The sequence below is a fragment of the Furipterus horrens genome, unplaced genomic scaffold, assembly GCF_987537825.1.
Source record: "Furipterus horrens unplaced genomic scaffold, mFurHor1.1.pri manual_scaffold_5, whole genome shotgun sequence".
Lineage (NCBI taxonomy): Eukaryota > Metazoa > Chordata > Mammalia > Chiroptera > Furipteridae > Furipterus > Furipterus horrens.
The window spans coordinates 37,285,511-37,573,868 of NW_028327175.1; the positions used below are offsets into that span (position 1 = coordinate 37,285,511).

General features: G+C 40.1%; 1 protein-coding gene across 1 annotated transcript; it reads left to right on the forward strand.

Annotated features, from left to right (window-relative positions):
- The first annotated feature begins 30,729 nt into the window (after positions 1-30,729).
- Positions 30,730-227,157, forward strand: ZSWIM6 (zinc finger SWIM-type containing 6). The gene is made up of 14 exons (XM_090278935.1): positions 30,730-31,480; positions 160,368-160,724; positions 177,252-177,400; positions 180,190-180,340; positions 203,101-203,280; positions 207,621-207,797; positions 208,072-208,218; positions 211,754-211,900; positions 212,896-213,156; positions 218,578-218,713; positions 221,637-221,794; positions 222,419-222,582; positions 224,562-224,643; positions 226,281-227,157. Exons 1-14 carry the CDS (start codon positions 30,730-30,732, stop codon positions 227,141-227,143), a joined length of 3,723 nt encoding a protein of 1,240 aa, XP_090135061.1. The 3' UTR covers positions 227,144-227,157.
- The last annotated feature ends 61,201 nt before the right edge of the window (positions 227,158-288,358 follow it).

The window sequence follows — 288,358 nt, forward strand, 5'->3', positions numbered from 1 at the left end:
TCTGACTGAAAAAAAAACAACTGCCCTTACCTACAAGTGCTAACGTGTTGGCTGAGTTGAAGCGAGTGCACAATTACATAAGAAATAAAAATACCTGGGAGCAAGCAGTTTACCACCTTGCATGGGACGGGCAGAATCCTGGGAGGAGAAGTGCCAGGCGAGTCCTTTGCCAGCTGTGAGAATAGCTGCGGTTGGCCTTGGTGTTTTGTTTTGTGTTTACCCCAGGGTTTGGCGCGGAGTCCTGAACACTGAGTGGGGCCCCTGAACCCTGCCTGACACCACATTGCATTCTCTAATGTCATTCCTGTTTGACTTTGAAAAGGACTGGGTAACAATAAAGGAGAGAGGGAAAGAGTAATTAAAATCTGTTTTATGTGAAAACTTTATGTGCTAAGAATAGAATATAATGTTTAAAAGAAGGGCCTCTTGGACTAAACATAGATAGGCTCAAGCCTTGGCTCCATGATGTCTTAACTGTGGGACTTTGACAAGTTACTCAATGTCTCTAAACCTTCATGTTTTTCATTTGTATAATGTGCATGAAAATAGGACCAACCTCAGAGAGGCCATGTGAGAACTGTGTGAGGTTATGCAGACAAATAGCTTAGCTTAGAGCCTGGCACCTAAGTCCCTAGCAAATGTTAGCTGGTATTACCATCTGTAAAATGGGACAGATAACCTCTTTAGTTCCCTCAAGAGATGCTAAGGTGGAAAAAAAGGGTTAGCAAGATGAGAGCTCTTTGAAAAGTACCTATTAATTTTATACTATTCAATGTGATATTCTAAAACCAATATTGGACATGGAGTTAGAAGACTAGAAGGTGTGTGGACCTTCATCTGTTCATCACTTAAAGGATGGGTTAATTAAATCCGCTTAACGTCTTTTTTTTAGCTCTGATATTCTGGGGCTCTGGGGCCTGTTCATTCTCCTGCATACCTACAGCAAGAGGGGTGGGCTTGTGGCTGTAACTACCATTCCCTGTTGGCCTGCCAGGGCCCTGGTTGATCAACTTAAAAAGGAAAAGAAAAAAGCACTCATGCATCTAGTGAAGATATCTCAGATACTTTAAGTGAAAAAAGGCAAATGGACGAACTATATGTAATTCTATTGTATAAACAAGTCTCAAATAATTTTAAAAATATAGATCTGTATATTGCAGGGATTATCTCTTGGACAGGATTAAGAAAAATTTCACTTTAGACTTTACACACTTCTATATTATTTGAACCTTATACTGTGAGCATGTTTTATTTGATAATGATAATAATAGTAGTAAAGATGTAAATGAACTTCAAACATGTTTGTTGTAGAGAGTTTGAAAAAAAAAAAAAAGAAAATCACTCATTACCTAGCCCAACTTAGAAATATTGCTGTTAAAACTTTAATTTACATTCTTTCAGTCTTTTTTCTTTATGTGTATATCACAGGGAAATAGACATACTTATTTACAAAATGTAATGTCTATGCTGTCTTATAATTAGCCTCATTTAACGGCATATTGTTTATATGTTTCCATGCCATTAAAGTTTCTTCTACAATCTATAGCATGATTTTAACGACTGCTTATTTTTCCATGTGGTATGTGGCTAGTCTTCTCCTGCTGCATGTTTTGGCTGTTCTTGGTTTTTCCTCATTGACAGGCTTCTGGAGAATAATCAAATGCTTGAATGTTTGGCTTGGTTTCTCTCTTTGGGTAAAGCCGGCTGCTCTGTCTTTTCTTCCTCCTCTTTGTATCCTTTAGCTTTTGGGTGGAGGCCCAAAGGGTGGTGTGTATTTAAGAAACTCAGCTAAAGAAACAAACTGATCACAAAGAACTCTAAACCTAGAGTGTTGGGAAAATGCTGAGCATTGTAATTGGCCTAGTGTTGCTCCCGTGAGAGAGGCCATCTCCCCAGGCCTCCAACGTTCTGGCAGGGAATTTAACTTTTCTCATCCAGCTGATGACAGATAAATATTCCTCACTTCTACAGTTATGTGCTGCCCCCCAAATGTTTTCCCCAGTCTGTCAAACACTCACTGGAACTGCCTACCAGCTCATCTTTGAAGATGGAAAAGCATGCTTGCTGACATAAGCAACCCAGACTGCGGGCTTTAGGTTTCACCCAAAGCTAGCCTTTTGGACCACGCTGGCCCCTGCTCCTTGAGCCAGGCTGTTGGTCCAGTGGTGACTCGGGAAGGAATGCCACTGAGGAGTGACGGGCATGCCAGGGAATTACTCAGCACATGCCAGCAAGTAACCTCATACGGTAATCAAACGCGGGCCAATCTGAAAACGTTTTGCGTAACAGCATATTTGGATTTGGGGCTTAGCTTTTAGAGCTTGAGTTTCATGTTTGCCTGAGCCCAGTCCCAGCTTCCCAGAGCCCCTCCTACATGCCCTGTCTCTGCTTGCAAGTGGAGAGAGCAATTCTTCCAAGAGCCAGAGCTTGGCTCTCCCCTCGAGGTAATACAGAACTCTGCCAGGATCAGCTGTCTCATCTATGTGCACTCCTCGCTCGGGCCAGCACCACCTCTCCGTGTGCCCTGCTTCTTACCAGTAGGCCAGAAACATGGGTGATGAATGCCTCCTTTGCTGCTGGGGCACTTCATACTGGTTTTTGGTATTGTCATGATTTTTGATGCACCCTACCAACAACAAAGAGAGAGGTTTCTTGACTGACAACTGCTGACATAAAATTCTATCAGTCCTGGCTGTATAATTGACAAAGTATTCCTGCATCAACAGGTATTTGGGCTGGCTAGGAACCTCAGAAAGGACAGAGAGCTTTATAAATTTTAAGGTCCCTTACTTCTGGATCTGTCCTTCTCCTGCAGATATTGTGAGAACTGAGAGTTTGATGGATTTAATTTAGGATCCACGTGATGTGGATCACACAAATTTGCTACAGGATAGCAAAGCAAACGGTCGCTGGTTTGATTCCCGGTCAGGGCACATGCCTGGGTTGTGGGTTTGGTCCCCCGTCTGAGTGTATGCAAAATGCAACCATCTCACATCAATGTCTCTCTCTTTCTCCCTCCTCTCCCCTCTCTATAAAAAAAATAACTAAATTGCACCCTGAGGGTGTGGCTGCAAACACAGAGTGCCCAGGTTAGAGACCAAGAGCTGCAGAGACACTCAGCAATAGCTGTACTAGAGACCTAAGCCTTCCCCAGGAATAAGTTGATAAGGACTCAGTATATAAAACAGTACTTAAAAAAAAAAGAAATTAATCATTAATTAAAGATCCTGAAGAAAGAAGCTGACATTCCAACACAGACCCAATAATAAAACTTCATGGCTTGTTCAACAGTTCTCTAGAGTAGGTGTGAACACTTAGATTTTTCTTGCCCCATCAGTTAAGGGTTACCAACAGCTCTTTTTTCCCTTTTATTTATTTATTTGTTTTTCTAATTTATGCTGTTTTTATTTTTTATTACTTTTTAACTTTTCAGTTACAGTTGACAATATTATAGTTTCAGGTGTACAATACAGTGATTAGCATTTATATAACTTATAAAGTGATCACCATGGTAAGTCTAGTACCCACCCTTCTGACACATGTACAAAAGTATTACAATATTATTGACTATATTCCCTGTGCTGTACTAGACTTCCCAAGGTTGCTATCTGAACCCATTATAAAATATGCTTATTACCAAGTGTGAGTTCTGTCATTTTCAGAACAAAAACAAAACAAAAAAACTTTTTCCTTCCAGAATGAAAGAGAATCCCTTTAACTTTTGTTAACTGTTGGTTTCTTTGAACTGGGTAAAATCCTTAATGTGTCTCTAATTTTAACCATGGATGACAAAGCAGGAGATGCCCAACTCAAGCAGCTATTAATACATTTTATAACACTGTATGTGTGTGTTTGTGTGTGTATACCTGTAAACCAAGGTCAATATGAAAGTAGAATTTCTTTCAAAGTAAAAAATGTACTACTTGTCTTTTACAATGCAAGAGTAAAGCACAGTAATTATTAATGCTTTATTGATAGTTATAAGTCCCTCAAAATCTCAACAAGCTGAACTTATACTACTTCTGGCCAAGAGCATAAAGTGTAGCCTCCAGTGATAATAATAAAAGTAAAGAATAAGTTTGAGAAATTCTCTGCACACTTCATCATAGAAATTAATTAACCGAAAGCCTTCAAATTATAAAGACAATTTTTTGAAGGTTTAAGAGGTGTTCTTCAAAGAGCTATTTCTTTAATATGAACTATGTGAAGATCATTTAAAAGTTTTAAAGTCACACAGTATGTAAGAACACCCTAGGCTCCAGAGAAAGGTTGTAGAAAGGTTACAGAGTGAAAACCCAGATGTTTGCCTCTGCTGCTGATTTCTGAGGCTGGCGGGTTAGGAGGCATTCCCAGGAAGGACCCAGCAGAACTGCAGAGCAGTGGTGCCCTTGTGGACCTGTAAGGATAGAGCAATACCTGTCTGAAGTGCTGGCTTTCCCCTGCAGGCAGGGTTGTTCCTGGAGTTCCTCTTCTGAGGTAGGCAGGGACATGGGTGCCCAAGGTCACCTCCCAGTCACGTTGCCCTGTGAGTAGCACTGTGAGGGTTTCCTCAAAGCAATTCAATTTCTAATCCCATACCCTTCCATTTAATGATACCCTGCAAACCATAAGCACCTACTGGGAACAAAGCATGATGACCACTCTATTATTTATCTGCTTTTCTCCTTCACTTGGTCTTCTTCAAATTATTGGGAAATCACTTCCAGTTCCAGAAGCCAATGCTAATTTTATTTTTCCAATCTGAATATTATTAAGAAGTCTATTTTCTCTAGTCTAGTGCACAAGACGAGGTTTCTCAACTCACCCTCAAGGAAAAGAAGTTGTTGGGTGAGTTCCATTTGTAAGTTTATACACCTCTTACAAACAGCATATACACGAGTGCAATGTCCCCTCTCTCAGTAATGCTATGGTCCACGGATGTGTTTCAAGTGATGTAAAGGTTGCCATGGTTATCATCTCTGTTTCATCGATAGTATGGGAGAAAATAACACCCCAAATGGGCATATTGCAATTTAGAGGAATCCCTGGGTACTTTTAAAGCATTGGGTCACAATGTATATTTTTTAAAGTTTCATTAATGACGGCATATTGGTTGTCATTTTTTTTAAAGTCATGTGTGCCTAGAACATTGTTTCTGCTTTCTTAGATGCCTAGGATTCATTAGTATCACCTAAGGTAAGTCATTTCACAGGAGTGAGAGGAGGGTGAAAATCGAGGGGTGAATGTGGGAAAGGGAGAAGGAAGGCAGGCTTAATTGTTTAAGTGTCAATACTTCATTCTCTTTTCCTGGTTCTGCCACCTTCTGCTGTGCACCTTTTGGACCCTTTGTGCCTCAGTTTCTCCAACTGTAAGAGTGGGATAATAACAAGAGTCAAACTCCGCAAGTCGTGAGGTATTGTAGAATGGGTTGCTATTTGGTAAGTGTTTAGAGCACTGTCTGGCATGTAAGTGCTTTCTAAATATCCCCCATCCTTATTAATATTCTAATCTATATGTAAGGACTCTGGGCTGGGCCTTTGGAAGGAGAATTATGAACACCACTACCATACATTCTTGGAAAGAGTGTGTTGTGAATTGGGCCAATTAACACACAAGCTTCCCCTCCCACGTTTCCCATGATATCTCCTCCTTTCCCTGGCTCAGTATTTTTCCTTCATTTACTCTAGACCACAGATAACTTACTGATCCCAGGGTAAATATATTTTAACAAGGATGAAAACCATAAGAGAAAGGTGTGACTTGGTGGAACTGCAGAAGGTGAGGGTGAAAGGACGTTTCTAAAACCCTCAAATCACACTCCAGATGTGGTTGCTTCACCCGTCTATCAGTGAAGCTGACCCTGGGAAGGAACTCAATTGTGCTTTTCACTAATTGAGGTACTGCCCTCCCAAATCTTGCAGTCTAAAAGAGAGAACTTTGATCCAGAGTGATAATAAAACCGGTTAAGTAATTCAAGACCAGCAATGTGGACTAACAACACCCAGTCTCAGGTATTGGCATAGGGGTGCAGGGCACACGCAGGTAGAACAGGACCTGTTGTTTGGCTTCAAGAACTTCACAGTTTATTAGAAGGGACAAAACATAGCAGATGGTGAAAGTGTTTGTGGGTAAAAGGGAAAGAGGCGTTTTGACAAAAGACAGCCCGAGGAGTTTAGAGAACAGAAACTTGAAAGCACTGAGGTCTTTCCAAAGGGTATGTTGTACCCTGCCTGGAGGCTAACGTGTGAACTGGAGAATGACTTAGCCTCGCCCTTTCTGGCTAGATAGTGAACTCAGCCCTGCAACCCAGGGACGGATCTTCACTGGAGAGAAGTGGGCATCTGAGTATCAATGACTTGTTCTCATCCATTTGACATCACCTTCAGATTTTCATTGAAATTTTCCCTTCCACATCAGACGCCCCTAATTCTTGGGTGGTCTGCCAGTTCACCTCCTGTCAAGTCCCTGCTACTCCTCTAGGTGGAGGGCTAGGGGTACTGGATCTTATTTCAAAAGGAGAGGGTAAATTGAAACCAGAAAGGCTTTGTGATGAACTTAGAGATTCTTTATTTTTTTAATCTTGGTTTCCCAACGCTGGTATCTCTAGTTTACAGCTTGTCTTTTTTTTTTTTTTAATTTTTGGTGCGAGTTAACCATTCAAAATGGAAGTCCTTTTCTAATTCCATCCAGTTACACTCACATAGCTCATTGATGCTAACAAAGAAGGACAAGACACACAAAAAAAACCCACTCAAGCATAACTGGAATTACTAGCAGGAGCTCAAACAAATTGTCTCTCTGCCTACCACCCTATTACCTCATAAGAATTCCTTCTGTTTGGAAATGGGCAAGAGGAAAAGGAAAAAAAGGGACTATTAAGATGTTTCAAATGGTCTTAAAATGACAGCAGTACTAGTAGAGTTGCTGGGATCACGCAAAATTGCCATGTAAACAACTGAAGTATAATAAGTTTGATGGCATCTGGAATTAAGCATGCATCCCTAAGAAAGGTTAGGCACCTTCATTTCATGAAGGATAAATCAATTACAACAGGAAGGCAGGTTCCACATGGAGGTCACTGAGTCAGTGAGTCACAGCCAGGAGCTCACAAGAAGACTTAGCTCTCTGCAACTCATTGAACAGGGTGTCACTGAACATGGTGAAATTGTATGACATTCCCTGGGGCACTGGGTGTTTTAACTCTTCTGGATAGAGAGCCAAGCAGTTGTTGGGTGAGGCCTAAGACAGGGAATTCTAGAGTGATGATGGTGCTGTCATTCTCTGTACAAAAGAAAGTTTCAGTCGAGGAAAACAAGGTGGGTAATATAAACAAGCTCACAGCAAGTCCCTAGACCTCAGAGCTGACTACCACTGCTGCCCGATTTTCCCGGAGTGCCATTGCTTTGTAGTACTTGTTTTATCAGTAGTCCAAAGTCTTAACTAGTGTAGTGGGTCAGATTTTAGAAAAATTCTTAAGTTTTACAGACTTTTGGTGGGGGAGGGGAGCAGGTTCTAGGACTGCTGTGGGTCCTGTAAACCTTCATAGGTAGCTGAGAAAAAGATGAAAGTTGGAAGAGAGAGAGACAGAGAGAGAGAATACTAAGTTAGGAAAACCGGAGTCCAGCTCTGGGACAGAATTGGACACAAACCAAGAAATTCCCAGAAGGTGCTCAGTAAATGTTGGCAGAACGAATGTTGACTGAAACCTTGAGGCTCCTGTGAGATTTTCCTTCGCATCAGTGTTAGCCACAGGAAGTCCTTCCCTCAGTCAACCGCAAATCCCTTCTCCAGGACCTTTGGCTCATTCTCTCTCTTCCTGCTTTGAGGAGAAACAGGAAAGATGCTTGCATTGCTGTTCTTACATCTCTATTAAATTCGTACATATTAAACTTGCCCTCAATCTTCCATTTTGTGGACTACATGCTATTTTAGTAAGCTTTTCCTTCAAAAAGGTAATTTCACAAACATTTCCATGTGCTAAACTTAAGACTCACAAATGTTTAGAAATAACTTACATATGACCATGTAAACACAGCCACACTGAGATAAATAGTGTGCTTAGTTCATAAAGGTGCAGCTTCCTGTTGAGATCCCTGCATCCTGGGCAGCTGGTGGCAGCGCTAGAGGTTTCTGTCTTCTCTCTGGAGCCTGGAAAGAGGTGATAGCTGATGAGCTAGTCTAATAAGCTGCAGCCTTGCACTGATTAAATGCCCATTTTGGGGGGGAAATGGCTGCGAGGAGCAGGATAAAGCTGTGAAGAAGCTTGTAGCAATATCCCCAATCTGCAACTACCAGTGAGCTTTTGTGTGCTTAGAGCTGTTATTAGCAAAACAATGGCTGCAAAATGTACCAGGGAGAAAATTAAGAAATGACAGGCTTATTTTTTAAAAGTAAGAGAAAGACTTCTTTTGTTAAGTTTTTCCAAGTAGAAAGTTTGACTTCGGAAAGATACATCAACCCTAGGGCCTGGGTCAGGAAAGTGACTAGGTGGTGTCAGTCCTGGTTCTTTGAGCAAGCTGTGATCTCAGGGCCTGCTGCCCAGGTGGGAACATGGGTGCAGGGCTCTCTCCAAGGGAAGAGAAGCATAGTACTTGCCTTACAATCCTAAAGCCACCTGTGAACAGGGAGTAGGTGCTGATGGGGTAAAGAGGACGTGCAGGTGTGTGGTACACAGAGAGAGCTGTTGTTTTTACAGAGTAACACAGAGGACTCCGGCTAGGGCTGTGCTGCCCAACACAAAGGCCACTAGCTGCATGAGGCTAGTGAGCCCTTGCAATGTGGCTGGTTCGACTGAAAGGTGCTCTAAGTGTAAAATACACACCAAAGGTCACAATTAGTATAAAAAAGTGCAAAAAAACCCCTCCAAACAAACAAAACCCAAAACCCATTATTAATCATTATTAGGATCAACTACATGTTAAAATGATAATATCTTGGATGGATTGAGCTAAATAAAATATATTATTAAAATGAATGTTACAGCATAGAAGAACCTTGAAAACACTGTGCTAAGGGAAAGAAGCCAGACACAAAAGGCTACATATTGTATGATTCCACTGATGTGAAATAGCCAGGAGGCAAAGCCATAGAGACAGAAGGTAGGTGAGTAGTTGCTTTGGGCTAGGAGGTCTAGGGGGGAAACGAGAAGTGAGTGCTCATGGGTGTGGGGTTTCTTTGTGGGATGATGAAAATGTCCCAAAATTGATTGTGGTGCTGGTTGCAAACTCTGTGAATATACTCAACTGGACACTTTAAATGGGTAAATTGTATGGTATGTGAATTTTATTTTTTTAAAAGCTAATTAAAACAAATACAAAAATAATTTAATCTGTTTATTTTAAACTTTTAAAAATGTGGCTACTAGGAAATTTCAACTTACACAAGTGGCTGTCATTATATTCTGCTGAACCCACTGGCCTAAGGGGACTGAGGGTAAAGAAGCTGGCGAAACCCAGGGCTAGTGGTGCCCAAAGCGAACGTCATAAAGTCAGAGCAGAAGAGCAGCTTTGGTGCAAGGCAAGAAGAAATGAAGGGTGAGGGAGAGCCTGAACTGGAAGGTTGGGGGGTGTGGAGGGTTAGGGTTAGACTTGGGGCAGGCCTCTGCACCGAGTTCTGGCACATGGGACTGATGGCGGACCAGAATTTCTGGTTTCTAGACAGAGGGCACTGTCTTTGGTTCTTTCTTCAGAAGACTCTTATCAGCCCAGCCACAGGCAAAGCTGACCTGCCTTTCACAGTGGCTGCCCCAACTCTGGCCTGCTACCTCTGGGGCAGAGAGAATGCACATCTTGACCCACCCATACACTTTTGCATACCTGGAACCCGGCCTTGGTGAGCTGCAGCAAGCAGACTGGGGAGGTCTTGCCTTTCCTGAGGAATGGAAGCTTCTGGCCAAGGGAGCTTGTCTGGTCAGTTTATGAAATAACATAAACAAACCCTAGTGTTAGTTAGGGGTTTTGTGGGATGCAGTTCAAAGGAAGTCCTGGATGCTTTCTTGACATCTTCTCCCCAACCCAGGTTTCTTTCCAATTAAATTTCCTTCCCACTTCCCCACCGCCCCCAAAACACAACAGTATGTCAAAGGACTCAGCTCAATGGATGTTGGAAAAGGCAGCTCTTCGTAGGACCTCCCAAAAGATGAGATCCTATGTCTTATCTCTGGAAACCAGAGAAATGATTGGACTGAAGGGTGGATTGGGGTGAACTAGCCAGATAAACTGTAACCCCAAAAGCCTAATTCTAGAGGAGGGATCAGTAACCTAGAGAAAGCAGAGAAAATTCAAGACACTGTGCTTGGCAGTGGCTCTTTGAATTTCAGATATGCAGAGTGAGTATTTGACACCCTTCTGTGTCTTGTCCAAGCTGAGTCCTGATATTTGCTCCCACTGCAGTAAACATTTGTTTTTCTCATGATTGTGTATCAGGTTTCAATGGACAAGGGTGGGTGGCAAGTAAAGAAATGGAGCAAGGCAAAGTTCATGAACCTAGAGGTATTGTCTAGGCAAAGTAAGCACTCCTACTTTCTTGCCTTGATGAAGCAACAACAGAAAGTTAACTGTATTTAATGAAGGCATAGGAGACATAGATGAACATTTCTCTTGTATGACTGGTAGCTCCTGAAGTGCAAGGATTATAAAAATTACTCATGTCTGTATCTCCATATTAGGGCCTGGCACATGGTAAGTACTCAATGAATATTAGTAGGATGGATGGATGATGAATGGATGGAGGAATAGGACACAGTAGATAATTAGTATTTGTGTTATGTAATGACTTAATATTTTGGGTGGCAGAAGATGAGGAGGAAGAACATGAAAGATTTCATTCATGTAGTAACAGGGAAATAAATTCTGAAACTGTTAAACCAAAACAAATATGATAGCATTTTTGGTTTTGTCATCTATCTAGCTTTTTCCAAACTGTGCTTAAATATGTTGAGTAAGAGTGAGGGTGGAAAGGGAAAAATATGCCCAGAATTACAGTTCATGGGCCTCTCTCTGTGGATCTTGTAAAACGCAAACCACTTAGGAGTGGGCGAATGACTTAATGATGATGTTGTCAGGGCCCTCAGAATAAATATTGCCATTTCCATTCCCACTGCTGGTACTACACAGTGCAGCTGGCACATCGTGAAGAGGCTGAGATCTCCTCATTCTTATCTTCTGAGTCAGGCAGCACAAGATGGTGAAAAACTTGCTAAAAAAACATTTGACCTATTCATCCCTTATCCCTGCAAGGTGACACAGTCCTTTGACCAAGGATCATGTTCCATAGGTGAGTTGGCTTTTTGTGTTTGGCAGTTAGCAATCTATATTTTAAGCTAAGATATTTAAAAGTCAGGGTACAAAGTTTCTACCTCCAGCTAGTTCTTTTTACATTTGAGTAATATTCCATTGTGTAAATGTCTCATAGTTGTTTTATCCACTCATCTACTGATGGGCATTTGGGCTGCTTCCATATCTTGGTGGTTGTAAATAATGCTGCAATGAACCTACAGGTGCTTATGTTCTTTTGAATTAGTGTTTTGGGTTCTTCAGATATATTCCCAGAAATGGGTTCAGGTACCGCTATAATAGAGCTCAAGAGGTTCATCTGGAATATTAGGGTGCGGGGAAGACTAAAGAAAACAAAACCACATGTTATTTTCAGATCAAACTTAGATCTCTCAAAATTCTGTGAAATTCTCTTATGTGTCCCTGTGCATGCCAGTAATCAAGATGGGTGTGACCCCGGTAGGGTGAGCTAATAAGCTGGATTCTTCTAAGAAAACTTTCTGTGATGTCATGGCAGAGATGAGCAGGTGCAGCTGGGTGGGAACCCTTGGCACCAGGGCTCCCTGTAGTGGGTCCAGAATCCCTGGTACCATATTCCTCAACTTCGGTCACTTCTGCTCCTGAACCTGTGTTGACTAACAAGCAGCCAGCAGTGACTGAGAGGAAATGATGTGGCAACTGTGTCCAAGGACGATGGTTAAATGTTGGAAACAGAAAAGAAAATTTGTTGAAAACTATGCCATTGTATTTTACAAAAGGCCATGCAAGATTTCAAAAGCATGTTTAGCATTCCAAGTATTTTCCTTCTGCGTCTTTAGAGACTGGCTCTGAGAGTGATTTTGTTTGTTTGTTTGTTTGTTTGTTTAACATTTAATCAAAAGAGATTTGGACTCCACCACCTTTTGTACAACAGCTTCAGTAGCAGTGCCTTTTTGCATTTAGTCTGGGGAGAGAGTCTTCAACCATATGGAGAATGTGATGTCTGTAACATGTACTAAAAGATCAGCTGTTCTAACTTTATAGGGCTAATAAAAGGGAAGAATTTTCCTGTGCTCAGGTCTTTTATGAATTATAAATAACCATTCACTTTGGAAGATCGCACATTGTAAAATTTTTTTTCACAAATATGCACAAATCCATTTTAAGACCCAAGAAAAGAGATGTTCAGAAGTCTCAGCTGTACTCAGTTTTGATTTCGTGGGGAAACATGTTCTTTTACCATATGGATGCTTTTAAGGGGGCCTTCATCTGGGGCTTTATAATGACACCCCAGTGGCTAAATAAGGGATTTCTTTCCTTCTAACATTATTTCTCTGTTATTAAAGGTGGAAAAACCTTCCACAAATAGCATACTATTAGAGTGCTTTAGGGGGTATCCTGGGAATCAAGGTTATGTGTCTGCTCCAGAAATACTGTCTGTAATTATCATTCCTCAGTGGTTTTGAGGATGATGCAGTCTCAGTGTTTTCATTAATTTCTCGATTCTGCAGGTCTGGAGTGCCTGCCTGCTTTTGAGATTCAATATCTTACAGTAGGAGGGTTTTGTTTTTGTTTTTGTTTTTTGTTTGTTCTTAGGGTTACAGGTCTCTCCTCTTCCCTTCCTCTCAGAATAACCATTTCCTGTCTTCTTTTGTCTACTAAAATAAAAAGGTACCAAAGACTACATATGAAAATAAAAAGGAGTCAGATATGAGATTCTTTCAAATCCAAGCCTTCATCTTCCCTATTTATAATTTAATATGAATACTAAAAAAGAGAGAGCATTCAGATTTAATAACTAAAACAGGTCCACAGGTCAGCCTAGCACATTGATTTTCCCCCAGTACTTTATTATGAGTGTTTCCAAACATACACAAAGTTGACAGAATTTTACAGTGAACATCCACATGCCCACCATCTTATAGATTCTACCATTAACATTTTACTCTTCTTGCTGCACCACATATCTATACATCCCTCCTTCATTAATCCATCTTTTCTTTTCCATGCCCTTAAAAGTAAACTGTAGGCATCAACCAGTTTCCACCTAAAAACTTCAGTTTAATATTTACTTCTTTCTTCTGATGTACACTTCATATACAATTCAATGTAAAATCTTCAGTGCCTATTTTCTGAGTTTACCCATGTACCCGAATGCCTATAAAAATATAGAACACGACCAGCACCTCAGAAAGTTTCTCCATGCCACCTCCCTGTCAACTCTTGCCCTGCTCCTCTTTCCAAAGGCAACCACTGTTTTTACTTTTATAGATTAGTTTTGCCTATTGTAGAATTTCATATAAATGGAGTCAAATAGGGCTCTTTTATGTAAGATATCCTTCATGCAGCATACAGCTTTTGAAGTCTAGTAATGTCCGTGTGTGACAGTAGTCCATTCCTTTGTATTGCTCAATAGTGCTCCATTGTATGACTGGGCCAGTTTTGTAGAGCTCATCACCTGCTCATGGCCACCTGGGCTGTATCCAGTTTTTGGCTATTGTGAATAAAGGTGATGGGAACATTCTTATATAATTCTTTTTATAGATATATGTTTTCATTTCCCTTGGCAAAAGACCTACTTTTGTAATTGTTAAATCACAGGATAGGTGTGTGTTTAGTTTTTAAGAGACTGCTATCCCTTTTTCTAAAGTGGGGGTACCATTTTATATTCCCACCAACAACTATAAGCGTTCCAGTAGCTCCACATCTTTGATGATATTTTAGTGTTGTCAATTGCTCCATTTTATTTATTTCTGTTTTTTTCAGCTTTTGTCACTTAAGAATGGCATTTATTATTATTTTCTCACAATTCTTAATATTTTATTGTTTATGCTATTACAATTGTCCCAGTTTTTCCCCCTTTGCCTCCCTCCACCCAGCCTGACTCCCACTTCCATAGTTAATCCCCCCACCATTGTCCATGTCCACGGGTCCTTCATCTATTTGACTAGTCCCTTCACCGTCTTTCAAACAGTACTTACTTCTCCTTTTACAACTTTAGTCCACGATTCTATGCCTCTGGTTCTATTTTACATCATTAGCTTATTTTGTTCATTATGGTGTTTGTCTTTTACTAACTGACTTATTTCACCTAGCATAATAGTCTCTAATTAAAAAATGGACAGAGAACTTGGATAGACAATTCTCCAAGGAGGATATATGGATATGAAAGAATGCTTAACATCGCTAGCCATCAGAGAGATGCAGATTAAAACCACAATGAGATACCACCTCACACAGGTCAGAATGACCATCATTAACAAATCAACAAACAACAAGTGCTGGCGAGGATGTGGAGAAAAGGGAACCCTAGTGTACTGTTGGGGGAAATGCAGACTGGTGCAGCTGCTGTGGAAAACAGTATGGAATTTTCTCAAAAAATGGAACTGCCTTTTGATCCAGTGATTCCACGGCTGGGAATATACTCTAAGAATCCCAAAACAGCAATTCAAAAGAATTTATGCCCCTCTATGTTCATAGAAGTGCTGTTTATAATAGCCAAGATTTGGGAGCAGTCTAAGTGTCCATCTGTAAATGAGTAGATCAAAAAACTGTGGTACATTTACAAAATGGAATACTACACAGCAGTAAAAAAGAGGGAATTCCTATCTTTTGTGACAAGGTGGATGGAAGTGGAGAGTATTATACTCAGTCCTTTCATTTTAACCATCCTGATGAGTGTGTAGTGATATCTCATTGTGGCTTTAATTTGCATTTTTCCAATGACTAAGTATATTGAAGATGTTGTCATGTGCTTATTTGCATTTCATGTGTCTTCTTTTATGAAGTGTCTGTTTAAACCTTCTGTCCATCCAAAAAAAAATTTTTTTTTGTCTTATTTTTGAGTAAGAGCTCTTTATACATCCTGGACATTTGTCCTTGGTCGAGTTCATGCTTCACAAATATTTTCTTCCAGTCCATGGCTTGCCTATTGATTTTGTTAATGGTCTCTCTTTTGATGAGAAGTTTTTTATTTTGACAAAATCTATCAACTTTTTCTTTTGTGGTTATTGCTTCCAGTGACCTAAATAAAGCATACTGATCTTAATAAATGGTGTTCCCAAAATCTACTGTAGGCTCAATAAGACTCAAAGCTTCACTAGGTTCACTGTGATAGATGTGTTTGTCTAAAGAAACACACATTTACGTGCATATTGGGAACACCTGAGGAAAACCTGGTAATCTGTAAATACTCACTCTCAAGAGCATCCAGAGAATAAAGCAACCTTTCCACTTTGCTACATAATAACAAGCCTTCTGTTTAATTTGTGGAAAGAGTCACCACCAATAAAACCATCTGGTCATGGTCTTGTTATGGTATCAAGTCAGCCTTTCTTAGGAGCATCATAAATAGGTTTTTATAAATCAATTACATGTTATTGAGAAATCATATTTTAAATGGTTTGATGTGAATAAATGGAAAGTCTTCCCCATAAAGGCTTTAAAAAATAAACTAAAGGAAAAAAATGCACAGAGAGACCCACGTGTCAGGGATGGCATGGGGCAAAATTAAAAACAGACTGAAAAGAAAAATAGTTAGCAATGAGAAAATCAAGACCTGGGAAAACAGAGACTAGCTAAAGGGATGTAGTGATTCTTCCAACCTGTTCTTAGGCGGCACATTGAAACTTACCTCAAACTCAGCCAATTCTTCCTCTTGTCAGTGAAGCTGTTCGATGTCTCCCTTTGTTTCTTGTTTGGACCAAAAAGACACTCAATACGGACATGACATTTTGAAAACTAAACTCACATCTTTTTCACCCTAACTTCATTGTTATTCTGGCCTACTTTCTCGTAGACACTTTCTTGAGGGTGCATACTGAATGTGGTCTTTCAAACTTTCATGCAAACTCCCTTGAGTGTCTTTCCCTCTCTGATTCCATCTCCCATGATCCTTCATATTCTGCAACTACTAACTTAGATGTGGGTTATCCCACGCCTTTTGCTTCAGTGCTCTAGTTTTATCATCAAAATTTCTTTCGTGTTAGAGACTGTAGTGCAAGAATGAAAAAGAGTGAAACTTAAATGGATGATCTTTATTGTTTGATTGCAGGTTGAAATTAAGCAGTTAAATTTTTGTTTTTTTATTGATCCAGTACATTTGTATAACCTACTATTTTGGTTACTGACTGGATGATTTTCATTGGAAGTTATCTTGAAACATGAACTATGGAGAGAGAGCACCAATTTGCAGAGCTCTGGGCAGTTCTGACCCTGAGAATACTCACCAATGACTATGTGGGTGTGCCTGCTGGGCTGGGAAGGGATATAAGATAATTATGAATTTCCTAACCCACCAATCCTCTTCCAATTGCTTGAGTACAAAGATTAGATGTGGGTGGTAAGTTTTTCTGGCTTCCTGGATCTGTTCCTGAAGAGAGCAGATAAGGTCAGGATGAAAGATGGCAAGGCTCTGAGTTAGAAAAATCTCATAGGACTTCAGGGCCTCTGAAATAAAGATATGCCCTAAATAATTAATACACAAACATGACTGAAGTAATCAGAAGGGAGAAATGAATGGGGTTCAAGTCATAGGACCACATGATGAATTATGTCTGGCTATGCTAGTGGGTTAAATCACTTCCTAACATGTTGCCAACAGCACAAACATCTGAGTTTAGCACCACATGCAACAAAAAGTGAAGCAAGAATCATTTCCAAGTTCCCTTTCCTTTGGAATAGTGATTCCTGCTATTATACTGTCTCCATTAGGCACTTGAGGATCTCGGGCAAAGTCTGTACTAGCTGGGTCCCACTGGCCTGCAGTGCGGGTAGAGGTAAGTGGATACTGGACTTGAATTTGCTGCAGACAGTCATAAAGCTGTTCTTTCTGTGCAACTCTGAAAGCAGCCCTGTTGCCAGCCTTCCTGAAGATCATTTTCTGCTCATGGATATTCTTTTTTGTACTAATGGAAGCGGGAAGTGAAATTTTCTTAAACTCAGTCTTAGATTCTTTTATCTTATTTGGGGCTGCTTCAAAATGTATAGAAATTAAGTGTAAAATCCTGAAACCCCATTTCAACCTGAAACTAAGCTCAAGTAACTTGGCTTGATTGTGGGGTCCTTCAGGCACAGAAGAGTCTGGTTTGGATAGGGCAAGTGGATAACAGGGGAGGGGACCCATGAGAAGCAAACATTGTGGTGTCCTCCTTCTTCCCACCCTTCTTCCCTGTCTTCCTTTCTTCCACTAATATTTTTGGGTGGTAGCTCCGTCTTCTAAGGAACAGGTCTGAGAGCAAAGGGAGAGACATGGCAAGAAGACTAAAGACATTTTCTTGTGACTGAATAAACTCTGACAATAAAAGTGCTAAGGTCTGGTGATTCTATTGATAACTAAATGGGAAATCAGTACTGTACAGAAGCTTAACTTATTTTTTAGGTAAGATAATGCTGTTTGCTTGTGATATATTACCCGAGTTTTATAGGAACATCTAGCTGGCTGGCAGTTATGTTCTCTGAAGGGAATATTCAGCCACTGCTACAGTCAGGTTTGCTCTAACTTTCCATAGAGCCAAAAGGTTTATCTGAATCTCAGAATATATATGATCTTGCAAGACTCAAATTTCCCTTTGTTTGTCTTTCATTTGCTTCCTAATTAGCGTTAGGCTTTCAGCCCAAGAGTGCACTGCAGGAGGCATCACGCATGTCTCCCTTTGTGGTGACCCTTGTTATCATTCTTCATAGGACTGTTCTATCTATGATTTGCAACTTTGCTTTGTGGTACAAGGTCTGTGACTGTTTAGTTGACAATACGTGTGTGCCTTTCTCATTTCCTGTTTTTAAGGACTGTACTTAATTTATTTGAAAGGGTGGAATATTTTAAATTACAATTCAGCAGTTTTACTAAGGAAGGCTGTAAAACACAATGAGGAAGGAGTTCTACTTCCTCCTTACAATTGCTGCTCCCATTCTGAAGCCTTGATATCCTACAACCAGTAGGAACAGCTTTAACTTACGCTGTAATGTCTTGAACAGCAGCCACAGCATGACAGGAGCTGGAGAAGGGCATTAGATTCCTGAACACTGTAATTCCATTTTTCCAGACGCTTTATTAGTACCCGGAATGTGTCTGCCTGTGCTTGATATTGTTCTGTCATGTGGAGTCCTCTTCCCTCAGGCACAGCATTTGGATTGGTTACAGAACACAGTTGCTCGGCCAATCAAGTGAAACCTTTCTCTTGAAATCCTAGCAACACTTGACAATGGTCATTAACAAATGTTAAGAGCAAACCCCTGACAAATTCAACCAGCTATGAAAATGGTCCTTGAGAAGGGCGAGTGGGGCCAGTCCTGCCCACAGAGCACTTTGTGTGGCTAGAGGAGTTAGTGGTTTGTGCCAGACCTCAACAAACTGAAATTGCAAGTGGATGGCTAGGTTTGCACCCAGTGCATCACCCCAATCTGCTGCCACTTCGGCTAAGCTGACTTTTGTTAGTCAAAGTCAGGGTTGGAGCAATGGATCTGTGCCGGGGCAGTGGGAGGCTGAGGTCTCATCTTCTTCCACACTACCCAAACCTCCACACCCACCAGAATAGTTTCAGAGGTTGGAGAAGAAGTCCCCATAAAATTCTGGCTCCAGGGTCACCCTGCTGCCTCTGATGCTAATTTGTTCCTTAGGCCAGGGCAAGAGAGCATTTTCTGAGGGTGGCGAGATACTTGACTTTGTCCCCAGTAGGTACCTTTCCAAGCCTTCTGGCTATACGTTTACTCCCAGCCCAACTTTGAACCCTGGGATGCAGTTAGCCTGTCTGCTTTACTTTGGAACACAAAGGATCTCTCACCTTTCTCTGGGAGGTTTCAGGACTCAGGCATCTGTAGGCAGACCTGGCAGAAGCTGGGGTGGGGCAGGGAATGGAGACTAAGAAAGGGGACCTGCCAGAAACATGCACAGACAACTCATAGGCAGATACACGTTTCCACAAAGACATAATAGCTGTGTGTATATGATACCCTCCTGAAGTCCCCTTACTTGATCGTTCTAGCTAGTCTGGCCACCTTGAAGGCATACTTCAAACCCTGGTTGTGTAATCCTTTGTATGGTGATTAGCTGTTAATGAAGCTGAAAATACCTAAATCATCCAGCAAGGCATCTGAATTAATTTTTTTATGGTTACACAGCTAGACAAGTTTGTGTCAGGACAAAGAAAGACCTGGGGATATATGCAGATATTTGCACACACAGATATAATGCACACACACAGATAAACTTAAGCAAGAGGAACAAAGGTGGAATAAGGAGGCAGAGAAAAAAGAGAACTTCATGGGCAGCCATGTGAATTGAAGAGAGTGAAAGGCAAGGTAACATTGTGAAGTTAGTGAAATTCATTCAGTGGCCCCTCACCCCCCACCCCAGCATCCTGCTCCCTGTTAGTACCACCCTGTAGGGCCTGTCCTGAATTTAATTTTCCATGGGGGGTGGGAGAGCAGTTGGTATTTAGTCAGTTTAAGTAATGCCTTGGGATTATAAATTGATAATGACTTTAAGTTTTAGCCCTCCAGGGGATATTGATTTTTTTTTTTTCTAAAGGGGCTCCTGAAGGTTCAAAAGAACTAAATCTCTAATAGTTCAATTATACATTTTTAGTCTAGAGACTTTGCCTTGTTCAAACACATTTTTAATGTCGAAACCACCTCTGAATATTCTTAAAGCCAGAATTACAGGCAAGAAAAGGTAGTGGAAGTAGGGTGGGGAAGTGCAATGGGGAGCAGTGCATCAGCATCTCTGGTGTCTTCCATGAAGAGGGAGAGGCAGTGGGCCGGACTTCCATGCAAACTAGCAGTTGGTGTCAGAATATTCCATATCTGTCCTTCAGGGAACTTGGAAACTTTCTGGTGCCATGAGATGTGGAAAATTACAATTCAGGATATTATATAACGTGTTAAAAACCAATTCTTATATAACCACACACAGGCACATAAGTTCTAAAACTGTTGACATTTGCTTATGAAGGGGACACTGTTTTTTTCCTTTTTCAGTTTTTTCAAAATTTTTAGTGATTAGTGGTCAAGTTTTCTGTGAGTATGAGCAACAATTAACTATTATGACTATGGAACAACAACAAAAAACTCAGCAAGGTGAAATGTTTATTTCTTGCTCTGAAAGGTAAGAAATTTTTATCTACCTGTGAAATAGAGAAAGAAAAAATAAAATTGACATTGTACACAGTAGGATTCTTTGTGACTCAAGTTTTCAGTGTGTCAGGAAGAGCTATGTAAAATATCTGAAGTGTGATAAAGGTTCCCAGAGGGAAGAAGTAAAGGTTCTCACTTACAGCTAATAGTTTATGCTCAACAGTTTGAATTTGACTTAAGGATAAGCCTGAGAGCCTAAATCTGGGAGGAGATATGTTTATCTTTAATGTAATAATTTGGAAGTAGAGGCACTCCTGGCATTGAACAATGCCTGACACATTATAGGCACAAAGATAAATTCTTACTGATGACAGTGAAGTCACGAATATTATCAAAGGAGAAAAACTCTAGGACCCCGATATAGTAGATATTTTTCCCCTCTTAATCTCTAAAATATTATTGCTTCTTATTTCCATGGTAACTACAAGACTCAAAATTGCCAAAACTTCAGAGATACTTGAGATAAAAGCCAGAAAAAAATTAACAAAACAAACAAAAAAATTAACAAAAGACAAATGTTACAGACAGCACATATAACAGTGTGACAAAGTTTTTGAAATTTGGCAAGATTTTCTTATTTCCTTGCTTGAAATAATGAAATGATTTTCAGAATGTAGCAGTAATAGCTTCGCACAACACTACTGAATGTTTATTGAGTAGATTTTATTCTTTTCTTGAAAGGAAAGGAGAGACCCACGGGCCTTGGAAGCAATCAAGTGAAGGCAAGATGTTGGAAATTGCTCTCCTGGCAAGCCTTGATGTTAACCACAATGAGGAGGCCAATCTGGCTGAAGTGCCCTTGCTCCCTCCCTCCCATGAAGTGAACAAATATTTATTGAGCACCTACTATTTTCTAGGTAATCTGTTCGACACACAACTAGATGAAAAATTACAACTCTGATAAGGGCTCCTAAGAGACATGCATGTAACTACTAGAGTGTGTAACCGGCAGAGCTGACAGGTTGAGCAGCTAGTCCTTTCTAAGGAAGTATGTTTAAGCTGAGTTGGGGGAAAGTAGGCAGTGATATCAGGGTCCAGGGACAGAGAGCACTCCAGGCAGTGGGAACCTTGAACAAAGGCCCTCTGGAGGAAGTGATTAAGTGTTCAAGGAACGGGAAGCAGGCCTGAGCTGCCTGAATTGGCCTAACCCCAGAGAGTGAGGGGAATGCACTTGGGGCAAGGACAATGGGGGAGGTGAGCAGGAGCCAGGTCACTCCCAATGCACAGCCTTCAGTCTTAAAGGCTGGGTTTGTGAAGGATTTTTTAGGTCTCTATCCCTCTTCACTCCAGGGTGAACTCAAGCTATTACAGGAATGTATGACAGGCCCTTCTTGTGTGTGATCCTGGAAAGGCAGCTTCTGGCTCATCTGAAACCTATCGAAATATTGCCCTAAATTCCAGATGTGAACAAAGTTTCAAACCCTTATAATTGTATGAAATTCTTTAAATCTAAATCACATTCAAAATATATTATTTCATGTATGATGATTCAGTAGGCAGCTCAGAGCCATCATCATGAATTTCAATTATCATCCTTTATTAACTCCTCAGAAGCAAGAGTTTTACCATCAAAATAACACCCCCTTCACTTGGGACCTAGCTGGGATGCAGAAAGTCTGCAAGAAGTCAAAATAAATGTGACAAAGACTATGCAAATTTTAACCAGATGGAAGGTCCTCATTAAGAACTTTGATTTTCTTTTTAAAATCTTACACACAGTTTTAACAAGTGTATTTTCTGGGTTCCAAGGCCACAGCAGATGGGGAGCAATAATTCAGAAAGGGAGAAGGGATAGGTGGTATATGACAATAATTAAAAGTAACAGGGGACAGGCAAAAATTAAATTAAAAAATTAAGGAAGGAAGGAAGAAAATAATGAAAACACTCTGGGGCTTATAGCTATGGACAACCATCTTGTATTCCTTAGCATATATTGAGGGCATCATTTGTCTATAATGAGACATTATGTTTAAGAAATCAAGGAAGTGTGTCATGTTTTATAAAGATTTCTAGCCTACAGGGTTAAGCTTTTTAGAGGGGTTTTGTAGTTAAAAAGTACATCATTTTGGGGGGAAAGTTATCTAGTCAGGGTGGTTCTTATGAAGTTTCTGCATAACCATAGTTTTATTGTAGTATAGTTCTGTGGAGGTGTTAATATAGATTTTCAGGTTGAAAAAAATACCCAACACACCAGATTTTGCAGAGACTGCTTTATTGTCAAGGTTATCTAAGCCTCGATTTGAATGAAGTCATTGGAAGTGACACTTTCATATCTGAGTTGTCATAATATTGTTTTTGATAAGGAATGAGTTCTTGAATATTTAAAAATATGTAGGTGATAAAATGCTCTTAATAAATACATTTCAGAATTTGGCTTTCAAGAAGAAAATACAAATAAGTGGAAGCATATACCATACTCATGAGTAGGAAGAATTAGCATCATTAAAATGTCCATACTACTGAAAGAAACCTATAGATTCAACACAATTCCTATCAAGATTCCAATGATGTATTTCACAGAACTAGAACAAATATTTAAAAAACTTATATGGAACCACAAAAGGCCCCACATAGCAACAGCAATCCTGAGAAAGAAAAGTAAAGTTGGAGAAATCATACTACCTAATATCAAACTATACTACAAGGCCATTGTAATCAAAACAGCCTGGTACTGGCATAAAAACTGACACATAGATCAATGGAACAGAATAGAGAGTCCAGAAATAAACCCACACTTTTAAGTCAATTTATATTCGACAGCGGAAGCAAGTACATACAATGGGCTAAAGATAGTTTATTTGATAAACGGGGTTGGGAAAACTGGACAGATACATGCAGAAAAATGAAACTAGACCACCTTCTCACACCACACACAAGAATAAATTCAAAATGAATCAAAGACTTAAATGTTACACCTAAAACTGTAAAAATCTTAGAAGAAAACATAGGCAGTAAAATCTCAGACATTGCTCATAGTAATATTTTAGCAAATATATCTCCCCGGGCAAGGGAAAAAAAGAAAAAATAAACAAATGGAATTATATCAAATTAATGTTTTTATACAGCAAAGGATATCATCAACAAAATAAAAAAGACAAGCCACAGAATGGGAGAATACATTTACCAATACATCTTATGAGGGGTTAAATCCAAAATTTATAAAGCACTTATAAAACTCAACCCCAAAAAATCAACCCAATTAAAAAATGGGCAAAGGACCTGAATAGACACTTCTCCAAAGAGTACATGCAGATGGCCAACAGGTATATGAAAAGACGCTCAATGTCATGAATCATCAGAGAAATGCAAATTAAAACCACAATGAAATATCACCTCACACCTGTCAAAATGGCTATCATCAATAAATTAATAAACAGGAAGTGCTGGTGAGGATGTCGAGAAAGGGGAACCCTTTTGCACTGTTGGTGGGAATGCAGATTGGTGCAGCCACCATGGAAAGCAGTATGGAGATACCTCAAAAAATTAAAAACGGATCTGCCTTTTGACCCAGTAATCCCATTTCTGGGAATATATCTGAAGGAACCCAAAATATTAATTTGAAAGAGCATTATTTACAATAACCAAGATATGGAAGCAGCCCAAGTGTCCATCAATAGATGAGTAGATAGAACAACTATGGGACATTTAGACAATGGAATTATACTTGGCTGTAAAAAGGAAGAAATTTTTACCCTTTGTGAGAGTATGGATGGCCCTGGAGAATATTATGCTAAATGAAATAGACCAGTCAGAGAAAGATAACTACCATATGATTTCACTCATATGTGGAACTAATGAACAAACAACTACCAAGGAAAATAGGGACAGATTCATAGATGGAGAGCAGAATGACAGCTACTGTGTGTGGGGGCGGGGGGTGCGGGGAGGTTAGAGGGTGGAGGGATTGATCAGAAAGGAAAAAGGACTCACAGACATGGACAACAGTGTGGTGACTGCTGGGGGTAGGGGGGTATAAGGGGACTAATTGGTAATGGAAAAAAATACAATGAAGATTAAATTAAAAAGAAAAAACAATGAAAAAATTAAAAAAGAATTTGGCTTTCACATTTTAATTTTCATGCTTGTCTCTTAAAAGCATGCAATCTTTATCTACGATAAGGTGTCCCCTAAAGTTATGTCGTTGTCTGACTTGTACATCTTTACTTCCTCCAGATGAGGATGATAATAAACAAAATATTGTTTGATCACTTTGGAAAATTCTCATGCAATATTTTTTGAAATGATTTGGGGGGATGACATTTTCTGCAAACATATCCTCCATACATGTCAAAGCATCTTTTGTTGTCCTAGTGAATATGTTCATGCTGTAATATTTAATTTCTTAAATGTGTTTTTCATGTGCCATCTCACCTATGAGAGTATCTGCAAAAGAGTGATGCTATTTTGAGGAAATTGTTAATTTCCTCAAAAATGATTCTTCCATAGTGTTACCTTTTCAGTGTTTAAAAGTGGGAGTGTTTTTTCTCCTAGTTGTCAGAGGTATGTAATATGGAAATGAATATTTTCACATTACCCAATTAATAGTATTCTTATGTCTATCTTGTGGCAAACTTAATAAAATACTTAGAAGTTAGTTATTAAAAAGGGGAAAGACTCAAAGCTATAATTAAATGTGGTATTTCCTATTTCTTTTAGCAGTACTAGGTTCTAAGTCTGTTTGGAGGCCTGTTAAGTATTCTGGTTCTGAGACGATTTCCATTTGATGAGACCCTCACCATTGCACTTTGGATTGAAATGAATAGCAGAATGATAATAGTCTGGTTAGTTTGCACAATACTGAAATTGTATATAGACCATATTTACACTAAAATATTTTTGCTAAAAACTAACAAGAGTAGGTTATCTAATTTTTAACAAAAACAAACATTTTTACCTCTCCAAATACAAAATCTGAAGTAACTTTATTTGGAAGTAAATTGACAATCTGATTTTTTATATTTGTGAGACATAATGATTTATTTTTCAAAATTCTAAATTGTAATTTTAAAGGCTTCCATTTTAACAGGATATACTGTTCTTAGAAGTAGGATGGAAAATACTAGTTGGTTGATTAGTAGCTGAGTACTTTTTATAATTACAGCAAATTCTAGAAGCATATATCTTAAGGAACAAAACAGCGGGCTAATGAAAATATGGTGTCAAGTTTTGATATTTCCTAATTTTGCTTATTTTGACATTCTGCAGAGTAGAGATAAAGGAAATCTATATATTTTAACGAGTACTCAGGACAATTTTTTTCTGATCTGGCAAGTTTGGAAGATAATGGATAATGGAGAAAATTCTGCCTTTATTGTTAGACAGACTAACTTGAATCACTACTTGGCCAGAATAGAGCCAAAAAATCTTTGGCAATTTTCTCTGAGTCTCAGATTTTCATTTGTTTCTTGTGGGGGATTTCTGTGACACCAAATGAGTCACTATTTGCAAAGGACCTGACATTGTGTCTGCATCCATTCTCTTAAAAATATTAATAGTAAAATATTAGTAGTTTGAATCTCTAGAATTTAACAAAGTTGAAATGGATCAAATGTTTCCCCCTCTTCAAAGGTGGATCAATTATTTCAAATTGATCAATTATAGGTTCTCTACTTTTTATTTTTCCCAAGTATCTATTAGGTGGAAATGACTGACTACAAAGATTCTCATGGTATTTTTCCCTGTTATTGGGCATTTTGTGTTGATGAAATGTCATCTATAATTTTTACTTGTTTTTAACCACATAGAGTAGAATTCTCTGTCATTTGACTGGAGAAAAGAATAATGCCTCTTCAATAGGCTTACTGTGCTGTTTTAGCTTTTCTTCCTCTCAAAATAGCCTAGGGAATATAATTGGCTTTGGTTATAATATTAAAAGTATTTCCCAGTATGAGCGTGGAAATGGACATAACTTTGAGTCCATCTTCAAATGACTTGAGGTTCCTTAGACCTAATCCAATTTTCATGTCTTAGGAACTTCTTACTAATGACAAATTATTCTCTTAATTAGCTTAGATGACTAGCAATAATGATGAGGCAATGTCATTTTTTTCTTTCTGCACACCTCCTTCTAAGCACTAGGACTGTGTGAAGTTCTTGCCTCCAAAGTGTATTTTTCAAACTCGAATGTAAAGAAAATTCATGTGGGGACTGAGTGAGTGTCAATTTCTACTTTCCAATTCCAAATCTGTGTGCATTATGCTCTGGGGAACCCTAAAGATTTCTCTTTGAAAACTACCGCTCTAGGAATTTGATAATAACTATTGAATTTAATTCAAATTTTTCATTTTTAAATTAAAGGCAGGTAGAGGAGCCATGATAGATATCTGAATAGGACGCCACTGCCCCTCTCAAATAAAGGCCTTTGCGATCTATTCATTCATTTATCCATCCATTTATCCAAACATCCATCCCTCTATTCATTCATGCTTCCAACTGTCACATGCCAGGTGCTGGGGGAGGTGTGTCTCTCTTCCTTGCAGCCATCAGTTTATGGAGTCTTGGAAGCCAATGTTGTTGAAGTCTGCCTGAGAGCCTAGTTCTTGACCACACTGGCCAATGTGATGTGGTGTGGTGTGATATGATGAGTCATTGCATTTGGAAAGCTGCAGACCTTCTGCACTTTGATTTCCTACCATTGCCTAATGGTAAACATGGGAGTATAACCAGAGGCATTTAGCTCTTATTTGGTCCCTGGAGTAGGGGCCTATTTGAAAAGAGCACGTATAAGTAATTTATTAATGATTTCTATGAACACCAGAAGAAACACTGTAAATACCCTAAAAGTGAGAGGTGGCACAAATACCAGACAACAATAACATACCCTCACTTACTTCTCCTTTGGCTCATGGGTGTAGCTGACCTCTGGGGAGATAGAAGCCTTGTAGTGTGATGCAGGGCACTTGGGACTACAGAGATGGCTGAGGCATAACCCCAACCCTCAGAGAGTATCTAACCAGGGAAGAGAGAGGAGACGAATGGCTCAGCAAGTATAAACATAGCTGTGATGCTAGGCAGAATGGTATAAATGTCACAAAAAAGATCCAAAGTGTCAGAGGGACTCAAGAAGAGAGAGATCACACATCCAGGTGGGTTTTCTCAGAGGTAGTGGCAGTTGAGTAAGTCCTTGGAATTTGACAGGGTAGGAACTTGACAAGTTGCAAGGGAAGACACATTACAGGCAGCAGGAATATCTTGAGCAAATATGCAAAATAGGAAAGCAGGAATGACTTCTGGGGTACTGGGTAAAGGCCTGCTGGGGCTAAGAAAATTCCTGTTGGGGAAATGGAAGTTCTGCTGGGTTTTTGTGGGAGATGAAGCTTGAAAGTTGGGTTTGGTCAAGATCATATTTGAGTTTTGACTTTTTTCCAGAAGCCTGCAGGGAGCCATTTAAAGGCACTTGAGCAAAAGGGTAACACTATCACACTTTGGGAAGCACAGCAGTTGGGTGGGGAAGAATATGGAGGAAGAAAGTTTATATAGACATACTAGTGAGGAGGCTCTGCAGAGGGAGGAAGAGAAATAACAGCAGTGAGAGGGGCTGGGATAGACAACACAGCGAATAAACCTTATGAGAGTTGCAAAGGCAAACAGGAATAAAGCTTGAGTGCCTATGAATAGATGCAACAGTAATAACAATCTGAGGGAAGGAAGAGAACCTGACTTCCAGGGAAAGGTGGAACTTTGGGTTTGAGGCAGCCATGGGCACCCTCATGGCAAGAGAAAAGGAAGCTGCCCATCAGGAAGAAATGTGAGCAGAAGTAGAGACAATGGTTGGGAGTGAAAAATGGGGGAAACACTCCAAGGAGTGGGTCAGCAAAAATTGAGAACCATGCTAGGTTGTAGTGCAGGGTATACATTAAGCAGTTTGCAGGAAGAGAAACCCCAAAACAAGACAGAGGAGGATGAACTGAAGACACTGGAGGCATAGGAGTGTGTCGGGAAACCGAGGGAGGAATACAATTCAGAGGGAGAGAGTGGTCTCAGTGTAAGAGAATGCAGAGGGAAAACTGGGTCAGGTTGAGCTGGTGGCTCTGGATTTGTCTTCACATTAAACTAAATCTTTCCAAGGTAGGACAATGTCTTAAATACAGTCTCTTTGGTTCATTACAAAATTGGGGGCTTCCAAAGGTGTCTATTTTCCTCTTCAGTATGAATTAATTTCTTCTATCAACACCTCCTATGACCCTGAATGAGTCACTTACCCTGTCTGGGGGCACCAGTTTTGTCATCTTTAACTTTCCAGTTCAATGATTCTATGTGTATGTATATGAAACTGTTTAGAAATCTACACAGCATACAAACTTAAGTACTATTATGACTGTATTTGAGGGCAGTTTTTTACTTTTCGACTTCCTTTGTACTCTTATCATCTATATTTTTAAAAATTTAAAAATTATTTTTATTTTTAAGAGGTCCATTTTCCATAGAGATATTCTTCCAGTTTTCTGCCCAGGTCTTTTCCTAAGCATTGAAGACGTGGCCAGAAAAATACCAGAGGAATATACAAAAACATAATGTCACCAAAATTTCCCTAACAAGTAAGGCAGCTATGAGAAGTCTGCCAGTGTTCCGTTCTTCTGGGACCTGCAGCCTGAGACTTGGTAAGGCCTAACAAGTGGACGAGTCAAGAGCTGGAATTCGAGGTCTCCTGGGCTTCAGCAATGAGTGGGCGATTTTCTTTCAAACTCCGAAGCGCTCTATCCCTTTAAATTCAGGCAGTGAGGAAGGCAGGTGTCAGCCAATAACCTTAATAGATGCGAAAGTGCCAAAGGAGATAGTTTATCTTCTACAATAGCGATAGTATCAGTAACACGGTTTACAGTAAAAACACAAGGTGAGGCAAAGAGTAAAGATGTCTCTAACGAGCTAATTAAGTCCGTGGCTTGGACCCAGATTTGACCGACCTCTGCGGAGTGCAAAGAACAATGTCCGCAGGGTTCCTGGTTCAGCATGATACTTGCTTCTTCTCCTTTGCCGGCGCCCCCGCACCAGCGAGCTGCGCTCTTCACTCGCTTTTGATCGCCTGCTCCCCACTAGCTGCCTATCCCAGGAAGGATGGGCCGTTAGGGTGCCGCTAGCGCGTCCGAGATAGCGGCGCGCGGCCGCAGAGCCCTAGATCTCTGCATCCCAGCACCCGGCGCCGAGCCGGACCGCAGATCTAAGTACGCACTAAGAGCGCTCGCAGCCGCCGGCTGCCGCCGAGCGTCCCAGGCGCGCCGTCTTCAACCGGCTGGGCTGTGCGCGCACGCTCGTGGGGCGTGTGCGCGCGCTCCCGTGGTGTGTATACTTACGAAGATGTTTGCTAAATCCACTGCCCGAGTGTACCCTCCACTGCCCGAGTGTACCCTCCACTGGGTCTGGAGCTGGGTCTCAGCGGCGCGGCCGCAGGGGAGACGAGGGCCAGTTCAAGTTCCCCAGCTCCATGCTGGGATGAGGGAGCGCTAGGGCACGGCGGCCGCGGCCCACTCGGAATGCGTGTCGGCCAGCTACTGGGTAGGTTCCGGGCGCTCTGCGCGTTTTCGGACACTTTGGCCAGCTCGGCCAGCAGCCCAGCCCCTGTGATCGAGCAGACGTGGGGCTTGGGTTTTCGTACGCTGCAGCCATGCTGGACAGCGGAGCGGGCGTTCTCCTTCCCCACCCGGGTCTACAAAAGTGAACTGGAAAACAGTTGGCAGAGCGCAGCCTCCGACTTCTTCCCCTGCGCCGCAGCAGCCCCGGCTAGGAGTGGGGGCAGTTTCCCCGGGCTAGTTGGAGGGGAAGCGGGCAGCCAGGCGGCTACAGCCGCACCTCCTCCGCCTTCCTCTCCACCCTAGTCCCCAGGGCTCCACGCCGCATTTCTTTGTTTTGAAAGCGCCTCCTCCGCCCAGAGGCTTTTTCCCCGGCGGGCTAGCTCTGACGGGGGGTGGGGCCTTGGCTCGCGGGCCCCGCCTCCCCACTTAGACTGGACCCTTCCCCGGGCTCAACCACAAATTTCCCCTTCCCTCCCCGCTGCGACCCACGAGGCGCGCTCTCACTTGCGGGACATCAAAAGGAGATAGGGAATTGGAAAAAGAAGTTGAATAGCAAGGGGAGCAGAGACCCACCCACTTTGGGCCAGGTCCCGAGGCCCGCCCCCTCCCGCGGGAACCCCACCTGAGCCCCGCCCCATCGCGTCATAGCGGCCTGACATCCTCACAGCCCACCGGGACCCAACCCCGCCGCCCCCGCTATCCTTGTGGCCACGGAGTGCTCTATTTATGTTTCTGCCCAGTGATTTGCATAGGCCACGCCTCTGGCCCGAGATCCCCCTATTGATGCCCCGCCTCACCCTTGACGTCACGATGGAAGCCCCACCTCTTGTGCCCATACAAGGATCAACGGGCCCTAGATGGTAGCGTGGCGTCGCGGCGGCGTGTGCGTGTCGCGCTTCCTTGTGCCGTTTATAGGGTCCCGGCACTTCCGCTGTTGGGTTAGAAGCGGCGCGGTCATGGCGGAGCGCGGACAGCAGCCTCCTCCCGCGAAACGGCTCTGCTGCCGGCCGGGCGGCGGCGGCGGCGGCGGTGGCGGCGGCGGCGGCGGCGGCGGCGGGGGCAGCAGCGGCGGCGGAGGGGCGGGTGGCGGCTACAGCTCTGCCTGTCGACCGGGTCCGCGGCCGGGCGGTGCGGCTGCGGCGGTGTGCGGAGGCGGCGCGGCGCTGGGGTTGCTGCCGCCGGGTAAGACCCAGAGTCCTGAGTCGCTGCTGGACATCGCGGCCCGCAAGGTGGCGGAGAAGTGGCCGTTTCAGCGCGTGGAGGAGCGCTTTGAGCGCATCCCGGAGCCGGTGCAGCGTCGCATCGTCTACTGGTCCTTTCCCCGCAGCGAGCGAGAGATCTGTATGTACTCGTCCTTCAACACCGGCAGCGGTGCCGCGGGCGGCCCCGGCGACGACAGCGGCGGCCCCGGCGGCGCGGGCGGTGGCGCGGGCGGCGCGGGTAGCGGCAGCTCCTCGTCTTCGCCGGCCGCCACCTCGGCTGCCGGGGCCGGGGCCCCGTCGGTGGGGGCCGCCGGGGCGGCGGACTGTGGCGACGAGACACGGCTGCCTTTCCGCCGGGGCATCGCGCTGTTGGAGAGCGGCTGCGTCGACAACGTCCTGCAAGTCGGTGAGTCACGGGGCAGCTTTGGGCCGGTCGGTCCGTCAGTCCCTCGGGGGCGGGGTGCCTTCCCCCCTCCCCTTCAGTCAGCCCTTCAGCCTGGCGTGCGCCGGCACCCCTGCCCGATGCCCTCACTGGCCCGGACGGTTCTCCAGAGCGGAGCGCCCATTTCCTTCCCGCCCCTCCCCGCCCCCTGTCTCCCCGGACGGACCAGCGCGAGTGGGAAATGAATCAGCAGGACGCACCCCGCGGCGGGGTCGGCGGGGTGGGTGTCGGGTGCCCGGGACCCGCTCCGTTCCCCGCCCTCCTCCTGAGGAGCACATCCTGGAGGGCTGCTTGCCTTTTTGGGGGGGGTGGATGTGGACAAAGGCGCGGGCGGACTGCTGGGCTCTGGCGTAGGGTGTGTGGCGGGGCCGTGCGGGGCGGGGGAGGGGGCGCGGGCCGCACAGACAATGCCGGCCGGGGCGAGCCGGCAGTCGGGTGAGCTCTCCCTCCTCTTTTCCCTTGTCTGTCGTTTGCTTCTCTTTCTTTCGCCTCTTCCCCCTCCCCGCCCCTTCGTTTTGAAGGGAGAGGAATACATTTTAATGTCACTCGGCGGCCGCTCCGCTTAGGGCTTCGACGGGCTGGCGGCCGCGACGCTCAGGGGTCGCTGTGGCGTCTGGTCTGGCCCATGCGAGCTCCACCGGCCGCCCGAGGATTTAAATGTCTTTTCCCCTTCCCGTTTACCCTGTTTCGGAGCAGTGCGGGAGGCAGGGGGCGGAGGGCTGTACCCCTCTCCTGAAGGACCCCTTGCCCTCAGGACACCCCGATTAAATGGCGCGAGTCTGGGAAGGAGCAGCTCGTGCTTCCCTTTTCTTTGGGACCGCGGCGGTGCCAGGGGGCTCTTGCCGCCTGAGTTTGGTTTGCGCTAGGTGGCCCGGTGCTCGGTGCGAGCGGGGAGCAGTGACGGGCTTTGCGCTCGAAGCCGGCGGCTGCAGGAGTGCGAGTCGGAGGGGCTCCGCGGCCGCTCCCGCGTCCCTCCTGCCCCGGCCGCCTGGCAACCGGGCACGACCCCGCACTTTGTTCTGATTTTCAGGTTTATTTGTGCCCCTTTCAGTTTTCTGTAACCCCCCGAAAAGGGGAAACCAAACAAAAGAGTCTCTATTTCTTTTCAGGGCTTGTAAAGTAGAAGATATTTGACAAAGGCGAGAGAAGGACTTGTGATTTAAAGCTGTACAGCCCTCCTTTCTCTGATAGACCATGAAAGAGTTTTCTCAAATACCGAGTTTAAAAGCTTTCCCTGTACCCCCACCCCAACCGCACCCCAGTTTTTTTCTTTTTTTTCTTTTTTTCCCAGCCAGATAGCTTTTTCACCCATAGCGATGGGGGTGTTTGAGCTGACTGAAAAGAACAATGCTTATTAGTGAAACTACCCCCCTCCCCATATTTTTCTCCTGATTGCCAATGGCATATTTTGTACTCCTTCCCCATATTGCTGTGTACTTTAAATTGTAGCGGTGAGCAGGGTACCTAATGATTGTGGAGAGGTTTGGAAGCATCAGTCTCTGATTTTTAATTCTTTCTGTAGTCAGTTCCTTTTATCTTTATCTTTGGGAGTTGGGGGGGGGGGTTGGTCTGGATAGGGACCCCAAGAGAGAATTCAGGTTTGTTTTAATCATGTCTGGTTAATTTGAATTGTAATGCAGTTTGCAAATGTGATTTTCTGCATGGTCATTTATTTCCAAAGGCATCCCCTAGTGTTGCTTTTTCTAGGTTCAGCACCCTTTCCTTGTCTTAAAGGGGGTTCAACTTTTGAGGCTATCCATCCGTCCTTTTCAAAAAAAGAAAAATCTAATTAACATGCTTTGAAGTTTTTCTTCTTGTTCCTGCGGGGTTGAACCGGATTGAAGACATCTAGGGGTTCTCAGTATAACAAACTAGAGTTTGCAAATTTTTATGGCTTGGCTGGCAACGTTGAGGTTTTTTTCCCCTTCTGTGCTTGATTCTACTTGCAAGCAATGAGGAATGACAGGAGAGCACACTGGGAAGGTTTCTTGGCTGATTGCATTTAAGCCAGGAATTCACTGTGAAAATAAAGCCAAAGAGTGATAAATAAAAGATGCAATCTTCTCTAGGAGACAGACAGACAGCGTGCTTTGCCTGCTTTCATCAGTGAAGAGGCCTGGGTGAGTTGTAAAAGAAAATAGTAACTTTTTGAATAGTCCCCAAAAGGGAAGGAGACCACTGAATGGAGTTGGCATTGGTTCATGTGAGGGAGTATGATGCTTCTTACAGTTTTGAAGAGTTGACCACTGCTTTGGAAAGCATATGTGCTAAATAAGTGCTGCAAAAATTGTGGAAAATATTCGCACTCACTGCTCTTAATTCTGCCGATTTTCTTAACTTCCAAGTTGTGTTGCTTGTGCCAGTCAGCTTAGAGATGGGAGGTTGTTAAATGTCTGGCAGCTGGCACTGTGAGGTAGAAAACTTATGATCAGATTTTCTTCTTTGATGGAGAATGGCTAGATTAACCATCTAATTTAGCTCTAAATGGTGGTTTGAATTGATATACTAACTCAAGAGGCTTATTATATAATTTTTTGATTTTAGGTAGAACCCTTTTTTTTTTTTTTCTTTCTTTAGAACCTGAAATGGAAAAGAACAGTGTTGATAGCATCATATGCAATTTCTGGTATTGCAAGATTACAAGTTTATTTGCATAGGGAGTATTCATTGACTTTCGTAGAGATGACTAAATTATAGCTACAATAGGGAAAATCTGGTTGTTGGGCTTTATTTTACACTTGTGCTGTTAAGAATATTTAAGGATTGAGGGACAGAGAATTAAGATTTACTGGAAATTGAACATACTTGCTAGTTATTTTTCAGTTCCTAGATTTTAAGAAGACATTCAAAGGAAAAATATTAAACTTTTGGTGTGGTAGTTGTGAGCAGTATTTAATTGATGCAGAACTCTCCATCGGTTGATTATAGAAAGTTTTAGATGAAGCATAGTTAGCTTATTTTTGTTAAGTAACAAAATATTTGAGCTATCATTGAAGGTGCTTGTATGTAACTATTATTGATATCATTTAAGTAATGGTTTAGAAGTCACATAAAAAATTTCACCAAAATTTTGCCTGGGAAATAACTTACCTAATATGACCTAAAACTTGAATTGTAAAGGAAAACACATACGTGCAGTTGTATAAAATACCAAAAGTTCCTGTAGGACTGAGAACATGATAAACCAAGTTAAACAGCTAACTGGGGCAAATATTTCTAGCATGTTTGACCCAAGGCTGACAGAGAGCTCCAAAAAATTGTTGTTGTTTTTTTTTAAAAAAAGATGAATAACCCAGTAGAAAATAGGTAACACATTTCACAGAGAAATGCACATGATTAAATGTAACTCATCTTTATTCTTTTATAAAGAGACACAAGTAAAAATAGCATGCTATTTTCATTCTCACCTTGATGAAGACTAGGAAGATGGGAGGGCAGTACTCAGAATGTATTTAGGAGGCAGGAGAAGAGGAAATATTGCCTGGCACAATATTTCGATGTCATTTCTAGGAATTTATACTATAGATATATTAATATCAGTGTACAAAGATGTTCCGTACGGTGAGCAGTGCCCATTGCTGTATGGTTTGCAGTACTGAAAAGCTTGGAAATGATCTACATTTCCATCAGAAAGGAACTGATTAAGAAATAGTCATGGAATACTATGCAACCATGGAAAAAATTGAAGTAGATTTATACATACTGACAGGAAAAGGTGACCTGAATATTTTGTTTAAAAACAAGCCAGTTGTTCACTTAGTATGCTGCAATTTCTGTTTAAAACACTGAATAGTGGGTATCTTTGGAGAAGGGCAGTTAAGTGAATGGGCAAGTTTTTGTGGGAAAGTTTACTTTTCATATTATGTCTGCCTTATGGTTGGGTTTTTAAAAAATCGAGAGGCTTATATTTTTGTAATAAAAATCTTAGAAAAATTATTCTCATGTTTTCTAGTTAATTTATATTTATGTGTGTGTTCCCTTTCTGAAGACCTGGCGTACATTCAGTTTTTTATTTTTTGGCTTTGAAGCACAGTTTCCTTATTTGTGACTAAATATCATTTTAAAAGCAAGAAATCTAAACAAAACAACGGGTTTGATATGGGAAAGAAACGTAAGTTTTAAAAGGAGAGTTTTGTTTGTTTTTGCTGGTTACTTTTTGGAGAAGAGAATATTGCCTATAATTCTATTAGCACTTTGGTAAACACATTCTTAGGGTCTTTTAAGATTCATAACTTAAAGTTTTGTGCTTTAGGGGATGACAAGGTAGTAAAAGGTGATCATTAGAATTAAGATGGATAAAAATTTTAATCAGCTAACTTATTTAAGTTTAATTTATTGACCTTTGAGTATTTTGATTTTCTTTACAGACCAGAGGTTGTTATGTAAAGATGTGATTTTTAAATTTCTTCTAGAATTGGGTGTTTTGTTATTGATGATAGTACATTTCATTGAATGCATTTTCAAGACTAAAGTAATGTAGAACAATTTTGGATCAAATCTTATACTTTTTGCTTTTCGATTAATGAAAAAGTACACAGAAGAAGAAAATTTGTAACTAGGTGCATGTACATTTTTTATAATTGTTCTATGCGAATTGAAATATAATTTGCTTCCAGATCTGGTTTTGAAGGTGAGGCCCTCATATGTGCTCAGTTAGGTTTTTAATTATAGGTGAACAGATCTTGAGATGTATTACAGTTTTTTGTTCTCTGATGGTTAATATTGGTTCAAATATAAGGTATTCAGGAGACAATAATGCTTTTTGTAGCTAAAAGATTTCGACAGTACTGGAAGGTGAAATTATATATTTGGATTAAGCAACTGCTTCTTCTACTCTTCAGTCTTTTAATTTCTTGCCACACAGTTGTATTCTGAGTTCACCCTTGGATCGAAAAGGAAAAGGCTATTTCCATTTTTTTATGTCAGCTTTGCATTGAATTTCATCCCTTTTGCAGATACGAGACATTGATGCCTTTCCTTTTAAATAAAAACATCAGGATGCCTGTGGAACTTGTGCTTTAATAGAAGAATTATTGCAATTAATTGAATAACTCAAGTGATTATTGTCTAAAGTATGTCTTGGCCAATTTTTAAGATGTTTATACTGGGCCTTTTTTGTTTTCACAGTGGGTAATCAATTGCTATCAATGTCTTTCGTTTGGAAAGACGCAGACCAGCGTGTTTTTTTCTGCTCACACTCATATTAAGAGTTCAGTTAAGAATGTGTGATTTCAGCCAGTAATATGTTCAGTGAAAGGATGGCAGTGAAGGGAATGACTTATATTTTGTTTTAGGAAAGCTATCCTTTAAAGAAATTACATGATTGGAGCTATACTAATTCCACATACTTACATGTTTTATATTTTTGTGTTAGAAAATTAATTTTCTTCAGTGATGCAAGATGAGTTTGTTACCTGTATTTTAAGAAACTTACATATACATACAGTAAAACAAACTCATGTGTTAAAAATTTTTGTAGGGTAATCATAAACTTGAACTGCTGTTGACCTTCAGCTGTTATTTTAAGAGGGCAAATACCCTAGAAAAGAAGGCAGATTTTAGGTGAGTATAAACATTTTAGAAACAAAGCAGATTATAGGCTACTATTTTTTAAATGGTAATAAACTACATGGAACCTGCAAAACCATTTTTAGTTACCTTTCAAATAACTGTGACACAATTTGAAGAATGGTGCTCTCTCACAACAAAAAAACCTAATTTAATTTCCTTGGCTTATTAATTTTTTGACATTATCTAACTAAATGTTTAGGGATTCCTGTGAATTAGAAAACATGAGCTGTTTCTTTCTTCAAATGGATGGGAAAATTGTCCATCTCTTTCTGAGAAATCAGAATCAAATGATAATTTGGAGAAAAATGTTACATAGTCTTGTCCCATGAAAAGTGATTCTTGTTTCTCAGTCCTAGCCAGAGTCTCAAAAATAAAATGTGTTGGTTATATTTGTTTAAAAAATATGAGTATCTTTCCAGTTTTGCTTTCAGTGCCTAGTGTTCTGCTGAGAATATGCTTTGTACGTGGTTTTCAATTCTTTAAAAATAGGATGATTTCTTTATTTTTTTCATCTTAAAAGGGTAGCTAAAGCAAGCTTTGGAGAGAATGCAGTGCAAAATCTGCTTTACATTTTGATCTTAAATATTGACTTTCAGCTGATAGTAATTGAACTCTGTTGTTAAGGGTATGCTCTTTTATATTTGTGGAATTCTTAAATGAATAACTAGTTTTGTGTCAGCTAATACATATGCACAGATATATTTATGTATTAATAAATAATTTAATATCACAAGTGAGCAGAAAAGGAGACAAATGAACCCAGCTGTCGTTTGAGTATGGTTACCTCAAACATATTCCAGCGACCTCTTATATAGATGCAATATTTCATTTCTTCTTAAAATAGAAGATGCTAACAGATGACAAGCTGTTTTTATGAAATATCTTGCGTGATAGCTGTTATCGACTTGCAGAGTTACATAGATTTTTGAGCTGAAAAGATGATATCAATTCCAGCTTCTTCCATTTTGCTGATGAGAAAACTGAGGCAGATATGTTGAGTAATTTGCAAAGTTAAATTCTGTGTCTGTTTTTCCACTACTTGTCTGCCTCTTAAATTGCTGGAATGTTTGGTACGACTCAGAAAAATCTCAGAAATCAGAACAATATTCTAGAATGTAAATTGACTGGACTGTTGGACAGATGATTTGGTTAACATTTGTTCAAATCTTATGTAGGTATTTCTAGACAGCATTTAAATTTTTAGGCCACATTCTAATCGCTTAAGTTTAAGCAGTGATTCTAGCATATTAAATACATGATAGTGTAAAATATTTGTAGATATTTTTAGAAATTGTAGAGATGCTCTAAAATGAGATTAAAGTTCAAGAAAGTTATGATCACTGTATGAAGCTATAGTATGTGAATGTACATGAAAATATGCATACACCCATGTAATAAAGAATTTACTGAAAGTTTAAAGTGCTTATGCAGAGCAACAGAAGTGAACACCCAGTAAGAAACTGGACTTCTCTGAATTTAATATGTTTAAGAAAACTTGTCTGGTAGTGTCTGTATTTGACCTGTTCTTGTACGTTTTTTATTGCTGTCGGTGCCCCCCCCCCCCCCCGCCTCAATAAATGGATGCATGTAGACTCTAGATGCACTTCATTTACATAATTGATGTGGCCTCAAAACTTAGTAACCTGTCTAATTTTAAAGGTCTCTTTGGTTTGGAACTTTTCTTCCCTAGGCTGAATATGATTTATGGTGAGCCTCCTAATACTACTGCAACAGAATTTACTAATGGTAATAATAGCAGTTAACACTTCCATTATTATTAACCATGTGCCAGATACTCTTCCAAACACTTTATATTTCTTAACAGCCCTATGAAGTACTTTTATTTTCTCATTTTACCGATGAGGAAACTGAAGCAAGGTCACACCGGCTGGTAAATGATGGAGCCAGATAAAACTTACCCGGCTGGTACTCCTACTCTTTAACCTAATACTGCCTGTGACGTATCATCATGAAAGAAGATGAACCTAAAGAAGGTTCATCTTTAGGTTTATAGTCTCTTCCTACTTTCTAGAGTGTCTTTTTACAGTGACCAGGATTTTAAAGTGTATTCATAGCTATTATTTTTAACGTATATTTTTAAAGTTTGGCTTGAAAACCTGTATTTTAAAATTGCCTTTTATGAATGAATTTCAGCTTTGGAGTATGATTGTGTGGGGTGATTTTGCTCATCTTCCATCAGACGTTTTTAACTTGAAACGCAAGTAACATGTAGGCTAGATCTAGTTGTGGTTTGTATGCAGTGAAGGTTATTTCTCAAAGTATACTTAAGAAGTTATATATTTATCTCATTTAAGGCCCCTTTTTAAATGTTATAAAAAATGATACCATTTCTTATTGCTAATAAAAAGATACAAATTCTTTGAAAGAGATAGTTTATTGGAAGGATGTTAATTGGAAGGATGCAGTGGAATCTGCAATACATTGAAACTTTTACTCACTGAATAAGCTGATCAGATAAATTGGAAGAAACTTATTTAGTGAATTAATGTGCTTAAAATTCAGGTGACTCACTGCCTGGTCTGGGCTTACTTAACAGTCTGTCTTCTTAAAAGCATTTTTCATTGTTAATTGATGTCAGATCCATAATGTTGGAAGGTATTAATACAGAAAATATGCCCAAGAAGTTAGCATGTAGAATGAATCTACAGAAGCAAGGTTTAAATTTTTGTACTTAATTTAATTACGCAATACAATTTAGAATACTACACGTGCCATGTTGTACCTGTTAAGTATTTGCTGACAGTGATGAGCATTTTCTATCTATGAAGTCTGGGTATTTTATAATTTCAGTATGAAGGGCAGGCCTAGAGTCTCTTCCAGTGTTCATGATCTTTCCTGGTAAAGGCCTGCAGAAGTTGAAAGGTAGTGCACTGTATTTGTTATTGCTGTACCTTTGCTTCCTGCTACTGCTTTATATAACTCATTTCTACAAAGAAGGTGGTCATGAATTTGATAAGTATCTGTTATAAAATAAACATTTAAAAATTCAAATACCAGAAGTTTATAATCTTATTGTTGTCTGTGAGCAAGGACTTTTTTTTTTTTAAGTTTGCTGTTTGTTTTTGTTTTTTCTTTTATAGCATTCTTTAAGTTTCCTTAGCACTTAAGATTTTGTCCTCTTGCCATCATTTACTAGTTCTCTCTTCCTTCCTTCCCCCAGTTATTCACCTGTGTAACTTTTGTCTAGACCCATGGTAAAGCTGAGGATTGAAATGACCAATGACTGCTTTGTGACAACGGTGGAATCAAGTGAGAGTTGAGGGCAGGAGGTGGAGTAGCCTCTGAACCCAGCCTGCCTCAGAGCTCCAGTTCCTTTCTCCCTCCCTCCCCTTCTCTGTCCCTCCCCTTCTCTCTCCCTCCCTCCCTTTCCTTCTCTTACTGCCCTTCCTCTCTCCCTTCCTTTTTTGACATGGGGGAACGGTGTGGGGGGAGAGAGGAGTAGGAGGGAGCAGTAGGGAAAAGAGGCAAGAAATTGGAGGAGGTAGGAAGAACCAATGGAGAGAATGCATTCCATTCCTTAGGTCCCTGCAGTTGTCCCCTCCCCTTTACCCCCCTTGATTTAGGGAAATAAAGCTGAGGTCACAAGGACCTATGTGTTCCAGCTGCTGCTTGGTTGCTATTTTTAGCCTGGCTCTACATCAGGCTGGCACCAGGCCATGGTGGCACAGGGCCAGCATGTTGTGGGACTGCTGGCAAATGTCAAAAACCTAACTTTTGAGGTATCAAACTAAACTAATTTTCAGACATAGTCTGTGCTGTGATATTCTGCTTACCTCAGTTTTTCAAAATGGGCTGTGCCTTTTTCTTTTAGAAAGGATTCATTTTTTATAGTAGTCATATAACTGTTCCAGATGGGAGACGGATTTAAGGATTGTCTCATCAGGTCAGCCTTGTACCCAGCTTGATAATTTTGGTTTTGTGGCATCCCCAAGAGATGTGAAATTTGCTCGATTGATTTAAAATGCCTTGGGCGTCTTTAGAATTGCCATTGCTGTTGAACTGTGGAGTCTGAATTCATTTATATAATTATAGGTGTCATCAGACAATTAAAAAAATACACGTACTGATTTTCCTGCAGTTGTCAATGTTCCCTTTGCTAACAAAGTTGTGTGTGTTTAGGTTATTGCTGTAGGAATGTTTAACAAAAAAAGCCCACTGTTCTTGTAGGAAGCAGCTAGGTTTTGGTTGAAATATCAGTATTTGTGTCTAGATTTTTTATACCCTAGAGTCGGTATTATGTGGATTGTATTTGCAAACTGAGTTTCAAACTTTTGGATGCACACGTGAACTTACAGACTTACTAAATTATCAGTTGTACTCACAAAGAATAATATGCTGTATTTGTTCTTGAGTAATTTTGGAGAGAAATAAAAAGAATGTTACACTGTGAATCTGTATCTTTGAAAGGGACTTTGGTGAGCATAATGGTATTTATATTCTTTCCATAGTGGTACACAGAAAAGCTGAGGGTAGGTTACGAACGATTTTTGCTGTACCATGGACTACACTAAACATGAATAGTAATAAGGATGGTAATTATCCACTTATTCAATGAATAGTGGTATAATGTACTTAGATTTGTTGGAGGGCAGGAAAACTGTTAGTGCATTGATCTGATGGCCTTCTTAAGATAGCACAAAATAACTAGAAATAGAATCAACTTGGTTTTTTCCTCTCACTTTGTCTTTAAGGTAGTTTATTGTGTGAATTCATTTTTGTGAAATAAAGCATAAGGTGAAAATAAAACCAGTCCGATTAAAAAATGGGAAGAAGACCCAAATAGACATTTTTCCAAAGAGTACATACAGATTGGCGATAGACATATGAAAGGATGCTCAACATGACTAATCAGAGAAATGCAAATTAAAACCACAATGAGATATCACCTCACACATATCAGAATGGTTGTCATCAGTAAATCAGGAATGTGGTGAAAAGGGGACCCCTGTGCTCTGTTGGTGGGATGGCAAATTGATGCAGTCACTGTGCAACACAGTATGGAGGTTCCTCAAATACTTAAATATAGAACTACTGTACGACCCAGCAACCCCACTTCTGGGTATTTAAAATAACCAAGACATTAATTTGAAAAGATATTTGCACCCCTGTGTTCATTGCAGCATTGATTACAATAGCCAAGATGTGAAGCACCCTAAGTGTCAATTAATAGACGATTGGATAAAGATGTGGTACATATATACAATAGAATATTACTCAGCCATAAAAAAGAGTGAAATCTTACCATTGCAGCAACATGGATGGCTGTTAGAGGGTATTATGCTCAGTGAAATAAGTCAGAAAAAGACAAGTACTATATGATTTACCTTCGTTGTGTAATCTAAAGAACAAAATAAATGAACAAAAAGAAAAAAAGAAAAAAAGAAAAAAACTCTTGAATACAGAGTACATTTTGATGGTTGCCAGATGGAGGAGGGTTGGGAGGCTGTAAAGTACAGCACAGGGAACGTAGTCATAGTAGTATAATAATTATGTGTGGTGTCAGGTGGGTGCTAGACTTATCAGGGGGATCACTTTGTAAGTTATGTAAATATCTAACCACTGTCCTGATACCTGAAACTAATATAATATTGAAAGTCAATTGTATTTTTAAAGAAAAAATTTAGAAAGTGTTAATTAAAGTGGGGGATTAGTAAAAGGTGAATAGCTTACAGAAGGCAGATGTTACAGTTTATTTAAATTTTTACATTTTAAAGCGATTCTTACACTGTGGGTTAAGAGCAAATTGGGCAGCTTGCTGTTACTGATCCAAGAATATTTTATTTCTTTACTTAGGGTAAAAACAAAAATTTTATTAGGAAATCAGAATGTCTTAGGGAAAGAGTATTGATACATTATCATCTATATTGAGCTATGTCACAGTGTAGTAATTATACTGTATGTTATCTTTCCACAGTTAGATAGAGCCATTGATCAATGTATGTCTGTTTCTGCAGATGGGGGTGTGTGTGTGCATGTAAAATTAAATATGGTGCATATAACATTGTACTCTACTGGATGATACTAGGTAAGTGACCATCTTTTGGATCCTTAATTTAATATAGACTTTATTTAGGTGATTCTTGTAAAAAAAGTCAGCTCTAGCTTAACTAAGAAGCTTGATTAAAACGAAAGTCCGAAACGTAGTTTAACTAGTGGTGTTTAGAGTCCTTAAAAGCAAAGTGTTCAAGTGATGTTCCTTATTTGAGCTTGTCAGAGCAGTTTCTTTGCAGTTTTCATGGGTCTCTCTTAGCAACTTATTAAAAAGGCATTTTGTCTAAGCTGTTTCATAAATAGCAGGAAATTCCAAAGTGCTGGATAGTATTGCGTTTTTGCTTTCAAAAGGAGTATTGCAGTAGGGAAAACAGTTTTTAAAAGACTATTTATTTTAACAGTTTATGGCAAAGTACTTTTACTTTAGAATGGAGAGATTTTTAAAAAGTTCTTGTTTCAACAGTCATTTAAATTTCATTCATGATTTTTCATGTTCATTTATTTTTTATAATTTGTTTGCAGAGTTTATACTAGGTTTGTTAGACCAAACATTGGTGATATCAGAGCCAGTGACTGTGAGTTTATTCATAATTCAGTGTTATGTATTAGGTCTGAATTGGTATTAGTAGCTTGTAGCTTAGCAGTGGCTTGCCTTTTGATTTTGATAAATCATGAGATTTCAGTGCTCTTCTATGAAATTTAATTTTTGATACATAATGATATGGCTTATATTTTGTAAGCTGTGTGTGAGTGTGTTTTGGGTTTTGGGGAAGGAATGGTGTAGTGGTGTGCGAAGTGGTGGTGGGTTCAATTCAGAAAAGCACAAATTCAAGTAGCCATGTTTAAGTATAGAGGGTTCTTTTCCTCCCCTTCTCCAGTTCAGGAATTCATATTTCATTGGACTGCTTATTTAATATTCTATAAAAACTTATTTTTTACTTATTCCCCTCTTCTCTATTCTTCTGTTCCAGGTAGCGATGGTTCAGAATGTAATCTGCGAAAGTTCACTGTATGACAGTCTCTCATGGTAGTTTTAGGGATGTATTGACTGTTGTATTTCCAAAAGGCTAATTTTAAAAATTCATTCCTTGATTTGCTGTTTCCATCTTTGATCTTATACAGTTGTGGAGCAACTAGTTTTCCTCTCTTTGGCTTTCCTCTTTAATCATTTAGAATTAAGCTTTGACCCCAACTCTTTCAAGAAGCCTTATTTAATCTAGAAAAGTCTATATCCTGACTCTTTCACGAAGCCTTACTTGAGGAATCTTGAACCATACTATTTTTTTTTAAAAAGATAAAATAGTAAGTCAGTACATTTAGATAATCTGGTTTTTTTCCAGTGAAAGTAGATAGACCTTCTGAAATTCTACAAGGGGTTCTTGCAAATTGACACTGGCCTGATTCATGACCTTTTCTAAATGGGAGAACACAAATGTGAAACTCATATTTAATGTAAAAAATTGGATGAAATGGACAGTTTCTTATGGGAACTCAAAGTCAAATCCTTTGTAGGATTGCAGGTTTCTAAGCATCTTTGATACAGGGAGTAACAGTTGGCTATAAAACAATTCAGACCATGAAATGCTAACAAATAAATGAAAAATATTCTGCCATATACTGTTACAGAGTCATTTTGAGTTTCCCAGATTTTTAGTCTTATTTTTTGGGGATGAGAATTAGAGTATTTGAATACAAAATCTCCTTTTGGGCTAAAAAATGAATCTGCTAGATTGAAAAAAAATTCTGGCAAATTTTATATCCAGGCCAGCCAACTATAAGAGTATTAATTATGTAGTATGTATGTAGTAGATATTGAAATGTCACTTGAATGAATGATGGACTTAGATTATATGCCAGTCATTGTGGGTGCCTATATGAAATTCTGTTAGTTGAAAATAGTAGCTCCAAGTTCTAATTTCTATTTGATTTTCTGAATCAGAGTTGCATAACTTAGTCTCTTAAGAGGTATTTTGAATTGGAAATGACCACAAGATAGGCACGTTGGTCTTTAGGACTTGGTTTATTATCATCAATACACTTCTACAGATAGTATGTTAGGTTTCTTTCTAACTTATTTGAGGGAATTTTTTCTTCAAGCTTGTTAACTTACAGCATCAGTGAAAAAGCTGTTCTGAAAACATTTTTTAAAAAAATTAGTTCCAACTTGTAAGAAGAAATAATTTGGGCATTCCCGTTTAGAACAGTACTTTTGGGTTACCTAAGAAAATAACTTTGATTTATAAATGCCTTTGAGGAATTAAGAGATTGCTTCTCCTTTTATTTGATAATTCACTTTTTAAAGAAACTAGCAAAATAAATTTAATTTGTTTTTTAACCTTGTTTTTTTCCAGATAACTTGCAAAGGACATATATTTCAAAGTATCTCACAAGATCTCACACATTGTGAAGAGATACTGGTTAATTAATAGTAATAGTTTATTAAGCTGGTCTACAAAATGCTGATGACTTTCCCTTTAGTTAGCCTTTGCTTAAGACTCAGTTTTGCATAAAACCAGTTTTTTGAACAGTCATTTAACAATAAGAGTGTACTGCCAATGAGTGGTTCCTGAGAGAAATGGGTTATTCAGGTATTGGGTGCCCACTTGTTCCCATTTGCCTGGTCAGTCTTGTTTTATGCCTCTTTTTCCTGACATAGTTATGAATTTCTATTCTTATAAGTATTCCAGTTCAGTGATAAACCATATAGTTTCTATCTTGTTTTTCAGAAAGATGGGGGCAGTTTAATAAATTGTTTGAAATTATGTTCTGTGTTTGCATGTGCACACACTCCAGCCTGTGTGTAGGGAGAGAGCGAGAGCAAAAGGGAGGTAAGGAGGGAACAAGAAACTGTTTGAGATTGAAAAGAGACCTTTGGCTTATCTCTTGTCTTCATCAGTTGGCTCCACTCAATCTCTTTTAGAAAGAAAATACATGATTTCTGTCTGGGTTCTCATTCACGTTGAAAGGAAGCAGTTTATTAAAGATTCTTAATGTCCATTGGTTTGGTTGTGATGTGTCCCAACACAACGCCCCCATCCCCATCTCCTATAGCCCTGATCCTGTTCCTTTTTTTTTTTTTTTTTAACAATTAAAGACATAAAATTTTCAGTTTGTTTTTAAAAGGTTTTACTTATTTATTTTTAGAGAGGGGGGAAGGGAGGGAGAAAGAGAGGGAGAGAAACATTGATGTGAGAGAGAAACATAGATTGGTTGCCTACTGCACGAAACCCAGCCAGGGACCAAATCCCAAACCCAGACATGTGCCCTGACCAAGAATTGAACCTGTGACCTTTTGGTCTGCAGTAGGATGCTCAACCAACTGAGCCATGCTGGCCAGGGCTAAATTGTTATTTAATGTTAATTTTTTAGCATATGTTTCTACTAGTGATATAATTCCATTTGTACATTTTTAACCTAGATTGGTGTTCACCAGTACTTCTCATATTAGATACTTGCAGTTAGCCACTTTAGTGAGTGTATCATTTGCTGATCACGTGTTCATGAGCTTGGAGAAGATGCCTGACCCATCAGAAGACTTGAGTCTCCTTCATTGGGTCTTGTCTTACTACCTCTGTACTCATAGCCACACCGTTTACTGGCTCTGGGCTGCCTTGAGTCCTTACAAAATGGGAATAATTATACCTCTGACACTTCTGTCATGAGACTGTTAAAGAGACTCCACGTGGGAATACATGAAAGTACTTAAATTCTAACTATAATTATACAAAAGGGAAGTATATTATTGTTATGCAGTGGTCCAATTTTACCTAATTTTTTTCATTTATTATTATTTCCTCCTAGTGTTCTATGTTTTCCCAAAACCCTACAATCATAGTGTATTGATTTTGTAATCAGAAGGGAAACATTGTTTTAAAAAAATCTGTCTCATTAAAACATTAAATTTCCTTATCTACAGATTAATCTTTTATTATGATTGTAGTTGTTGCTTGATCCAGTGCAACTAAATAGAACATATATTATTTAACAGAGTGTATCATATTATGGTCTTAATGCCTCCTTTGTTTTTGACCCTAATAATTGATGAATTTTGTCTCCACTTGGAGTTCTAGAATTATTCTCCTTAAAGTGGAATGGGGGTCATTGGAAAGAGGTGTGGCTAAGATCAATTTGTGATATTCAGGAATAGAATGGGCAGTTTGTGTATTAACCTAGTCACTTGGGGTTTAGTGTCTGGGCTTCCCTGAATTTTTATCATGGGCAAGTAGAGGATGGAAGATACAAAACACTCAGTTGTAGATACATTTTCTGAATTTCTGAAGCCACATTAGTGTTATACTAAGGTCTACATTTCCTTCTTTTGGGGATTTGAATCAATAAAAAGAATTGACTAACCTTTTCCTCTGATTTAAAGATTTACAAATGAAGTATTCAGAAAAAGTTTTAAGTGAAATTTTTAGAGCTTATTATGAACTCTGAAATCTTGGCTGTGTATTATTACTATTTTTTAATTGTTTTGGGGTGATGTCATAAGTCCTTGCACTTGAAAAGCTGTGCTGATGTGACCTGACTACCCACACCATACTCTTTTCTAGCTATCCAGTTAAAGGCATGTAAATGGCATTTCAGTACTTCTAGTATGTACCATAGAAGTTCTCTTTTTATTATATATTCCCTCTTTCTGTATATGTACACAATGCATAAGAGTGGACTTTCATGTATTTGTAAGAGTGTAATCATCTCATAAATTTTGGGCAGGCAGGGATTAGCTCTTTTTTTTAAATTTAATTTTTATTGTATTTTTTTCCCATTACCATTTAGTCTTCTCATACCTCCCTCCCCACAGCAAGCACCACATTGTTGCCCATGTCTGAGTCCTTTTTCCCTTTTGCTCAATCTTTCCACCCCCTCTCCCGCCCCCTCCCCGCCCCAGCTGTCATCCTACTCTCTGTCTAAGGGATCAGCTCTTAAAATCCACATTGCAGCCAAGATGATGTTGGCTTCTACTCTTTCTGTGCAAGAGCCTTTAGTGGCTTCCCCTCTGCTTAGAGGCCCAAGTCGTCATGGGTGTGCAACATCTGGCATGGTTCAGCCCAGACCCCCTTCTGCCTCTTGCACATTTTCTCCCTTTCCCTTCAGCTGCCTCCAAACTGCTTTGCCAGTTGCCTGTGCCCATGTTCTTTTTTCTGCTTAGAATGTTCTTCTTTGGCTAGTTCATGACTTAATTATCAACTTGGCTCAGAGAAATCTGGCAAAGAGCTCTCTCCTTTGTAACCTTAATCATTTTCTGATTGTCTCTTCTTTTAGATTGTGTTGTGTGTATGTCTGTCTGTACTTTTGTATCCACATCTCCTGGTTACAAACAACCCTTTGCACATAGTTGACTTTCAGAGAAAGCTTGTTGAACAAATAGATGAAGGGCATGGTTATTTTACTTGGGAAATACTTTCCTAACTCTCCAAGAAGATGCACTGTTTTTACTCAGTGGTTTCACCTACCCCGCATCCCACAAAGAATTTGTCTGTTTGAAAAACAGCCCAGTTTTGTGTTCGTGGCTGCTTTGGGCCACTCCTCGGTTCCTCAAAGGTACATTTTCGGGCACCTCTGCTAGAGGGACTTTCTTAGAAGAGTTTGAGAAGCTCCCTTTTCAAGGTCAGTTGTATTGGTATGTGGGTTTATATGATATGGTCTGAGAAATTTAGGTTTGTCATGTGTTATCTAGGGAAACCCAAATAGCCCAAGGTTTTGAGAGGATGATAGGGTGTGTAGTTAGAACAGGAGACCCTTAGCCCGCTTGTGTAGGTCAGTTCTCTTCTTTCCGTTTTCTCTTGCATGAGCAGTTGTGTTCTCTGGTGATGGGCAGGGCAGAGCTGTGTGTGGGTCACTGTGGGCGACACAGCAGGTCTCTGTGCAACATTTTTTCTATTTGTTACTTTGTACATTTGTGTGGGCTTTTCTTTTCACTCATTTTTTAATCATGTTAACCATTGATTCCTTATGTTAATTGAACTCAAAAGTAGCAGGCTAGGATGATGCAGGTAAGAAATATTAAACAAGAGTCTACCACATAAAGTTATTTTTTTCCTTTAAAGCAATCTTGGACATATTGAACTTTTTTCAGTATCTTGTATTCATTTACTGTAGTTGTATTCATTTATATAGTGGCAGCTCATTAACATCTACCACTTTTTGAGTACTAGTTCTGTGCTTCACAAGCATGATCTCCCCTCTTCATAACAACTTCAGGATGAAGGTATTCTCTTTATTCTGTGGTTGAGGTAACAGAGACTTGAGATGCTGAATCACTTGTCCAGTAGCCCCTGGACTCCCTAGCTCTTGAGTGGGATCTTTTTACTGTACCACCTTCTTTTCTAAGCTCTGCTAGGGGCAGCTTGTCTTCCTGATGTGCACAAAGGATCCATTTGTCTCTTGACACCACTCAAAATCAGCTCCTGACCTTTGAGCAGGTTTCCACAATTTCTGGAATGGGCTACATTTTAGTTTTTTCTCCATGATAGTACCAATGGGTGTATGACCCATATAGTACCTTATTGTTTCAGAGCTGATACTAGACTCTGTTGAATATGACTTTTCTTCGCTGAGCTTTTTAAAAAAATAGAGTTTGGTTCACAGCACTTGATGACATTAATAGTCTGACTTGAAAGACTTACCTTTTCTCTTTCACCAGTTCCTTAATATTAGTGGGAGGTTTGGGGGCAATGTATGTAGATGATACTTCAAAGAGAAGATTAATATAATAGAAGCTCAGGCAGCTGAGGTGCACACAGCACTGTTACTGGAAGGTAGCTATGGGTGCTGGTGGGTTGTGTTAGCAGCTCTATTGATTGAGAGATTTAGTTTGCTGAAGTGCTGTGGGCATTCTCTTAAGACTAATTTGTAGCCTAAAGACTTTTGTAACTCTTAGAGCAAGCCTTAACATTTTCTTTACCTCTTTTGTTTTTAGGAAACTCCTCTGTTTGCAGGTAAGGAAAGATTAGGTGTCTTTCTAGGCAACATCCAGGGCCTTTCCTGGCTTCTTCTTCTCCCTTGTGTGTAACCATGAGACTGTATAAAGGAAATTTCTGGAGATGGTTTAATCTACTAGTTTAAGATGCCAAGATTTTTATTTTTTCAGTTGGGAGTAGGCAGGGTAAGGGTGTGCAGTCTGACTGGCTAATATAAGTAAATAAAGTCTGAACACTATCTTTCCTTGTAAGATGTGTACTGTTAGATTCACCTTTTTGTGACCCCATTCCTGCTACCAGTATACCTTCTGTGATTATTGAGCTGTCTGTGGGTTCAACTTTTATTCCATAGTGGGTCTGTCTACAGCAGTTGCAGTTTATTAACTGTGTAGACTTGTCACAATTTAAAAGCTTAGGAAGTCTATATGACTTGTCATAATTTTAGCACTTCAACTTATTAAGGTACATGTTTTGATTATCTGATTTACAAAAGTGCCATAAAAAAATCTACCTGTGCTATATAATTGCTGAAATACTGAGTAAGCTCTGCTTTTTATGACCAAGTTATGGGATGAGTAATTACTCTCTTGAGTGAATGGTTCAAAATGAAATTAACTATATGCCTAAGGTGTGATGTGACACCAGATGTATTTAAGCCCCAAAGGTATGTAATTATCTTGCTACTCTTGCACACACACACAGGTATTTACATTTATGCTTATGGCAAGAGTTTTATGTGCAAAAGAAAACTCACCTTCTGGTAAGTGAGGAACAGTCCATTATTTTTGAGGAGCTTAGAGGTTGTTTGGTGTTAGAGGAATCATTTCAGTCCCTGTTCATTTCTTTAGGGTATCATTTAAATGCCTACATCACTGAAATCTAGAGTAAACCAGTACCAAACTCTGGCTTTCAAATATTAAGGATAATTTAGGGAGTTTCCCAAAGCACCATGTTTATGATTTGTAGTCTGCCCCTGTACTCAGTGACTTTATATATACCATTCTTAGACTCTATTTTGATTATTAGTTGTATTCATTAAAGGCAGTAAATATACTCTGGCTTCCTATTGAAAACAAGAACTCTTTTGCAGTCTACTTAAATTTCTGATTTTGTATACAGGTTATCTCTGATCTCATTATACAGATCATGAAGAATTAAAGGTAGTACTTCAAGGTCATTCTACCTTTAATTTAGTATTAAAATAATAATTTTGATATTTTTTTGTTTATCACAGTTCTATCAGTCCCAAAAAGTGAGTTAAATGTGTTGCTATTTGAATACTGTAAAGTGATCAGGTTATATCAGTTCCCCTGTCAAAGAACCACATACTTCAGTGTGGGTATTTGGTTTGTAGTTGACTTAGCTCCTTGTTCACAAGCCCAGGAGATGAGAATCCTTAGTGTGGGGACCAGTGGAGGCCCAGAGTGGCTGCTGGGTCGTCCCTTGGGCTAGAGGAAGGTGAGTTGAGATACTGCTGGTTTTGGAGTGCTGTAAAATAGCAGTACTAATGGTAGCTTACCTGTTTACAGTGTGATTCTCTTGTGAAACTTAGATAGTTTTTAACATAATATTAGGTGGCAGGAGCCAAAAATTAACTTAGTTTTGTAACTTAGTGTCTGAAAACAGTACACACTTTTAAAGCTCGAAATTCTTAAAAATGTAGTTTACAAGTAATTTGTGAAAACAGCACAGGTAGGACACTGCCCCTGTACTTAGTATTAATATCTTCAGTAGAGCGACTGGTGAATTTGTCTGTATGTGCTGTCTGATTGTGGTAGCCACAGCCATGTGATTAGTGAGTTTGGAAATGTGGCTAGCCTGAATTGATGTGCTGGAAGTGTAACACATGCATCAGATTCTGTAGTCTTATGCAATAAAAAGAATGTAAAATATACCATTTATAATTTGTTAAAATGATAATATTTGGGGTTAATTGAAATATATAAATTAAATTAATTTCACCTGTTTCGTGTGTTACCTGTTTTAAAGTGGCTACTAGAAAATTTTAAATTATGTATGTGGCTTGCATTTTTGTATTAGTGCCGATCTATAGACCTTTTGGTCTCCTAGTAAGTTCTTTTGGTTTATGTACACAGTTCAGCTATGATTTGATCACATACTTGATTTTAACTTTTTGCCAACATAAAATAAACACCCTACAGTGATTCTTAAACCTTGGTTTCAAGACACTTCTTTAATTACCCTTTAAATTATTTAGCTGTTTTCTCAATTTAAAATTTTTAAGGTAGAAGAACCCTCTGCCAACTGATTAGTTCCTATGGTTGAGACTTTATTGGCAGTTATTCCCAATAATCTAAGAGTCTAAATCCATAAAGCTCAGTGGGTTGGGTATGATACTTGAAATCAATATTTTATTTTTAGGGAAGGTATATAGTGAGTGCTGAAATTATATTTACTTTAAAAATTGTTTCTTAGAAGCCTATTGGCTTATGTAATAACCCAAGGAAACTATTTTAAAGGTCTGGTTTTCTTTTTCCATATGACAACAGAAGGGGAGTGTTTCCTTGAGTTTTGAAGTGTTTTTTGGATTTTATTATCCAATGAAGAAAAGGAGGAGGGGGCAGACGAACCTAGAATGGCCAGTTCTTTGTTTTGTCACATGCAGTTTTCCAGTTGTGGTCCCTGTTTTAAGTGTCAGCATTACTTGGGAATTTCTTAGAAATGCACATTTTTGGGATCCACTTTATGTATATTGACTGGAAGACTGGAGGTGGGGCCCTGCATCTGCTAAGCCTCCCCAAATAATTGTAATACACATAGGCACACTGGCTTCATATATTCATTAGGGTCCACTTGGGAAAAGGAAACCACTCAATTTTTTAAAATAGAAATTCAGCACAGGAGGTTGTTTATACAGGTGATGGAGGAGATAAGAGCAAGATATAGGATGGTGAGGTAAGGTAGAGATTAATGGCAGCAGGAAGAGAATAGTCCAGTACTACACTGCTAGTCTTACGGGAGCTCAGGAGCCAGGTTCCTGTGAGGAGAAGGGAATCTCACGGTAGTAGCTAGAGTCATGGGAGAAATCCTGCCATTGCTGGAAATGCTGCCTTGAGGTAGAGAGGAGGGGGAGAAATATCCTGTGTCTACCCTTTCTCTCACCTGCCATTTTTGCACCAGTGCTTCCCATGGATTGATCAGGAGAAATGCCAGCTGACCTAGGAGCCTGAGAAATCACGTCTGCAGTGGCAGAGTCTGTGGGAATAGGCCCAGGATGTGCACATCTAGTATTTGTACTTTAAAACAAAATAATACTGCCCTGGCTAGTGTGGCTCAGTAGATTGAGCGCGCTGACCTGCGAACTGAAGGGTGGCTGTTTGATTCCCAGTCAAGGCACATGCCTGGGTTGCGGGCCAGGTCCCCAGTTGTGGGTACATGAGAGGCAACCACACATTGATGTTTCTTTCCCTCACTTTCTTCCTCCCTTCCCCTCTCTCTAAAAATAAATAAATAAAATCTTTAAAACAAAATAATACTGTGATGTAATTAAAAAATTTTAAAGGCATTTTAATACCCCCAAATAATCTCGGAGTAGAGGACAATGTTCTTAATAGAATAAATTTAGCTTTATAAAAACTAAACTGTCCTTCTACAATTTCAGTGTGGGCCAGAAAAATCTTTACAGGGACCGGCCTCTGTGAGTTTGGGAAACTTACCTTATACATTTGAAAGACTTTATTTTCTGTCTCCTCCAGGGTCCATTTTAACCCTCCTAGTTGAGGCTTTACCAAGCTGTTCTTGGTTGTTATTGCCACCTTGTGGTGGATATGGAAAAACTTGTTTCCTCAATTTCTCTGACAGCTTTCTGTAACAACCTGTATGTTTTTTCATATTTCCCCTTTCATTGCTTTAAAGCTTAGTGCTACTTTTTTTGTATGTACTCTTTACCTTCAGCTTTTATGTTTTCCCCTTAGTTTTTCAGTGTTCTCTCCCTTTCTCCTTTGTTTCCGTTGTGATTAAACTATGGTTGATAGGAGAAGGCTAATGACAATGATAGTCATGTAACAAGGAAAATACAAGTTGTAGATTTTCAAAGTAAAGTAGGAAGTAGTATCTTCAACCTGTTAAGCCCTGAAAGGGCACTAAAGATCGTCTCAGCAAAAAGTCATGCATTTCCTTTTGTTTTTAAAATTTTTTTCTAGACACCAGTATTTAACTGCTGTTATTTGAAACAATATTGTTTTATAGTACTTATAATAAATGAAGTCTAAGAAGCTAACCACAGTTTTCCCCCTTGATGGGACTGTGTTCTGAATGCCAGTTGACTGACTGTCTCAAAATCCAATTATGTGTTTAATGGTCCAAAATAAAATCTAATACTTATGAATGCAAGTGAGTCTGGAATATATATTCTTAATTTTGAAATATCTGTGCTTTTATTCATTAACTTTCTTGTATTCACATTCCAAAAGTTAAGAAAAAAGTTGCAGATAAGTGAGAAACTGGTTTAATTTTCATTTCTTTGTAAGTTTTTATAATAGGAAATGCTGCCAGTAAAAGCTTAGAAATGGAAGAGCTCTGTTTCATGCGGTTTGGTGGAAGACCAGAGCTGTTAGGTACGCAGGTGCTGAGCTGGGGGTTTTAGAGTAGTGATTCCAACATGTTACTTCATAAAACACATGAAGTAACGTATATACAGTAAACTGGGATAGGAGATTTCTAACTACAGAAAAACTCTCAGTGCGCTGGTAGGTTAAAGACCACTGCATAAGGGCCGGCAGCCCCACCTGCCTGCCTGGAGAGCTGAGGTATCAATTATCTTATAACTTTGAGCTTTCATACTGGAAGCTCTGCTGTATGGAGGGCATTCAAGGAGTTATGAATTTTAGTCTCCTGACGAACTCAACACTGGGCACTATGTTATAATAGTAGAAATACTAAGGAAGAATAGGAGAGGGTAGTTCTGTTTGAGGTGGAAGGGATTGAGCAAAGGCTCTGTAGAGGGTGTGGGACAGGGAGGGCATTTCATCTAGAGGGATATTCTTGTGCAGAAGTATACAGGGGGACCAAAGGGCAGAGAGAGTTGGGAGAATGTCAAGGATTTCTGATGTGGTTGGGATGTAAGATTTGGGGATGCCTATAAGAAGCAGTGTAGTGGGAGCTGTTGTTAAGAAAATGGCAGGGGTTGACTTTAGGAAGGCCTTCATGTGATTGAATGGGCTCATGACCTTGGTCACCATTGGTAGTGACATGATGAGACACCTTCCCTCCTCCTTTCAGAGGAATCCTCCTGGGGCAAGGTAGAATGAACTGGAGTCTGCAAATTAATAAGTCCCTAGGGAGGGGAAGACATTGATTCTGCTTAGATGAGGAATAATGAAAGCTTGTACCTGGTGAATGGAGATGGCTAGGGCTCCCTGAAGTGGGAACTCACAGATTTTGCTTATTGATGTGAAGAAAGTTGACTCATTTGGATCCTTGGTGAAGAAGAAGGATGATGGTACCATTGTCAGAGTTAGGGTCTATATGGGGGATAAAGAGCTTGATTTTAGGCATTTGGATTTGAAGGTGCTTACAGAGTAACAGTTGTTAACATTTATAAAGTGCCTTCTAGGGGCCATGTACTACTGATCTTAATACTTTACTTTTTAAAACTCATTTTATTCTGACAACAGCCGTAAGAAGTACATGTTATTAGTTAGCGTCCAATCAGTAAAATAGAAAGCATTAGCTGTTTTAAGCACAGAAAGATTTAATTGCAGGTAATTGGTTACAATGGCATTGCAAGAGCTGGAAGAACAAAAAGTGTGTGTGGGGTCGTAGATGTTGGAGTAAGGAGAAAGCCTGTGTGTGTGTGTGTGTGTTGAAGGAGCAAAAAGGAGAAGGGGATGTTACTCAGATGTCAGGCGACTGCTGTATCATCTGTATACTCTAGAGATTTGCAGAAGATCTTCATTGGTTCTGCTGCTTTTGGAACCACCACAGGTGCTGCTGGAGCCTGCGGTTGTCTATTGCTGGTTTTTGAAGTATCATCAGAAATAGGAAGTAAAAAAGACATTTTTCTTTTCTCTTACATTGCAGTCTCCTGCCTCTGCTTCCCATGGGCAGTAGTACCCAACTGGAAGCTAGTTGTCAAGGCAGTGTGGAAAATGTAGTTTATAGTCTTCTAGCCCCTTGTAATACAGCAAAGAGATCAGGACCAACAACAAAAAATAATAGGCATATTAGGTTCTATTTTTATCCTTACTTTATAGACGTTGAAACTGAGGCACAGAGAGGGCAATTCTCTTACAACTTGGTAGAGTTGGGATGCGAATCTAGGTAGTCTGGTTTCAGAGTAAGTACTCTTAGCTTCTACACTTTGATCTTGCTTTCACACATGGTTATTGATTGGTGTCCCCCACCCCACCCCACCCCCCGCCATTGCTGAGTACTCAAATGAGCAGCAGTTTGTATTGATTTTGCTTATCCTGTGCTTAATTTTCATTTGATATTTCTTACTGGCTTCAGTTTTTCACCTCAACTCCTAAAATCTCTCTTCATGGTCACTGTTGATTTTAGACATTTGGATTTGAAGGTGCTTGCAAAGTAACAGTTAACATTTATAAAGTGCCTTCTCGGGACCACGTACCGATCTAGGATATTTCAGTTTTTATTTCTCCTTGATGTATTTCTAGCTTTTGATGCTGCTGATGCTCATTTATGTGAAATTTCAACCTTGACCTCTGTCATACTGACTGATTAGTTTTCTCCTTAACTCACTGAGCCTCCTTGCTTTTCTTCATGCTTTTCCCATTGGCATCTCTTGGCCTGAGTTTGGATTTCTGTGTGTTATATACAAAGCTACTTAATGTCAATTTCATGTTTAAAGCAGGATCAATGAAGATATCAAGCACAGTTCATGTGGCCTTTTTCCTTTGTATTCTGTGAGGTCACAGAGGAGTCAAAGCAGAGTCTCAATTTGTACTCTATCTTGGGCAGGAAGGAAAAGAGAATGGGGACTGAAGGAGAGGGACTCACTTTGGGTACCTGCTGTGTGTGACAGTGCTCAGTGCTCTAAATGCATTGTTTCTTTTAAATTTCTCTTGTGGGATTGGTTGTTGTTACCCTTATTTTACACATATAAAAACAGACTCAGAAGCCCCCCACTTTCTTACCTGTTAAATAAAGGACACGGGCAAGATAATATTTAAAACCCATTTCAGTAACATCAATATGGTTCTGTCACTTACTGGTTGTCTTGAACAGTAGTTACTTCTAATATTGAAAAAGGAAATTGCCCTTCCACTCTAGGAAACATCTTGTTTTATTAAGACCAAGAGTACCAGCACATTATTTGTAGAAGTTTTGAAGTAGGACAAAGGCATTTAAAGTGGTCACAATGATAGATATTCATGTAACTTTCAAGAGAGCCACATTACTCTAAATGAGGCTGCTGCCCAGCACATTAGATAGAGGCTGTGGCTCTTATTGACAGGGGCTCAGGATAATAGCTTTGGAACAACTCCCATCTAAACAAAGGACAACCCTATTATTCCATTATACTTTCTGTTGAGAGCATTTGCTTCCCAATTATTAAGAATCCCTTCTTATCCCTGGCTGCTGTGGCTCAGTGGATTGAGCATCGGCCTGCGAGCCAAGTGTCGCTGGTTCGATTCCCAGTCAGGGCAGACGACTAGGTTGCATGTCAGGTCCCCAGTTGGGGGCACAAGTGAGAGGCAACCACACAGTGATGTTTCTCTCCCTCTCTTTCTCCTTTCCTCTCTCTAAAAATAAATAAATAAATTAATAAATTATTTTTTAAAAAAAGAATCTTTTCTTTCAGGGAATTTAGTGTTAGATTTGCAAGAAGGTAGTGAAAATATAGTTTAAGGAAAAGATTCACTGTAATATGTTTTGATATCTTTAGCAAACCAATGGACAATCCTAAAAGGATTCACCCACGTTTTCAGACATGCAAATAGAGGGTTTAAGTGGATACCAACATCCTCTTTTGGTATTTCGCACCCACCATAAAATATCAAGCAAGCATGCCTAGCTATGTGTACCTCAGCAGAGTAAATACATTTCCAGGCTCTGTAGCATCTGTTTTACCTTCTTTACTTATACTCATCTGCCAACGCTTCCTCCTTCACACCTTATTTTTTAAAAGTGGAGAATTGAAAGGGATATGCCTCTTCTTTAACTTTCCATTTTATTAGCTTTTCCTGCATTAGTGGATGCCAGCACAAGGAACAAACATCAGCTCTCTGGTTTTCCTACTGCCTCTTTCCATTTGGTTTTGGTGGTTCCTCCTCTATCCAGCCTCTTAAGCGGTGGCACCCCCAGGGTTTCAGGCTGGGCTTTAGTCTCCTTTCTCATGCCCTTTTTTTTTAGATCATGCCAGTCACCCCCAATGCTTTCTGCACCATTAAGTGATGCTGGCTCTCCAGTTTTTGTTTTCAGGCCTGACCTCTGTCCCGATTACTTATGCCTTATGCCTACTTTGCTCTGGCAGATGTATTTCAAGCCATTTAGAGACTGCCATCCTCTCTTCTAAGTAAGAACTTCACATCACAACCCAGTACATGCATATATTATCATAAATAACATAAACAAAAGTTTCATAAGACAATTACCCCTAAAACATGCAGGACATGCTTGCTGATGTTTTCAAAAGTGCTCTGTTTTGTTTCATTAAAAAAATGTTCTTTGTGACCCACAGCATTGGTAGATGCCCTTTTAGTGGATCATGGCCCACTATTTGAAAGTCACTGTTCTTGAGCCATTGTAGATGTTTTAGAGATATATTAGGTGGTGGGGAGCCTGCCTGCGTGTTTGAGAACATAAATATTTTAGAGTACAGTAAATCATTATAACATGAAAGAATGCATGAACACACACACACACACATTTATTTATTTATTTATTTATTAATTTATTTCCTTCCAAATGAGTTTGACATAAGAAATTTTGGTCTCCCAAAAACAAAATATATATGTTCCAAGTGAATCACTGATTTTCAAGTACTTGAGGTAAGTCACTCTGGGTTCATTTTGTCTCTTTTTTTTTCCCTGAGGTTCAAGATGAAAAGCTCTGTTTTCTTTACCACCTGTTCGGTTAGCAGATCTCTGTCACCTGCTTGAACAAAGTTGCTAAAATGAGGAAATTTGTTTCCTCTAGCTTTGAGTATGTCCTCCTGTCCCCACTTCATAGGGAGCACTGCACATAGGGAAGGTGGTCGATCAGAGATCGGTGCGGTTGACCAGATGGTAAAGGTTCATTATGGGCAACAACAATGATTTAAAAGGCTATCCTGTGTAAGGCCCACGTCAACTCTTGGAGAGAGTGACTATGGAATCAGAACAAGCAAGCTTTTGGTTATTCAGAATTATTTATTATTTAAAAGTGGTAGGGATTCTCTCAGTCATCTCTTGATGTGGAAATTGTCAGATTATAGAGTGCCAGATTTCAATATAGCTGTAGCAGAACTCTGTAGTAAGATTTTATAGGTACTTACTTTGCACGCTTCTGCTAAACTCACAGAAGGTTGTCTAATCCAATGGTCTCAAAAGCCTCTCCCTAATCCCAGTGTGTTCTCATATTTTAGATCCAACACAGCATTTATTCTAATGAAGCTTCGGTAAATAGCTTTTACCATGGTAGAGAAGTTTACAGTTGATACAGTGACTTAATGGTAGTTGACTTGTGGAAGTTGGGGGGACCCTAGCTATGCTAGGATGGACCTAAAAATACTGTACTAATATGAATACTACAGAGTTTTAAGTCATCCCTGAGGGCAGCTGAAAGATCTTTAAAGGTTATTAAAAAGACACATTCTCTTATTTAACGTTTTGACATTAACTTTAGAGGCCAGGATTTTAAAGTAGTTTTCATAGCATACTTTCTTTCTACTTCAGAAGCATAGTAGTACATTATTTAATGTGTGGACTATCCCAGACCCCTCCTCCGTATTTGAAGGAACCTGATCCCAGTATTGCAGTTAGTGTTCTGCATTTCTTCATTTGAATATTAGGGTAACTTATATCATGGACTGGAAAATAATGGTTCATTGGGCCCAGTCTGGCCCTCCACCAGTTTTTGTATGTCCTGCAATCTAAGAATAGTTTTTACATAAGTTTAATGTTTGGGAAGAAAATTAAGAGAAGAATAATGAAAATTATATGATATTCAATATAATAAATAAAATTTTACTGGAACACATTCATTGTCATTAATTTACATATTGTCTGTGACTACTTTTCTGGTACAATGGCAGAGTTGAGTAGTTGTATTAGAAACTTTATGGCTTCCAAAGCCTAAAATAGAAAAGCCCTTTACAGAAAATCTTTGCTCAATACAATTTTTTTTAATTACGTTTTTTTGGGGGCTACATTTGTTAATAGGGCCTATATGTTTTGTAGCCTTTGGAATGTAACATTTTATTAATTATATCAGTGAGGTTAATTATTAAAGTCTTAATGTAGAATATCACGTTCATAAACTTAGGTGATAAGAAGGGTTTGGAGGTTAAAAATATGAATTTGTACCTACATATATAATTTGTAGATCAGCCTCTTGAATAAGGAAATGAATGACTTGCTGAAGTTTGAAAAATATTTGAAAATGGCAGTTACAATTGTGTGACACAGATACAGCTGTGCTTGATAGAGTTGCTATAATAAGAGTGGGGCATTCTAAACTTTGTTTCAGACTTGACAACTTTTCTTCTATTTTGAGGTATCTCAAATACATTTTGTACAGTCACATCCCTTTCACCCTCCCTGTGTGCTTTTATTTTAATCGAGTGAAGACTTTTCTCGCAGTAAACAGTGTGATTATGTTCTTTTCTAACACTTAGTGGTTTTTGCTACTTAAGTATGTCTAATGGGCTCATGACTGAAAGTTGGAGTCAGTTCTTTGCTGCCTTGCTAGAGAGCGTGTGCAGACAGCACCGGGCTAGAATAACATGGAGAAAAGTTCTTGAACTGCCATATCTGGCAGTAATTTGGACAAATATGTCTAAAATGAGGATATTTGCGCAATGTTTAGTTCCTCTTCCATACAGCATCTCAAACCCCAATCCCTATCTTGTTTTAGCTGTTGCTTCTAACCTCCATTAGCACTTAGTGAACCAGAGGAGAAAGGATTGTTTATGTTTTTATGGGTTATTTGAGCAATCCAGTATACTAGCCTGCAGCTGTCTTCCCTCACAGACTAGTAACAGTGCCGCATTCTAGCATGCTCCAGCAAGACTACGTTTATTTCCAAATCTAAGATTGTATGGTGTCCCTAACACTTGAAAATCCACAAAGAAGCCAGATATATAAAACATACAAAAAACCCCCACAAAACCAAAACAAACACAAACCTCAGAAAAGCTAAAACTAGATGTTACAAAGTCTGTGCACTCTTTTTCCCCTTAATTAACTAGGGCAGTGATCCCCGACCTTTCTGGCACCAGGGACCAGTGTTTCCGTGAACAGCGGGGTGGAGAAGGGGCAGGAGATGGAGCTCAGGCGAGCTTCTCTCACGTCCTGGTTCCTAACAGGTCACAGACTGGTACTGGTCCTCAGCCTGAGGTTTGGGGACCGCTGAAGTAGGGAACCCTGAATCCTTTCTTATAACCTGGGTTTTCTTACTTAGAAATCATTTTGGGAAGTCTGGTTATTGAGCTTATTTGGAAGCAGCGTAGAAGAGGGGAAAGGATGCCCCATTACAGGCACATAAGAAAGTGATGGCTTAAGAAAGTAAAAATTGAAAAATTAAAAAAATAAAAAACTGAGCAAGAGTAGTTTGAGACCATTTGGTGTGGGACTAAAGCCCCAAACACCTACCTCCCTATCGTTAAGGATCACTTGTGTTACTACTGATTACTTGACATTTTTGAATCCTCAGTGTGAGCCATTTACTGTTTACTCAGCATTTTGTTGTCTCCTCATAAGAGTTCCATGACGGAAGAGTGGTTATGTCAGTTCTTAACATTCATTTTATAGTTGATAAAAGTGAGAAACAGATTTTCTTTATCTTTTCCAAGATTCATCTGTAAGAATGGGAGCTAGGATTTGAACACATGTAGTCAGATCCCAGAGTTCATGCCTTTCCCATGATCTCCAACCCCTACTAGAGAATGTGCAGAGCACAGGGAGGCAATATGATGTAGTGGTTAGTCTTTCTGGCTTCAGATCTGAGTTCTGTTACATTATGATGTATTAACTAATGTTTAGTGCCTCCTTTCCATATGTATAACATAGATTTAAAAGTTATTTGTACTTCCATCATAGGGTGTTTGTGAGAATTCCGTTAGACCTTGATGTAAATAGCCCAGTGCACTTCCACATAGTTAAGTACTCAAAACACGTTAGCTACTATGTTTTTTATAAAAGATAATTAGGAATGATTCATAGTAGACACACCAGTATTTCTGAACACTTGAGAAGATAAGAAGATGTTTAATAAATTCTAGAAGCCTTTTACTCAGTTGAAATATTTTAAAAAGGGTCATTTATTAAAATAAAGATAATTTTCATTGTCATTTTAGATATTGAGATGTGTTGCTTGATGTAAACAGCAGAAAAGAAGGGGAAACAAAACCTTTGAGAGGTCTGCCTATGATTTTCCTTTATGGTATTTGCCCCTAAACTTTTAAATAAATTCTTAAAAGTCTGGGCTTTGGCTCAGAGGAAGCTTACCTTTTTAATTATCAGTTTGCCTTTTGGATAAAGAACAACGGGCTTTCTGTTATGAGTGTTAGTAGATAAAACAGCTCATACTGCTGGCTGGCTTCCAAGAAAGGACATATGTGTGGGATATCATCATATAATGTCCCTTTGATCACATTGTCTGCACAAGATGCAAGTCAGTCAGCCCTCTGATGGAAATCGTGCAGGGGAAGGAGAGACCAGCGAGAGCATCCTTCACCCCAAAGAGTAGTTTCCTCTTTGCCATTTAACAGGTATGTGAACTCAGTCAAATCACCTAAGATTTCCAAGCCTCAGTTTCATCATCTATCCTGGCACTATAACACCTGCCTTGCTTAACTTAAAAGACTGGTTTGAATGTGAGCTGGCATATGATGTGTGAAAGACGCACCTTGCGAGCTATCAAGAAAGGTCTAGATACATTTTAGTTATCAAATAATATTTTATATATGATGCCCTTTTAAAACTATGAAGTGCTAAACAAATGTTTGTTGTGGTTTTAATGATGTAACATCATTTCCCTGGGTACTGGATATAGGTTCTTATGTTGTTCCAAGACCTGAAGACCTGGTCAGTGGTTTTAGTAACAAATGACCAGCTAAATCTCTCATTCCCTACTGTAGAATTTATCTCACACAATAATCTAAAAAGGTCTTTGAGCATATGTAAGTGAAAGTCCAAATTACTGGTATAGACTGAAATATTTTCATCACTGGCTTAAACTGAAGTACATTCTTTTTTTTAAAGAAAAGGTTTATTTATTTATTTTTAGAGAAATATCCATGTAAGAGAGAACATCGATCATTTGCCTCTTGCACAAGCCCTGACCAGGGACTTAACCTGGAACCTAGGCATGTGTCCTGATCAGGAATCGAACCAGAGACCTTCTGCTTTGTGGGATGATGGCCAACCACCTGAGCCACGCCAGTCAAGACTGAAGGACATTCTTTTAACATGTGCTAATAAATGAGCATTCTGTGTTAGGCATCATTTTATATAATAACTAAAAGAAAAAAGTTCTCAAAGTCTGTTGTAATAAGTGTGTGCTTAAAGGTTGGCCAGAATTGAGTCTTCTGGGCGTCAGGCTTAGGTGACTTGGAGGTTGTGCTGGATTTTTTTTATTTGATCCTTTGGGTATCCCACCTGATATTTTCAGAAATATTTTAATATATCACAGCCTTACATCTGCTTACTTGAGTGGTAGTTTGTGATTATCCTGACCTGTGGAACATTAGTTTTTTCCCTTTTATATCTCCTCATGCACAACTGTGTATGTTTGTGCAAGAACCAACCGCCCTAAATAACATACAATTCCTGTCTTCTCGGAGGGACTGTCACTCTGATAAGGGAGACAGTATTAAGGTTTAGAATAGTGTTAAATATGATTTATATTTAATGAAGTTAGTTTTTTTAGATTAACCAAGAGTCAAATTGTGTAAGTGGTTCTTCCTTTAACAGCAGAAATTTTGCTAAGCATTTAGAAAGCCAGAGCCTACCAAAAACAAGCTAGAAAATGGAAGCCATAGAATAAATGGGATAATAAAACACCCCATTATAAAACTCAAATGCAATCGGAAAATTGCATTTAAAATAAAATAACTAATGAAAAAACTTGTAAGGCTCTAAGTAAGCTCACAATTTTGTTTTTCAACCTCTGTACAGTAGAACTTGGATCATCTAGTAGAAATTATCTGAGACATCTTTATTAATTTTCATTTTTGGGAAAATATCATTCACTGAACTAGAACAAATCCTCCAAAAATTCATATGGAACCAAAAAAGACCCCGAATAGCAAAAGCAATCTTGGAACAGAAGAACACAGCAGGAGGAATCACGATACCAGACATCAAACAATACAACAAAGCCACTGTGATCAAAACAGTCTGGTACTGGCATAAGAACAGACATATAGATCAGTGGAACAGAATTGAAAGCCCAGAAATAAACCCAGGCCTCTATGGTCAATTAATCTTTGATAAAGGAGGAAGGAACATAAAATGGAGTGAGAAGAGCCTCTTTAACAAATGGTGCTAGGAGAACTGGACAGGGACGTGCAAAAAAATGAAACTAGACCACCAACTTACACCGTCGTCGTCGGCAGCCGTCCGTCTCGAGAGACGATGGCGTAGCTTCCTGAGAGTCTTATCTGCACCGCCGAGAATGGCTGTGCAGTCCGATTCGATTCGGGAGTGACAATCCCTGCCGCACTTGGTACAGGTGAAGGCAGATGGCTGTTGCTGCTGCTGACGCTGCTTCCGCCTCGATCTTTTCTGGACCGCCTCCTCGTTGCGCACAGCCTCCGCGCGTGACGTACCTTGCCTGACCGCGAGCCTCCAGGCTAGGCGGTCGTCTGCTTGAACTTCCCATGTGTTGAGATTGATGGAGCATTGTGTCATGTCCTTTTTGCAGATGTCTTTGAACCGCAGTTTTGGGCGCCCTGTCATCCTCTTGCCTTCTGCTAGCTCGCCGTAGAGGAGGTCTTTGGGGATACGGCCTGCATCCATTCTTTTGACATGGCCGAGCCACCTGAGGCGTCTCTCACTAAGAACTGCATGCAAACTGCTCATGTTGGCTCGCTTCAGCACCTCGGTGTTGGGGACCTTATCCTGCCAGGCGACATGCAGGACGCGTCGCAGGCACCTCATGTGGAAGCTGTTGAGTTTCCTTTCGTGCCTTGCGTAGGTGGTCCACGTCTCGCTGCCATAGAGGAGAGTGCTGAGTACGCAGGCTCGGTAGATGCGCAGTCTGGTTTTCTCAGTGAGGCTGGAATTGTTCCACGCTCGCCGGTTCAGTCTGGCCATAACTGTGGCTACCCTGGCGATTCTCCGGTTGACCTCCAAGTCGACTGACAGAGAGCTCGAGATGGTGGACCCGAGGTAAGTGAAGTCGTTGACAACCTCCAGGGTGTATCCGTCGATGGTGATGCATGGGGGAGTCCCCGTGCCTTGAGCCATAACATTCGTCTTCGTCAGGCTGATGGCTAGTCCGAACTCCTTGCATGCGTGGGAAAGGCAAGTGACTAGCTGCTGGAGTCCCTCTTCGGAGTGTGATGTCAAAGCTGCGTCGTCGGCGAAGAGCATCTCACGGATGAGCACCTCTTTGACTTTGGTCTTGGCTCGTAGACGGGCCAGGTTGTAGAGCTTGCCATCGGATCTGGTGTGAATGAAGACACCCTCGCTGCAGTCCTTAAAGGCGTATTGGAGGAGCATGGAGAAGAAGATTCCGAACAGCGTAGGCGCGAGGACGCAGCCCTGCTTTACTCCGCTGCTGACTGGGAAGGCCTCAGAGGTTGCGCCGTTGTAGGACACCGTGCTGTGCATGTTGTCGTGAAAGGACATGACCACAGCAAGCAGATGTGGTGGACAGCCAATCTTCCGTAGCAAGCTGAAGAGTCCGCTTCGACTGACCAGATCAAACGCCTTCGTGAGGTCGATAAAGGCGAGGTAGAGTGGTTTATGCTGCTCGTGACACTTCTCCTGCAGCTGGCGTAGGGAGAAGATCATGTCCACTGTTGATCGGCCAGCTCTGAAGCCACACTGGGACTCTGGGTAGACGCGGGAAGCAAGGGTCTGCAGGCGGGCAAGAGCGACCCGGGCGAATACTTTGCCGACGACGCTGAGGAGAGAGATGCCCCGGTAGTTGTTGCAGTCGCTGCGGTCTCCTTTGTTCTTGTACATGGTGATAATGTTGGCGTCTCTCATATCCTGGGGGATGTAACCCTCCTTCCAGCAGCGACAGAGTAGATGGTGGAGCGGCTGTAGCAGGACTGGTTTCCCGCTCTTTAGGATTTCTGGAGGGATTCCGTCGCTTCCTGGTGCTTTCCCGCAAGCGAGGCGGTCGATGGCTTTGCCGAGCTCTGCCGCAGTAGGTGGGGTGTCTAGCTCCTCCATGACTGGTAGGTCTGGGATGGCTTTAAGAGCAGTGTCTGTTACGGTGTTCTTCGTTGCGTACAGCTCGAGGTAGTGCTCGGTCCACCGCCGCATTTGCTGTTCCTGGTCAGTGATGACCTCACCTGTCTTGGACTTAAGGGGGGCGATCTTGGAGGGGATTGGGCCTGTTGCCTTCTTGATACCCTCATACATTCCTCGTGCGTTGCCTATATCGGCGGCTTCTTGAATGCTTCTGCACAGGTTTAGCCAATAGGTGTTGGCACAGTGGCGGGCGGTCTTCTGGACTTTGTTCCTGGCAGCCCGTAGAGCTTGAAGTGTACTGGGAGTGGGCGTGACCTTGTAAGCCAGTAGGGCCTTCCTCTTAGCCTCGATCACGGGTTCCATTTCTTCCCAGTGAGCCTCGTACCAGTCAGCGTTCTTCCGCTCTTTCTTCCCGTAAGCAATAATGGCGGAGTTGTATATGGCGTCGCGGAGACGTGGCCCATTGGATTCGATAATGTCATCTGCCGCCACTCCCTCGCCGAGTGCATCTTCCATCTTGTTGATGAATTGCTGGGTCTTAACTGGGTTGCTGGCACAACTGGTGTTGATGCGTGGGCGACCCTTCATCTTGGAGTGGTGTAACCTCTTCGGCATTATGCGCACCTTGCTTACCACGAGGGCATGGTCCGTGTCGCAGTCTGCACTGTGGTAGCTGCGGGTGAGGAGGGTGCTGCCAATATCCGTTCTTCTGGTGATGACGAGGTCAAGCTGGTGCCAATGACGGGAGCGGGGGTGCCTCCATGACACCTGGTGGATCTCTTTGCACTTGAAGAATGTGTTTGTCACGCACAGGCCGTGGTGACACAAAAGCTCAAGCAGTCGCTGACCATTCTCATTGATCTTTCCTCTCCCAAAGTTTCCAAGGCAGGTGGGCCAGGCCATGTGGTCGGCTCCTACTCTTGCGTTGAAGTCTCCAAGGAGATAAAGAGCGTTACTTCTGGGAATCTTGGATAACGCTTCGTCCAGTGCATGGTAGAACTGTTCTTTCTCTTCGGTGGTGGCGCAGAGGGTTGGGGCATACGCGCTAAGAATGCTGACTGGGCCGAAAGTTGTTGACAATCGGAGGGTAAGTAATCTCTCTGTGCCTCCTGTGGGTGGCTCTATGGAGTTAACAAGCGTGTTCTTCACAGCGAACCCAACACCGTGCTGTCTTGGTTGGTCCGGAGACTTCCCTTGCCAGTAGAAGGTGTAGTTGGTTTCTCTGATAGTTCCGTTGTCGGCCAACCGGGTCTCCTGTAGAGCCGCAATGTCGATGTTTAGTCGTGCCAGTTCCCTATCGATGACAGCGGTTTTCCTGGCACCCTTGATCCACGGAAGGTCTGCAGTAAGTCCGGGGCACATGGTCCTGATGTTCCAGCTAGCGAGGCGAAGAGCCGGAGGCTTCTTTCTTGTTGTTTGCTTGGAATTAACTGGTGCGGGTGTTTTGTGGCCCACTTTTCGAGAGGCGCCTCTCTGATCCCCACGCACCCAGTGGGGCAGGCGAGCCATGGCGAGACGGTAGCTGTCCAGTGAGGTGCGATGACCTCTCCCACCGTCAGAGGAGACCCCTGGCGCTCGTTTCCTTCGCCAATCGGATGAGCTTATAACCGGTATCTGTCTCCTCCCGTGTTGAGTCGACATCTTGCAATGACGCTGGAGTGTCCTCTCAAGTGAAACTGAAGCTACAGAGCCTGGGCAGGGTGATATGGAGGGTCTGCTGTCAATACAGCTTGGCTTCAGGTGCGCCGCAGGAGTTGCCGGTGTTGACTACAATGTCAAACCGCCTTAGGGACTCCGGCTCCGGATTTTCTGTCGGGGTTTACTCCCTTAGCCTTTCCCCTGAAGAGGTATGCCGCAAGGCAGCGGAGGTTTTTTAGAGTCAGAGTTTTCCTTCTCTGATTTTAGAGATGTCCTTCCTCTTTCCTCCTTTACAGTCTTGAGGGCAGCATTTACAGGCTAAAATAGAAAACTGGCAGTGTAACCTTCTAAGCAGATACTACCAATACCCTGCTTGGGTATACTCACCCAACAATAAACATCTCTTAAATGTCTTAAATGTCCTCCAAGTGCCATGCCTCGAATTAGTAAATGGCAGTGCAATGGCAGCCAAACATTTGGATCAGTTTCACTAAGTAAACCACCAACACAAGTAGGTTTTTAAAACAATAGAATAGTGTCTCATTTTATTAAAAATAATAACTATTTTTAAGCAACTTACCAGCAACACTGAATAAAAACCTGGCTGTGTTTCCCACTGTTTCAACTGCTCCTCAGCTGGCTTTAACACAGCAGTATCCTGACTGGTGGCCTGAGTTAAGACTTGAAGAACAACAGTGCTGGCACTGTTGAGATCCATGGAAACCAATTGGCTCAGTCCGAATAGCCCGGCTCTCCAGCTTCCACTGTCCAATACGAAGTGGCGTCGGTTGGTCCCGCGCCCCACGCTTGCAAGTCCACGCGCCGCCGCCCACTGATGCCGAAAGCGGCTTCTAGGAACGCGCCATGTTCTGAGTCGCAGCTCTAAACGATGCGGACGCTAGAATATCGCGTCACAGACATCCACAGCAATAAAAAAGATCAAAATACTGATACACAAAACAACACAAATGAATCTCAAAAAGCATTACGCTAAGTGAAAGAAGCAAAGCATAAAAGTCTACATGAAGTTCTAGAAAATGCAAAATTTATAGAGACAGAAAGTAGATCACTGGTTGCCTTGGGCTATGGGGCTAGAGGAAAGGATGATACAACAAGACACAGGATAATTTTTAGGGAGATGGAAATGCTTTAATCTTGATTCAATAGTAGTTATGCTACCGAAAAGCAATTTGGGGTCCTGCTGCCTGCCGCCACCCTCTAGGCAAAATTCCAGAAGCAAAGGTTTGGTGATAAAGAAAGTCTATCCAGTCACAGCTTCAATTACTTAAGCCTATCAATTAAGGCTAAACTCTAACACCTGGGCCCTGCTATCATTTCCCCCTGTTTTAATCACCTTATTTCTATAGGGCTAGTTACAAACTAAAACAGCATAAAATACAAAAACTACACAACTTTGGAAGAATGACAGGCTTCTGCCTCATAGCCTGTTCCCTCTAGAACACCCAAAGAATAAACCAGGGACCCTCTGCCAGGCCAGCCCAATCCTTTAGAAAAATAGGAAGCCCCACACTTACACCACACACGAGAATAAACTCAAGATGGATTAAAGACTTAAATGTAAGCCATGACACCATAAAAGTCCTAGAGGAAAACATAGGCAGGAAAATTTCAGATATCCTACGTAACAATATCTTCACGGATACATCTCCTAAGACAAGAGAAATAAAGGAGAAAATAAACAAATGGGACTACATCAAACTAAAAAGTTTCTGCTCAACAGAAGGAAACATCAGCAAGATGGAAAGGAAACCAACCATATGGGAAAACATATTTGCCAATGATATCACAGACAGGGGACTGATCTCCAAAATATATAAAGAGCTTATACAACTCAACACCAAGAAAACAAACAACCCAATTAAAAAATGGGCAAAGGACCTGAACAAACACTTCTCCAAAGAGGACATACAGAAGGTCCATAGGCACATGAAAAAATGCTCAACATCATTAGCCATCAGGGAGATGCAAGTAAAAACCACAATGAGATACCACTTTACACCTGTCAGAATGGCCATCATCAACAAATCAACAAACAACAAGTGCTGGCGAGGATGTGGAGAAACGGGAACCCTACTGCACTGTTGGTGGGAATGCAGACTGGTGCAGCCACTATGGAAAACAGTATGGAATTACCTCAAAAAACTAAAAATGGAACTGCCTTTTGAACCAGCGATTCCACTGCTAGGATTATACCCGAAAAATCCTAAAACACTAACTCAAAAAAACCTATGCACCCCTATGTTCATAGCAGCCTTGTTTACAATAGCTAAGTGCTGGAAACAGCCTAAGTGCCCATCTGTAGATGAGTGGATCAAAAAACTGTGGTACATTTACACAATGGAAGACTATGTAGCATAAAGAAAGAAGGAACTCCTGCCATTTGTGTCAACATGGATGGAACTAGAGAGAATTATGCTTAGTGAAATAAGCCAGGCAAAGAAAGCAAAATACCATATGATACCACCTAATACAGGAAACTAAAGAGCAACATAAATGAACTAAATAGGCAAAGACTAGAATAGTAGTCAGTAGGGGGGAGGGGGGAGGGAGAGAAGGGGATAAGTAAGGGAAGGGTCCAGTCAGGGAACGTGTATGAGTGACTCATGGACATGGACAACGGGGAGGGATATGATTGTGGGAGAAGGGATGGGCTGGGAGCGGGGAGCAATGGGGGAAAAATGGGACAACTGTAATTGAAAAACCAAAAAATAAAATTAAAAAAAAATAAAAGAAAATATCAGAGAGCACTCAAATTTCTGTTCTTATATTTTCAAACCTTTATGAAAATAATTAAACCACATTATAAAACAATTGCAGAAAAGTGGGGAAAAATTATTTTATACCATCACATTAACCAGCCATATTCACAATTTTAGTGCTTTTCCATTTTGTGTTTTCCTGTGCATTAAACAAGGGTTTCATTCATTTGTACATTCTTATATCTAGCTCTGCTTTTTCTTTGTATAAAAAGCATTTTCATGTTATATACATTTTAGAATTATTTTTAAAAATATATTTTGCCCTGGTTGGTGTGGCTCAGTGGATTGAGCGCTGGCCTATGAAGCAAAGAATCACTGGTTTGATTTCCAGTCAGAGCACATGCCTGGGTTGCAGGCCAGGTCCCCACTTGGGGGTGTGCGAGAGGCAGTCGACTGATGTAGCTCTCACACATCAGTGTTTCTCTCCCTTTCTTTCTCCTTCCCTTCCTCTCTTCCTCTCTCTAAAATACTGTAAATCAATAAAATCTTTAAAAAATATGTATATTATTGATTATGCTATTAGGGTTGTCCTGATTTTTTCCCCCTTTGCCCCCTCTGCTTGGTACCCCTATTCCCTCCATGAACCTCCCCCCCTCTTAGTTCATATTCATGGATTATACTTGTACATTCTTTGGCTTCACATTTCCTATACTATTCTTAACATCTCCCTATCTACTTTGTACCTACCAATTTATGCTTTTTAATCCCGGCACCTTTCCCCCCCATTCTCCCCCTACCCTCCATCTGATAACCCTCCGTATGATCTCCATATCTGTGATTCTGTTCCTGTTCTGGTTGTTTGCCTAATTTGTTTTTTAGATTTAGTTGTTGATAGTCATGAATTTGTTACCATTTTAATATTCATAGTTTTGATCTCCTTTTTCTTAAATAAGTCCCATTAACATTTCATATAATAATGACTTGGTGATGATGAACTCTTTTAGTTTTATCTTGTCTGGGAAACACTTTATCTGCCCTTCCATTCTAAACTAACTTTGCTGGATAGAGTAATCTAGGTTGTAGGTTCTTGCTTTTCATCACTTTGAATACTTCTTGCCAGTCTCTTCTTGCCTGCAAAGTTTCTTTTGAGAAATCAGCTGATAGTCTTATTGGAACTCTTTGTAGGTAACTCTCTGCTTTTCTCTTGCTGCTTTTAAGATTCTCTCTTTATCTTTTACCTTTGGCACTTTAATTATGTGATGTGTTGGTGTGGTCCTCTTTGGGTCCAACTTGTTTGGGACTCTCTGTGTTTCCTGGACTTGTATGTCTTATTTTCTTCATCAAATTAGGGAAGTTTTCTTACATTATTTTTTCAAATAAGTTTTCAATTTCTTGCTCTTCCTCTTCTGCTTCTGGCACTGCTAAGATTCAAGAGTTGGTATGTTTGGAGATGTTCAAGAGGCTTATTCTCTCATTTTTTTTGAATTATTTTTTCTTCTGGCTGTTCTGATTGAATGCTTTTTTCTTCCTTATGTGTCAAATTGTTGATTTGATAAGCAGTTTCATCCCCTCCACTGTTAGTTCCCTGTAGATTTTTCTTTTTTGCACTTAATGTAACCTTCACTTCTGCTGGGTCTTTTTTATGTTGTTGCTGTACTTAGTGAATTCTTTGAAAATCCTGATAACCAGTGTTTTGAACCCTGCATCTGATAGGTTAGTTATCTCCTTTTTAAAAAAATTCTTTTTCTGGAGTTTTGATTTATTCTTTCATTTGGGTCATGTTTGTCTCCTCATTTTGGCAGCCTCCCTGTGTTTATTTCTGTGTATTAGGTAGACCTGCATCAACTACCTGTCTTAGTAGTGTGGCCTGTTGTAGAAGAGTGGATCTGTAAATTGTCTGGGGCAGAACCTTAGGTGATCACCAGGTTTGGGCAACTTGTTTCACCATGTTGTGGCTCTGTGGTGGCAGGGCTCGGAGAGGGGACATTGCTGCTGCTTGGCTTATGGAGAAGCCGTCTCCCAGCACTCGCCCTATTTGCAGTCTCCTCATTTTCTCCCTGTATTCCACTTGTGCCCTTCCATCTGTTACCCTGGTGCTGAATTCCAGAGCGGGTAGTTGTGTGTAAGTCCTAAGTTCGTGCCAGTAGGACAAGTCTCCTGATAATCCAGCAGTTTCTTCTACCGCCCCAACCCACACTGGTTTTTACAGCCAGAAGTTAATGGGGATTTATCTTTCTGGTGCTGGAACCCTGGGCTGCTGGGTTGTCTGGTTTTGGACTGAATTCCTTGCTCCCAAGGTGTCCCTCCTGATTTTATCCATTGTACGTGAAGGTGGGACCACCCGTTCTGCCGCCTCTCCACACCACTCCCACAGTTGCATTCTACTCCTGTGACTCCATTTCCCTCTGCGGCTCTTCACCTCTCTCTGCATCTCAGCCCCTCCTACCTGTCTGGATGAATGTGGCTTCTTTAAATCCTTGGTTGTCAGACTACCTACCATACAGCTTGATTTTCTGGTGGTTCTGGTTGATATTTGTTTTGTAGTCTAGATGTAATTTTTTTCCTGTAGTTGTGCAAGGAGGTGAGGTGTGTTTATTACCTATGCCTCCATCTTGACCAGAAGTCACATTTTAGAATTATTTTTAATAGTTGTGTATATAAACCAATGGATTTGTCATATTTCATAGAGGTTGTTTCCAAATGTTTATTTTATGAATGTCAGTTGAGCATTCCCCTTCTACGCTGCCCGTATTTCAATTTTTTTCCTCTTAGTATAGACTTTCAGAAGAGGAAACTGGGCCAAATGATGTTTTTTATTTTTTAAATTTTTACTTTTTGTATTTTATTATTGAAAATATTACAGGTGTTCTCATTCAAAGGATGTTTTTATGGCTCTTTACACTGCCAAATTGCCTACCAGTTTTACACACCAATTACCAGCTCTAGATATTACCATGGTTTTATATTTCTGTGTATTTAAGAAGTTACCAAAAGTTTTCAAAAACAAATTACATTGTTGTTTTGATGTGAAAAGTTTGGGTTACTTAGGAAGTTAAGTATTTCCCCCTGTACTTGCTTATTTGTGATATTTACTGTTTCATGAATTTTATTTCTCTCCTCTTCTTCAACTGTTGGTTTTTTTAAAAAAGGAATCACAGTGGTGGAGAGCAGGGCTCAGTCCACACCTTGCATTCGTGTCTAGGAGTCATGAATGTGGACAGGTGCTGTCACCTTGCTGAGATTTAATTGCCATTTTGTGACATTTGGAAGACGTTTTTTTATTTTTGGGAATTCAAAAATTTTTTCCATGGTCATTTCTTTTCTCAATTTAGAGAACTTTCCTCACCTTTTCAGAGGTTTAATGTTTTTCTTCTGGTTTAAAAAGTATTTTATCTCCTTACTCTACCTAGATTTTATTTTACATTCTCAGATCTTTTTAAAACTGAAGAATTTTCTTGTTGTCTGTGCTTATTATGGAGACATAACAGATATTCCTCAGAAATGAAATCTCTCACATTTGAAATTTTAAAATTGACGCTGCATTGGGATAATCATGTCTAAATAATTTGTTAATGTCTTTATCTAAATTGTTTTTATTTTAGAATCAGGTCAGAATTTATTAGATATATTAGCTTGTGTTTGAATGGTCATTTGTTAGGTTTTGGATATTATAAGCGATTTTATTTGTTTAGATGTAGTTGGTGAGATATTTATTTCTGATGTTTTTCCTAAAGATGAATTTTATATAGGAATCTGTATCTCAAAAAATCACGTGGACTTGTGTACAGAGTGTCTAGGGAGCAATTAGAAGGGCAATCTGTTAAATCTTTTGCCTCAAGGCAAAACCATTAGGTGTGCTGTGTATGAGCCTCAAGGGGTGTAAATAACTAAACCATTCTTGTAATCATCAGTTTCCTTTCATTTCAAGACATCTGTAAAATCTTTAATCAGTGGAAGAATCAGAGGAAGTGGACATATTTGATCCACAGATTGTTTTCCCTCACCTGATTATTTTAAGAAAGCATATTTCAGAATTTACAAATTACTGGTTGAGTTATTAGGCATATGAACTTTGAATTTCATTTCCCATTTTGATGTGAGCATCCTGAAGTTTTGTTATGATTTAAATGTAAGTAGATCTCTTTTAAAAGAGGTTATAAAAGAGATCTATTATTGTTTTTTTGTTGCTGTTGACTTATTAGAGTTTAGGAGCAAATGAATTCTATTTATGGATGATAGATTTCTCACTGCCATAAGACCATCCACAGAAATGAGTAGCATTCAGTGTGTTTCGTATATTAATTTGGGGGTATTATTAAAAGGAAGGAATTTTTCTTTTTCTTACTACTATTGTACATAAACACTATTTCAACATGGGGAAGTCTTTTCCACCTTAAAAAAATCCTTTAACACAGCCTTCCCATTCCGTTCCTTCTCTTAGTTACCTGATTTTTTTTTCTTTTACATAACCAAATTTCTTGAGAAAGTGATTATACTATATTTTTTCACCTCCCACTTCACTCTTCTACCTTCTGCACTCTGGCTTCTGCCCTGTCATTCCTCTGAAGCTGTACCAGTTAAGGATACCAGTGTTACTGACTGGGGTAGGTTTTCCTTATGCTTCATTTATTTGACAGCTCGACAATACTCAACAGAGCTGACCATTCTTCCTCGTAACACAGTCTTTACTTGACTTTCATAAATCGAAGCTCTTTTGGTTTTTCTCTTATTTCTCTGCTAACTCCAGTCTTCTTTATGGGGTCACCTTCTTTTACCCATTTTTCTGGGCCCTTTTCTTACACAAACAAGCTTCAAATCTTTCCTACTCCTGAGCCCCAGTCTGCTGTAGTTCACTGAAGATCTTTATTTGCTTATCACACTTGTGCCTCAGACTATTTTTCTTCCAAAGCTGCCTTTCTCTGTTCCATACCCAGGGTACCACCATCTACTCAGTTGTTCAAGCCAGAAAATTCCATTAGTGTGTTATCATGTCTCTCACCTTAGTATGTTTTAAACAAGTTTTTTTCTTCACTACTGCTGCTACCCTGAGTCCAACCATAATTTGTCTGGTTAGTTGCAGTAACGTTTTGCCATCTCCTCTTGCCACACTACAACTAACCCATCCTCTATACTGTACTCAAGTGATTTTTAAAAAGCAGTTATGGTTATGTTCGTTCCCTACTTAAAATTCCTTTTAAGGCCAAAGTCTAAAATTTTTACTTAATTGTTTACAAGACACTTCATGATCTAGGCCTGCCTACATCTTTTAATCTTGTATCTTGCTCCCCCCCATCCTTCAACAGAGAGGATGTTTCTCTTTTGATATCTAATATTTGTAGAATTGAAATTATAGGATGTAGTAGAAATGAATATTTTGTTTTTAAATATTGCTTTTAAAAATTATTGTTAATTCTTCGTGTTCTTTATATATTGGCAGCCCAATTTATGCATATATATTCATTGAGATAGTATTGTTAACATGTTTGTAAATTGTAAATATAATGTAATAGATTGTTCCTACTTTTTGCTTTCTTCCATCATTACTTTTGCTCCTGTCTACATGATGATAAACTATACCTGTGGTAATAATTGTGTGGGAATGTTGGGGTAGAATGGACATGATTTTCCATTTTGGAGTGTTATTTGAATAGGAAATTAGAAAACAGTCCTTAACACAAACCATTATGATGGTAGTGATATGTTTAGAAGGAAAGGTTGCTTAGAACCTGGTCTGGATCATCTGTCTTTTTCAATTCTTTACCCTTGTGTTTTCAGCTTGCATTTTAAGAAGGCATATAGTGACCATGGAATTATTTCCTACTTATATTTAATTTATGGATTAACTCAGAGAATATGCTATTTTAACAATACTTATGGCATTTATTCATATTTTCATACAACCCTTTTGTGTGTAGGAGCAAAGTTAGTGCCAAACACTGCTGTCATGTGTGGAAGACCACTGTCTTGTGATTAGAGACATCCATTGCATCTATTGTAATATGAAATTTGAATACTCTAGTTAAGTCATGAATTAAAACCATTCATGCTCAGTGGAACAAAATTGTTGGTCAGGGACATTCTGAAAAAGAAAAGTAATGAGAGTTGGGACCAGCCAGCCTTACAAGATATTAAAGTATATTATTAAGTTAACATTAATTAAAATTATGAAGGTCTGTGTACAGATCTACAGATAAATGAAAAAAATATGAAGACTGGAGAGAGACCCCAAAACATACAAAACAAAATAAAATTGATGTCTTAAATCAGTGAAATTTATTTAGTAAATGGTTTTGGGATAACTGGGGAGCCATCTGAAAAAAATAAAAGTTGGATCTATAATTTATACTTCCACCAGAATGAATTTTAAGTGGATCTGCTTTATTTTAAAAAATATTTTAAAATGATTTTATTTATTTATTACTAGAGAGAGCAGAAGGGAGGGAGAAAGAGAGGGAAAGAAACGTCTATGTGAGAGAGAAACATCCATTGATCGGCTGCCTTCTGCACACCCCCACCTGGGGACTGAACCTGCAACCCCAGGCATGTGCCCTGACCAGGAAGCAGACCAGGAGACTGTTCTCCTTGTGGAATGACACCCAACCAGCTGAGCCACACTGGTCACGGCTTAACTGGATCAACTTTAACTATAAAAAGTAAAGTCATAACAGAAATAGAATTAAACCAGAGAGAGACTTTTTGTAATTTAGAATGAAAGTTTTTCCAAGTTTGCTGTAAACCTCTGAAGCAATTAAAGAAAAGGATTCATAAATTAGGCTTTATAAAATAAAAGTTTCTGCATATTGAAAAAAAAACCCACAAGCAAAGTCAGAAGACAAGTTGAAAAACATAAGTCATCAAAGATAATGGGCAAATTTCCTTAATGTATTAAATTTTATAAATCAAGAAAAAAACCCAACAATCCACTAAGAAAATGGACAAAGGATATGTATGGAGATTTCATAGAAATGAGATATAACTGGCTCTAAGTCAAAAGGTGCTTACTTTATAAGAAAAATGCAAATTAATATCATACCAAATGCCATTAAAAAAAAACTCTCACTTTGATAAAAAATAAAATAAAAATTTAACAGATTGTTAGCCTGATTATAGAGATAGGCACTCATACATTGTTGGTGGGAATATAAACTGGAACAGTCTTTATGGAGGGAAATTTGACAACATCCATTAGAATAATAATTGCACAGACCTCTGACCCAACAGTACCACATCCAGGAATTTATCTTAGGCTATATTGAAGTGAAGTAGTTTATAGAAGCATTGTTTATAGTAGCAAAACACTACAAACAACCTAAATGTTCATTATGGAAAACTCGTTAAAAAATTATGGTCAAGTCACATAATGGAATACTGTGCACTTATAAAAAAGAATGAGGAAACGGTACTGATGTGGAATGATGTATATATATGTTAAATGAAAAGAAGATGTAAGGTATTGTGTAATGCTGCCATTTGAGTAGAAAGGAGAAAAAATATACAGGCATTTATATGCTGCTTGTATAAGCATATAGCATCATTGGGAAGGATAACCTTGAGTTGCCTTGAGAGAGGTTGGTGGCGGGAATTCCTTCAAATTTTTTAAAGTTTTAAACAATCAGAAAAAATTAAATAAAAAATAGAAAGGTTGATAATGGAAAAAAATACAATAAAAAAATAGAAAGGTAAAGAAAGAACAGTTTGGAAGTTAACAGAGTCTATATATTCAGTTTATCAATTCAGAAATCTTTTTATTTCTTACTGCAATTTCTTGGGCTAGACCTTGTGAAGGGAATTCTTTTTCTGTCTTGTGAAGTGTGTTTTATTGCTTCTCTTTTCTCTTAAACCTTTATTGTCTAAACAACTGGATGGAAGTAGGCTATCATCCTAAAATGATAGGCATTTACTTGTGGTCGAGTAATCCATTGCCTTTTACAGTTTCATTTTTCCAGAGAGTCCTTTGGCTAGTTTTGAGTTGATAACTGTATGAAGACAAAGAATTTGAGACGACACAAAAAACCGAACCTCTTCTTTTCTAGTGCGTATCTGAAAAACAGCTTCTTTAGGGATTTTTAAATTTCCAGTGGTTTTTACCTTGTGAGTGGTGTCTTTCATGAGGGATAGATTCTGTTTGGATCCATCTTTTATAGAATATCAGGGAAAACAAAGCAGGATGATTCTTCCTATATACAATGCCTTTCCAAGACAATAAACAGCCCCCTGCAAAAACTTTTGTACTCTGGTGATATACTGAACATGGAAGTATGCTTAACTGTAGCTTGACATTATTAGCATGTCCAAGACTTAGTATAGGTAGGAGAACCAGTTACTACTATTAGAAAGGAACTAAAAGGACTATTAGCAATGCAAATGTCAAGTTACATCTGATAGATAGTAAGCAAAATGTTAAGCCTGTTTGTGTGATATTTAAGATGAGAAAATGACTTTGTCTATTTCTTATGACTTTGAATAGCCTTGGGAACTATTTTGTCCTGTTTATCACTATCCTCATTTTGTGTAGCTTTAAATAATTCTCAGGATTTGGACAGTCAATCGTTAGTTAAGTACTCTCTTGTAGTAGTAGTAGAGCTCCAGAAAATGTTCCTAACAGTTAGCATCTATAGTATGGTTTCCTCACCATATTTAAATCTAGTTTTTGGAAATACTAGTACTGTAATGTCCATTCACAGTTCTTAGGACTTCACATCTTGACAAAACTGGGCGTATTGAGAGTATTATTGCACCAGGGACAGCATCCTCTGTATAGTCTAGGAGTCCTTTCTGAGTGTCAAGTCAGGAGGTTCAAGTGCAGCAAATGCTGAGCCAGGTTCGATTGTCTGGCATTATAGTAGGTGTTCAAGAAATATTAGTTTATTGGAAAATGTTGCCTGGAGCCCAGGTCAATTATACTCCCGTGCACTGACTATTGAGTCTTCTTCAGCTATGACTTTTGCTCTCTGGTTTTTGTGCCAGCAAATACCAACCCCCAGTTTCAAATCGTCATTGCAAGCATGAACACCTTCATGTTTATAAACACTTAACTATTCTGCGTGGCATGTGATAGATACACTTGAAGAATGAATCATTCTAGGACTCATTTTAAAAGAATACCATTGCAATTTTTTAAAACGTGAAAATTATGTCCAAGTTTTCCTTTTGCATATGACAAAATTGAATTTGCTTAAAGTAAGGTACATGTGTCCTGCACAAAGAGCTTAAAGTAACTAACACTGTGATGCATGTCAATGGCTTCATCTTAAAGGATGAGGGAAGGCACACACACAGGCCTCAGTGGTGAGCAGTTGTCTGCAGTTTATTTTGTTCTAGTCTGAGACATGTGGTCTTTTGCCTGTGGAAAACTAGCATGCAGTATATTAACTTCTTTGATCATTGGAGTGATATTTTTTTCGCTCTTGTTCAGCTGGAATTCCATATAGTCAGCTTTTGAATGCCACGAGAAGGGCTATTTTTTATTTTAGTAATTGAGACATTTCTGTAGTGTGGAGTGAATAGATCCCTCCATTACAGTGCATTATGTAGTTTACTGTGTGGATAAATGTAATACAATCCATTCAAAACAAACTTAAAATTTACTAGGGCTTTTGATGTAGAAGTGGAATGAAGATATCTTTCTTGATATAACAGATGAAGGTGGTTGTAGCTAACATGTGTTATGTTAGTAAAGGTCCACCTGCTAAAGTTTTTGTTCTTTGTTGGGGGATAGAAACTAGAGTGATACAGATATGCTAGGAAAATGAGAACTGGAATGCAGGCCAAAAGCTGATCTGTTCCAGATGAATGCAACCAAGACTAAGTAGCATCATGTTCATCTGATAGACAAGTGTGGCTGCTGGTGGTTGGTCCTCTATGCTCTATTATGCACATTTTTCCTGTGTACACACAGTTGCCAGTCATTTGGTGATAAAATAGCCAGAATACACATCTTTTCTATTTTAGAGCAGTAAGAGATAATCCTTTCCAGTTCAACCTGCATCTGATATTTTTGCAAAGGAATTATGTGAGTACCCTACTGCCCTTGCTTTTGGTATCCCCATCAACATTCATCATTTTAAGAAATGATGCATTTATAATTAAGTATTTGCCGGTAGTTACACAGCAATCAGTGACAAAATTAACTGGACTCTTGATGGAGCCAATTCTCTCTTCCTTTAGCAATTGTTTTCAGTTTCCCAAAAGGTGCTATACCATAAGCAATATGATGCTTTTTAGAAAGAAATTTGGTGTTTGGGTAACTTTCCAGGTTAAGTTACTCTAAATTCAAAGTAATGGATCTAGTTCTTTTTTTGTTTTCTTTTTAATCCTCACCCAAGGTTATACCTCTAGGGAGACAGGAAGCAGGGAGAGAGAGAAACGTTGATCTGCTGCCTCCCATACACACCCTGACAGGGGATCGAACCTGCAACCCAGGCATGTGCCCTGACTGTGAATCAAGCCTGCAACCTTTTGGTATACAGGGCAGTGCTCCAACCAGCTGAGCCACCCGGCTAGCCCTGGATCTAGTTCTTAATCTGAAGGAGGTACAGTGAATACAGTGTATCCAAAAGTCTAAAATGCAACTTACATCCTACTTAAAAATAAGTTTATCCAGTTTATTTTTTTAAAGTTTCAGACACCCTGTGTTTTGTTTCTATTTAGGATTTCTTTTTCTTTTAAATCTTAGGCATAGTCCTAAAATAACTAGTCAACAGAAAGACTAGGCAGCTGACAAGCAGCTCCTTCCTCACTAGGTCAAAGATCTGGGCAGCTTGGAGCTACACCTTCAGTTTAGGGAGCTGGGAAAAGAATGAAAGGCAGTTGATGAAAGTGGAGGATGTGTGGCTGGCGGGAGCAGCTGGCTGTAGTCAGAGTTGAAATCTTGATCTTGTTTTGAGTAAATGAAGGCCTGGAAAGGTTGATGAATAATAATAAATAATATTGTATTATTTTAACAGTTCTTATTTTAATCCGGTACCTAATGATGTATATATATTTTTTCTTATGCATGCTAATACCTTTTAGGATTGGCTTAAGTTATACAGTGTCTTAGTTAGAAAAATGAAAAATGATGCTAGATTCAGTAATATTTCTGATGAAAACTAGTATTTCAGTGGCACTTTAAAACATTTGCCAGGTAAGGATCAGGTATACAGTGTTAAAATATTACTCTCCTTGCTAAAACAGAGAATCTCTGATCTTTATCGATATCTTCCAAACTGATGAAACATTTTTTGAAACAAGTATGGTAGTAAAAAGTATACATAGCTCTGTGAGTCTGGGCTGGGAGGAAAGAAGGTTCACAAAGCATAAAAGAATAGCACACTCCCACAAAACCTTATGAATAGTTGCTTTCATTTTTTACATTTGTATTTGAATTCAGGAGATTACAGAGTTAAAATGTTAAGATTGACAGGTGGCCAGTTTGGCAGTCATTATTTGTTTCCTGGAGAGACTGAATTTAGGTGGGATGTTGGAATCTTTGTGTCCCCAAAGCTGCTTATGTGACTGTTAGGTCCATTGAGCCACATGTAAGTGCTTTTCATGTTTTTCACACTTTAGCCCTCTACTTTGAATAAATCTTATGAGGAAGATCCTGCAGTCATAGGGATTGACTAGATGATCTGTGCAGCCCTCTCCATCTCTTAAGAGGTGGACAGTCTCCCATCCCCAGTGGTAGGACTCCATCAACACGGCACAGCCCAGCTGCTGGTTAGTGGTGTTTGGTATATTCTGTGTAAGATGGCAGTTATATATTTTCAGAAAGGTTTTAATAAAAAATGGTAAAAATAGAAATATTTTAGTGTTTAAAGGAGTTTTCCAAAGCCAGTGCATGCTGTTGGGTTGTCAGGGAAGTGCTCAGTTTCCTTTTGAGTTTTAAATCACTTTCATGGATGCCCACAATGGAAACTTAACTATTTCAAGGCGGCGTGGTGATGAGAAAAATAATAAAAGGCATCATGATTTGATAGAAAGAACACTTGTCTTGTTGTTAGACTTGTTTGGATCCTGCTTCTAGCACTTACTACATTTGTCACCTGGCCAAGTATTTTAACTTCTCTGGGCCTCAGTTGCATTAACTGAGATAATTTATGTCTAGTATCTAGGTCAGTGCATGGTGCTTTATCTGCTGGTTTGGCCAAAAAGTTCGTATGTTACTTTCTGTAAAATAAAGGACATTTTTCATTTTCACTAATCACTATTGATTTGGGTATTTTGACTATCTCCCACTATTGGCTTCTAGTGCATAGAAGCCTGGGGTGCTGCTAAACTTTTTCCAGTGCATAAGACAGCCCCACTGCAAGTTTGGCCAAAATGTCAGTAGTACCAAGAAACTTCACAAACACTGTTGACACATTTGATCAGTCACAGCACCTTCTCCATGCACTGCACAAATCCTTTTTTGCATTTGAGTTGTGTTTTTACTTTTCTTGAAATAATAAAGCATAATATGCTGAAAATGCATATTTTCTTCCATCTTCAGTATTAAAATGGCTGCACAAAAATTCACCGGCTTTGATAAGGTTTTTTTAAATGCATGCTGATACATCAGCTGTCACAATACAATCTAACAAAATTGTTTCGAATGAAGTTACGGACAACTAAGCACTACTAGAGCCATCATATAGAAAAAAACCAAACGAACTTTTCAGCCAGTCTAATGTGTTAATTCTCTTTTTCTCCTTCATTGTTTCATGGTGGAATGCACATATTCTGTACAGCACATGCTGTCTCATATAACCAGACAGAGTAGTGTACTTGGCTCCACCGATTACCTGATCTCAGTGCTTTTGAGGGCCTGCTCTCAGCCCGTGCCCCAGGGTCACAGGGGTGTGCATAACCCTGCTAGCCATGGCTATGCCCAGTTATTGGGGTTTTACAGAGCAGCTAACTTGGCTCTCTGTCTTTTGAATAGTGGCAGATACCCCAGACTGCTGGTGCCTATTCTGATACAGTTTTCCAGTTCCAGAGGTCAGGGTTTGCACTCATGTTCAGGAGAGGGCCTTCCTGATAGCCACACCACTTGGAGTGGTAGGCATAGTAGGCACAGGACATAGAGGGAACAGTGGCCCTGTTACCCAGCAATTGAATGCTGCTAAATACGGGAAAATCTCAAGCTAAAGATGAGAGGGAACTATTTGTGGCCTAGTGTGCATTTGGCTTTTATAAATTGCATCTAATTGAGAACACATTTTTCTGCTTTGAAGTTTTGAAAAGCTTTGCCTACATTCCAGATTGATGTCTGTCTGCCCCGAGCTTGCTATTTGTTTAAAGTACTACATCGCAGAAACAGAGACCTCTTAGAGACCTTTGGTTTGTCCCCAGTGCATCAGTGGACATTTCTCTTCCTACTTCTGAGTGATTTTGCCTTTGCCTTTGTGCCTTGGCAAGGTTTTTCCTTTCTCTTTGTTTGAAGAAGGGTTAATACTTTCAGTTGAGCCATTGCTTTTTCACATGGATCAGTGATGTAAAGCTTTCTTCTCAGCAGGTGTGGAGCAATGAATAGTCTTTTTAATTTCATTTTTTATTTACATTTTTTCTAACCTCTTCTACAACAAATGGTGAAACTCCATGTCCATACTCTTTTTTTCAGTCAATTGTTAATGGTTTTCCCATACTTCCCAGCTGCTTATCATGGGCACAGCTGACAAAACCCGAAGAGCCTTTCTAGTAAGGTGAGCTGAGCTGGCGTTTGAGTAGTACAAAGGGCTTTGGCATAGAATTAAAGCTTTGACAAAGTGAACAAATGTAAAGGCAGCTGGAAACTTGAGTGTTGCTAATCAGGAATATATTTCGCGATACTGCAGTTTCCAAAAATGTGTGTGTTTAAGCAGAATAATCCAGCAACTTGTGTGTTAATAGATTTTTCCTGTTTTAAAATCCCTTTGCATGGATTAAAAAAATGTTTTTCATATCTTTGACTATCTTTCTCAAAGTATGTTATTACTAATTCTCCTTTTCTTATATTTTTGCATCCCAGCAAAATTACTTAACTTTTGAGGTTCTTTTTACTATTTGCTCTTCCCAAATGCCCTCCATCCAACTCAGTTATTAAGGCACATCCCTTTATTTTTAGTTGCTAAGACTTTTCAAGGGATCATTTGCTTTTATTGTTTTATTTATGACATTGATAATAAATACTATGTGAATTCAAAGGGACTTGTTCTGACAGTTGAGAGTTTACCCCTCCTCTGCTGGTAGTTGTTGTGTCTGAAAACAGCTTTCTACAGTAGATTGGCCATCTGCTTTTGGGAGAAATACACACTTTCCGCAAATCAACAAATGGGTTATATCAGTAATAAGGTACAGTAATCTGCTCCCTCCAGAAAAGTGTGTTTATACAATTTGCCTGAAAACCAGCGTTGTGTCCATTCCATGTTCTCCTCCAGGCATCATGCTGGTGAAACTTAAATTATTTTAATTAATACCCTGCGCTATTAAGAAGTAATGGAGTATTTTAAATGCAGGAAATAGAGAAAAAGGGTAAAGCAAGCAGTACTTATGAGATTCAAATGTAGAAGTTACGAAATAGGAAAGTGCTTTTTAGTTAACTGGGGTGCTTATAACTGTCTATACTCTAGAACTATAAGGCAAAAGCACTTCACGTGTTGAACACTGGACAGATATGTTTAAGATTAGTTTGAGTTAATGGCCTATGAAAACTACTTTGAAAAACAAAACAAACACACATCCCAAATCGTCATCTCTTCCTTTTCCTCTTGAAAGATGGAAGAAGGAACAGTTTGCATTTTAAAACTGCTTGATGAGCAGAACTTCTTGAAATAGCTGAACAGTGCCCAACATATCAAAAAATTTTTTTTAAGATGTAAGAATACTTTTCAAATTGGGAAATATTTGGAATGCTTTAGAGGTAACACTGTTGTTCTAGGAGAGGGCTCAGTTGAAATGCTTATTGCAAACCTGCTGGGTAATGATGATGCTGTTGCTGATATAATAATAATAGTAACAGCCATTACTATTATAGTAAGTGCTACATGCTGTTCTATGAGCTTTGCATATATTAAAATTAGGATATACATAAGGAACTGAGGTACAAATATTAACTAACTTGTCCATTGTCACACAGCTGGTAAATGGTGGAACTGGAATTTGAGCCCACACAAAGGCAAAAAAAAAAATCATCTATGCTCATAGCCACTTATCTGTGCAGTGAACTGAGAGAGGCTTTAGGTTTTCTTGGGTTAGAATTGTGACTTTGGGTATGTTGCTATTAGGAAATCTTAAAATGGAAATATATATGTTTACACAGAGGTAGGAATAATTGTGAAATTGACAGCTTCACAATTGAAGTTGGGAAATTCTGAATTTGGTTCTTTAGTGAGCAAAAAGACCTCCTGCATTTGTCACTTAAAGATTCATAAATGCATTTTGGCATACTGGGACACTTGTCCCAAACTCATTTAAGAAGGAGAAATGAGAAAAGAGACAAAGATGAAAGTCACCATCTGTCAGTGAACCGATGGTCTGTTCTTCTGCCCTTGAGGCATTCCCTGTGGCTCCTCCTCTTGAGAGCTCCTCCAACCTAGTTGAGCTTTTCCTTTTAGGAAGCCGCTCCTCACCTGGAGCTTGTCCTAGTGCCACACTTGTGTACTGAAGTGGAAGTGTACTTTCCTTACAGCTTTAATTAAGGACTCTGCAACTTAACAGAGAAGATAGGGAAATGAAGTTTGCAGTGATTTAAAGACTAAATGCATTTGGAAACTGTTTTCGTGGAGGGGAAAAAAATCCCAGTTAAGATCTCATAATACGGTTTTGACAGATTTAAATCCATTCTGTTTTTGTCTACTCTGTGCCTGTGTTGGTCTTCTGTGAAGCTGTCATTAGAGGTTAGAGCAGGCCACAGGTATATCTTGATGAAGACATGCTGGGCTGACAGTAGTTCCTTAGCCATGTGCCATATATACACTAACCTTGATGCAGAAAAAGTGCCTGTGGTTTTTGATCTGGAAACCAAAAAAAGCAGACTTTTAGCCAATCTGAGAAATTTCTATAATAAGCACATGCTGTTAGTGACATTTCTTGTGGGCATCTGCAGCGTGAGGCAGAATCCCTCCCTCCTCCCTCCCTCCCTCCCTTCCCTTATTTGCTAGTAAGACCTCTCTTCATTTCCTGTCCTTTTTCCTTCACTCTATGCTGGCCAGTCTGCCTACCTACCTGTAGTACGCCCTATCTTTGCAAAAGAATTCCAGGGCTGCTAGCATGCCATAATGAAGATAGTATGACATTTTAGAATTGTGTTTACCATATTTATTTTTGAAAGTTCTTTTTTAAAAATAAGGCTATTCATTACGACTCGCGTCAGCAGCCGTCCGTCTCGAGAGACGATGGTGTAGCTTCTTAAGTGTCTATCTGCACCGCCGAGAATGGTTGTGTAGTCCGACTCGGGAGTGACACGGTATCTGTCTCCTCCCGTGTTGAATCGACATCTTACGATGACGCTGGAGTGTCCTCTCCAGTGAAGCTGAAGCTACAGAGCCTGGGCAGGGTGATATGGAGGGTCTGCTGTTGCCCATGCAGCAGACCCCCCCTCTCTTCGCAGCTGAGGGATCCAAGGGAAAGACAGAGTCAATACAGCTTGGCTTCAGGTGCGCCGCAGGAGTTGCCGGTGTTGACTACAACGTCAAACCGCCTTAGGGACTCCGGCTCCGGATTTTCTGTCGGGGTTTACTCCCTTAGCCTTTCCCCTGAAGAGGTATGCCGCAAGGCAGCGGAGGTTTTTTGGAATCAGAGTTTTCCTTCTCTGATGTGCCCTGACTGGAAGATCGAACCAGCGACACTTAGCTCGCAGGCCGACGCTCAATCCACTGAGCCAAACCAGCCAGGGCAGTCATTACGACTATAAAGTTACTAAAATTAACATACATTTCTTATCCTTTTATGCCTTGTTTCATATGGAGGAAATTACTAGAATTCAGAAATAGTATGACTCACATTGTGCCAAACCACAATTCTTATTTTAGCTAAAATACCTTCAGATACCTTATTTTACCCCCTTTATTAACTGAGCTTATGATAAAGTTAATTTTTTTGTTTTGATTTTCAAATTTTTTTCTAAGTGGAAACATGATTTTCTGTTTCCCTGTGCTGCTTCTTCCTTTGTCCCTTGCTCTGGACAGCCCATACGTGATAATATTTTTACGAATGAGCATTGTCAGTTGGGTAGCAATCTCAAAAATAGTATTTTCCAGACTGCTTGGGCCAAGGCTCCTTTAGCAGCCCAGTGGGCTTTTATGGGGCTACCTCCATTTTGCATTTATTTTCCTTCAAGAGTGTTTTTTTTTTTTTCCCCCCCATTGGTTGATGAACCACTGTGTTTTAACATTGAAAATTTGATGAAATACTTCTTCCAGATAGATCTAAGAAACTATTTGAAATTGATAGGGTGATTGAAGCTATATGTAAGATACTCTTGTGCTTTCAAATTGTGTTTTCTAGTTATACTGACAAATTGGCAATGCTAAATATATAGCCCTTTATTTCTTTCAGTATTGTAACAGATGGAAAGCAACACATGGTGGTTGCATGCAGGCTAGCTACATACATACACCTACCTATGTTTCTCTCCCTTTTATCTAAAATGGTGTTTGAGATGTATGAGGGTTGTCCATGCAGGCTAGCTACATACATACACCTACCTATGTTTCTCTCCCTTTTATCTAAAATGGTGTTTGAGATGTATGAGGGTTGTCCAGGAGATATCTAGCCATGTGGTTAGAAAAATAGAGACATTTATTGAAGAACATACAAGATACAAGAAACACTGTACATAGGGTGATGACACCTCAGTCTCCTTCAAAGCAGGAACCTCGGGACCTCACACAGTCCTCCCAGTTGCCACCAGCTGCCTCGTCATATTTCCCTGAATGTCATCAACGGTCTGAAATCTCTTCCCTTTCTAAGGTGATTTTAGTTTTGGGAACATCCAGAAGTCTCAAGGCTCCAAACCTGGGCTCTAAGGGGGCTGAGTCACCTGGGTGATTTGCTGTTTCACCAAAAAACTGCACAAGACATGATGCATGAGTGGGTGCATTGTTGTGATGAAGTTGCCAATCCCCAGTTGCCCATAGCTATGGCCTTTTGAATCATTCTAATATTTCTGCAGAAGAATGTTCAAGTTGATGCAAAATTTGAAGCAGATTAGTTTCTCTACTCAGTTATTTTGAATGTGACAGCCACATAGTATACATGTTCACTTAATTGAGTTTACAAGTGAGGGAATACTGTACTGCCTTACTGACTGGTACAGTGAAGTTGTCATTGTTCACGCATGCACATTCCAGTCCACTCTCCTTGGCTGCCAGGTTACATTGATGTGGTACAAACCGTTCTTGTTATATTAACAATGGCTGGACTTTTTCTGGACAGACCTTGTATGTACTTATGCTGGAGTGTATTTTGCAGAAATTTATTATAATATGATATACGCTTCTATAGAGCATTCAGACAATATAGGAAACTGAAGAAGCAAAAAATCAATGGTTAACAGTTTGGTAAGCAGATTGATCACTGTTAGCAGTTTGGTAATACGCATTCATGTACACCTATGTACACACAACATGAGCATATATTATGTATGTACTTTCATTATGAAGTTATATAACACATGCCGTTTACCAGCCTTTGTATTTTTACTTAATACTTTGTTTTGTCTCTTTTTCCATATTAATGAATGATTTTTTAAAATGTCTGAATTGTATTCCATTTTATGTATATGCCGTAATCTGTTCCCTTTTTAATAGATATTTAGTTTTAACTATTTTGAACAATGCTACATAAACATATTTACACATTTATCTTCCCCACCTATCTTTTGGGGGCAAATATGTAGAAGTGGAATTGCTAATAAAATTTTCTTTTATTTTTTAATTTATTTTTTTTAAAGCTGATTTTGAGACACAGAGACATTGACTTGTTCTACTTATTGCTGCATTCATTGGTTGACTTTTGTATATGCCTTGGCTGGGGAATAAACCCGCAACCTTGGCATAATTATATTTTGGCTATGACAGTATATTAAGAAATATGTTATTTTGAATGGTCAGCATTCCCAGAAAGCTGATGAAATACTCCCCTTTAAAAATCGGCACTGTGCTCTTTTAGATTGAACATCCAGATATATAGGGCCAAAATGGTCCAGATTTCTGGACTTTGGGGTTCTTGGGTCTGTTTTCTAATAGTTTGTCTTCCTTATAAAACTTTTCTCAAACATGCCACTTTTAATCTGGAAGGAGCTTTGTAACAAGATAACCACCCTTGTTATAGGATGTATAGAATAGAAGCAAACAGCCTGTGCATCAAAATTTGTGAAGTGTTCTAGTTATAGGGAAGTTGTTGACAGTTTGTATTTAGCATAGGTAAGGACTTTCTTTTTAGTCTTAGGACATCTATATTATGTCTATGTTCTGCTGGATTAAATTATTTCTACTACAAAGCAGCAGTTTACTCCTGAATGTAGGAGACAAGGCCATATAAATTGAGATAAAAAGCAGGTTTTTATAATTAAAAAATTTCCCTCCTTCCAGTTAGTGGAACTGCTTGTGGAGTTTCTGCCTCCCCACCCTTCTCTGCCTGGTATACCCGACTTGTAGTGTTCTTTCTTGAGGAAGTGTGTCCTTGTCTCTGGGCACACTCCATGGACTGCCAGCTCACTCAGTGTTTTCTCCACAGCTATTCACCGAGGAGTCAGCTAGGGCCTGACCGCTTGTGTACTGGCAGGCCCTGCATAGGAACAGTTCCGTGGGATAATGACTGAGCCCTGGCCTGCTGAGCACTGCTGGCCCTCCCCCATTATTGATTTGCATGGGAGCTGGCTGAATACTGGGTATGGAAGGCTGTGTCAGACCCCTTCCTCACCTTCTTGGTGAAAAAGTAAGAGGACCTCAAGGCATGTAACCTGACTGACAGCACACTAAGTATCCCCTGAGTGGCCTGTATGAGGGGGAGTTATCAGTTTTTTTTCTGGGAATCTGCGATGGCTTCCAGAAGAGAAGGGAAAACTTGGAACCAGTGGTGGGAAATGATAGGAGTTGGCCTGGCAAATACTGTTAGGAGGGGGAGAGGTGGTTGATGAGAGGAGAGAGTGTGGAGATACATTCTAGGCAGCATAAAGCTCTTGCAGAAGTGTGAAGGTAGGAAACAGCTACCTCCCTGTTGGATTTCAGATTCTTCACAGCGTCTGTGGCTGGCACAAAGTGTTGGAGGAGGATGGAGGTAGGAGAGATGATAGAGGCAGGCCAGACCTTAGTGGGCCTTGTGTGCCATGATGAGGAGCAGAACTTGATCTGGTGCTAGTGGGGCATCATCATAAGGATTTAATTAGCCTTGTGCTTTGATTCATGGGCACAGTCAGGAGGAGCAAATGAAAGCCGATTGTGCTCATTTCATGGAGTGATAAAATCCCGTTTATGAGTTAGGTGTGTGTTAAACATTAGTACCGGAGGGAGTGCATTTATAATGTGACTCATCCCTTCTCAAGACTCTCGTGGCCTGTCAGATGAACAGAAAGACTTCTTTTATAAAGGGAACCCACTTCAGACAGGTGATATAACTGCTCGGTGCCGAGAAAATATCCGTGCAGGCATTCCAACCTGGTGAAGGGATACAGTTATGTAGGGGGTGACATAGGTTGTGTCCTTACAGTCTTGCCTGACAGCGCAACACAAGACAGACGGCAGGCTATGCAAAGAGGAAGAGCAATCATTGTACAGGGCAAAAGAAGACCATGTGCTGTGCGTGGATTCTTTCCCTGTTTATACCTGCCACGGATGTGGATCTGTCAGGGCGTCATCTTTGAATACTGAGTTAAGGGATAACAGAGTTAGGATAAAAATCAATCATTCAATTGATTAAATGAGCACAGGGCCAGGCACGTGGTGATAACTCAGTAAATACTTAATTGATTTTTCCCAAAAAAAACTCTGACTTTAAAACAAAATGGATTTCAAAAATTGAAAAAAACTTGGTTAAAATATTCTGGATTTTTAAAGTGTATTCAGAGAGTTTAAGGTTTAGAATTTCTGATACATGAATTAAAACATTTTATTCACTTGACCTTTTAAGCAAAATTTTATAAGTAAGACACAACATGTCATGGACCGTGTTAGTAATCTGATAATTAAAGTGTTCTCTGAGAATTTATTTCTCTATAAATTATTTAGGTGGAGTAAAGGAAATGACTTCACTCAGTGGGAGTCAGTGAGTTGTCAACTTGAATGTCTTACTAAGCTTTACGTGTTTTTTTTGAGGGGTAGTTGTTGGTTTAAGGCATTCTAAATCAGTGAGTTGCTTGAAAACAAAAAATCTGGAATGTTTGTGCTTCTTTACAATCTACTGCATACACTGAGATGAGAAAGTACATTCTGGTAGTTGGAGGCAGACAGGATCTTGGGCAGGGTGGACCAGAGGGCAGAACTTCCACTTGGGCTTCCACCTCAGATGTCTTATTTATCTCTCTCAGTTTCCTCTTCATTTGCAAAATTATCACAAAAGCGCTTAACCTTTCTAACCTTACAGGTTTATTGTGAGAATTGAATATTTTCATCCAAATTTGAAGGAAGCACTTTATTTAGCTTGCAAAATAACTGAACTGATGTAAGATGACAGTGTGGCATTGTTAGCTGTTAGCTTTTTTTTTTTTTAAGTGGCATAACATTTTATCTTTAACTAGACTGGTTTAAATAGTTTAAAGAAAAGGAAAAATCTACATTTACAAATACACTAATGAGACATTTTATAAAAGATTTTTATTTATTTATTTTTAGAGTGAAGGGAAGGGAGGGAGAGGAGAGGGAGAGAAGCATCCCATGCATGAGAGAAACATTGATTGTTGCCTTTTGCAGGCCCCCAACCCCTCAGCCCAGGCATGTGCCCTGACCGGAATTGAACCTGTAACCTTTAGCTTTGTGAGTGAACACCCAACCCACTGAGCTACACCAGTCAGGGCCTAATTAGACATTTTAAAAATGTAACTTTTTGGTTAAAATTTTTACTTGCTGCTCAATAAAAATACTCAGAAAACATATTTTTTTGAAGGGGGAGGGTTTAAATGAGAGACAAAAATTCCTTATTAAATGTTTGAACTGGACATAGTTAATTTGTTAGGAGCATTGCTAATAGAATACTCATAAATTTATTTGTCCTTTATAGTTAAAAAAACTATTGTTTATAGTTTAGGGAACTTCTTTTCAGAGAAGTTAATGACTTATTCATGATTGTCCTAATAGTAAGTAGTTTGAGGAGACCTGGAATTAAAACCCAGGTCTTCTGACTTGTTACCTTATTGTCAAAATTTTTTCTGAGTTTGTGATACAAAATAAGCAGGTTACTTAGTTTGGGACATTGATTTATACTCAGTCTATAAAAAATTAAGTTCTGAGTGTATTCTTCCTCCTCAAAATGAAGCATTATCCTAGTTGTATGAAATGTATATTTTAAAATATTCTGCAAAAGTTTTTTATTGAACAATAATCAAAATGGGTTTTCTTAACTCAGAAAATGTAAATGCATTGGATTTACCACTAACAAATTTGATCTTAATCAAATTCATCTGGAGTGTTAGGGAATCAGTGAAGTGCTCAAGGAGGTGGCAGTTGTGACTAAATTCACATTTCAGGAAAACAATGGAAGTTAGTTTTGTTAATTTGCATGTGTTGTGAATCCTCAGCCTTACAGGGGGCCCTCCAGGGACTATGGCACAGGCAGCCCATCAGTGACAGCCAAGATTTTGTGAGGTGACTTCTGAAGGGCATAAAGTTCTTGCTTCCTGTTCAGCTCACTAACTCCAAGTATAGAGAATGGGCTTTATGGTCCTAATCTACTTAATCCACATTGAGAGGGAAAAGAGGAGGATCTTGATCCAGTGCCTAGCACAGAAAACAAAGATTCAGTCATTATTAATGTAACTATTAAAGGCTTGTCAACTTACCTTCAAAACAAAGGAAGTTCATTTTCATATCTACACTTAGTCTCTCCTGCTGCTATTTAAGCCTCTGGTTACACAATAGCATCTTAGAAGTATTTCAGAGAGTGGCACTTCCTGCCATCTGGTACTTGTGGAACTTGAAAGAACTTGGGCCCTGCTCCCTTGCCTTGGATCCCAAAGCATTGCTCTCCTTGATCAAGGAGCAGGCAGCTTTGTATAGTGGTTAAGATTGCATAGACCTGGAGTTTTGAATTTGAAGCCTGGTTGTAGCTCTTAATTGTGGGCAAGTAACTTAATTTCTTAGAGCCTTGTTTTCTTCATTTATACTATGGGGTTAATACTATTTATCAACCTACTATAAAGTACTTAGCACTGCATCTGGCACCTGGTCAGCCCCAGCAGAGGTTCGTTAAGATAGTGATTTTTATGATTAAACCAGTGAAAAACAAACAAAATCCCTTGTCTAAAACAGGTTGATTGGTCCTTCCAATTCCTGCTTCCCAGTTCTGAGTGAACTCTTAGGAAGAGAGTGCTTTTTCCTTTGTGGGTGAGGGTCAATGTGGCCTGATACTTGGAGTGAGAAGATGGAACATGGATTTGGGAGTCCAGAAAGCTGGTCTCTGGTCCTGGCTTTGCTATGATTGTGATGGCTGAGCAAAGCAGTTCCCTGGTCTGGCTTCAGTTTTTTTCACCTGTATAGTCAGTGACTGGAGATGATCTCTGGGTCAGGGTTGGAAAGTATTGTAGCTTTGTGCAACCTTCCTTAAGAGCACAGGTAGGCATCCTTAGCAGGTCCTCATTCCTCCGTCTTTGGCTATTTCGTTCAGACTTGGCTTGGCTTCCCTTCTAGAGATGGGAAACTCTTGGTTTTCACGGCAGTTTTGAATAACTTAATGTTAGGCAGCTTTTCGTGTTGTGTTGATTCCTAGCACTTCAGTAGTTGTAATTCTATCTTTTCCATCTTTCATGTGACAGATCTTGAGATACTGAACAAGAGTTATGTACCCCCACAACCCCCCAGTTATGCTGCCAAAGGCTTGTCTGCTATCCCTTTTTGATGTAGTTTCAGACACTTCATAATCATTCTAGCTTTCCTGAGATGTTCCGGTTTTTCATGGATGCTTTTGATAATGTGGTCCTCAGAAAAACATAGGATTCAGATAGGATTTGACCAGCACAGGCATTCTAAGAAGGTTAAAAACTGTAATTTCAGTAGTATGGTATAGTGCAAGTTGATGTGTTTGTTGGTTTCTTTTATTGACAGCCATGTGCTGTGTTGAGAAAGAAACTGTCATCCTTGCTGTTGTTTTTCACATGAATTGCTCATAAGTAAGGCCTTATGTTATGGATGAGCAGCTTATATTTTTAGCTCCAGAGAAGTACTTTACACTTATCTTTCTTTTTGTGAATTATTTTATATCTGTTTCTTGTTCTAGACTGCCGAATCCCTTTGAATCTCAGTCTGTCCAGGGTATAGGGAGACCCACAGGTTGTTGTTTCCTCGTTCTCAGCCCCACTGCTTCTCCATTCTGCTGGCTGAAGACAATGTTGACCAGGGCAGTTAAGTAGAGGTTCTTGGGGGCAGACCGCTAGTGTCTTTCTATTCTCTTACATTTGAGTTGTGGGGATCCCAGACAGTGGTTCCAGGCTTCTGTTGACAATGTTTTAGATGATGATTAGATGTGATTTCTTTTGGTTTAAAGCTTTGAATTCAGGCAGCTTTCTTAATTATTATTTTCTGCCTCAAAATCTGTATTTGCAAGTTTTTATTTTTGTATATATTTGGATTACCAGTGCTAGCTTTTTTCATAATGGTCATGTTCTAGTTAGCTTTTGCTTTAGTGGTCTCCAGTGATATTGCTGCATAGTTCCCACCTTTTTCTTTTCTTTGCATTCACAGTCTTCTCGTGGTTTTCTGACCTTCGGAGTGTTGGGTACTGAGAGCTAAATAAACAAAGGGGGGCTTGTGGAACAACAGGAGAAGGAAATCTGTTCCTTTAATAAGGTGTCCAGTCTTTTTCTAGAGGTACTACTGCAAGTACACACCAAGGTTTCTCAAAAGACTGTAACTTTAGACAGTTGTTTATATGGAAAACAATATAATAATAATAATATAAGTATAAACTTTGTGTTTCACTTACAATCTTAAATCTACTTTTGCCCCACACTGTAAATTCTGTGGAGAAAGTTTAAAATGCAATTCACAAAGAGAATATATATACAAAAATATTATTCCAAATATTTTGAGTGATGCCGTACGTTGAAAAACTACTTCTTTAGAAAATAACGGCTGTACAGATAATGATGATATAGGTTAAAACTATGAATGAAGTTTACCTGTCAGAATAGCTGGTAAAAACATTAGTATAAGTATGTAATGGGGTATTGCTATAGCAAAACAAAAACAAAAACAAAAACCCTACATAATTTCTCTCTATTGGTCCATCTGAAGAGAAGTGTGAGTTTGATAGGGAGCTAGTTATACAGAGTAGGCCACATCTGCATATTTTTTATTTTGTAATTTATACTTTGTAATAGAATTGTCTTAGTTGCATCAGTTTATATGGCCTTTTCTTAATTTGGCAAAAAAAGCTTTAGTATAGACGTCTCCAAAATATCACTGCCTAAATGTCTCATTAAGCCAAGCATTTTATGAATCAGCAAGACCAATTCCATCTGTCCCTGCTGCCAATTCTTTTGTCTTTCTTCCCCCTCCTCCTTACTAAGTGTATATCTGTACACTTAAGTAAGTACCGTATTTTTTGCTCCATAAGACGCACCTTTTCCCCCCCGAAAGTGAGGGAAAATGTCTGTGCAGCTTATGGAGCAAATATTGCATCATAGCCTGTGATGTGTATTAACTGACCTGTCAGCGATGGCGACAGCTGTTAGAAGAGGAAGCGGTAGGCCCATGCGAAACTCCTGGAAACGCTTAAATGTCCCACTTTACTGCTGAATCTCAGGGTGTCTGGTCAGTTGCCATCTGCCTCTGCCCATCACCTGGGACCTGGGAGAGTGCAGAGAGCCGCCTGTGACACTCCCAGCTACAACTGCTGACCTGTTGAATCAGCTGAGGCTAGTAATGGGTGAGGCACAGTGCCAGTTGCCAGTTGTCTTTGACACTGGGTGGGGTCTGTGTCAGTAGAACCGCCTCCAGTCACCAATCACTGTGTTTTAAGCTCTGCCAATCATGAGAGGCAGATGGGTGGAGCTGAAGTAACATGTTCTCTGCTGGCTACTGGCTCTATTAGATGCTACAGCTGTCTTGTTTACCTCCATACTGTTTCCAGTGCACACCAGATTTCTGTGTGAGGAGGCCAGCAGTAACTGGGTGAGCAGCCATAAATGCTGAAGTTTGTAGTATATAAAGTGAGTTATGGTGGGGTCACTATTCTAGTAGTAACACAGGCACTGAGTTGACTAACGGGTATCACTAGCCGTAACAGGCACTGGGGGTGGTCTGCCAGAACCTGTAGCTAGGATAGTGATACTCTCAGTGACTGTTACAGCTAGTGATATACCTCTTAACTTTCTCAATGCCTGTTATTAAAGGCCCCCATAAATTCTGACACTAGCGATGATGAGTTCTTGGGGTTCCCAGAAAATTAGAAGAGTACTTGAACCTTAAAGTCTTTCCTCATTTGTTAATGAGAACGATGATGGTTCATAATACTGCTGTTTACTGCTATTCACTTTACATGGTTGAAATATTCTGTTATATTTTATTAAATATTTTAGTACACTGGTTCAGAATATTTTTTTTTCTTGTTTTCCTCCTCTAAACCTAGGTGCGTCTTATGGTCAGGTGCATCTTATAGTGCAAAAAATACAGTACTCATATTGATACTCAGTCTCCTTTTTGTTCCCCCAGCTCCACAGGTAAAAGGAGAGATTGGAGAAAACATCCCAGAAGTCCTTTAAAGATGGGACAAAATTCAAGGAACTATCTCCTAGTATCTGTCACTTTAAAAATATCTCTTGTGGAACATGCACATCTGAGTTACGGTAGCAGTTAGTAGATATTTCTATGTTGGAAATGCTCTTTAGTGTAAAGTATTAAACAGTAATAGAGTACTCACTTTGTAGAATTAAATGACCTTATTTGTGAGGGTTAGAAAAGATGACTATAACAGTTATAAGTACTTTTAGGGGAATGGAGGATTCACTGGTGAGAATGATTTTGAAGATATATCTATAAATGTTTGAAATTTTAATAAAATTCTCAGTCACAGCAAAACTTCTAAAATTACAGTGGAATTTGTCATTATACCATTCATTGTCATTGGAATTTTGCTTTAGTTAGATTTGGCTCTCAGTTTATATAAAGTCTTAATCACCTGAGAAAATATCCAGCCATGCACTATGAAAAATAGAGGCATTTATTGAAGTAGATACAAGAAACATTGTACGCAGGACAATGACGCCTCAGTCCCCTTCAAAGTAGGCATCTTGGGACCTCATAACTCTCCCAGTGTCTCTTCCACTGTTCAGAACACTCAGCAAAATCCTTTGTTGGAATCACCATCAGCTGCCCTGTTGTATTTTCCTGAATCTCATCAATGGTCTGAAATCTCTTCCCTTTCAAAGGTGATTTTAATTTGGGGAAAAGCCAGAAGTCACGAGGCACTGAATCTGGCCTGTAGGGGCACTGAGTCACCTGGGTGATTTGCTGTTTTGCCAAAAAACTGTACAGGAGACATGATACATGAGTGGGTATGTCGTCATGATGAAGCTGCCAATCACCAGTTGCCCATAGCTGCGGCTGTTTCCGTTGTATTACATCTCTCAGTCAAGGAAGAACATTGAGGTAGTACTCCTTATTAATTGTTTAGCCTGGAGGGGCATAATTGTGATGGACGACACCTTCCCAGTCAAAAAACACAGTTAACAGGGCCTTGATCTTGCTGCAGCTTTGCCACACCTTCTTTGTGCCTGGAGAACTGGTGACTTCCTTTGGGACAACTGGGCCTTCGTTTCCGGATCATAGCTATAGACCCATGATTTATCTCCAGTTATGACCTTCTTTAGAAAATCTGGTTCATTGGTAGTGGTTTGAATGAAGTCACTATCAACTGCAGCACGATGTTCCTTCTGCTCTGGTATCAGAAGCTGTGGAATGAATTTTTGCCATGGCACATTACATGCCAAGATCCTGTGTCAAAATATCAGACACAATAGTTTTTGGAACCCCCAGATCGGCTTCTGGTTCTCGCACTGCCAGTTGCCAGTCTTTGTTGATTCCAGCCTTTACACGTTCAGCATTCTCAGGGGTTCTGCTTGTTTCAGGCCTTCCAGATACAGATCACTTTTAACAGATTCTTGACCATCTGTGAAGTGTTTGGGCCACTTTTATTTGTGCTGTACACACTGCATCACACCTGAAAACCTTCTGAGTCTTCCAAATAGTTTCTGCAGAGGAATGTTCAACTTAACACAAAATCTAATGCAGATTTGTTGCTCTGTTCACTCAGTCATTTTGAATGTGACAGCCACACAGTGCACATGCTCACTCAGTGGTGTCTACCACCCCAACTGACTAGTACAGTGAAGTCATCATTGTTCACACATGTGCATTCCAGTCCACTCTCCTTGGCTACCAGGTTACATCGATGTTGTGCAAACTATTCTCGTATTAACAATGGCTGAATGAGAGAAATTAACTATTTTTGCATGTATTTTAATTGGGCAGCATTCATTAATAATGGTTTGAACATATGATCAAATACGATTGAGAAGCCCTAGGGATATGAAAATGGAGTATCTGGGGTATCATGGGAAACTGTGATCCCATAATAAAATTAAGGGAACAGTTGTGCATTGTACTGGGAATAATGTCTTGTTTACAAATGAGGTCGCTTACCAAGTTTACACTCTGGTTTAGAGAATACAAAGATTTCAAACTTAATCGAGTATGCATATCTTTGGAATCTTTCTTGAGGCAACTCTTCCTGGTCTTTGAAGACTGTCTTGAAACCACTCGCAGGACTTACTTAAAAACTTTCAGTTGAGGCAGTAATTTAAGACTGAGTGACTATTCACTGGGACACAGTTTTCATATTACCAAAAATAGAGAGTTTTTTGGGTTCAAACTTTCTTTTAGACTGTTACAACTGTGTTATTTATTTATTTAGAAAAATAAGTTAAAAATGGCCTAGGGTTTCTGAACCATGTGACATATAGTCAGTTCTATTCTTGTTGTTACCATTGTAAACAGACCATCCTAATCTATATACAGCTGGCAGCTTCAGTCTTTCATAGGCTAACCAGTAAGACCACAATGAGCCTCACAGCTCCTTCCATTCTCACATGGGTGCTTGGGCACACGGAGGCCAGGGAAGGAGGAGCCAGGCAAAAGGAACACTGTCTCTTCCAGACTTAGAAAGTATACTTGGAAACGAAAAGAGATTCTTTTGAATAAAATCTAAGGCAAAACACATGCAAACGAGATTCTGGAATTGTATAAAGTAAGGCATATTTTTATAGTCAGCTGGGAGTTGAACACTTTTTTTTTTTTTTTGGCCAGTGAAGTTTTTTGTCATAAAAGGAAGCAGTCTTTAATGCTCATTTCTTAGTTTCCAATCTTGTGAGCTTCCTGGTATTTAAGTAATATTTTTGACAGGACAATTAAATTATGTGGAAATTCGGCCCTCAAAGTGTAGTTTTCAGTGTGTTTTCCTGGATAATTTCAGCTGTAGTCTTGTCTGCTAAGAGATAAATTAGGTGACCTCATAAAGTCTTTTGAATAACCATCCTGAGAGGTTTAAAAAAGTATTTTTTCAATACCACAGGAAACCTCCCCTCCCCCACAATTTTCTCATTTATCAGTTGAAGTCTTAAAGTGATTGCTTTTGTTCTTGTTCCCTATGACTTTTTTTTTTTTTTTTTTACTGCCCAGTCTTCAGGTGAAGAATGACATAAATTAAGGCAGACAGAAAACCTCAAAGAGATTACCTAACCTTTCTGAAACTCATATTGTCTCCACTCCTCTAAGCCATGGCTACCACCCTGCAAAGGGGAACTCTCATCCCTGTTTTGCTATCTTGGGTTCAGATTTGTTGTTGTGCAGGAGACCTTAAGATAGACAAGGGCAGATGGATTTTAAAGAGGATACTCTTATAGACACTATTCCTGCAACTCTTGTTCTTCTTTTCTCCCAGTAGCTGCCTCTTCTTTTGGGGGAGACATGGGCAAAAGAAGTAAATCCAAGAGAGGTGAGGGATTCTCAATACTTCTCTAGACCTGTAGACCCTTTTCTCCCTACATAATCTTGCTGCATCTTTTCATTTCTTTCTTTTCTTTTCTTTTCTTTTCTTTCTTTCTTTTCTCTCTCTCTCTCTCTCTCTCTCTCTCTCTCTCTCTCTCTCTCTCTCTCTCTCTCTCTCTCTCTCTCTCTTTCTTTCTTTCTTTCTTTCTTTCCTTTCTTTCTTTCCTTTCTTTCCTTCCTTCCTTCCTCCTTTCCTTCTTTCTTCTTTTTTCTATTTTTTTAAACAAAATAGATTCCTGGGCTCTACCATCAGCTATTGTACTTCAGGAAGCCTGGGGCTTGAGTCTGAGATTCAGTATATTGCTTGAGTTTTGCAGGTGCTTTTCGTGCCCAATTAGATTTGAGAACTGTTGGGTACCTGTCATCCTACCTAGGCTTAGGTGTTCTGAGTCCTAAGTCATAGGAGTAAATACCAGTCGAACTTAAATGACAGATAGGGCCACAGGTACCAGGGGTCCATGAACTGACAGCCAGAGCTTCAAGGAGTAAGAGAGCAGTTGAACTTATCTGTAATCATTCTGTTGTGGGGGTTGATTTTTATAGTACCATATTTAAAGTATATTAGCTTTGTCTGATTTTATATTCATTTTAATTTTTTAAGTTGATGGAATGACAACCGCCACTTCCAAAAAGATAGGGCTAGTAAAAAATGTATAGTTTGTTCTCATAAATGGGATATCTAAGTAGATTTTTTAATAGGATTTATACAGTTTTTATACGTAACAGTTCACCTTTCTTTTTTCCACTAATAGAGTATGTCAATTTCTTACACATTCATATTAATGTAAGAATTTTAAGCATGTATTTTGATGGTATTTCTCTTTAACATTCTTCATTACCATTATCATCCTTAGGCTAATGAAGTTTATGAGGGGCTGACTCCTCAAAGGGGCAAGAAATTATGGAGGAGGTGACATTTGAACTGAGCTTTTAAAAGGAGATGTGAATTTGAGATTGATATTCTCTGTTTTTGGATGGATATTTCAGATTTAGAAAAAAGTGATCAAAGTCAACCAGCATATTTGAGAGACAGCAGGCCCTGTTCCCATAGGGCCAAAAAGTGTAGGCTTGTTGAAAGAAAAGAGTAGATTAGGGGCAGAATGTCAGGAGCTTTAAAGCTATTTTTCTTTGGACTTCATTCTGTGTCATAGTTTTTATAGGGAAATGGGCTCAGAGTTTAAAATAGTAACTGCATAAATATAATTGCAGCACCACATCTTAGAAGGATAAAGTCTTTTATTTGTGTTTTATTTCAGGACTTTAAAAATTGAATACATGCAGATGTCTATAGCATACAAGGAAAATATACCTTTAATGGCTTTTTCTTGTGCTCAGTTTGTGGTCTTGAGAGTCTTTAGCAGGCCTGTCCTGAAAGGACTGGGTCTTGGGACTTCAGTGAATGAATGATAACCTCATCACACACAGGACAGCCTGAGTTGCATTGGGAAAGTCTGCTTCTCAGGGTTTGGGGCTTCTCCCTGCTTTCGCAGTTTGTATTCTATTCCTCCCTGCCCCCTGCCTCTCCTTTACTACATTAACACACTGGTATTGAATAACTTGAAGCTTATGTCTTAAGGTCTGTCATCCTGCTGTCTCCTTTGTTTTTAGCATCTGATGAAGGTTGCATATTGCTGCCTTTTAACATGTCTTTTAAAATTGAAATCATTTGTGTACTTAATACTTTGCATGCCTAATAGAATAAGTAATTATTTATCAAGATGATGGTTTATAATGTAAAACATGAATTTCATAGAGACCTGATGTAATAATCTCTAACAGGTATGGAAAAAGTGGCAAAAATTAGTTGAAAGTAAGTTCTTCCTCATTCATTACTCAGAGTTGTCTACCATCAGTATCAAAATTTTGCTTTTAACAATGTTTTTAACATTTGAAATCTTGTCATTATCTGAAGTCTGTAAGACTAAAAGTACTTGCCATAATTGGTCAGGAGTAATGCTTTTGAATGAAAATTTATCTTCAAAAAGCTGGTTACTTGGAAGTCACATTAGACACCATTTCACTCTAAGACTTTAAATGTAAACTAATAATATTTTGCTTTAATCTATCCCAGAATTCCTGAAAAGGATTTAGTTTGGTTTCGAAATAAATAAAACTCCAAAAATCTGAAATATATTTATTGAAAGCAGATCTTGTTGTGTATGAAAACATCTTTCTACTAGATTTAAAAATGATCACTGATGATAAATGAAGCATTAAAATCCTATGAACCCCACTTACATTAAAAAATTAGTAAATATAATAAAGGTAGCATTTCCAATCAGTGAGGAAAGATAGATTATTCAATAGATTAGGTTGGGAATAGTGGGTATCCACCTAGTTAAAAACCAAGTACAAACTCCAAAGACTGAAACGTGAAACTGAAAACATGGGTATTAGAAGAAAACGTAGGTGAATTCTTTTATAAACTGCATGGGGAATGGTAGTTTATGTCTGACTGATACAATAACCGTAAGCCATGAAATAATAGATTTGATAACAATGCAGCTATATAAAATCCCTAAATTTCTGTATGGCAGAAACCACCAAAATAATTCACCAAACTGGGAAATGATTTTTGCAGCTCATATAACAAAGAATTAATTTCCTTACTGTATAAAAAGCTCTTTCAAACTTTTGTCATAGACAAAAGGCAAAATATAAGAAGCTCCCACAAAGCAGTAAGAAAATGATGAACAGTCCAATGGGGTCAAAAGGGGCAAAAGTGATAATGCTAAGTCATACAAGTTCACAGGGAACTACAAATAAATGGTTTTTAAATGTATAAAAAGACACTTCATTATATGAGAAATGTGAGTTAAAACTACACTGTGATACCAGTTTTTTGACAGATCTGTTTTCAAAAAAAAGAAAGAAAGGAAAAAAGAAAGCAGAAGATTGGTAACAATGGGCTGGCCAAGGATCTGAGGCCACTATGAAATAAAGGAGAGGTTTAATTCAGGAGACAGTCTGGGCTGCAGGAGGGAAATGGAACTCTCATGGCACTGCTGGTGGTTGGAGGCGGGGTGGTGGTGGTAAGAGGTATAACCTTAATGGAGGGCAGCTTGCAGACATCTCTAAAATTACAAGTGCATGTTTGCTTTTGACCCAGCAGTTCTCTGTAAAAAAAAAGGTGGTTTTTTTTTTTTTTTTTTTTTTTTTTTTTACAGCAATTCTCCATCTAGGAATTTATTCTAGAAATTCAGTCACACAAGATTTTCACTGCAGCATTATTTGTAATAGCAAAAAGATTGGAAATTATCTAAATGCTCGCGAATAAGGGACTGGTAAGTAAATTGTAGAACTCCATGTAGTTCTAAGAAAGAAGGCAACAAAGGAGAGAAAAGCATGTGTGGTGTTTTTAAAAGTGAGGAACATTGAATACACACACACACACACTACTGAGTGAATGCAAGGAGAATAAATCACATTAGTTTTCACGGAGTGAGAACTGAGCGACTGGGGCACAGAGTTGGAGGGAGATTTTTGTCACTATAGTTTTGCTCCTTCTGTGTTTGCACCATTTGAGGTACTAGCTCTTGAAAAAAGTAAGTTCTAAGAGATAAATTATGATGACAGGATCTTGAAAAAATTCATTAAAATATATTGTTTTAATAAAACGTTTTAGTTTCCTTGCTTGAGAAGCAGCATTGCTTTAAGGGGAGAAAAGTGGGCCGTTTAGGAGGAGCACGTGTGTTTAATTAAATTGCCTCTTCAGCAATATTAAAAATCAGTCAGTTGTGATTTGGTGTGGAATATATTAAAGCCCTATGGGAGACTGAGTTCCCAAGGTTGCTTTGAAGTTCCAACAGGGAAAAGAAGGGGTTAAAGGTGTGGTGCAGGTAAAAGAAGGGTTAAGGGCATTATGCAAGCTGTTAAGTAAAAAGGAAGTGCATTACAAAATGCTGAGCTCAGGAGTCTGGCTGCCAGCCAAGCCGTTGCTTTCTTTGCTACAGCTGAGGGCTTTCGAAGCTTTTCACCAGTGGGTTTGTCTGAACTGTTTAGGAATGCGCCGCGGTCGCCAGCTGACGTCAGGGCCTCCAGTTCAGCAGAGGGCCAGAGGCGAGGCCTGAGAGCAGGGGGGTGGGGCGGGGCCTGCGTGTGACGGACAGCGCAGCGCGGGGTGGGGGCCGCCTGGCAGTGTGGGACTGACGAGCGGAGGTGAGGCTGGACGGTGCGTGGGTTTGCAGTTCCTTAATGCTAAGTTCTGATAGTAGATTTTCCTTGCAGTAGGGTGAAAGAACCCTTCCTCCCGTTTTCAAAGCCAGGACTCTGTATTGTTTTGGTGTAAGTAGTTAAGTGTAAGCGTAAAATTAAACATACATAACTACATACCAAATGGTCAAATTTCATGGGCCATTTTATTACTTGTTTTTGTTTCTGAGAAGGGAGAAACAGTAAAAACTATGGTGATTTTTAATGGTGGAGGGGCTAGGGAGATGATTTTTGCTGTATAATGATGTTATAGTTTTTTTAAAGCCCGTATCTTTTCAGAATTTATACCAGAAAGAAATAGTAAACGCTCTAAAATGTAGTTCTGTAAAACAAAAGATCAAAAAGAAGAAATATGTGGGAAACTGCCAACATTTATGCAACTATTTAAAACACCTTTGGGCATGATAACTTTGGGTTATTGCTGATGATTGTTCAGCCCATAAAGAAAAATGTGGGATTTTTCTTGAGACATTATAGTTAGAAAGAACTAAACCTCCACTCCCTTATATCCTGTTCTCATGTTAATTTTACTTTGAAAAACATTTGTCTCCTTGACTATTAATTAGATCAACTTGCTTGGTCATACCCAAGATTCTTGTCAGTCTTCTGCTTCTTCGTTAATGTGAGTCAGTGTCAGGAATGCAGGTTTATTAGCTTTCTGTGGAGGGGGATATGTGGAGCGATGAGAGGTGTGGGTGTTAGCATGGAGTGCAATGTAAATTTATAAACAAAGATCTAAAAGGAGCTATTAAACTTTGTGGAAAACTTTGTTACTTGACCAGCCCAATAAATGAACACCTTTTCCAGTGACTACTGAAGTTATCTGGCATAGTTAATTTAACTTACTCCCTTTGAGTAACTGTTTCAGGGACCCCAAATTTATCGAAGTGTGTTATTCTGACTTTCGATACAAGGGATTTTAGCCTTTCATGAAAGGAAACCTTATGCTTCTTTGTCCTTATTGAGAAGCTGCTTCTACATGATCTTGATCATCTTCTTAGGCACTGGTGGCGTTCACTTCGAGTCATTCTCTGTAATATCACCTATGTGCAGCAGCCCAGCCAAGGTGAAGTCACAAAGCAAAAAGAATCCAAGCAAAAAAAACATGCTCAGCCCTAAATTCTCCAATGCTCAAATGCTCAGCCCTAAATTGACAGTTCTACTGAATTTAAGAGTGTTCTCAGTTTGTGAATAGCATCATAATAATTAATTTATTTTCTTTTTAAAGCATCAGGCTAGACTTTAAACTTTGGCAATAATATTAAAAATATAAAGAACTATAAACTATTCTGTTGTATTGGATACAAATATTAGGGTTATTCAGTTTAACACAGGGAATATCCAACAGGAATATTTGGTATATTGAACATTTAATTAGGAAAGAGGTTATCAATTCTTGCTTGGTCACCAATTATTTGACTGTCAAATTTTGATCTTGCAGTGTCTTGGTTTCTCCAGGGGAAATGCCTTTAATTAGTTTCCCCAGAGTAGGACTCAAGGCAAGAAAGGCCATTATCAAAACAGAAAAAATATTCTGAGCAATAAGACAGTATGATTGGGCTCCCTAGTAATAAGGCAGCAGAACAAATGAGGACCTGGTGTGAATGCTCACTGGTTTCTCCATTCCCTAATGTCTGAAGCACCCCAGCACTTTTGTTGCTCTTGGGCTGCCCTATGTTCTGGCAGAGGAGTTGCAAGTTCTTAGAGTGTGGATTTAGAATTAGAGTTCCCTTTCTTCTTTGTTTTTGCAAAAATAATTATCATCTCTTCTAAGAAAAAAAAAAACTCCTTCAAAGCATAGAATAAATACCTATGTTTTGATGGACAAGTCTATTTTTGGACTTTGTAGAAAGTATTCGTCGTCGGCAGCCGTCCGTCTCGAGAGACGATGGTGTAGCTTCCTGAGAGTCTATCTGCACCGCCGAGAATGGCTGTGCAGTCCGATTCGGGAGTGACAATCCCTGCCGCACTTGGTACAGGTGAAGGCAGATGGCTGTTGTTGCTGCTGCTGACGCTGCTTCCGCCTCGATCTTTTCTGGACCGCCTCCTCGTTGCGCGCAGCCTCCGCGCATGATGTACCTTGCCTGACCGCGAGCCTCCAGGCTAGGCGGTCGTCTGCTTGAACTTCCCATGTGTTGAGATTGATGGAGCATTGTGTCATGTCCTTTTTGCAGATGTCTTTGAACCGCAGTTTTGGGCGCCCTGTCATCCTCTTGCCTTCTGCTAGCTCGCCGTAGAGGAGGTCTTTGGGGATACGGCCTGCATCCATTCTTTTGACATGGCCGAGCCACCTGAGGCGTCTCTCACTAAGAACTGCATGCAAACTGCTCATGTTGGCTCGCTTCAGCACCTCGGTGTTGGGGACCTTATCCTGCCAGGCGACATGCAGGACGCGTCGCAGGCACCTCATGTGGAAGCTGTTGAGTTTCCTTTCGTGCCTTGCGTAGGTGGTCCACGTCTCGCTGCCATAGAGGAGAGTGCTGAGTACGCAGGCTTGGTAGATGTGCAGTCTGGTTTTCTCAGTGAGGCTGGAATTGTTCCACGCTCGCCGGTTCAGTCTGGCCATAACTGTGGCTGCCCTGGCGATTCTCCGGTTGACCTCCAAGTCGACTGACAGAGAGCTCGAGATGGTGGACCCGAGGTAAGTGAAGTCGTTGACAACCTCCAGGGTGTATCCGTCGATGGTGATGCATGGGGGAGTCCCCGTGCCTTGAGCCATAACATTCGTCTTCGTCAGGCTGATGGCTAGTCCGAACTCCTTGCATGCGTGGGAAAGGCAAGTGACTAGCTGCTGGAGTCCCTCTTCGGAGTGTGATGTCAAAGCTGCGTCGTCGGCGAAGAGCATCTCACGGATGAGCACCCCTTTGACTTTGGTCTTGGCTCGTAGACGGGCCAGGTTGTAGAGCTTGCCATCGGATCTGGTGTGAATGAAGACACCCTCGCTGCAGTCCTTAAAGGCGTATTGGAGGAGCATGGAGAAGAAGATTCCGAACAGCGTAGGCGCGAGGACGCAGCCCTGCTTTACTCCGCTGCTGACTGGGAAGGCCTCAGAGGTTGCGCCGTTGTAGGACACCGTGCTGTGCATGTTGTCGTGAAAGGACATGACCACAGCAAGCAGATGTGGTGGACAGCCAATCTTCCGTAGCAAGCTGAAGAGTCCGCTTCGACTGACCAGATCAAACGCCTTCGTGAGGTCGATAAAGGCGAGGTAGAGTGGTTTATGCTGCTCGTGACACTTCTCCTGCAGCTGGCGTAGGGAGAAGATCATGTCCACTGTTGAGCGGCCAGCTCTGAAGCCACACTGGGACTCTGGGTAGACGCGGGAAGCAAGGGTCTGCAGGCGGGCAAGAGCGACCCGGGCGAATACTTTGCCGACGACGCTGAGGAGAGAGATGCCCCGGTAGTTGTTGCAGTCGCTGCGGTCTCCTTTGTTCTTGTACATGGTGATAATGTTGGCATCTCTCATATCCTGGGGGATGTAACCCTCCTTCCAGCAGAGACAGAGTAGATGGTGGAGCGGCTGTAGCAGGACTGGTTTCCTGCTCTTTAGGATTTCTGGAGGGATTCCGTCGCTTCCTGGTGCTTTCCCGCAAGCGAGGCGGTCGATGGCTTTGCTGAGCTCTGCCGCAGTAGGTGGGGTGTCTAGCTCCTCCATGACTGGTAGGTCTGGGATGGCGTTAAGAGCAGTGTCTGTTACGGTGTTCTTCGTTGCGTACAGCTCGAGGTAGTGCTCGGTCCACCGCCGCATTTGCTGTTCCTGGTCAGTGATGACCTCACCTGTCTTGGACTTAAGGGGGGCGATCTTGGAGGGGATTGGGCCTGTTGCCTTCTTGATACCCTCATACATTCCTCGTGCGTTGCCTATATCGGCGGCTTCCTGAATGCTTCTGCACAGGTTTAGCCAATAGGTGTTGGCACAGTGGCGGGCGGTCTTCTGGACTTTGTTCCTGGCAGCCCGTAGAGCTTGAAGAGTACTGGGAGTGGGCATGACCTTGTAAGCCAGTAGGGCCTTCCTCTTAGCCTCGATCACGGGTTCCATTTCTTCCCAGTGAGCCTCGTACCAGTCAGCGTCCTTCCGCTCTTTCTTCCCGTAAGCAATAATGGCGGAGTTGTATATGGCGTCGCGGAGACGTGGCCCATTGGATTCGATAATGTCATCTGCCGCCACTCCCTCGCCGAGTGCATCTTCCATCTTGTTGATGAATTGCTGGGTCTTAACTGGGTTGCTGGCACAACTGGTGTTGATGCGTGGGCGACCCTTCATCTTGGAGTGGTGCAACCTCTTCGGCATTATGCGCACCTTGCTTACCACGAGGGCATGGTCCGTGTCGCAGTCTGCACTGTGGTAGCTGCGGGTGAGGAGGGTGCTGCCAATATCCGTTCTTCTGGTGATGACGAGGTCAAGCTGGTGCCAATGACGGGAGCGGGGGTGCCTCCATGACACCTGGTGGATCTCTTTGCACTTGAAGAATGTGTTTGTCACGCACAGGCCGTGGTGACACAAAAGCTCAAGCAGTCGCTGACCATTCTCATTGATCTTTCCTCTCCCAAAGTTTCCAAGGCAGGTGGGCCAGGCCATGTGGTCGGCTCCTACTCTTGCGTTGAAGTCTCCAAGGAGATAGAGAGCGTTACTTCTGGGAATCTTGGATAACGCTTCGTCCAGTGCATGGTAGAACTGTTCTTTCTCTTCGGTGGTGGCGCAGAGAGTTGGGGCATACACGCTAAGAATGCTGACTGGGCCGAAAGTTGTTGACAATCGGAGGGTAAGTAATCTCTCTGTGCCTCCTGTGGGTGGCTCTATGGAGTTAACAAGCGTGTTCTTCACAGCGAACCCAACACCGTGCTGTCTTGGTTGGTCCGGAGACTTCCCTTGCCAGTAGAAGGTGTAGTTGGTTTCTCTGATAGTTCCGTTGTCGGCCAACCGGGTCTCCTGTAGAGCCGCAATGTCGATGTTTAGTCGTGCCAGTTCCCTATCAATGACAGCGGTTTTCCTGGCACCCTTGATCCACGGAAGGTCTGCAGTAAGTCCGGGGCACATGGTCCTGATGTTCCAGCTAGCGAGGCGAAGAGCCGGAGGCTTCTTTCTTGTTGTTTGCTTGGAATTAACTGGTGCGGGTGTTTTGTGGCCCACTTTTCGAGAGGCGCCTCTCTGATCCCCACGCACCCAGTGGGGCAGGCGAGCCATGGCGAGACGGTAGCTGTCCAGTGAGGTGCGATGACCTCTCCCACCGTCAGAGGAGACCCCTGGCGCTCGTTTCCTTCGCCAATCGGATGAGCTTATAACCGGTATCTGTCTCCTCCCGTGTTGAGTCGACATCTTGCGATGACGCTGGAGTGTCCTCTCAAGTGAAACTGAAGCTACAGAGCCTGGGCAGGGTGATATGGAGGGTCTGCTGTTGCCCATGCAGCAGACCCCCCCTCTCTTCGCAGCTGAAGGGTCCAAGGGAAAGACAAAGTCAATACAGCTTGGCTTCAGGTGCGCCGCAGGAGTTGCCGGTGTTGACTACAATGTCAAACCGCCTTAGGGACTCCGGCTCCGGATTTTCTGTCGGGGTTTACTCCCTTAGCCTTTCCCCTGAAGAGGTATGCCGCAAGGCAGCGGAGGTTTTTTGGGTTCAGAGTTTTCCTTCTCTGATTTTAGAGATGTCCTTCCTCTTTCCTCCTTTACAGTCTTGAGGGCAGCATTTACAGGCTAAAATAGAAAACTGGCAGTGTAACCTTCTAAGCAGATACTACCAATACCCTGCTTGGGTATACTCACCCAACAATAAACATCTCTTAAATGTCCTCCAAGTGCCATGCCTCGAATTAGTAAATGGCAGTGCAATGGCAGCCAAACATTTGGATCAGTTTCACTAAGTGAACCACCAACACAAGTAGGTTTTTAAAACAATAGAATAGTGTCTCATTTTATTAAAAATAATAACTATTTTTAAGCAACTTACCAGCAACACTGAATAAAAACCTGGCTGTGTTTCCCACTGTTTCAACTGCTCCTCAGCTGGCTTTAACACAGCAGTATCCTGACTGGTGGCCTGAGTTAAGACTTGAAGAACAACAGTGCTGGCACTATTGAGATCCATGGAAACCAATTGGCTCAGGCCGAATAGCCCGGCTCTCCAGCTTCCACTGTCCAACACGAAGTGGCGTCAGTTGGTCCCGCGCCCCACGCTTGCAAGTCCACGCGCCGCCGCCCACTGATGCCGAAAGCGGCTTCTAGGAACGCACCATGTTCTGAGTCGCAGCTCTAAACGATGCGGACGCTAGAATATCGCGTCACAGACATCCACAGCAATAAAAAAGATCAAAATACTGATACACAAAACAACACAAATGAATCTCAAAAAGCATTACACTAAGTGAAAGAAGCAAAGCATAAAAGTCTACATGAAGTTCTAGAAAATGCAAAATTATAGAGACAGAAAGTAGATCACTGGTTGCCTTGGGCTATGGGGCTAGAGGAAAGGATGATACAACAAGACACAGGATAATTTTTAGGGAGATGGAAATGCTTTAATCTTGATTCAATAGTAGTTATGCTACCGAAAAGCAATTTGGGGTCCTGCTGCCTGCCGCCACCCTCTAGGCAAAATTCCAGAAGCAAAGGTTTGGTGATAAAGAAAGTCTATCCAGTCACAGCTTCAATTACTTAAGCCTATCAATTAAGGCTAAACTCTAACACCTGGGCCCTGCTATCATTTCCCCCTGTTTTAATCACCTTATTTCTATAGGGCTAGTTACAAACTAAAACAGCATAAAATACAAAAACTACACAACTTTGGAAGAATGACAGGCTTCTGCCTCATAGCCTGTTCCCTCTAGAACACCCAAAGAATAAACCAGGGACCCTCTGCCAGGCCAGCCCAATCCTTTAGAAAAATAGGAAGCCCCACACTTTGTTCTTCCACAGAGACACGAACTTAACAATATACTGTCTAAAAACGCTTTAAGAGAACTCCAGAAACCAGTTAAAAAGTCATAATATCCCAGGAAAGTGCAAAGCCAAAACCAGCTACATTAAAATGGTTAAAAAAAAAAAAAAAAAAAAAAAAAAATTTTTTTTTTTTTTTTTTTGTAGAAAGTATTATGACCTAGTTAATCACTGCTTTTTAAAGGTCTGTTTAATACCAATAAGGCGAGCACAGTTTGGGTTATAAAGGATTGGAACATGGCAAAAATTGCCTCCCAACAGTTCTTGATGTTAGTGAAAAAAGGGACCCTTTAATTGGAAGCTTTTGCTCAAAACTGCAATGTTTTTGCTGTCCAAAAATACTATGATGTATTTCAGGGAGTATCAGCCTTGTCTTTAGTAAGAACCCTTTAAAATTTCATCTAGTTAATCCATGTTTTAAGATATCTGCAAATACATTTCCATTTGTAATTATTGTGTATTCAAAAAAATTTCTATTAGATGGTTTGAAATTTTGTGCAAAGTCATAGATACTTTGTTTCCAGTGATTGTTGAGGATTTTGAGATTGGGACCCCTATATTGAGACCTCATGATTTAAAGAGAAAAACCTTATAAAAGAAAGTTGACATACTTTTAATGCTGTGATAGAATCGTTGGGTAGGTCAGAATTGGAACTATCATACTTTAGATACAACATCGTCTTTATTTCAAATGGGGTGGGTGGAAAAGCAGTTTCCTTGGTTTGATCCTGTGAAGGCTGACAGCTCAGGCATAGACATAATAATGTATTCTTTTAGTATATTTCAGAGCTTTAATTTAGACTCTTTCCCCTTGTGTTTCCTTGTATATCAGGAATTAGTTATGTGAAGGCATTTATTGTTTATGTTATTTGGAGGAGCTGGCAGCAAGTTTGTGTCTCATTTCTGGTTAGTGTTTTAACTATTTGCATATTCCTTTTATGGGCTACTTTTTGGCTTCTATTCAGATGAAGTTGAAGAGATGGAGTTCAGCAATGAAAACACATTGTCAAAATCAGAAAAGAGGCAAATTATATTCAGTTTTCAAACTCTTGTGCTAATCTCGGTTTTGGTTCCTAAGAGCATTGCTGAAGTATATGTGCTTTCTTAGAATTGTTCACCTTAAATATTAATTTGAAAATGGTGTATTGTGAACTTCCTCTCATTGGAGGCTGATTTCTTGTATTGCTTGAAGTTTTATGGTTGAAGTTTATCATTAAAATTTATTTTCTCTTCCCATCCATTCCTTGTTTTCTCAGATATTTTTTGAACACCTACTAGTTGTCAAACTTGAAAATGTCAGGTGCTAGATACATTCTGCTGAATAAAAACAGCTTTCGTGCTCTATAGAACTTACCATCTACTGGGAATTAGAGATAATAAAGTCTTATGTGAAGGAAGTTCCTGAGGGGAGAAGGACCTGATATGTACAAGGAACTAAAAGGAATTCAGCATGGGTGGTGAAGTAGAGGAAGATCAGGATAGAGTAATGCCAGATAGGGTAGGAGAAATGGGCTAGACAAGATTTTGTAAGGCATTTCTAGGGCGGCGCTAAGGAACTGGCTTTTGTTCTAAGGGTTAGTGGCAAACCACCTCCAGCTGCTGCCGAAGAGCAGGTTGGTGAAGGGTACACATGGAAACCTGGTATCCAGTGAGGAGGGCTATTGCAGTCCTTCAGGCAGTGTTAAGTGGGCCTGGTGTGGGCAGTGGAGGTGGAAGAAGTGGACCATCAACAGGGTTTAGGGATGGAACTGGATGAGGTGTGGATGAAGAAGATGAAAGAATCAAGTGACCCCAAGTTTCTGCTTTAAGCAGCTGCTGGTGCCTGTTCACTGGAGGGGTTTTAGAGTGTGACAAGTCAGGAGTTTGGTTTTGGACCTAAGTTTTAGTAATTCAGCAGAGAAGTCAGGTAGGTAGAGTTGCTGGAATCTTTCGTTTTCTTTTGCTCTACAGAATTAGTTATGCTATTAAAATTTGAAGATAAAGGATTTTAACTCCTACTTGTTGGGTTCTTAGTACCTCAAACTGAATTACTTTATAGTAGGACACTTCTCTCCTTTGTGGAAGCAGAAATATCTTGTTGAAGTTATAAACTCAACAGGCAGCCCCTAAACTGAGGAACTCAGCACAAGAGAACTCTGCTGTGCTCATTAAATGTGATTGAAGGGGGTATATCAAATTAGACCATGTATGTTTCAGAGGAGCGAGCACTCTTCTGATTAGTTGACTTTTAAGTATTTCTTTGCTTACTTTTTGGATTCTTTCCCCTAAGTGGTGATAGGTAGCTTAAAGAAAAAGACATAATACAATAAAATATAATAGAAGTAAAAAGTAAAGTTTATAGATATTTGCCTACCAGGTGACTATTTTATGAAAATTAGAAATAGTGTACAATTGTGTTTTTGGAATAATGTTAAAATCAGGACATTATTCCAAACTTGATACATTTCTGTATTGGTTAGAAGATTGGAAAGTTGATGTTTTATGGTGTTATATTTTATTTCTGCAGATGATATCAAGGACCTTCCTTGACTTGTTTTACTGGTACTGATATGTCCAGACTTTCTCAAATCATTCTCCTTAAAACTAGTTACATACCTATAATAGAGTTACTAAATAAATTTGTGGCTGTAGAACACAAATAATGCTTCATTTGGCATTTTTCTCTAAGAAGCTGAGATACCTGATTAGACCAAATTGGATTGGAAATTCTGGGTTTAATCCAAGATAAAGCTGGGTATATATCCCAGATAGGGTCATAGAATAATAGAACCAAAGACCTCTAGAAATGGAGGCAGAAGAGACTCAAATAATAGGAAGTACAGCACAAGTTGAACATTAGGTGCCTTATACTATGTTGATCATTTTCTTGGCATTATTATATTCAAATTTTAATCCTTACAAGAAGGCTGTGGAATAGATATTTGAATCCTCACTTTATAGATAAGGAAACAAGGTTGCAGGAGTTACTGCTTCTTCCAGGATATAGAACTGACAAATGCCTGAGTTGTGACTTAAACCCAGGTTTGACTGGCTTCAAAGCCAGTGCTCTCAGTACTGTTCTCTGTGGCTGGAACACAGAACCAACAGTTTTGTATTACTGCAGGCTGTTCTGGAGTCACAGAGAAGTTCATGGGATGGAGCTCAAACAGGCTTTGCTTATTAGTTTAGAAGCTGAAATGTATGAAGTTGTAGTCTATAAGGTAATTTAGAGGTACTTAGTATGTTATGAAGGGAATAATATTTTAATGTATGGGATGGGAACATTTAGCATAGAAATACTTATTTTTATATAAGAATACCTTTGTGTGTTGGAATGGTTATGAGATGGCAATTAGGATTAACCACTGAAGGGTTCTGAGCCCCATTTCTCTACAACTGAGAACTTTAAGGGCAAAAGCCTTTATAAAAAATTTACCAATGAAAGGTAATGGGAGCTTAAGTTATTCAAGATAAGCTTATCGGGGCTTGGATTACCAGCAGTCTGATTTTACTGTAAAACCAAAAGCACAGATCATAATCTTAAGTCTAACCTTCTTACATGTGGGTTGGGTAGAGAAGTATGCAGAGCCTAGGAATCACTGGGATCAAAAAGGGCAGATGGTACCTGCCTTTTGTCATCTAGTGGTTATGGATTGAATGATTCCTTTTAACCCTGTTGCCAAATCTGTTGCCCCCAGAATACAGCAAGGATGCCAGCCTGTTAAACCAAGCACGCCGTTGTCTGGGGACAGCCAACTGACCTGGAGTCTGCACGATCCTTCCCCATGTGGGAAGGCCACCCTTCCCTCCACACCCCGACTCTTATTAGGGATTTCTGGACCCGAGGATAGGTAGGATGACGACCATGCCCAGCTTGAAGCAGCTAGAGGAGCACGAGATCTTCTCCCATTGTCCTTTATGAGATTATAAAGGGTCTTAAGTCTCAGAGTGAGGGATTGTTATTTTATATTGTTAAAAATAATTAAGTTTTTTAAAGAATAATATAGGAAAGGGTGAAGCCAGAGAACTAGTATGCACGACCCATGGGCATGGACTGCTGGGTGGGGAGGTGGGATTGCTGGGGGAGGGGGGGCTGCTGGGCAGAGGAGAGGAAAGCGGAAAAAATTGGAACTATTATAACAATATAATCAAAAAAAATATACTTAAAAAAAAGGGTAGATGAAAGTAGTAAACTTGTGGAACAAAAGGCACTCTTATGTTACTCAGTGAGTCTAAATGCTGAGAAGGAAGAGAGAGAAAGGAAGCTGAAAGGCTTGGTTTTCATAGTGCTGTTCTATGTGATGATACCTTATGGGGATCTTCTTAAAATGAGTCAATTCTGGTTACCTTTGGGATTTCCCTACTAGTGAAACTTGTCTTCATAGAGCTTCATCTCCACCCTCCTCACCCCCTATGCCCGCCACAGCCCCTGAAACTATGAAACTATTGAAAGTTTTAATAAGAAATTTAGATATTCCAGTAGTAATTTCCTGGAGCCACAACCTCTGATAACATACTGCTTTTGATCTTCCTTCTAGCTGATTATATACCTGTCAGAGCTTTAACACCTTTGATCTTCTGGGGCTTTGTAGCATCCTGCTTCTAGATTGTCTCAGAAGTGATGAGTGACCTGCAGGTAAGCCTTTTAGCCAGGTGATTAGGACCTCATGCCAATGACATTAATCAAGGGTTTGATCTCTGTAGTCCATCCCTATGGGAGTGATTTAGTTTACCTATGCCACCTCCTTTGGCCTCAGGTAGTCCATAGCCCTAGCCTACTAACTGGCCAGCTGTCACCTTTGAATTGCAAGACAATTACTTGAAAATATTAACTGGCAATAATAAGTTACTAAGACTAGAAAAACACAAAGTCCATATGAAAAATCAAGTTGAGGGACATGAACACATGTGAAGAAAATGAATGAGAAGGATGGACAGAAAGTCAGCTAGTATATACCTTTGTTAGCACCTGCTTGTGGATTAAGCGAAATTAGGTCAGACTTGCAGTTTTAGAAATGAAAAGGCCTCAGTTCGCAAAGTACGCACTACCTATCTGCTAGAGGGCTCTGCCTCACTGGTGCTAACAAAGTTACTCAGGTTCAGTTTTGAAAGTGCATTTTTTTAGTGTAAATAGATCCGAGTTCCCAAAGAAGCCTTCACATAGCTAGAAAAGCTGTTTGTTCTTTCAGGATCTTTTTCAGATATTGTTAGAGGACACAGGTTCAGAATTGTAGGACACAAGAGCAAGAAATGTTATCTAAGAGGCTGTGACTACAGTGCATGAGTAGAATTTGAAGATAAAACAAACCAAAGACTAACCACAAAAAGGTTCATATTAGTATGTGCTTTTCTTAGTGTTCTGGGTTGTTAACAGTGTGAGTAATTGGATTCTTCTTAAGAACGTACTTTTAAATTTGCACAAGTAGGAAGAATTTATGTTTTGAAATACATACTAGAAATGAATGTCTCTTCTCTACTTAAAGAACTGGTATACTCAGAATTTTGGAGAATGATTAGATTGTTGGTCTGTGAAATTTTGAAGCAGACTGTACTATCAGTTTTTCTACATAAGCAAATTATGTGATGTTTTTCTTTAAAAAATCCTTCTTACGTGAGGCACTAAGGAAGACACGAACCTAGCTAAAAACCATTGAGGATATTGTAGAAAGGTAGCGTTTTACAATTGGAAATTATTTTAGAGGTGATGTAATCACTCTAACAATTTACAAATGAGATAACTGAGGCAATGAGAAATTAAGTGGTTTTGCAGAGTGCTACCTATCTAGTATTCAACACATCAGATCCAGGACACCAGGCACTTGACTTGCAGTTCATTTCTGTTGTTAACACTAGTAAGGTGCCTTGAACATGGATGAAACTAAGGGAATAAGAAATGGCGATTGCTTTTGTTCATGGGATTCCTGAGACCTATCTAGAGGTTTTGAAAGTCTCAGTAATTTTAATACAAATGATTTGATGCCAGACTAGTCTGTTTTATTTAAATGAAACCTAGCGTCTAGCTTGCTGAATCAGGGGAGTGGTATAAATGGTGATAGGGGTTTGAATGCAATACTGTAAGGACAGAGACAAGAGGATGACCCCTTTAAATTCTTAAGTGCATGGATATAGTGCTGTTATTAGAAAAATAGTGTTTGATTTACCAAGACACTCCTCTTTTCACATCCATCAACTCCTGTTTATAATTTAGTTGGGTTAGTTTCCAAGAAGAATGATAAACCTTTTTTTTTTTTTTTTTTTTTTTTTTAACCCCAGGAAAGCCAGTGTGGTCTATAGAATGGAGTTAAATTCCTTGCCCTTCCTTCATAATTGATACTATCAGCAGGGCCTGGACATCTGCAGTCACTCATTAGATTTAAGTGACCAGAGAGTTTGCAAAGATTGAAAGATTATTTTACGATTATCTTTTGGTTGTATTAGCTTTGATGGTATCACATCTATTCTAGTTCCTGTGAACCAGTGCTGTTCTCTGGGCTCACTGTTGTTGATTTTCTATTTCATTTGTGCTTAAGGCTACAACACATGTGTCTATTTACATTTAAATTAATTAAAATTAAATAGCATTGGAAGCTCAGTTCCTGAGTTATGCATTCCAAATGCTCAATAACCACATGCGACTAGTGGCTGCTGTATTGAACAGCTTAGGTGTAGAAAGCTTCCCTCACTGTAGGAAGTTCTGTTTCACAACTCTGGCCTAGAGGTTTATTCTGCATGTACACAATGCAAGTTTCTCTGGAAGCCCCTCAGGACAGTGTTAGTATAGTATGGTTGCATTCATCATGGAAGAGGTTATGCAACAGGTAGTTGTGTCAAATGAATTGGAAAGTATAAGCTGTAAAGTCTATACAATTATTTTTATGGTATGTAAGAACTACGTACAACTGTAGTGTTAATTTGTAGTAGTAATTTTAAATTTTGTCATCTTTGCTTGGAAGGCAGTTTACTGAACTGATTTATAGAGAACTAGAAAATGACCATACAAAGAAGCCAGCATGTGCTTTAGAGATCAGCAGGTTGTCTAATGGCAGTATAATATTAGTTATGGACCATGTTATAGACAAAATGAATACTAATGCCTCAGCTTCTTATAGTATATCTAAAAGTTCTGACAATATTGTAGACATTGTACTTGCTGCTGGACCAGTAAGTGACTCATTTAACATCAGGTGGAAAGAAAGATCACTTAAGTTTAAAAAAATTTTTTTTTATATAGAAATTTCTAGTATTTTTACCAAAATAAATAATTTTTTCTGGTCTCAGAGTTGGGGCATAGCATTAGACATTATCCATGTTATAAGTTTCAGTGGAAAAGAGGCTACTGGTGATGGGGTGGGTTGTGTGTGGGGAGCTATGCATTGGAGAGTCTGACTTGATCACTGATTATTAAGAAGCAGTTACAGATGGCATTTGTGCTAGTTTCTTACCTTATGAGTAGAAAGAAGTACCTGAGGCAGCCTTTGGTTAGTGAAGGATACATGTAAAATCTTCAGTGATACTGCTACGAACTCGATGGCACTACCCAGATGATGCTTCACTTTGTTGATTCCAACCCTACATTCCTCTGTCAGTAGGATGATTATGTATGCATTCAGCACTGTACAGATTGTACAAGCCAGTGAGCCTCCTGCCCAGAATCATAAAATGAAAGCAAGAATGTTAGAAACCAAAAATGTTTCATATGTTTAAAAGTCCAGCTTTTTGTTTTCATCAAAGTTTTCCCCCAGTGTAATATTGCATTTTGAAACTGGCTAACAACATTTTGTCCCTCAAAATCCACGAACCTTGACTCCCTCACTGTTCCCAACTCCGTCCCCCACAAATGACTGCCCTTCTTCTGTGTTGCCTTAGCATTTTGCTTATGCCTTTGTTACCACTAAGTCTTTCTGCCTTCATTACTTCTCGTGATAGCAAGTTTTTGAAGCAAACAGAATACCGTTTTCAAAGAAGAAAAAGGTCATGAGAGAAGAGTAGTTAAAATTTGCTCTGCAGGCTCTGAGGGAAGACATAAGACTGGGGTTGGAAATTAGAAAGAGGTGGACTTTAATATAAGAACTATCTTTTTCCATCTTTCTAAAAACAAAAGGAAATGCTTAAGTGTTTGAATTGAGGCTAGATAGCTACTTACCAGAGATGATGTTACAGGGATTAAGATATAAAGCGGAAATGCTTGATTAGGTCGTTTTTGGTAATTACTAGCTCTGAGAGAATTATATTTATTAGGAACTTCAGGGCAAACCGAAGAGAGAAAATAAAGATGTTGAGAATGTCTCCTCGGGTTGGGGGTTGTGGGGGATAGAGGAAGAGCCAGGACTGAGGCCCGGCCTCCCCCAGAAAGAGCAGATGCTGGCGGGCTTATGGCTTTCTCCTCAGGTTCTTTAAGGTCCATTTTAATTCTCTGCCTCTAAAATTGAGCTTCATCCTGTCATTCCCAGGATCCTGGTAACCTTAAAGAGCAAACATCGCTTTTGGATTTGTCCCAGCTCTGGTACCAATAGCCCATTTATGCCCAAGGATCACTTTTGTTGGGGAATAGTCATTTTGCCAGGGAGTGAATCTTGACTCTCTATGCAACTTCTAGTAATTTAGTTAAATTCTCATCTAAGCCTCATTTTCTCATCTGTAAATATGAAGAAATACTACCTGGGAATAATTGCCATATTTTATCAAAACTAAGACCATTGATTGTACCACTAAGAAAGGAAAATAAACTGTCCATTTAACTATGGTACATTGTATTATTGATACATCCCGGAGAGGTTAAAATAGAGAAGCCTGCCTCTTGGGATTGCTGTGAGTATAGTTGGCTCTCCATATGCGTGGGTCTGTGTCCACGGCTTCAACCAACTGTGGATCAAAAGTAGCATTTGAAAAAAAGAAGAAGTTATGTTAATGCTGATGTGTACCTATGTAGTTAGATAGGCTTACAATGGTTGCGTATGTGGTGAACATGTTGAGACTTTTTTCTTGTCATTCCCTGAACAATGCAGTATAACAATTATTTATATAGAATTTACATTATATTAGGTATTGCAAGTAATGTAGAGATTATTTAGAAACATTGATAGTTTCTAACTTAATTCATTCTGAAAGACTGTTTGAGAAGCGATTTATTCGAAAACTGAATCTCCTTTGTTGCCTGAGAGATGCATTACTGATCATATAGGTATCAACCTGAAAGGGTGTTGGGTAGAGGGAGTATCTAGATCTGTAGTTTTGTTAAACAACCAAGACATTTTTCCACGAACAACTTGGTTGAGAACCGAATTGTTGGAGAACTAAGACGTTCAAGAACCGAGGTTTGAACTACATGGGAGGATGTGTGCAGGCTGTATGCAAATACTATGCTATTTTATATAAGGGATTGGAACACCTTTAGACTTGGGTATCTACAGGGGGTCTTGAAACCAATTCCCTGCAGATACCAAAGGACAGAGTAAGTTAGTACAGTATTTGAAAAGCACTAGTTTCTGATACAAAATAAGTGTTCTAGCTATTAGCTGTTGTTTACAGTTGAATCTGTCCTAGAGCAGTTAATTTATTCATCTAGTCAGTGTTTATGAAGCACCCTGCTTGAAAGACACTGGTCTAGACCACAGTTCCTGCTTTGAGAGATCTCATGTTCTAGTTAGGGAGAAACTCACAGAAAGAGAATCGTCATACAACCCAGAAACAGGGACATAATTTTTTGGGAGAAGAGTATAAGAGTAAGACTAACTTTTGTTGGAAGAGTCAGAAAAGGCGTCACAGAAGCAGTGATATTTAAGCTTAATCAGGAAACATGAGAAAGGGCTCACCAGAAACAGAAGACCATTGGAGAAGGCAGAGGGAAAAGCATGTGGAAAGGCCTAGGGCTTATAATTAGCATGGCTAGCATGTTGAGGGCGTGTGTATGCTAGGGTTGGGGTGGTGGCAGCAGATAAAAGTGAAGAGGTAAGCTTCCCCAGATTGTGAAGGATCTTGTATGTCCAGCTAGGGAATCTGAGTTTTACGTTCTGTTCAGTAAGAAATGGGCAGATGACTACAGGTTTTAAACAGTGGGGTGATATGAGCAGAATAGCTCTTCTTTCGGTTTCGTTATACAGTTATGCCTTGTACAAGTAGGGTCTGCTCATTTACTCTCAGCTATGGAAATGTGGAGGCTGCTTTTAAAACCTTTGACACAGTTACTTTTTCTCTGGCACAGTCTGTTCAGGCCATTGTGTGATTTGCAAGGTTGTAATAATAAGATTAAATCCTAATTTCACAATACTGTTTAAATACAAACACTATATTTACCAAATTAAGTGGCAAAATACCGAGTGATGCACATAAACTTTGCCTAACATTTTTGGTAATAACTTCAAACTTACAAGGAAAATTGTGCAAATAACAGTACTCAAAGAATAGCTATAAACTTTTAGCCTCTATTCACTTGTTAACATCGTAGCCCATTTGCTTCATCATTAAGTGCTCCCCCCCACCCCCCTCCTTTTCTCCCCAACTCTTTCCCTCCCATCTCCATCCCCTTTCCCTCTCCCCCTCCCCTTGCCTCTCTCTCTTTCTCTCTCCCCGTTTTTTTATCACTCCATATGTGTGAATGCACACACATGCATCTAACGTTTTTCTGAACCATTTGAGAACATTCCATAAGGATGTTCTCTTACAAAACCGCAGTAGAGATGGTACAGCTGTCATCTTCCAATATTTGCCTTTCTCTCACTAATTTTACTTAGCTTCATACTATACCCTCAAGGTTCATCATGTTGTTGCAGATTTCATTCTTTTTTATGGCTGTGTAGTATTCCAGCATTTATTTAGTTTTCATGTGTCCTTAGCTTCCTCTATTTTGGAATATTTACAAAGACTATCCTTTATGACAAATAGATGATTTTAGAAAATAGAATCTCCCTCTTTCTCTAATGGAACAGTTCCTATTTGGAGTTTTCTCACGGTTTCTTATGATTAGATTTGGAATATATATTCGCTGCCAGAAAGCCACTAAAGTAATGTGTCCTCAGGGTATCACATCTGGAGGCACATGAAATTCATCTGCTCCTCCTTGGTAGTGTTAACTTGTGATCATCACTCCGTTAAAAGTGTTTTCTGATTTCTTCATTATATGGTTACTTTTCCTCCCCTAGAAAATAATAAGCAATCTATGGGGAGACACCTGAAGAACATGAAAATATCCTATTTCACATCAAAATATCCCCCTATACATGGCATCTATTGATGATTCATACTTAAACTAATCTTTACTACAGTGATTGCAAAATATTTAAATCATCTATATTTTTAAGGTTGGTGTTTATATTACATATATTCCAATGCATATGTTTTTTTTCTAATAGTAAGACGTTAATTTTTAATTATTTTAAATTGTCAATTTCTTTTGTATTTACAATGATCTTTTTTCTGACTTATCTCATAAAAATGAGATTTTATTATTCATACCACCTGTGCCATATAGCCTTCCCCTTCTAGCTACTGAAGATGGCTGTCCTAGTTCCTCTGTACTTCGATGATGGCTCCTGGACAGGTTAGGTGTGAGCCTGCTAGAATGGAATAATATTAGTGGAGAGGACCACAGGAGACTTTACATTCAAAGGACATATCTAAGGGAGTTCTAATTTATATAGAATTTTCTTAATATTTTAGACTCAGGCAAGCCACTTAAAAAGGAGTAAAATACAGGCATGAATGCTGCAGTGAACTGAGGCGCTTGGCCTAGTTTGATTCTCTGAACTGAAGTTAGTGCCCTAGTCATTTTCCTGACTTGTAAAAGCCATTTTGGTGGTTCTCTTAGGCTATATTATTTTTCAAAATTACAGGGATGCCAGAAATATTTGAAAGGGTGGAGAGCATGGTCATAGTTCATTAGATATCTTCATGTTGTTGAAACTTCTTGCTCCAACTTGTAGGTTTTCTGCTTTTTTTAAACAAATTTATCCTGGATCTGTTCTCAGTGGTGGTCTTCATGTGTTTGTTTTGTGACTTTTAATGACTTTGACCTGTGCCTCTCACTTGGGCTGTGCTACTCTTAGTTGTGAGGAAGAGAAGAAGAAACACTGTGAATGATTTATTAAAGGTCTGTTGCTAGCATTATAAAACCAATTCTCAGTAATTTAGAGAAAAAAATTACTTCATTTCTTGGTTTTATTACACCTTTGTTAGTTTGTTTTGAGATGGGAGTGAAACTTCTGTTAAAAACAACCCCTGTTTTTGTGTGAAAGGGGCAGTCAACTGTTACCACTAATTTGAGGTTCAGATTCTGAGATGTTTATTGAGTGCCTACTTTGCATGAAGCACCACTTCTATAAGGGGGTGGGGTTAATTACAGAGAGTTTGATAATGTACCAGCCTTAATCAGCTGACATGATTGTCTTTTCTATTAAAATTTGTTTTTTAAAAACAAACTTAGAAATAAACAGTTGAACTAATCAGCTGATTTTTGATTGGGAATGTGTATATTGACTACATTGACATGGTTAATAATTTACATCAGTGCTGACCTGTTTCATGTGACCATGTTATAATAATTTTAAATGTGAGTATTAAGGCAAGGAAATTTTTAGTTTTCTAGATTTATTATAGACAATAACAATGTTTATAAAATGGAGGGAGTAGAATTTGAGGTGGAAAACATACAGAGGAGGGAAAGTGGAAGAGAGATGGGGTTACAGTTTCAAAGCCCTTTAATTTTCCTACAGAATCTAGTAACAATTCTGGCTTAGCATCTGACTGTTTTAATCTAGATTGGAGTGTCAAGATCGGGGGAGGTAAGGGCTCATCTGTTAAGGTGAGAGGGGAAGCCTGATTTAGAGACGGGCATTAGGGATGAAGTTGAGGCAGTACATATGAGAGGCTGGAGAGGAAAGCCTTGGCAAGATTTGCTGCGGCCAAGAAGAGGGAAGAAGGCGTCTGACAAGGCCTGGAAGTGGTGCTGTTTTTGTTAGATGAGTTGAGTGAGGTATTGGTCATCAGAAGAAAAAGAGAGATGAAGATAGAGATTTGGGAGCCAGGGGTGCAGGGGTGCGTGCGTGCGTGAGTGAGTGCGTGTGTGTGAATGTGGGGAAATGGATGTGTGTGTGTGTGTGTGTGAGAGAGAGAGAGAGAGAGAGAGAGAGAGAGAGAGACGTGATGAAATGGATGCTGTTGTCCAGGAAGAGAATGCATTATCCATGGTAAACCCTGAGAGCAATTTGAGGACAGGGCCACTTCATTGCTCAGCTCCAGTGGGTATCAATCACACTGTCATCTGTGTGAATGAAACCCCAGGATTTGTGCAGTGGGACAGATCTGCACAAAGGGCACTCAAATTTAGGGTCATTTAGATTCTGAATGGTAAGTGAAAGGTACTGGGAAGGGATAGGATACTTTGAGAGGTTGATGGAGAATCATGTCAGTGCAGCATTACAGAAGCCAAGTCAAAGGGTTTTAGGGAGTAGTGTCAGATATTGTAGAGAGGTCAAGGAGCATGAGGCCTGAGAGAGGAGACCTTTGTACTTTGCATTTATGAGATCGTTAATTACTCCCAAGAGAACCTTGACCATGGGATATTTGCAATGGAAGCCAAATTGCAAGGGGTTAAGCAGTTAGAAGAGAAGTAGGAAGTAGCTTGAAGAAGCAGCATCTTTGAGACATGGTTTTATGAACTAATTTCATAAAAGAATATTTCTAGTTGAAGTAATTATTTCAGAATAATCTTGCATTTCATAGATTATCTTTAACTATTGTGAATTTCAAACATCATATCCTTGATCCTTCCCATGAAAAAAAGTATTTTCTGATCTTGAATGAATAGTTTATAAAGGTTGTAGTTAGTAATGATGGCTTATATTTCAAATATGTAGGAATTTAGACTTATGTTGGGAAATGCTAAATAAATTGGGAGTTTATACAGTCATTACTGGTGTTGAAGAGCAGAGGGTTATGGATGAGAGAAAGAACGTTGTGATTTGTCAAAAGTCATATTACAATAATTAATGACCCCCCCCCAATATTGCTTAAAAGTTTGACCATGTAAGCTACCTTCTTAATTCTTCTGTTAAAGAATGAAGCTTAATGAAGACATAGTCAGCATGTGTTGAAAATCAGTGCTCATTTTGCCTAAGGAAAGTTTGGGGTTTCCTTTTTATGTTTTTGTTACTGTTTTTTAGTTTTGGGGGGGACTTGATTAAAACTAGTGGGTTTTTCTGCTGTCTGCTTTTTAACTACATTAGCCATTCACAGAACAGAAGCAAATAACCATTTTTAAAATTCATGTCTTCAAATGTTAATTTGATGCTTTGAGGCATAAATGACCTTTCTAGCCAACTCAGACTTGTCAAACAAAGGAGTGATAGGAACAAGCTGCTGTTTGTTCTAATACAACAGGCTGTTTTTTACAGAGAATTTCAAAACAATTTTGCTTCCCTCTTCTCCAAAACATTGAATTAAATTTCAGCCTGTGCTAGGTTTGAATTTAGAAAGAATTGTGTACACACAAGTGGTTAAATGGAAACTGGCCACCTGTGCAAAATGAACTATCGTAGGCTTCAGTGTGTAGAGTCTACAGTGTGTGTAGGAAGTATGCGCCTGGCTTTTCAACCTGATATTGAGCTCAAACAAAGCTGAGCCACAGAGTGTTGGAAGGGAAAAGGTAGACCAAAAATAACAGTAGGTGAGCAGAGTGGAGCATTGTACATAGCTTTGTATTGTTCTTGTTGCTAATTAATTGGAAATAGTGAAGTGAACTGAGGTGGTGGTGTGGAATGACTGCCGCTTTTTGGCACTGCAGCTAACTTACTAGCCTTGGACCCTGTTGCGGTCATCTAACCTCCATGAGCTTCTTTTTTTTTTAATTTGAATTTATTGGGATGACATTGGTTAATGTAATTATATAGGCTTTAGGTGTACAATTCTATAATACATGATCTGAATGTTGTATTGTGTGTTCACCACCCCAAGTCAAATCTTCTTCCATCACCATTTATCCCCCCTTTACCCTCTTCTACCCACACCCCCAACCCCACTTTCCCTCTGGTAATCACTATACAGTTGTCTGAGCTTTTTTCCTTTGCTTAATCCCTTCACCTTTTTCACTCAGCCTCACAACCCCTCTCCCCTCTGACAGCACTCTGTATCTATGAGTCAATTTCTATTTTGTTTGTTAGTATATTTTGTTCATTAGATTCCACATATAAGTGAAATCCTATAATACTTTTCTTTCTCTAACTGGCTTATTTCACTTAGCATAGTATATACTCCAGGTCCATCTATACTGTCCCCAAATGGTAAGATTTACTTTTTTTTTTTTTTTTTTAACGGCCGAGTAGTAGTCCACTGTTTAGGTTTAAGTGTACCACATGAGATGAATTTTTTATCCACTCGTCTACCAGTGCGCACTTTGGCTGCTTCCAAACCTTGGCTAATTGTAAATAATGCTGCTTTATCTATCAAATAGAAGTAATACTGCTTGTCCTGTTTTCACTAACAAGATGTACAAGGATATTTGAGGAGAGATACCTACAATATGATGGATGTACATTTGTCTCAATAACTGTGATGTTAACTTAGCCGCAATCTGTTTTAGATGTTGTCTACTGACACCAACTCTTTTCTTGCACATGACAGAATGTAAGAAAGTGAATAAAAGTTTTGAATTTGGGTTTTTCATTGGGTTCTCACGTTCTAAAAAAATGACCAGGGATCAGGAAGCCAACAAAACAAAGAACAGTTCACCTATAAGTAGAAACCACCCCTTCCATATATCCTTGTCCCCAAATAATTTAATGTCCAGTTATTTCCTTTGAAAGTTTAACACTACACATGCTTTGTTTTGTGGGTTGTTAGTTTATTTTTTTCTTCTTACGGATCATGAAAAAGGAAGAAAGAAGGAAACAATTTGTTTCTCAAAGCAAGGTTAGTGGCTCATTAACCCAGATAAGCTTAAAATAATTCCCAGTATGTTCTGAAAATTTGTTTTTCTTAAATATTATTATAGAAATTGTTAGTTTTATAACATCAGAAGATTTAGAGTACATTTGGCTTATTGCCTTTAATTCCCCCTCTAAGAAAAGCATAGAAAATTTCTATATTAAATATTTGGGGTTTGGGTTTTTCCTTAGGGGGAAGGGATCATTTGGAAGTTTGATAGTTTTGATTAGAAAAAAGACATTCTTTTTATAAGAAAGCATGCAATGTGGCATATGGTTATAGTAGAAAGGGGAACATTAGGATGTGTGTAGGAGCTAAGAAATTCTCTTTGAATCTGAAGTAATAGCTTAGCCTTTCGACCAGGGTAATAGGATTGGTTTGTAGACTTAATTTTTATGGGAGAATTTGGGAGGATATGCAAAAGAAAGGGAAAGGTTTGTGAAATTCAAATTCTTATAAATTTCATAGGATACTTTAAGCTCTTGTAACAAATACAAGTCAGGTTTCATAATGAATGATGAGTTGTTAAATTTTATCAAAATGCTGTGTACTTAAAATAATTTTAACCTTCTTTTATTAAATGGTATATTCCCTTGACACAGCTCTATTCCTAGGACCCCAGTATTAGATTGAAACAATTTTGTGAGCAGACCCTTGTACTGGGAACCAGGAGATACTGATATTCTGGACAGAGTCCAGCTACTAACTAGTTGTTTGACCTTGGGCAATTCACTTGACTTCTGTGGACCTTCTGTCATTTGACAAATGATTGAAAATGTAAATAATTAAGATGTCTCAAATACCACTTAAAAATCTTAGTATTTTTGTCATTGGGAAGGTTATTAAATGTAATGGAACTTATTTTAAGTATATATTCAAAATACTGTATTTGTTTTTCCCTTGAAGTTTTCATTTAGCCAAATGATTGATTTAAAGTTTTTGACCACAGCTGTTACAGAAATGTGTGCTCAGCTACTGTTTTGGTAAACACAGACTAGTAACCAGATGGTAATAATACTTTAAAAAGTTGGGCTGTATGGACTGGGAACCATCCGAATGGAATTTTCGGTGTTTTGCCTAGGTACATTGGATTTAGTACACATTAAATGAGTTTGAGTGTATTTTATTACTGAAGTGGCTAGAAAGAACAAATAGAGTATTATGTGGAATACAAATAATGCTTATTAAGCTTGCAGTTGATTCCTTCTGATAGGTGTTCCAAATTGCTGTCAGACTTTATTTACTTACTCATAAACAGATGTGCTTTGCTTTAAGTCAGGATAACTATTGCAAACCTAGTTATGCATATTTTAAACAACTGTTAAATATAACATTTTCAAATTGTTGATTAAATGAGCTGATTTATTATATTTTCTAAGGTTGTTGGTTCATGGTGGTTGTTCTAGATTACAAAGAACTTGACTTTTTAAAAAAAAATTCTGATTAAAGATGGGATATCCTCAGTGAAATATTATTTTCTGGTCTGTAGTCCAAGACTGTGTAGCTAAGGTAGACAAGTATATCTTTTATTTTAAAAACTTTAGTCACTATTTATCACCAGAAGAGATGTTAGCAGTAATTTGGACATAAGATGACTGACCCATGCTTTAAATAATACAGCAGTAATAATCTTAATCTTAAATTCTATAGGTTAAGAGTGTTGGAGACTATTTCTTTTAGTTTTAGTTTTTTCTCCTGCATGTATGTTCTTGTTATGATTTATTTGTTAAGATCTTTGTTAGGTCAGTGCCATATTATTCATTAACTATATAAAGCTTTTGTGGCTTCAGATTTTGACATTAGGCAGATTGTGAACCAGCTTAATCATGGAAGCCTTGGTAACTACCTCCTCTTTTCTGGTTTGATGGTAGGTTCTCTATTCAGTGGGTTTGTATTATAGTTCTTAGTATTTGTCACACTACTTATTTCTAGCATTCATGCTGACATGCATTCACAGCAGATATTTATTGAGTCACCATTACTAAGTATCAGGCATTGTACTGGGACAGATAGGCAACTCTAGTTCTCTGGAGCATGCCTTCTAATGGGAAGATAATTGTTAAATATATAACATATGAAATTGCAGTTGTGATCAAGTGCTGGAAAGTAGAGTCACCTTAAGTAATCGTTCATGCTCCTCAGAAATAGAGCTAGTTCTGTTCATCAGTATAAAAATAGTGTCACTGGCCCATCTTTCCAGGTTGCAGTGATTTCCAGCCTGAAATATTCTTGATGGTTTTAATTATAGTAGCCTGCACTCGTTTCGACTGCCCGTCTTCTAACATCTGTTTTGGACAATTACCAGATCTTGCCCTGCCTGCCTACTAGCTGGGAGATGAACATCTGCCTCAAAATGCACACTCGCAATTACATTAGCTGATGGAAAGTCCCACTAAAATCAAGCAAAAACACTACAACATAAAAGGGAAAGTGGAGGCAGGCACTAGGCTTGCGTCAGCAGCCACAGGACTGCTTGGAAGATTGTAAAAGATAGTGTGGTGTGGGTGGCAATGGACATACACTTGCAGATCTTTTTTTTTTTTTTTTGAAGTACTGGAATCTACTTGTATAAAAGAAAAAATAGATTAATCTTTTAAAGGTTATAAATTTTTAGGCCAAATCCACAAGCCTATATCTAACATTCAACTACATATAAAAACAAGATCTACTAGTGCCTTCTGTAACCAAAGGGAGTATTCACTAACAAATGTGATTGATTTATAAAGCTAGAATAGTCCTTATTTGTTAATCTGAGCAAGTCATAAATCACTGCAGTACTAACTGTGATAAAGCTATCTAGATTATTGTGCCAATATGGCATTTAATTCTGTTAATACATGCATTAGTTCTTTATTGTACATCTAGAGTTACTTAGGTTTGACTAGTATAATACTGATATGCAGGGTGGTTCTTAAATATTGAACATTCTCAGTTTTCTGCTGAGAATAAAGGTTAAAAAACAAAAGCAATTATAATCTGTAGATGAGAGTTATATAGTTTAATAGCTTAAATCTACTCTCCCCGCTCCCACCCTGTTTTGAGGCTTATTTGTGGATATGTATCACCACAACTTACAGGAAAAAGATCATATCTTTTTGGAATGAATTGTTGATAAGAGAGATGCTAGAAATATGACTTTTAACATAAGTGTATAGATTTTCCAATATTCTGAGTTTACCAACAGCTGTTAAACATCTAATACCCCTTGCCCCTCTGCCATAGCAACTTAAAACTTTATCCAGGAGTAAGGAGCCTAACTTACAAAGTAAATTATTAGTGATTTAGTAATTACAGGCCAAAAACTTGTATTATTTGGTTACCTTACTCTGAGTCATGATTTTTTGATCTTTAGAACTCTGTATGCTGTTCATTTGGGTCTTTTACCGACAACAACAGGGAAGAGACCTAATAAAAAGTTTCATGTTTTTCAAAGAGAACAATTTAGAATAATGCTACTTAAGAGTACCTAATATCAGAACAAACAGGCAGTGAACAGCATATAATTCTGCACATTATGCAGAGACATTAAATATACATATTAGTAAGGTAGCAGATGCTTTGGTTCTGAAATTCACATGTAAAATAGCAGTTTTTCTCTGCAGGGCTTCGCTTCAGCCTGCGCTCCTTCACATATAATGAATAGCTAATTTCAGTCCTATGGTCCATGGGAGACTGACTGGGGAACTGGGAGGAGGAAAGCATTCCAACTTTAAGAACAGCAGGATGTGTGCTGAGATGTGCTTTTTAATGGAGAAACATTTTAGAACTCTTGGGGGTAAATTCATAAAGAGGGTTGTGCATGTGTTTTGTATTTAAATTAAGGAATTATTAATACAGTTAGAGAACCAGGGATCTGGCAGCTGTATTGCAAAAGGGAAAATCAGAATTTGGCGACTGAACTGTGAGCTCAGAAATATCTTGCACTTTGATAAAATACATACCAAAACTGTCCTGTGTCTAAATGGGACCATTTATTAGAAATAGGCATTTGAGAATGTATTTAACTAGTTGAAATTTGGGGCTGACTTTTAAAAACTGGTCTTTGCCTGTATGCAGGAAAAGGGAAGTGACTTTTTATTCTCCTGCCTCATGGAGATTTTCTTGCCATTTGAGATTTCCCTGTGTTCATAATTCATTCATCCATCTATCCAGTCAATATTTATTGAGCATCTGCTGTATACCACGATGTTTTAGGAGCCCAAAAGTGAATAAAGTCAATCGTGACCCTCAAGCGATTTATATAATTTGGTGGAAAAAAAAAAAAACAGACTTAAAAGTGCTATAATAGAAATGAAAATAAGGATTTTATGTGTGGAGACTAGAGTTTTTAAACTAAAAGACTGCTTTTTTATTGGGAAGTATAGAATACATATTGAACAGTACATAAAACATATATCTGCAGTTGAACAGATAGTTATGGAATTACACTTTATGTATTCTTTGTGCTTGCTGCTTTTATTCAACATTTTTTGATTCATCTGTGTGGTTACTTGTATCATTCTCATTGCTGTATAGTAAAATATTTTTTATCTCCACCATACTTGGTATATCCATTCTACTGTTGGACACTTGGGTTGCTTCCAGCTTGGGGGTATCATTGACAATGATGCTAAGAGGATTCCAGATTATGTGTTTCACTATATGTGTACACACACTTATTTAGCATATGTAGTTTTAACTTTATGAAATAAGGACAGACTGTGATTTCCAAATGATTTGTTTCAGTGTAAAAAGACTTTTGAAGGACTTTTGAAATTGGTAGTTCTTAAAAAGACAAATATTTTCTCATAGAATTTGTATTCCTCACCTCATGAGAATGTGGGGGCGGGGGGATAGTTATATGTACCTACCATACAGTTCAGTTGTCCTTTCTACCTAACCTGGATTGCAGGAATGTGCTCTCATTGACAAATTATGACTTGGTACTTACTCTGGCAGTTGGGAGTACATAATCTGTGACAAATTAGAGACAATTGGAAAGATCTTTGAGACTGGAAAGCATGCTATGGTTTTGTTTAATGCTCTGAAGAAAAGGTGAAAAAAAAAGCTATAGTACATTAAGGTTACAAAATGTTTAGTGGTTTTAAAATGTTGAGCTCACATTTTGAAGTATAATTCTATTTTAATCTCTTTTTCTAATGGAAGAAGAAAGATGTCTGATTTGGTGGGGTAATCTTGTTTGAAAAATTTACAGTCCTTTGGCATGAATCCCAGTTCTCTTCAAATTTTGTGTGAAATAGAAAAATGGCAGTCTCTTAGGTACTATTCATGGAGGGGAGGCAGGTGCTACCTCTTCATATGGTTGGAGAGGAGATAATAGGAGATATTGGGTATTTCACATAATCAACTCCTCTTACCTCCCCAGAAAAGAGAAAGAATATCAGGAATAAAAGAGCAGTTATCAGAGCATTACTTTAAAGGTACTGGGATTATTCAACTTTTCTTGGCCTCCAAATCTATAAGGAATATGAAGACTTTTTTTCCCCCCTCCAAAATTGTGAAGCCTTGCTTTCACACTGGAAATCAAGATGAAGAGACCTCTTGCCCTTCTGTTCCACAAGCATGAAAGCTTTTTTAATTTTTTTTTTTTTAATCCTCACTTGAGGACATTTTCATTTGCTTTTTTAGAGAGAGAGAGAGAGCAAGGGAGAGACAGAAACATCAATGCGAGAGAAGCATTGATGAGTTGCTTTTGTATGTACATGTCCAGACTGGGGGTTGCATGCATCTACACCTGGACCGGGGAAGAACCCACAACCTAGGTATGTGCCCTGACTGGGAATCAAACTTGCAATCAGGTTACCAGGTGACGCTCCAACCACTGAGCCACACCGGTCAGGGCTGAAAGCTCTTTAAAATACCTTTTCCCCACAGGTTCCCTTTAAGAACTGAATTTACAGGGTACTTGGGCTTTGCTTTTGCCATCCAGTACTACAGCAAAACATGTCTGAGCATGAATGTTTGGGATGTTCAGGCCGAAAGCCATGCTGGTTGAGTGAATGGGAAATTTCCTGCTCTGTTCAGTCCAGTGAGCATTTTATATATGCCAACCATGTACCTGGTCCTGGTAGGTACTGGAGACACAAGGATGAATAAAACAGCTTATATCCCCTTGGGAAGAGACAGTCATATAAACAATTTACCACAGTGTTGTGTGCTAAGACACTATAATAACAATCTGTAGAAAGTACTTTGGTGCATAAGAGAACAAAAATGTTTTTTATGTGTGATAGGTGGTGGTGAGGTTCTAGGTAGTAGTTGTCTTTCACTATGTGGATGAATGGATTTAATATAGGTCATAGACACTAAACACTCATAAAACATAATTGGCTAGACTTTTTCAAATGTTGGCAGTATAAAAACATCTCTGCACGTAAAAATATAGGTCATTCAGGTGGCTCGTGAGAGGAGAAAAGAGGCATATTTAGTAGAGGAAATTGCATGAGCTAATGGTTTGTTAATCTAGATTATGGATAATCTACATGAGATTCTATTATGAGTAAAAGTTAAAATTTCATGGCAATATGGTCAGTGATTCCAAGTTTGAAATTTTTAGCCTTTCCTGTTTTTTTATCACTAAAAATACACATACTTGTAACATTCCTTCAGCTAGAGTTTAAAAATTAGGCAAACTCATCTTGAACTCCTCCTGAATATATAGATAGCTTCATGGGGAGACTAGTCATTTTATCTTTCATCATTGAGAGCTACTTTTTAAATGCTTAAATGTAAATAATCTGAGTTCAGGAGACTATAAGGAAAGCTTAATAAACTTACTCCTTGCTTTATAGGTGGGTGATTTTCAACCCTCTCCCTACATTTCACACACTTGTTTAAGAAAAAAATTCTATAGAATTGAATATTATTATCAGAGAGAAATAAAATAGTGGTGGACAATAACCTTAAAATTATCTAATCTACCTCTCACATTTTAGATGTAGGAAACTAAGGGCCTAATTGGGTAAATGGCCTGTCCAAGGCGTATAGTCCTGTAGTCTGGGGCTGGATGAGGAGATGGGAATGTGTAGGGATCAGGTTCTCTGACTGCCTAGGCCCAGGCTTTTTCATGTGGTTAGAACTCATAGCTTCTGTGAAGCTAGGGTCTGAGTATTTCATAGATCATTCTTCTTCTCATATTTGTTGCAATTATGGTTTAGAAAACTCAACCTAATTAAGCTAGATTGAAGGCAACATGATACAGCCAGAATCACATGAATTGTCACTTAGTAGTAGCACATTAACATCATAGATCATAGCTTCCTTCTCCCTGTCTCTAACAAGGGGGGAAATAATATATATCTTATCGAGAGGTAAAACTTTTAAATATAAAAGCTCTTAACAGTGTCTGGCTCTTAATTGCCACCAAAGCCTTTTCTTTTTTATATATGTGAGTAAGTGGATCAAATGAGGTCATAGAAATCACTTTTGAAAGTTTTCACATAATGTACAAATGAACATAGAATTTTAGTTTTCTTCTCTTCGCTATTTCATTCTCTCCTTTATAACTAGTTTGTTGAATGGCAATATTACTTTGTTAAAGTGGTTAGAGAACTTAATATTTGTTTTACTAAATCCCATGGTTCTCTAGTGAATGAGGTAGTGTATGTTCTGTTTGGGGGAGGAAAGATGATAGTGGTATTGGTTAGCCTTTCTGAAAGAAACTGTTGAAGTAATTGGCAACCTCAGAGAGAGATACTGGCTCTGATCTGATGCACTAAGAGACAGTAAAATAAAAACTTTGAACCAAGAAGTATATGGGCTATGGTGAGAAAACTTTATCATGTGGAAGTCAAAGGCAAGCATATTTTAGGAATAAAGAGAAAAGATAGGGCCATAGTTGGGAGTGGAGGTTGAGTGAGACTAGCCTTGACTAGAGATATTGAAGTAGTCTGAGAAAACCACAGTGCCAATAGGAATAGAGAGTAATAGGTGTGTATATACAGGATATTTTGGAAATACGCTGGGAAATCTCATAAAATGCTAACACTGTCAACCTTGGCAGCCCTTGTAAACAGATTATCATCTTTCCCTCTTTGAATGCCTTTGGCCATCATGTAAGAACTTGATTGTTTTTAATAGCTTAGGTTTGAAAAAGGCCCTATATACGATTCCACAACTTTCTTCTAATTAAATTACACCAGTCTGCACCTCCAAAGGTGTTTATTAGTTGTACTGGGATTCTGTTGTCATAGTTCCAAGAGTTACAGTCCCAGCATAGCTGGGACGGACAGCAGTGCTGACTATACAAAGCTCTGTGTGGGCCCACTCCATCCCTATCATACTCTTCCCCCTCTTCTGTAAGTGTGGCTATTTTAGGACAGGAGCAGGTGTGAAGCAGATAGGAGGGAGTCTCAGTGAAACACCTGTCCCCCAATTGCTCTCCAGGTGTGATTCAGGTAGTAACAAAAAAGGGAGGTTGAGTGGAAGTAGTCAGTCACCTCACTGCCAGCTTAACCAGAAAGGCACATGGAAATGGCCTAGGGTGCTGAACAGTTTGGACTGACTGCTAAATACTTCAGTGCAATGAAAGAACAGCTTTGTTTTTAGAAACGTGTGTTCCAAGTTGATATACCTTTATTGCTTCTTAGAAACTTGGAACCTAGTAGCCACCCAGAAGCCTTTTGTCTTTCTCTCCTTTTTTTCTGCTCCCCTCTCTCTGGATTATCTTTTCTACTTACTTTTCCCCTCTGTCAATCTGGTAGTAGCAAGGAAATGTGGGAGAAAAAAAAATGTTTTGTTGAAATTCTTCTTTGTCCCACATATAAAATGGGTATTGCTGAAGGCAGTGAAAATGGTTGACTGTAGATGGTTTGATTTGAACCCATCAGCCTTTCCATTCATTCTGCCAGGAAGGGGAAGGAAGGGGTAAGACTAAATGGGAATGCATCCCAGAGACTCCTGTACTCTTGCTTTAAATGATTTTTTAAGTATATTTTACTGATTATGTTGTTACAGTAGTTCCAATTTTTTCCCCTTTGCTCCCCTCTTCCCCATACCCTCCTTCCCTCCAGCAATCCCACCCCCCTTAGTTCATGTCCATGAGTAGTGCATATAAGTACTTTGGCTTCACCCTTTCCTATATTATTCTTAACATCCCCCTGTCTATTTTGTACCAACCGATTATGCTTCTTAGTCCCTGTACCATTTTCCCTCGCCCCTCCCAGCTGATAACCCTCCAAATGATCCCGATACCTATGATTCTGTTCCTATTCTGGTTTGCTTAGTTGGATTGTGTTTTTATTTTTTAGATTCAATTGTTGATAGTTGTGAGTTTGTTGTCAGTTTAGTGTTCATAGTTTTGATCTTTTTCTTAAATAAGTCTCTTTGACATTTCATATAATAATGGCTTGGTGGGCACTCCATCTGCCCTTTCCATTCCAAATGATAGCTTTGCTGGATAGAGTAATCTTGGTTGTAGTTTGCTTTTCATCACACTGAATACTGCTTGCCAGTCCCTTCCTGCCTGCAAAGTGTCCTCTGAGAAATCAGCTGATAGTCCTAAAGGCACACTCCTGTAGGCAACTCTGCTCCTCTCTCTTGCTGCCCCCAGGACTCTGTCTTTATCTTTCACCTCTGGCATCTCAGTCATGGTGTGGTCCCCTCTGGGTCCAGGTCGCCCGGGACCCTCTGTGCTTCCCGGACCTGTATATCCATCTCCTTCACAAAATTTGGAATGTTTTCCTCATTTTTTTCAATTCTTGCTTCCTCATTCTGCACTGGTTGACTATTTTTTTCTTCCTTATGTTCCAAGTCATTGATTTGAACTCCGGTTTCCTTCCCTTCACCATTGGTTTTGTGTGGATTTTCCTTCGTTTCACTTAGCATAGCTTTCACTTCTTCTCTTATGCGTTTGCCATACTCAAGCATATCTGTGAAGCCTGTGAGCATCTTAAATCACCAGTGTTTTGAATTCTGTGTCTGTTAGGCTGTCTGTCTCCGCATCTGTTAGGTTGGCTATCTCCTCGTCGCTTAGTTCTCCCACTGGAACCATGATTTGTTTCCTCTTTTGGGCCATACTTCTCTGTCTCCTCATCTTGACAGGCTCCAGTGTATGTTTGCCTCTGAATCCCAGGTAGAGCTGTCGGTCCTGTTACGTTGTAAGGGCAGAGTCTCAGGGATTCCTCAGGGCAGGGCGACCTGTTTCACCACGTTGTGGTGCTGTATGTGGGGGAGGGGTCCGAGAAGGGACAATGCTGCCTGTCCAGCACTCACCCCCCTTCCAGGCACCTCTCCCACTTCCACACTGGACTGGCGCCCCTCAAGCTGCTGCCCTGGCAGTTGTTTCCAGAGTGGGTGGGTCCACGGATATTCTAGGACTGTGGGGGCACTTTAAACAGGCGGACTCTGCTGAGACCTTCAGTTTCTGCCTCTGCCCCAACCCCAACTGGTCTGCACAGTCAAAAGCAATGAGGCTTGATTTTCCCTGGTGCTGGGACCGTGTGCTGCGAGGTCCGGTGAGGAGCTGGGAACGCTTCCCAGTTGTCCCTCCTGACTTTTTAAAACGTGTGACTATGCTTTCCGCTGGCCTGCTGCTGCCCCCGTTGCTGCTGCCACAACACCACATCCTCTCTGTCCGGGCTCCGCCCCTCCTACCTGTCTGGATGAGTATTTCTTTGTATCTTTGCTGGACTTCCATGCAATTTGATTTTCTGGAACTTCTGGTTGTTTCTAGTTTTGAGGTAGTTGTATTCCTTCTTAGTTGTGGAGGGAGACGCAATATGTCTGTCTACACCCCCATTTTGGCCGGAAGTCTAAATGATGTTTTATTTGTATGATTTGTTAAAAAAATAATGTGTTACACCAAATAAGGGCTGCTAAAAAGTATGTATTCTACTGAATTGTCACCCTAACACATTTTTCCTAAAGTGGGTTAATAAAGTCCTCTTGATTTATAGGCCACTGTTGGAGATTTTATCACTTCCTTGTGCTCTAATGGTTATACTTCTCTGAACTCTGAATGCTTGACCTGCGTAATCAGTTGATCATTATTGTTGTTACCAAGTATATACAGAACTTCAAAGTAGTAAGTAGTATACAAAGCAAATACTACCCTTCATGAACTAAGCAAAGTGACTCACGAAGGTGAAGCCTGGGGCAGGGATAAGTCTGCACTCAAGGGAGGAACAAATGAGGGCAGGGAGGAGGAACCCCAGGAACATTTGCCATTGGCCATTTTGGGTACACTTAAATAGTCAATTGCGTTTGTTAGGGCTATCTGTAACTTTACTTCATTCAGTTGAGTTTTATTTATTTAAGGATAATGTGGTTCCAAGAAGTCTGTTTCCAGGGAATACAGTTTAAAGGTTCTGTTACCTTAAAAGTATGCCCTGACTCCTGAAGACTGAACATCTGGCTAGTGTGCTTGTTGTCATTGTGATCAATAAAGACTGATTTTGGAGTGATTTATCTTGAGTATCAACTGCTTACAACTGCACAAAAGAGGAAGTGGTTCCTGTTTTGGCTCCTGTTCAGCTGGGAGAACTTGAGCTTCCTTAGTCCTTTCAGAAAGCCTGGCTAGGAAACTGGCATCGTGGCAGCAATGTTTTAGTTAGAGTCAGGAAGCTACATTATTAGTTTTATTTTTTAAATATCCAAACCCTGTTTTAATTTATAATCCCATTAATTATGTTGTTTATGAGACCTGTAGGAAGTAATACAACCTTCTAAAAGTTTTTATTTTCTTTTGATTTCTCCAGTGACCTTAATTTCTCAATTTTATAGTTTTCAAACACAGAATTTTACATTGCAATAAATCCCCCCCAATCCCTCACCTTCCCACCCCAAAAGGAAATGTGATCTTTTAGCTTTACCTTGGTTACTTTTGTGCCCTCTGGGTATTTGGGTATATTTTTCCTCGAAATCAGAACTTGACTAGAAAGCATCATTAAGTAAATGGTTATTTTCATGTGGATTTCAGTTATTTCTCACTGAGTAAGGATATCAAATTTAGGGTGAGTTAAATTTTAAAAATAGTTTAATGCTGACCATTTTATAAGAATACTTTTGATATCTCATAGCTCAGTCTTGTCATAATGATGGATTTGAGTCCAACTTCTGTCTTGGCAGTAGTGTTTTTAGGTGTGGGTATTGAGTCTAGGGCCCCTTCAGTGTTTTGTGTTTAGAAAAAACTTTTTATTATTACCAACCATGGATATATAATTTATAAGTTTAAGCATGTACCTTTACCATGACTTTTTAAGTACTGCATTTTATACCCAAGTGTAATAACTAAGCTGTGGCAATTACTCTAGGTATCTAAAAACAAAAATCTTGATGTTTAATTTTAAGGGTGTTTTATGAATAACTTGTGACTTTTGAAAAATGAGGTGCAATAACATACTTCAAAATCTAAGACATTTTAATCTGAATTTTGTGATGACAGCTTATGCGGGTTTCTCCTTATTATCTTTCTCAGCATAGACAAAATTCTTGTTTTTATGGTGGGAAAATATTGTATCCTAGGATGGCAATAGAGATATGGGAAAGTTCCTTTCCTTTTAAATGGAAGAAGGTAGATTTCTCAATGTAACATCAGTCTTAATTAACTAAACTTGCTTTACATTGTGGGCCCTGAATAGGTGCCATACTTTTTGCAATAGTTTTTAGAAGTGGCTATTTCCTATTTTAAAAAAGATGAATATGACCTTTTAAGTTTGGATTTTATAGAGATTGAAAAAAATTTAGTACCTAATAAACCATGTTTATTTGGCATAATCTGGTATCTGTTAGAAGGTAAACTTCTTCCTTACCCCCTTTATAGTTAAAAATAAATGTATAGTAGGTATAAAAGAATATAATGTGTATGAGTTATAAAGCAGAACACTACACATGTGTACCACTGTTCACCTTAAAAAGATAACATTACCAGTACCTTTGGAGCCCCTCATGTACCCTTTCCAGACACTGTTACTTGGCTTCCTACTTCTCACCCCCTGCAGAAGTCACCAACACCCTGAGTTTTGTACTGTGTCCTTACCTGTAAAAGAATTTTTCCATTAAATAGTATGCCTTTTTTCTTTTTAAGGTTTCCCCTTTTAAATAATGTATTTTAGATTCATCAAAACAAATGTGATTGCATTTTTCACAGAAATTGAACAGACAGTCCTAAAGTATATATGGAACCAAAAAGGACTCCAAATAGCCAAGGCAGTCTTGAGAAAGGAAAACAAAGATGGGGTTATCATGCTCCTTGATTCCAAACTACTGATACATTACAAGGCCATAGCAGTCAAAACAATATGGTATTGGCATAAAAATAGACACACAGAACAATAGAACAGAATAGAAAGCCCAGAAATAAACCCACATCTGTGTGAGCAATTAGTTTCTGACAGAGGAGCCAAGAATATATAATGGGGAAAGGATAGTCTCTTCAATAGATGGTGTTGGGAAAACTGGACAGCCGCATGCAAAAGACTGAAACGGAACCACTATCTTAGACCGTACCTAAAAATTAACTCAAAATGGGTCAACAACTTGAAGGTATAAACTGAAACCACGAACTCCTAGTAGAAAACATAGGCGGTAAGCTCTTTGATGTTGGTTTTGCAGTATTTATTTGGATCTGACACCAAAAGAAAAGGCAACAAAAGCAAAATTAACCTTTTGAGTGCCAATGTTGGTGTGAGTGATGCTGACAAATTTCCCCAGAGGTGCTGGCGTCGCTTCCAGCGACTCTTTTTTTTTTGATGGCTATATATGTAAATAACAATGGAATAATTCGTATTTTATGTTCTGTTCTCTTTTTTTGGTACCTCAGGTTATATATTGATAAAACTTTTTCTCATGTTGATCCAAATTTCAAATTTTTATGCTTGTTCAAATACTGACATATTCTGTGATAATTTTTACTTACATTTTAAAAAGTCCTTTTAATTTCATTTATCTTGACAGTAATCGTCGAAACTGCAGTGTGCATGATAGGAAGCTTTTGCTAATGGACATTTTCATTGCTTCACGGTATAGCGTTAGCATTTTGTTCATAAACTGTTTTTCATATATCTATTGATATGTCTCTAGTGTGAATGCCGTTTGTGTTCTTTTTTTTGTACCTCATGAAGTTTTCTTTTTTTTTTCAAAAGTTTATGCAATATTTGGCATACTTCTTGCTTGTTATCCATGTTGCTATCTGGTTTTTCAAATTAAAATCATAGGTTTTATATTATGCTATATATTATACTTCAAAAGCCATATTGAAGGAAATAATTTATTTTTTCTAAAATAATTGTTATAATACAATAATTTTAATGCAATAAATTTTTTTGCTAAATTGCATCAAAGAACACTGCTTACAAAAGGAGAGTGTATTTACTATGTCATGAAATTTTCAGCATATTATTATGAATAATAATGTTTTTATAGACATTTTTCAAAAACTGCATTTCTCAGCAAAATAGCCTGGCATTTCTCACACAAATTTTAGCAATTACGCATGGCACTCAAAGCGTTAAACAAGTGGCATTACCATTAAAGTGAAATGAAAGCTCCTATACACGGCAAAAGAAATCATCAACAAAATGAAAAGGCAATCTACTCAATAGGAGAAAATATTTGCAAATCATATATCTGATCAGGGATTAATATATAAGTTATATAAAGAAGTCATTCAATCCAATAGTAAAAACACATTTTAAAAATGGCCAGAAGATCTAAATAGACATTTAATCCCAGAGAAGACATACAAATGGCCAAACAGATACATGAAAAGATATTCAACATCATTAATCATCAGGGAAATGCAAATCGAAACTACAATGAGCTATTACTTTACTCTTTATAGAATGACTATTATAAAAAGACAATTGTTGGTGAAGGAGTGGCAAAAGGGAACCCTCATGCACTATTGGTGAAAATATAAATTGGTGCAGTCACTATGGAAAAGAGTATGGATGTTCTTCAAAAAGTTAAAAATAACCCCATATGATCCAGCAATTCCACTTCTGGGTGTTTATTCAAAGAAAATGAAAGCACTAACTTGACAAGATATATACACTCCCATGTTCATTGTAACATTATTTGCAATAGCCAGGGTATAGAAACTACCTAAGAGTCCATCAATAGATGAATGGATTAAAAATGTGGGTGGATATGGGTGCGTGGGCACAATGGAATATTACTCAGCCATAAAAACGAACTCTTGTCATTTGCAACAACATGGATGGACTTTGAGAGCATTAGGTTAAGTGAAATAAATCAGAGGAAGAAATACTGGGTAATCCTACTTATATGTGAAATCTTAAAAACAAAAACAAAAACAAACCCAAGCTCTTAGACACAGAGAATAGATTGGTGGGTACCAGAGGTAGGGAGTTGAGGGTGGTAAAATGGGTGAAGGGGAGTCAAAAGTATGAACTTTCACTTATAAAATAAATGAGTAATGGGGATATAATGCACAGCATGGTGACTATGGTTAGTAATACTGTGTAACATGTTTGAGAGATGCTAGGAGAGTGCATCTTAGGAGTTTTCATCAAGAAAAATTTGTTAATTACTGGGTTGACCAAAAGGTCTCTTCAGTTTTTTTTCTGTAAAATAAAAGAAATTTTTCATTTTCACCAATAACTATTTGGATATTTTGAGTATGTTGGCTATCTCCCACTATTGGCTTCTAATAGGTAGAGGCCAGAGGTGCTACTAAACATCTTCGAATGTATAAGACAGCCCCCTAGTAAAGAATTTTTTGCAAAAATGTCAGTAGTACCAAGAAATTTTGCAAACCAGTTCTGACACATTTGATCAGGCACAGCACCTTCTCCATACAGCACAAATCTTTTCTTTTTTTCAGTTGTGTTTTTACCTTTCTTGAAATAATAAAGCATAATATACCAAAAATGTTGTGTATTTTCTTCCATCTTCAATATTAAAATAGCTGCACAAAAATTCACCAATTTTGATAAGTATTTTTTAAATGCACGCTGATATGACATCTGTCATAGTACAGTCTTAACAAAATTGTTTCTAATGAAGTTAAAAACAGCTAAGTACTACTAGAGTCATTGTATGGGAAAAACTAAAACTTTTTGGCTGAGTATGTATGTATGATGACAGATGCCAACTAGACTTATTGTGGTAAATATTTTACAATGTATACAGATTTCAAATTATGTTGTGAACCCAAAAGTAATATACTGTCACATGTCAGTTATACCTCAATTTAAAAAAAAAGGAAACAAAAAGATGTGATTTTAGTCCATTTTCACAATTGTAAGTATTCTGCCACATGAGTATGTCACAACTTATTCAGTCTTCTGCTGATGGATATTTGAGTTGCCAGTTTTATATTAAAAAGCTGCTTTGAACCTTATTTCGTGTGTCTAATGGTGCATACATGCAAGTATTTCTCTAGGGTCCTGCTACCTCTCCTCTTGGCATTAAAAAAACCTCGTAATCTTTAAATTGAAATATTTGGAATTGACCTTAATGTGGTCCACAGGATCTTAGTGGCTTCGATATTTGTGACCTGTGCTAATGTCTAGTGATCATACTAAATAACTAAGAAACTGTATCAGTTTCTTTTAAAAACTTTAAAATATTTTTGGGAATAATTTTAGAATTACAGAAAAGTTGCAAAGATAATAGTATCCCATCTGACCTTTATCCAGCCTCCCCTAATGATAACATCTTATTTAGCCATGGTACATTTGTCAGAACTAAAAAATTAATACTGACACACTACTATTAACTAAACTATATACTTTATTTGGATTTCCCCAGTGTTTCTACTAATGTCCTTTTCCTATTTGAGGATCCAGCAAGATACCGCATTACATTTAGTCATGATGTTTCCTTATTGTCCTCTAATCTGAGAGTTTATTGGTCTTTCCTTGTTCATGACCTTGGCAGTTGTGGACAATACTGGGCAAGTATTTTTGTAGATGTTGCTCAACTTGAGGTGTGTGATGCTTTTCTCATAATCAGACTGAGTTGTACATTTTTGCAAGAACGTCACAGAAGTAATAATGTTGTACACTTCTTGCATCATTTCAGTGGGGTACATGATGTCACCATTACTTTTATTGATTATCCTAACCTTGATCACTTGCTTAAGGTGTTATCTGACAGGTATCTCCACTAGAAAGTGTCTCTGCTACTGTTTTCTTTTCATTGGAAGTGAAGGGAGGAGAAATAAGTTCCACCTTCTAGAGGGAGGAATATCAAAGAATGTGTGGATATATGCTAAAACTACCACAGTTAGGTATCAGGAGGGGAGATTCTTTGAGTCTGTGTGAAGAGTTTCTTTTTAAAGCTTCACGTACTATTTTTGTCATTTGTTAGTGTATCTTGCCTGCAGCAAATATTACTGTGGTTGTTCTCATGATGATTTTTACCCTCATTGCTTCAACATTTATTAATTGACATCTTCTATAAGAAATATGTGTCCCATCCCCATTTTATTTTTTAATTTTTTTATTTAAGTATGGGCTCAGAGATATGTGTTTTATTCTGTTACTCCAGGAGAATTCAGTTTCACAGAAAGAGGTAATGTATCAGAGACCTTTCAAAAAGAATATGTAGATGTAATTTTCATATATTTGTTTAGAAAAAAAAACAATTTGAGGGAGAATAATCAAAGTGAATGAAGTGGGGATTCCTTAGCTTTTTAGAAAATATTTTAAGGCTAATATTTCCCTGATCTGCCCAGGTTTTTCACTTTGTTTATTAACAAGATGCTGATTTTGGAAATGTGGGAAAAGAAATTTGTAAACTTAGACTTGTGATCCTAGTAGACCAGCAGAGCTTCCTCCAAAGGAAAAAACTTTATTATTGGCTCAGAGTAACTGCAGATGTTCTCAGTTTGTAAGTGGTCCAAGGTGGAGTTTGGCGTTGCTGGAGAATATAGCTGCCACAGAAAAGATTCTCAGTAAAAGATAAGGGAATGAGGCAAGGTACAAATGTGTGCAGCAGAGGTTGAAAGTGTGGATAGAATTTGAAAGAGCCAATGTAAGGAGAGAGAGAGAGAAATGAAAGAGGACCAGTCGGACCAGTAAAAGATACACTGTGGCTGTCATTTATCATGTCCTTACTCCTCTCTGCCGTATTTTACAGTCCTAACATTTACAGGTTTCTAAAGCAGGGAAATGGATTTCTGTTGAAGATGAGACCTTTTCTGATTTCTGACCACCTTTTTGTGTAAAAGAGACAAATTTATTTCAACCCCAAGTAGCAAGGTTCATAGTCTGCTGGAGAAATTAGTTTGAACTGCGATGAAACATTTATTAAGCTAATGTGCTTGATTTATAAACCGTATGGCATTCGCCTTTTCCTCAAAATTCCAGAGCCCGAAAACTAGCTCCATAGGGTATTTCTCACGGTTTTGTTTTTTTGTTAGTTTGTTTTTGTTTTGTTGTTTTGTTTTAAACGGTGTATTTTCCTTGACCATACATACATTATTATTTATATTTTAGGCAACTCAAGCAACTTTTATAAATGTAAGAATTCTGGTTGATTAGAGATGTAAACTACCTACCTTTTGACTGGTTTCTTATGTTATTGAAATGCTGTTTTGTTTTTTTAATCCTCACCCGAGGACACTTCTTCACTTCTTTATTTTTAGATAGAGGAAGGGAGAGAGAAACATCGATGCGCAAGAGCGAGGCATCAGTTGGTTGCCTCCTGTTCGTGCCCTGACTTGGGATCATATGCACCTGGATGGGGGATTGAACCTGCACCCTATGCATGTGCCCTGACCGGGAATTGAACCCTCAACCTTTTGGTTACTGGATGACGCTCCAACCAACTGAGCCGCACCAGCCAGAGCTGAAGTGCTATATTTTTGTCTGCATTTAATATATATGCTATTTTAGTTTTCTGATTAAATGGTTAATTGGAGTGTATACATGATGCCAATTATTTCTTATCATTTTTCCCCTTTAATTCCCATTAAAAAACCTGTTCTGAAATTATTCTTGTTTTCATCATTTGATGCTCAGGATTATGTGGGCTATATTTAAATAATTTCCCTATTCTCAAGAATGGATAATAGGGTCTCTTAAGTTTGGATAAGTATGGTTGCCTCCATGTATGTGGATACTTGGATAGGTATTTCAGCTGCCTCTAAATGTCTGAGAAATAAACAAAATATACATTTTAAATATAATTAAATCAATTCTTTAAAAAAGTCCTTGCAAGTTCATTATAAGCCAAAGGAAAAAAATAATTTGAGGCAGAAGTGTAGGTTTTCATCATGTATTTTAACCATGATATATATGTAGCTTTTGACTCTTAGGATCGAAAAAGTTTATAGAGTTTGAGGGCCTGGGAGGAAATCTGTAACGAAATCTTTAACCTAAATAAATAAGTAACAGATCCTAAACTCTGAGTACTCTGCATAATTTTGTGCATATTTTGGGGGTACCCTTTTTCAGATTATCAAGGAACCTATGACCCCCACCAAAGAAAAAGTAAGGGACCAGATATGAAAATGAGGCCAAAGACTCAAGGTCAAACAGCTAATTAGTAGCAGAGCTGGGATTAAAACAAGTCTCTTTCCCAGGTCAGTTCTCATTTCATTATACTGGCAGTCCTCAGATGCAGATTTTGATTCTGAAACACACATTAAGCCACTGTGTACATAATTGCTACTTAATTAGCTCTCTTTCACATTTAAAGCCATTTGGGTTTACATTTCTTGTTTAAAATGACTAGTAGTAAAAAATTTGTGACAGGAGTTCTTTTATTTTACATAACTAAAATTTTTTTTTTTTAAATCCTAAGGTTTGATAACATCAGATCATCATTATCAAGAGACAGCTTTATTTAACAGTTACTTGATATTGAAAGAAAAATTGTGGTTAGGGCCCTGGCTCAATACCTGTATATGTATATATTTTTTCTTTCCATAATGTTACCATCATCACATCCAACAGAAATGCTCTCCTAGGTTAAAATGGAATATACCTGTTCATTTAACATTATAAACACTTTGCTTTCAGAAGAAATAAAAATTACAAAACCAAATTATTATTTAATGCAGTGTATATTTATTATTAGTGGCACTTTTGTGAGATTTTGAAAAAGTTGCACTTACATAGAGTTATCGTCAATAAGAGTTTCTCACTACTGCACACACACACATCGTCGGCTTTTGGTCTTGGCTATCTTGGCTTTCTCACACTAGAGCAATTTGGTAGAGTATTCGGATTTCATTTAAGCTCTCTACTAAATAAATTTTTCACATTTTTATACAATCATTTTTTTTTTTCATTCACTCAATAAATATTGAGTGTGCATCATATATGCCAGGCACTGTTCTAGGTACTTCTCAGTGCCATCAGGCCCAGAACAGTGCTGACAGCAGGCCGTCTCTCTCTTTGTATTGTGGAGTAAACTCTTATGCAGGATTTGCATGTTAGACTTTCAAATAGATATTTGAGAATTGCCATTCATGTTTCAAGGATATGGAGGTACAATACCATAAACACCTTTCTTTGACCATTATGCCTAAAGAATCTGTGATAATCTGGTGAATCAAATATTAATAGACATTTTTAGTTAAGAGAATGCCAGATAAACTTTTAATTGTGGTGCAAATAACACTGTGTGTTTTCTTTTGGATTTCAGTATAAGAAAATTGACTTACAACAAGAGGCTTACTTTTTCCAATAATGAGTTCTTTAACTGTAAATGGAGGATATTGATGATGCGGAATCTCCAGCCTTTAATAAGCCACACATGTCCAGGTGGCTTAAACCCCTGGAGAAAAGCTCAAAAGCCTGTCATTTGGCTCATGCTGATTTATGATTTATAAACTCTCAGTTGAGCCTTTAGTTCTCTTTAGCAATCCTACTACTCACCTTAAAAAAGAAGTATTTTTTTTTCATTACCATTTAGTCCCCTTACAGTGCCCTCCCCAAGCAATCACCACCCTGTTGTCCATGTCCATGAGTCAGTCCTTCTTTTCCATTTTCTGTAGCTGTTCCAGACCTTTTACCCTTTCCTACCATTGTTTAAACTTCTAATAAATAATATTCAGCAGAAGTCCCTTTACTGTATGAGTTCTTAGAGTTCTGTGTGTACTATTCTTAAGTGCATTCAGAATTTCCAGAAGGGTGATACTGGATGGATGCAACTTAATCCAAACTTATATGATCTTAGGAGACTCCCCCACCCTGTGATGAGTATCTGTTAACATACATAGAACACAATTTGGGAAATGGGGTCTGTACTGTTTCTCCTATTTATTTCTGAATCCAACTCTGATCTGATTTCTTAGCTATCAGTTGCCTTGTAATCCAACCAGACTTCTCAGAACTGGAACCCTTGTGTTATTCATGGATGCTTCCCTGGAGACTTGTACATTGCCTTTTACCAAGTTAGAGGATTAGGGAATTGGTTGTTAAGTGGTATAAACTCATGTTTATAATACTTAATGGATAGTAAGGGAAAGAATACAGTCTTTTGTGTAGTAAAGGTAGATCAGATGATCTGATTCATTTGTTTCATTTTACTTATAATGAACTTCCCTTTATGTTTTTACGTTATTCTGTATATTATACATTTTGCGTAGATAAACTTCACCTATATTTATGCAAGCTGAGATTTTTAGCTTAGATTTGGGACACATCAAAAAGACATGCCTTAAGAATCCTGGTTATAGACAGATGGTTAAAAATTATGTAGATAAAAATTAAATGTTTACTGCTTTTATATTTAATTTCAAAGCTTTAAAAAGTTATTTCCACATGCCAGTGACAGATACATGATTGCAGCTACAGCAGTATTTACCCTTTTTTGAGCCATCACTTCCAAGTGCTTTGAAATGACCATTGCTTCAACTTTATAGCAGCCACGGTAAGTCAAAGGTCTTGTGTGAGTGAGTGTGGCAGCTACCATCCTTCATCTTGTCCTGGGTAGCTCTCTGTTACTGTTACATACCTCTGTAATTACTTTAGCAATTATCTAGTACAATCTATTCCCCTTCATACATGAGAAAGGAAGAGGAAACAGGAACTAGATGCTAATGGTGAAATGAGAACACGTTGCCCATTCTCTCTCTCTGCCTTGCCTTACCTTGAGTGCTGTACTTCACATTTTTCTCTGGAGTGTGGCTGAGCCATAAAGAGGACTGAGCATCCCTGTGTTAAAGAGAGTCTGGAAATGTCCTTTTGTCAGAGTAGGCTGGGCCAGTCAGTAGACCAGTGACCACACTGATGACGTCAGTGCTTGCACTTGGTGTATGGTCATTACCAGGCTCCCACAACATGTGCTAGATATCATTTATGTGGCAAATTCTTTACTCAAAAACATTTTCAGCACTTTTAAAATATTGGCAAAAGCACTTTTTTCCTTTAAGCAATTTATGTTCATTGTAGAAATTTTAGGAAAAACACTTCCTCCATACCAACCAAAACAAGGAAAAGATAAAGTCACCTGTAATCACACTGCTCCAAAATATGGATGGGAATGTCTCACTACGTTTCATCCATATTTCGAGCAGATAACTTATCTCTGCTTCTCTTTTGTCCCATGTACTTAACGAAAAAAATGTACCACATAGCCATTGTACATGTCGAGCTCACTGATCTTAAAGACATACACACAGAGCAGGGAGAATTTTCTTCTCAGCTGGTTGTCACAGATGGGAAATAATGATACCTACAGCCCTATAGCAAATGTTCCTTGGTATCCTTGGCATCCTTCTAGGAGAGCAGCAATTCTGACTTCACTGTCTGTCAGGCTATAAATTACTGAAAACAAAAAACTGGGCACTTCTTTTTCCATAAGAACTGCAAGTTTCCTTACTGTCATATCCAACTTTCAGTTAGTCTCCAACTCAGTGACAAGATGGATTTGGGCTGTGAAAATAATTCTATATACCTTGTCATGGAAGGCAAACATTAGGGATAAAAAAGGTGTTTTACATTTGAGTAGAGAGATCATCAAAGCTAGGAGTGAAAAGTTGTTGCTTATTGAAACTAGAAAGTTATTTTGAGACGAAATTAAGTCTTCTAAAACCCTGTCTTTTCTGTTTTGAATAAAACCACATTTTAAGAATGTGCTATGTAAATTAGGAACATGGAAAAATGATAGTAGTTTCATTAGTTTGGAAGTATGAATATATTAGAATATAATCACAACAACAACAAACCCTTGTCCATTATTGTAATCGAAATGCTAGCATGCTCTTGGGAGTTTGGCATTTCCAGCAGTGTGTGCTCATGCTAACAGGCTGGGGTTTTAGTGCACTTGTTGGAAATGCCAACTTCCAAGAGCATATGACATTTCTTAAACAGTAATGATAATAACAAACATTCCATAAAAGAAATCCTTGTGGTTTAAACACATTGTCAATTCTAATTCTTACAGCAGTCCTGCAAGATAGGTATTATTTATTCCTTTTTATAGATGTGAAAATTGAGGCTAAGTTACTTGCCTAAGGTCACTTAACTAGATGTGTTGGAGTTAGAAGGAAAAGTGATCTTGTTTTAGAAGGTTTTAATTCTCTCTAAAATGCAACCTCACCTTGTATTATCCTACATATTCTGTTGCCCCTGACTTTCTTATATAGGATATGCTTTGCTTCAGGCAAAAAAAAAGAATTACTGAAATTTTTGCCAATATATATTTTTTCATTAATCGAATTATTCTGAATATACAAAGAATCCTCAATTATGATGAATCCTATAGGACTTGTAAACTAATCTCTTTGTAAAGGTGAATACTGTCTGATTAATCATTTAAAAATATTTTTATTCTGTTTAAATTTTTTTTAATTGTTCTTCTATTACAGTTGTCCCATTTTCCTCCCATTGCTCTCCCCTGCCCCGCCCACCTCCCCCTCTCCCACAGTCAGTCCCCACCCAGTTGTCCATGTCCATGGCTCTTTCATACTAGTTCCCTGACTAGACCCCTATCTTTCCCCCTTTTTCCCTCTCTCCCCTCCCCTCTGGTTAAATATTTTAATTTTAATTTAGATTTTTAGCGAAGGTTTTACTTAATACATCTTTGTTACCATGAAAATTGTTTTCATTTATTTATTTTTCCTAATGCTCAAACCAGTTTTAATATACCATTCCTAAATTCTTGGAATGGGAAGTGGGGGGGAGCATTAAGACTATATAATGAGCTAGAAGTTGTGTATATTCTTTATGTCACAAGTTATATATTCTTTACTGTTCTGTTTTCTGTGGTTAATTGGGGACATTTTGACTAGAAAAACCTTGCTTAGGCTGTAATTCTCATCCCTAGGTTAGTGGTCCCTGGACCAGCAGCAGCAGCATCACTGGGGGTAATGACACAGCGCCCAGCAGTCTGTGTTACGACAATCCCTCCTGGTGATTCTGATGCCCAGTCTGGTTTGAGAAGCACAAGTCTATACATTCCACATACCAAGCAAGAGTATAAAAGGGGTTTGTATGTATGTTCTTTCATCTAACAAGTGCTTCTTGAGTGTTTCCTCAAGGACAGTCCTCTGTGGCAATGATGCTACAGACCTCTGCTATCTCCTGTGGTGCCACAGACCTCTGCTTCCATCTTAACTCATAAGATAGGAGAGGACTTGTAGAAATAATCTTTAGTTAATTTTAAAGTATCCTGAGCTTGAAGGCAAAGCATTGAGTCACCTGTGATTTCTCCAGAGCAGGGCAGCATTGCTTGAAAGAACCCATGAGTTCTTTCATTTGACAGAGTTAAAGGGGCCTGACCTATTTATTCCAAGGCTGTGCTGGATCCTTGGGTTACAGAGATAAAAGAGGTGCTCTTCGTTCAAGGGTCCTAAAACTTAGCAATGTTTGCCTTATCCTTTAAAATCATTTATATATTGGTATGGAAAGATATATCTGCCCGTTTATCATTTGGATTTTAGAAAACCCATGTTCCTACCAGTCCTTCAGAGGCCCGCATAATCCAGAGGTGTTCTTCCACCTCTCTGAGAACACTTGGAGAAAGGGGGGAGGGGGTGGGGAGTGAGACCTGCTTTGCAGAATTAAGTCTGTGAGAGCTTGGAAATGGAGCAAGGCATTAGGAATCGGTCAGGGCCAAAATGTGGGGGCTCCTGCTGGAGTTGAGGGGTCAGGTTGGAGCTCCAGGGTGTGGGTGGCAGAATTTGGCTCCTGAGGCCTGTATTCCCCCTTCCCAGTCTGAGCACACTTTCTCCTTACTTCTTGGTTCTGGTGACAGAGGTTACTCTCCAGAGTTTCTTCTTCATCCGCATCCCTAAACCAGACAGCCATGCGTTTCCGAAGGTGGTTTTGCTGTAAGGAACAACAAGAGATAAACTTCTAAAAGGATTTTCTAACCCACCCCCCAGTTTAGACCCTTGAAGTAGGACAAAGGTTTGTAGACTGAGAGTTGGTGTTCAGGCACCACAGGGCTCTAATAAACTTAATTTGCACTTCAGAAGTTGGGGACCCAGGTGAAAGGCCAAAGCAGGTAGGGGAAGAAAGAGGGTGCACTGCATTGAAGGGGCAGCAATTAGGTTATTCAGATAGCAAGGGGGCCTGGTTGGTCTGTCTTTTTAAGAAGGGCAGAAGGTTGGAGCTGCTTTGCTTGTATTAGAAAATGTTGGCATCCTAGAAAATGGAATTTAAGAGATTGGTGCAAATAACTTAAATTCCTAAGCACATTGAAGCTTTACAGTTAAAGTAACTCAGATTCTACCTAACTTGTTTATTACCTTCCTGTCTACCCACTCAGAACCTGAGATTGGGCAATGGTGGTTTCTCTCAGTCCTGGAAAATTACTTGATAGTAACAGTGGTGGTAGGGAACCCTTAGTGCTTTAGAATTTGGGATGAAATGGAGTGATGTGATTAAAAACAAAATCTAGCACATCCCCCTTAAACTAGTGCTCCTTCTAGGTGCTCGTTGCAGATAGCCAACTTAGTGGATGTGTCTTTTTTTCAGAAGCAGTTTTAAGTAGCTGTCTAATGCCATTCACATCTAAGAATAACTCTGATCATACACATCCTTGTATGAAATGGTACAGGTACAAGAATCTAACGAGAACAAAACCGATGCTGAACAGAATGCCGCTGGGAACTCTTTGTTGGGCCCATCCAGTACATGCTTCGTAAATTTTTATGTTATTTATATGGTGCGCTTTGGTTTACGGTCTGGTCTTTGCATTAATTTGCCATTGTCTTTCTCTCAAATATTAATGAAGTGTAGGAGTGATTTTGTTCCAAACAGGCATTTTTAAGGTAGACTTAAAAATAAAGTTCTTCCTTTAAAAAATAATTTTCTGAAAGATGGAAACCACTTCATTAATGATTGCCAGCAAAATCTCCTAATGTCTTTCTATAAGCCGTTTAAGCTTAGTATTAGAAATTAGGGCTAGAGGATTTAATTAACCAGCTCACAGGATGCAGTCTCTTTAATTTAGGGTTTCCTTTTGAGAAAATTACGTAGTTGAGGAGGAGTATCATATTTTAGACAAGTTGGTTTTTGAGTTGAGTTTATTGCCTCCATCTTGGGCCCTTTACGTGTCAGTGCTGCTGATTTGGAAATGCAGCACAATTTTAATTACAACGTTTTGTTTTTAAATTGATTATTGCAACATGGTGAATTGGATGTTGTGTTCTATAGTTCGCAGAATTAGGAAAAGTAAGTTAGGTTTTGGAGATCAATGGTTAACTCATCTATTTTAGCAGGAACACAATCAGGTATTAGTTACTGTACATTTAGCCAGTGTAGTGGGTTTAGTTAACTGATGAATATACTTTGTTATGAGAGTGTGAAATCTTAACACTTTTGCGTTTTTTAGTCTTTGCTTTAAAAAAAGAATACAAAAAAACCTCTCACAACCCTTGCCACCCTTTCAGCCATAACATTACATTGCCTTGGTTTCTGCCTTTAATTTCCCTGGGGGTTCTTTTTATTTAAGAAAAGGGTAAAAGATGTATTTGTGTAGGTACTACACCAGTGCTTCTGTTAAATTCTTTTTCAACAAAGAATATGTTACTTGAGCGCTTCATGCACAGGGCACATATATTCCTGAAAAGAATGTGCCCTAAAAGCAATAGTTTTTACTGTATATTTATTTTATGTCAATCAGTTTATTTTAGCCTAAACATTTTCTGATGCTTTGGGTTTGTAACCATTTTTCAGTTAACTTAGCACATATACGTATATGCACAAAATGGCCAATCTTTAGAAATTCTTTAGGAATTTTAAAAACAGTTGTCTTCTGATATGGGTCTCTTTAAAATGCAGCTAAAAATCTAAGCTTAACTATGGAAAATCAGCTTTCAAGGAAAGCTTGTTTCAGGATATCAGTGAAGAAATAAATATTTGCTTTCCAGAAACCTTAATTAATCCTCATTAATGTAGATGATTTGAGTATGTGGTACATGTGAGAAATTTGCCCCTTCAGTGTTTCTCTGCTGAGTCTCATTAACTCCTGACCTACTGTAAGATGCAAGTGCAAATAATGTCATTTCAAAGATCATTTGGCGAAGAGGAGTTATTTCTTCCCTTTCTTAGCAGTGCGTTATAAATAGCAGTTCTTCATTTTCTGATCTTACTCTTAATTATTGAGGACCCTACAGTCCTTTTGCTTACTAAATGTACACTCATGAGAGTTTAAAAGGTCAATAATGTCTAGGTATAATTATGAAAAAAGAGTTTGATCTTGTGGACACCCTGAAAGGTCTCAGAGACCTCTGGGTGTCCCTGGACCACACACACTTTGAGAATTATCACATGATAACACTTTAAAAGTAATATACGCTAGTTGCTCAAAAAACAACAACAACAACAAAAAAAAAAACTTCTATTTTCTGGTTTATCTGTGTATGAAAGTAACACTTTAACAAAATTAACTGTTTGTGTGTTGGCAGACCTTACTAGGAAAATGGGGAAAGAGCTGCACTGAGCAAAGGTATAACTGACAAAGTCTTTGGGTTTTTCCATCCAACATCAGTTAGCCTTCTGTGCCGCCCTTCTCCCTGTAGGCATTCTCAGTGGCCACGCTTATTTCCCAGGTCACCTCACTCGTGAGACTCCCATCCCCCCAGTTTCAGTAGCATAGAAAAATACAGTGCTGTGGATGAAGGGAATGTACCCAGTACCCCTCCCCTGCTTCTCCAGCTGGGAAGGGAAGGAAAGGGAAATAAAATTTAATGAGCACTTTTACTATGTGCCAGGTGCTTTACATATGTTATTTTATTTTAATCCCAGAACAACCCTAGGAGGTATTTCTAGCCACATTTTGCACACAAATAGAGCAAGACTCAAAGATGTTAAATGATAGCATGTCCAGGATACTCAGCATTTAAGCGACAGAACCTGAAGCCAGTCAGTCTCTCTTATTAACCAAGGACTGTACAGTACTGTGCCTTGGTGTCTGCTTTGTTTTTCTTTAGTTCCTGCAGATTGATAATGTGAATATTAATGTTTTATGGACTCTGTGGTGACATGATGATAAAACAATTTGCCCAGTGAGGTTTGTGCTCATGGGATTGACTGTGTTTGACAGATTATATTTTGTAAAGTCCAATAAATATATTTGTAAGAGAGGTTTAGATAATTTCTTCAGTTGTAGTTCTTTGGGAAAAAAAACAAACAGTTAATTATCCACGTTTTAGCATAGAGTGGAAGATTGCCTCTTTTTGTGTCCTCCATTCTGTCATATACAACAGCTGACTATCCCAGAGGAAATTTTGCCTAAAACAGCTGGTCATCATGGTTTGTCAGAACTCCAGAAAGGCAAAATCTGTGCTCAGGAACGTTATTATGTTTCAGGTCACCCAGTACTGAAGAGGTAAGACTGGTTGGTGGTAGAGAGGAGCGTGTGGGCAAAAGATGTCTTACAGCCTTTAGGGATGGTGGAGGGAGGAATATTGTCCTTGGTACTCCTGGGCATGCTCTGGTATGAGTTAGGACCCGCAGAAAGTGAATTGGTGGAAGTTCAAAGGTTTCTCAAACTAGAGAAGCCCAAGTGCATGGCTATACCATCCTGAAGTAAGGCTTAATGGAATTTCTATGTATTGACTCAATATTTGATAGTCTTAAAAAATAATACACCAGCTGTCTTTAAGTCTTTCTGTACCTTTCCTGAATTTAAAGTTTCTTATTTCTAGGTACATCAGTCATCCCAACCTAAAAGTAAGGGGACATCTCCCCCCAACAAAAAACAAATAGGTCTCTATTAAATCCCTGCCAGAAAGCTAGTCAAATTAGAGGTGCAGCTGACCTAGGGGCAAAAAATTTGCTATGAAAAAGGGTGGCAGTATAGAAGAGGAGTTGTTGTGATAGTTGATAATGGCAAAAAGTAGCAAAAAGGCCCACATAAAGAGGACTGCCCCCTGCAGCTGTCTGTGACAGGGAGCGCGGCTGCACTCACCTGGTAACACCCTAAGTGGTCAGCTGAATAGGGCAGCAGGGTAGAACTTACATCACAGATATTTCCAAAAAATGGTTGGAATTCTTAAAGGGGTTTGGGTACATGATAGATAATCTAGAATTACTTGGAAAATGAATGTTTATGAAACTCCTTAATGTTTGATAATGTCAGGTTAATGAAGTGTTACTCTGTCAAACATGTATGTTTATTTGTGTCCTCATATATTTCTTAAATTGTTTGGCAGTCACAATAGTTTGTAGTTTGCTTTCCTTTTAAGAAATTTTACAAGAGTAGTAAATGTTTAATGTAATGAAATGGGATAATAAATTGTATGTGGTGTCAGAATTCAGTATACTTCCTTCTGACTTGTACAGATCACATGAATAAAGAAGTAATTTTTGCAGAACTTTTTGAGGGCTTCATCAGTTTTCAAAAGGGCCTCTTCTTTGATAGTTAAATCAATCTCTTGACGTATCTATCAAGTTACAGCCTTGATGACTATTTAAATACTAACCAGTCTAACTCGTGGGTCCTCAGTTGTTTTGGCTTTGCCTGTGTGTGATTGGGGAAGTTCTCCAAATCACTTTTCGTGGAGAGACAAAGATGTTGACTTGGTGATCAAGAAGAGACATGATGTTAACCTTAGAGAGAGCGATTTTATAAGTGGGCAGTTTATGATAACTATTTTCCTATAGTGATAATTGGTTTCTCTGTACACACATGTATGTGACAGGTAGAAAACAGATTCCTTGCACTAAAATGTATAGTATATATCATTGGGAATTTTCTGGACTCTCTTATGATCCATCCATTGTTATTTGGTGTTAATCTGTGCTTGTCCCACGGATTTTTAGTTCTCATAGATTTACATTACATCTTGTACATAATAAGGCAAGGCTGCCCTTATTCTTCATTTTTGAAATTTTCCTGGATATTTACTTTTTAATGACTTTTCCTCATGGGAAAATATATTAAAATTTTCAAAATCTATGATTACATTTGCCGTGTATCTTTTCTTAAATTGTGGTTTTCAAAAAAACTTATTGCCTATAAGAGATAAAGAAGACTGGAATATTCATTCTGAAACTGGGAGAAAACCTAGGCCCTGGCTAGGTAGCTCAGTTGTTTAGAGCATTGTCCTGATACACCAAGGCTGCAGGTTTGACATCCAACGAGGGCACATAACAAGAATCGCCCAATGAGTACATAAATAACTAGAACAACATATTGATGTTTCTGTATTTTTATCTCTTCCTCTCTCTAAAATCAATAAGTAAAAAATTAAAATATAGTTGAATTTAAAAAAAAGAAAACCAGAGATTTTCTATCATATTATAATTCTCAAAATTTCTCATTGTGAAGCAACAGTAGTAACATTTTTTTTTCAGAAATATGTTTAAAATTGATTAATTTGGTAAAAATTATTATAGCACTTTTTTCCACTAAATGTTGTTGAATATGAATTATCAAGATCAAATTATATTACTCTGAAAGATCTCTCGTAAGTTGAATAGTGTTCCTTCCAACTCTCTGGCCTCATTACCCTCCCTTGAAGAAGACAGCAAGTGGGGTTCAGATGCCCCACGTTTGAGCTCCAAGTGATATCTGGCCATTATTCTCATTTCACATCTCTGAAGCTTCCCAGAGTTCCCTTGTGGTTTGAAGATCCTTTGTGAATGAAGGGGAATCTGAAGAAATAGTGGCGAGCTCAATGAATTTTATTCAAGTAATATAAGTAATGGAAGGCTGAAAGCAAGTCAAAGGCTTTATTTTATAGCTTCAGGTTTCAGTCAGACACTTGAAATTTTTAGGTAATGTGCCCTGGAGGTTCCCAAACAGATCCCTTTAAGGTTTATCCATGGCCTCTGAATGTGCATTTCAGGGAGGGAAGTTGGGATGGAAATGAGTGTGCCAAAAAAAAAAACTCAGGATAACCTTCCAAACACTTTTAGAGAAGATGTGTGAGGAGGATTGTCCCCTGGCCAAACAGGCCAGGAATGACAGGTGACAGTGGTGGTGGAAGGCAATTTTCAGTTGGCCGTATGCTGTAGCAGTGCTTTCTGAAAGAGAATTGTTGCCTGTGTTGGGTGAATGTGTCATCTTCAGACCATTATTAGCAGTACCCACAATGCCATTGGTCAGGGAGATTGTGTAGGATTCCTGTGTGGTTCTCAGTCAAAGCTCCAAGGCCCCTAAGGCCCCTTGTCACTTGTCACGTGATTTTGTGTGCCTGTGTCTGTGTGAATGTTTAACAATGTACATCTGGACTAGCTTTAACTCTATATAATATGAAAGAAAATAATCATTGTTAGTTGCTTAGATGTGGTATACATGAAATTTGGTGGCCTTTGCAGTTCCATCAGCAGACACTGCTTGTACATGCTGCTGTATTGGGAATATGTTATGCATACTACAGAAAAGACTATTAATTAAAACCTTTTTTTTCTGGTCAATGTTTGTGAAAGAGACCCCACAGAGTTATGGAGTTGTTTGAAGGAATAGATGGAGAGAAGGGTGAATGGAGTTTGTTGAGAAGAAAGCTGAGCTGCCCTACTCTACTTTAAAAAATTTTTTTAAAAAGAAGAAGAAAACCATTGATACAGGGATTTTTATCAAGTGTACCACAGATTCAGAGTAGAGTAATGATGGCTTATTAGTATTGTAATCTAACAATTTACTATAGGAATGGTGGTGGTACGTGCAAAAATGTTTTCATATGGCTGTGTAAAATACTTAAGATGTCTGTTGAATACGATTTTAGGGTGTGGGGTGGGGCTTGAGTGGCCTGAATGCTTTTACTTGAAAATAAAAGCTGTCATATTTTTTTCTTGGTGCTGTCAAGTACTGCACATTTCAGAGAATTAGAATATTTCCTAGCATCTGAATGCAGAAGCTAAACTCTCTCCTCCCTTTCTTTCATTAGGTTTCCACTTGAGTGGCACAGTGACAGAACCTGCAATACAATCGGAGCCAGAAACTGTTTGCAACGTGGCCATCAGCTTTGATCGTTGCAAGATTACCTCAGTGACCTGCAGCTGTGGAAACAAGGACATATTTTATTGTGCCCATGTTGTGGCACTGTCTTTATACCGCATCCGCAAGCCAGATCAGGTCAAATTGCATCTTCCCATTTCAGAGACTCTCTTTCAAATGAATAGAGACCAACTACAGAAGTTTGTACAGTATTTGATCACAGTACACCACACAGAAGTTTTGCCAACTGCTCAAAAATTAGCAGATGAAATTTTATCCCAGAATTCAGAAATTAACCAAGTTCATGGTGAGTATAGACATTCATTCTAATGATTTCTCCTGGATTCTTTTTTGTTTGTCAGTTCAACTCGTCCTAAAAATGAACTAAATATGAGGCAGGTCATCAGCATTACTCTTTATGTAGCTGAGGGAATTGTAAGTTTTGTTTTGCATTCAAAAACATTTTTTAAGAAGTGCCGCATGCATTCTACTAGCTACTGTGCCTTTCGTGCTTAGAAAAATCTCTCATTTATTAAAGCTTGACTCTTATACTTTTATATTTGGTAAAATTTTATCACATACTAAATATTAGTTGTGGAAATACATTTTCAGTTAATTCACCCATGTCAGCTGTTATCAGTAAACTGACTTGTGCATAATCAGAATTTTTTTTCTGTTTTCTTTAAACATTTATTTTCCAAGGCAGGAAGTTTGTGACAGGATGCCTAAAATTAAGAAAATAAACTATTCTAGCCCTGGCCAGCAAGCTCAGTTGCTTAGGGCATTGTCCTGATACACTAAGGTTACAGGTTCAATCCACGGTCAGGGCATATGAAGGAGACAACCAGTGGGTGTGTAAATGGGCCAAACCAACATAGCATAGCAATGTTCCTCTCTCTTTCTCTCTCTCTCTCTCTCTCTCTTTCTCTCTTTCTGCTATATCAATAAATTTTTTAAAGTTTAAAGTAAATGCTTAAAAAAATAATTCTTAGAAAAATATTACAACTTATTTAAAGAGGTTAGGAAATGGCTATCGTGGATAAGAAATTTCTAAAGGTTTTCTTATAAATCTTTCATACATTGAGCATATTATTTAATTTATTTGTAAACACATTTATCAGCTGTGCAAAGCAAATAAATTGACTCACAAGAATATATGTGCAACTTTTCAGAAATACACATCACCTATTTCATATAGTACATTAGTATAGGATAAATAATATTGTTAAATTATAGGTTGCTGTGTTTTTAAAACATTCAGACGTATATTTTTTAATTTTTAAAAATATGTTGAATGTGACAATCTTGGCTAAGCCATTCGAAAGCCTAATATTTTTACATTTCTTTAGTTATATTGAGTGGAGATACAGGGCCAGTCAGTACTCATTCCTTTTGTTTTAGGTTTTCTTCAGTCATTTCTTAATATAGCAAATATAAATGTTGAAGGAAAGCAGTTGAGGATTATTTCTCTCCTTTCTCTCTGTCTCTCTCAGCTGGGTGCAGTGAAACAAGGAAGAGGGTAAAACAGAAGAAGCAACAGGAGGTGTAGCCAGATGAATGCTGCTGCCCATGGGGTCCTTCAGAGTTTAGGAGGTTCTTGCCTGTGGGGGAAGTCTAGGGGGAAGGGAAAGGTGTGGGTGTGCTCCCAGGAGGGAGAGTGAGCCTGGAGATGATTTCTTTCTTTTCCTTTTTTTAAAGATTTTATTTATTTATTTTTAGAGAGAGGGAAGGGAGTGAGACAGAGAGAGGGAGACAAACAGCCGTGTTGAGAGATATTGATCAGTTGCCTCTCCCACACCCCCAACCAGAAACCTGGCCTGCAACCCAGGCATGTGCCCTGACCCGGAATCAGACTGGATTAAGTTGTGAGATATAAAACACAGAAAAGTGCATAAAAAATAAGTGTGCAGATTAACAAAGCAAATCAAAACCCAAGCCAACAAATAGACCACTCTCAACCTGTCCAATAGAAATACAAGAGCCACATGTATAAACTATTCTAATAGTGTCATTTTAAAAGAAACAAGTAAAATTAACTTTAATGTAGGTTTAATTTATCTCAACATATTCAAAATATTGATTCAGTGTATTCATATTAATATCAGAATATTAATAAATATCAATTAAATAAAAATATTGATATATTTTACCCTTTTTTTCTTATTAATAAATCTTTGAAATCTAATGTCTTATATTTAAGTGCATCTCAAATCACACTATACCCACATTACAAGTTCTTAATAGCCTCATGTGGCTAGTGACTACCTTATTGGGCAGCACGACTCTAGAGTATTCTGGGCATGAGAAGAGCACTGTTTATTTGTCCATTCCACTGTTAATGAACCTTGATTTGAATAGAGCTGCTATAAGCATTCTTTTACAGGTCTCTTGGTGCTGTAAGATATTTTTAACATGGTTTTTATGTCAGGAAAATCCACATAGCCATATTTCTTCTAATGCTCCCCATATCAGGCTCAGCTTTATTCAAGTAGCTATCTTAAGGTGTGTAAAGCATTTTACTTGGTAGAGCCCGCCAATTCTCAATAACAGGATTGTAAGCAACCCCGCCACAGAAGTGCCTTGGACCCACCCAAAGCACATGCACTCAAGGACTTCTGCAAGTAGGTTTCTGCTCTGTCATGGTGTCTGTCTCAGTCCTGTTGCCTTACGAAAACTGAGGCCAGCTAATAATCATTTCAGAGATTTCTCATGAGCCCTTTGTGGCTTCTTCCTAAATTGTTCAGTGGAGGCAGAAGAATAGGATATACATATATACCATTTCTTCAAACTTCCATGCATTCCCTTTTTTTCCTTCTTTTTTTCTTAATTCATTAGGGTCACTTTATTTTCTGAGTTTTAATTTAACCAGAGGTCTACATCAACAGTCGGTTGTTTTGTATTTGTCTTCCTTGTTTTGAAGGATAGGAGCCCCCAAAGTTTCCTATTGTAAAGCTTTTAAAACCTGTTGAAATAGCGGGGACTAATAAAACAATGTAAACTAAATTTGGGTGCAGAATGTGTTCACGTGACATTATGTTGGAAGAAAAATAAATCTAAGGAAATAACAGGGACAGAATACAGGCTAACTTTAGACTCAATATGATTTTCAAATAACTTTTGTATGAGAACAGCTTCACAAGAGCAGTGAACTTTAAGCAGTTTATCTCGCCAGCTTTCTCTTCACTTAATTTATCATCAGATTTGCTCCCAGCCTGGAAATGGGCCAGTTACAAGAGCTGCCTTCCTTCTTGCATTCATTCTAGTGATGAGTGTTGTTAAAAAAAAGAAAAAGAAAAAGAGAGGTAGGAAGCAGGCCATGACCTTAAGTGATGAAATGGGAAATCTGCTCCCTGGAGGGTCTTATTTTAACTGTTAGATTAATGAATTAGCAGGGAGTAGGATTAAAAATGTTTTTCAGTTATTTGACTACATGGTCCCACCTGCCTTCAAACATTTAAAAGCAGTACTTTTTAGTATGGTTTTGTGGGTGTATTTTTTCTTTATGAAAGATGTCTTGACTGTTAAGAAGAGCTAATTTTTCTCTTAAGGGAAAGCATCACTTCTCCTTTGCTAGATAAATATCATTAGGACAGGATTTAGATTTGATTGTCTTAGTAGGTGTCTTAAAGACAATGAGGTTTAGCTTATCCAAGTTCTGTTTTAGAAGAAGTCATATTTTATAAGTAAATACAAACTATGTTCGTAGTAGGTTTTTCTTTCTACTAGTGAACTTATTCTAATGCTTTTAAAAATTGCTTTTCATTCTTTTGAATATTTTATTTTTAAAGAATTTTATCCTGAGGAATTAAAAGCTTCTTCAAATCTCATTTCAAGTACGCTGTTCCTCACAATTTCCTTTAAAGCTAGACATTGGGAATTTGTAATTGCAGTAGTTTTCTAGATGAAGAAGCCAAAGAGAATGCATTAGTGACTTGTCCAAAGTCACAGATTCAGCAAAGGTAGTTGGAATGTAGATTTACGTTCATCATAATAGTTTAGTCTTTGTCAGTAGACTTTTTTACATTTGATTGTGTTTTTATAAAATTTTCTACGTAAGTTGATTATATTATAAAATTAACTGCTTCATGTAAATAGTGGCTGTAAGATACAAGGTTGGTGCAAAAATAATGTCTGATTTCAAGGCCTATTTTAAAAATGAAAAAGCCCATGATTATGAAAATATTTATTTGTTAACATAACCTCCTTTGATTTCTAGAACCTCATTCCATCTGTCAACTAACTTATAAATGCCACACTTGTAAAATTCTTTAGGTTTTGAAGCAAAATATGAATCCAACTCATTTTCAACCTCTTCTCTTGATGTCAACCTAAGACCATCAAAAGGGTTCTGTAGTCCCCAAAACAAGTGATAATGAGAGGGAGCAAGGTCAGGAGAATATGGAGGACAAAGCAATATTTCCCAACCAAGCTCTTTCAAGAAATTTTTGGTGAGTCGAGCTGTGTGAGAACGAGCATTATCGTGTTGGAAGATGACACCCTTTCTGTTGACTAAGGAGGGTCGCTTTTGGTTCAAAGCTGCTTTCAGATGATGAAGTTGTTCACAGTAAAGATTAGCAGTAATTGTTTGATTGTTGTCTAACAGTTCGTAATGGACAGTTCCTTCCATATCCCACCATACACTCAACATGATCTTTGGATGAAGTCCTCCTCTTGGTTGTTGAACTCTTCTTCCTCCTCAACTGATCCATGATCAGCGGTGTTTAACGTTATGGTAAACGCTCCACTTCTCAGCACCTGTAACAAGCCTACTAAAAATGGTGCCGAAGGTGTCGCGAAAGCAGTGATTCACAACAAGCAACACGCTGTTGCAGATTCTCTGGAAACAGTTCATGTGCGACCCATTTTCCAACTCCTGAAACCTTTCCGATCCTTTTCAGTTGGCGTAGCATGATTGTATGGGCGATGTTAAATTGTTCTGCAAGTTCCCTAGAGGTAATGGCGGGGTTTTCTGTGACAACAGCTTCCAACACTTCAGGATCAAGTTTTTTTGGACGACCCTCTTGGCTCGTTTTTCAAACTGAAATCCCTACATCAGAAATGGGAAAACCACCTCCTGCAACGTCTTTCAGTCACTGCATCGTCCCCATAAGAGCTCTGAATAGACTTTGCTGCTGTACTTGCATTGGCACCTTTATGAAACTCATAGAGTAAAACATTTCTAATGTGGTCTTTAGATGGGATGAACATGGATGTAAATATTGCAGATGATTATGAACAATACTTCAATAATCTGAAAAACTAAGGTATAAATTAGTCACTGTGACATCAAAAAATTATCAGAAGAGGCACAAATTTAACAAATACTGTCTAAAACTTTCTTTTAAAAAAGTTGGACATTACTTTTGCACCACATGATAGTTAATGGTCCTCCAAAGAGATTGCCAGTTATAGTTTTGCATTTTTTAAGCAAAATTGTTTCCTCTTGGTTTTACAGTCTAATATAACTTTCCAGCTTCCATATTCTTAAAAAAGAGGCTAGTGGCCTCGCTAAGTTCTTATGTAAAAATGTCCTGATTTCCAAGTGCTAACCCACTCTCTTAGTTAATTCATCTCAGCCTTTCTGTTACTTTATGTATTGCATTAAAGGACATTTATTATAGATTGGTGAATTGTGGTGTGGGGACAGAACCATTGAACTTGAAACATGGAGGCTCAGAGTCCAGGATTGTCTTTGCTATGTATTACCTATTTGACCTTGGGTGGGACTAACTTTTTCTCATTATTTATAATGCTTATTATCTTCTCTAACAGTGTTGAAATAATTTTAACGAAATAACATATACGTGTATAATGACAATAATACAACTAAGTCTACCTCTTGTTAGGATTTCTGTAAGTACTCATAGTTAAGAAGAGAGAAGAAACCAGCTAGGGGGATGGATGATATTACAGTTGGAGGTCAGCTTGCTTTTCTCTTGACTTTCTGACACATTTTCTCTTCTACTTTCTCTCGTGCTCTTCTTTTAGCAACCTCTTTATGAGCTAGTCTCTATTGAGCAGATTACAACAAAGAGGGACAGACTGAGGAGAACCTGTGACATTGCTCATGACTTGGAACAGTGAGAAGGGGGGTCATTTTACTCCCCAAGGCCTGGCCAATCCCAAAGTAGGCTAGACTCATCCCTCACTGCCTTGTGCCCAGAGAGATACCATCTCAGTCAGCCAGATATAGAAAGAATGTATTCACATGTCCATGAGGGTTGACATATGACATCTAAGATCTCTTCTACCTCTGATTCTGTGACTCCTTGGTCATGGTATTTCTGCAGAAACACAGGAGGCATTTAGGATCCATACCTCCTGTACTTCTACCCAGGTGTGCTTGTATATTTTTCTTTGATCAGATATTTCAACTTGTTTGAGCATGGTTCTTAACTAAACCTACACCATAAATTCCATTGATGCCTGCCTATCCAGTAAACTTAGCCTCTGAGTGCCTCTGTGCCCCGCCTCTGTGTCTTAATGTATCAGTTCATTCAGGCTCCCCCAGATATTACCAAACAAGCAAAAACCTTCTCAGCAGTCCTATATTCATTGTGTAGCTTATGTGTACTTGATTGTAATCTCCATTAAGGCCAAAACTATGTCCTGAGTATCTTGGTAGCTTTCTTAAGGACAATACTTAAGTAATAGGCCCAGACAATTTGTTTTACAAAAAGTAGCACTGTTACTTTTTCATTTCATTTTGTTCTTAGTAGGAACTTGGAGATTTATTCTTACACACATACATGTTCCAGATCAAGCAGTGAGTGACAGTTGGAGTCATTTGATTGAGGCCTCTTGTCACATCTTCCTTTTGCTTCCCTGTGGATGGTCATGTTCATTGTAATTGGGCTTACATTAGCAACCAGTTTTTGCAAGTATACTACAGAGATAATTCGATTATTACCAGCATATACTTTTCTATTGTAGAACATTCTGGCATTGACAGTTGGTGAAACAAAGGCATGATCAACTGGTGGTCGATATAATTAGCAAATATATTCTATAAGAGAGAATAAAGTTGCTTTAAATATGTTATCTAAAGTGCAGTAGTGTGAAACTAAAAAGAATATATATATAAGTGTCACTGGTTCGATCTTCCAGTCAGGGCACATCAGAGAAGGAAAACTCTGACTCCAAAAAACCTCCGCTGCCTTGCGGCATACCTCTTCAGGGGAAAGGCTAAGGGAGTAAACCCTGACAGAAAATCCGGAGCCGGAGTCCCTAAGGCGGTTTGACATTGTAGTCAACACCGGCAACTCCTGCGGCGCACCTGAAACCAAGCTGTATTGACTCCGTCTTTCCCTTGGACCCTTCAGCTGCGAAGAGAGGGGGGGGGTCTGCTGCATGGGCAACAGCAGACCCTCCATATCACCCTGCCCAGGCTCTGTAGCTTCAGCTTCACTGGAGAGGACACTCCAGCGTCATCGCAAGATGTCGATTCAACACGGGAGGAGACAGATACCGTGTCACTCCCGAGTCGGACTGCACAACCATTCTCGGCGGTGCAGATAGACTCTTAAGAAGCTACACCATCGTCTCTCGAGACGGACGGCTGCTGACGATATGACCTGCATGTTGGAAAACTATATAGTAGTATAGAAGTATGTGAACATGAAAAGACAAGTCCTCATTGGCTCCCCACTCCCAATAGCTTTCTGCCTTGGTCTTCAGTAACTCCCTACTCCCCCAAGGCAACCACTATTGACAGTGGGATTGCTGTTCCTTGAGGCAGTTTTCTTAATTCATATACACATGTAATTTTTAAAAACAGTTGAAAAAACATTTTTCTGCAGTTTGCTTTTTCTCAATGTATTGTGAATATTTCCTTATGGTAGTATAAGTAGGTCTGTTACTGTTTTAAGTTTTGCATAATATTCCATAATATGGATATATTTAACCATTAACCTATTGAATGATTTTAAAGTTGTTGCCATGTTTTCCTACCATATGCAGTGCTGCTGAGACCAGCCTGTGTGTGTGTGTATGCATGTATGTATTTGTGCAAGTAACTTTGAAGAATACTAGTAGTAGAAATGCCAGAGCAAGTTGTGTATGCATTTTGAATTTTGTATTAACTGCCCAATTTTCCTCCAAAAATTGCCAATTTTACTCTTAGGTTTTAACTGAAACTTATGTTTTCATAATATTTAAATGTGTTTTTTCTTTTTAAATTGATGGACTATAGAATCATGTGCAGGTGATATTTTTTTTCCTTCACATGAAAAAATACATATTTTATTTATCAAAAGAGAAGTAATCTCAGAACTTAAACGTATGTCTTTTAATTTGGAGGATTCACTAGGGTAATGCAGAGACAGCCAAGTTACTTTTAGCCCAACTCTTAACTCCTTTTCTCTCCACCTTCAAATCTTGCCTTCCCTTACATCCTGTAGTCATCTCTGACGCTTCCCGAACTTGCGTGTTTTACAAGGGATTGCTACCAGCTGTGGTCAGTTTCCACAACACTGACCCTAGGTCTCTCCATGTTGGCTAGATGAGCTTGTTATTCCTATATTCTTCACACATAGGTTTCTCATACTGCCCGCTATAAGACTATTCAGAATGTTTAAGAGCTTAGAAGTTAGCTTAAGTTAGAATGCTGGCCCCTTTGACCTCCAGCGCTGTTTCTGGGGGCAAGTAACAGACTCTCCAGGTCTCAGTTTTCTAATTTGTAAAACGTGGACAATGGAGAATGCCTATTTCATAAAACATAGACAATAAAAAATGCCTATTTCATAAGGTCAGGGGGGTTAAAGGAGTAAATATGAGTAGCTCTTACCACTGTCATCGTGGTGTGGCATTTCACATGTATCTTCATAAGCAGTGATAGATAGTTGAGGAAAATATTTGTGAACCAGTTTTTAAAAAACATCTTTTAAAATAATCTGAGCATTTTCTTGAATTTGTTAAGGCTTTCTTTGTGTCCTACCATGTGGTCTGTTTTGGAGAATGTTCCATGTACATTTGAAAAGAATGTATATTTTGCTTCTTTGGGGTGAAAGGTTCTGTATGTATCAGTTAGGTCCATTTCATCTAGAGTGTCAGTCAGTGCCATGACAGTCCTCTTGATTCTTTGTTTGGAAGCTCTATCCATTGTTGACAGTGGGGTGTTAAAATCCCCTACTATAAGTGTGTTGCTGTCTATATCTTTCTTGAAGTCCTCCAAGATTTTCCTTATATATTTGGGTGCATACAATGCTTATATCTTCTTGATGGATTGTTCCCTTATGTATTATGAAGTGTCCTTCTCTGTCTCTTTTTATGGCCTTTGTTTTGAAGTCTATTTTGTCTGATATAAGTGTTGCTACCCTGCATTCTTTTCATGTTTGTTTGCTTGGAATATTTTTTTTTTCTATCCCTTCACTTTCATTCTGTATAGATCTTTGATTCTGAGATTTGCCTCTTGTAGACAGCATATGTGTGAGTCATGTGTTCTTATCCGATCAGCTACCCTATGTCTTTTGAGTGGAGCATTTAATCCATTTACATTTAAGATTATTATTGGTAGGTACTTACCATTGCCATTTTTTCCCTTTGTACTGTATTCCTCTCTATCTTTCTTCATCTTCTTCTTAAAGCAGTCCCTTTAGCATGTCTTGAAATACTGATTTGGTGGAGATGTTTATAGCGGCATTATTTACAATAGTCAAGTGCTGGAAATAGCCTCTAAGTGCCCATCAGTAAATGAGTGGATCAAAAAACTGATACATTTATACAATAGAATACTAAGCAGCAGAAAGAATGAATTCCTACCCTTTGCAACAGCATGGATGGAACTGGACAGTATTATGCTAAGTGAAATAAGCCAGGGGGTGGAAGACAAATACCATATGATCTCACCTATAAGTGGAACCTAATGAACAAAAAGAAATGAGCAAAATAAAACCAGCGACATGAAAACAAGGAACAAACTGACAGTGACCAGCAGAGGGGTAGGGGAGAACAGGAGAAAGAAAGGAAAGGGACTAGTCAAGGAATAAGTATAAAGGACCCATGGACATCAACAACAGGGTAGGGATTGACTGTGGGAGCTAGGGGTGGGTGGGGCCGGGGAGGGCAATGGGGGGAAAATTGGGACAACTATAATTAAACAACAATAAAATAAATGAAAAAAAAATCTGAGCACACCATTCTTGAAGACTGCAGACATTGTAGATCTCTTTCAATAGATTTGTAGAGTTGGATTATGTAAAATTGAGACGTTCTGAGAACATTCCTTTTAAATATTTATATTTGTGTACCATTTATTAGTGAATGGAAAATGACTTACCTGTTATGCACTCCATTTATACTCTGCACTTTTTAATGAGCATTGGAGAGTGTACAAATACTTTATTGCTTTTTATCCATATAAAACATATGATTATTTCTCTACGTAAGTATATTTTTGAACTTCTGAAGTAAGTTAAATGATAATAAGAGAGGAGTAATAAAGTCAAATGAGAGGAAAATAATAGAGAAGCGGCTGTAAACCCTGATAGGCCTATTTGAGTTCCCTGAGATATATGCTGATTACAGTGGTACTTACTTACTTTCTTGGCATTTAGCTAAAAGAAAGGTGGTTTGTTCAGGGAGCAGAGCCTGGAGCCTGCCAGCCTCCATGATAAAGAAAGCAGGTTGTCCTCTTAATGGGTCCTGGAGAGGGTACCACAGTGCATCATGGCAGAATTACATGGACTGACCATTGAGAATAGATAGTGATGAAGGGTCTGTCTGTTTCAGCTACCACAAAATTGTAAATTGCAATAAAGGCATTAGTTACTACTTTGAAGTGAGGACTTAATTTTGAATAAAATTTAGATCTTTTCTCGAGTGTATTTATTCAGTGCACATTGTTTTTTAATTGTCTTCTAGCTCTTGTCTTCTCTAAAGAAAGACTTTTTTGAGTCTGAATCACTGAACTTTGCTGCCTTGCCCTCCCTTCTGCCAATGGCTGATATCAGGATTTTGCCTTCAGCTTATAAGACAGGTGTACTGGTGCCTTTGTAAGCCACAGACTTCTATGTTTCCTAGTTTCAACAGCAGGCATTGAAATTGTAGGAGATGGCATTTGTCAATAGGTCCCCCAAACGAGACTTAATTAATCGCCTCTGCAGCATAGACATTGCCTGTATTCTGCCTATACAGACTAAATTTGACAATTTAATTTTAACATAAAAGAACACTGCCACATAAATATAAATAGTTAAAATGTTATTTGGACAACAGTGTTACTTAAGCTTAGTTAGGTCACAGTTAAGATGAAGATGTAAGCTAAAAGCTTTTCACTTCTTTTTTTTAATTTGTTTCCCAGCAGAGTTAAGAGGAGAAGAGAAAGCATAAGTTCCCCATTAGAACCCAAAGCTGTGGATATTTCACATACCAAACACAGCATAAGCCAATTGTGAACATGTCTTAGTATCTCAGCTTAAAATTTACAAAATGGTTAGTGTTTCCCTAATGTTTTGAATCAACTATTTCCATGACATGAGATAAATACCACATTCAGTATGTCTTAAATAAGCTTCATTTAGTACACTGGAGAGGGCTCTGATGCTTTAGGATTGCAAATACTTTTCAATATGAAGATCCAGAATTTGCTACCATGTTTAACATGCTCTCCAAATACGCAATTGTCCCTCCACTCCTACCCTCCTGTTTTTATCCTGCGAAGATTCTGATTCAGTAGGTCTGAGGTGGTACCTAAGCATTTATTTTCCCCAATGTGCCTCAGGAATTTTGATATACTCTTAATTTTGAGAACCACTGTGGTAAGGGAGTTTTGATATTGGGATAAATCAAACTAAATCAGATAACGAACAGGGACAGCCATAAGATTTGACAGTGGATTTTCATGTCCATGAATGCTCCTTTGCTCTTCTCCTATGGTATTACATAACCAAGGTGTAGGAGGGTAAATCAAATTCACACTCCCTAGCCAGAAATGAGAGACAGTTAAACTGTTTCACTTTTTTCAACAGACGGTTTCACTTCCCTGAAGGCTTGAAACTTGAAGAACTAAGCTTTGGTAATAAAATGCTCACAAAGATTAATTATACAGTTATAGAAGTTATAGTATTTATAATTATAAAAAAGAGTAAAAATATGATAGGTTTTAAAACATCTTAAATGGATCATTTAATTTACATACACACATTCTGGTTCCTGCCCAATTGGGGGAGTATCTAATAGCAAATGTATAAATACATGAATAATGTTTCTGTCTGCATACTTTTCTCAAAGCTAAATGCTGAGAGGTTTGTCTTTGAATATAGGCAGCCATTAACAAGTAGAAATAAATTTTGCTAATCTGCATTTTATACAAGGCTCAGGCAAGACTTTAATGCATGAAATCAAGATGCTGTGACTGATTAGTTAAACTCTAGCATTAAAGTTTAATAAATTGCTGTTTTAGGGGAGTTATCATTTTAGACATTTAATTTTCTTATCTATAATATATAGTATACATGTCTTATTCCTAAAATATTGAATTGTATTTAGAGTAAATTTATTTATCAACTAGTTATCCTTGCTTGCATTGCTATGACTAAGTGAGGATGTTTTCTACAGAGCCACATGTGATTTCTAATTTTTATTACCTAGTTCATTTTTTATTCTTACATTATAGAATTTTTTGATTGAGGAAATGGAGGCCTAAGGAGCTTAAGTGATTTGCTGGAGGACACATTTTTCTAAATTTTGCCTAGAACTGAAGTCTTCTGAATTCTAATCCAGGATTAGAATTTGTGTTGGAGACTTTCTTAGCTTATTTGCAGTAAAATTTTATCTGTAGGCCATTTTTCCTCTGCTTTGCCTCTCTCCCCCATATGTGCAAGAAATAAGTTAGTTCTAAATAGTAATTCACCCTCCCCCAAGTAAAAACTACAACTTAATTTTTTTTTTTAAACTAGAGAAACATAATTCATGTATTTAGACATTTGCTCTTAGATATCTTTAAAGCTGGACAAGGATAAATATCTGTATGTAAAGTAAATGATCCATTAAAGACATTTTAAATCTGTCACATATTTTAAAAATATGATAGCGTTTTAAAACCCATTAGATTTTAAGGAAAAATTTATTGTATAGTTCAAGTCAAAAGTGATTCCTGATTATTCTTCCTAGTACTTCTCTTAGTATGAAAAATACAAGAATTGAGTATACCCTGAAGTTTGGGGAGAGTGTCTGAATGTCGACCCCTTTGCCACTTCAAGCCAAGGAGAAGAATGGAATTTTCTCTAAACCAAATTCTAATCTACATAAAATATCTGGATATTTCTGTGGCAAATGGCAACTCCAAGCCTCACAGGGCTCTGCCCAAGCAGTAAGATCACCACGCCTCTATCACACCACAGGACTGTCGGCCCCCATCCATGTCCTTCAGGGGCAGGACTCCTCTTAGCTTTTGGCCTTCAGTAAGTACCCAATAGAAAACAACGTAAAATTCATAAAAATTGGGAGAAATAACCATTTTAAGGATTGAAATTGGATTTACCTCATTTATCAGAAAGAATACATATTCGGTCCTTGACAGATTTTCCCCTAAGAGGATAAGGAGAGACATACCAGATCTCCCAGGAGGATTTTAGGAAGATGTCGGGAAGAACTAAAATACAAAAGTTGAGATCCTGTAGTTTAGGTTTTTTGGAAGTCTCTTCTGATGCATTTAGGTAAAGAGTCTACAGTTATCTGCATGCATGTGTCCGTCTGTCTCTGTGTCTGTCTCTTTTCCTAGAATGAAGGCAATTGGTTGGATTAGGGACTCTGAATCCCTGTAGGATACAGATGTAGCTCCAATAAACTCTTCACGTGATTGTTGCATCCTTAAATCTCCTGTATGAGAACCATTCTAAGAGACGCCTACAAACTTCCCAGTGGCGTTCCTCAAATTTATTTTTGATTTAGGGTTCCTAACCCTTGCCTTCGTGCCTCTCGTATTCAAACTTTAGCTCCAGGGTTCTGGGATATACCATGATTATTCTTCTGCAGGGGTTAGAATCAGGAGACTGGATTTGGCAATGGGGCTGTGGATAAGTCATAACCACTTGGAACCTGTTTCTCCCTCTGTAGAATAGGGATCATGATCTACACTCACCTCCAGGGAACCTTATGAGGAGAAAATGAGGTAATGAGGTAATGTGTGTGAGGACGCTTTAGCAAGTGGTTCCTTTTTGATAGGAATCATTTTTGGTGGTGAGGGGATGTACGCATGCCTTTTTCCCTCCTTCCTCCCAATACTTGACTGCCTGATAGAGGCAAACACTGGCTGTTAGAAATCAGTGGTGAGAAGGACACATAAAATCCTTGCTCTCTGGGAGTTTAATTATCTACATACTTGCCTAGGTCCCTTCTTGGAACAGTTTTCTTTGCCTTACTTCCAAAAGAGCCTGTCTCTCCCATTCTTTTAATAAGCCACGTATTCCCATTGCCATCCTTGCCCATTCTCTTTTTTCTGCCTTTAAATGTTGGCTTTCCTTTGAGCTCTGGTGTAGATGTTTTTGCTGCACACTGCCTACCACAGTATGTCCCGCTCCCTACTCAATATCCTGTCCTCTCTCTTGGCTGTCTCAAAGGTACTTCAAATATATCACATCTGCACTCATGACCTAAAATAAACACTACCCCTCCCTCCCCCTAACCTGGTCCTGCTCTGATGGTCTGTGTGTCAGTGTTTCTAATATCTTGCCCAGTTGTTTAATCAAGAACCCATATGTCTCTCAACCCTTGATCTCCCAGACCTTACATATTCACCTCTTGATCAAGTCCTGTTGATTTATATCTTAAATCCCTGTCCGGTTCTTCATTTCTGTTTTCACTGCCCTTTTTCAAGCTACCATCAGCATCTTTTGTATAGACGATCAAAATGTCATTCTCACTGTTCTCATATATTTTTGCTCCCCAATCCATCACCCATACTTTAGAGAGAGGTTTTTTAGATACAGAAATATTCATGTGGTTCCAGAATTTTAAAAGTATGAAAAGTGAAGAGCCTTCTTCCCCCATGTAACTAGGTTACTCATTCTATAGATTCTTTTAAGATATTTTATGCATATGTAAGGAAATATTAACATGTAAGCTATTTTTAAAACTTCATTATTTATACAAATGCTAGTATACTATGTACATTTCACCCTTTTTTTCAGTCAACAATGTATCTTGGATATCTTTTCATTGTATTACATAGATAATCCTTATTTACTTTAATGGCTGCTTAATAGTTCATAGTAGGAATGCTGAAATTGATGTACACCAGGACAAAACATCTTTTACTGTCTAGACTATTCCATTCCTTTAGTTTGGATAATTTTTTTATGAACTCCCATTCATTACTCTTAGGGGAAAAAAATTAAGCTCATTTGCCAGAGTCCTCAGGCCTGGCCCTTCTTCCCTTCTCCAGAGCTGTCTTGTTTTGCTTTATTTTCCCTCGTCCTCTACTTCACTGTTGCATGGGCATGGACAGGTTCTTACTTTGTCCATAAGTTGTGGTGTGCCTTCCCACCTGAGACCTGCGCAAGTGCTTAATCTCACATGCAGCTCATCCCTTCCTTTTCCTGCCTTCAGTTAACTTCTAATCTACTTAAGGCAAATCTCAGCTCAAATTCCATTTCCTCAAGGTTTGCTTACCCTAGCATTCCAAGGCCAGGTTAGAGTTCTCTGATATAGTCTCCCCTGGCACCATGACCTCTTCCTTGAAGCAATTATTGCCACTTATTGTTACATATTTGTATGTGTGATTATTAGATTGATATTTATTTCACACACTAAAAAGTCTATGCATTGAAAGATGTTTAGCAGTCACCTGTGGCCTCTACCCACGGAAAGCCAGTAATGGGAGATAACTGACATACTCAAAATACCCAAATCAATGAATTTATTGGTGAAGGTGAAAAATGTGTCTTTTATTTTATGGAAAAAACTAAATGGACTTTTTAGCCAACCCAATAGATGAGAAATTCTGCGAAGATAGAAGTTCTGTGTATTTTGTAAACCACTCCATACCCAGATGTAGCCGAGGGCACTGCTGGCTGAATGAATGAATGAAAGCACATCTTTTCAGAGAGGTTCACAGACCCAGTCACTGTCCTTGGGACTAATGGACCCCAGTTCTAAGCAGATGTTAGCGATTATTTCCTTGGCCAATTAAGTCTGCATTAGATTATTAGAAGGAAAAAAAATGAAATAATATCTACAAATTATCTTTTTAAGGGATGAAACATTGATGAAAGGTTTTTAGATTTAAATTTTTTTGTATTACTTATGAATCTTAGGCTTCAATACCATTTCATTTTCTTAATAAATAATGAAACATTTTTTACCTGCCTAAATGTCTGGGTGATTTTTAATTGCTAAGGTAGTCTACATACAGGGCTTATTACATAGCTATTATCTTTTGTGTGTACTTCAGCAATAAAATATTTATGCAGCTTGGCAAGGTGATACTACAACCTGGTTTAGTACAACAGCTGCACTGCCTGTTCCCATGTGGCTTGATTTCCCTTTTTAATCTTCAGTTTTGTCAGCATGTAGTTTATACAGCAGCAGATAATGGCAAGGCTTCTTGAATTAACATAGTAAAGAGAGAAATACTCTGCTGAATTTACTTGGTTTCTTATTTTCCTAATGTCTTTGAAAAACATTTTCTTAACATGTAGCACAAATCAGGAAAATTCTGGAAATACGAAAATGCCTCTTGTATTTGTTTTCTGTCATAAATTTGTATGTATAATTGAATTCATATTGAATTAAGTGTAGGCAAAAAGTAGATAATCTTAATTCTTTTTAAGTGTATTATCAGAGCCTTTTAGCAGTTTTTATCTAGCATATGTGTTGTTCTTCTTTTTATTTCTAGGTGCTCCTGATCCAACAGCAGGTGCTAGTATAGATGATGAAAACTGCTGGCACTTAGATGAAGAGCAGGTTCAAGAACAGGTTAAACTCTTCCTTTCCCAGGGCGGGTACCACGGATCAGGGAAGCAGCTTAATTTGCTCTTTGCAAAGGTATGATTTTTTATTTTTATGGAAATATCCTAAATACATACATATATAGAAAGTATATTGATATGATCATGTTTACAGTAGAGTAAAAACTTACTAAAATTTTTAAAGAATAGAGTAAGTTAATCAATTAGAAACTTCTGTGTTGTAATGCAAGTGTTAGTTTGCTTAGGTGTCCTTAGGCAAGATACGGAACCTCTTTCTCTCTCAGTTCTTATTAATAAAATGGTGACAGTTTATACAATTTTGAAAAACCTTCCAATGCTAAAGCCAAAATAAATGTCTTAATGTCATTTAAAATGCCATCTTTTCAATTTTTTTTTTCTAATTAATTTCCTCAGTAACTTGAATACAGCCCTTAAAAGGTGCTTTATATATTTAGTTTCATAATGTCACTATTTTAAAATTTATTTAGAAAATAAAATTTGTATATAAAATAAAAATCAATTTGTATTGACTTTGGAATCATACAGACCTGGGTTTAAATCTAAGTTCTAAATCTTATTAAGTGTATGAACCTTGGAAACCTAATTCGGTTTCCTCATCTATAAAATTAGCTAATAATAGCATATCCCCTCAAGTTGTGATCATGATGTTAAATAATAATGGTGTCTAGGCCTTGGTAAATTTAATTTTCATCACCAAAATTTGATGACCTAAGAAAACAAAGTTATCTTTATTGTAAGTTCTGTGTGAACAGGAGCTGTATCTCTTGCTTTATACAGAACTTTTAGTTCCATAATCACGAGTCTAAATACTGGATAAAATGCTTTTTTAATAATATTAAGTCAGTGTCTTTTCATTGGGGCTATTGCAATCATTATGGGTAATATATTTAGATTGGTTTTAAGGGAACAGATAATTGTTCATTGATACTTCTGTTAAATAACTTACCTAATTCATAATAATTAAAATTTTTTTTAGTTCAGAAGAATTAGAGCAAACTCTGTTACTGGTTATGGCCAGAAAATAGTGTATTCTGATTCATCAGAGTCTCTTAATAAAGATTATTCCATATACCATACACAGATTGCCAATTTTTTGAAAATTAGATTTGCAATAAAGTATATTTATCTCTAAAACTATTCCACACATGATTTAATTATTCTTTAGTGATTCATAGGGACTTCACACTCCTATAAATACCTCAGAATCAACAGTCTGAAAATTAATTACCATTAGACTATAGATGTACTTGAGTATTTGTTAATAGTTCTGGTTCATATGCGTAATAGTATTTATTTTCAGTGCTGTTCCTAACTGAGTAATAGTTAGAAGTTTATCAGAAAAGTAAACATTAAATCAGATTTGATATAGTGGTACCTATTCAAGGTTTAGTATACTTAGATGCATAATAAGTATTTCATAGTCTCATGTCAGCAGAGTACACTGTGGCCTAATAGAAGCAGTGTGAAAGAGGAATCGGACTGGCCTGCATCTGTGATTTTTATCTCTATATGATATATACATAATATATGCCATATAAATTACATCAACTTCTAATCTAGGAAATGGCATAACTTTTAGAGTTAAGTAGAGTTAAGATGGACCTGGGTTCTGAAATCTTTCAATCTCCTTCCATCACTATATATTTGACCCCCTTCACCCTTTACAACTCTTATCCTTTAGGCAAGTTACTTAACTTCTCTGAGTCATGGTTTTATAATTCATAAAATGGGGATTATGATCTGGCATGCTTTATATGGTTGTTATAAAGATTAAATGGTAAGTATAATGTAAAACTCTTAAGCACAATGTCCAATAAATGGAAAGTCCCTTTCTTTCTCCCAGTCTTCCTCTTTCTTTCATGAAGAAGAACTACCTCTCCTTTTCCACTGCTCATGAATTTGCTCCAGTAATTTCCTGTAGGGAGAACTGGTGTTCAGTGGGGACTCTTATCTGTTGAACATACAGCTGTATACTTTTGGAATGAATGGATTCATTTAGGATTTCCTGTTAGCCCTGTGTTTCTTTTTTTTATTTGGGAAATGTAGCATAAGCATAGTGGACAGAGCTTGAAGTTCCAGCGTGAGAGGCTGAGTTAACTTCCTAGGTCATTGATCATGATTCTGCTTCATGGATTGCTCATTTAGAGCCAAGACAGTTCTTGAACCTACAGCCCTGTTTATTTCCTTTTACCATTGCAAAATCAACCCCATTGTCTTGAATGTGACTGCTCTTTATGTCAAAAGCTTCAGTAAAAAGAGAACTTAAGGAAATTAGTAATTAACCTCTAAAACGGAGGATTTGGACAACTTTCTGTACATACTAAAAACAATTGAATTGTACAATTTCAGTTGGTGAATTGTATGGTGTGTGAATTTTGTCTCCATAAACCTGTTTTTAAAAAACTGAAGGACAGATGTCATGATTAACATCATCAGATCAATTTAGAAGACCCCTGAAGAGTTTCCAGGGGACTGCTCTTTAGGCCTCGCTCCCCTGGTGGTAAGGACAGGCAGTTGAAGAGTCAGGAAGGGGCCATGTGGTTGTCTTACTTGTTTTGGTTCTGTTTTTCTGTAGGCTGACCGATATTTTTTTTTTAATTGGGAAGTTAGCCAAATTTCTTTCATTGTGTGGATTCTAAAACAATATTAAAAAAAAAAAAAACGAATGGTCTTTTCTTTGATTCAGTTACCATTGAGGGTAGAAACTGATTTTAACAACTTTTGTTCGCATAAGAGAGCTGGTGTCAAGCCTTAACTGCCCTCCCCCCAAAAAAGTAGTGTTCTGTCTCTGTATTGCTGTTTGTTTTTGAACATTTTTCTAAAAGTCTGTTTTTTCCCCACTAGGTTCGGGAGATGTTAAAGATGAGGGACTCTAATGGGGCCCGCATGTTGACCTTGATAACAGAGCAATTCATGGCTGACCCTCGTCTGTCACTTTGGAGGCAACAAGGCACTGCGATGACTGACAAATATAGGCAGCTCTGGGATGAGCTGGGTAAATATAAGTTTCCTGACAGATTGCCATTGAGTTATGTGAATAAAGACCATGTTGAATATTTAAAGAGCATGCATGGTCTGAGTGTTGCTGAAGAAGAGCTGCTCATATATGAACTTGTTGCCATTATATGGTTAGAAGACTAGAAAGAATAGGACTTTGCAGGAAACAATCTTGGCAGGGTTTGGAGGGAATTGTTTGATCTTAAGGAAAGTGAACACAGGAATCTGCCTTTAAATATTTGGAAAAAAGCTATATTATTTATTTTTAAATAGATATTTTGTATAAAAGAGCTGGTTACTTATTTCTAGAGTAATATTGTGATCAAATCAGCTAAAATTTGGCTGTTTTCCCCTTTTGCCTACATTATAAGTAATTTCAATATTCATTTTATATTTTTACTGTTAGAGATTTAGATGAACTGTTGGCTGTAAGAATGAAAAATATACAGCAAACTCTTAATTTTTATTGCTTTCCAAACCCTTGGTGGTAAAGATATTAACAGCAGGTGGTTGAAAAAAATGAGAAGTCGACTAGTCACAGTCACTGGGAAATTTGGGGAGATGACTCTTCTTACCTAATGCTCATTGCTAAGGAATTAATAATGTACTTGTTAGTTTGTCTTTCTATTAAGAAATCTATTTGATGAATGGAATTTTTAACAAATACTTTATCAGTGCTTGCATTAATTTTATGTTCTGGATATATGTATTTACTAGAAGATCCTAGTTTCAGTGCATTTGAATAGTAGAACTTCATCCTTTCATACCTGTCTTCCTGTTGGCTAATGATAGAACACTAATTGACCCCGCATCAGTTCGAGACCAGGTGAAACTGTTGCTCGTGAAGATACCACGTAATTATAATAATTGGAAGGGACCTTTGAGATTATTTCTTTTACAGATAAGGAAACTAAAGTCTAGAGAGGTTAGGAGACTTCCACAAGAAGATATTGCATGATGTAGGGTTATGCAGCAAGTTGGTATAAAGAATTTGATGTCCAATTTCCTTTTTCCCATTTAATAGGATGTGTGTTTAGGAACTTGGCTGTGGATGGTAACTCGTGTGTATGTGTGTGTCGGCCAATTTAATCTTGGCTTTTTCCTTGGGTCACCTCAAATAATAATGACAATGGCCTTTCTCCACAATTTATCTGTAACTTCAGTAGATATTTTGAATGTATGGAAGGATGTTTGGGGGCATGCTGTGGTGGTTGGAAAACATAAGTCTAACACATGATTTAAACAACTTTTTATAGAAGATAAAAGTAAACCATCCTCAATTTTGTTATAGCAAATGCTGAATTGAGTGGTTGGTTTATGATGTAAAAAGGACTAACATTTAAAAAAACTGTAGCGAAGGGAATCACGGAAAAATTATTAGATTAATATTAAATGAATAAAACTTAAAGAACTTTGGTACTTAGAGAAGCTTAGAATTACAAATAACTAATTAGGAAGACAATATTAACTAAATTCCTTGGTTATCAAAAAAATACAAGTGATACAGTCAGAATTCCTGTAGTTCACATTTACTCCTTTAGTCACATTTTACTTTTCCAAGTTGGTTTTGAAAATTATGTACCTGAGCCCTTAATCAAAAAGATACATTATCATTAGGTGGAAGTTTCCACCAGCTGATTCTAGTTATACTTTCTGATGACCTTCTAATTATGGACCAGTTTATTTCAGTTCAGGATAAAGAATACATCTTCTTGCCCTGTGTTTTCTTTTTTTACACCCCCTCCTCCAAATAATTACTAGAATGCTATAAATTCTCCTATGTATTCTGATGTTGAGCAGAGGTCACTTGCCATTTTAATAGTGTCTAAGTTCTGTAAGAATCCCAATAGAAGTAACAATAGCTATCACATCTTAATATTCATTCATCAAAAAATTAACTAAAACTTACTTCTGGACTACAAAAGGAAAGGATTTGGGTTCTTAATAAAATGGGGGAATTTGACTTTGTGCCCCTGCACAGGGCTCACATTGCTTCAAGGCTCCGCTTTGGAATTAAATGCTGAGCACTGCCAGATGCCAGACATTGAGAAGAGACTGAGTTTTGTCGGCAAATGGGATCTGCAAGTTAATTGGTGTTTTCTGCAGGCTTCTGGCTGTGAAATGAAATTGGAAGCCCTTTAGCCACATGGATAATACAGGACCTGAATACAAATGTCACATGTCACCATCAGGACCCACTGTGAGACAATAGTGTTCCCACTCCAACACTGCGCCATTACAGATCATTTAAATATGGGGATTACATTTAAACTAAAAGCCCCATTTGCCTTTTACTGCAATTTAAATGTCCTCTTAGCAAAAGCTAAGTGACAAATTAAATGAAAAAAGTGCCCACATTTTTAAAGCTATAATGCAAAACAACCTTTTATTACTTCTCATGTGCCACGAATGAATCATTATACTTGTCAACCCTAAACCAAGCCATAATTGGAGCAGCTACTGTTATCAAAGTGGGACCGCTCTGTGACAGCTTAATAAAACTGAAACTGTTAAATTAAATCTCAGATGCTTAACTCCTTAGCACCAGTAGATTCAATGGGTCCATTTCTGGCACTGGCCAATGCACTAGGGAGGGAAAAAAAAAAGATTTCCTGGCATGAAAGCTTCAGTCTGATGAAAGTGTAAAAGTAAAAGTGTCTTGGCTGAGTAACTCTGCTTGTGGCAGAAGGGTTTGGAGGCATCAGGTTGTTGTCCTGATTACAGAATTTTATTTTTTCATAGGGTCAGTTATCCCCCTCCCCAAGATTTACAATATTTTGAGTATATGTGACTTATAAAATTAAGTGTTGTTGATTCAAAATGAATTTTAAAAATAAACATTCATGTAACTTTTTCTCTCTTCAAATAAATATATTTGAACTTATTTTGAGGTAGCAACAGGCCCAATTTCTTTCCCTGTCCACTGGCCAACAGAGGAACTAATTATACTCATTTTTTCTCTTCTAAAACAAGTGCCTATGATATTCATTTGGTCTGAGTTAATTTTTGTGATTTACTCCCTGATTTTCATAATGTAGTATGAAAGAAATACAGATGCATGCTGTTAAGCTCTTGTTTACGCATCTCATTTGCAGATATGTTTATCTTGTGTGTGAATAAGTTTTTCACATATTAATTTTACTTTCTTTACCTGATGTTTATTTTCTTAAACATACAGCAATCTTCTCAAGATGAGTGTTGTGTCATAATCCGCTATAAAAAAATGTGTATATTAAAATCTTAGAACAGAAAGCCCATTGCAGTGGTAGAGGCTGCTCATTTGATAGAGGCTACACGCTTAGAAAGGAGAGCTGTAGAACACACACCTCTCCAGTTGCATTCATTCTTCTGTGACATGCAGATTTTCTGGAAAGCAGCTCACAGATACAACTCGCATTTCACTAAATAACCCAGGGCAGACTGGTAGTGAGCACATCTACTGTTAGCCCTAATGGCTGTCTTTTCAGCACACTTAATTACCGTGGGGGTCTTTAGGGATGAGGAGATATATTGTAACCTCTCATCTATTTTGATGGGTCCCTTTTCCTTAGATGTCTTCCTAGACTATAATTTTACTTTGCTTCCTGAAACTATAGGTTGTGGCTGCTAATCTATTAAAACTTAATTAAAATAGATGCCATTAGAGGAAACAGTTAAATAAGATTTAATTACAGTTTTATCACAGGGAAAAAATTCTTAAATTTTTATTTTCAAGTATTACGTAATATTTTTCTCCCAAATTTTAAACACTTAACCTTCTGTCTGAGTTGAGTCATGTGTTTTGCTCTTCAGCACGTAAACCCTGTTTCTTAGGGAGATGTCATTTCAAGAGCCTTGTTACTCTGAGCTGTGCTCACTCAGTTGACACGAACAAGATGATACTGCTCAGAGTTATTTTCAAAGCTTTTTGTCTGGATGCCTAACTCTGTGTGAGCAGAAATAGCCATAGTTAGTTATTTCTTTCTAGGTTAGTTCGACCACTGTTATTAAGAAACAGCTATAATATTGCTGGATAGATTGAGTGGGTTATGGATTCAGAGCACTTGGAATCAGCATAACTCTGTTAGCAGTAGAGAAATCAGTTCATGCATTGGGAACACATTTATCTAAAATAGTAATAACCACCTATTTCATGGACCTAGAGAATGCTGTTCCTTTTGCATTCCCAGATATAAATACAGTATTCCCTCACTTATCGCAGGTATTACATTCTAGACCCCTCCCCCACGATAGGTGAAAATCCGTGAAGTAGGAACCTTACATTTATTTTAGTATTTATATATTTTAATGCTTTATAAACCCTTCCCATACACTTATAAACCGTTCCCAGTCCCTTATTAACCTTTCCCACTCCCTTAACTTTTTTCCACACTTATAAACACTACTTATGTTCTTAAACATATTCTACACTCTTAAACCTACGTAACTAACAACATACGTATATAGCACTGCAAAATCCTGCGATATAGTGAAAAATCCGCGATAAATAATTACAATATTTTTAAAAACCTTGCGATACAGTGAGGCCGCAATAAGTGAACCGCGATATAGAGAGGGACTACTGTAGTCATCTCTGGTCCAGTTTTGCTCTCAGCTACATTGTTCTTGATTAAGGAAGAAAACATGTACTAAGTAATTTAGAGGTCCTTTGTGCACAGCCAGAAATAAGAGTAAAGGCTCTACTTTGGAAGTAATTGGAAATATTTCTGGGAAATGCCATCTTCTCTGAAAGCAATAGGCTTAGTAATTCTGCCCCACATCCACCCCTCCACACACACTGTTTTGAGTCTCTTACTTAGTTTGTGTGGTAAATTCATACTCAAACTTTCCACATTTTGAGGTTGATGGTGGTTAGTGAATGGCTAAGGAGTAACTGCTTCTCATTGAGAAGTATTCCATTGTGGTTTGTCTTAAAATAGTTACCTTCTTACTAGTGCCATGGAGAAAACAGCAACTCTCAGAGCCTCCTTGCAGCAAAAAGATGTCAGGACAGACTTGGAAACTTCCATGTAGTTGCAACTGCAGAATGTAACCCTAATGAACCACATCATTAGGGGTTGCTTGTCACCTACCAGTTTGTCTTCCCTGGGTATGAGGAGAATACAGCTTTACTACTTATACCACTTTGCTGCCTTCTTTCCAGATTTTTATTGTGGTTTGTTGGGTTGGCCAAAAAGTCCATTTAGTTTTTTCCATAAAATAAAGACACATTTTTCATTTTCACCAATAACTTTGTTGATTTGGATAGTTTGAGTATGTCAGTTATCTCCTGCCTGGTATAATGTTGATTGTTCTCAATTAATGTCTCGATTTGATAGCTATCAATCTCAAATGGTCTACCCAATCGTGGAGCATCATTCAGCGAGAAATCTCCAGCATGAAACTTCATAAACCACTTTTGACACATTTGATCAGTCACAGCACCTTCTTAATACACTGCACAAATCTTTTTTTGCATTTCGGTAGCATTTTTGCCTTTCTTGAAATAATAAAGCATAATATGCCAAAAATGTTGCCTATTTCCTTCCATCTTCAATATTAAGATTGCTACACAACTCACCAATTTTGATTTTTTTTTAATGCACACTGATATGATAGCTGTCACAATATAATCTAACAAAATTGTTTCGGATGAAGTTAAAGACAAATAAGCGCTACTAGAGCCAGCTTACAGAAAAAAAGAAACGAGCTTTTTGGGCGACCCAATATTAAGCATTTACCATATCCAGTGGAATAGAAGTATGAAATATTTGATTTTATTGTGATGATGGTACTGGTAGTAAGGTTGGATTAGAGAGCTGCAGCCATCAGGAGACATGAGAAATTAGAACAGGCATGAAGAACTGAGGAGCACTTTGATAGGGTAATTTATTCACATATTAATACAAATATGTGTGCCGGTTGAACTTAACATGGTTTCACGAGATGTTCATGGAGGTGAGTTGTAGGAAAGAAGTAGTGAGAATACTCTAGAAAGAAGGAATAACATGAACAAAGATAGGGATGAGCTCAATTATGGGAGGGTATAAAGGGTTCACACTCAGTTATCAAAAATGTTACCTTTAATCCAACCTGCTGTTCCCTGTTAACTTCAGAGGGGAAAGAGAGAAAGAGAGAGATCTAGAATTTTGTTTTATTTCCCGTTTTGGTTCAGCTACTAAAGATAACACAGATTCCAACACTTATCAGACAATGTGCTAAGCACTCAATTCGTGCATTATTTTATTTAATTCTTAAACAATTATTAGCCCTAATTTTACAACCAAGAAAACTGAGGCTTAAAGAGACTATATAACTTGCCTGAGGTCACAGCAGCAGAGCAGGAATCTTTATGCCAGGTGTCACCACCAAACTAGACACTGTCCTCAGCTTATTTTAAAAGACTAAAAATGGCTCTCTGTCAGGCAGTCTCTCTGCTAAGTGCAGAGCAGGGACCAAGTGAAGCTCACTTCGCTGGTGGTAAATCACGTTGTAAAAGCTGCCTGGCTTGGTCTGCCAGCCGTGGCCCCACAGTCCTGATTGCAGTCGTTAGCAGAGCTTACCTAGTCTAGTTGCCCATCTGTGTTTCCAGACTGTCTAATTTCAGACTCTGAAAAACCAAGCACACTCATGTAGAATAGCCAGATCTATGCAATGGATAAATAACTATCATATAGTAAACTTAAGCTTATCATAAAATACAGATATTGCATACTACAGGTGGGATACAGTGAAGTTTGATCTCATTTTTCAGTCCCTTTTGCGAAGGAGCCAGTGAAGACCCTTAGGTCACTATCTCTGTCCTAGCCTATGCAAGGCCCTAATGATAATATGGTTGTCAACACATACTTACCTGATGTGATCTGTAGGCTCTGCAGGTCCTACACATGGGCTGTGCTGTCTGGCTCTGGAATGGGGTTGTGTGTTCTAAATCTCTGCTTTTCTCCCTTATTATTCAGAGCTCCCTCTAAATACACAGAGGCTTTGTCAATTGTATTGCTCAGGAGGCTTTGCTTCCCTCCAGCACTCTTCTCAGAATGCCTATCTGCTGCTGGGTCCTCATTACTGGGGCCTGGTTTATTTCTCTGTTGTATAGTCTCACTGCTCTTGGTCTCTTAAAACTAAGACCTTTGTGTTCTTGGGTCAGAGTCCTTCCTCTACGTTCTGCTCTTCTGTGGGGATGGGAAGGAGGGGTTTATTCTTTGCTTCTTTATAAGTAGGCGATTTCTAATTTGGGTCAGAAGGTAACCAAAAGAGAATGCGTATTTCTGTACAGTGAGCAAACCTATGATAAATACTTCCTGTTCAATGCTGTCAGCCATGCTGCTCTTGACTGCAGCTGCTAAGGTTTAATGTCCATTTGGTACCCTGTATGGGGAGGAGTGGAAATAAATACATATTAATAGAAAATAGTAGATTTTAAGGATTAAAAGATCTTTACAGATCTTTTGATTCTATTATCTAACCAGTTGGACATTCTTAAGAATAGTCATCTAAAGTATTTAGGTGTACTTTTGAATAATTTGTAACAACACTTGAGGTCACCCCCTTGTATATTTTTATAAAATTCTATTCTAAATACCATGAAGATTTAATTAGGAGTTAAGATGCTTTATGATTCATTTTATACTTTAGTGTTCTATATTACATTTATATTGTGCTGGTCGCATTATTTGTACCAAGAATGGGTTCCAGTTTATTTTTTATGCTTTCTGTGTATAACATGAGTTCATTGGTAGTAGATACTATTCTCACATTAGTGGCTAATAGCAATGTCAGAGCATGGGTAGAATGTGTCCTTTTCTTCCTCACAACAATTTTAGGAAAGTTCTCTCCTTTTTCCACTTCCTATGAGTTAGTGTTGCACTTGTCCTCAAGAAACTGCCACCAAAGAGAAATCTGGCTGTAGGAGCCTCCTTGCTAGATGGTGGATCTCAAGAAGGTACCATCATGGTAGAGTGTAGGGTGGTGTGAGAGTGAAAATTGAAAATGGAGAGAGACAGGCTGGGGATAACTTTCTTGCTCCATTTCTTACCCTGAGGTGGCAACATACAAAAGTCAACAAGTTCTGAGAAGCCTCATTTGAAGCCATCTGCAATTCCCAGGGGCTTCACGGGGAATCAGGGATGCCAGGAGCTTGAATGAAAAAAGTGGAAGCCCAGGACTGAAACAGCCACATACACACTCTGGTCTCTGTGTGCTGGCACCACACAAGGTGCTCTACAAATGGTATCATAGTTCATTGAAGCTTAGGTAGGTTAATGGTGGGGGAGGAGCACCCAGGGGAGTAAATAATAACCGTTGTCCCTTGGACAGGGTGTTCAGACACTGCCTCACAGAGCTTATGGGGTGGGAGGGGAAGGAGGAAAGTGCAGATGGGAGGGAGCAGGTCCATCTCAGTTCCAGCAAAGTGACTTGCACAACTTGACACACTATGCTTTCGATTATGATTTTTCTAGAACAAAGGATTCAGAGATTAAAAATGCATGCTTGATAGTGCTCTTCATAGACTTAAATACTGTTCTTCTTAGAGGTATACTAAAGAATAACTTTTTTATTCATATAAATAATTTTCTCTTAAATATGTTAGGAGGAAGGCAAACTGGTAGATGATCTGAAACATGAATTCTTGTGAAGCACTGCAAGCTTGTCTGGTAATTGTATAACATTGTTTTAGTATTTTATTTAAAAACTCCAAATTGAAATAAGTATAGGACTCTAGTAAAATACAGATGCCTTCTGACACTAAATTGCTTCTCTGAGTTAGTAAATGGTCTTAGGGCTATTTTCTCAGATCTGATCTAAAGGTAAATAGCTAGGAATAGTGATAGTAGTTTTCCAAAATGTGGCTCCCTTAACTCTCTGTTGCAAAGATAACTTTCAAAATAGAAATCCATATCTCTCTGATTTTGAGCTATGACCAGCTGGACCTCGTTGACTCGAGATCATGCTTCCCAGATGTTTTTATTTTGGGTTACTCTACTAAATTTTAAAATTTGCTTCAGCAAACCTGGAGGAGCAAGAGAGAATCATCCACAAATTAAGCATACTTAAGCGATCAGCGTCTTGAAATGCCCTAGATTGGGAGTCTCAGTCTTCCATTGTGGATGAACAAGCGCTGAGGGGTTGGGGTGGGAGGTGCCTAACTGAGAAGTTGGGTCAAATATAAGCTTGGAACTGGGAGAAAAATCCCTTTATGAGGAATACTTTCAAAATGCGCCAAGAGCACAAAAGTCTGATCTCCAAGACCAAGTAATCTGAGAGATTTTTCTTCGTTTTTTAAACCATAAATTATTTACTGTATAGTTTATCTTTATTGGGGCATTTAAACAAATTTCATACTTATACTTTGCATCGCTGTATAGGTGTCCATTTGATAATCCCCCTGCCCCCCCACCTTCTACCGTTCTTGCCCACTGATTAGAACACTGAACGTGACTCATTTCTTTTAAGTTTTTCTTTTAAAGGCAAGAAAAAGTTGTGCCTGGCTAGAGTTGGTGCTCAGTAAATATTTGTGAATAAAGTAGTGAATGCATAATTGAGGTGTAATGCCAGACACCTATTTGGAAGCATTAGAAGCAAGTGTTTTGGTGTACTAAAAACAGTGATTGGAAGGCATTAATATTTACCGTGTCCTCAGTTTTCTTTTCCTGCTCTTCCAGTTTATCCTGCCTTCTCCACCTGTGTATAGGTGGATCTTCATGGGTGCTGAGTATGTGTGAAAACACACACATGCACACACACATGCATGCACACTGAAATACAGACAGTACAGAAGAGTAGTAATTCCCCTCTTGCCATCAATGCTGCAGGTAATCTATTGCATTAATCAGCCAGCCAGTGGGAAATGCACGGGGAGTGATTATACTATCATACACAATACAATCAGCGTGAAGCACTTGTCAAGACCAATACATCAAAGTTTAATTCGGTAATAGGATGAATTAGAGCAAAATGAAACGTTCTGTTTTCCAAAGAAACTCGGTGCCCATCACAGATTCTTTGTGAACTCCATAGAAAAGTCAGCGCATTAGAAATTGTTTTATGAATAAAATTGCAACTTCAATATAACAGGATACTGTAAATTCTTTTCCTTGATATTTTCATACAACCATAGTGCTAAAATACTCTATAATCATAACCATTGGTGTATTTGATTCTTTTGGGTGGAGCTCCTAAATTGTTTCTCCATGGTAAGTGAAAGGGAAGTTGGACCAGTGGCTGAGGGAAGCACTCATCCATAAATATGGTTGCTGGACAGTAGAGTGCCCTACCAGAACAGCAGGTGAAGTAACAAGAACCTGTTGTTTCCAGTGCCCTGTAGTAGACACTGTTATTGGGGAGCTTACAGTAATTAGGAAACAGAATGAGTAAGCAAAAATAAAAAGCAGCCCAAAACAGACTAAAGTAACTGAAGAAGTGATGTTATATAAGATAGGATGTGTTTTAGAAAATTTTGAGGATAAATCTAATGCATGTCATATTATAAGGCACTATTCTGTATCATTTTGTAATATATATTCAAAAGTAATTATTTGTCACACTTAACCAAGAGTGTTTAATTTTTAAAGGGGGCAAATAGATACTAGCTCCCCAAGACTGTTTCAGTTTTCAAAGCCTTCAACTAGAATGTAAAGCACAGGGTTATTGGAGCCAGAAGTGAGCATGATAGTGATTCTTGAAGCCAAAAATTAACCTAAATGGTGCACACCACCTTGCCTGTTGGGATTGTGGCTCCAATGGAGAAAAGTCATCCTAAAGACAGAAAGAGTATTTGCAGAAATAGATTTTGTGTGTGTGTGTGTGTGTGTGTGTGTGTGTGTGTGTGTGTGTGTGTGTGTAGACTTGGAGGCGCAACTGTTGGACGAATCATGGAACTGTTTGTGAGGACAGCTTATTAAGTGGCCAGTGCAGAGCACATGGAAAATGTTTCTGGAGATTACCACAGTTCGCATTCCTTCTCCTCACTAACTGTTGACTGCCCTTTTTGTATCTCAAAATAAGACATCGTCTGTTACTGCATCTTTTTTCTCTCTTTCCTCCCTCCCTCCCACCCTTGAAAATGAGAAGAGTGGTGAGAGGTGGAGGAGCTGACTCGGCCGTCTTCTATAGAACCAGGTTCCTAGTGAGGCCAGGCTGTTTGATGATTCTTGCTTGTGGATCCGACAGTACTGGCCAATCGAATGGGGTGGGAAGACTACATATTTGAGGAGGGCCACAGGTTTCCCCAAAAGGAACATTATCCAGGATACTATTGAACTGTTTCAGAATATATGTGGTTTATTTTCTTTCCTGACAATAAAAAGATGGTTATTTTACTTCAGCCTTTTCTCAGAATCTGCTTAAGTAACTGATTATATGCTCTTTTGCTAAGGGTTTTAGCCTTGTTTGACCTAAGTGATCTTTACAGTATCCCTGAGGTTTTATTTTGAAATTTTCCCAGAGATGTTTTAGTGAATTAGAAGTCAGCATACCAAATTTAAAGTAAAGAGAATGTTTTTATCAGTTAAACTTAGTTTCAAACATGGGTAACTAACATATTAAGACTGAATTGTACTGAGAACAATACTATGATTAGGGTCACAGTTTTTGTGTGGTCTGACCAAGAAATTTTGTAACTACAGTTTTGCTAGCACAATTAATCATGCCAGTGATCTCCTATTTGTGACTGCGATTAGGCATTTCATGGACTCTAAATAAGTATAATTAGCTAATTGGATCATGCATAAAATTCTAGCCTCTTATAATAGCCTCTGAGAACAAAAATAAATATGATAAATATTATGAATTGTTTTGTAACTGTGGAACCCTGGGAAATACTAAAAGTGATTGTTTTACTTTGCCTGCTGCTATTTCATAAGAATAAACATGATATCAAAAAGTAGAAATTAAACTTTCCATTACATATAAGTCTTCATTCTTCATCTTTGAGACAAAGGAAAGGGACTCAATGACCTTTTTTATTCTCACCTTTAAAAAATGTGGAAGTACATAGTTGTCTAATGACTAAGCTGCACGTCTGAAACTAATACAGGGTAATATTGAATGTGAAATGTAACTGAAAAACACATTTAAAAAAAAAGTGATGTTGGCTGCCGTGTTCTGTGCTCTCTCCTTCCCCTTGCTGATCCTCCTGTACTCTTTGCAGTAGCATTATACACATTGTATCTTCCGGAAAATAGGAAAAAGAGCAACATTTATCAAACATTCCAACGTGACTTTTGTAAAAAAATGAGTAACTTATTTTAAACATTGAATTGATTTGCATATTAACAAAAAACTATGGAGTAGAAGAAGCTTTAAAAACAAGTTTTATTGACTGGGGGAGGAGGGTAGGAATAAATAGAGAATGGCCAGCTGATTTATTCAGTCACAGATCATACTGCTCCACCCAGCAGGCAAAGAGCACACTCGGTCACAGTCACAGACAAGTGCATTATCCCAGAAATGCTGACGGGGCTCCTCTCTAACAGACCTCATAGTACATTGTCATATTTTCAGAGAAAACAGATTTCTTCTGACTTGAATAATCAATCTCGAATTGTAAACTGAGCCTTTTGATTGTTTATCTGCTGTTTTAATCTACAGTGAAATTACTTAATTTGCTATGCCTGTCAGCCCTGAAAAAATGCAGAGTCTTCTTTTGTTTAATTAGACTCTTTTTATATGGACCTGTGTGGGGTTTTGTTGGATATGCTTTCTATACATGTGAGAGACATTCTAAGTGCATTAAGAATACATAGTTAAAGTACAAGATTTATTAGTTGTATATTTAAGGCTACTTCATAATTTTAGACAGTAATATATCATTTGTATTTTACTGCTGAAGTATGAGGAAGGGAATGGTGATTCTGTCAAGACTAAAATCATTAATCTTGGAAATCATATATGTATAGCTGCACATACACATTCTAACTTAAGAGAAGTATATCTGACCATATAGCTGGGCAGAAGACTCAATACCATAGTGTCTAACAATATTGGTTTTGGAGGAACATGGGTGTGGTAACATTCTGGCTCCCTTCTTTTAATAGCAGCACAACCTTTCCACTTCTCTGCACCCTGGTTTCCTTACCTGTCAAGTGAGTCTCTTTGTGAGGGTGAAATACGATGATTTATGTGTAAAATAATTGGCACGGGGTTAGTGTCAGGTAAATATTCAGTAAATGGGAGCTGTTATTGTCGGGTGGATAAGTAAAGATGCTTTTTACTTTTAGAAATATGTTAGTCGAACTAGATGTAATGATCTTTGGGCCCTATAGACAGAAATTTAGAACTTAAAATGTAGACTCTTAATTAGAAACCTAACACGTGTAACCTGATAATATTAGGATTTTCCGTGAAGGCATAAAAAATCAGCGTACAAACCGCCACTTAACACTGCAGCATGTATTGGAATACCTTTCATGATGACTTGTTTGTTTTTTGCTTGATTTGCAGCCCTTCTCATACATTGAGTGGTTTATTTAGATTTGATTATTTTGACTAACATTCTCATACTCATTGGTAAATACCTCAGCTTTCTACTTTATATGATCTAACAAACATTTTATAATCTTTTCAATATTATAAACTTCATAATAGTTTACAGTTTTTTCTACTAGTTTTGGGAGATTTAAAACGGCTACAGATCTTTGCTGTTCTCATTGAGATGTGGGGGTCTGTGCTCTCACCTCTTGTATCAGGGCAGTTTTTACAAATGTTTGACTAACAGAAAACAGCAGAGTAGATGCTGGGCCAGGTTCTGGGCATAAGCCCTTAAGTGACTGGCAGCATCCAATTCTTGTCTCTTGGAGGGTTGCTTCCTTGGGAACTGAGTTTCCAGGTCAGAAGTCTAGCTGTCCTGAGGCAGGCTAAAAGGTGTCTCTAGCTAAAGGACATGCTATGAGAAAGCCGGTGCTGTCTGCATGGAGAGGACATTGGGTTGGGGGCGGGGGTGGAGAGTAAGGAGGAGAGAGAGAATTTCTGAGCTACAGAATCACGAGAAACAATGTTATATTGTAATAAGCCGGGGTGTTTTACATAGTAATAGATAACCAGGATGGTGGTTATGACTTGACAATACTTCATGCTGCTTCTAGTGGTTACTTTCCAAATGCCAAGTGTCTAGCACAATGGAATATAATGTGTGAAACTGAAGTTCTGTTATTTCAGTTAACTTTATCCCTTATGTTGGACAAAGGATAAATTGTTAGTCAAAAGTGAATCTATATTATTAGGAAATAGCATAACAAGGTCATATATTATTCTACATCTCCATTTTTAAGTTTTGTTCAACAATGAGTCTTCCTCACCTTCGTATTTTCCTTACACCAAATTCCACTTGGTTGACTTCTGGCTTTTTCCCCTCCAATAATTGGAATTTGTATTCTGATTACTTTTGAATCTCTATAGAAGACTGTGGATTCCTCAGGGCATTGCACCTTAAAAGATAGACAGTAGATGGTAGACCAAAAATTTTGACTGAGATACTTAAGGGGGTGGGGAAGGAGGCTGAAGGAAGAGTCTGGTCTGCGCAGGCTTCAGCACTGCACTCTGTTCGTCTTTGGCTTGGACAGAGAAAATTTTACATAGTCTTGGAGGGCTGGGGATGAGTTCAGGAAATGCCTCCTGCATGCGAGTAGGTAAGGAGAGAACTACCCGAAGCACCTCAGACCTCTAAGTGACTGTGAGCCCAGATTGGGGCTGGGGAGGCTAGAGACAACAATGTCTGTCAGGAGACAACATTTAAAAGCTTATCATCGAAACCGAGAAAAGGGGAGGCCTGAAAGGTGACCCTAGTTAAAATCAGAGACTCACTTGCAGTCTGATCCCTCCGAACCTGTTTTAACCTTTGAGTCTTAATTTTCCCCTACATGGAAGTCTACGCAGGAGCTGGCAGGAGCGCACCTTTTGGACTTGGGTGAACTCTACTGTTTTCAAAACACTTTCTGCCTATGTTATCTTATTTAAGTCTAAACAGCCCTGTGAGGGGAGGTAGGAATTATTATCCCTACTGTTTAAATAGGGAGCTGCTGCTTCAGAGACATTCAGTGGGCTTGCCCAAGGTCTTGCGACTGGCAATCCATATCTTGCCCTTTCTGGATCAGAGCTTGTTGATCAAACACTTATTCTAGTTGGAAATGTAAGACACTGGGTATGTGAAGTGGAGCAAAATGGTGGTGATGATTTGTCCATCTAAATGTTTGAGGGGAAAGACTAGACTTGAGGGCATGTGGAATTCATTAATTTTTGTTACCTACATTTGCCGGGAATGTGGGTGGTTGTCCATTGGCGTTGTTATCGGTGCAATGCAGAAGCAACTAAAAGGCTTTTGTGATGATTTGCCTCCTGCCTCAGTGTGATTCTGTCCACATTCTCTGACTGTTTTGGTCAGGTATAGGATGTGAATAGGTTTAAGACCACCCAGTGGATTAGAACCATTAACCATGTGCAAAGAATGCTTTTCTTCTTCTTCCCAGGGAAGTTGCTTTCTTGTTTTACTGTGGGTTGTATGTTACAGTGCTTCTTTCTGCTGAAATTTCTTTGAGAGCAGGCCAGGTGGTATAGTGGAAAGGAGAGGAAAAGCATGCTGGATGGTGGAGAAAGGCTAGATGAGAGCTGAATGTGCCATGGATAATTCAGAAACTGAATGATGCACACACCAGTGATTTGATAATTGCCTTTATATACTTTAAGGCATTGAAGCTAGGAAAGTAATTTAAAAGTATTGAATTTGTTTCATTATAACTCATAGCAAATAATTAAGTGCCCTTTGTGAAAGAACCAGTAATACCTTTCAGATGCCAGATCTTCTGCTAGGTGCTGGAAATGAAGTGCTCATTGAGTTCTCCTGTATTTGACTGAGTCCTTAAAAGGGTTAATATTTCTAGAGACAGCAGAATTAAGTGTTTGATTATCAAAGAGTTTTATTTTTAAAGCTGCAAATGTTTCAGGCATGTGTTGGAGGGGAAGGAAATCAATGCCCGAAGTGGGACTCTAAATTAATAAAATTTGGAGGCTTACTCAGTTTGGTTAACTTGGTTATTAAGGCTAATTACAGCTTGTATTGTGACTGTTAAGATAAAAGACCATATCTGTTATAGCTCTGTACTTGAATCTAACATTAAGGACATTCTTTCATGATGAAACCTCTCTTAGGAATGTGACCAATAAAAGGATGTTACAGGAAATTTAATAAAGTTTTGGATTTTAAAGTATATTCTCATTCTGCAAAATGGAAATTTCCTAATTAAAGAAATGTAAATATGAAAATCTAAGATGAGTTTTATGAATTTTTTTCAAGTCATAAAAATCGTTGTGTAAAGTTTCCAAGAATATTTAGGATCTTACTTTTAAGGACCATAATCTCTTTGAGATTTAGTGTTCTCATCTTTCACATGGAAACATTAATTCTGACCATGAAGGATTATTGTAATGAGAAAATGTTTGTAAAGCCCTAAATATAATGCCTGTAGCATATATTAGGCATCCAAGAAATAGTGACTTTAATGACAGTGGTTATTTAATCAAGGTTTTCTTAGTGTTTCTCTGTTTCCTCACAAGAACTTTTTTAAAAAGTAGAATAGTATTCTCTTGCCAGTATTGTTTTATACAGACTCTTCTTACAGATAAAGGTGAATCTCCCTGGTTCCTTATCATATTATCAGTTCCTTCAAATGCAAAGCAATCAGTCCTTATATACATTGATTAAGACTTTCCTAATTTATCTTTGAGTTAATTCAAAAGAACTGGTGCTTAGTATAAATCTGGTTATTAATTCTGTTTTTAAAACTACATTTAATTTAAAGTTGGCTCTTTGCCAACAATCTTGGCTTTTAGTTGGCATGGTGGTGCTTTTTAAGCTAATTTTCAAAACAAATTATAGTTCACACAGGTATGGACTGAAATACAGAATTCTGAATTATGAAATGGACACATTGAAAAGAAATCTACATCACATTATTTATCAATATTAGTTTTTTATTGCAGAGTAGTATTCTCTTGCATGAATGTACCACTGTTTGTTCATCCATTTACCAGTTGAAGGACATTCAGGTTGTTTCTAGTCTTTTGCATTTATGAATAAAGATGCTATAAACATTTTTGTACAAGCTTTTATGTTAATACAAGTTTTCATTTGTCTTGGGCAAATCCCTAGAGGTGGGATTGCTGGGTCATGAGGTAAATATATGTTTGTTTCATGAGAGACTGCTGAACTATTTTCCAACTATACTGTTTTGTACGCCCGGCAGCAATTATGAGCCTTTCAGTTGTTCCACATCCTCGGCAGCAGTTGCATTGTCAGGTTTTAATTTCTTTCTCTAATTTTAACCATGATAATAGGTGTATAGTGGTATTTTGTGTGGTTTAATTTGCATTTTCCTCATGCGAGCGTGTTTTCATCTGCATTTTGCTATCTGTATATCTTATTTGGTGAAGTGCCTTTACAAATATTTTGTGCATTTTTTACAGGGAGTTTCCTTTTCTTGGTGAGTTTTGAGAGGGCTTTACATGTTCCAGATATAAGTCCTCTGTCAGATGTATGGTTTACACACATTTTTCTCAGTCTGTGGATTGTCCTTTCATTCTCTTAACAGTGTCTTTTGTAAAGCAGACATTTTTTATTTTGATAAAGTCCACTTTTATCAATTATGGATCATACTTTTGGTATTGTATCTAACATTATCTTTGCCTAACCCAAGGTTACAAATAATGTTTTTCTAGAAGTTTCATGTTTCACATTTAGGTCTGTGATCCATTTTGAATTAGTTTTTAATAAGTTTATTGAATTACTTTTTAATAAATTGTGTGATATAGATTTAAGTTCATTTTCAAAAATGAATATCTTAATTGTTTCAGCACCAGTTATTAAAAAGATTTATCTTTTCAGGTTTGAATTGACTTTAAGCCTTGAATAGACTATATTTGTGTAGGTTTATTTCTGAGTTTTAAAATCTGTACCATTGATCTGTGTGCCTATTCTTCTACCACTTGTGCATTGTCTTGATTACTGTAACTTTATGGGTTGTCTCAAAAATCAGAGCCTTCTGCTTTGTCCTTATATAAAGTTGTTTTGGCTCTTTTATGTCTGTTCTTGTCATTATGTACATAGACACCTGCTAGGGTTTTGAGTGGAGTTGTGTTGAACACAGAGATCCATTTGAGGAAGAACTGACATCTTAACATTATTGAAATTTTCAGTCTGTGAATATAGTAACCTGCTTTTTAAGATTGCCTTTTACTTTTTTTTAGCACTTTTTAGTTTTTAGCATAGAGACTACACACATTTTGTTAGATTCATAACTGTTTCAGGGTACTTTTGGCTCTTAGTAAATTTTGATCTCTGATTGTTTGATGACATTTAGCATGTCCGTGTCACATGACCTTACTAGTAGTTCTAGGAGCTTTTTTGTAGATTAGTTGGCTGCAAATAGAGGCTCTTTTATTTTTCACTCTCTAATCTATGCCATTAGCCTCCATTTCTTGCCTTATTGTCCCAGCTGGAACTTCAGTGTGGTGTTGACTAGGAGTGACAAGAGCACACAATTTTGCCTTGTTTTGACCTTAAGGGAAATATATTTTGTCTTTTGCCATTATGATATTAACTCTAGGGCTTTGGTTTTTTTCAGATGCCCTTTATCAGGTTAAGTCCTTACCTAGTTTACTGAAAGTTTTATTTATAATGAAGGGATGTTGAATTTTGTCTGTTGCTCTTTCTGCATTCATTGAAATGATCATATGGTTTTTCTTCTTTAATCTGTTGATGTATTGAGTTATACTGATTTTTTAAAAATTTGCATCCAAGAATATGTTTATTGATTTTTAGAGAGAGAGAGTGAGAGAGAAAAGAGAGAGGAGAAAGAAACATAGATCAGTTGCTTACCATGTATGTCCTGATCAGGGATAGAACCCGCAATGTTTTGATTTATGGGACGACACTCCAACCAACCAAGCTACAGGCCAGCATCTGATTGACTTTTAAAGTTGCACCAGCCTTGCATTCCTGGGATAAAACCTACTTGGTTGCAGTATACTTAACTTTTTATGTATTTATTTTTTATTTTAATTTTTAATAGTTTGGTTTTTATTGTATTTTTTCCATTATCATTTATCCCCCTTACACCCTCTTTCAATTCCACACACACCCCCCCACCTCCACAATCAATCAGTACACTGTTGTCATTTTGTTTCTGTGTTCAGGAGGGATATTGATTTATAATCGTATTTACTTATAATGACTTTCTCTGGTTTTGATATCAAGGTACTGCTGGGCTCATAAAATTAGTTGGAAACCATTCCTTTTTCTTCTGTTTTCTGGTAAATATTGTGCAGAATTGGTATTTGTTTTGTAAATGTTTGGTGAAATTTTCCAGGAAAACTTTTGGACATGCATTGTTAGATATTTTTCACTATAGATTTACTTTTTTAAATAAAATTACAGCTGTTCAGGTTATTTCTTTTTGAGGGATCTTTAGTAGTTTGTATTTTTTTTTTTTTTTAGAAATTTGTTCATTTTATCTAATTTGTAGAATTTATGGGCATATAGCTGTTCGTAGTATCCCCTTATGAAAGCTTTTTAATGCCTCTAGGACAGCGATTTTCAACCTTTTTCATCTCGTGGCACACACAAACTACTTACTAAATTCTGCAGCACATCAGGAAAAGTGTTATACTTTTTGCCAATCTGACAAAAAAGAAAAGGTATAATTTTGATTGATTCACACTGGACGGCTATTGCTATGTTGTCATTTTTAAATTTGACACTAAGGAAAAAGAGGTCCTTGCCCCTGACTAAATAGATATTGCATGTTTTAAAAATTCTTGTGGCACACCAGTTGAAAATTGCTGCTGTAGGATCTGTAATGATGTGCCTTTTTATTCCTGAGCTTTCTAGTTTGTCTTTTCTTTTTTCCAGTCTAATTATAGCTTAATTGATTTTATTAAACTTTTTAAAGAACCAGCTTTGGTTTCATTGATTTTATTTTTCTTTTTGGCCGGTTTTCAATTTAATCAATTTGTGATCTATTACTGCCATCTTTCTGCTTGCTTTGGCTTTGATTTCTTATTCTTTTTCTAGTTCCTTAAGGTGGATATTTAGATTATTGATTTGAATCTTTTCCAGTATAAGCATTTAATACTATAAATTTTCCTCTAAGCTCTTTTTAGCTATAGACCACAAATTATATTTCATTTGCATTTTCTTTAGGTACAAAATATTTTTTGGTTTCCCTTGTGACTGTCGTTGTACTCATGAGTTACTCATGCTGTTTTAATTTACAGATATTTGGATTTCCCACATATCTTTTTTAGATAATATACTTTGTATGATCTCACTGTTTTCAGATTTATAAAAGTTTGCTTTATGGCCCAGAATATGGACTATCTTACTGAATGTTTGTGTATTTTAAAAAGAGTAGACTTTTGTTTTGTTTTTGTCTAATGTTAGGTACAGTGATCTATAAATGTCATCTAGGTTAAGTTGGTTGATAGTGTTGCTTAGGTATTCTTCATCCTTGCTAAATTTCCATCTGTTTGTTCTATCAGTTATTGAGATAGGAGCATTGAAGTTGTCCAGATATCATTGTGGATTTGTCTGTTTTTCATTTCAGCTCTGTCAGGTTTTGCTTCATGTATTTTAAAGTCTCGATATTATGTGAAGTATTCTTATTTAGGACTCTTATGTCTTCCTGGGAAACTGACCCTTTTATTATGTTATGTCTCACTCTATTCTTTGTGTAGTATTTCTTGTTCTGAAGTCTACTTTGTCTGATATTAATGTGGCCACTTGAGCATTACTTTGAAAGTGTTTGCAGGTTATATCCTTTTCCTTTTAGTCTATGCCATTATATTTCAAGAATGTTTGTTACACAGAGCATAAAGTCGGGTCTCGTTTTTAAGTCTGATTTTATCATCTCTTAATTGGTATTGGTTTAGACCATTGGCTGTGCTTCCTGGGGTCTGTTTTATGCAAATGAGATGTTACCAGGACTTGCACCTCTTTTGTACACAGTAACCAAGATCCCCTCACTGCATCTCCTGAGTGGAGGGTGAGGTCCCCTTTTCCCAGTCCTCTCACCAGCTAGATTAGGTTTCTTCTGAATTTTTGCTGAATGCATCCTCTACAAAGTTCCTCTAGTGGGGTTAATTTTATGCGCAAGCCAAGAAGAAAAAGAGGGAAAAATAACAGGAAATCACCCCCATATGGCTTGCTTCTTCAAGTTTTGTTTCCCTAATCTGCTTGCTGTTGTTTACTTTTCAGAATCCTTAGAGTGCTGCTTTTCATATTTTGTTCAGAGTTTTTGGTTATAAGCTATAGTGGGCTTAACTAGTTTGATCACATTTTGTTTTCAATTGGCATTTAAAAATATAGAAATATTTATTGTAAATATCTGTGGCTTCAATAGATTGTGGTCACTTTTATTTTCTGGTGGTAAAAGTTATTTGATATTTAAAATATCAGATTTTCTGCCCTGGCTGATGTGGCTCAGTGGATTGAATGCTGGCCTGTGAATCAAAAGGTCGCAGGTTCAGTTCCCAATCAGGGCACATGCTTGGTTGTGGACCAGGTCCCCAGTTAGGGGTGTGCGAGAGACAACCACACACTGTTGTTTCTCTCCCTCTCTTTCTTCCTTCCCTTATCTCTAAAAATAAATAAAATCTTTTTTTTTTTTTAATGTCATTTTCTAATTGAGGAAGCTTGCTACTTTTTAATAAAAAAAATTTTATTGTATTTTTTTCCATCACCACACTGTTGTTCATGTCCACGAGTCCTTTTGCCTTTCTTGCTTGCTACTTTTAAATGTAGAAAAATGTAAAGCATCTCTTTTGGACAAACAAAACATAATGATCATTTCTTTCTTTATCATTCATTTAATATAATTGATTAAAATGCACGCAGACACACACAGGCACATACCTTTTCAAAGAAAAAGTGTTGTGAATGGCTTTGAAATACTGATATCTACTTGTTTTGAAATTAGTAAATAAAAACTTGAACTTTTAAAATTTGTGAAATTAGCTACTACCCCTTTGAAGAATGTAGAAAAGAATAATACATTTTATCAGTACCTTAATTAATTCAAATTATTGGTTATGTCTTCTAAGTTTATTTTGGCTTTTCCTTTGAAAAACAAGTGAAATTTTGATTAATGTTTATTGATTTCATTCACATAGTGATGTAAATTTAGTGAATTCATTTATATAAAGATTAGTTCCTGGCTAAATAATTTAGGGAAGTATGTTTAAGTGAATTTTATTTTTAAAAGGTTATTGATATAATAGATAAACATACTAATTAATAAACATAATAAAGTTTTGAAATATCAATAAGGAAACTAGAAAACTGGTTTTTCATGTTCATTGTATGCCTTTATGATTTTATTGTGTAAGGGTAATCTTAGAAGGAAATTTAATTTTTGCCCAAAAGAATTGTTTAGAGTGGTTTGTTGCAGGTCTGTTTGTAAATTAAAGTGGCACATTGGACCTTAGCGCTGCAGTCTTTATAGACATTTTTGTCCAAAATTTCACATAAGTAGGAGGATAATTAACAATGAACATTTGAAATATCTTTCATCTTTATGTATATTAAACAGTGTCTGGATCTTTGGTTCAGATTCAGACTCTTGTCCTTCCATTAAACTCTGCATGAGTTATGTGGCTTGGATGAAGAGAGGATTGTGTTATAAAAATGGCACGTTTAGACTCATTTTGAAATGGTTTAAAATTTATCATTAGCTATTAGAGTTGGACATTTTTATAATTTTTAAAAATTTACTTCCCTCTCCCCCTTTAAATTAGGTGCTCTGTGGATGTGTATAGTTTTAAATCCCCACTGCAAGTTGGAGCAGAAAGCCAGTTGGTTAAAACAGCTAAAAAAGTGGAACAGTGTTGATGTCTGTCCATGGGAAGATGGAAATCATGGCAGTGAATTACCCAACTTAACCAATGCTCTGCCTCAGGGTGCAAATGCCAACCAAGGTGAGTCCACAGTAAAATTCTGCTCACTTTGTATCTGCTTAATTGTGCATATACGTTTATAACAGTAACTTAACAGTATGTGTGGGAAAATAATTTTCCCCACTTAAGAACTGACTATAACGCAAAGATTTTAATGTTTTAATGTTTTGGCTGTGAATGTGTGTGTTTTAATTTTTACCTGAGACCATTGTGTGCTTTTATTCATATTCTTCAGAATACAGATGGATTTAATACTTATATGTATTAATATGGGTTATTTAAAATTATGTGTTATATAGAATTGCTTAATAACTATTTGAATATTTTTAATTTAATGAATCATGGAATAGGTTGCTCACATTTTATAAAACAAAATATTGAGAGGCTTGAGCAGCTTTGTGTTTTTAATCTCTTGGTTAATTCATATTTGGGCTACTGTATAATTTAATCAGTTAAAAATTCTTAGTTTTAGAATGTAGCAAGTAAATTTTTGTGACTGGACTGGAAGGGCATGGGCTGCTGTTGGCATTTGGACTAGGAAAATACTTTTACCGTGAAAGATTATCTAGCGTACTTAGTCCTACCTACTGTAGGTTAATAGTGCTCTCCAGTCTTTGGGGTAATAGAAATGCACACAGACATTTCCAGATGTCCTCTGAAGAACCTCTGTCTCTCATTTTCATCCTGGGATTTTTTTTTTTTTTTTTTTTTCCCAGCTTCTCTGTTGGACCCACCATTTAGCTCTAGTGCCTCCCCACACCCCTTTTGTTAATCTTCCTTTGACTTCACTTTTTTTCCAGCTACTGCAGCATTTCTTCTCTTTCAGAACTAAATCCTTAAGGTAGTTAACACTTGTGAATAAAACTCTCATTCACTAATTCATGTCACTATTTTTGTGTGATTTTTGTTCTGTTGCTACCTGTTTTTTGTTGTTTTTGAGAAAACTTGAAAGACTTTAAAGTTGTGATAGATGCAAGGTCAAACGACACCAGAAGGATCCAGAATGGACAATGCTGTATGTGCTAGCCCTGTATGGAGCTGATACTCCTGGAAAGAGCTGGACAGTGTGCTGAGTGTGAATGTGAGATAGCATAGTGCTCTCAGTCTTGATAAAGAAAGAAAATTATATGTATCACTCCACAGGGACTTGTCCAATGAAGAAGTTGTTTTAGTACTTGAGAAAAACGATTGTCTGGCTCTGCTTTGTCTACAGATATTTGCCTTGGGAATTCAGTATTTGAAATCTGTCATATCTTTATTGCCCATGATGATTTTATTTAATAATGTTAAAGAAAATAAATGGACCCCTTACACCCCATATTCTTTTCCAGAAAATCAGAATTTTCAAGTTTAACAATTAGCGTTTATTCTCTTCCACTGCTAGGAAAGGGTGTGTGTCTACACCTACATAGGCAATATCTTTAATCTTTTATTTCTTTATATTTGGGGGATTTTCTCTGTTTCACTCCCTGCCTGCTTTTTGGGAGCACCATTCTAACATTTTGCACTTTGCTTTCCATTTGGTTACTTTGCCCTTGGTTAAACAGGAATATTTCGTTGGCTTTAGAATGCCCTTGAACAGTGGTCCAGCTTCCAGATGAAACAGTTCATTTTATTTATGGTTTGGCCTAGGGGTATGAAGTCAGGACCTAGTTTCTGAGGGCGGTATTTATAGCTGTTGTGCCTAAAGGCACCAGGACTCCTGCTTTTACCATAATATTCATATGCTCCAGAGGGGCTGTCAGAAGAAAATCGAGCAGAGTGCTAGGGGAGCCTGCTGTGGCCAGCAGAGCCCAGCAGCCATGTCATTGCAGCTGGGTGTGGAGTGTGTACTTGGTACAGAAAATGGGCAGAATTGCATGTGTTGGCACACTGAAGTAAATGTGAAGGGCAAATCGGGCCCTGTCATTGCTGAGATTAATTACTAGACTTAATTAGCAACAACAATAAGAACATTAGAATCCACACCCTTTGAAAGGCTAGTTTCTTTGACCTTTTAAAATGTATCACAATGGTAGCCAATTTTTAATTTTTTTCATAGAAGACCTAATTTCTCCCTTTTTATCTTTCTGTATTTTCCAAGTTTTCTTTAATCAGCATGTGTTAATATTCATATACTTCATTAAAATTTTTTACAAATATATTTATCATTTTAAAAAGTTGGTTAAGATAATTGGCTTCTCTCTTTTTCCATCTTAATCACAAAAATAAAAAATTATAAACATTCAAGATAAAAATTGACCAAATTTTGACACCTAATCAAACCAACTTTTTCCTTGTATAGTTTTAGTCATTGTCTACATACACAATCTTTTTTAATGTTTCTCATGTTATTGTAGGGCTTTCTATCTTACGTTTTCATTTAAATATTATTAGTATTTAGCCTTTTTCGTTATACTTGGTTTTATTGTTATCGTAGAGCTAACAACTGTTAAAAACCTGGTGTGTGCCCTATACCTTTTTCTATGCTTATATGAATCAATACAAACATGTGAAAAGTTAAGATTTTTATTTATTTTTTAATGGAATCCTACTCTGCAGCTTACTGTTATTATTGATACCACTTTGAGCCAAATCAACAGGTAGAACTCTTTTTCTTCTAATACATGCATAACATTAAGTTGCTCCTTTAAAGTCTCCTTTTAGTTTTAAATTCTATTTCTTTGATTTGAGCTAAACAAGATAAATGCAATGACAAAGCCACTTAATAATGTGGGAGATTTTGGACTTAGGAGTATTTGATCAATTGACTATGAGAGATGATGGAACCAGTTTCTTATTGGGTAGGAGTGTATTCTGCTCAGCAAAAGCCCCGATAGGTTCAAAAGGCCCTTAAATGTAAATCCCACATGTAAGGTGACACTTAAAATTAGTGCTACCAAAGAGTCTGGCCAAGGAAGCATAGCCCGTACATCAGTATTTATGCCTCTCTAATTATGTCATTTATGCATTTTGATATGTCTGCCATGTAAATACAGATATATAAGTTGACCTGAGGCAAAGCTGAAGGTAGGGTCTTTGTTGAAGACCTCTCAGAAGCCTGAAGTGCAGCTGAAATGGCTGAATTTGGAATGAGGATATAATCTCAGTTGCCTGTGTGACCTTGGCAAGTCACTTTAGTTCTCCTGATTTCAGTTCCATCAGCAGAATAGAGGGGTTGGACGAAACGAGCTCTTGGAGCTTTTCTTCTCGTTTCAATTCTTTGTGATTTTCATGATTTCCTTTATGTCTGAACTTGTTCAAAGCTCCAGTGACAGGAAGGTAAAACATTATCAACCAAGGAAGCTCCAGAATTTGCTTCTCATTAAATTAAGCCTCAGAACAGTAAGGGTGATAACTTAGTAAAGTGAGGGTGAGTGAAGTAAAGTATACATAAATAAAACCAGCTTATCTCCCTGACTTTCAGTGGAGACTTACTAAGGTTTGCGCCATAGTTGAAGGTAAGTTTGGAGTGGAGATACCGAGGGTAGGAGAGCAGATAGAATTTGAACTGTGTTCTTCAGAAGAACTGAATATTCCCAGGAGTTGGGGTGAGAATATCCTTTATTCCCCAAACATTTCTTTTCTCTGTCAGGTCCTGAAACTTGAACCCTCTTCGGAGTGTATGCTTCTGCTCTTTTGTGATGCCCCGGCATACACTATGCTGGGGACGTCACACCAGTCATGGAACCTGCACAGGAGTCAGGAGGCAGCCTGTAGGGGCAAGGTAAGTGCGCTGGTTTGTTTTGTAGCTATGTTGTGTGGCTTTGTGAAATGTTAAATATATGCATTTATGCCCTTTGGGATATAAAGCAGCATTTAATCATTATATCCCAAGAAGCATAATAGTTTTTTAATTGTGCAAAACCGCACAATATAGTTAAAAAATACAACCAAAAGCACAACCCTTATGCATATCTTTAAAGGCTGATTGCGTCTTCTAAAAGGTTCCATGGCTGGTGTCACATCTCTTGCACAGTGTTTGTGAGAGCTGTTGATCCCATCAGGGCAGCCCACCTCAGCGCCTCAGCAGTGGGGAGCAGTGAGTTTTCATGTGATTTTTGTGCCGAATGCCTCCTTTGAGTGTATTTGGCATGGCAACTAAATTGGACAGTTCTTTTTGCAGGATGCCTTTAACCTTAGCTTTGATGGCTGCGGAATGTTTGTGTTTGATAAAACGAGTGAGTGAGTGGTGGCTCTTTTGGCTAACTTGCCTCCTAGTACTTAGGACATGAGAGTATTCACCCTCCATCCTTCTGCTTAGGGGGTGCAGGACAATGTGTGTGGGTGTGCTCTTGAACATCTGGCCACAGAGTGGTATGACTGATATATTTACATGTAAATAATAGCTGACATGACTTTCTGAATTGTGGAAAAAACAGATTCATCGAACAGGCCCCATCGGACTGTGTTCACCCGAGCCATCGAGGCATGCGATCTCCACTGGCAGGATAGTCACTTACAGCACATTATCAGCAGTGACCTATACACCAACTACTGTTACCATGACGACACTGAAAACTCCCTCTTTGACTCCCGCGGGTGGCCCCTCTGGCATGGTAAGTGGCCAAACCGGAAAGACATTTCCATGACTTACTTCTTTGTTTAGTTTCTATAGCGTTATTGGAGTGGGAGGAGGAGAGCTGAGGGATTCAATGGGAGATGGATGAATGCTTGGCAATAGGAGCTGAGTTTTTCATTCAAATCCAAGTTCAGAAATGGTTTCTTGTGTCTTTTTAATAGTATTTTGGGGAAAAACATCTCACTATTCCATCCTATTTTTATGGATGTATCTGACAGTAGCAACTTTCTCCCCTTAACTTTCTGTTTTAGAACATGTTCCTACAGCCTGTGCAAGAGTGGACGCGTTACGTTCTCATGGGTACCCCAGAGAAGCACTGAGACTGGCAATAGCTATTGTTAACACGTTAAGACGACAGCAACAGAAACAGTTGGAAATGTTCCGAACTCAAAAAAAAGGTGAATGTGAAGGAGTTTGTTTCCTTTGGAATGGGATTCTTGGTGATGACATCACTTGGTTTTGTGCTCTTCTGGGAGAGATGGGTTTTGGAATTGGAGTGATGGGGACAACTGTGCTTGCCACTCGTTTGAAATATTTAATACCTGATCTATGAGAAATTTTAGGTTTTTTTTCTTGATTAAATATTATAAAAAAGATTTTTAAGTGTCTTAGGTTAGTTAATTTTTTGAGAATTTTTATTATTATTATTATTACTATTATTATTGTCTAAGTACTTAGTATGTATGAATTATCTGAAATTCAAGTTAGCCAAATACCATGTTTTAGGAAAGTGCATTTTAATTCTAACAATAAGGGTCCTGGGGGATAGAGTGCCTGTGTTTGAATCCTAGCAATCAGTCCTAGCTAAGAGACCTTGGGCAATAACTTGACCTCATGTGTAGAGTGGGGCTCAGTTTAGGACCTATCAAGAGTTCTTGAGAAGATTATTAATCCTGCAAAGCACTTAAAATAGGGCCTGGCATAGTGTGTAAGCACTCTAAAATTTTTTACTTGTAATAATTTGTACGTAAGGATGATATTTATTTCAAGTGATCACAACAAAGAAATCCTTGGATTTTTAAAATTCTGTAAATAACATTTGATGAACTGTCAACTGACAGAACACACTTAAATTTCTCTTAATCTTAGTTTATTAATGTTTTAAATTTTACATAGGCATTACTGAGTGATAGCAATTGCAGAGGGTTATATTACAGCCTGAGGCCCTGATCAGAAAAAGTAATGGATGTGCTTTGTCTGGATAATTCATGCACTTCTTGTTTCTTCTATAGGTATAAATCTTTTTATGTTTCTTTGACAGGATTGTATTTACTCTGGAATTTTATTTCTTATTCAGAAAGATAGTTATAGTTGCTGTGGTTTTTCCTTTTTTTGTTTTGATCCTTGGGTGATTACACACATACCACATTGGATATAGCTAAAAATTTTCAAAAGCTGTTGAAAGAGGCTGGAAGTTGGATTGAGATTTTTGTACTTTTAATACTCTCTATATTGAAATTATTATAAATGTTAACATTGTCATTTATATGATGGGAGAAAATTTGAAAGGCATAGTTTGAACCCAAGAAAGGGGGACCTCAGATGGAATTGGATTATAACTTCTGTGATAATCATGACTTTGTTCAATTTTTCATGTTCTTCGTGTCATCACTAGTTACCAGATGTGTTTGCAGAATATGCTGCTTGTCCCTTTGAAAAATTTTTTCTGAAATCCCCCTTCCCCAAACACACATAATATTATGACCAAAAGGTATTTACTTCTGAAAAGTATAAAGAATAACGATACGCAATTTAAGAGAGAGTGAAACACATTTTATACTATAAAAGAAGAGCTAGCTCATGATTATCTGGTCTTTAAAAATCATAACATTTACTAAGAAATGTCTTTTTTAAATGAGTTTAATAAAACTGTTGCCATATCTAAGAAATGCAAAGTGTAAAAATGTTAGTTCATGTAGGTAAGTTAGAATACATGTTAAATTAGACTCCCTTGGTTCTCTTTGAGGACACTGTTAGACACATTTTTCTTTTGGGTGCAATGAAAACCTTTATTTCAGATTATTCTTAAGTATTATATAACTGGGATTACTTATCTATACCTATGTCTTCCCCAACTTTTTTTATCTGCCCATATTTTAAGAACATGTTTTTAATTGCTGTTATATTTCCTTAACAGTTACTTGTCATGTGGACAAGATTGGTAAATGAATTATCTTGTTCATTTTTAATGCTATATGGCATATGTCAGCTTCTTTTTTTAATTGAGATTTAATTTATATATAACATAACATTATACTAGTTTCAGGTGTACAGCCTAATGATTCAATATTTATATATTTCAAAATAATAACCACACTAAGTCTGGTTAACATCCATCACTACATATAGTTACTAAATATTTTTTTCTTGTGATGAAGACGTTTTAAAATCTATTCTCTTAGCAACTTTCATATATGCAGTACAGTATTAATAACTATAGTCACCATAGCCTCATGACTTATTTTGTAAGTGAAATTTTGTACCTTTTGACCACCTTCACCTGTTTCGCCCATCTCTGTATTTGAGAGCTCAGTTTTTAAAAATACTTAACATGTAAGTGAAATCATCTGGTATCTGTCTTTCTCTGACTTATTTCACTTAGTTCAGCTTCTTGATTTCAAAAGAAAACTGGACTTCTTATTTTATTTCTCCCATTTCTGTGTTTTTTCACTAAATTTTGTGTGGAAATAAAAAAGAGGGCATAGAGGAAGTACTTTACAAAGAGAAAATACTTTATAAGATTTTATCTTCCATTTCTGTCACTTGACAATAGATATATTTGTATGAGCACAACACTTCCCTTCACTGTGTGTGTGTGTGTATTTTTCCCTATCAAATGTATATTTGGTTGTTCCCATGAGTAATGCTCATATTTCTATTTTCATACTGGTTATGTATATGAAAGCCAATGACAGAAACCAAAGGGAAAGGCCTTCCGAAGGAATCTAGGACCCAACTTTTATATATTTTAGTATATACTGTTCCAGGCCCCACTTTATTTTTATGTACTGATAGTTGATAGTTCAAAACCAGAAAACTTCTAAAGGAATATTGGATTCATGGAATGGCTGTGTAGCAATTTATAAGCCAAATTTTTCTTGTATATTTTATATTGTATATAGATTTTATTATATTTTCCTTTAAAAAGGAGCTACTACTATTTATTACTTTAGTAAATGCTTAGATGTAAGGTACTGCATTATTTACAATGGGATATGTTTTTAAATATTTGCAGCTTTTTTCAGTGCTCTCTAAATTAACTTAAGAACTTGAAAATGCTAACATTCTGTGTAAAAAATGAAAAGGATATGTTTCATTCAAATTATATGTTATCTTCTGTAGTTCCTGTTTGTGGCAAAGATCTTCCCTTAAATGGCTCACTGATCCATGATATGGAAAACTTTCATAAAGTGGTAGGAAAGTAATTTAATAATATTCATGGGGGAGTCCCAGTCACCCAGGCCACCGCTGCCCTCTAGTCTCCAGTTTAGAGGATCCAGTGGGCACTGACTCTGAGTGCATCTTCTCATCGAGTTGTGGAGGGATCCAGTGGTAATTCTGGAGGGACTTTTTTTGTCCTCTCTCATGTCACTCCTAGGAAGTGAGGGGAAGTGTCCCTAGCTTCTCAGGTAAAAATTTAGAATTGACTTTTCCTCATATGACATAATTGAATAGTGTAAGTTCTAATATTTACCCAGTACCCTGGATGCATGAATTAAATAGATGTTTGGGAGCTGCCCTCGGAGGTTAGTACCATTTATATTGAGTTACAGGTGAATCTTTAAAAACAAAATAGTTCACAAGTTGGTGATTATATATACCTTTGTTTCTTTAATCAAATTCAGTGTTAATTTGTCAGGATGTTGCTATTAAATGGCAAAGCCTCTCTTCCCTTTACTTCTTTCCATCTCTCAATTCCCTTTTCTTACACAGAGCTACCCCATAAAAGCATGACCTCGATAACCAATCTGGAGGGCTGGGTTGGACACCCTCTGGACCCCGTGGGCACTCTCTTCAGCAGCCTTATGGAAGCCTGCCGCCTGGATGATGAAAGCTTCCCTGGATTCTCCGATTTCACAGGTAAAACTATTGACGTTTGTCTCATGTGCCTTTTTTCCTAAACTCTGAGTGACATTGGTCATTATTTTTCTTCACAGTTTGTTTTGTGAATCCATATAGTTAACAATACCTGCAGTGAACAAGAAAGCAAGGAAATAGGCACTCTCCCACTTTTCAGGCAGGCTTAGGTTCAGCAATTGACAGCAGTGTGTAAAGAACCTTAAGAATATTTATTCTCTCTAGTCAGTGATTGTGCATCTAAGAATTTGTCTGCATTTATGACTGTTTTCCAGCAAAAAGATATTTAAAAAGGATGTGCATCATGTGGGAGGGAGGAAGGATTGTCTCTTTGCAGCTCCCGTGGCTGGGTAAGCTCAGAGGGTTAATTAATTATCTTTCCGTGTGTTGTCCCGTGGTGGTTGCCTTCATGGATTAAGGGTGACCCAAAACAATCAGGAGGATGAAAGTATGACTATGAACGTGCTTTCTTTGGGAGTTTGATGAGAGATAAGAGAATGTTCAAAGAATCATTACTCTTGCGATAACTGATGACTCTTTGATAATAAAAAAAGGACCTGGGTTACGTGTGTTGTGCTCTCTGCTCTTTTCATTATAAATTTTAACATTGTGGTAAAAGTATGCAAACTTTATTTTTAATGCCAGGCTTTTAAGAATTGGTAACTATTGCAGTCATCATATGATTTTACACTTATTTAATTAAAAATTTTCTCTTCTCTTTAGTATCTCTTCTTAGATTTATCGTTTTCTTTGTGATTCATATTCACTGGGAGAAAAATATATGTAATATTCTGTCTTCCAGACACAATACATATTTAGTCATTTTAAAGGGAGAATGTATTTAATAGCAGGCTTAAAAAAAAAGATATTGGAAACAATACACCTATTTTCAGACCTTCTTGGAATTAAGCCAATAATTTATTTATGATACGGGGGTAAAGATTTGTACCCAAAAAATGTAGCTCCTGAGCTCTGATTTCTTTTGTGACATTTTACAGAGAACATGGGACAGTGCAAAGCTCTGGAATACCAGCATCTACCTGCACACAAATTCTTAGAAGAAGGGGAATCCTATTTAACACTAGCTGTGGAAGTAGCCCTGATAGGGCTGGGACAGCAGCGTATCATGCCCGATGGGCTGTACACGCAAGAGAAGGTTTGCCGGAACGAGGAGCAGCTCATTTCCAAGCTTCAGGAAATTGAATTGGATGACACACTGGTGAAAATTTTTCGCAAGCAAGCAGTCTTCCTATTAGAAGGTAGTTTAATAAAGAAGTTTTCCACCTTGTTTAGCCAATCTTATGTAGGCAGTCAACTTTATGTTGGAAATACTGTATGAATGTATTTAAGGTGATAATTATCTTGGTTGGTATGGTCAGTGAGTGTCATAGGTATGTTTATTTTCCAAATATAGTATCACTTAATAAAAAAATATAAATGTTTAGATTTATATCATTTGATTTAGGTGGTCATGTAGGATGGCCTGTTAGAAATGAGCCCCATCTAATGCCACAGGCTCTGAAAAGGACTTTTTATTTTGGCTGTGTTGTTTCTGAAATAAAGAGAAATTTGATATTTAGGGAGCTATTGGTGGTAGACATGTTTCTCTTTGCTTGATCAATTAAATAATAAAATGGAAATTGGTTGGCATTCCTCTGAATTATTGGCTGTTGCATGATGTCTGGGTTTTGAATATGTCATTTGCACATGCTAACAAAGGACTGAAAGCTGCAGGAATGAATTTTTGTTATTTAAGAGAATTCATTAGGTGTAAATTCAGTAAGTTAAAGTTTCATAGTCTCTTTAAGGCAAAGCCTAATTTTCTTCTTTTTATAAGGTTAAGAGCTAAAAGGCCTAACAAATTTTGACTGGCATGTTTTAAAAAATTTTTTTTCTTTCAAAAAGACGTAAGTGTAATTAGTATGGTAGCCTAATCTTTTGTGTAAATTTAAGTGATGTCTAATTGATAAAATTACGTATATCAAATACATGTTTGTTATGATTATGGGATTCTCAGTGATTGATAGGCTTACAAAGTGTGGTATCTTCATCTTATATTCAGAACTGTTATATATGGGGAAAGAATTTAGAAAACAGCATTTCAAAACCTCTTTTATTTGTCTAAAGCTAAAGATCTATTTGAAAGAAAATATTTATCCAAATATATTATACATTTGTGTGTTTTAGAAATATATTTGAAAGTTGTTATTTATTTCATCTTAGAGGGAGGGGGAGGGAGAGAGAAAGAGAGGAAGAGAAAAGAAATATCAATTGGTTGCCTCTCATATGCATCCTGACCAGGGACTGAACCTACAACCCAGGCATGTGCCCTGATGGGGAGTTGAACCAGTGACCCTTTGCTTTGCAGGGCAGCATACAACCAACTGAGCCACACTGGTCAGGGCTAAAAGTGCATTTTAAAGGGAAAATGTGTTTAATAGCAGGCTTAATTTTAGTAAAAATTTCTATTATTAATTTTTTGAAGCAATCTCATAAAGTTTTTTTTTCTTCTGAACATAAAAGCCTATCTTGGTAAATTTTAAGTGACCTTGATTCTTTCATTACTGTTCCCTTTTACTTTCCTCTCATAATTTCTTTTGAGATAATCAAAGTCATTAGCCACAAGCTTTTTTTGTGCTATCACTGGCTCATAGTAACTGACTTTTGGTTTCTATTATATTGAAGGATAGGAAGAGTATGTGTGCTTTTCAGTGCTGGTGTTGTCTGATACCTGTTTATCACTTTTTAAATGTCATTCATGTTCATTACTCATGAATAATGTTTAACTGTCTTACTCCTTAATTAGTTCATGTCTCCCCATTAAACATTTTTATAAGACCTGTGCCTGATAAAGAGTGTTGTTGACTCATCCCAGCTTTCTCTCCTTTCCTGACCCTGGTAGTCCCACAGAAGGTGGGTAGTACAGGTCAGGAAAAGTCCACGGAGGAAGCCAAGGGACTGTTCCTATAAATTCCAGAAGATAAGCACTTCACGATTGAGTTGACTGCACTGGGGCACCTAGTTCTTCATGCATTTATATTCTGGGAGTTTCAGGAGCAAAATAGTTAGCACATTCAGGTATCTGAAAAAGAGGAAGCAATAACCCTGTATTGTTGCTGAGTGTTAATCGCTTCTGGCCACAGTCTTGGCATATTGGATCAATTGGCATATTGGAAAAGTGCTTCTGGGGAACTTAGTACCAAATTTCAGTCTTTCGTTATTCAGTACACTGAAGTTCAGGAATTATACTGATTGTTAATCCACAAATAATTCTGTGATGCCTGACAATGTTTTGCTTGTCGAGAGATGTCATAACAAAGTGCTGATTATGCATCCTGGCTTTCCCTACAGAGTAAAAAAGGTAGCTTGTTAAGGAAAACATTGGAATGAAATGGAAGAGAAATGAAGAAGATAATCTACAAATTTGCTATATTTAGTCCTTAAGCAAAATATAGTTAGTATCTTAGTCTGCTGGAGGGTGCCATAACAATATACCACAGACTACATGGCTTAAACAATAGAAATTTATTTCTCACAGTTCTGGAGGCTGAAAAGTCCAAGGTCAGATGCTGGCGAATTCAGTTTCTGATGAGGTCCCTCTTCCTGGCTTATTGATAACTACCTTTGAAAGACACAGAGCACGCGAGTGGACATGCACTAGCTCTCTCATGTCTCTTATAAGGACACTAATCCTATTGGATCAGCGCCCCACCCTCTAACCTTACATAACTTTCATCACTTTCGTGAAGGCCCTTTCTGTAAATGCAGTCACATTGGGAGTTGGGGTTTCAACATATTGAATTGGGGTGGAAGATATTCAGGTCATAATAATAACCTAAATAATTTGGCCTCATTATATGATCCAAAGGTGGATCAACTCTGGAAGAATATCAGAGCACTAAAACATTTTAAAATAGCTTAAAGATAAGAAAAAGATTAATAGATTTAATAAAATTAGAAATCTAGGGTGGATTTTAGTTTGCCTAGGTAAAAAAATAAATAAATTTGTTATATGATTTTCCAAGTACTTAAGTAATGAACAATTAAATAATACCAAAAATGAGACTTCTGGGCAAGATGGAGGCCTAGACAGACATCTCCCTCCACAACTAAGAAGGAATACAACTACCTCAAAACTAGAGACAGCCAGAAGTTCCAGAAATTCAGGCTGCATGGAAGTCCAACAAACAAAAGAAATAAAGAAGAAATACTTATCCAGAAAGGTGCAACAGCTGTACTTAAGACAGAGAGGCAGACAAACACAGGAGCCTATCAAGATGAGGAGACAGAGAAGTATGGCCAAAAAAAGGAACAGATCAAAGTTCCAGTGGGAGAACTAAGCGAGAAGGAGATAGCCAACCTAACAGACACTGAATTTAAAACACTGGTGATAAAGATGCTCACAGGCTTGACAGATATGCTTAAGTAGGGCAAAAGCATAAGGGAAAAATGAAGGTTATGCTAAATGAAATGAAGGAAAATCCACACAAAACCAATGGTGAAGGGAAGGAAACTGGGGTTCAAATCAATTTGGAACATAAGGAAGAAAAAAAGTCAACCAGTACAGAAGGAGGAAACAAGAATGGAAACAAATGAAGAGAGGCATAGGAACCTCTGGGACAACTTTAAACATGCCAACATCTGAATCATAGGGGTGCCAGAAGGAGAAGAGGAAGAGCAAGAAATTGAAAGCTTATGTGAAAAAATAATGAAGGAAAACTTACCAAATTTGTCGAAGGAAATAGACATACAAGTCCAGGAAGCACAGAGAGTCCCAATTGAGCTAGACCCAAGGAGGAACACACCAAGACACATCATAATTAAAATGCCGAAGGTTCAAGATAAAGAGAGAATCTTAAGAACAGCAACAGAAAAGCAGAAAGTTACCTACAAAGGGGTGCCTAAAAGACTATCAGCTGATTTCTCAAAAGAAACTTTGCACACAAGAAGAGACTGACAAGAAGTATTCAATGTAATGAAAAGCAAGGACCTGCAACCAAGATTACTCTATCCAGCAAAGCTATCATTTAGAATGGAAAGGCAGATAAAGTGCTTCCACGACAAAGTAAAGCTAAAGGAGTTCATCATCACCAAGCCATTATATGAAATATTAAAGAGACTTACTTAAGGAAAAAAAGATTAAAATTATGAACATTAAAATGATAACAAACTCAAAACTATCAATAACTGAATCTAAAAAATAAAAACAAAATCCAACTAAGCAAACCAGAATAGGAATAGAATCATAGGTATGGGGATCATTTGGAGGGTTATCAGCTGGGAGGTGGAAGGAGGAGAAATGGGGAAATGGTACAGGGACTAAGAAGCATAATTGGTTGGTACAAATTGACGGGGGGGAGTTAAGAATAATATAGGAAAGGGTGAAGCCAAAGAACTTATATGCACGACCCATGGACATGAACAAAGGTGGGTGGGATTGCTGGAGGGAAGGGTGTGGGTACTGGGCAGAGGGGAGCAAAGGGAAAAAGAATTGGGACTACTGTAATAACAATCAAGAAAATATACTTTGAAAACAATACCAAAAATAAAACAATGAAATTTAAACATAACTTCTGTTAAAAATGATCTATAATATATAATAAAATGCCTCTACCCCATACCCAGTCCAGTAACTCCTCCCACCATTTTTTCTGAACTGCATTTTTTGCATTCTAAACTCTTCACCAGACTGATTTTTCTCACAGAAAACAAATACATTATATATCCTTTGAACAGTAGTGTCATGGTTCATAATTGTGAAACAGGTTTTACCCAAAGGTGACATGGAAACTAATTTATTAAGCACTTTACGGTAACTAAACCTCAAGGTGCGTAAGTGGAAAATAGTTGAACTAACCACTGTGGTTTCCTTTCAAAATTTATTTTAAAAGTCTGTATCACCCTGCTTCGGGCAGCATTCAGAGAGTACACAGGGGAAGTCAGCTTTGCCTTTGCCACCATCCTTGTCGTAACTTACTGAGGAATTAATTTTGATGGCTATACACAATTTTGCTTTTAAAATTGGTCTTTGGGAGCTCTCAAAATGGTAAATTTCCAGTTACTTTAATTTTTTCTTCTTCTGCCTATGGGGAGTATCAAATGGCTAAACTTATCCTTTTATTTATTAATCAGTTTCTGAGAATCAGTATTTATTTCTGCTTATTAGAAGCAACAGTGTTTAAAATCTTGTTCTGGAATTTGTGATTCAGAATGCTCTCCAACCCCGCCAGAGCACCCTCTTCTGGAAACCCAGTTCGTCTGGGCCCCTAAGACTGGGAGGAGCAGGTTCCAGAGTTAAGCTGCAATGAAAATCTGCATGCTCAATATACACGCTGACAGAGATGTTTCTTGAATGCAGTGAGGTTTTATGCATCAGAAGGTTTCTTTCTCTGAAGCAGTTTTAATGTTAAAAAGCTCTGCCCCTTAGTTCTGTGATTCTCATTTTAACTGTGGTACAATTAGGGGATTGTTACTGAAGTAAGTTCAGTATTCGATACTATCCCCTATAGAAACATTTTTTACCAAGAATTTGTTTCTTTCTCCTGTGTCACTTAGGTTACATGCTTAACTAGATTAGCTTGTATATGTTACAACTTGACATAACAATTTTAAGATATAGATTAAAAGAAGTCCTAGTTCCTTTTTTAGGAATTTAAAATGTGTATGCTCTCTCCCCACAGCCGGACCATATAGTGGTTTAGGCGAAATAATCCATCGGGAGAGCGTTCCAATGCACACATTTGCCAAGTATCTCTTCACCTCCCTCCTACCTCACGATGCTGAACTGGCATACAAAATTGCACTGAGAGCAATGCGGTACGTATTCAAGCCCTGTGGGCAGACGCGACGCAAGTTCCCCACTGGGGCAAATGGCGCTTGACCAGCTTCTTATTCATTCATGTTTCCTGTAGGCAGCAGAAAGTCTAAAGAACCTATTTATTTATATACTTCTTGGGTTGTCTAGTGGTTGGTTTGTTGGCCGGTTTGGCTTCTGTTTTAAAGTAAAGGAAGAACGGTATCCTTGACTGCTGTCATGTTCATGCTCATGGTGGCTTTTCCCTACTTTTTCTTGCAGCTAGAATTTGGGAACAGAGAACAATTTCAGGCCAAGTTTAAGCATATGGCAGCAACAGTTGAAATCTTCCTAACTAATAAATGGTCTTGAAAAAATTAACATTTGAAACAGTGGTAGATAATAAGTGTACTTGACCACATGTAGTAATTGAGGGAGCCCTTAAACACCTGTGATTTCACATTCCATCAGTGGCACAGGAAGGCCAGTGCATCACCCACTTACCCTTGGGCTCCAGTGGAGGATGATGGGAGGTGGAACCTCTGCCTAGTGTTGAAGGCCCCACTGTTCGGGATCTCCCAGGACCTGCTCACCTCACTCTGACTGCTTCCCTTTCCCTTGCAGTCCTTCCTTTTCAGTAATAACAACTAGAATATGTTATTTCTGCCAGTGGCCTTTCTATTTTTACTTTTCTTTCACCAAATTATTTTTATCACGAATTTGTTCTTAGTAAATTTTTTTTTTTAATTCAAAATTGTATTTGTAAGTCTTATTTGTAGCCCGTTAAACTTGGAGGGCAGGAAAGGAATATCCACCTTTCTTAAAACATGAACTTTTGCCTCTTTTCCTTTTTTAAAAAATCAAAACATTTCTATGTTAAAGTGCAGGTAAACTTCATTATAGTCATCCAAAGACAAATGATGAACATACCTAAAAACTTGAGGTGCTGAAGAATAGTTTGATCCTATAGAAGCTTTTCATCAAAGATTATATGTCTGCAACCAGGATAGTGGATTCAAAAACAAATTCTTGCCTCTTCATGTGTGTAGATTGTCTCTCTCATAAGATCTCTCTTCATGCAATGATAGGGGTTGTGTGTGGAGGGGGGCGGTGTTCCTGTGTGTCACTGTATTTTGAGGCTGACACATTTTATTTGACGTGCTTTCCTTGGCAACATGAAATCTCACCTATCAGGGAAACCTTAGAAGTTCTCTCTTGTCTATTTTTAAAATACCGAAAACTAAATTAAAAACTCACATAGGCAAAAATTCCCCGCCAAATTATTTTATACCACTTAGTTTGTATTTTAAAGCACAATTATAAGTAAATTTCTACTCCCATTTTTGGAAGCTGAAATAGAAATCGTCAGATGAAGACATACTCAGCTTTATACCTATTCAAATCTAAGAATTCTGCTCCAGTGTAAAGGAAAGGATGCTAGTGTCATGATGCCACCAGATGCTATTGCTATGACCACTGTCAAGTTTAAAAGTGAAATGGCATAATGTTTCTCTGTGGGTCTGGCTAATGTGACACTCTCTGTCAGGTGGAAAGGCTTGCTTTTCTAACACTCAGAAACTCAGTCGTTTGCCCTTGGTTGCTGCCCACACAGTTTTTGTTCATTGGGTACTAGCAGGGCACAGGGGAATTGCTTTTCCACCTCCTCTTCTGCCTGCCCCTACTCCCCAGCCCAAGGACTGCCGTGGGAGGGCGCGCAACCTCTAGAACATCTCAAGGCTGTCAGGGGAGCAGGAAGGAGGAGAGACTTGCAGCTTCCGTGCTTCTTTGTCCTTCTGGAAGTAGGGGTGGTGGGCTGGGCAGGGGTGTTGTCAGCACTCACTTTCTCATCTTTCCGGGGCGTTGACTAGTTTCTTCTACAACAACTCTGGAAAGATCTGCCTGGTAATGACAGGGACATTCTGGATTTTTTTAAAAGCTAAATAGCAACCCCACCAAAATTCCTAACTATTAATTGCCTACCTTGCCACCCTCTAATGCTAACATCTCTTGGTCCATAGATAAAAAAAGGATGAGGCATTTGGCTTACCAGAGCAGTAACCGCTCTTGGGTGGGGCCCCAAGGCCAGCCTCGCACCCTGACCCTGCTTACTCCTCTTGACCCCCAGTTCTTATTTCACAGTTCCTAACACTGGTGTGCTTGCGTGAAGGTCAGTGTTGTGATGACTGTAAAAGAATTATTGCAGAGATAGCTACTGTACTGATCTCTTTGCTACTTACATTTGAAGGAGATCACTAAGCATATGCTTCGTTTTTAATAATTATTCTTTATTTGTCTACATATTCTTAAAGATTGATTGAAATGAGAAATCACACTGAATTTATATGACAGTCAAGGGACAAATGCTTGGATCATTTGCAGTCATCTTCTGATATGATCGATAGGATATTTCCTAACCACAGATTGCTGAAGTAATAAGGCACTAACTTTTTAGAAAGTATGAATAATGCAAAGAAAGCCATTTTTGTTTTACTTCTTTTATTTTGTGTTTCAGTAAGTTAAGCTTATGAGTCTCAGCTTTCCACTGATCCCTGACTGTTATAATCTCAGTCTGAATATTCACTTCACTGTCCGTTTTCTGTTGATTTTTAATTTTTAATGAGTGGTAAGGTTTAAAATTTTTAAAGTAGGTAAACATCAAGACTGAGTTTCAAACATCATTATGTATCTGAATTTCCTTGAATTTTGCAATTTTCTGAATGATGTTAAAGAAAGGAAATCTCTTAGGTTTGGGTAATGAGCAATTAATGAATGAGGCGGTTTTGGCACCGAGACAACAGAGTGTGCCTGTTCCAGCTCTTCCTGCACCAAGAACCTGAGCCTTTCTCCCAGCATCTGCCCCTCCTCCGGCTCCTGGCCAGTCCCAGCGGCCAGAGTGATAGACGAGTGAAAACTAGGAGCCACCTGCCCTGTCTCTTCTCACTGCAGGTTACTAGTATTGGAATCTGCTGCTCCAACGGGAGACCTCACCCGCCCACACCACATCGCATCGGTCGTTCCCAACCGATACCCTCGCTGGTTCACGCTCAGCCACATAGAGTCCCAGCAGTGCGAGCTGGCATCCACCATGCTGACTGCAGCCAAAGGTACTGAAGCATCCTGAGACCGTGGTTATTCTGTCAGTTTGCCTTTCTTTTTTTAAGGGTCACGTTCGCTGTCAAATTCTCAGTAGTAGTGCTAATATTGGGTTGTAGGGAATACTTTTTGTTAGATGTAAACTTATGAGGCAAAATAGCTGTTACTCATTTGAACTGGGCATTTTCCTCAGTAACTGCATCACTAAGCTTGCTGCTAGCAGAGGTCAGGTTTAGGGACCATGCCGTGTGAGTGGTGGTTGAGATTCAGAAGCAGATTAAAAAATTAGGTTACATTTTTTTCTCTCCAAAATATTCACCAAAAATACATAAGTAGAAACTAGGGGAGCTATCTGCTATCTCCTGTTGGTTCTGGGGTACAGGTGTTTTTAGTCACTGAGGATGTGTCTCTGTTTCTTTTCTGTGGAGCTGAGATTCGTAGAAATTGCAGTAACTCTGGGACACTTAGTAATAACATCTGTGCCATCTGTGAACATTTCATTAAATTAACTTGAGCTTTATGTTTTATTTTGTTTCCCTTTTTACCTCCCTTTGTGTGTGTGTGTGTGTGTTTGGTATGATTTTTGTTTGTTTATTTTGCTTTGCTTTGATTTGGTTTTTTCTTGTTTGTTGCAGGCGATGTTCGGAGGCTGGAAACAGTATTAGAATCCATTCAGAAAAACATTCACTCCTCATCCCACATCTTCAAGCTTGCCCAAGATGCATTTAAAATAGCAACTCTCATGGACAGTTTGCCAGACATTACTCTTTTGAAAGTGTCTCTGGAGCTGGGCCTGCAGGTATGTGACTGGTGGTCTTTCCTCGGGTACCGAAGACTGGTAAATACAGACACCATCTTAGGGTTGTTTTTGTTTATTTATTTGGATTTTTTTAGTGCAGGTAAATGAGTTTGCTGCATAAATCTATTCGATTTCCAGGAGAGCACTGTGCTTCAAGAGCCGAGGTCAGTCCCAGCTGAACCATCCACTGCCTGAGGTGCAGGGACTGGATTTACATTTAGAAGCCTGATTTGTGTCTTTCAAATAAAAAAAAATTATTTTTTTTCTTAATTATAGCATTAATGCCACCATTTCTCCTTTATGCATAGAGAAGACTTATTACTCATAAGTGAATTAAATAAAGCTATCATATATAATAAAGATTCAGTTGTTAAAGGTAAATTTTTAGAGGAAGTATGAATTTTATTGATGTTTGCACTTTCATAATAGAGGGGCAGTTCTAGCTCCTTTTTATAATATAACCCTGAGAAAATTCGATCAAGGAGGAGTGATTGGGCCAGGGTCCAGAGTCAGCCTTCATGCCTGCTTAGACATTACCAAGGACATTTTCAGTTAGTTGTGCAGATTGGTGTTTGCTTCCTTATAGTTTCTGAAAAGATTACTATGTAAACCAGGAACTGAAAAGTTTATATTTCTACTTTTCTCAGGGAATCTCTATTTACATTTGCTGTTTTTCTCCCCCATGAAAGGCAATGAAAGAAATTGTTATCCATTAGTTACCAAAAGTATGGGGAATAGAATGCCTGATTAGATGATTAATCTCATTTTCTAGTTGTGAATTCTCCTTACAGTGATTAACAAAATTTAAAGAATTATAAGAAAACGTACTTACCGTGCATAGTATGGTTCAAGCAGAGGGTACAGGAGATTTATTGCATTTAAACAAAATAAATTTAGGTCATTTGGCTTGTTTTTGTTTCTTTTGCCTCTTAAAAGCATGATGCAGAAAGAAAACCACTAATACAAGTTTTCTGGTTATTTGGAATTCTGGCAGATTTTTTGGATAAATGGCAGATTACTAAGAATTTACTCCCTGCCTTATTCCTTGGACCTGGGGACCAATCCCAGAGGGGCTTTCAAGGTTTCAGGAGTTATGTTCGCCCATGAAAAAATGGGCAAAGCAGGAACAGAAGGATATTTTATCTTGGGGTCTCTTAGTAGAAAGTGAAAAACAAAACCAGATCACTAATGACACCAAAGATGATTTCTTTCCAGACAAGAGCAACCAGAGATTGAAAAAACAACTAAAGCAATTATTTTAAAATACCTCTTTGCAGCCCTGGGCAGGTAGCACAGATGGTTAGAGTGTCATCCTGATAGGCCAAGGTTGCGGGTTCAGTCCCCAGTCAAGGCACATATAAGAAGCAACCAATGAATGCATAGATAAGTGGAACAACAAATCAATGTGTTTCTCTCTCTCTCTCTCTCTCTCTCTCTCTCTCTCTCTCTCTCTCTCTCTCTCTCTCTCTCCCTCTCCCTCCCCCCCTCCCCGTTCTCCCCTCATGTTCTCATTCCTTTTCTCTCTAAAATCTTTTTAAAATTTTTAAAAGTAACCTCTTTGCCATCTGAGGGTTTCTAAACAGAATTAGTTCAGAGGACCCTCAGAAATCTAAAACCAAAGAATGCTGCAACTGGAGAGGAGCAAAGGGCACGGACCATGTTTAATGCTGTAGTCCAGGCCTGTGGTTTTGTGGATGAGAAAAATGATTGGATGAGTGCCTTGCCCAGGACGCCCCATCTGGTCATTGGGCCCACCAGGAATAGACTGTGGACCTCCAGCCTCTGGTGGGACAAGGCCAGCTAGGGGAGCTGGGAACAAATCCATTTCATATTGCAGAGCTTGCTCTAAATGTGGCTCTCCATCCTCCCGCTAGTAGGGAGTGTGCCTTGTGATTTCTACCATGGATTGACTTGTTTTATATTTCCATTGACTTGGGATAATCTTCCAAAACATTTTGTTATCCTGTCTTTTTTTATAGGTTATGCGAATGACACTGTCAACCTTAAATTGGCGACGGCGAGAGATGGTCAGATGGCTGGTAACATGTGCTACTGAAGTGGGTAGGTAATCTCTGGAGGAGGAGCTTCCCCAGGTCCCTCGTGTCAGCTGTAACTCCTCATTACAGATACAGGAACAGTGTCATCTTTCACTCTGACTTCTCCAAGGCTCCTGCCCCTTCCAGCAACCTGCAGGGGCTCCCATCCTTCCAGCCTTCAGTTGTATACACTCGGCATTGCTCCTCTTCCAAACTATCAAGTATATGAGGCTCCAAACTCTTACTAATGGAATAAGTCATGAGCAGACACCCCTCACCTATGTTTTCTGTCACTATTAAGGTGCTTTTAGTAACTTTGTGGTAATCAAATTTACTGTTTTGTATTAAAGGGTACCAGAGTGAATCCTTGATGGTGGACTGGAGCCCACTTTTGAAATTAACTTGAGACTGGATTAGTGGCTCAGTCCATTTCAGTGAAAATAAGATAAAGTTACATAGTTGCTCTGAGTGTTTTCTTGATCATGTTAGGGCATATGTCATGGTATCCAGCAAAGAGAGGACTACTGGGTGTGGTTTAGGTGAACCTTCAGATGCGTGAGAAATTGTAGCTAGCTATATAAGAAGATCTCCTGGTCGCCTGTAAGCCGTGATTTGTGAGACCCTTAGCCACCTGCTTCCACTCTGCAGCAGTCAGTCGGGACCAAAGAAAACTAGATTCGGAGCAGGAGTACCAGCACAAGCAAGACGGGGGCTGTTGAAAGTGAATGTTGGTTAACTATCTTTCTTCCTGTTTGCATCAGGAAAGGACATATACCTCTTGCTGAGAAGACACTGGCCCCTCAGTATTTAGATACTAACACAGCAGATACTATAAAATCATTCTTGTTATTTTTCTTTCATTAATCTGTGATGGTGTGTTATTTTGGAAAATGGGAAATTGGTCTCAATATAAAACTGACATTTAGCTTATTGATGTGATGCTGTAGTGAAACAATACAAAGATAACATGGCAGTTTAAGAACTGCCACACAACTCCCCTTCCCCTGCACCAAGATATATGCCTAATTTCTCTCTGCAATTTAGTGCCTTCCCTTTAAATCACCCACCTTTTAAGATTTTCGTACAGCTGAGGCAGCTTGGGCCTGTGTACTTTAAGTGGTTAAAGTCCTTGTCAGCATTTCCGACATCTGAGTCACCTGTAGGTCTGCTTTTGTTGACTTTTTTCTCTTAGATTATGGGTCACATTTTCCTGCTCTCTGTGTCTTAATCCTTTTATGCCTTGTGTACTTTAAACCTGCATACAAAATACAAACACACACCGGATAAAAACTACCTATTTTGGTGACAGTTGTAATTTTTCTGACTCAGATTCTGTAGTGGGTAAACGACAGGAAGCCCCAGTGAACTTAGAACTCATTAGCAGAAGCCACTGTCTGAAATGGCAAGCCGCACAGTGCAACCGAGAGGGTTAGTTCTGTATTACAGGAAGTTCATGTTCCTTTCAGGCATTTCACTGAATAACAATCTATAATAACCTTATTCTAAAAGGTTGCTCCCAGGCACATTACCTTACAGGATTGTCTGGCCTAGCTCATGTCCTGTGCTGGTTGACAATGTAAGCATTGATTATAAAGTGCAAATAAGGCAAGGCCTGTAGGCAGCATTTTTGTCCGTAACTGGGCTCCTCTGTGCTCCTTGCAGGTGTTTATGCCCTGGACAGCATCATGCAGAGCTGGTTTACGCTCTTTACTCCCACGGAGGCCACGAGTATAGTCGCAACCACCGTGATGTCCAACAGCACCATCGTCCGCCTCCACCTGGACTGCCATCAGCAGGAAAAGCTGGCCAGCAGTGCCCGGACACTTGCGTTGCAGTGTGCCATGAAGGACCCTCAGAACTGTGCCCTCTCTGCATTGACCCTGTGTGAAAAGGATCACATAGCTTTTGAGACTGCATACCAAATTGTTCTTGACGCTGCTACAACCGGCATGAGCTATACCCAGCTCTTCACAATAGCACGGTACATGGAGCACCGCGGATACCCCATGAGGGCCTACAAGCTGGCCACCCTGGCCATGACCCATCTCAACCTGAGCTACAATCAGGACACGCACCCTGCCATTAACGACGTTTTGTGGGCCTGTGCGCTCAGCCACTCCCTTGGTAAAAATGAGCTTGCAGCTATAATACCTCTGGTGGTCAAAAGTGTCAAGTGTGCAACGGTACTGTCAGACATTTTGCGCAGGTGCACTCTGACCACTCCCGGCATGGTGGGACTTCATGGAAGGAGGAACTCTGGTAAGCTCATGTCACTGGACAAAGCCCCCTTGAGGCAACTCCTGGATGCCACGATTGGGGCCTACATCAATACAACGCACTCACGACTCACACACATCAGTCCTCGGCACTATAGTGAGTTTATAGAGTTCCTCAGCAAGGCCCGAGAGACCTTCTTAATGGCGCATGACGGACACATTCAGTTTACACAGTTCATTGATAACCTGAAACAAATCTACAAAGGCAAAAAGAAACTGATGATGTTGGTTCGGGAGAGGTTTGGTTGATAGGACTTGTATGAATGGGGGTGGGGGTAGGGGTGGGAGGGATGGTTTGTTTTTACTTGAGCCTGCCTTTGTACCCTTTTTAACTTAAAGAACAGAGCCACACCGGTATTATATATGTATAGTTATATTGCGTTTGCAGACTAAATTGTCATGTGAAAGTTTGTGTGTTCTTAATTTTCTTCCCTTTCTCTTTATTTTCTTTCCTTTTATTATTTTTTCAATTCTTTTTTTTTTTTTTTTTAATTTTGTATGAGAGAGGTTTAAAAGGTTTGGTTTACACTGAGTATATGTTGTCAAGTGGCGAAAGTCCACATAGCTCTCCTGTTTTCTGTATACGTTCACAGCCTCAAAAAAAATAATTGAAATGGCTTTAAAAACCAAACAAAACACCTCCATCCTGTGATAAGTACCTCGAATGGATTCAGCTTTACTTCTTTGTAATGCATCTTTACATTTTCAGCATATTTAAACAAACCAACAAAGTGAAATACTAATAGTTAAAAGGCTGACCCACGTGGCTTTGCAGTGCTGTTCGTCCAGAAGCATGGCACACGATGCTTGTGCATGTGGAAACTTAGCGACTGTCAACATACATTCTCAGGGATTTATCAAAAAAATTAAAAAAAGAATGAGAGCATTTATTGTACTGTATATATATTATAGTATATGTCTGAATATTGAAAATATAACATTAACTAATTTATAAAAAATATTCTATGTAATGCAAAATACTTGAAGCTGCAGTAGCTTGGTTTTAAACAAAAACAAAAAACTGAGAAAACCCATCAGAAGGACTAAAAGTGCGCCTCGCTTCAGGGTTGGCTCAGGCGGTGAACTTCATGCTGGGCATCTATGCAGAGCCACCTTTCGGATTGCATGGTTGGACTGAGATCCATTGGGAGACATGATATATGTATATATATTTATACAACTTACGTATACATATATATATGTATACACACAAACACAAGACACACACATACCACCAACAGCAACCACTACACCACACATGCTTGTAACAGGCACTGGAAGAAAGAGGGACAACAAATACACAGCCAGAGCAGCAAGCCTTAGCATTAAGAATATTCAAAGTATGCCAGAATTGGGGTTCGTGCCTCCTAGCCTAGGAAACTTAAAAGAAATATCCTTTTGACACAGACACAAAATGTTTTCCAAAACAATTGACATATGATACATAACGCCTTTGCAGTGAGCTAATAAGCTAACCTTTGTGCACAAATAACATTATATATATTATATGTCTATTCTGCATAGGTATTTTGACTTTGTGCAGGACAGAAAGTTGTCTAGGTATGACTGTTCTACTTTTCAGTTTTCTTCCTTTTTTTTTAAATATATTTTATTTTCTCTAGAATTACTCAAAACAAAAGCAGCCTTCTATCTTGCCTTGTCTTAATGCTTTAAAATAACCAAACTGGAGATCTAACTACCAAACTGTTCATTTTATTATTAAATACCAACTTTGGTTACAGTATAGTGTCTTTACTTTAGCTGATGGTTCTGTAACCTTGTGCTTTTTAAAGCAATTTTTATGTTTTGGTGCAAAAGTTGTCCAGTGTCTCTTGTTCCCTTCATTAGAGAACATGCTAGAGGTATGTTTGTAGGTATTTTTGTTTAGAACTATTTCATGCGCTCCATTTTATTTATTATAATAGGTAAAAAGAAAAAAAAAGGTTGTACTTCATCACCCATGTAAACATGCTCATGAAGTTGAAAGTAATTAAGATTTGATACACTGATATCAATTTATTTATGTAACTAAATCACTGTTTTATAAACTTGTTAATGATCAACAATTTTTGTTTTGATTAAAATTAGTTTTTTGAAAGTTGATTCTGCCTCCTTTATGATATATCTCTTACTACACTTGAATTTGGTGATTACAGACCCAGATTTTACTACATCTCCAAGTGTTTAACACTATATTCATTCATCTAACAAATACTTATGTACTGTTTTCTAGGCCATGGAGATAGAATGGTGAACAAAACTGAACACCAGAGCTTCCTCTCTGCTTAGTGGAGAAGACAGACATAAGTCAGATAATCACAAAGATAAAATATAAGACAGAACAGCCAATTTCTCTTCTGTCTGTACATTTAGTTATTTCTCCCTAATTAATAAACTATAATTTAGGATGCATAGTACTTGATATATTTAATAAATGCTAAGTTTATGAAAAGTTTTTGTATGTGGTTTAAAAGGAAATTGCATTATAAGGGTAAATACTACACATAAGCATCTGATCTACCTCATCTTCATCAAAAGTCTATAAGCAAACAATGCAAATGTGATTTACTTTTTGTGTGGGGTAAAAATACCACAAAGTTTAACCATCAACCATTTTCAGGTGTATACTGTTCAGTAGTGTTAAGTATATTTACATTGCTGAGCAACAGCTCCAAACCTTCCACATCTTGCAGAACTGAACTCAATATCCATTAAACAATGACTCTTTGTGCCCTTCCCCAGGCCCTGGAAACCACCCTTCTACTTCCCGTTTCTAGGAATTTGATTTGAATTTGGATTTCTTCTATGAATTACTTTAGAGACCTCATATATAAGTCACAGTATTTGTTTTTTTGTGACTGACTTATTTCACTTAGCATAGTGTCCTCAAAGTCCATCCATGTTGTAGCCTGTGACAGGATTTCCTTTTCAAAGATACATAGTATTCTGTGGTATGTATGTACCATCTTTTGTTTATTCATCCATCAATGGACATTTGGGGTGCCTCCACCTCTTGGCTGTTGTGAATAGTGCTGCTCTGAACATGGATATGCAAATATCCCTTCAGTATTCTCAGTTCTTGTAGATGTATACCCAGAAGTAATATTGAAAAATGTTTTTTTGAAGTTTTTAAGTTATAATTTGCATAATATTTTATCCCCTGAAATATTTTTAACATTATCTTTGACATCTAGTCTTAACAGTAGATTTCAGATGTCAAGAGGTTAAGTCAATAAACAGAAGTTGAGAAAAAAGCAGGGGAGGGGTGCTATCTGAGGTAGAATGGTGAGGGAAGACTGATGTGAAATATGAACAGATGCCTGAAGGAAGAGAAGGAGGGAGGTGGCCATGCTGCTGTCTGGCAGATGTGTGTTTGAGGCAGAAGGAAGAGGAAGTGCAAAGGCCCTGAGCAGAGTGTGGGCATATGATGGCTAGTCTCAGATCAGCAAAGGAAAGGGACTGTGACTGGAGTGGAATGAGGTGGGAGGAGGTAAGTCTAAAGAGGAGGGAATTTCAGCTGAATAATTCTTGTCAGCTTTATTCCTATAGGAAGTAGTAAAGATTTTTACTCTGTATTTGAAAGATCCAAAATAGAAGAATCATCATGACTTATAAGAGATGAGAGGCCTCTGGCTGCTCTGTGGTTGGGAGGGCAAGAGGGAAGCAAGGAGAAAAATATGGAGGCTGTTAGGATAATGTAGGCAAGAAACGATGGAGCTTGGACCCTGTGGGGTCTGGGAAAATGGTGGCAAATGGTTTGAGTGCATACCTGGTGAGGTTGAGGCATTTCCTGATGTTATATATATATGACATGTGAGAAAAGAGGCATCAAAAGATACCAAATTTTTTAACGTGAGCAACTGGAAGGAAGAAGTTGCCAGCAACCAAAATGGAGATGCCAGGGAACAAGTGTTTTGGAGGAACGTTAGGAGTTCGCATATGAGATGCCTCTCGGACACCAAGTGGAGGTTTCAACTAGGAATTAGTTCAAAAGAAAGAACAGGGTTTGGCATAGAAAGCTGGGAATCGTTAGTTTTAAAATGTTAGCTGTAACTATGAAACAAAGAGTAAGTGAAGATAATTTGATCCAAAATAGAGTCCTAAAAATGACCATTTCCCAGATTGAATTGTTACTGTGACATAGACCTTTGCCAGTCTTCCCTCATCTTCCTGACCTCTACAGGGTACATATCTGCTTCTAGCACTCAGTCCTCTGAGTTCTTCTTACTTTTGTCTCCATGTGGATTTAATTCTCTTAAAATTGTTTTGCCAAAGATAGAAAACAAGCTTCTGATCCTTAAAATTCTCTTACCAGAGAAAGACAATTCTTGTAGTTCCAGTTTGGAAAACCCCAAGGGAGACCCCATCATGGCTTGGCCTCTGATGTAAAGTGGGGACAGGGGGGCAGGGGGGTGATCAGAGAACACAGATTGTCTAAGCAGGGGTTCTATTTCTTGGGACGTGGGATTCCAGGGAAGAGATTTTAACTGTGCAGTTATCATTTTTGCTGTTTTCTATGCTGGGAACAATAGTAGCCTATTGACACGCAGCCTTACAAATAAATACTAACTGCCTTATGAATATTTTGATTCTTCTACCCTATGCTGGCTTTTGGCAAAAGTTTAATACTTTCTACATTTTGGAGAATCTTGTGTTGCTTAAAAGTCGGATAAGGGAAAAATGGTCCTTCTTCCTCCCTACTTCCATTTTTATTTTTCTTGTTTTCTTTCCCCAACCTTTTATTCTGCAAATTTCAAACATACAAAAAAGTTAAAACAGTAGTGGAAAATGTTACTTCCTAAATATCCACATAAGCTGTAAAACTTGAAGCATGTTTTGGCAATTCTTGTTCACGGGTCTCGTGACTCAGTGTGACATGCTGTGAATTGCTGCTGCTGGGAGAACCCAGCTCTGAAACAGGAAAGGAAAAAAGCAGCCTCTTTCCTCTTCGTTTTGCATCAGTGCCAAACTGGAAGCATCTTCCTACTGCAGGTAGAAAGAAGTACAAAGAAGAAGAGAAGTCTGCTTTATGAAAGAAATTGCTTTATTTCACTGTGTGTATGAATAATTTTTTTAAATGTTCAGCTCTACTGATAAACCCTAACCTGAAGGTTGTGGGTGGGGCCTCCTGCCATAAGCATGTACAAAGGAATTTTGCTCTTCCTCCATGGATGTTTTTTAAGTGGGGTGCTGCCTTGTGAATAGTTCCTTTACATGATGTAAAGTGTAGCCAAGGTGAAATGTACTTCAGAACAGTCTGAACCTTGCTTCCATTTTACTATAGTGCAATGTGCACCCAAATAACTGGCTTCAAAGTCACACTCTTAAGCAGCCAGGCTCTTGCTTCTCATGGAATTAATTACTGAGCGTGTGCTACGTTCTTAGCACTGTGGAGGGCCCAAAGAAATGTGACATAGTTCTGATTCTCAAGACAATGTGCCACAATGAGTTTTAAAATGGATGAAGCAAGGTGGGTGGAACTCTTGCAACAACTATCTTGAATCTCCACTCAATAGAGCAGCATGACATGATCAATTTCTGTCTTCATCTGAGCCAAGGAAGTGCAGTTGTGTGTGTGTGTGTGTATGTATGTTTGAAACTGAGATTGAAGTTTATGAGCTCACCTAACAGTCCTCGTTTTCCATCTCTGGGTCCAAGTGGACTAATCGTGATCCTGCTATCAAATCACCAGTCAGGTTAGGAGCAGATAGTAGAAGAAGAGTGTAAGCCCATTGATTTTTTTTTTTTCACGATGATGAATACATTTTATTCTTAATCTGTGAATCATCTTGCATAGCAGCATTTTTCACAACATGCTCCATGGATTGCCTCCCTTAAAAACACCCGCCTGAGAAGCTGTTGGGCTTGCTAACTCCTAGACCCCAACCCACGCCCAGTGATTTTAACCCTCTTAGTAGAGGGACACCCGAATCTGTATAAGGAGGCTCAGCTTTAAAGGTTATTTTTTGCCTTCACATCCAACATTCCCTGGTCTACATAAGGGCGGATTATGAAACAAGATGAACTAAAAAGAATGGCTTGGAGGATGCGCTGCTGGCCATGCCAGACCATCCCCCAACATCGGAACCTGGCCGTCTTCTCAGCCAGCAGCTCTTCACAGGAGCACTCCTCTTGTGATTCTCATGTGTCACGCAGAGAAACAGCATGTGTCAGCATGGTCAGGGAGTGCTGCCACACGTAGGTGGGACATACAACAAGAGAATGGCTGTTGGCTGGATGCTGGGTGAGCTCCTTCTAGGTGAAAACTGTGAGACCAGAAGACCTTCAGCAAATGAGCTCTCTTGGGACAAAATTTTAGGGATGGCTTCCAAAGGCAACCAGTACGTAATTAACCTTTGTACACAGCACCTAGAAAAAACCCAAGTGAGCCTGGAGAAAATGAGGCAATAAACTTGGAAGACGTGAGCCTTCCTAGAATCACAGTAAGTGGTCCAGTTTCAGATGGCCCGGCCAACTTGGGCTCCCAGAACTGAAACTGCACCTGTGTCCACGTAGAAACCATTCAGTTGTGCCTGGTGATCAAATGCTTTTGGTCTTTTACATGTCATGCCTCAGAGCCTCAGGCCCCCTCACCAGCAGCGAGATGCTGCCATATTGGGAACCAGTAAATTGAATTTCCAGATGAAATTCCCCAAATCAATTTTGATTGCTGTCACTCTAGGAGATTTGGAGGACTCAAAACTGATGATGATGTGTGAAAAACATTTCTTTAAATTGCAAGACAGAGCGTTCACCCTCAAGGTCTCCTTGTCCTTCAGGTCCCATTGGGTTTCCATGAATATCCTGCCAGTGGTTCAGGTGAAATTGAAGTGGGGGCAGGGCATGTCTCTCTATCTTGATAACCTTCTCAAGTGCCTCTCACTGAGCAGTTAGTTGGTCTGACAGCCTCAAAGTTCCACCACACACTTAATAAGGCAAAGTTTTTGAGCGGTTCGTTCCCACCAAGGCCTTTCTGGTGGGTCATGGTCTCACAGTGCACAACACCCTCAGCAGAGAAAGTGGCTTCCTGTATTTATTTGCAAAGCATTTCCAATCAGCGGTGTTTTCACACCCGCTAGCAAACGCCCTTGCTAACTTAGTGATTCAAGAGTCCCAGTCTGACCCTGTTCAAGTGCAGTAAAGAGGAAAACAAAGTTCTCAAGAGGCTCTTTTTTTTTTTTAAATTAAGGAGGTATTTAAAAGTGTTCACTCACACAACTCTGTGATCACGTGGACAGTTTCTGCTGGCCTGTGCATGGGAATCTCCTGCAAGAAGCTATTCCTGGAAGAACTAGCCTCATCAAAAGATAAGTAATAATTTTACAAAAGAATCAGTACAGGATCTATACAAACATGTTACAAGAAAAAATGAGGGAAGATGTAAGAAGAACAAATGATATGAAACAGGCCCCAGAAAAATGTGGCCATCAAATAGGTCAAAATTATGACCATATTACCTTGAATGCAATCGTCGGCGGCGGCGGCGGCGGCGGCAGCCGTCCGTCTCGAGAGACGATGGTGTAGCTTCTTAAGAGTCTATCTGCACCGCCGAGAATGGTTGTGCAGTCCGACTCGGCAGTGACACGGTATCTGTCTCCTCCCGTGTTGAATCGACATCTTGCAATGACGCTGGAGTGTCCTCTCCAGTGAAGCTGAAGCAACAGAGCCTCGAGAGATGATGGTGTAGCTTCTTAAGAGTCTATCTGCACCGCCGAGAATGGCTGTGCAGTCCGACTCGGGAGTGACACGGTATTTGTCTCCATCCGTGTTGAATCGACATCTTGCGATGTCATTGGAGTGTCCTCTCCAGTGAAGCTGAAGCTACAGAGCCTGGGCAGGGTGATATGGAGGGTCTGCTGTTGCCCATGCAGCAGACCCCCCTCTCTTCGCAGCTGAAGGGTCCAAGGGAAAGACGGAGTCAATACAGCTTGGCTTCAGGTGCACCACAGGAGTTGCCGGTGTTGACTACAACGTCAAACCGCCTTAGTGACTCCGGCTCCGGATTTTGTGTCGGGGTTTACTCCCTTAGCCTTTCCCCTGAAGAGGTATGCCGCAAGGCAGCGGAGGTTTTTTGGAGTCAGAGTTTTCCTTCTCTGATGTGCCCTGACTGGAAGATCGAACCAGCGACACTTAGCTCGCAGGCCGACGCTCAATCCACTGAGCCAAACCAGCCAGGTTGAATGCTATATATATATATATATATAAAGTCGATCAAAACCCTCAAAGCAGAGACATGAGAGCTCAGGGAAAGAAACAGCTATGATAACTCTTCCTGGGACTGTCTTCACCATCATCATCTTTTTTGAATTCACAAATAGACCTTAAGATGTGTCCATAATGGTTGCTTTCATGTCTTAACTTTAACTCATCAATCCTTACAACAGCCCTAGGTGCTTTCATTTTACTGAATTTAAAGAGAAAGTACCAAAGTAACTTAACCAAAGTTATGTTCTGAGAAGGGGAATCAAACCCTGGCTTCAGAGTCCTCACTTTCAACCACTGTATTGAACAGCACAGGAGCTGGAGAGTCCAGGGAGGAAACAGAGAAAGGAAACCCACACTGGAATAAGAACAAAAGATAAATACAGATGAAAGTATAAGAACACAAAGAAAAGGATTAAAAAGGAACCAAAATGAACTGGACAGGAAGAATTGACAAGAATAATGTGACTTCAATAAAAGAAGACCCACAAATAGTATTCCCATATAAAGAAACCAGGCAAATAGAAAACGAATAAATACTCAATGATAGTATTCAAGAATATTTCTAGAAAAAAAAAGACTTGAATTTCTAATATGAAAGGGCATACCATATCCCAAGAAAAATTGAGGCACTAATCATCAAATCATAATAAAGTAACTAGACTTCAAAGATAAAGAATCCTGTGAGCATTCTAACCAACAGGAAACTGCCAAAAGAGGGCAAATACCAGAATGATAGTAGTAAGCTTCTCCACAGCAGGGGTTGACACTTTTTCAAATCATGGGGAAAAATGTGAGGAATCCAAGAATTTCATACTCAGCAAACATGCTGATCAATCAGAAAAGCAGAAAACATTTTCAAATACGTAAGACCAGCAACTCCATTGACCACTTGTGGAAGAAACTACAAGAAGGCAGATTTTGGTCAACCAAGAAAGATATCCGTGGAGAAACCTTGGCAAAAAGAATGATTGTGGGCGTTGAATCCATACAACTGTTGGACTGAGAATTAAAACATCTGTGGAAATTATGGTTGTAATACAGAATGTAAGTTTCGTACACCACTTTAATGTGGAAATAATATAGTTTACCAAGGCTCTGGAAGGAAAAAGGAAAGCAAACACACTGATTTTCAAACATTTTTAGAGAGCTGAAGGTCAAGTGATACTTTTTAAAGCAGGTGACAATAATGTAAATGTATTTAATTGTAAATAATTAGAACTATTGAATGATTTCCCAGGTATATTGTTAAGTAGAGGATATAAAATTGACAGGGCCCTTTAAATTTTATTTGTTCCAGGGTGAAGGGTGGGCAAATAGATAGCACTGCTTCTAAAGTCCTTACTCCCTATAGCTGGAGCCTCCACTGCCTCCTCAGTCTTGCATTTTAGAGTGGTGACTGAGGCTGAGTTCTCACATTGGGCCGTAGAAGTTATGACAGGCTTCAGCTTTATTCCTATTCCTAAGCTCCTCTTGTGGTCTCAAGACTCACCCTGTCCTCTCTTTTCAAGGCTGAGACCCTGGCTTTTTCTTCTGAGTTCCCCCCGCTAGGAAACGGGAGGGTGTAATTAATACATACTCAACCACGAATCTGTACAACAGCTGTGATAGATATTATCCCACTTCACCTTCATAAAAGTCTTAAAAATTGGTGCAGAAGGACTACATAGCTCGCTCAAGGTCATGCAAGTCCTGATGTACCAGTTATCAGGGCTCTGTGCTTTCTACCATAACATGTAAGTAAAGCTGGTTTCCTCTCTTGAAGCAGCAGTCCTAAACCTTACATCCAAATGTTACCTTGTAGGCACGGATATCTATTAGGCTTCAACCAGCCATGTTATTTTTTAAAACAGTTTTATTGAGATATAATTCACATGCCATAAAATTCATCCATTTAGACTGTACAACTCACCGGTTTTAGTATATTTTACACAGCTGTGCAACCATCAACCTAATCTTAATTTTGAACATTTGCATCACTGCAAAAGAAACCTCACACCCATGAACAGTCACTCCCACTTCTCCCACCTTCTGTCCTAGGCAACCACTAATTTACTTTCCGTCTCTATTGATTTGCCTATTCTGGACAATGGGCGACAGCTCATATTTCAACAGCCGTGAGAAGCTCTTGTGTGTTCCATTAGTTCTTTGGCCGAAGATGGTTTAATGAGGGTTCCAGCCATATCAAGGGACAGAGACATCTTAGTTACATCTGAAGAGAAGTGTCTATTGTGGGGTTCACCCAGATCAGGCCCAGAGGTGTCAGAACTTGAGGTAGCTCATAGACCAGTTTTTTCCTCTCTACTGGGTCACCCGGGCTTCTTCTGTCCTTCTCCTTCATGACACCCTTTGCATGGACCCCGGTGTGTGCGGCCTGAGTGGGTTCCATTTCACTGACTGGGAGTGGCTTTGGAGCCAATTCTAGCGCTCCTGAGCTGACTGGGAACGCCACGCATCACCACACTCCCTCTGTCACCGCTGAGTCTAGAGAACCATGCTACCGGGGTTCTGTTGTGAAGCAGCAGCCTGGCCCGGTGCTGCATCCCAGGCCCGGCACCGGAACCTCTATCCACCCGGGGGAGCCTGGTGGGCATGAGGGCTAGCAGTTGGGATTCCTACCCACAGACCCAAGATTTAACTAGGAAAACATGCAAATAACTCATGGCACAGAATTGGATTATTGTTGCAATTTGATAAAAAGCACACTTCATTTCTAGCAGCAGAGCTCAGCCCGACACTGGCACCCAGTTTCCCACCCGGACAGCCTCTGATCTGAACTCTCATCTTCATCTCCTTCTACGGCAGCGGCTTGCTGGTCCCCCCAGATTCTTGCTCTGAGCTGTGCCCTTGGCTGTGGTGCTTCTGGAATGATGGCTTAGAAGGAGTCAGAGGTGTATTTCTTCAGACAGTGACATGGTGCTGTGGTCATCCTGACTCAGAGGCCAGAACTGCCCCTTCTAGTCGGCTAGAGACTATCTCTGCACAGAGGCTGCCGAAGAGCTGACAGCTGGGATGATCCAAGGCCTCGGGAGTCTGGGACCAGGCCGAGTGTTCCTCTTTACTCAGTCAGCTGGAGGCTAGGACAGCCACACTAATTAAATCAGCACGTAATGAGGGGATGCTGAGGTCTCCCCAGGCCTGTAGCTGCATCTACTTCATAGTGGCATCACATATTAACACATTTGATGAAGGCACGAGGGGGGACTAGTCTGCAAGGGAACTCGGAAAAATGGGTACCCTGCAGAAGAGCAGACCGTGTGGTTTCCCAGACCAGAGGGGAGACAGCCTCAGAATCAGGGACATCAACATCTTGGACAGGGCATTGTGAACACTCTGGACACTGGAAAAGGACCGCCTCTTCCTCTCCCACGTCAGCAGCCTGGCTTATCCATGGGCCACATGTGCCAATACCTGGTTTTAGTCACCATCACTGAGAGGGACCACAGGGTATAAGAGAAGATGAGCGTAAGGCTGGAAGGACATCATCCAGCCTTCAGACCGGGGGTCGGTTGGTTGTCTGGGTGGCCAGCCTCATCCCAGGCTGTCTTTCTAGCTCCCCTCCACACCATGCCTTTGGAGAATGGCCAATGGGATGATAAGCTGACAGGCACATCGGCATAAAGGGAGGCAGCCAAAGAAAGCTTCCCGAGGCATGTGGGGGTTTTGATTTTTAAGCCACCAACACTCACTGCAACCCTTCTGTGTGCCTGCACTGCTCTCAGACACTCCCATACTTCCTCTTATTTAATCATCCCAACCACTCCCTGGGGTTCACGCTTCTCTTCTTACTTTATGGATGAAGAGACTGAGGTTCAGAAATGTGAGGTCACTTCTCCCTGGTCACACTGCTGGTCAAAATAGATTCGCATTTGACTTTCAATGGAGGCCACAGCTGATGGCCAGAATGAATCTGTTCACTGTTTCCTAGCCCCTCCTCTCTACACCCCTGACCGCTCTCCCCAATCCAAGCCCTTCCCTGGGGTCATGCAGTCCCCGGCCCTTCAGGGACATAGGGGGATTCCCACCCGGGGCCATTCCCTGAGCACTAAACTGGCCAGTTCCTGCTTTGTTGGGACAAAAGTGCCCCCAGGCATTGTTTCGCAGGACCCAGAATGCAGGGGGCCTCAAAGAGAGGAGATACGCAGCAGCAGCTATTCTCGGTGTCAAGGCAAGGAATTCATTTGTGAAGGCTTGGGCTTCCCTGGGAAGGAAATGCACACAGAAAAGGCTCACTGCCAACAAATTCTCATAAGCAGAGGGGGAAGAAAGGCCATTTCCACTCAGCTATCCATGTGGGATGTGGGAAGAGAAGAAAGGCAAACATCCTGCCCAGGGAGTGAGCAGGGGGACAGGTCTCCTGGTGGGCTGGGCTGGGCTGCGGCCACAGGGCCTTTGGCTCCACTATGAGGCATGATTTTCTTTCTGGAGATCTCAGCCTTCATCACCAAAAGGCCCAGTGACCTGGTTTCCGGGCAGGCTCCCTGGTACTTACAGACCGCACTGTGTTCTAGGACTCAGGGCCCGTTCCTTCTGATATTGGTTCAGTCCCTTCTCCTCTGTGCTCCAGCTCCTGGCCCTAACCCTAACCCTAATGCTGGACAGGGTACAACCATCCCAGAAGGAGGCTCTGGCCTTCTTTGAATAAAAGTAATCCATTTATGGACCGAGTTGGACTTCATAAGGTGTCAATCTGTGCTATACTCTGGTGCTCCCTTCCACAGCTCTGGGTTGTCACCTGACTTTTCCACTCAAGCTCAGCTTTGTCAGCCAAACTAGTTTAATTATTCACAAATATTAAAAATCTAGTCAATCTATAGCAAAGCTCTATTCACTCATATATTTCAAATCTCTGCCCCCACCTAACCCCTTCTTGGCCTGGTTTGGTCTTGGAGGCTTCCAGTGGGGAAGGTCTCTCTTCTTTCTTCTGCTTCCTCTCTTACCCTGTCGCTCTTCTTTTGCCCTTTCAGGGTCTTGACTAGGGAAAGGGGCATCGGAGAAAAAGTGCACGGTCTGGAAGATTAGGTTACAGTCTGGAGTCAGGGCACTCAGGGCTTACCCCAAATGTGGGGTGCTTTTACAGATTCTTTGGAGACTCACCGCATCCCTAGGGATCTCCCATTTGTAGCGACTGGCTGCGGGCAATGCTTCCACTTCGTTTTCCCATGACGCTGTTGGCTTCTCCTTCGCCCTTCTTGCCTTCTCCTCAGTTGGCGCCATTCCTGGGGCCCATCTGGATGTAGGCATCGCCTCTCCCAGCCACAGCATTGCCTTCCATTTTTGAGTCAGGAGTCAGTCTCTGCACTCACCCTAATTCCAGGAGACACGAATCAAGCTCCCCTCCAGAGCTGTTTCCTTGAGGATGCCCTCCCTTGCCTCCTCTCTCACCCTCCACCCACCAATGGATTGCCTGGCAGTTTGATCACTCTAGAGAAATCCTTCCTGCCAGCCTCTTCATTTCCTGAGCTCCAAATCAGTTGGGCCAGCATCCTACCCATCACCACCTCCAGGCTAAGAAAAAGACAGGCTGTTTGCTAGAAGGTCCAAGCCTCACTCAGAGGGTGGGGTCTGAGCATCTATTGTTCTTAGCTTGCGGTGCCTCAGGCAACACTCAGAGACAGGGAGAGTCCTGTTTAACAACTGTTTAGACAAGCAAACGCCCACTAAGACTGTGTCACCTGCAATGCCAGCCTTCGCGTCCCAGTCTGAAGGGCTGGCGGGCAGCCTGAGCCTCTCCCAGGTGGAATTCCCGGGCCTCATCCCCAGTTGCTCTCTGCTTCCTGGGTGCACGTCAGCCTCCCTGAGGCACCTCACTATGGGAGAAGAGGCAAGGTGGGGCTGAAATGCTTCCAAATCATTGTAGCCCAACCTGCCCAGGCCAGAAAAGTCATCAAGGGCATCTCAGTTTGGGGAATGTGGAATCTGGAGGGCAAGAGGGACGGTAGTGCTCTTGTGTTCTGGAGTTTCTGGATTAGCTTTGGCTGAACCACTGGCCAGCCAGGGGACCTTGGCAACATCACTGTGCCCCTCAGGCCTCAGGGGCTTCACAAACAGAGCTGGGCCTCATGTCTAAGACTCCTCCAGCAACAGGGCAGACAGGAGTGGGAAATGCATCTTGTCACAGGATTCCTTCAGTGTGTCATGAGCCCAGAGGGTGCTGGTAACCAACATGTGCTGGACAGTTGTCTCTTAGCAGGTCCAATGGTACCACGGAGCCCCCGTTTGCTCTTTCCCCAGCATTCTCATGTTGCTATGGCCACCATCACAGACTCGGTGTCTGGCACCAGAATCTAGGCAGGACCCTGACTCCTCCCAGCTCACCATGACAGCAAGTCCTGCAAAGTCCCAAGGGTTCTGCCTCCAAAATTTGTCTTGAATCAGTTCATTCTCTATTTTGATTTGCTTAGAAAAGACCTGTGTCATCTCTTATCTGGATCCTTCTTCTTTCTGGAACCTTCCTTGATTGGTCTTCATCATCACATACTCTGCTAACTCCCTTACTATTGCTTCATTGTACCTCCTAGCGTGTGCTTATATATGTGTGGGGTTATTCAAATAGCATCTCTCTTTTTCCCCCAGACTGTAAACCCCCCAGGACTGGGTCTATTTTACTCAGAATTACTTCCCAGTGACTAACACAGAGCCTAGTACATAACAGATGCTCATTAAGTCTTTAATAAATAATGAGTAAAAGAACGAATGAATGGCCAGTCCTACAGTCTCCAGGCCATCTCCCTGATCTTCGACTCTGCTCACTCTAGATTCTTCAATTTTCTTACCAAATCTAGGCTCCAAAATCCTACAGGTAACAGGAAGACAGGAAACCTCATAGCCTGGCCCTTCAGAGTCCAGTTCCAGTTTACTCATTCACCAACCTCATCCCAAGAGAGCTAGGGCTCTTGTCCCAAGCCCTAGCGCAGGTTTTCTCAACCTCAGCACTATTGACATTTTGGCCAGATTATTTTTTGTTGTAGGGGCTGTCCTGTGCAGTGTAAAATGTTTAGCAGTGTTACCGGCCTCAACCCACTAGATGCCAGTAGTACCTGCAGCTGTTTATGCAAAATGTCTTTAAACAATGCCAATGTCCCCTGAGGAGCAACTGCCCTCAGCTAAGAATCATTACTCTAGCCATGAGACAGACTTCCCCCAAATATACTAAGCTCCCTGAAGTTCCAGGTCTTGATCAGTCCTACTCCCCCAGCCTGGGATAAGAAACTCCCAGATCCAACCCAGTGCCCCCTTTTTCTGTGCAACCTTTCCTCATTTCTCGGGGCAAAGACCAAGGATAATAATGTCGACCATTGTTATACTTGTGAGACTCTTAGGAAGACAGAAAATCTCAATTTCCAGGGAAGGCCTTGGCGGAAGGCACAAAGGCAACGCGTGTCAAATCCATAAACAAACATTCTGTATGACCATAGTAGGTGCCCATGGAAAGAAACAGAACATTTGCCTTCAGATAGCGGATGGATGATGTGTGAATGAGGGGTTTATCTTGTGAGGTGCGAGTAACCTTTCAAAACCACCCCCCTGCTGGCTGCGGCTTGGTGGGGTGAGATTTTCTCCGCATCGCACCGGGAAAGAGTTTGGGCAGAAGCACTCCTTTTCTCAAAAACACCCACTTGCAGGCGGAGACAGGTGGGAAGAAAGCACATAACAGAGGAGTCACAGTTAAGACAGTCAAGGGCCAGGCTTTGTCAATGGGATCACCTGTGAGCTTTTCTGGTTTCCCCAAAGTCTTAAGCCCGCTTTTAACATCTGGCAAAGACACCGGGAAAGTGCGGATAAAACGCCAGCCCTCTGTGCGCTCCCCCAGCACCTCCATCACCCTCTCCGGAGGCCTTCTCTGAAAGGTGTGCCTTCACTAAATTGTGTTTATTCAAATGATCTGCCTCAGAAGGATGCCAGGCCTAGCAGGAACCCTCTAGAGATTTGAACCTGCAGTTCACCGGAGCAGAAGTATTTCAAACCTGAAGCTTAGGTCACTGAGCCAGGCCCTGGGGGAGACTAAATGCAAATTTTTGTTCTTTAATTTAAATCTGGGCAGGAGGAAATGTGCCACACAAGAACTGTGTGGCCTGGGAATGCTGGAGCCCGCAGTGCTCCCAGGTCTCTTGCCCCTGGCTGCAGCAGGCGCCCTTGGCTGCTGGAGGGGAAAACACCCCACCCTGCTTCTTGCTGCTCCTGCACAGGGCTGGAGGATTTTCTTTCTTCAGCAGAGAATCTCTTTGCATTTAATGAGTGCCTACTGCGTGCATGGCACAAGAGTGATCTCATCTAATTCTGGCCACAGCATCAAGGAGGTATAATTTGGAGATTGGGGCTGAGGCTTTAATGAGGTCACACATCGGGCTGACACCACTGGGTTGTAATTATTCCATTTTAGTTTGGGTAAATCAGAATGCCATGGGCTGCAGAAACTAAAGTATCCTCGTGTTCTTTAGCGCCCTTTCTTGGGGCAAATGCCTGTGAATTAGAACCTAGGTGAGGCGCTCAGAGGGCCTGTCCCACCAGCGGACTGCGGGTTGTTAAACACCCAGGTCTGGGCCCTGGTACTGGCTTTCATGTGCGGATGCCAATGAGCAGCTCCAGACAGTCCCCGCCACAGCTTTCAAAGATCTATGTGCTGCTTGGTTGGTGCTTGAGGTAAATCTTGTCATTTTCATTTCTCAAAGCATTTGTATCAGGCACTGTGCGCATGGGGCCCGAGTTAGGCCCTGGCAGCCTTACCTGGGAACTTCCCCAACTGTCTCCAGCTGCAGATGGGGCCTGTGCTCACTTGCTGTGAGCCTCCGTCGGCTGGAGGGCGTCACCTGAGCCGATTCCTGCAGTCTGGCTTTCCAGGGTGGATGCTTTCATTCACCTGCTCCACTGAGGCACATGGTGGGAGCCCAGTCTGCACTGGGCGCTGGTGTGTTCCCATCAGTGAGCGACTGGAGCTGGCCAGAGTGGTCTCCAGCTGTCTTTCCTGGTGACTCAGTCCCACTGAAGGGCTGAACCCCCAGTGAGCCTGCAGGAGACCAGAGGACAGTGACCCCTGGGCTGCAGGGAAGAGAGAGGCCCAGGAGGCCTGCACTGCCTGGACAGTGGTCAGCTCAAGGGAAGGCCCGAGGAAGGCAGACACAGACTGTGGGCTGGTCTTGAGCCAGTCCATCTGACATTCGCGTTCCTTCGCTGGAGAAGCAGCGTGAGGGGCACGAAGAGATGATGTTGCCCAGAAGGCACATATTTCGTCTCCAGACAAGATGAGAGTATCATGGGTTGAATTGTGTGTCCCCGACTCCCTGTACCTCAGCACATGGTCTTCCTCAGAAACAGGGTCGTTCTTCCCTATGGGAAGAAGTCCCTGTCCCCACAGGGTCCCCCTCCAGCCTGCCCAGGGAAGCTGCTGCTGCTCTGGCCCCCTCCCGGCCTCTCAGGGAGAGACAGCGGGCCTAACTCAACCCAGTCCAGGCAGCGCCTCCAGCTGCTGCGCGTGGGTAGTGACGGTGTTTCAGTGTTGGAGCCTACACCAGCTCTGGGGAAGAAATCGTTCCCATTACTTCATTTCTCTTCTAACTACTCACCTTACTCCATGCCACTCACTGGGTTGTTCCCTGCCTTTCTCCCAGGAGCAGAGTATTTGCAGAGAAGGAGGGGAAGTCGGTTTGCTTCAGGCCACACAGAGGGGACCTCAGCATGGGCGTTTCTCTGCCCCGCGGTCCAATGATTGAAGACAAGGAGCCAATACTTAGCCAGTGCCTTCTGGGTCTGCTGGTGGGGTGACTGGACGCCATTATTACCTTGCCTTGCGGGACCCTTTCACAGGAAAACAAACCAGCTGATCAAATTGTCAAGTCGCCTGGCTTAGGCCTCATGCAGCACAGTGTGGAGTGAGAAATGAAAGAGATGGCGCAGGTCCCGTCCCCAGGAGACTTCCATCCTATTGGAGGGCTGAGGCTCTGTGGGCACACTGTTTTCGGGAAAAGGAGGATGAAAGAGCACCGAGAGTCATAAAGAAACCACTGGAGAAAATAAGAATTTTAAGCCAATTGGGCCCAGGGGGCGGTGATTCAGTTTGAGGAGGAGGAAGGAGAAGATGAGGTTATGTGGGAAACCCTCAACCTGGATTCTCAGACTCCTTAGGGATCCTGTCGCCCCAATTTTAAATGCCACAAACAGGGCTCCGAACGGGCTGGGCTGGGTACGTGGTTTGAATCGCTGAGTTAAGGGCACTTCCCAGACCTCACGTTTGGACTTCTTTCCAGAATTGGCTTTTTCTGATGGGAGCCCACTTTGTCTCTTAAATGACTACAGAACCTTCCGTCTGTTTGATCCACAGCCATGTTTAAAATGCACACACACACAGAAGCTACTTTGAATTTTCACTGTTTCTCGCCTAGGGAAAAAGAAAAGAAGTTCGCTCTCCAGAATCCAAGCCCTAAACTGTCTTTAGAATGGGCGGATACAGGCTTCCTTTGTGCAGTTTGCCAAGGATTTGGAATGCCATGTGTGGCTGCTCTTGTTCTGTTCCTTTCTGGTGAACAATGAGCCCTCCTTCAAGCCCAGGAATCCAGCTCATTTCCTGTATCTCCTATTTCACTCGACATGTGGTACCCGATTCCTGTAAGTAGCATGATGCAAGCCTAGTGGTCAGAGGAGGTGGCAGTGCAGGGAGGCCTAGGTGACTTCCATTAAATGACAGAACACATCCCATCCCACACCCAAGAGCATCCTCAGGTGGGAGTTCCTTTGTGAGCATCTTAGAGGATCAGCTCCAGCATGGGGTGGGTTAACAGTGGCAGAATTAATAGATGAAGAAACGTCTGTCATCAGTGTGATGCTCTGACTCCTCAGGGCACTGTCACTTGAGAAAATTGGAGACTGAACACAGAAGAAAGTCAAAGGACAGTCTGCATTTTAGGAGTTTTGGCAAGACTACTTGCTGGGGCCTTGATAAGCAGCCATGCTGGGTCACACTGTTCTGGTGACTGTCTTGTTTATTTTGGCTTCCCCAACATGGCAAAGCCTCGCAGGCAAAGAATATTGCCTCACTCAGCTAGGCTTCCCACCAAGGTGATTCCTGGCACAGCTGGGGTGTGTTCCATCTTAGGATAAGTGCCTTTAATCAATAAAGTAGGTACAGGTTAATTCAGTTTCTAATGCATGTTCTGGTTGACAGAGGCATCGTGGGATGAGTCCTGCAAGGTCTGGTCGCTTAAAACTTCAATCTAGATACATGAAGAAAGGGCTCTTCAACTTTCTTATTTCTTGCACAAGACCAGAACCCATCATCCAATAATTTAATTCAATCAACATGCATTAAGCACCTTGTATAGATTATAAATGAAGTTGTTTCCAGGAGAACCAAAAATAACCATGGCTTAAACTGTCTGTGCACAAGCCTCTGAGTTAGCTAGGAAGGTAGCCCCATGTAATCCAGTCTGGGCTGTTTCTTTCTTCTCTCCTGTAACTGGGAGCTATGCTCACATCTGCTTGGACCAACATGACTGGCCAGTACGTCTGCATTCCAGCCTCAGAGAAACAGAGCAGAGGAAGTGGAGGGAGCACTCCTTCCTTTTAAGGGCAAACCCCGGAAACTGCACATGACTTTGGGTGCACTTCCCTTTGGCCAGAACTTGAGCACAGAGCCAAAGCTAATACACAGGAGTCTAGAAAATGTCATCTTTATTCTAGGTGGACATGTATGCAATTAAAAAGCAGCCTTTCCACTACGGGAAGAGAGAGGCAGAGATGGGATGTGAGGGGACAGTTAGCAATCTGTCTTACACTCTGGATGTTCAAGATGCTAAGTAGGTGCTGAGTCAGGAGAAACCAGATGGGGTTCACTCACAGTAGATACATTTAATTTAAGGACCCTACAATCTAGGATATTTTATGAGAAAAGTGCAAGGCAGATTTTGAAATGAAGGATAGAGGGAAGAACATAGAGGAAAGAAGATCCCTGCTGGCATGGAACAGTTGGGATTCAGTGGGCTGGCAACTTTGGGCAGCAGGACTAGACTGGGCCACTAAGGTGGGAGGAACTGTGTGTTGGGAGCAGCAGAGTCAAGTGGCAGGAGTTCGGCAGGTGCGGATGGGCAGAGGGGTGAGTGCAAAGACAGTCAGCGGGTCAGCCTGGGGTGGGCCACTTGTGCTTTGCAGCCGTCTCTAGCTACAGAGATAAATGTTAGTTCTACAGATGCAAGCCTTTGGAGGAAAGGTAGAGGAATAAGTACTCTTGGACACCGAATTCTGATTTTCAATAGATGAGTCAAGGAGCGTCACTCACAGATGCACACCCACATTGCTTCTTCACCTACCCCCACCCTAACTCCCAAGCACACACTGTGTAGACATTATAATCTATTTAAAGAGACCAACCTGGGCCTTGAGGACTCATTTGTGGGGAAGTTTCACATCTGGAGATGTTTCAGATACATCTTGAGTTCTTTTGAACCAACCTGGAAACTTGATTAGATATTCCTTCTGGCTCACAATCCATCTTTATACATTTATTTTAAAATCCCTAGTTCAATTTAAAAAGTTGAACATACAAACCCCTGCCTGCTGTAGCTCAGTGGATTGAGCGTCGGCCTGTGAACCAAGTGTCGCTGGTTCGATTCCCAGTCAGGGCACATGACTAGGTTGCACATCAGGTCCCCAAAGATCCCCAGTTGGGGGCACGAGTGAGAGGCAACCACACAGTGGTTTCTCTCCCTCTCTTTCTCCTTTCCCCTCTCTCTAAAAATAAATAAATAAACAAACAAGTAAATAAATAAATTAAATTAAAAAATAAAACTTTTTAAAATTGAACATACATTTATATTTTGTTCAAAATCCAATAATAAGCCATGTGGTAAATATTTCCCTCCCACCTTTGACCCATATCTGTTGAGTTCCTACCTGTACCCTATACAGATAATCACGTAGGATGGATGAATGTTTACAGAGTTTTCTATCCCTGCTAAAATCTAGATCAGTTACCTCTTTTCCTGACTGAAGTCTCTTAACCATTGCTTTCCTCCCATTCCATCTGCTACCTCCCTCAAATCCGAGGTCTCCTGTTTCTTTATTGTGACTTTGCCAACATTCTTCTCACTTTCATTCTCAGCATTTCTCCAACACGTTAAGTACACACACGTTCACACTTCCACACAGCCCTGCCACCCCATCCAAAGACTACACTGCTTCCAGAGTCGTCTCCATCAAGCTCACATCTGACACGGTCTCTTGTAGCTAGAAAAGGCCGCAAAAGAAGGGATGGCCCACCCCAGGCTGACCCACAGACTGTCTTCATGCTCACCCCTCTGCCCATCCTCACCTGCTGAGCTCCTGCTGCTTGACTCCATGGCTCCCAACACGCCGCTCCTCCCACCTCAGCGTCTCAGCCTAGTGTTGCTGCCTAAGATTGCCTCCTCTCCTCTTGTACTACCTGTCTACCAAATTCAAATCAAAATTCCACTCTTTCATGCCAAGAGGGATTTCTTTTCCTTTGTTCTTTATGAGTCCTTTTCAAGTCTGTCTTGTACATTTCTTATAATGTATACTAGATTACAAATTGATTTATGGCAACATTGGCGAGATGTCTGATCTTGAGATAGGGTGATTTTTTTAACTAACAGAAAGAGTCCAGGGTCAGTTGATTTGGCTGAACTGAGGGCCTTTCCCTTCCAAACAGTTCTAATCTGAGGGAATTGAAGCTCTCAATTCTAGGATGTGCTGAAAGGCAGGAATGTCGGAGCTACCCAGTGCTGTGCTGGGACCAGGAATTACTGCCTCATGTGGGTCAATTGAATGAAGTTTCTCCTGACCTGATATTTGAAAAACAAGTTTTTATTATCCTTATCTACACTGCTTATGATTTTATTTACTTGTCTTATTTCTCCCAGTTTTCCTATGGAAGTCCACCTACCCATCATCCATCTACCCATCTCTCCTTCCACACATTCATACACCCACCCGTCCAAACAATAACTACTCCCTGGGCCTCCGTTAAGGCCCAGGCACTACTTTGGGAATTGTAGGGAACCAGGACTGCCCTCGAGGAGTTGTTGATCTAGCTGAGAAGACTAAAACACACCATCAGCCTTCCCTGGAGTTTTTTAGTTTTATGGTTGTAGGAGTTGCGTGTCCTCTTTGTCCTCCAGATTCCCTGGGGGTGTGCCTGACCCCAGGAGTCCTGTACTCTGAGCTGCAGCTCTGGCTGGGGATTCCTAGTGATTGGCCAGCACAGAGATCACCTGACACCAGGCAGGGACAGGCTCCACTGAGGCCTGTTGTCTGAAGGCCGGCCAAAGCCCCAGGGCTGTGGGGTGGGCGCCTCTCAGGGAGACCCGTGTGCATTATTCATGGCTTGTCATTTGCAGTCCGAGAGACAGGCTGCCCTCTGACATCTCCGAAGATGTTCGTGATTTATTAGAGGCATCGGAAGAAATATAAAACTAAATAGTAATATGATCCCAGGGGGGAAGGCTTGCTTCAATATTTTACATAACATTAGAACCTCAGCAAATAGTTTCCCTGAGATAAAAACTTTGGCAAACAGTCAACTGAAATGTTTGAGAAATGAAACCATTCATGTTTTGATGTCAGGAGACTTGAGTCTCATCCAGCCTTCTAAATATCAAATTCTCAAAAATCCCCCAGTACAAAGGAACAGGAAGTCTGAAATCAAACCCCACAGCTCCCGCAGCTCCAGGCACAGATCTAGAGACTGTGGCGGGTGATTTTAAACCCTTCCTCTTTGCCCCTTTCCCCATCTCATCAAAACAAGTGCTAATGCTTTAATTTACGGTTTTTATTTTTAGGGTCAGAAGGAGAGAAATATGAAGAATCTTCAGTATCTCTGTGGGATCATACTAGTATAATTGAGGAATCAGTTTTGTATTATTTTTATTATTTACAAATAACAGAAAACTCAACTAAAAGAGTCTTAAACCACTGAGCGGGGCTGGGTTTCCCTCCTGTAACAGGGAGCCTGGAATGGGGTGGTCTGGGCTTGGGACAGCTGTTGTGGGTGCTGTTGGTTCCTTTGTATCTTTAGTTCCCATCATCCTTAGCACATGGCTCGGTGCTTCCTGTTTGTGAGGCTGCTTCCAGGCAGGAACAAGGGAGAAAGCCAAAAGTTGTCTCTTTGAGAGGCTTCATCTTTTTATTTGGAAAGAAAAGTTCTTCCCTGCGGCTTCCATGTCATTCTCCTTGGCCAGAAGATGGCTATTCCTGGCTGGAAGGTGGCTGGGGAAGTGGGGTGTTTCGCTTGCAACCTCTATGTTAGAGAAAGGGGAGGAAAAGGTGCCGCAACTGGGTACCAAGTGAGCCATTCCACAGCACCTGCCGCCCCACTCAAGACACCATCCTGGAATCTCTGAAGAGCAAGAATGCAGACATACACGCCATTTTTAATAAGCCAGTAAGTCAAATCCAAAGATTAATAGCTGACCCAAGAGCAGCGATGCTCTGCATACAATGGTATTTCAATAGGAATTTTCATAATGTTTGATTAAGAAGCATATTTCATAATGTTCCAGTTCAGCTCAGAGCTAGAGAGCGAAGAAGATGGTGGAAAAGGTGAACGAGCAGCAACTCTTCTTTTTCCTGAGAAAATGGAGCTGCTTCTGACGTGAGCTGCTCCTGCGGTAACCCCTGGGCTGCAAGAGAAACAGAGAAGCCACCTCAGGGTGAGGGTTGGCATAAGCCCTTAGAAAAAGGTCTAAAACAGACTGCCATAAAAGTTAATTTCCATGCAAATGCCCCGTGGGAGCTGTACATGTGCTCACGGTGGCCTGTGCCATGGAGATAGAATGACCAATCCGAGTGCCAAGGCATTTGCTGCCCTGCTCTGAGGCTTCCAGCAACAGGTGCCACGCTGTCTTCCCTGCTGCCTGGTCTCAACTGCGTGTTGGATCTACCTGATCGTGTGGCCGGGCGGCAGAGCCTCTGTCTGGGATTAGGTGGTTAGTTCGTCACATCCAGGGAACAAGTGGTTAAAATAAGAGTTTCCTCTGTCCCGTGGGACCCATTCTGCTCTGCGCTCATGTTCCCTCCCTTCCACGTGCCCAGTGGGATGAGGATGAAGCCAGGAGGAATTCCTGAGCATCATTCCTATGTCCCCAAAGCCTATGCTATCAGTTGCTTCCTTTACTTGGATTGGGTTTGCTGAATTAAAATAATGAAATTCTGGGAAATGGTGTCGGATAGGCAACCAGAGAGAGAAGAGAGAATGCTCAGGCAGCACGAGCCCCATCACCCGACTGAGGAAGATAGACTTCAGGACGTGGGGCATGGGGCTAGGTTGGAGATGAAGAGCTGAATCTAAATAACTGGCATCCTGTTCTCCACCCATGTCATGAAGTCCTGGGAACGGTGACTCCTAGACCAGAGGTTCTTTATGCAAACCAGCATCTCAGCTTTCATTTCAGTTGTGTTGGGCAGCCTGGCTCTGAGGGGGTAGATGAAGAATAAGGGCAGATGATCCAACTTGCACAATAATCATGTGATGTAAGAAAAATCGATTGAGGAAACTGAGGCTCGGAGAAGTGATGCACCGTCCACCACCACACAGCCTGCTGGTGAGGGGCGGGTCAGCTTTTGGTCCCCACCTGTCTGATGCTAAATCCTACAGGCTCTTCCCTGAACAGCCTTTCAGAGTTTCCATCCTACTGGCTAGTTAGGAAAACCCTATACTTAGAAGTCCCTTAGCCCAGCCAGGTAAGATGTCTCTAAGCAACATTTGGAGGGAGGGATGGGACAGAAGTGGCCCTTGCTTCTCAGAGCAAAACCACCAAGCTGGCAGCCCCTCCAGTGGCAGACGATTTATACTGACCAAATGGCTGCAGAGTTCAGCACAAGTCACTTTCTTAGTTCCATCTGGAAGCTCTTCAGTGGCATAATTTCATTCCAGCCAAATGTAATTAAGAATTTGATTTGATTAAAAAACAAATCGAAGGAGAGAAATAAGGTTTTCTCCTCATTCCCTCCCTTTCTTCACTCATTAACATGTTATGTGCATGTGACCAGTGACCAGTTCAAGGGAGGGACCCCTCCCCCTGTCTCTTGGCCACCCTCCCTAAAAGACCTATGGCTAATAGGAAGGTGAAAGGGAAGATGAGGGATTCCATTTCCAGGGAATTTGGCAAATAAAAGCTAAGGACTAAACACATTCTAATTTGGCTTCAAGACACCAGCAGAACACACAGCAGCTGCACCCCCTCTGCGGGAACGAGATGTCCACTTAATTAACGCTGGGCCGGGCGGCACTGTGTCCCAGGGAGAGAGGCTCTGCAACACTGGGTGCTGACCGAGCTGGGGCTGCTGCCAAGAGAAACTGGTCAGCAGGGAGCACCAGCTGGCCTCTCCAGGAGGATGGAGCTCCAAAGCCAATTTGGGTGAAAAAAAAAAAGAAAGAAAAAAAAAGTAGGGTGAGAGGAAAGGATTTGTGATATTGTATTATTGGCCATGACCCAAATAATCTACCTCTGACCTACTCCGGCTGTCTCAGATGGTCTAATGAGAATTGCGTGGTGAGCTTTTGTCAAGGGCAATTCAAGTGAGAACAGGGAGGTCAAACACTGTGTGGGCAGCTCTGGTCAGATTCCTGCCCACACACACCCTCTCACCAGCACCCCTGTTTGTGGGAGTGCTCTTTGCGCTCTTTTTTTTTTTTTTAACTTTTCTGAATGTTCCTCTTACTCCCTCTTTGAAGAAGCCCCACATGAGTACATAGGTAAACTGAGATAAACAGAAGCTGGAAACTATTTTCAGTGTTCCTCTCTTGTCAAATGAAGGCAAAAGTTACTGAAGAGAACCGAACTTACAAGGAAAGTTCAGAACTCAAGACTGTCATAGGATAGGACCCTAGGGCTAATGTGGCTTTAGCTGCTCACAGTGCCAGCTGGGGCTCAGGCTCTTTCTGTCTTTCCACTGCATCATCCCTCATGTTTGTTGACTCATGGATGCAAGAGGGCTGCTGCAGGTTCAAACATTACGTCTACACTTAATGCAAAAAGAAGTGTGGAGAGGTGACATGGTCCTGTCCATATCATCTTATCAGGAAAGCATAAGCCTTCCCAGAAGACTCCTTATATTGCATTGGCTAAATGGTCATATGGCCAACCCTGGTTCCAAAGGAGACTGGGAAAGTAGGTATTTATCTGGGAACCTTGCTGACCTGATAAAAATTGGAGTTTCACTTATAGGAAAGGCAGGAGGAATGGGCAGTGGGTAGTCAATGACCAGTGTCTTCTGTAGGCGCTTACATTACTGAGTAGCAGCAGAGTCTAGTAAGGAAAATAAAAACCACTTCAGGTGTGCCAAATGGGACTTCAGCACAGGGATTTGGTTGTTGGACAAGAACTGTCAGAAGGACCAAGAGAGAAAAAAAGAAGAAAATAAGGTTAACCAGGCACTAGGAATTGTAGGAAGTAATTACCAACCTTAGGTTGTAGCTGCAAAAAGGAATATGATGTTACCCCCAGCTCAGGATTGCTGGACTTCTGGTGTATCTGCTGCTGCTGCCACCTTGCAGGAAGCCAGAAGCCTGTGGCCTTATTGACACTGCAGTAGCCTGGGAACCAGAGCACCACCACCTTGGCAGCGCTGCTGCAGGGCCAGAGCCCATAAGCACTGAGCTGCCAGAGTTGCTGCCACTATTGCCCAGGAACCCAGGAATGAGTGCCTCTTTGCCGCTACTGTTACTGCACCGATGACGCCAGTAACAAAAGAGCAGTTACCTTCCCCTTCCCTCCTTCCAGTCTCCTCCTGTTGGCAGAACCTGACTGGAAGCCAGCTGGTATGGCAGTTAACCTAAGAAGTATTTGCAGGCCTCCAGCCCCCTGTGATATAAAGGGGAACGCATATGGCCAGAATATCGTGAGACAAATAAGAACAGGGGCTTTTCCCTGCCGCAGTGGTGTGGAGAGGTGGTGGATGAGGCCATCAGTTTTGTGAGGCAGCATGGGTGTGCACTCTCCTCTGTCTGCAGTGACTGGCTGAGGATATGGAGGGGCAGGTGACGAGACTAACCTAACCTCAATCTCTAATATAGTGGGAAATCCAGAAATAAATCTATTTATTTCCAAAGAACTAGCTTCTAGATCAAAAGTTTCCTTCATTTAGTTCTGCTCTAGATGACCATGAAATTACACTTGAATGGGTCTTTAAAATGTCTTCTATGGACACTGTCTCATGTTTGATGTCATTTGAGAGTACAGAGAAAGAGAAGGGCCTCTCCTAAAGATAATTCAGGCCAAAGGCTCTGTGTCAGTGAATAAACTCTGTTGAAGAATAGTCCTACAATTCTCTAGCAATGGGTTTGATAAGGCCATTGGAGCAGAAATTATAGTAAGCTGGCTATGGTCACATTTTCACTCTAATGTCAGTGATGACTGTCTGCTTGAATGTAGGACTCCGTGGTTCACCATGACAGTGAATAGTTCTCCCTAGGAGGGATGTGCACAGATTCTAGCTGGAGACACATCAACTTTGGAAATAGTTCTGCAAGCATGAGTAGACAGAGGAACTTGTAGTCCCATGTCCAGCTATATTTAGGTACTGGGAAACCCAGGGATATAAGGATGAGTGTAGGCAAATAGGTCAGGAACTTCAGAGGAGCAACCCCAAGGGTTCCTCTCTCTGATCTCAGCCTTTCTTAAAAGCTGAGCTGGACAATCTGAAAGGCAGACACAGAGCCAAAGCAGAAAATTGCTATGGGCTGGAACCAGGGCTCAGAGCTCCTGTTTGACACAAGACAGGAAGGGCAGGGGAGGAACTCATAATATTAACACTGACCCTTAACTTTTGTGGAGCACCTTGTGGTTTGCAGTGTGCTTTTCTATATTCTTAACAGTTAATCTCACATAGTTGTCATTCATCTTCAGGCAGGTGTTACAATAGTCTACTGATGCATCACAAACTCCGCCAAACTTAATGCCTATACCTCTAGAATGGCACATTCACAGGGCTGGCAGTCAATGCTGACCGTTGACTGGGTCCAAGTTTGGTTGCCGAGATGTCTACAGGTGGCCTCTGCATGTGGTTTGCGCTTCTCAGAACATGGCAGCTAGGTCCCAAGACAGAGCATCCCAAAAGAAAGATCTTCAAGAGATCATGGAGGAAGGCCAAGACTCCATGTGATCCAGCCTCCACAGATAGTGTCACTTCCTTTGCATTCTATTGGTCACGTGGGTCACTGAGGCTGACTCAGACTCGAGGGGAGAGAAATTAGACTGCATCTCTCAGTGGGAGAAGTAGCAGAGAATTTGGGGCTATCTTTAATCTACTAGAGCAGGTATTATGAATCTCGTTTGACATTTTTTACACAAAATTAACTTGCTTGTAGTGATCTAATGAGTAAATGCCAGAACTGAGTTGAATTAAAACATAGGTTTGCTGACTCTAAATCTAATATGCTTATAAAAATTATGTATGTATGTGTGTATATATATATTTAAGACCATTCTTTAAGCAAAACACCTAATGACTTAATGGTCATTTGGAAAGTGTAAAGCTCTCTGGATGAACTGATGCCTCTCCTGGCTATCTTTCTTTTGTTGCAATGATTTCCCATGACCCTACTCAAGGCAAAGCGATCCTTTTATGCAAACCAGAGGTCAGCCATTCTATGTCCCAGGTACAAAAGGTGGGCAGCTCTTCCTCAAATCCTGAGAGTTAGAGCTGAGGCCTCCCAGGATCCTGAGAGCCGTCTACCCGATTTGGCTCCTAGAGCCTGCGCCTTAAATACCAGACCTGGAGGCGGCCTTCGAGGCCTCTACATCTTATTGAGCAGGAAACAAAGCTGGGAGACCTGGAGGGAGTCACCTCGGGGTCCACAGCTCAGTCAGAGATGAGACCAGGTCTGGGGTGTGATTCCCAGCTACAACCTCCCTGACTGCCCTGTTGAAGAGCACAGCAGTGAGGCTTCTGAGCTTCAGGGCAGCCTTTCTGTCTCCACTTCTCCACTTCTCCTTGGACATTCCAGCTACAGTCCCAGCTGCGGGAAGTAGCAGAGAGAAGGTCAAGGGCATGAAAGAGGGCAAGCGTTTCCGATGAGGGTAGATGGCAGCTTAATATTTATAAAAAGTTTTGCACTATGTTATTTCCCTGACTCTGCAGATAGTATTTGTGCTGCGGTCTTCAGGGGCTCTCTCTTCTGTGCTCTTCAAAGATCAGCCCTTCTGATGCATGTGCTTGCCACCCTTCATCCCCACTCATTTTATTCATGCATGTGTGTATCTGATTCACTCAGAGTGAGTATGATAGGTGCCTTTGGAGAATGTTTTTCTTTGTATTCAATAGTTTTATGGGTGTATTGTTTTTGCTTCTGCATTAAACTAGTTTACTAAATTGCTTCTGGAAAATAAAACCACAACTTTTGTCTGTTTCAAAGTTCCTTTAAACAACAGAAAAGGGGAATATTTAGTCTCTTTCTAGGATGGCAGCTCAGCAAATTACAGAAGAATGGTTTGCTGTGGTTTTGGGGTTTGCTCTTCAAGTCCCTGGTGGAGGCACAGATGTTAGAACACAGTGGGAGTAGGGGTCCCTGAACGTGGAAGGCGGGAGGAGGTTTTTGAATGAGGAGAGGCAGGTGGCTTGCTCGGGGGAGAGCAGAGGAGGAGGCACTCAGAGAAACACACAAAAGGAGCAGAATTCTGCAACTGCCCCTAATAACACATGGGCTTTGAGGTCATAGGGCAGGGGGAACATTAAAAAAAAGATTTATGCTTGTAATGATTGCTATTTGAAACTTAAAATGGTCTGGGGCTATGTTATTATTTATTTATTGCCTCATATTTTTCCAGGAAGAGTTTGGAAGCTCTTTAGCTGCTCATCACCTGCTGAAACACCAATGCCTGGTTCCACTCTGAGGTCCTAATGCCATTGGTCTGGGGTATGGCCTGGACATCAGGATTTTTAAAAGGCCCTCCAGTGGTTCTAAAGTGCAGCCAAGTTGAAAGCCACTGACTTAAGTGATGCATAGAAATAGAGCCAGTGTGAAGGGCAAAAGAGATGGGCACTGAATAGATGAGGAAATTAGGGTAGCGGGGAAATGTGGGTACGAGAAAGAAGTGGGAGCCAGCAGTGAGGCGCTACCGTTTGGATTTCAGGTCCACATGGTGAAAGCGAACAGGTGTCTCCAGAGAAACTCCACAATTCCCAGTCCAGCGGCTACTGAGAAATTTCTCTGGTGATTCACCACGAACAGTGCTTTCTGCGCAGTTTAGCAAAGACCTTCAAAGCCAGAAGCCCACAATCTTCGGCTCTGAAAGAAGGGCTGCTTCCCTAGGTGCCTAATTGACTGAGTTTTAAATCCTTGCACACAACGGACCCATTCAGAATGCACAGCGAGATGCGCTGAACTCAAGAGATGTTGACTAGACTGCGTAGCACCCGGGAAAGAAGGTCTTGGGTAACGATCTGGACACCAGCAACCGCAGCCTTCCTCATCAAGTTCCCGGCTGGGACAGCCATCCTCAAGCTTCGAAGGCAGAGCCTGGTGGGGTGACAAAGAGCTAAACTTTTTATTTTGGATTGTGGATCTGCCACTGTGTGACTCTGCCCCTATGCTTCACATCATCCCGTCTCAGTTCTCTCATCTCTAAAATGGGCATAATCATGGCAATTGTGATGCTATTATGATGTTTAAGGGAGTTAGTGTAAATAAGTTAGAATAGTGTCAGCCATGTAGTAAATGCTTAAAATGTTACTTATGAATTTTGTCTTCTCAACTCATGTAACGAGGCCAAATTCAGGTTTTCTCATATCAAGTTTTCTCAAAACACAGACTGATTAAAATGAAATTTCCATTTCATACTGTCCTAGGTGAACTCTTTCGGTTTATTCAGTTGGTCTGGGGTGGGACTCGGGTACTGGTTTGCCTGGAAACCTCCCTGATGACTCTGACCTGCAGCCCGGGTTGAGAAACAGTCTGATTGTGTTTTACCTGCTTTCGTGGGGGCTTCCCAGGCCCTTCCTTCAGCGACCCAGTCTTCAGGCTGGCTTTCATACTTCTTGCGATTCTTGTTAAGAGCAAAACATGGACTGTTACTTCTATTTAATTATTTTTATTTTTCTAATTACTGCCTTTCCTGATTTTAAGACCCCGTGTTCATTTTATTCCACCCAGAGGTAAATAATGCAAACCTTATATTACCTTTTCACCCAGCTTTTTGTGTACAGACCATGTGTTTATAAACATAAGCTTTAGACTTGCAAAATTAGTTTTGAAACCTGCCTCTTTGGCTTAACTCTATGTCATAAGCACAGTCTCAAATGCCAGCAATTTTTGAAAGTGTAAGGATTTTTGTCTCATCATTATTCTGATGGATCTCACGGTATTTCCCACATTCTCAGCTGTATGGGCTCCCAAGGGCTCCCAGGACTAAATGGCACAGCCTGGTGGGCTTTGGACAACAGAAATCCATTTTCTCACAGACCTAGTGCCTAGAAGTCCAAAATCAAGGTGTAGGCATGGTCAGTTCCATCTGAGGGAGGAGCTGTCCTCCCAGCTTCTGGAAGTGGCCCCCAGTCTTTAATGTCCCTTGACTTGGAGATGCATCATTCTAATATCTGTCACCATCTTCTCTCTCTGTCCTTGAATGTCTCTATGTCCAAATTTCCCTCTTCTTATAAGGTCCACCCCAGTCCAGCATGGCCTTGTCCCCACTTGATTGCATCTGCAAAGAGCTAGTTCTAAATAAGGTCACATTTGCAGGTACCAGGGGTTAGGACTTGAACATACTGTTTGGGAGGACACAATTCAACCAAGTATATTAGCCACATGTTCTTTCCATCTACCTCTTTAAGGGACCGGCCAAGGTTTTGCGCGTCTTGCCACTCCTAGGTCTCAGCTCCATAGTCTCCCATTTTGCCGTGCATTCAGACAGGTGCTGAGAAAGCCAGGCCAGGCATAAAAATGGGGCAAAAGGGTCAGTTTCTGTCCTTTCCAGACGCCCACCTTCCCTGGAGCAAGCAGGACATCCACGTCAGGAAAGTCCGGGAGGGGCCAGCTGAGAGGTAGGGAGGGAAGCACAGGTGGCAGCAGGAGCAGGGCTGCGGGCCTCCTGCAGCTGCTGGGCCACCTGGCCAGGCAGCTGTCATCCCCATCAGGGAGCTATGTGAGGGGATGCGGGCCTGGCTTATCACAGCCTCTCAGAGAGTCACAGGAGCCCAAGTGCCTGGTCAAATCTGTCAGTTCTGTTGAGCAACTGTTTTGGGGGGTGGAGGAGTGGGGTTGGGGTGTGGAAGCACCAAACTGGTTGTTTATAGAGACTGCTCAGTTTAGGCAAGAACTGACCCGAGTGCACCCACAGTTACTGATTCGGCTGGGATGGTCTGGTCCAGGGATGGGCTTGCTGCAGCCTGCTGGCCAAGTACTGTCCACTGCCTGCTTCGTACAGGGAGCTAAGGATGGTCTTTCTCAATGAACTTCTGCAATTGACTTGAGAGTAGGAAACACTAACTTGGAACCCCATGTAAACGAAATGTTAACCTTTCCAAAATAAATTTTATTTTTCTCATTATTAGTTCTGTATTATAAATAAATATTAACAGTTATTATCTATTTTGAATTTCATCAATAAAAAGTTTTTGGAACTTTTTTCTCTCTTGTTATGGACGTACCTATGTTACATAGCCTCGATTTTACCTCTAGGCCTGTAAAATCTAAAGTCTTTATTATCTAGTCCTTAACAGAAAATGTTTGCCAATCCTTGGTCTAGTCAGATTGTCTAAAACATCAGCAAACATCAGAAAAACTTGCAGGATTTTTAAAAATACAGATTTGTAGGCCCCAACCCTGGATTTTCTGATTCAGTAAGTTGGAGGTAGGGATGAACAATGTGCATTTCTAACAAGTTCCCAAATACTGCTGGTGCTGCTGGTCTGGGAGCTACCCTTTGAGAACCATTGGTCTAATTAACAATCAATTGACGAACATTTATCTAGGAGGTAACATCCCATAGTGCTTCTAAGAATAGGTACTAGAATCAGAGCTGAGTCATTGCCAAATTCTAACACTAACTCTGTGATCTTAGGTATGTTGTTTATGTATCCTGGGCCTTCATTTCCCCATTCATAAAGTGGAGATAATCAAAGTACCTACCTCACAATTGTTGTGAAGGTTTAAATGAAGTCAAGCTTATAAACTGTCAGCACACATTAGCTATTTTTTTTAACTCCCTGTCTCCAGACAATTTATAATTTGGAGATGTGGAAACGAGACTACTTTTAATGAGCAGGACTGAGTGGTAAGGGCTGTAAACAGGAAGATCAGAGGAACAATCCAGGAGGACTTCCTGTAAGAAGTGAGGTATGAACTGGGCATTTAAGAGGGATAGAAAGGTAAATGGACAATCTATGGGGGCTTTGAGAATAAAATTGGTATGCTTTTTGGAGAGAAAGGAATTCAGACTGCCCAGTGGGTAGGAAGAGCTGCCAAGCAGCAACCAGAGGCAGGGGAATTGTGCCAATTCCAGGAGTCCAGTGAGAATGTCACAGTAGAGATGCAGTGTGTGTGGGCTAGGGCCTTGGAGTCTTAGAAACTGCTCTTGGGATTCCATTAAAATGTGGGAGCTTCAGGGAGTTGACATTCTATTTCTCAAACCCCAACTCTACTTCTTGGGGCTGCTTAGTGGGCGGGCCTCATCCTTCTGTCTCAGCTCTGTTTGCCCCACAAGCATTCTTGTCATTTGGTAAGAACTGCTGCCTGGCAGAGAAGCCTTGGGAAGCTTTGCTCTGTCTTCTAAGAAACAGGAAATCATTATTTAGCCAAAGCAAACAAACTCACAAACTGCACGGTTCACGTTCAGTCCAAATGCAGTCCCAGGAGGTGCGCGTGTGGGCTGAGGACATGGGGACTCGAGCTCAGAACCCTTTCCCCACCCCCTCTCCCCTGGCCAAATAAACAGCTGCCATAATCTCATAGCCATGACATGCAGGATGCCTGAGGTAAGTCACCCTCACACAATGTACAGACGCTGAGCCGGGTTTTCCTCCCCAGACAGCAGCCATTGCCATGGGGGCTCTTCCCATGTCATCAACCAAACCGTTTCCATGATTCCTGGAATTGGAGGCTAATTAACCTTTCACATGCCCTGTTCTTTCCTCCACCAGGAGGGCAGACAGGGATGAGCATTTATTGGGAGCCCAACGTGTGCCTGTGCTTGCACAGTCTTGCCTGGACTCTTTCACTAAAATCTTGTGACAGCCTTGTCCATTGGGCACTGTTGTCTGCATTTACAGGTGGGAAAAGAACGAGGCTCTGAAAGTACATATAGTCACTTTTCCCACATCACTGAGTGCAGCTACCATTGGAAACCATGTCACGCAGATTCTCCATATACTCAAAGCCACTTTTAGAGTCCCTGCTAATGCCCTCTCTCCCTCCCTGAACTCTTTTCAAAAGTTTTGTCTTGATTCTTCCAGAATGAGATGTATAGCTTTTCTGCGGCGCACACAGTACATGAGGCTAATGGATAGCCCTGCCCTCTTAGGTGTGGCTTGTAGGAGAGGACTGGCAGCTCCCTGAAGAACAGAAAGGACACTGAAGAGGGCACAGACAGTAAGCTAACAGGGTTCACGATTGCCCTGATTCAGGCTGCACATGATGCAGTGTGTGGGGGGACAGAGGAGACTACGCGAAGACATCTCTGATCTCCTGTTGCATGGAGGAGGTTTGTACCCAACCTGGGCTTGTGTCAACTGTGTGTTCAAAGCATGATATTCTAAACCAGATTGCTCAGTGGCCACTGGAGCCAGAATGCTCAGGTTCTAGTCTCGGCTTTACTACTTACTAGCCGTGTGCCCTTTTAGGGCCTCAGTTGCTTCATCTGTGAAATGAGGATAATAAAAGTTCCAATGTTACAGGGCATGAAGTGCTTCCCAGAGTGCCTGGCCCATCTGGCCCTGGGACTCGGGAGCTGCTGGGGTACAGGCAGAGGGTAGCCTCTCTAGTCAGCTTGGGGACAGCTCCTCCAGCTGCAGGCCCCAAACCCAGCTCATGACCCAAACAGATTAACAGGATGTGAACTTGGTAAGACCGAATCTTTCTTCCTGACAGACATTTGGACTATTGTAGTAAAACCTCTCAGGCCAAACCCTTGAAATATTTAAGTATTTTTTTCCAATCACTCAATTAATTATTAATAAGCCATAATCTTCAACATTCTATCAGTTTCTTCATCCAGGCTTTAAGAAGGAAAGCAGAAACCACAGCCAAGACTGGAAAAAAGGTCTCTTTTGTACACGTTTTCTCAGCTTTTACAACCAGGCCCTCCCCAGGCAGCTTCCCCATCTTCTCTGTGCTTGCTTCATGGGCCCAGTGACAAGTGGCTCTTGAAGGACCTTTTTGTGCTGAGGGCTGGCTGAGGACTTCAGATGTCCTCTGCTGCAGTAAGGGCCTAGCAATGAGTGGCCCTCCCGGAACCCACAGCTCTGCCTCAGGGAAGGACCTCGGCGACATCACTTCTTTCCTTCTACCTAAAGAGCTCTTAGGTTACAAACACCTGTAATTATACAGCCAGCTGGGTCTTCATTATGCCCATCACTGGTCAGTCACAATAATAATACTGATGACAGCTATTAGTTTTGAGTACTCACTACATCCCAAGCATGGTGCTAAGTACCTAAAAGTATCAATAAGGTCTTTCTTTAGCAAGTGGTGGGGAGCCCAGCTATAGCAGACACTGATGACACCTGTGTGTGTCCTCTCAGCCTATCATTTTAATGAACTCTGACACAGCTGCCAGCTGCCAGCTCCTGTAACTTGTCTGATGGCCTCTTCTGGAAGCAGAGGTCCACTCTGTGCTCGAGTCAGGCCAGCAGTGCCAGGGAGGTAATGCCCTTTGCTGCTATCCCAGAGCAGCTCTCAGACAGTGACAAAGGGGATCCGGTGGATAAATGTACCCCATTCCCTTGCCCTCGCTGGGATAATCCTGAGGAGGTGTGTGTTGCACTGTTGCCCAGAGTTTCTCCATGGGATTCCGCCCCCGCTGTCCACAGTGAAACTTGCTAGGTAATGTCCCCTGTACTGGCTTTCACCCCTTCCCTGCTTCTCTCCCCCACTGCCCTTCCCATGTTTCCTGCAATCATCTTTCACATAAATGACTTGCAGGTGAGTCTTTGTCTTAGGGTCTGCTTCTGGAGAAAATAAAGCAAGGAGGAAAGGAATGTGTTATCTCATGTGACTGGAAGTCTGTCTTCAAGACTGGCTTCATTCAGGGTTCAAATGATGTCCATCCCCCAACTCTGCTCTTGAATCTGTCTCTAGGGATGGGGTCCAGGTACCTGTTTTTTAACTAGCCCTTCAGGTGTTCCTGATGCTTGCTAATGATGGGAAAGACTGAGTGCCTGATTGCTGTGGACCCCCACATTTACCTGCCTACTTCCAGCTGTTCCCCCATTTTTCTAGCTGTGCTCAGGCTCACATCGTCACAGTACCCCAGCCAGGGTAGGAGGGAGGTCAATTCCTTGATAACTTAAAACCATGGAGAGAATTGAGTTTGGCTAGTCCCAACTGCCCACACTTGAGCCATGTGCCATCCTTGAAGTAATATTGGTGGCCAAAGTAGGTGGTGTGTGCGGATCCCCATCCTGAGTCAGGTGTTCTGCACTGGAAGCTCCCAGACTGAGAGCAAGAGTGGGAAGCATTCCTCACAGAGATGAGAGACCCAGCACTGAGTGGGGGTGGCGAGTGGATGCTGGTTGCTGTCACAATGAGAGCCGCCAATCTTCATGTGTTGCAAGGTTTTCTTCCGAGTTACAGGGAGGATGTGGAGGCTCAGAGCAATTCATCTAAAGTTACCCAGCTGGAAAGGGGCAGAGTGACCTGGGCACTTTGAGTTAGCTGTTTCCAATCCTATTGGCCGATACTGACTTGAATGTATGTTTACTTAAAACATATGAACTTACTTTCATTCGCCACTCTTTTGATTGAGGGCCAGCACCTTGTTTTCAGGTGTGGGCTTTGCTGATTCCAGATTTTCCTCATCTTCCTCAAGTAGACCGTTTCCAAGATGCCTTGTCTTTGATTCTAACTTCAGCGTCTTTAGAGGGAGAGCTTAAAATGCTTGGTAAGCAGTCTGATGATGGCATTTCTTCAGATTTTCACACACCCCTTCTTGATCTTTTACATGTGTTTCCTGCATGGCTAATTTGACAGTAATCTTTTTTTGGGAACTTGCCTTCATTGAGCTTTTGCAAAGCAATCAACTTAATTTTCACAGAAACAAAAGTTCTCTTCCGTTTTGCATTTTGCCAGTTTACAGGCTAGTTAATTAAACGACTTGATCACAGTGACACACACAGCTGGCACCCGTAGGCTTGGGAGCACATGTAGCTGACTCTTGGTTGGCACACGGCTCAACTGGAAGAAGAAAGAACAGCGTTCTCAACAGGCTCAGCCTGCTGTGGGCAGAGGAGGAAGGTTTTACAGAGAGGATGGAGCGTTGGCCATTCGGGCCAGCTGGTTGGGAAAAGCTGCTTGAGAGCACATGTCTAAGTGCCTAGGACCCTGTAGAAAGTGTTCATGCTGTAGGCATGACGAGATCAGCTGTAGAACATTCCTTCTGTGGCAGCAGTTTCCTGCCTAGTGGTCTGAGGTTGTGCAGGAGCTGACAGAACCACATGTTTCCATCATCCTTCAGGACATGGAAAGGACTTGTTCTAAATGTGATGAATAACTTCCATGTGAGGCAAGAACTCAGGGCGGGGACGTCAGGATCACCTGTGACCTATGACCCTCTTAGGAGGTCTCGGAGTGGGTATTCATTTGACGTCCAGTTATGTATACTGGTGGATAAAGGGCTTTTTTTTTAAGGGCCATGGCTGACTGTGTATGTGTTTGTGCAAATTAGAAAAAGGTACTTTCTTTGGATAGAAGAATTAGAGAAGGGGGCCCTCTCTGGACACATGAGCCCCCTTTTCCTGGCCAACACAGCCCCCTGGCAGAGCACATGGCTTGGCAAGTGGAGCGCGAACTCAGTTGGCACACCCCTCCTCCCTGCATCCAGACGCCTTTGGACAGGGCACAACTGTGCAACAGCCTGGGGCAGCCTTTGGAGTGTATTAATCTCTCCGGTTCCCACAGCTCTAGGCCGCGAGACAGTGTGGCATTAAGGCAGTGAGTGCTCTTCAATGTGAGGGGCATGCGCCAGTGAGGCAGCAGCATCCCCGAGAACTTGCTCAAAATGCAAACTCATTGGCTATGCCACAGACCTGCTGAGTCTGGGGATGGGGTCCAGGCACCTGTTTTTAACCAGCCCTCCAGGTGTTTCTGATGCTTGCTAACGATGGGAAAGACTGAGTCCCCGACTGCTGAGGACCTCCACACCCACCTGCCTACTTCCAGCTGTTGGGCACAGCTGGGCCTTCCCTCTGCAGCTGCAGACTTCAGTCCATCCAAGCTGGCTTCCCCTGGCGGCTGTGAGCTCCCACTTGTGTGAGACAGGGCTTGTGAGTATCACCCCTGGACCTGCTTTAACAAACACACCCCTGCATTTCTCAAGACATTTTATTTCGTGGGAATGAGCAAAACTATTCACTTCCTGGAGCACAGGAGTTCTGCCAAGTCCCCGGCGGAGCTGGGCCTCTCAGTCCAGGGGATTGAATGCCCCTCAGAATTGGGTCGAGAGGAGGTGAAAGCTGCAGAGGGAGGGTTTTTTGGGGGGATGGGGCAGCGAACTCCCATACCCCAGGCAAGTGCATCCTGCAATTAACCTTGAACCAAGGCAGAGGCTTGGGGGATGCACAGCAACTCATCCCCTCCAAAGGAAACACAGTTTCTTTATTTTCTGTGCTCAATCTGATGTCCGTATGAGCCCAAGACCGTTGCTCCCACCCTACCCCATGCCTGTGGGAGCAGGGAGAGAGTATCTCTGTCAGTCCCTGGTCTCTCTGCCTTGCATACTTAAAACTGTCCATCTGGGAAACATCCTTGGTGTGTTCCTTTCTAAGATGGCATCTGGGTGTGGGGAAAACTGTGGTCCTCTGTCAGCCCAGTGTTAGGGGATCACCAGGAGGGCACTTTGCAGGCATAATAATGCCTCCCAGGGGCAGAGAAACCACTGCTTGAGTTTAGAACACCAGAAGCCTGTGTTAAAAACTCAGTGAGGTCTAGTACTCATTTTGGTATTTAAAGCAAGAAGAATTAGAAGTGCAAAAAGCAAAGCAAAGCAAAACAAAACCCTTCCCATGTGAAAAGGGGAAGAATTAGGCCAGCTTTCTCCTCTTTTCTCCCCTGTGAAAGGAAGTTTGAAAGGAGCTGATTACCTTGCAGAAACTGAGCAAATCTTCTGCCCTCCCAGCCCACATATTCTCAGAGGGTGCCTGCTGAGAACCCGAGAACCCCGGGAGGGAGTGGAGTAGGGCGGGTTGCCAGGGAGCACTGCATCCTGTGCTGAAGAGAGGGCTTTGTAATCAGAGAGCCAGGATTCAGTTGTCACCCCATTTACTTGCTTTGCGGCCTTGGGTGAATTTCTTAACTTCTCTGAGCTTATCAGTCAAATTACTGCACAGTAATATCAAATAAGCATATGGTACAGGGGGTGTAGGAATTAAATAGGAGGACTTACTAGCAGTACTGGTATGCAGTAAGCCTTCAAGTATTATTTCCTTTCCTTTACTAATCCCTTGTCTCTGAAACATTCTTTATGCCATGGTGATGTGTGGAGAAGCCCTAGTGAGTGATGGTTAAGACCTGGCGCTCTCAGACACCAAGGCCAGAATTCAGGCTTTACACGTTTCCAGCAGTGTGAAGTAAGTTGTTTAGTTTCTCAAAACCTCAGTTTCTTCCTCCATAAGAGAAGAGATCACCGTAGTCTTTATCTTGAACGATTATTGAATGTTAACCAAGACAGTGCGGCTAGAATTGTGCTTTGAACAGGGCCAGGCATAGAGTGACATATGGGAACTATTAGAATCACAGTATTTAAGCATGTCCCTGGCTGGTTTGGCTCAGTGAATTGAGCGTCGGCCTGCGAGCTAAGTGTCGCTGGTTCGATCTTCCAGTCAGGGCACATCAGAGAAGGAAAACTCTGACTCCAAAAAACCTCCACTGCCTTGCGGCATACCTCTTCAGGGGAAAGGCTAAGGGAGTAAACCCCGACAGAAAATCCGGAACCGGAGTCCCTAAGGCGGTTTGACGTTGTAGTCAACACCTGCAACTCCTGCGGCACACCTGACGAAGCCAAGCTGTATTGACTCCGTCTTTCCCTTGGACCCTTCAGCTGCGAAGAGAGGGGGGGTCTGCTGCATGGGCAACAGCAGACCCTCCATATCACCCTGCCCAGGCTCTGTAGCTTCAGCTTCACTGGAGAGGACACTCCAGCGTCATCGCAAGATGTCGATTCAACACGGGAGGAGACAGATACCGTGTCACTCCCGAGTCGGACTGCACAGCCATTCTCGGCGGTGCAGATAGACTCTTAAGAAGCTACACCATCGTCTCTCGAGACGGATGACTGCCGATGACGATTTAAGCATGTAGGGCTTTGACTAACACACGTGGGGTGGCGACTGTAGCATGCTTTTTGTTGGGGGTTACAGGCACAAGGACCTGGGAGCCACAGCGTGGGGTGGCAGCAACCTTACAGTCTGGTTAGAGAGACAGAAAATTAAGCTGGTGTTTCTCATAGCGGGTGGGCGGTGATAGCTGTAGGACAGGCCAGAGCACATGCGAGGGGCCCAGATCTGGAGGGTCTGGGTGGGAGGCAGGAGGGCAATGGAGGGAAGGGGTGGGCAGGGAATGTCAGGCCAGGAGGGCACAGAGGCAAAGGCTGGGACGCTGCAAACAAGATGGAGCATGGACGTTGCGATGCTCAGGCACAGCTGGGAGTCCAGCTCCGTGCTGAGGAGGAAGAGGCAGCAGAAGATGAGTGAGGCCCATGCTGCTGTCTGCTCTGTCCTGCTGGGAGTTTGGAGGGGGGACACCTGGGACACGCCTGGGTGGCAGTGAGCCACTGATGGGGTCCTACCTCACACCTTTTGGGAGTGAGGAAGGCCATTGGAGGTGAGCCGGAGGGAGGCTATCGTTTTGACTTAGGAGAACCGGAAGAGAAGAGCTCCCAGGACACGGGGCGGGGGTGGGGGTGCTGCTGAGGGTCCTGAGTGGGGTGAATCCTGAAGCTGATCACCACGAGCACGGGGGTGGGACTTTTCTCTCAACTGACTGGTGTGGGTACAAGGAAGGGGGCTGTGAGGAGGGTCCATCAAAGCTCCGAGTGCTGCCAGGTGTGTGTGATGGGACGCAGTGCCTGGGCTGGGAAGGGGGTGTGAGAAGACGGGCTGATTCCACGAGGAAGGTCAGGAGGCTCAGGCCAGAACAGGGCAAACAGAGGCGTCCTCTCACTGTGTGGGCGCAGCTTTCTCATCTTTGCCTGGAATTCCACCCTCATCTCTATACATCCAGTCTTCTCATCCTTTCAGGCTCCTCTCTCATGCCCCTCCAGCCTCTCAGAGCTGAAATGTGTCCATCTCTTGAACTCCTATCCCCATTAGGGTAACTATTCACTCAGCAGCTTGTCTTTGTCATGAAAATGTCAGCTCCTGGACACCGCCATAGCAGGCCTCACCCTCACAGCCTCTACAAACTATAAATGTTTGTGTTGTGCAGAGGAGGTGAATAGCTATTTGTGAAATGAATGCAAGAACCATTTCTATTAAGATGCTCCCTTAGAATTAAAAAAAGAAAAATCAAATAGTAGATTCTCTTTCTGGAGAAAGGCAATGTTGTGCGAGAAAAAAACATGGGGTTTTGAGACTTGTTGTGAAATGCATTGATGTCTCAGGGATCAGAAATACTATGTAGGCGGGACTTCTCCTAGCCCATGTGTCCACACTTTATGAAAAGGCACCTCTTGCTTCAGGACAATGCAACCTTTCCCAAGGACAAGGAGTTTGGAAAGTAGATTTCAACCCCCACTTGCTTCTTAGCCAGACATCTTTATGCAGGACACAGCTGGAAATTGTGGCCTCGCTGAAATGCCTGGTACACAGGAGGCATTAAATAAAAGTAACAATTATATATATAGTTATTTTTAATATGTTATTATTAATATGCATGGTGCCCTCTTGCCACTACATATAGACAGATCCTTTCATTAATATTTCTCTACAGCTAAAATTTTTCTATTTTAAAGATTCAAGTCATAGGCACACAGTAGCACAGTCGGTCTTGAAGAAAAATGAAAGAGTATAGTAAATGATGCTATTAGAATTATACTTTCCTCATTACAGAAGTAATATGAACCTGCTCTAGGGCTCCAAGCTCCCAGGGATGCTGAAATTTAGAAGATAGGACTTAGAAGAGTGCCCCAGAGTAAACGGAATGATTGCAAAAAGCCATATAAATGGATTTGATCTCCTGTTAGTGGTCTGTATTCTCTTGGTAGGGCTAAGAAAACCAACTTATTATCAATAAAAAAGAATAAACCCTTTATAGGAAGCTATTTTGTCTGTCACCAAACGTTTTATGTACCTGTCAATAATTGTAACTGTTAAATATGACATATTGATGAACATAGAGGGACAAAAGTATGGTTTTTCTGATAAGGGTGAAAAGACTTTATACTCTTTATTTTATAGATGGAAGTAATCTTAACTCACAAACTTTAGCTATCTATAATCCTCTGTGGGAAAGCTATAAAAGAAAGAAAATTCTTAAAGAAGCTCTTTTTGCCAAGAGTCCAACCCAGTGGACTCAACACTTCTTACCAAACTCGGAAAATTGGCTCCAAGAACTGAATTCCTGGGTTGTAGCATATGCAGATGTTCAAATAAAGCCTTTATTTAAAAAGTAACACTAGCTGCTGTCACAGAAAACAAACAAATAAAATCTCCGGGGTTTTACACAGTAGAAAGAAGCTTAATCAGGTAGAGTCTGTTTTGAGATGGGGTGGGGGTGGGAGTGGGGTGAGGAGTTGTGCTCCCCCCAGTCATTCAGGAATCCAGGGTGCCGGAAGCTCTCCATCTTGAGAATGAGGCATTCAAACTTACCCTGGAAGAGGACAAATAGCTAGCAGATGGGGAAGTGAAAAGACTGGAGGACCACAAAGAAAGTTTTATTGGCAAGTCAGGACAGTAGCTTAGAATCATTTGTGCTTACGTTCCATTGTCCAGATTTCAGTCACATGACCACACCTAAGTGCAAAGGTGGTTGGGAAATGTAGTCTGTACAGCAAGGAAGAAAGTTAAATGAATTCTGTGAATGAAAACAATGCCAAATTTTCTTCCCAAGTGACAGTACCAATTCAAACTCACATTTCGCAGTAGATAAGAGTTTTGTCAGTCTAAAAAATTTTCCACCATGTACTGTTAACTTATTAAGTTTTGCCAGTCTAAGTGTAAATTTTTACGTGTAATGGTGGTCTTAATTTCCATTTCCCTGATCACTATTAAGGTTGAGCATCTTTTCATATATTTATAAGATATGTGTTTCTTCCATTCTAAAATATTTTATAGCCCTGGCTGCTGTGGCTCAGTGGATTGAATGTTGGCCTGCGAGCCAAGTGTCGCTGGTTCGATTCCCAGTCAGGACACATGACTAGGTTGCACGTCAAGTCCCCAGTTGGGGACGCGAGTGAAAGGCAACCACACAGTGATGTTTCTCTCCCTCTCTTTCTTCTTTCCCCTCTCTCTAAAAATAAATAAACAAACAAATAAGTTATTTTTTTTAAATAAAAAATAAAATATTTTATATATTTTGCTCAACTTTTTCATAGCTTACTGTTAAAAGGATTCTTTATATATTCTGGATACCAAGACATGGTAGGTTTTATATGTTGCAAATCTCTTTTCTGGATTTTGACTGTTTAAAGTGTCATTTGATAAAAAAAATTCTTGATTAGAGTGTAAAAGAATGATCAACATTCCTTTTATGGTTAGTATGTTCAGTGTTCTGTTTAAGAAATGCTTTTCTTCTTACCTCTAATGTCAGAATGATATTCTGTGTTTTCTTTGATATTCCATATTCATTTGATAGACATATTTCCCCCCTCACATAGGTAGTTATTTTGAAAATTTCAAACCTACAGAAAAATTGCAAGAATAGTGCAGCAATTGCCCATTTATCCTTCAGGTGGACCCACCAACTGTTAATATTTTGTCACATTTGTTTTATTTCTCTCTCTGTATATGTCCTTACACATACATATACACATTATTATTATTATTTGCTAAATCATTTGAGAGTAAATTATAGACGACACCCCCAAATACTTCAGCATGTCATGAGAACAAGATCATTCTCTTATAAAACCATAATACAATTGTCAAATTCTTGAAACTTAATGTAGATAGAGTATTGCAATCTATCATTCAATCTTTAGCCTCCTTCAGTTTAGAACAGTTTTGCAGTCTGGCTTTGTTTTTCACACACTGATGTTTCTGAAGAGTAGATGCTAGCTGTTTTGGAGAATTTCCCCAGTTTGGGTTTGTCTAGTATCATTCAGGTAATGCCTGCTTTGGCAGGTATATCGTACAAATGATGTTCTATCCTTTTGCATACATCATATTAGGAAGCAAGTGAAGTCTGTCCCGTTCTTGGTGATAAGTCTGATCATGCGGTTAAGGTGGTGTTTACATTTATAATTAATAAGCAATTTGTGGAGAGAGAGCAAGACAGTTTTAAGCTAAAAACACTTTTGTAGTTGGATAGTGTCAACCAAATCTTTAGAAACTCAAGCCCACGCTGTTGTTGTTCAGAAGCTACAGAAAGAAAAGTCTTCTCCATCTCCAAAACTAGGAAAATAAAGGTACATACTTTTCCTTTTCAAAACTGGACAAATAAAACCCTTATTCCGTTTTTATAATTTGAATGGGAGGAAACACAGAGAGGGCAATGAGTAAATGCAGGTGAAAACGTGGTCACTGAATTTACATGTGCCTGCTTTCTGGGGCTCATGTGGAGTAACTGAACAAGGTGAATGGACCTGGCAGAGGTAGGCCATGCTACACATATATTTGTCTGGTGTGATGCGTGCAGCGAGTGGTGGCTGCTCGAAGCCAGGTCATTTCAATGACAGCAGGAGAGCACAATTCCAGCTGACGGGTGTCTTTCAGGCTGAAGAGCTTCTGCAGTCTCTCCACTTCCATGCTGATTAGAAGTGCTTGAGACACATCATAACAGTGTCAGTGCAGTGTTTATGGGGAAAATAGTCGCTGTCTCTCGCTTGTAGAAGGTGACATAATGGAATTTCCTCCCTTTGTCCTGGTGACAGCATGATGAGTGCTGTCTGGGCTCCAGTTCTGGGTGCTTTGCCATTCATGGATCCCTGCTCCACTGACAAGCCAGGGAGGTGAGAGAAGGTATGTCTTGTCACTATGGGCCAGCCCAAACCTCCTGTATGAGAGAGCACTTAGAAATGACAGTTGACCTAATGAAGAGGGTGGGGGACAGACAAAGATGAGGCTGCAGTCTCACTGATTCCTATGAGATTTCTGAGACTCCAGACCTGGGGTGTCTATCAAAGTAGGTGTCTAGTCAAAGATTCAAAATATGTTCACCTCTTGTTACCCCCTGTCCTACTCCCCCAACCCCAAGTCACTCACATGATTTATCTGTGTATTAATAACACATCTTATTCTAGAAAGGATTTAAGATGTCTTAATGTGATATATTATTAAGAGTTGGATTGCATATTTAAGTCGGGACAAATTAAACAGTATATGTTTACATGAGGAGAACGAGAGAGAGAGACAGAGACGGAGACAGAGAAGAAGAAAACAGTCTTTCACTTACTTGTCACTTTTCCCAAGTAAACTAGACTTTGTTCATCAGTGTCCCAGAGAAAGATACCTGGCATTGCAGGAAAAGAGGGAAATGAAATAAGTTGGTTGCAAGTGTATAGGTTCTGGTTAAGAAGTTTTTAAGGATAATTTTTCAGTTACCATCCTCTGCCTTGACCATTGCATAGCTTTCTAACTGGTGTCCTGCCAAGATTCTTTCTCTCTAGTCCACTTTCTAACTTGCTGCCAGGGTGAGATTTCAGGCACACAGATATGGACAGATAACGCTTCAAACGAACATTTCATGACATCCTATTGACTACTACCTAAAGACTGAACTCCTTACAGTGGTTTGTGATGATGATGATGATGATGATGATGAAGAAAATGAAGAAGAAGATGATGATGACAGCAGCATAATACTAACATCATCCGAAAGTCATTGACTAAGAACTGTGTGCCAGGTGCTCCTTTAAATGCATGTATTATGTAATTAATCCCTCATGACAGCCCTATGAAGTAGTTACTCTCAGGTATTCCCACTTCCATATGAGGAAACAGGCTCAGGAGATGAAGTTGCTTGCCCAGGGTGACCCAGCTAGTAGCTCACTGAGCAATGTGACTTGAGGACCTACACCAATCCCATTAAGCCATGCTTTGCCATAGAGAGGCTGAATGTCTTCTGGCATTTGCACAGCGCAAGACTGATAATAGCTAATATTTATCAGGCATTGAAAATGTATAAGTCACTGTTTTAGGTGCTTTACACTTATTTACACAATTAAACCTTACTGAAACCTTATGTATGAAGTAAATTATTATCATCTTTCCATTATACAGATGGGGAAATCAAGGCACTCAACTGGCCCACAGCTGGTAAGTGGCAGACCAGGCTTCATCCCCAGGCCATCTGGACCTGACATCGCACTCCTAGTCACCCACCACACTGCTTCTGGTACCTGGCTCTGGGCTTCCAAAGCCAGGGTCTACATATGTGGTGCCTTAAAAAGAATGTCTGTGTTAATAAAAATAGTGATATTTTCAAATCCCTAGACTGCTAGGGTCCTTCAGCTGTCATTTGGCTCTGTCTCCTGAGTTGAGCTAAGTTTTCCCATGACTTCTTGAAAATGGATAACAGATTCATGGGTGTTATGCGTTCCCCAAGGATTGGAGGTGAGGGCATTCTGTATCTCGTTGGGTCTCCTACCTAGTGTTTCATCATGGCAGGATGCCACCGGCCGGAACCCTTCAAGTCTCTCAGCTGGAAAAATGACTATGAATAAAATAAATGAAGCTCTCCATGATGGTGCCTGCAGTGGGGTATTTCCCAGCACCTGTCTCCTTCCATGAGATCATCTTTTTCTTGCCCAAAAATGCGGCTCCTATTTTGTCACAGGTCACTCAGGTACCCGGGAGTCTAGAGCTGCCTCATTATGCAACACAGTCAATGTTACAACCCCAGACTGCAATACATTATCATTCAAATGAGCCAGCCACAATGCAAGAAAAAACAGGCAAGCTGATTTCTCTCCCACATCCTTTCTCCAGCACTCTCTAATTACAGCCTGCTGTTGATTGGGCCAGTTGAACACGGAGGCAGACGGGGCAGCCTGGTGGTGTTCTCATCTAAGCAGAGCACAAACAATGCATAAACTCGCTGGCACTGTTTAGGTAAGCAGGATTTTATTTACAGCTCAGTGGTGTGACAATGCTCTAAATTTATCAGTCAGTGGTCTATTAGAGCGTCTCTCTCCTTGGTCTCATAGTTTTGGTTGTCTCTCCTTTTTTTTAAACTGATTCATTAGTGACCTTGGCTCATCCTTGCTTTTCATTTTTCTTATCTTTCATCAATGGTTTCACAGTGACGTTTCTATTAATGCTCAGTAGTTTTCTGAGGAGAAATGAACTTCTGTGCTCTATTCCCTGTGTGTTCACTTATTCCAGCATTCATTTATTCAGACAACAAATATTTACTTAGCATCTACTGAGTGTTCAGACAGTTTTCTTGATTCTGGGCTTGTTCTTTCTATAGATTAAAAACTAGTGGCAGAGTTAGATATTTGACAAATATAAATACTTAGCTAAATATGCTTGGGCAAATTGTGATAAGTACACTAAAGGAAAAGAAGTGTCATCACAAGAAAAATATTGAGTATGTGATGTAATGGGTGTTAACTATTTATTGTTGTGATTATTTTGATATACATGCATGTATCAAATCATTATATACCTTAAACTAATACAATGTTATAAGTTAATTATACCTCAATAAAACTGAGGAAAAAAAGAAAAAAAGTAAAAAAGGGAATGCCTATATTCTTGCATGGAATCTAAATATGTTTAGAGGAGTGCTGGTCCTCAACACTAATAAATGACACATTAGTCACCTAGTGTCCTTCTCCAAATAACATTTTGCACAGGGTTCACAAGGCCTGTCCAGAAAGTATCCAGCCACATACTATGAAAAATAGAGACATTTATTGAAGTAGATACAAGAAACATTGTACCTAGGACAATGACACCTCAATCCCCTTGGGACCTCACACAGGTCTCCTGGTGTCTCTTCCACTGTTCAAAACACTCAGCAAAATCCTTTGTTGGAATCACCATCAGCTGCTGCATTGTATTTTCCTGAATCTCATCGATGGTCTAAAATCTCTTCCCTTTCAAAGGTAATTTTAGTTTTGGGAAAAGCCCGAAGTCTCAGGGCACCAAATCTAGTTCATTGGTAGCAGTCTGAATAAAGTCATTAAGAACCGCAGCACGATGTTCCTTCTGCTCTGGTGGCAGAAGCAGCAGAATGAATTTTGCCACAACTCATGCATGGCAAGATCCTATGTCCTTATCTCAGACACAGTAGTTTTTGGAACCCCCAGATCAGCCTCTACTTCTCACACTGTCAGTCACCAATCTTTGTTGATTATGGCCCCTACACATTCAACATTCTCAGGGGTACTGCTTGTTGCAGGCCTTCCAGAACATAGATCAATTTCAACAGATTCTCAGCCATCTATAAAGTGTTTGAGCCATACTTTTATTTGTGCGGCACTCATTGCATCATTCCCGAAAGGCTTCTGAAGCATCCAAATAGTTTCCTGAGGGGAATGTTCAAGCGTAATGCAAAACCTGATGCAGATCTGTTGCTCTACTCACTCAGTCATTTTGAGTGTGATGGCCACACAGTACACATGCTCACTCAACAGTGTACAGGGAAGTCGTCACTGTTCACATATGCACATTCCAGTCCACTCTCCTTAGCTGCAGGTTACACAGATGTAGCACAAACTGTTCTCCTTATGTTAACAATGTCTGGCCATTTTCCTGTCAGAGCTCATACCTTGAAGAAAATTAACTTTCAAAGTGCTCTATGTTTTCTGATTCAGAATTTATTAGTGAAGTTCTTTGACCTCCATGATGATCTCATCCACCTCTATTTCGCTGGCTTTGAGCTGCTGTTGTGTGATGTTCTGCGCCTCTCCAACAATGGTTAGAACTTGGGATGGTTTAATGTACAACAGGAGGAGGAAAACCTTCGTATATTTATTTGGCATTTTTAAAAAGTGTTCCCAATGTTGCAGACACTGTCTAATCCAACTTTCTGTTCTCAGCATCTGTTACACAGAGTTTACCATCGATGGACTTAGATAATTTTTAATACATTGTAGTGAGTGTTATTATAAATAATTATTTATCCACCAGACAAATATTTATCAAGCTTCTCCCTTGTGGCAGTGCTGGGACCTGGAGCTCTGGGAGTAAAACTGATCCCTTCTTTCAGAGCTTAAGGGGCCCTGAAATGTATGCAGAAGCAATCATGCAATTACACTGTGGCAAGAAGCATGCTGTGATGGGAGAGGCAAAGGGGATACCATGGGAGTGCTTGGACTTTGGGTGCAGGAGATGTTATGAAGGATGTGACACTTTAGTTAAATAAAGGGTGTGTGGCTCTGACTAGACACACCGGTGTAGGGAGGGAGCAGTAGTTCTGGAGGTAAGAGAGAAAATGTGGTGCATTTTAAGAATTAAAATGTATGGTAAGAGAATGGAAAGTTGCAACAGAGGAGGCTGGAGAAGAAAGTGTGAGTCAGGAATGACTTTCGAGGACCTGCTAATGGTGAGCAGGAATGGGGTTAGCAATTATGAGCATTGAAGGGATTTAACAGTGGATGGAGTGGGGTGGTTAGGTCTTCACACAAGAATGCATCCTGGAAGCTGGGAAGCTGTTGCAGGGATCCACAGGGAGATGGTGCAGTGGGGATGGAAGTGCACGGATTTAGACATTTCTGAGGTGGAATGTGTCAGACTAAGTTCCTTCTGTTAAATGTGAAAGTTGAGGGAGAGAAAGAGGCCACCGAGGGGGCAGGTGGGGAATAGAGGTAAAGATGTTAGCCTTGGACCACGCCTTGCTCTCTTCCCTTCCTACAACAGCTGCTAATTTGCTGTTGCTTTTTTAGAATCTTCACAGTGTTCCATGGCATAGATGTGCCATAATTCATACAACTATTCTCTTCTCGATGGAAAATTATGTTGGTTCCAGTCTTTTACTATTACAAAGTAGGCTGCTGGGAACCTGTGACCTCATGGGAATTTCTAATAGTGGAAGTGCTGGGTGAGAAGGGTTAGGAGACTCCCAAAGTCCCCCAGCCAGTGAGGGAAAGAGCTGATATTCAAACAGTACCGGTAGGAATTTCAACTTGGCCTTGCTGTGCCCTCCAAGCTGAGCGACTGTCTGGTCCTCTGAAACTCAGGTTCTTCTTGTGGAGGGAGGACTGGCTGAGTGCTGGGTAGAAGATCTCCTGGAGAGCTTCTTACACATGCAGATTTCTGGGCCTTCTGAATAAGAACCTCTGCAGGCTGGGTTTGGAAGCCTGAATTTAAAATTTTGCCCCCTGACTGAGGCAGCCAGTTCATCCTGACCTTTAGTCCTGCACTGGAAACTACTGGTTTTTTCTTTGATAGCCCCTTCTGTTCTAAAGCCTCAGGATTCAGAAAACTCTGCAAATTAACTTGCTCCTGTGTCAGCTCCTCCAGAGTGTCAGGGAGAAGGTGAGAATGGGGTGGTGGGTGACAAAAAAATTCTAAGGTGTTCTAAATTAAAATGACAGCAGCAGAGAGTGAGAGAGAGAAACAGAATAGTTAGCCTGTGAATAGCTGTGGGTGAGCTCTGACAAAAGACTTTTCACGTATATCTGATGGAATTTAGGATTAATTTCCAGGGGGCTATTTCCTAGATTATGCAAAAGAGAGAATAGCCAGGAGCCATAGAACCAGGAGCCTCTGCTTCTAATTTACACCTGCATTTTCCAATCCTCAGACCACAGCTAATCCACAGGAGCAAAAACTTCTTCCTTTTGGAATGTGCTTCTATCCTAGAATGGGCCGTACTTTACCATCTCCCATCCCCTTTGTCTACAGCTAATGTAAATCCTTTCAGAACAGTTTATATCTTTCTCCCCCTTACTTGATTTATTAAAAACATGTGCAAAACTCCAGGACGATGGACTTGTTGTCTTTCCTACATAGCCAGGCTCCTTGTGGTTTAGACCCCATACCCCAAGACTGGTCTTCTTCTTCTTTAAAAAAACAAACAAACAAAAACAATGTCCTAATAAACCTTTTATTTTATTTTTATTTTTAAGTATATTTTATTGATTATGTTGTTACAGTAGTCCCCATTTTTTTCCCTTGCTCCTCTCCACCCAATCCCCCCCTTCCCTCCAGCAATCCCACCCCCCCTTAGTTCATGTCCATGGGTCATGCATATAAGTTTTTTGGCTTACCCTTTCCTATATTATTCTTAACATTCCCCTGTCTATTTTGTACCAACCAATTATGCTTCTTAATCCCTGCACCATTTCCCCATTTCTTCCCCTTCCCCCTCTCAGCTGATAACCCTCCAAATGATCCCCATACCTATGATTCTGTTCCTATTCTGGTTTGCTTAGTTGGATTTTGTTTTTATTTTTTAGACTCAGTTATTGATAGTTGTGATTTTGTTATCATTTTAGTGTTCATAGTTTTGATCTTCTTTTTCTTAAGTAAGTCCCTTTGACATTTCATATAATAATGGCTTGGTGATGATGAACTCTTTTAGCTTTACTTTGTCTTAAAAGCACTTTATCTGCCCTTCCATTCTAAATGATAGCTTTGCTGGATAGAGTAATCTTGGTTGTGGGTTCTTGCTTTTCATCTCTTGAATACTTGTTGCTAGTCCCTTCTTGTCTGCAAAGTTTCTTTTGAGAAATCAGCTGACAGTCTTATAGGCACCTCTTTGTAGGTAACTCTCTGCTTTTCTCTCGCTGCTTTTAAGATTCTCTCTTTATCTTGAATCTTTGGCATTTGAATTATGATGGGTCTTGGTGTGGTCCTCTTTGGGTCTAGCTTGTTTGGGATTCTCCATGCTTCCTAGACTTGTGTGTCTATTTCCTTCACCAAATTTGGGAAGTTTTCCTTCATTATTTTTTCACACAAGCTTTCAACTTCTTGCTCTTCCTCTTCTCCTTCTGGCTCCTCTATGATTCGGATGTTGGCATGTTTGAAGTTGTCCCAGAGGTTCCTAAGCCTCTCTTCATTTTTTTCAATTATCCTTTCCTCATTCTGTACTGTTGAGTGCTTTTTTCTTCCTTATATTCCTATCATTGGTTTGAACCTTGGTTTCCTTCCCTTCAGCATTGGTATTGTGTGGATTTTCTTTCATTTCATTTAGCATAACCTTCACTTCTTCCCTTATGTGTTTGCCACACTTAAGCATATCTATCAAGCCTGTGAGCATATTTATCACCAGTGTTTTGAACTCAGTGTCTGTTAGGTTGGCTCTCTCCTTGTCACTTAGTTCTCCACTGGAACCTTGATCCGTTCCCTCTTTTGGGCCATAATTCTCTGTCTCCTCATCTTGCCAGGCTCCTGTGTTTGCCTCTGTGTCTTTGGTAGAGCTGTCGCATCTTCTATGTTGTAAGGGGTGGAGCCTTAGGTATTTGTCATATGAGGCAACCTGTTTCATCATGTTGTGGTGCTGTAGAGAGCGAGGGGTCTGAGAGGGAACAATGCCACTTGCTCAGTACTTGCCCCTTTTCCAGGCACTTTTCCCACTTTCATATGGGACTGGTGCTCTCCAGCTGTTGACCTGGCCATCATTCCCAGAGAGGGTGGGTCTGCAGATGTTCTAGGACTGTGGGGACCCTTTAAACAAGTGGACTCTGCTGAGAGACTGGCAGTTTCTTCCTCTGCCCCAACCCCCACTGGTTTGCACAGTCACAGGCAATGAGGCTTGATTTTCCACAGCTCTGGGACTGTGTGCTGCCCGATCTGGTCTGAGGCTGGGATCCCTCCTCAGGTGTCTCTTCCAATTTTTTAAAATGTGTGACTGCACTTTCTGCCAGCCTGCTGCTGTCACCACCACACTGCATTCTCTCCTCCCTGGCTCCGCCTCTTCTACCTGTCTGGATGAGTATTTCTTATTTATATCTTTGTTTGTTGGACTTCCATGCAGCTTGATTTTCTGGAACTTCTGGTTGTCTCTAGTTTTGAGGTAGTTGTATTCCTTCTTAGCTGTGGAGGGAGATGCAGTGTGTCTGTCTAGGCCTCCATCTTGACCAGAAGCCCTAAACCTTTTCTTTTGAAAAGGCTTTCAGCTGTAAAACTTAAATTTTATTTACCTCGCTGCAGGGAGAGTGACCTCTCTTCACTTGGAGAGACTTTCCTCTCACTTCTCCCATGGTGTGCTGGGACATCATGATGGATAATGGAATCCCAAATGCCCAGGTTTCACCCAGTCTCATGGACCAGGAGGTTGGAGATCACACTTGGGCTAGTCAGTCTATTTTGACTATCCAGTGCATTCATGCCTGAGCCAAACTCTTACCTATAATAGCAGCAGGCCTAATCAATGGCATATCTGGCCCACATCATGGTCCTTTTGACCAGACAATACTTTGCCATAGTGGAAACAGCCCTAGGAAAGAAGAATTTTCTTCTCCTCTGCCTGGGGAGCTCCTGACTAGGGTGCTCCTCTCCATACTGTCTGAAACTGGATCCATAGTCCATCAGCCACATGCTAGAAGCACCTGGGCATGCTTTGAGAAATCCTTATGCCTGGGCCCCACCCAGAGATTTGGATTGAACTGGTCTAGGGCAGGGGCCAAAGCTAAACTTCTTGAGTGATTCTTATGAGCAGCCAGCTTTGGGAACCATTGGGAGCAAGTTGGGTTATAGCCTTCCAGGCCTCTGCGGGGCTGGCCCAGCCGAGCATGAATGTGAGCATAGCCATGGCCCAGGGGTCCTTTCTGAAACAGCCAGATGACAGAATGGGGTCAACTCTGGGACTCTGGCTGTGCCTAGAGCCTGTTCTTGGGGAAGGTGTGGCTGCTGGAGACAAAGGTGCCTCTTGCTAGCTCTGTGCCCACACTGTCTGCTGATATGGCTCGCATGCAATGTGGCCTCTGTGCCCACAGCAAACAATCCCTTTCCTTTTTCCCAAATTAGGAACTGTGTGACCAGCTCTTGCATCAGTTCCTGTTGGCCACTGAGCAGCATGAGGCACCAACACTGTTGCTCATGATTTTTAACACCCCCCCCCCAAAATGGTTAGATGAAAAGGGAGCTTTATCCCCACAAGGCCCTGTGAAGTAGCACTATTTATTTGGAGTCACAAACCACTCTTTTCTGGACACCCCACCTTGACTTTGTGTCACCGCTGAGGAAAGAAAACAACATGGACCATGAGTTAGAACACCTGGACTCCACCTCAATTGCTGATTATTTGGCACCACGAGTGCCTCACTCATCTTTTTAGACCTCAGTTTCCTCACCTGTAAAACTAAGAGATGTCTGTCCCCATTTGAGCTTTCCTACTCTGGGTATCCTATGCATCTCTGAAGGATAATTAAATCAACATGGATGTTCCTTGGCTTGCCCTTCCCATTGGAAGAGAACTAGCCACACAGCATAGACTTTGGGCATTTAAACTCAGTCACAGATACTGATTTCCATCTGAAATATGCTCAACGCAACCTCTTGTCACTTGCCAACCTTCCCAGTATGTCAAGCAGAGTGTCTGAGAGATGATGTCTTTCAATGTGGTTTTCACTGCTCTGGAATGAGGAGTTTCACAGGGGACAAGTGCCCCAGAGCCCCAGCTGTTCAGGGGATATACCGTTCTGAGAGGGGCTCTGTGGAGCACTGTTCCCCATTTGGAGTCAGTCTCTATGCTTGGCAGCTGTGGGGCCTGCTTGATGAGGAGGTTGATGAAGAGGCTCCTGGAGGGGAGGGGAAGTGCCCAACTGGCCTGGACATTTGTGTTTCTGAAGCCATGGAATGGATTTTTATAATGGGCTGGCTCTGTGCCTGCTCAGCTCTTTGGCAGCTGAAGCTGGGAATTCCACACCTGTAGACTCAGCTGGCTCTGGGCTGTGCTGGGACTGATCCTAGGTTTGCTGGGGTGGGTTCAAGAGAGCCCTCATCAGACCAACGTTGAGTATGCCTGTGGTTCTCCACCAGACTTACTGCCCCAGTTTCCCCTGGTTGGGTTCTTACATCAATTAAAGTGCTCTAAGCTGCAATAAACAGCTAACCCCATTGCAATTGGCTTGAACAAGAGACCTGTATTACCTTACAGAACTTGAAGACCCAGGTTGGATAGATACCAAGTTTGGCTGTTTCTTAGATTAATGATGTCATGAAGGTGCTTCTCACCTCTGTCATCTCTGATACTAACTTTTCATCTGGTTGATAGGAATATGGTGGCAGCTGTTCCAGGCATCACATGTGGATGTGGTGATATCCAAAGGAGGAGGAAGGACTTTGCCTTTCCGAGGCTTTCTTTTAAGGGGGAGGAAAATTTCCCCCATTTCCCATAGGCTATGATTCAGTGTCACATCCACTGGGAGTACTTGATTGGCTTAGAATAATCATCTTAGGTGGATGGGTTTGGAGGAGGCAACCCAATGTCCACTGTAGTTTCTGATGTTGTCTATTTTTTTCTTGGCAGTGTATCTACCTGCTTTCTTGCTTGCTCAATCTCCTTTTTTTTAGTCATTTACCAATTACCTCCCTTTTTTCCCTCTAGCTCCATCACAAGCCCCCTATGAATTTATTGCAGGAGGATTCCCCAAATCTATGATCTCTTGAGGTCAGGGATAACAGGAATCACCTCGTTCATCATATTCATTGGCTTGATCCATCTACCTGCTGGACTCTCAATCCCATATTCCCATTCCATGGCAGTAGACATGGCCCTGGGTAAGACATGTAGTGATGAGCTGGGTCAGAGGAGGGGCAGAACTAGGCTCAGGCTGAGCCTCAGGGTTGGGTGAAGGTTCAGAGGTCATGGTCCCCTTCTTTCTTGTTTTCTTTTCTGACACTTGGATCACTTGTAACCAGAACTGAAAGGTATTGTTATTTCAAGTCCCATCACCATGCGCTAGTGGAAACTTACTGCTGGTCACTGCCTGGGTCCACCAACTCCTTGCTCACGGGGTGAGTAAGTACCAGGTTCAGAAGGTAAGGTATAGATTCTGTGCTCACGAGGTTTTGCTTTGTTGGGAATCCTGCATGGCTTGCAGTGATGGAGAAGATGGCAAGTTGTCCTTTCTGCCAAGGACACCGAAAAGATCATACCCCACCCAGCACGTGTGCTGGAAAGCCACTACTCCCCATCTGTAATGTCATGACTGTGGGCTGAAAGAACTGAGTTCAGTCACCTTTCTCTCCTTCTCTGCTTCCTGCTATTCTGAGGTTCCTTTGGTTGGCGAGTGCGATACAGTAAGGGCAAGGCATGGTTGGAGAGCCAGTCTGCAGGCACCTGCCACTGTGGTGTGCAGGGGATGTTTGCCAAACAACTCACTGGGGGATTCCACAGAAGAGCCAGGAGAGGAGGGAGGGGTTGGGCAGCATGTGTGATGAATTCCCACAGCAGGCTCAGTGCTGCCTAGCTTCTGCAAGTTCTGTTTTATTTTTTTAAAACACACATACAAGAGGTCATTTGGTTCACAGAACATCCTCTGTAAACTAGGCTGGGACAGTATTTCCATCTCTGTTTTATAGCTGAGGAAACTGAGGTTCAGAAAGACTAAGCCATTAGCTTGCTGTGCAGAAAGTTAATGACAGATTCTTTTCACTGCCCTCTATATACCAGCTTGGCTAAGCTGACCACTCAAGGTCAAACTGGTCATTAGTGATAGATTTGAACTCATGGGTACCCAGCACTTCTTGCTGGCTATGCTGTACAGTGCTGAGGAGTGATATAAAATTGAGGTGTCCCAGTGGACTGTGACCCAAGTGTGAACCAAGTCTCATCAGACTGTCTTCTCTCCTGACAGTACCAGCTGACATCAGGGAGATGGAACTGGGCAGAACTGTGGTCAGCACACAGGAGAGACCCTCCATGCCTATTCTGTGAGCCTGTCAGTAAGCTACCCTGTGGCTGGAGGAAATTGTATTCTTGTGTGTGTGTGCATGTGCATATTATGTGTGTGCACCCAACTGGACCTGTGCTCACACACACCTGGCTGTATATGCTAAGCCTGGCAGGGCTGGTCTCCCAGATCCCCAGGCAACACTTGCTACATTCCGCAGGGCATTGGGGCCAGCTTCTGTGGCTCTTTTAAGAAATGAAATTGCCTTCCAGATGCCTTTTTCACTTGTTTTTCTTTTTCCCTCCACTTGACAGAGCTGCTTAAACTTTTCATTGAGGGGCTCTAAGAGCAGTGTATCATTTTACGTTCCCTTGTTTAGCTTCTCCAAACCTAAAGCCAAAGCTGGCACAGCTACTGATTAGCAGAAATCAAAAGCGAAGGCTGGGTTTTGATGGGAAAACTGCTACATTAGAGAGGGCTGGTTGTTTTACAATTGCAGGGTGAGGTCCATAATATTACCCACCACCGAATGGCCATTAGATTGCAAATTATACCGGTCACTTTGCTAGACGGCTCAGCCATTCTGTAATTATGATCATAATATCCTTATAATGGTCAAGCCCAGGCACCTACAGGAGCCTGGCTGCTGAGGCACCAAATTGCTGGGCTGCATACAGTAATGATTATCCCAGCAGGAAGGGAAAACGCTGCTCCAAAGTCCTGGCTGTGTGGCATTCTGTCCTAGTTCTCTACTGGGAGGTATAAGGGACTACTGGAGTTGCTACAGTGTTCCCTTGGCCTCCAGGGTTCCATCCATTGAAGGTCTAATTTTGTGTGGCTGTCACATTCCATGACATTTCCAAGTACCTGGTCCCTTGGGTCAAATGTGCCAACTGGGATGTGAACCCTGAACTGATACATAGAAAAAGTTTTCCCCTAGCCTTTTGCTATGGTGAATTGTGTGCCCATATGTGTGCTTGTGCAGGCATGTCTGTGTGTGTTAGCATGCCTGTGTGTGTGTGTCTAGTAATGGAGATATAGCTGTGGAACACACAGAACGTTTCCAAAGCATTGATACTCTTCTCAATTTTTAAGTTGGGTCATGGGTTTATATCTTACATATGTGTTATATGTATTCTTTTGTGGTAAAAATATATAGAGAGGAAAAGAGAAGGCAAAACTGATGGAGTGATGAGTCCTTTGGCCAAAACTTGAACTACGTCAAGATCCTGCAGGATACATACTCACGTGGGGCAGCTGAGGGATAACAGGGGCTATTGACAGAGGCATGGGCAAGGCTGCAGGGGAACAACAGGACCAGAGGCAGGGGAGGCTTGATTCACTCATCCGCCTGAAGGGGCGGGGACTGAGGCTGAGGAGGGAGTTTCCGGACAGGAGCTGTGGCTCTGGGTAAAGGACCCAGAATGGGAGCAGCAGTGGGGACCAGGAAACTAAGTGCCCTGATTTCTCTTGAGTTTTGTCCTCTATTCTCATGCTTCCTATTAGTCAAACCCAACCAGAATTCAGAAGCAAGGGAAGCCAAGATGCTTCCTATAAGGGGCAGAGTAGCTAGGGGAGAGTGGAGGGAGCTTGAGACAGGGAGTGGACATTTACAGTGCCTCATCCACACGCGCTTGTTAATGAGTTATTGAGGCATCGGCTGGCTGATAGGGCCCTTTGGCCTTGCACAGGCTTCAATTCCAAGGCTCACACCTTCTCTATGCTGTCTGGAAGCTAACCACTGGTCCTCCAGACATGCCCTTCCCCCCTCGGGTTATTTTCCTGGTCCATGGAGCCAGTGATTCCTCAGCTCCCACCCAGCTGGAGGTCATGCCCAGCACTTTGGCCCCTGTGGCTATGGCTTCCAGTCCTGTGGAAATGGTAAATTATGGACTCATTGTCATTGGCCAGCTGATCAGCTGTGGCACTGAGTGCCCTCAGCACTGACCTGGGACTTGGTGGGGGCAGGATAAAGGTCTTAATTGGAGTTGGGGTTTCAGGTGTGTGTGTGTGTGTGTGTGTGTGTGTGTGTGCGCGCGTGCGCATGTGTGTGTGAGAAGAAGCCTGCTTCAGGCATAGGAGTGGACAGAATCCTTGGCCATGGCTTACATGAAAGCTCTGGACTGTGCTTCACTTTTCTTTCCAATCTGGGAGAAATGGCATCCTGCCAAATTTTGTAAGGAACTGCAGACCCCTCGCCAAGCCTCCTTCCCAGCACAAGAGAATGCTAGTTGATGAGGGAATAAGGTTGGCATTATTTTCAATTCCCCCAGAAAAATACCATTCTCTGCCCTCTGAGCCTGTTTGCCAAATTGCTTTTAGCAAGGCTGAACTAGTGACGGGAAAAGACTCAGATGGCATTCTATAAAAGTAAAGAGAAGAATGAAGAAAGCAAATACAGCATGCCTACTCTGTACTAGGGGTGCTCTAAATGTTTTAGATATGTTCTTTTATATAATCCTTATGACAACCCAGTGAAGCAGGGACTACGGTTATCCTTAGTTTCCAGATGAGAACACTGAGGCACGGAGAGATAAAATAACTTGCCCAATGTCACACAGATGGGAAGTAGTAGAGCTGGGATTTGAACCTGGGCAGTCTAGCTCTAGAGTTATGCTGCCTCTCTTTCCTTCTTGGCTAACTTCTCCTTAGTAGGTACTAAGAGACAGGATGTTCCTAAATATGAATGGAGTGTAGAGCTGGGAATAGCCTCTGTGTTCTTAGGGGGGTGGGGAACCAAGGGCCCATGAGATTCAGTGATCAGGTCTCTGGGGCCCTGATCTAACAAGGGGTTTACTTGGCAGTTCTGGAAGCTCTGGCAACTCAAAAGTGGTTGGCTGAGACTAGTGATATTCTGGTAATTTTCCTAGTGTTGTTTAGCAAGTAAATTTCTTTGAAGCCAAGTTCCTTTTATCCAAGAAGCAATGTGACCTCAAATCTTGTTTTCATAAAACATCTCTGACGTTAGCTGCATGAGGCAAAAGCCCTGAAGGTTTGTGTACTGCCCTTGTGCTCCCTGAATCTGATGCTGGCTCTGGCAGTGGCTTAGGAACTGTCTCTGTTGTGAATACCAGCCAGGCATCAGGTCATGGGGTGGCGTGGGGACCAGGTGAGCTGACCTGCTAGGGGCACAGAGGAGAGGAGAGAGGCTCTTTCATCAATTTCCAGGGTACTCAGTGGGTACCTGAAGCATCTTTGTCTACAGAGGTCCTTGGCCCACCCAGCCAAACTGCTGTCACAAAGAACAGAGTGTCTTGGGCCATGTGACCATGGGGGAGGTTGCCCAAGCCTCTGAGGGGGCTGCCAGCTTTTGAGCTGTTGATTCCATGAGTCTGGGACCCAGAGCTGCAGAGAAAGGGCAGCATTCTTCCTGCGGAGGCCTGGTCCAAATGGCCCCCTGGCTTTCTTTTCTCTGGGATCAGCGGGGCTACTGTGGGCAGGGACAATCGAGGTTGTTGTCTTGGCCTGGCCCAGAGGCACTGCTGCCAGATGCAGAGATGGCTCCCGGGGATCATCCTTGTGACACCTGCCTTCCATATCACCGGGTCAGTGCCATACAGGGGCTCTGTTTCTTCTCACCTCCTGGCAGCTGAGGCCTAGGACAGTTACCTCCTGTTGATTCCAGACAGTCCAGGGGCCAGTGAAGAGGGCCCCCTTTCTCCCACATGGCTGACATACACTAGATACATTAGAATTAAGGTGGAGACACTCCATGTCTAAGAAGAAAGTTTGATATTAAATTGGAGGACACTTACCTGCCCCAATTTTCCAGACAATGCACTTAAAAGGGGGTTAACAGGTCAATATTTTCCTTTTTCATTACATGACTAAAGTGATGAAGGGGGCGAAGCTTGCTCTCTTGGGGGAAGATCTCACTGTCTCCTCTTCTGGATGCTACTTTTTTTAGTTGACAGCCATGCCTGTTTTGAGAAGGCCAGATGTGGCCTGGACAACCTCTCCTCTTGGTATGGGGACAAATGTTTTCTTTTGTTGCAGGTGGGGGATCTCAGGCCGAGGTTTGGTTACTGGGGGGAGAAGTATATAGAGAAAGGTTACCATAATCTCTTTGTTTCAAGGCGTTTCAGCCTACTGAGTGTTTAGTCAAAGAATCCTGGAATTCCTAAATCCTGTTTGAGACCAACAACCCTTCCCTCAAATGATTTCCCATATCATCTGTATCACTCAGGGTCCATCAGAAAATGGATAGCGTACTCAAACT

Coding starts and splice junctions, on each gene's coding strand:
- ZSWIM6 (XM_090278935.1), top strand. CDS start 30,730: ATGGTAGCGTGGCGTCGCGGCGGCGTGTGCGTGTCGCGCTTCCTTGTG. Junction 211,901..212,895: donor TGGATTCTCCGATTTCACAG/GTAAAACTATTG, acceptor GACATTTTACAG/AGAACATGGGACAGTGCAAA. Junction 218,714..221,636: donor ATTGCACTGAGAGCAATGCG/GTACGTATTCAA, acceptor TTCTCACTGCAG/GTTACTAGTATTGGAATCTG.